This window comes from Rhinolophus hipposideros (assembly GCF_964194185.1).
Source record: "Rhinolophus hipposideros genome assembly, chromosome: 3".
Lineage (NCBI taxonomy): Eukaryota > Metazoa > Chordata > Mammalia > Chiroptera > Rhinolophidae > Rhinolophus > Rhinolophus hipposideros.
This window is the reverse complement of record NC_138049.1, coordinates 48,178,846-48,467,203: the sequence shown is the minus strand read 5'-3', so window position 1 is coordinate 48,467,203 and position 288,358 is coordinate 48,178,846. Positions and strand designations below refer to the sequence as shown.

Genomic DNA, 288,358 nt, shown 5'->3' with positions numbered 1-288,358 from the left:
TAAATCATCCACGAGGGGTGAGTATTTGAGCCCCACCACACAGGGACTGTCCACAAGCTGCCGGTTGTCTAGGTGTGACGGAAGGACACTAGCTGCTACTGAGCTGCATGTGTTTGAGGCACGTCCAAGTGAGGCCCTCGGGACACGTGACTTACAGAGGCGTCGGGACCTTTTCTCACCTGCCACCTGGGTGATGATCAGCTGGTAAAAACTCAAAGCGGGCTGTTTGCATTGGCTTCCATTTCCCAAGATGTAATGAGGGCTCAATTTTCTTTCAACTTTCAGGTGAAAGTAGGAGATACATTGGATCTTCTAATTGGAGAAGATAAAGAAGCAGAAACAGAGACAGTGATGCGGATTCTCCTGAAAAAAGTGTTTGAAGAGAAGACTGACAGTGAAAAATACAGAGTGGTGTTACGACGGTGGAAAAAGTTAAAATTGCCTAAAAAGAGTATACTTAAATAAATGGATTGCTTTTTAGTGATAAATCTGCATTCTAGTGGTGGGGGAAGGAGCTACCTTAAAAAGCAGATATTTTCATTAAAATAAAGTTCTACTGTTTGGAATCTGCTGAGCCATTTTGTGGAAATCAGGACCATATGTTGGAGACACTACCAGTGGCCTGGATTTCCCTCCTGGGATTGACTGAGACTGGTGCTGAATGAACTAAGCCTAAAAGGGTTTTAACGATTAGTCTACGATTTCCCACATTAATTACAGAAGGCAGTGTAAAATGACCTTGTTGTTACCATGTTTTCCCGAAAATAAGACCTACCCTGAAAGCGAGCCCCAGTTAAAATCGTCAGCCAGGCGGACGCATTTAGTACGTTATGACGATGTTCCAGAAGAAGATGACATGACTATTTGAATAATGTAGATTGTTGTACTTGAAAAAATAAGACATCCCCTGAAAATGCGCCCTAATGCGTCTTTTGGAGCAAAAATTTAAGATCCGGTCTTATTTTCAGGGAAACACGGTAGTGTTTTTATCTGTTTTATCCCTGTCAGCCATCTTCCTTGGGTTCAGGCTTCTTAAGGCAAAACTAAGCAAAGTCAAAGCCACACTTAATAGCCTTAAGGGAGAAGCATTCGGAAATCCTTTACCCACTGGCCTTTCTGAACTACCAAATTGTTGGCCTTAGTTCTCTTCAGTTTGTCTTCAAAAGTCTGTGTAAACTTCCAACTAATTCCAAACGGGCTAGTTAAGGCCCATTTAAAATTGATTGTTTAGGGCAGGTGTTGATAAACTAAGGCAGCTAGAGACCTTTTGTATGACACTCAAGAATGGTTTTTACATTTTTAAAATGTTTAGAAAAAGGAAAGGAATATATTACAGAGACCTCATGTGGCTCACAAAGCCTAAAGTATTTACTGTCTGGCCCTTTATGAAAAAATGTGATGACCCCCTTGACAAAAAAATGTTGGCCCTTTACAAAAAAATGTTACTAGTTTAGGGTAATACGCTGAGGTTTTAATTTTCAGGTGAAAGAAAATATACAGATTTTATCAATGAAGAGAATAAATCAGAGATCAACTATTTTAATTCTCAAAGTGTTAAAAAAAGGGACAAAGCCTAAGAAAAATATAGTAGTAGTAGAAGAGACACATAAATATATATCGTCTAAGAAAAGGGTATCTGCATATATAAGTTAATTTGTAGATTCCTAGGAGCTATTTCCTAGCACTGTAAGGGTCAGCTCAAATAGGAGGAGACATTAGGTTGTGTTATGTCAAAAAGACTGGCTGTGTCTGGGGCCTTTTATTTGCCATCCAGGAATTCTTGAGAATTCAGGTTAACTGACAGTGAAGGGAAACTTCTGTAGCCTAAAGCAGTAGGATGTTTGGACCCATGAGTCTGGAAATCTTACCAGCTCAGATTTCAAAAAATGCAGGAAAATCAATTTTTATTTGAGAGCTTTAAGCTCTCAGGAAGAAATAAACTGCACTGTAACGGAATTTTTCTATTTTTCCACTTACTAATCGGGCTTTACCAAGTCATCAGTAAAAATAATGTATTTAATTTCAGCATAAGTTAGTTATGACTTTTAATTTAGGAGATTATATTGATTTCCCTATTTTTCCTTATTACCCTCACCTCTTGTCCCTTTGTCACTCTCTGTCTTTCTCCTTCTCCCTCCTGTCTTCTCTTTCTCCCTCTCTTCAGAAAGTAACAGAGAAGTTTGGGATGGTAGGAAACAGCTTGATCTCGTGTTATGCCAGGGTCCTGGTTTTTAGGCTCAGTCTTGCCATTAGGAAGTTGCATTACTTTCGGCATAGTTTGACCTTAACCTCCAAGCGCTGCCTCATTGGTCAGATGGTGATCGGGATATTAATTGCCCTATCTTGTCATGTCTTCGAAAGTTAAAACGTGCCGTATGAGGCAAGATGAACTGACAGTAGCTAGAGAGCAGGAAAGGCTATTTGGAAGGCGATTTGAAACTATTAGTAATTAATACCTAACTCAGCTGCTTGACAGGGTCTGACGCATTAGAGATGTCTCTGTTTTTAAAAATCACACTAAGAAAAAAGACATCGATGATGCAAAATTTTGTTTTGGTCAGAGCACATGGCAAACACTAGTATTTCTCAATTTGTCTATAGTGCAAGGAATTTGGAACATATTTATGAAACTAGCAGAAACAAAAGCAATTCATAAAGATTTATGGAACTCTTGCAGCTCACTCATTACTTGACCCAAATGATAGCTGCTTTATAATGCTGCCCTAGCAAGATCTGCTAAGTGAAAATGTGACCAACATATGAAAAGATGAAAGACTTGGATGTTTCTAAAACAGTGGTTCTCAAACGGGGTGATTTTGCTGCCCAGGAACGGCAAAGGGTAATGTCCTGAGATGTGTCAGGTTGTCACAGCTAAGGGGGTGCTATGGGCACTGAGTGGGTAGTGACCGGTGATGTTGCTAAATAACCTACCGTGTATAGATAGCCCCACAACAAATTCTTGTCTGACCTAAAATGTCAATAGGAACGAGGTTGAGACACCCTGCTCTAATGGAATGGCAGGGAAGAATATTTTTTAATAGTACTTGTGTGCTCAGGAAAATCTGAAAATGCTTCTAGTGTGTGTTTGATGTTTTTAAAGGATGAACTACTTAAAGTTATGACTGTATGTTGGTAGAGGCCTAGCTACCCTTTTACCAGTAATGGTTGATCCTTTCAAAAAATAACTCTCCTAGGAAATACGATGCTAATTGCATATCTCTGCCCAATAACATTTACTACCTTTCCTGTAAAATTATATAGATGGCTAGGCAATAGTTTATCTTTTTAGCATTTTGAGAAAAATAGATATTTGGGGGATATTCTTAAGTCATGGTTTATTTGGCCAACAATGATTGGGGAGACTGAAACATTAACTACCGTTTTTAAAGAAATTAAAAAAAGAAAACACATCATTTGGCATGGTGGTACATGTTCCACGAACCTTCTTAAAGGGTGTGCAATGTGTATTAGACAAATAAAATGGCACTCCACTAAAGCTGTGCCTTGTCTTGGTCCTATAGATATGTGGCTTTTCAAAGTTATTGTCAATATTATCAGTCAACTTATTGATACTCTTAGGGAGTAGTGAAAGAAATTATCAACTCCATCGAGCAGACTCAGAACAGAATGTCTGCATCTCCCAAGCTGCTTTCAGTGAGTCACATCGGCAGCCTGAAATCAGCTGTGGTAGGAGTATTTTTACCTTGGAAATCAGCAAACACCATGAACCAGGGTTTATTTTTTCCCTTGGAGAGCCAGTTGTTAAACATTTACCAACGAGCCATTGGGTGGAATGGGGACACACACCCACAAGGTTTTCCATTAGGAAATGCCCTAGCACCGGTATCCACCCTTCAAGTTCTTTTTTCAAGTTATTTTTTTCTCCTCTCTTGTTTTCATGTATTTCCACAGGTCCTCCTCCCTTACTGTACCCAACTATTCTAACGTGTTTAATGTGTATAATATCTTTTTGTTTGTGTGCATTCTTGTAAAATGTGTTTTGCTGTTCTGTGCACATATATTTAAATCTCACAATTGGCATTATTATGTGATATATTTCATTTGTATCTTTTTCACTCAGAATGGTTTGTAAGATTCATCCACGGAACTATAGGTACAGCTAATCCATTGATTCTTTGCTGCATAAATTCAGTGCATCTACCACATTTTGCCTACCCACTCTCCCAGATTCCACCAACTTCTCTCACCACAAGTAACACAGTGGTGCTTACTCCCCACAATGGCGGCACCAGGCTGTCCCCCCTGCTAGCAACACACAAAATGCCTGTACAGCCATAGCCTCACCCAGCCCCTGGCACGATACAGCTTTCTGACTTTTGCCAGTCTAATATAAGTGGAAAGAGTTATAGTTACGTGTAACATGCACTCTTCAAAAGTTCTCCTTTCCTACACACACAAGCTCCCACAACCTGCTGCTTCTGCGTTGTCTTAGCTGCTACTATCCAATCTATTGCTTGGAATTTCTCTGAGGCCTCTGAAATCAGATGCAGCTTTCTGAGACAGTGATTTTCCTCTCCTCACAACGACGTGCTTATTGGCCATCTTAAAAGGTTTTTGATCATTGTTACTGGTCAACGATGTATATCAAAAGCAGGATGGTGAAGATTGTCAGTCCAGATGGCAGAGTAGGTAAACGCTGTGTTCACCTCCTCTCAGGACCACATCAATCACAACTAAACCACAGAACAACCATTATTGAGAATCACCTGAAGTCTAGCTGAACCGCAGCCATACAGAAGAAGCCACCTCGAGACTGGTAGGAGGGCCAGAGACCCGAATGAGCTGGTCCCACACCCGCATTTGACCACTAAAAGTAGGGAGGGATATCTCAGCTGCAGAGATCCCTCACTGTCGTGCAGGGTGTCATGCAGGGTCTCAGCTCCCACTCCCCGCACAACAATGCAGGATATGGTGAGGCCAAAAAGGAACACCCACGGAGCCATCCATAGGGGAGTCACACCACCATATCCTTGCTGGCGGCTGGGCTGGAGACACGGGAAGCAGGAGTCACACGATCCACAATCTGCTGTCCATTTCTCTGCCAACCGACCTCACTTGCTAACCGCAATCCGCCGGGCTAGCATAGCCACAGCAGTTGTATCAGTGGCCAATGGCTAACTGGTTACAGCTGATGGCCAACTAGTCACAGCTGATGGCCGTCTAGCACCTTTCCACGTGAGGTCGAGAGCCTGGAAACTGCTCTGTCCCCACACCCACCCTGAGTAGCAAGGGGTCCCAGCACCTCCTCAGCCCCTCCCCAGCCTGGGAGAAAAGTCTCCTTAATTTCTGGTTGTGAAAACCAGTGGAGATTGTGGCTGAGTGAGATGGAGGGTGGCTCGCGTCCCAGGTACTCCTCTTAAGAGGCCAACGCACAGACTTACTCGTTGTCGGACTCACTCGCTCTGAGCTCCAGCGCTGGGGCAGCAGCTCGAAAGGCACCAGGGATGTACAGAGAGGAGCTGAATTGTCTGGCATCAGAGTGAGGGCTGGAGGAGCAGCTTTCTCCCAGGAGGAGGAGCTGGCAGAAGCCATTTTGTTTTTTTGTTGAGCCCGCCCCCTTCCCTACGTGCAGACGCAGGCAGACGCCATATCTGAGTGTCCATCAAATTATCTGCCCCACCCTAGTGATTCCAAGACCACACCCTACCCAACTTTCAGGCACACCTAAACCCCTTCCAGTGGGTTTTCTGTATAAACAGCCTGCCTTGGCTCATGCTGTGGACTTTCCTAAAATCTCTCAAAGGTTCACAAAATCCAAACAAGCAGCATCTGGCTTTGGCATGTCCTGTACCTCTGGCTGAGCAGCCCTAAGCCCGGCACTAGTGACAGCCGGCCTGATTCGAGGCTTGGCTTCTCAAGGCTCTTCCAATCATAGTGTGGGTGATGGTCACCTCTGGATTGCTTTGTGCTCATGCCAGGTGTCTCCAGGCAGAGCACAGGCTGCAGCTGAACTTGGCCTGCAGCGGGTCCCCTCCCAAAAGGCCCTGGGGCTGGCAGGCCCAGTGGCCAACTTCAGACTGGGCTGGAATATCACCTGGCCACCTCCAATGTCAACACACCCAAAGGGAAGACTAGGCAGGCACTAGAACCCGCTAAAGTGAACCTTGCCCTGTAGGGTCAGGCCCTGCATGACAGTACCTCCACTGTTGTCACAGCCAGTCCTCACAGCCCATCAGCCCGAGGTCAGTCCCTACCATTGATGTGCAAACAATCAAGTCACAAATACAACAAGGGGGTACTCAGAACCCACACAAGGAACCAACTGGAGCACCCCGCTAAGGTGACCAGGGAGACTGCACCACTGGGTCCCACAGGACACCTACTACATAAGGCCATTCACTAAGACCAGGGGGTATAGCAGCCCTACATAGGAACAGACACAGCAAGGCAGCCACAATGAAGAGACAAAGAAACATTGCCCAAATAAAAGAACAGAACAAAGGTCCAGAAAAAAACTAAACAAAATGGAGACATGCTATCTACCAGACACAGAGTTCCAAACACTGGTATAACGATGTTCAATGATCTCAGGGAGAATTTCAACAAAGAGATAGGAAACATAAAAATGGAAATAGACAACATAAAAAAGAACCAGTCAGAAATAAAGAATACAATAACAAAAATGAAAAATAGTTTAGAAGGAATCAGTAGTTGACTACATGAAGCAGATAACTGAATCAGTGATTTAGAAGACAAGGTAGCAGAAAACACACAATCAGAACAGCAAAAAGAAAAAAGAATCCCAAACAATGAGGGTAGTTTAAGGGGCCTCTGGGACAACATCAATTATACCAACATTTGCATCATAAGAGCACCAGAAGGAGAAGAGAGAGGGCAAGGAATTGAAAACCTATTTGAAAAAAAATGACAGAAAACCTTCCCTAACCTGGAAAAGGAAACAGACATATAAGCCCCAGAAGTGCAGAGTCCCAAACAAATTGAAGCCAGAGGCCCACACCAAGACACATCATAATTAAAATGGCAAAGTTTAAAGACAGAGAGAATCTTAAAAGCAGCAAGAGAAAAGCAATTAGTTACCTACAAGGAAGCTCCCATAAGACCATCAATTGATTTCTCAACAGAAACTTTGCAGGCCAGAAGGCACTGGCAAGAAATATTCAGTGATGAAAAGCAACGACCTACAACCAAGATTACTCTACCCAGCAGAGCTATCATTTAGAATTGAAGGACAGATAAAGAGCTTTCCAGACAAGAAAAAGCTAAAGGAGTTCCTCAACACCAGACCAGTGTTACAAAGAATGTTAGAGGGACTTCTTTAAGACAAAGAAAGGAGGAAAAAAATAAAAAATATAAATAATAAAATGGTTAGGGAGACCACTTCATGGACTGTATAGATGCCTGACCACTGCGCTGTACACCTGAAGCTGAATAATATTGGATGTCAACTATAATTAAATACACACACACACACACACACACACACAGTCACGGGATGTGGAGTACAGCATAGGGAATAGAATTAATGAAATTGTAACGACTATTACATATACGATGTCAGAGAGGTAGTAGATTGGGGGAGCAGGGTTATCACTTTGTGAGGGGTGTAAATGTCTAACTATTACATTGTTTTGTACACCTCAAACTAATAAAAAATAATAATAAAATGGCAAAACTACGTATCTATCAAGAATTACTTTAAATGTAAATGAATTAAATGCTCCAATCAAAAGACAGGGTGGCTGAAAGGATAAAAAAAAACAAGACCCTTACATCTGCTGCCTACAAGAGACACACTTCAGATCAAAAGACACACACAGACTGAAAGTAAAGGGATGGGGGAAAGATATTTCATGAAAATAAAAACAAATAAAGGTGTGGTAGCAATACTTACACCCGACAAAGCAGACTTTAAAACAAAGGCTGTAACAAGTGACAAAGAAGGACCCAATAACCCCACTTCTGGGTAATTATCTAAAGAAACCCAAAACGCTACTTCTAGGGGACGTGCGCATCCATATGTCCATTGCAGCACTGTTTACAATGGCCAAGGTGTGGAGGCAGCCTGGGTGTCCATCGATGGAAGAATGGATCAAGAGGAGGTGGTACATGTATACAATGGAGTATTGCTTGGCCATGGATGGGAAAGGGTTCTCGCCATCTGTGGCTGCGTAGATGGACCTAGAGGGTGTTGTGCTGAGTGGAGTGTCAGAGAAGGACAGATGCAATGGGATTTCTCTTATATGTGGAACCTAAAGAACAAAACAAACAAAACAGAAACAAACTCATAGATACAGAGAACATTTTGATGGTTGTCAGATGGGAGGGGAGTTGGGAGTGGGTGAAAAAGGGGAAGGGATTAAGAAGTACAAATTGTTTGTTACAACGTAGTCATGGGGATGTAGGGTATAGCATAAGGAGTATAGTCAATTATGTAATGACTATGTATGGTGCCAGATGGGCAATAGATTTATTGGGGTGATAGATGGGATGGCTTGGGGGCCAAGGTGAAAAAGGTGAAGGCATTGAGAAGTATAAATTGGTAGTTACAAAATAGTTATTTGGATGTAAAGCATCGGGAATATAGTCAATAATACGGTAATAACTATGTATGGTGCCAGGTGGGTGCTAGGCTACTCAGGGGGATCACGTCTTAAATTATGTAAATGTCTAACCACTAGGATGTACCCCTAAAATATAAAATAATATTGAATGTCAACTGTAATTGAAAAATTAAAAAAGGGGGGGGGAAGGTGAAAGAGAATAAGAGGTTCAAATTTCCAGGTATAAAACAAGTAAGTCATGGGGATGTAATGTACAGCATGGGGAAGATAGTCAATAATATTGTGATTGTGGTACAGTGTTGGATGGTTGCTGGACTTCTCATGGTGATCACTTCTTTAGGTCTGTAACTGTTGAATAACTATTATGTACACCTGAAACTAGTACAATATTGTATATTAGCTATTTTAATAAAAATCTTTTTTTAAAAAAAAAACAGGATGGTGAAAGTCTACAATTTTGCAAGGTCTTGAGGACATGGATCACTCATGATGTACTTCTCGATTCCTTTGTAGAGATGTCACCTGCACCCAGTGGGCCTTCCATTCCAGGACTTTCTTCTTAAAGGTGGAAAGGCTTCCCCAAGTCAGACAAATGAAGCCCCCAAGACTGCAGTCAGAGTAGAACAGCAAGTATCTAAAGTAGGCCATTTCTGTTTAGAGGTCTGGAATGGTGATACCCATTTCTGGAGCCCGACTCGGAGGGATTAGACACTATTAGATACTTCCCCACAATAAGTGTAGAGAATTGTCTTAATGATTGTAGGGGAAATCCCTTAAGTCTCGATTCTGAGACAGATGAAGTTGAGGCTAAAATGATAGCAGCCAACTCTGGATCTAAGCAACACAGCCAGTATTAATAACCTGAAGAGAAGGCACCCACCCATCACCATGGGCCTAACACAAGCTGAAGTATATGCCTCCTCATGCTTGGAAATGTGCTTGTGCTAGGATTTTGGCTTGTCAAACCCAAGAAGTAGATGAGATTAAAATCTTGGGTCAGAAATAGCAGGAACTGAACCCCAGCAAGACCACGGCGATTGAGTTCTGCAGCCAGCACCCACAGCATACTTAGCAACTGTGTTTGAGTCTGAAACAGGAGAGAGGAACTGCAGTCCTTCCTGCACGTGTGCCTCAGGCCCCAGGGCAACGCTGTCACATTTGGGATGGCTTCAGTGGTCTGCACGGAGGGGAGGAGCCACGGGTCTGCTTACACCCACATGCATCTTGAAACTGAGTTTCAGGCAAGAGTTGTCAGGTTCTGTGCCGTTTACCATCAGAACCTTGACCCCAAGCTAAAGAAGGCTTCTTCACTACCAACTAATGAGGTTGGGACTAGTTATAATAGAATCAAGGAATGGTGCCCAGGAGATAGCAGGTGTTACAAATACTATTGCTGAATGCATTTCATTTAGAGATGGAGATGATGCTTTCTGCATTCCTTGTTTTATTTCCTGTGGCACTGAAAGATTTCCTGTGTCAAACACTCTCACTTGGACGGATCCTGAAGTTTGGACTGTGGACAGTCTTCAAAACCCCGTTACATGGCGGGGGACCACTAGACAGAGACGAAAAAATTTACTAAGCACAGCTATACAAGTGGCAGCACGGAAATCAATAGCACACAGACGTTGGAGTCAGCTTCGTCATCATTAGAAGCCCCCAGATCTGCTAGCTGCTATGACCTGACCAAGTTCCTTAACTCTGGAAGCATCCCTTCTGTAAAATGGGGGATGAAAATACCTACCCCACGCGTTTCTGTGAGGATTAAATGAAACAATGCTTGTCAGGTCCCTAGCACATTCCTGACTCGTTACAGGAGCTCAGAAAATGGGAGCTCTTATGAAAAACAGAACTCCATGTAATTTAGGGACCCACTGTCACTTCTGAATACACAGCTGTCACACTGCTGGAGCTTCTGGAAGGAGGGGCTGTGGCATTACATGCTTTCAACCTCTGCCAGGGACACAGTTCACCATCTGGACTACAAACTCTAGAAGAACAAATGCATTCTTACTCCTTCAAGTCAACAGACATGCTTCCCCATGCAGAAATGTTCTGGCAAAAGCCATCACATTTGGTTGGTGCCCCGAAGCTGTAATGCTGAAGCATGTGTAAACTTGTCTCTTCCCACTGACCTACAAGCTGAGATTTAGTTTACCACTAGTTAAGAAGTAGTCAGTTTTATCTGAACACAACAGGAAACCACTTCTGTCAGCTCAGATCTAGTTCTAAAAATCAGGAAAGTGCTAAGCCTTCAGTTTCTATATGTACATAAGATATTCATGGCAAATTTTGTGAAGTTAGTGAAGTCCAGTGATTCTGCGTGCACCCTCCCCCAAACATCAGCACCAGTGTCACTTGGGAATGCAAATTCTTAGGCCCCACCCCAGTCCTGCTGAAGCAGAACCTCTGGGGAATGGGGCCCAGCCATCTGGTTTTAACTTGCCGATGCTGATAGAGTCCGACCCAGATGCCCGTTACCAGGGAGCCCATCCCCTAGCTGTTGGAGGCCAGCTACCCACACACAGTGGTCCATCTGGAGCACTTACCTTGGCCAAAGGAAGCCACCCTGTCAGGCAACTTACTCTCTTCCCCTGGGCAACACCCCACACAACCATCAACCGGAACTAATTCTGCTGAATGATTCGTATTCTAGGAGTTCAGTGGGTGGGAATGAAGCTAGACTGCAGTGAAGGCCACGCGATTGCTGTGGCCTCCCTTGACCCCATCCTGCTTTCCTCACGCTCCTCCTGACATCGTGCCCTCTATCAATTGCACAAGAACCTCAGTCTCAGGCTCTGCTCTTGGGGAATGTGATCCACGCAGTTCCTTTCACAATCTCAAAACGTTTACTATTACCAGAACACGTCTGTCCACAATTGCTGCAATTATTTCACCCAAGGCAATTCTAAAACCAGCACACCAGACAAACTGAGGATGTGAGTGAAAGGACATCACATTGGGATCTGAATCTTTGTACATTGTGGTTCAGGAGGTTTAGCTCCTGAGATGGTATGGTGCAGTAGAGACAAGCTTGGGTTCAAATCTTGACACTGCAATTTGCGAGCTGTGTGACCTTGGGCAATAAAACTATTTCTCCTTCCTTACCACAAAACAGATAGTAAGTTTTATAAAAATTAAATGAGATGGCATTAACTCCATTCAGGGCCTTAGCTTTGTTTTTACTTTTAATTGGGGAATATTGGGGAACAGTGTGTTTCTCCAGGGCCCATCAGCTCCAAGTAGTTGTCCTTCAATCTAATTGTGGAGGGCGCACCTCAGCTCCAAGTCCAGTTGCTGTTTTCAATCTTTAGTTGTAGGGGGCAGAGTCCACCATCCCATGCAAAGATCTAACCCGCAACCTTGTTGTTGCGAGCTCTAACCAACTGAGCCATCCATGTGCCCCAGGGCCTTAGCTTTCCTAACAGGTTAATTATGGAACTTAGTTCACAGGCCTTTTGAGAGGATTACAAGAGATGACCCAGGTATAGCTCTTAGCAGTATGCCTGGCACATGGTATATACTCAACAAATGTTAGGTGCCATTATAAAGAACAGGAACTATTAGGGTGGCGCAAAAGTAGAAGGTTAAAAATAATTGCAAACACCACAATCATTTTTGCACCAACCTAATAAATGTTCACTCCTTTCCCATGACTGGCCAGGGCATGTTAGATTTATCTGGAAGCTCCCTTAAGAGTCCACTGCATCTCACCATTCCAGTGATTATGGAAAGGAATTTGGTGTGTTCTTATCTCTGAGAACTAGATTTTATAAAGTAACCTCACATATATTGAATTTCTCTGTGAATTTTCTTGGTAGAAAACAAAGATACTTACAGCCAGAAGGGGCTTAAAGCATTTAGCTTTCCTTCAAGTCTTGATTAAATTCCCTTGTGGACCTAGCATTTGGGGCTCCAGCCCCAAACCAGCCCTAACCTGCAGGAGACTCAAAGCACAGAGGTGTCAGGACTCACAGCTGAGCAGGCATGTACTGCAGGAAAAGTGCTCTAATCACAGGCCACAACTTACTTTATATATTGTGACACTTGGACCAAACAAAAAAATTTCTCTGACAGCCTGAGACATTATTTTTACTATGTAATAGTACTTAAAGTCAATGATATAGAATTAGCCAAAGAGAAGAGGTGAGGAAACACAGGCACCCTTTTGTTATCAGTTCATGTGAGCTTTGATCCAAAGGAGAGAGGGAAATGAAGCTCTGCTAGCTTGGCAGCAGGCACGGAGGGTCTGGCACGGATGACGAGGAAACGTAAGAAAAGGTCACACGCACCTCCCACTGTGTGGCCAGGAAGCGGTTGGTGCAGAAATGGGCTAGGATGTATTTGTCGACTTCTCAGTCATTCAGCTGTGACAAACTGAAATCCTGTGAGCTGTGGCCCTGATACCCAGAGTGAGGAAGCCAGAGGTGCCCCTGGAGTGTTCATGTCTTCCCCTGGAGGCCTCACGGAAAGACAAATACACCGAGACATGTTCCGAGAGACCTCTCTGCCTTCAGAAAAGAAGATGTTACGAGACAGATTTTTTTCTATTTTTATAACATTTTATATAACTCATAAAACAGTGCTTGTATAAAAATTCACACAAACTTGCTATAGAGCATACAATTTCCGAAAATGTCCTGGGTTTTTGTTACATTCAGTTTTCTAAGGATGCACTCAAATCAATGGTAAAATGCAGACATTATGTGATAGTTCATTATCTTTGGTAAAACTATTCTCATTATTTTGTCTTCTCACAGTATGAACTCTGAAATCCACTTTGTGCAGGGTCTGCTATCACTAGGATGTCAGAACAACATTAAGGCTGGATCTACGTGAGGCAAGTCTTTCCAAATGGCAGTAACAGCCGCTTGGCCCCTAACCCATTTTCAGAGGGTCTATCTAAACAGGCAGGGTGAGAGCTCAATGACCTCCAATCAGGGGTCTTGAGACCCCTCCCTCAAATCAGGCAAGAAGCCAATATTTGGAAGGAAAGGTGGAAACTGAGGCCATCTCTACAGGAACCCCAGTGGCCATGCTGTGGGGTGGTCAGGCCAGTAACTCTTACCCTTTAAAGAGCTAACCCATCCACCACTAGTAGATCCCATTGGTTGGTTGATGATTGCTGCTGACATGGTACCCGCCCCCAACTTAAAAGGTCCAGGGTCAAGACTGAATGGGGAGGGGCACACTAACTAACGCCCATGACACTAGACATGACTTTATTCCCTGTCAAATGTCTGTCACGTAGACACAGCCAAAGTGAACTGAAGCAGGATTAGAACACAGTACATTCATGACTATCTTATACATTCTTTTAAAACTTACTAACACAGAAAATGAGGGACACTACCACCTATTGTGACTTGCTATTTTACTTAACGTCAGAATGTGTCTGTGCTAGTCTTTAGTCCTCCAGATACAAGGCCAAAAAAGAAAAAAAAACAACAAAACAACTGAAAACCAAAGAATTTAGATGGGGAGGGGAAGAGATTTGCCAACAGATTTTATGGAAATTTGAGGGATATTACTGAATTTTGAAAAAAAAAATAAGTATTTTGTACTTCTATTGCTTCATGTACAAAGCTGCCCCTGGAGCCCGCCTGTATGGCTGGGGAACTGAGGACACCGCACAGACAGACACGGGACCTGCAGGGGTTTCCTGAGGAGCCAGTCCGGAGGCACAGGAAACAGCTCCCAGAGTGTGTCCACCTCTCTCCACTGAAAGAGACTCTAAGATGTGGGGAAAAGAGGCCCTACACAAGAAAAGTATTAAGGAAACCACCAAAATAAGGTTTCCAAAAATTGAACGTGCTCTGGGTTATAGAGACATATTTCACTCCTAGAACCCGGAACCTGATGATTTTTTGTGGGTAGATAGGATTTTAAAAAAATATTAATAAATGATTGTGCTTCTAAAGTTGCAGGGTCACATTCCACCGTCTAGAAAGCAGGGCAATTTTCACATGGCTTGGAATCCTCTTGGATTCATCCTAGAGACCAGAACAAATTCCACGGTACCCTCCAGCCAGCAGGGCCAGCAGGCGAGAACCACTGCCATCTTTGGGTAGGGCATGTGTGTGCATGTGTGTGTATGTGTGTGTGCATTTGTGTGTTAGACAGACTAAGGCATAGAGAAAGACCCAGGTAGGGGGCAGAAAAGTGAGCTCCTGGCTGCTCCAGTCCCTTCTTTCCAGGCACAAAGAGGTTGAACTGAGTCACATAGGTCCCCTTCATCTCACTTCAGTTTTTTAATAAGAAATGTGTGTGCGCGTGTGGGTGGATGAGAGAGTCATTATGTCCCTGTGCATTTCTAGATTTCAATAATTTAGGTCTGCAGTTTCAACAGAAATAATCTGTAAATGACATTTAAAAGCAAATTTACTGAAGTTAGACCACCAAGTTTACATTGCTCAAAACCAGTCATATATATATATATATGTACATATATATACATATATACATATATACATATATATGTATATATACATATAAAGCCTGCTAGATAGGTGCAGGCAAAATTATGTCAAACAGCCACCAGAACTGAAGTCCTTATCAGCTGTATAAAGATAATTCACAGATTGTTTCTATTATTTCTGCATTTATAAGGTAGCAAAATACTAAGCCACGAGGGTTTTATGACTATCCTGTGTGATTCATTCATTTTCCAGGTTTCTGGTATAATGTATTCAGTTTGAATTCCTTTCCTTTCCCTCTTAGGCATTTGGCCCCCAAAGTCGGTAGGTGAAAGTCAGGTAGGTGAAGTTTTTAAGGACTTCTCAACTGTTAGGAAATTTCCTCGTTGGAACTACTGGAGAATATGCCACTGGTCTGAAGCAGTTTGACTTTCCCAGCCAGTGGGGAGAGAAGAGATATGTCACCCCGAGGCCAAGGGACCAGCCAGATGCAGGACAGCAGAACCTTCTAGGGGTTAGAACACAGTGCATTCATGACAAACTGAATGTACTTCTAGGGTGTCTGAGGGGAAAGCTCTGACTGGACCCTGGGAAGGGACATGGGCGCCCCATTTGAGATGACCTGTATCCTTACAATACCAGGTATCCTCAAGTGAGCCTGAGGGTGTGAGCCGGCCCTGAGGAACACGGACTGGGGCGGCTACCCCTGAGGGGGTGCGGGGTGAAGTCACCACACAGCTCTCAGACCTGGGTTTTGTACAAATACACACACAGAAAGTAAACAGTTCTTGGTGAGCACACAGGGACCTATCCTTAAATCAAACATGGAACCCATTATCCACACACGCTGTTTACCAGGGAAACGCATCTGTCTGCCCCTCCAACCAGCATCCTCGTGTGGAGAGGGAAGGGGCAGTGGAAGGACACAGCTCAAATGACATTGCAAACGTGTTTCCACGTCTATCTACATTCATATCATCATCATCATCATCATCATATCACCATCATCATCCAGTGTTCTTGTCTACAGAGAGAGAGCACAACATTCTGCCGAGAGCAACGACGCACAGGCCGGGCTGTGAGTAAGCCCCTTCCCTCGGCGCTACAGTAGAAGGGAGAATGTGACCATGATCTCAACGTCACACTATTCCATCCCCTCCACTGCCATCCAAGGGACATCTTGACTCTTTCAAAATCAGATGTAAAAGACAAGGTCAGTAAAATCAGTCTATGCTACCTGAAGCTATTATTAGCTATCATGCATGAACATGGCACTTCTAAACATTTCATAAATCTGAAACCATCTTAAAAAGGAATCCCAGCAACTGAAGTCATTTTACAGTACTTCACCTCAAATACGTAAAAGAATTTTTTCTAAGCAAAATGGCCCCCAAAGAGCCCAATGATCTTTCTTAAAAAGGGTTTCTTTTTAATTAGAAAAAATTGATAAAAATGTTAGATGTAAAATGTGGGAAGAGGAACAAGAGAGCTACTGCATTTGCATTTCAAATTGAGGGGAAGGAGAGGAACACAGACCAGGAGAACCCCCTCTCCTGAGGCTTCTCTGCCCTCACATCTCAGCCCTCCCCAAACCATCTGCACCACTGGGAACTCAGGACAAAAGTCAGAAGAGACCAAAGGCGAGTTCTTCCTTGTGGTTGGGTGGGTGTGTATGTGTGCAAAAGTAGTAAGCCACTCCCCACTAAGGTGCATGTCTGTGGGTACCGTACACACGCTCCGAAAGGCTCAGGCCCCAGGCTGCCCATCACTTCTCCACTTTCTTGGCTTTCTTCAGGATGTCACATTTTTTCCTGTTGGGACGGCGGCACCGTTCATCGATGCTGGGGATACATTCATAGTGCCACACCTCCTCCATCTTCTCTACGGGATAGACTGCCTCCACATAGTGGCGGATGAGCCTGAGCCGCGTGGGGTCCAGCTGCTTCTTGTTGCAGGCCCCGGAGTGGTTGTACTGCAGCCGGAGATTTTCCGCCGTGAAGAGTTCGGGAAAGAGCCTGACGAGGAGGCGGGCGGCGAAGTTGCCCACCGAGAGGCTCTGCTGCACGATCTCGCGCACCTCCTTGTCTGATAGCAGGTACGGCGAAGGCACCGGGAAATCGGGCGAGGGAACCACCAGCTCATCCAGAGGGATCTTGCAGAAGTCCTTGCTGCTTCTTTCGGGGGGTAGCGGGGGCCCCTCAAATTCCTCTCGGAACCGCTCGGGGTTGATTGCATAGTTTGCCAGGTCTCTGCACTCGGGGCCTGGCACGTGGACCTTGCGCTGCTGCTGGTAGGAGCGCCTCTGTTCCGTGTCCCGGCGCCGACAGCGCTCGTCCAATTTGCCCACAAACTCCAGCGTCCAGACACGGTCATTCTTGGCTCGGGGGTAGAGCAGCTGCACGTAGTGGCGAATGAGCTTGATGCGGGATGGGTCCAGCTGCTTCTTGCCCAGGGAGCCACTGCAGTTGTACTGCTTCCGCAGGTTCTCATGGGTGAAGAGCTCGGGGAAGAGGTGCACCAGCAGGCGCGAGGCGAAGTTGCCTATAGACAGGCTGCTCTCGTAGATGCTGCGAAGCTGCTCCTTGCTGAGCAGGCAGTCAGCGCCCGGTACCTCGAAGTCAGGCTGCGGGATCTCCAGCTTGTCAAAGTCGATGGGCACCAGCCAGATCTTCTTGGACCGCCGGCCCGGCCGCTCACCCTCGAAGCTGTCCTCCACCTTGACCACGGAGATGTCGTCGGGCAGGCTGGAGGAGTCATAGCAGTCATCCCGCGGGGGCTCACCTTCGCTGCCCCCATCCGGCCCAAGGCCCTCGAGCTCATCATTGATGCGCTGGGCGCACTGCTGCAGCCAGGCCTCCTCCTCCTGCATGTCGGGGAAGTAGATCTCTGTGTAGTTGCGGATGATCTGCAGCCGCTGCGGGTCCAGCTCCTGCTTGCCACCATCCCCGTAGCAGCTGTACTGCTCACCCAGCTTCCGGTGGTCAAAGAGCTCCGGGAAGAGCCGGTGCAGAAGGAAGACGGCAAACTCGCCGGGTGAGGAGGCTTCGTCCAGGAACTCGGTGAGGTCCTGTGTGTCGACCACGTGGTCCGAGGCGATGGTGCTGCTCCGGTCGAGGGACAGGGCCTCCTCCTGGTCTTTGTTGTCCAAGAAGTGGCCAGGGTCTACCTGCTCCGTCTCAAAGAAGCTGGCCACCTGGCCCCCTGGCTGGCTGTCCTCCATTTCCCGCTGAGCCCAGAATCGGCTGAAAAAGTCATTCAGCTGCGGCAGGCACTCCGCCTGCCACACAGCTGTGTCCTTCACCGAGGGGTAGTAGACCTCCACGTAGTTGCGGATGAGCTGCAGGTGCAGCGACTCCAGCTTCCGCTTGGCCGCAAAGCCGCAGGCACTGCAGCCACGGGAAAAGTCCACGTCGCTGAAGAGCTCGGGGAAGAGCTGCACCAGCAGGCGGCAGGCCAGGTCCCCACCCGACAGGCTCTGGTCTACAATCTGCTTGAGCTCGGCGGCTGTGAGCTGGTACTCTGGGGGCGGCTGGAACTTGGCCACCATCTCGGTGGGGCTCACTTGCTTCTTGATACGGCTCACTTCCAGGGAGAGCAGGTCCACCTTGCTGTGCAGCTGGGACATGTTTGAGGAGAGTGTGTTGAGCATGTAGAACATCTTCTGGATCAGAAAGTAGATGTTAGGGTCGCCGTCGGTGGCTGTGGTCGTACTGCCACTCTCCCGCTTCTGTGGCTCGTTCAGGAGCCGAAGCGGTGAGGGGCTGTTGCTGGGGTTCGCCTTCTCCAAGAGCTCGTAGGTGCTGAGCAAATCCCCTGCAGGAGGGTTCTTCTTCTCCATGATCTTGTGCGAGATGCCATACAGAGGCTTCTTGTAGGACGGGGTGGCCACGTCATTGCAGGGCTCCTCCTCGCCGGGCCACACACTGACCAAGTTCTTGCCCCTGCTGGCCTGCTCCCCGTTGCCCTGGCAGGGCGAGCTGTTCTCCCGGTTCCTCATGCCTGCGAGGAGCGCCTGGAAAACAAAAAGTCTGTTAGGGGACTGTTCTGATTTACAACACTCAACACGGATCTGTGTCACACACACAGAGGGACCAAGGTCAAAGCGAGAGCATGTGGGGAACTGCTTCCTATGCCCCAGAGTCACTCTGCCCATCCAGGAACGCACCATGAATACAAACCCACATCCCAGTGCCAAACCTGCTGGCTCTACTTCCGGAAAGGCTAAGGCTAGACCCGAAGACTTTAAATTCCAGCAAGACACCAGCGCTGGATTTCCTGCCCAGAGGGCCCAACAGGAGTCCAAGCACAGATGCTGGCAAGATTGGGCGAGAGCTCTGCTAGGGATGGGAGAGAGACCACATGAACACGAGGAGCTCCTGTGGCAGCCCTGCCATTGGCAGTTCACCCCACTGACCCAGGCCTCAACTGCTCTCGGACTCCTGCCTACAGCAGTTCCAGAAGGCAGCAGCGTGTCCTCTGGTCTGCAGGTTTTAGGATAGATGTCTCCATCAGGACAACTGAGATGCACAGTGGTGGGCACAGGACAGGGTCTCGACAGTGGCAGTGTGCTGCCAACTCTATCCTGCGTAGAATCACGTCTTATCTCGGATTGGGAAAGGACTAGCCCAAACTTTCCAGAGCCTGTGCAATTGTGAAATTCCGAGAAGTGATGAGCCTCCCAGGTTTCTAAATCTTGGTCTCCTTGTCGGTCCAGCAGCCCTTCTCAACCAGAATTCCAGGAAAGAATTAAGCTACACTGTCTTGAGGCACCTACTGTATGTAATGAATCTCCTACGCATCTAGGTAGGATACTAACTCAACAGAGGTCTGTGAAAGAACTTAGTGCCACCGAAAATAATTTCAGGGACGGGTTCCTCAATTCGCCGAAGGAAGGTATACTCTGCAAGTCCATTATTGCTGGACTCCCAGGGAAGCTCAAGATACCCTTTAGACCCAGCAATCCCTCTCCTGGGTATCTACCCAAAAAATCTGAAAATATCCATAAAGACACGTGTGCTCCAATGTTCATTGCAGCTTTGTTTATGGTGGCCAAGACATGGAAACAAGCAAAGTGTCCTTCGATAGATGAATGGATAAAGAAGTTGTGGTATATATGCACAATGGAATACTATTCAGCGTTAAGGAAAGATGATATAGGAGCATTTGTGACAACATGGATGGATCTTGAGATTATAATGCTAAGCGAAATAAGTCAGACAGAAAAAGTAAGAGAACCAAATGATTTTACTGATTTGTGGTACATGAAACTGAAAACAATAAAAGAACGAGACAAACAAATGAAGAAACAAAAACTCAAAGACATAGACACTAGTTTAGGGGTTACCAGAGAGTAAGGGGGGGAAGGGAATGGTAGATGAGGGTAAAGGGGATCAAATATATGGTGACGGAAAGAGAACTGACTCTGGGTGAGAAAAATACAATGTGATATATAGATGAAGTAATACAGAATTGTACACCTGAAATCTATGTAATTTACTAACAACTGTCACCCCAATAAACTAATTCAAAAAAAACACAAAACAACAACAAAAACAAAACAAAACAAACCAACAAACAAAAGATACCCTTTAAGGACCTCAATGCTTGACTCCAAGCTCTATGGACAGCAATCGCCCTGACCTTTGGGAACCTCGAGTTCTCACTACTTTCGTTGCTTTCATCAGTAGTTTTCCCTAGAGCCAGGCCTTGCACATTTTAAGGGGCTTACTTACATTTATACAGACAGGTGATTTTCCACAAACGTTCAAAGGCAATTAATTTAGTGGAGGGAAGGATAATCTTTTCGACAAATGGTGTTGGTTCATCCCACCATGTTCCATATACAAAAATGAACTCAAAATGGATTGTGGACCTATATATAAAACCTAACTTAAAATCCTAACACTTCTAGAAGAAAACATAAGAGAAATCCTTTGAAACCTTGGTTTAGGCAAATATTTCTTAGATACAATACTACCAGTACGATCCATAAGAGAACAATCGGATAAACTGGACTTCATCAAAATTAAAAACTTCTGCTCTCTGAAGGACACTATTAAAAAAAGGAAAAACAAGCCCAGGCTGGAAGAAAATACTGGCAAATCATTTATCTAATAAAGGACATGGATCCAGAATGCTTCGACAACTCTTAAACGCAATAATAACACACAACCCAATTAATTATTTCAACTGCCACTTCAAAGATATATATATATGGCACATAAGCACATGAAAAGATGCTTCTAATAACATACAAATTAAAACCACAATGAGATTAGGTTATATCAACTCCACTAGAATGGGTATAATAAAAAATACAGAAAATAGCGAGTGTTGGAGATGATGTGAAGGAACTGGAATTCTTTTTTTTTTTCCTCCTTCTTCTGCCTCTCCCACCCCACTCCAGTTCAAGCCGTGGTTTCAGTCTAGTTGTGTAGGCCACAGCTCCCTGGCCCATGCTGGTATTATAAGTCTTGCGTTCCCCCCTGGCTGAGGCTGGTCGCCAGGCACTGATGGGAGCACACGGCAGACCGCAGCAGCACTCGGGCAGCTCATGGCAGTTTACACCAACCTCCAGCTGCTCAACCAGGGAGAGCCATTGTTCACAATCTTAGCTGTAGAGGGCACAGCTCACTGGCCCATGTGGGACTCGAACCGGTAACCTCAGCATTAGGAGCACCACGCTCCAACCACCTGAGCCACCAGGCTGGCCCCAGAATTGGAATTCTTATACATTGCTGATGGGCCTATAAAATGGTACAACCACTTTGGAAAATTGTTGGTACTTTCTAAAAAAGTTAAACATACATGGACCATATTATCCAGGTATTCCATTCCTAGGTATTTATTTACCAAGCAAAATGAAAGCACGGGATCATATAAAGACTTCTAAGCAAATGTTCATGACAGACCTATCTGTAAATAGCTCCAAACTGGAAACACCCCAAATTTTTATTAACAAGTATATAAACATTATATTTGTACAACGAAATACTACTCAGAAATAGAGCTGACACATGGTATTCAGGATGAATCTCAAAGTAACTGTGCTAAAAGAAGCCAAACAAGAGGCCACAATGTATGATCCCATTCACATAAAGTTCTAGAAAATGCAAATTTACCTAGTGGTTACCTGCGGGTACAGGGAGAATACATGAGGCACAAGGAAACTTTAAAGGTATTGGTTAATGGGTATGTTTACTATGTTGGTCATGGTGATGGCTTCACTGATATGCACATGTCAAAACTTATCAGGGTTGGCAGGTTAGCTCAGTTGGTTAGAGCGTGGTGCTCTGAGCAGGGTTGCCGGTTCGATCCCCACATGCGCCACTGTGAGCTGCTCCCTCCACAACTAGAGTGACACAACTACTTGACTTGGAGCTGATGGGTCCTGGAAAAACACACTTAAAATAAAAAGTTAAAAAAATAATAATAATTTTTAAAAAAGAAAGAGGAGCTGTTCAGACAGGCTACTCGATTCATGAATAACATGACTGTAGAGATGAAAGGAGTGGGTAAGAGCTCAGCTCAACCATCAGGTTGTCCTCTGTGTGACCTTGGTCACATTATGTGACCTTTTAGATCTCAGCTTTCTGTGTGTAACTCAGAGGTAAATAATGGTACCTGTCTCACGGGGGTTTTGAGAACTTAATGAAATAATGTATATAAAGCACTGAGCCATGTCTGATCATAGTTAAGTACTTAATATTTATTATTACAATATGATTATTATTAAATAATGTTATTCCCAAGCCAGAGCAAAAGCAACACACACACACACACACACACACACACACACACACACACACACACACCCAGAAACTTGGAGAAAAGAATAAAGATGGTTGAAAATTTATCCCCAATGCAGTGTGTTTAGGACGGTGGGTTATCATTAGTAAATGGTGAAACTGATTCGATGTATCATGAGTAGCATAAGAGAAAAGAGGGAGGGAAGGAGGAAGTATGAAAGAAAAAAAAGAGATAGGAAGGAAGAAAAAAAAAGAAAATAGAAAACACCAGAGTGCACTGCACATAGTTTGGTGTCATTTCTCTGTGTGCACCTACATGCTTATAAATCCATATATGTGAGCTGTATTTCTCTATAACATAGGTTTGGCTCTGGATCACTGTTGAAAAGCACTGCCAAAATAAATTCAAAGTGCCTTACTGGCTAATCCCTGTAGAACGTAAATCAGGTTTTTAATAACTTATTCACCATTAAATTCCATTACACCAAAACAATTAGGAGGTCCCATGGGATCATGAAATTACCACGAGGTTTTACCAATATAGAGAAATTTTAATTTGTAATGACAATCATTAGAGAAATCATAACTGCATTAGTAGTGATTTTAGAAAAGGGGCCTTTGCTTTACAAGTGATCCCACTCATATTTTACAAAGGATCCTGTGCAAAGAGCTCACCAGAAACTCCTAGGCCATGCAGCAAGGGTACACGTTGTAGAGGGAGATCTGTCCTAATTCATCCCCAGCTAGAAAGTAGAGTACCAGGAAAAGTTTCTGGGTGAGTGGTCTGAATACCAACAACAAACAGAAGTCCTTTGACTCCTCCACCTTCCCACAGCAGGCAGAAGGCCCGAGTATATGGGAACTGGAAATCCCCTCTATAACTCTCCATATTCAGCCTCATTAATAAAAATATGTCAGTTTCTACCAAGCATGTTAGAAACACTGCCATCAATAGAAACATTTTTGGCTAAGCCGCTTCAATAAAAAAATTAAGTTAAAGTCCCAGCAGAGGGCAACATTCCTCACTCCCAAAGACCTTGGATACACAATTCAACACAAAACACAACACCAGAACCAAAGAGAAAAGTTCTTAGATATCCCCACACTGGTGCCCTGTCAACTCAGTGCTTCAATTAATTCCACAAATGCTGCCAAGCCGACGATGAGCTGGCTTCATTTGCTGCTGCTGATAAAATCTCTGCTCAGCTGTCTAGGAGTATCAGGAAATCTTTAAATCTGTGCTACTTGGCACTGGGTGTCTGGCTGACACCATTCCCGATTCTCCGAGGCTCATCTTCCAACCATATGGGAACTCTGCCATGCCAGCATCTATCCTGGATTTGATCAGGGCATTTCATTCACCACCAGCACCCTCAGACTCCGGAGGGAATGCCCAAATCTGTCAGCTAGAGAATTTGAACAAAAAGAGGTTGATGTTGGGTTATAAGTGAGGGGTAAGCAGACTATTTAGGAGAGATTCCACGTGTCCGTGCCTAGCGTCATCCCAGAGATTGGGTCACCATGGAGATCCTCCAAGGACTACACATCTTCTTCAGGACTCCAAATCCAACAGCAGTCACTGAATTCAGTTCAATGAATGATGAGTAGCTAAACGGTGCCCAGGGAGTCAGCAAACTGGAACACCAAGGAAGCAGCATGTCTTCGAGAATAGGGAGTTGAGAATATAGCATCAAAGGCAGACCATGCAAAATACCACCTCCTCCAAATAATCGAGGCAGGGGTGATGCTTACCTTTTTCATTTTCAACAAAAATTTTTTCATCATCATCATCATCATCATCATCATCACCATCAAATGACCAGAGGTAGTCAGCAGTAAGGGTTGGAAGAGCTCGCTACCACCCAGAGCCAGCCAACAAATTTTACTGGGTAGTCACCATCCGGCAGACACTGTGCAAAGCCATGGGCACACGGGAAGAAGCCCGACAATCTATGCCCTCGTGGCTTTTACCTTCTGGGTCATCCTTATACTACCAACTGTGTATGGAGAGGATGAAGAATGTGCTACCATGCCTGAAAAAATAAGAATCTGGAGAGATACAGCAACGATAACGGCAGGGAGAAGAAAAAGATAAGAAGAGCTGGCAAAACATCAGGGCAGGACATCGCAAACGCTCCTCACAGCATCGTACAAAGTACCTCCCAGCCCTTAGGTGTTTCAGTGCATAGCTCTGAATGGAGCCGGCTTCCTGAGCCTCAGGAAAATGGGAATGGCCATCGTACCTATCCGCTATGGTTGTTGTGGAAACTGTTATCCATCTCCATCTGGTATCCAGTAACTGACACTTAGGAGGTGTTTAGTACATTTGCACTGAACGAACAAGATGGCATTTCTGTTCTCTAATTGAAAAACAAACCACAGTGACACCTTAGGATTAAAAATAAACAAAGAAACAAAAACCCCCAGGAGAGCAAAGTTAACTTTTGCCTGGCATACAGCTCCTGAAGCTCCTGAATATCGCCCCCACTTCCGAGAACAAAAAGATGATTACCAATGAAAATGTTGGCTGCTCACCTTCCACATCTGCTGTGTTTGGCTATGAAGGCTTTTCCAGTGCAGGCGCCAATTAAGTCTTTATACAGCCTTTTGTTAGATTTTTTGAGGGAGGTTTTATTTTTCCTCTTAGTGTTTTACTAGATGTCACTCATAAATAAGTCGTCAGCACTGATCCGATTCTGAACCATTAGCACCAGGGCTCCCACTCAAACCCTCCCCGCTTCCCTTGGGGTTAGGAGAAAATGGTGAAGGGTGGTCTATGTTCTGACTTCAGCGGTGCTCAATCTAGAGAGCGTCAGATGGCTTTGCTTGGTAATTCCGTGTCATCTTCATTCTGATCTATGTGGAGGGAGGCAGCTGAATACTGACCACAGGAGTGGGAGTTGCAGATGACGGTGGGGGGCAGTAAGTCAACCTTTCTGAAGGCTGACGTGAGGCAGCCCTGTGCTGGGCTCTTTCACCGGCATCTCAGTGATCCACACAGTGAGGTGAGCAGTACCACCCGCCTCACCGGGGAGGAATCTGAGAGGTCACATAAGTGGCCACAAGCCCCACGGTGAACTGCCCCTTTATCTGACTTCAGCGTCTAAGCTCATTCTGGTATTTCCTATCCATGTGAGCTGGATCCGAGCAGGTGCGGCTCACCTCCCTGGACGAGGAGCAGGGAGCTGAGTGTGCCAATCCATCCCGATACCTCGCACCAAGAACAAGGTGGCATCCTGGCGGTCTTTTTTAACTTTCACGCCTGAGGTTTGCTTGTCTGGTGAAGACACTGATTCTCTCATCATTGGTTTCTTACACGGATTGAATGAAATATGGAATGGTGCTATTTGCTGAGTAGGCACTCAATAACTGTTAATGTATTTCCTTTCCAGCTTTTTTGATTATTGCTTGTTTCTGCGTCCCGGTTCCTCTGGTCTCACCCTGCGATGAAAGTGCTTTAAAAAGCCGCATATACTCCCTGTCTCCGCCTCCACTCCTGCCACCACATAGGTAAGAAGGATCACAGAAAATTCAAGGGGAGAAGAATAAAGGATTATTCATTCTGAATTAGGACTATACCATTTTGAAAAATCAACATATTCTATAATTTCATAGATTGTTCTGAAATCCCCAGGGTTTGGAGGCTATTGATTTACCGACACATCAACTTATACGAACTGTAAAAGGAAATACTGCTTTGAAATCACATGATACCTTTCTACAAGGAGCTCAAGGATTTCAAAAGGATTATACTTACATACGTTCTTTTTACAGAACAGGAAGGGATGCAGGAATATCAACCTCACTTTCAATGAACAAAGCTAATAAAGTGAACAAAGCTAATAAAACACCCAAAACAAAAACCAGGATTAAACATGTCTTTTCCTTTCCAAAATCTAATGGGTTAGAACTGTAGCCAATCCACTGAAAAGTAAACATATGTAACCAATTAGAATATGTAAATTGCACCAATCATCTCAGAAATATTTAAATACATTTTGGTTCCCTTTTCTCTGAACATGACAGAATTCCTGGGTGACGCCAGAAGCTCCGGCCCCACCAGATCAAGAGGAGCATTCAAAACTGTCACATCATTCATGTGATGTGTGGGCAATCCCCTCCACGAACCTCGGGTGGAGTGCCAGCCCAGTGCCAGATCTTTCCGGACTTGCTTCACATACTGAAGGATTCAACTAAAACACAAATCATGAGAACCTTCTTCCCTTTCTGTCCCCAAGAATATGAAGGTGCTCCCTTCTCTGTGATGCTGGGACAACAAAAATGTAGTGAATGAAGGGATAAAGCGTTGATACCATTTATGCATTGAGGCAGCAGGGCCACCTCGGGCTGTCCCCAAAGGCCACCATCCAGGCTCCACGTGGTCAGAATCCCTTCTTGATGCAAGAGCGTGTTCTTTCTTACTGTGGTGGGTTATTAAAAACAGCCATACTAGTTCCCCCATCCTGTGTGAAAGCCTCTTTGCAATGTGACTTTGTTGCTCTTACCACCAGGGGTGGAGTCTTATCTTTCCATCCTTTGGGTCTAGGTTTGGCCATATGACTTGCTTTGACCATTGGGCCATTAGCAAATGTGATGCAAGCAGAGGCCTGAGAAGTGTTTGCACTCCAGCGCTTGCCCTCTTGCTCCCAGGAACTCTTCCATGTCACATGCACCAGCCTGGACTAGCCCCCTAGAGGATGGGAAAGTGCATAAAGGGAAGCTGCAGTCGTCCCCCCAGCCCAGGGGAGACCTCAGAAACGAGAATGAGGTCATCCCAGACTAAGCCCCAACCATGTCAGCCCAAATCAGAACCTCCACCACCTGGAGTACCAAACTGTGAATAAATAAAACAGTGGTTGTTTAAAGTGGCGGTTTTTTTCTTTTCTTTTTTTTTTTTTGTAAGTGGAGCGGGGAAGTTTGTCAATAGCAAAAGTGCATCAATACACTCAACTTCATGTTCCACTTTTTTAACTCTGGCTTTACTTGCACACTGGAAGGAGTTTGTAGGATTGGTCATAAACAGATGACACACAGAAGAAAATATTTTCAAGAGTTCCTTTAGGAACTTAACATACTGCCTCTCAAACTCTCAACACTTCCAGACTAACCTCTAGGAATCTAAACCATAAAACCACTCACAGACAGGCTGTAGGTTTATGTATATGAATGGGCATTATTTGTAATAATACAAAAGTGGAAACATCTAAATATCAATCATTAGGGCAAAGGATAATAAATTATGGTTTAAAGTAAAACATAAGAAAAAGCGAATGGTTAAATGCTTTTCAAAGAAGTTATTCTAACCAACTGGTAGCTTTCATTTACCAAGGCAGGTATCTCAACAGTTGGGAATCTTAGATTTAACCTGCAGACACTATTTACTGCACTGGAAACCTCCACCCACAAATGAAACTTTCTCCCTGTCACAAGATATGCAACAAGTGGCTGGTTTAGGCAGCCAGAGTCATGGGTGAGATATTTCTAATCAATCCTTTATAAAAAATGTTCATATAAACGTTCATATAAATGTTCATATAAAAAAATTCAACTTTTTCCCTGGGCATTATAGATTTTTAAAAATGTATGGCTGTAGTATTACTCATGATAATCAAAAAGTGGAGCAACCCAAAGGTCCATAAACTGATGAATGGATAAAAAAAAAAAAGGTATATCACACAATGGAGTATTATTTGGCCGTAAAAAGGAATAGACAGACCGATACATGTTACGGCATGGATGATCCTTGAAAACATTATGCAAAATGAAAGAAGCAGACACAAAAGGCCACATACTGTATGATTCTATTTATAAGAAATGTTCGGAATAGGCAAACCATAGAGACAGAAAGTAGATTAGTGGCTGCCAGGAACTAGAGGAGGGATGAATGGGCAGTAACTGCTACCGGGTATAGGATTTCTTTGTGGGGTGATGAAAACGTTCTAAAATTTATTGTGGTGATGATTGAACAATTCTGTGAATATATGAAAAACCACTGAACTGTACAATTTAAATTGGTGAATTGTATTATAATATGTGAATTATATGTCAATAAAGCTGTTTGAGGGGGAAAAAAACCCAAATAAATCAGTGCATCACTCAATGTTTCATGATGTGGAAGGTTAGTCCTCATTATCATGGAATGTAAACGTATATTTAAATTCTGGTGAAAATCTTAACATCATTTTGCTAATTAAAGGACAGCTTTCACTTATTGAAGACTCACTAAGTCTCTAAAATCCCCAAATTCCCAACTTATTTAGATCTGCCCTAGCATCTAATAGAGGAGAATTAAAGTGAACTAATAACAACCATAAGAGCCTCAGGCTGGTATGTTCTGGTTAATGATAATGAACCTTGAAAAACGGAGACTCTTTTGAACCGACATGGAGAAGTTGAAATGCCTCTCTGGGTCCCCCAGAGAGAGGTGGGGGGCTGGGCTGGAGAGCTTGGGAAAATGTTCCAAGAGTTTTAGGAGTTAAGGTGTAATCTGCTAGTCCCCAGGGAGACTCACTGACGAGGCATCCCAGGCTGCCATCTCTTCGTCTCCCAAAGCCACCCCCGCCCCCCTCAGTCTTCACTGTTTGTGCACATGTCTGATTTCCCATCTGGACTATAGGCTACTAGAGGGGGCCACCATGTCAGTTCCATTTTCTGTCTCTCTCAGAATTCAGCAAAGTTTTCAACATAACTAGCAGGTAACTAAGAAATAAATCAAATTCATAAAACAGATAACTTAGGGGTAACAATTATAATACAGAAAAATTCCCCACTTGACAAAAAGATGCACTGAAGAGTTTCTTCAGGCAACAAGCTCCCCTCGTTGATATAAAAGATGGATTTCATTTAGGAAAAGACCTGCTAAACCTCCCCTTTTCCAGGAATCTACATTAAGCATGTACCATGTAGAATATAGGTTTGCCATGAACAAGCTTTCTTTCCCTATAGAGCACAGCCAAACAAAGAACTCCAAAGCTGATGCTTATAAAGACCCCTCCCCCCATAATGAATCCAGACACACACAACATTCCAGTTAATGACACTTCTTAGACACTCAAGCCAGAGATGGGACAGCTGAAACGAGAGCTTTCTCATCCCCAGGGATTCGAGTTGCCCAGATCCCACGAGCAGAGATTCAGCGTCTCATCAGAGATTGAGGAACCAAGCAGACACGGAAGGGGCTGGGACCTCACCTCAGGAATCAGCCGCCGCCTCTTCACGCTGGGGGCAGAGTCCGGCTGGCCCTCGCTGCTACCCGGCTTTCGCTTGCTGGAGTCCTGCAGGGCTATGAAGACGCTCTCCAGAGGGTGTTTCTCTGAAGACCTGGAGTTCACTGAGCAATCCAGTGCAGCATCTTCAGTTTCCGTTTCCACCTTCACAGTGTTATTTTTCACAACTGTGGCAGAGAAGAGACAGGGCTCAGCGGGAGGAGCACTGAGCAGCTGGGAGATCAGCGCGGTTCCCTGAGCGACAGGTTGTTTGTGGACCGCCCTTTGACACTACCACTCAGATAATAAAGCCTAGTCACAATAAAACTCTGCCTTCCAAGCAAGCAGTTTTTATCTTACCACACGAATGCTATACAATAAAACCATGTTCCAAGAACATTTTGTTTAAAACTGTGGTGGGGGGGAGAATGGGGAGGAGGAGATGGAGGGAGAGAAACAAATACTATCTTTTTAATGATGCTTTTAAAAAAAGAACTCTGGAAAGATAGGTAAGGTCCTCATAACAGATGTGTGGGTGCAGGGGGATGAGAACCAGGGGTGGGAGACTTTTCATCGATTTTTTTTCATTTTGTATTTTTTCATAGTTTTGAACCATGTGAATGTATGACCCAATAAAAATATTAAATTAAAAATAATTTTAATTGGTTGACAGTAATTATCACAATATAATGGGCTCTAACTTAAAATATTTAATAAGGATAGATTTTAATTGAGAATTATCTTTGAGTAGATGTAGTCACAAAGTGCATTAATATTCTTGTTGGAATATTTTGTGGCTATTCCAAAGTATAGAGTGCCTAAATTTTATGTTGAAAGTGTTTTTCATGACTGGTATTAAGTTTTCTGAAATTACACATGGCTTTTCAAATTTCCCATGTATCCAAGATACGCTGTATTGTTAGGATCTTGTCTTCCAATGTATGAGAGGCTATCAACCTCAGAACGTTCTATGTTAATTTTATTTTCAAGAAAACTTCAAGCAGCCAAGAAGAAATGAAGCCCAAATTAAACTTGAAAATGCACCTTAAAGTACTATACATATACACATATACACACACACATATGTACATACATATAATACATTTGAAATATGATTCTGCTTGATTTTGATGGAATGGCCATTAAATACACATTTTAACCTAAAAACATAATAATTTTTAATAAGTTTTGGTTTTTTTACCTTCTTCTACATCTTCACTGAATTCAGCTGAGTTCATCTTCTATTCCACTAAATGAAAAGACAAAGACAAAGTCTTGATTTATTGCTTGATTCATTTCTTACTTTTCCCTACCCATGAGAAATTCCCTTCCCCTTCCTACCCTGACTCCCTGTAACACAAGGTTAAGCTGACAATGCTCTGTGGCATCATGGAAAGTTGTATCCTCTTCTTCTTGCTTGCAGTTGCTCAAAGCAGCCAGGCCTTCTGTGCACCTGCTGGGAGCACTTCTCCCAGACTTTATGTGGGTAGAACATGTCTTAAAGCTTCAACTGAGAGACACTTACAGAGCTAGAGGAATGTTATTTGAGAAGATAATCTTTTGTAAAGACCCCAGAGTATGAATGATCTGTTAGCCTCTGCTTTATAAATTCCAGCCACAGAAATGAAAAGGCTGACCAAGGACGGAAGCTATGGATCCTGTGGACCTGAGCTGAGGTCTTAGGACTCCAGGTGGTCTGAAGGGACCTGTGCTGCCCACGACGGTAGCCACGAGTCATATAGCGACTGAGGTCTGGCAATGTGGCTAGTTTAAATCAAGGCATGCTCTGAGTGTGAAATATACACTGTGGATTTCAAAGACTTAGCCTAGCAAAAAGGAATGTAAACTATCTCATTAATAATTCTTACATTGATTACATGTTGAAATGTTAATATTTTGGATTTATTGGGCTAAATAAATGACTTTATTAAAATTAATTTCTCCTCTTCTAATGTGGTTATTAGAAAATTTAAAATAACATCTATGGCTTGAATTATATTTTTATTGGATGGTGCTGGTCTAGCCCTTCCTTCAGAAACAACTTTCTCTTTTAAAGAAAGAGGCACTGTGGGTTTTTAAAGCTCTCGAGCTCCATAGTCTGGTCCAAACTCTTCTTTTTATTGATGAAGGAAGGAGGCAGGCAGGATGGAAGGTGCCCTGTATGGGTTACAGGGTCCAGTACAGAGCTGGCTCCTGACTCCCATTGTCCCAACTGGAATGAAATGGACACCATGATTAAAAGCACTATTAAGTCTCTAAGATGCCTCAAATGATAGAACAGCATGTCCATAAATAGTATGAAGCATAAATGAGGTAGTATCATTAGAAAAGAACACATGTGACAGCCTTTACTAATGACATTGAGGAGTTGTGGTTCCCACACTGATGAATAAAACGGCAAATACTGAGTCCCATTTTGGTTAAGGATCACAGGAGAACAGGACTAAGAGGAGTGGGGCGGGCAGGGAGAGTCTGGGTGACCCACGCACAGGACGACTTCCCCATTCACTAGTAACAGCACCCACCACTCACACAGTGCTTCTGAGGTGATGCACTATTCTCAGTGGGTCACAATTACTATATAACAGGCACAATGCTCTTCATCCCTGTATTACTAATTTTCAGAGAAATGGATAAGAAAATGTGAGATTTATTTGAAGCTGAAATTACTCTAAAAATAATTCCTATTTACTGGATTATCCCCTACCTGGAAAAGATAATACACAAAGTGATAATTAGGGAAAATATACAATAAGTCAACTTCAATAGTCCAAGAACTATTTCACCAGAGGTGAATTCTAGCAAATACAATTTCCATTGTATTCCAGGCAAATAAACCTCATGTTATCTGACCGGAGTGTCTCTGGGGGGGCAGCATAGGCAGGTAGGTGAGACTTTCCCCTGTGCATGGCCTGGGAAACCTGTAACAGTGTTTTGGAAAGAAGGATTGACCAACGTCAGGCAGAATTTCAGGCCTTCTGATTCCCAGCCCAGTCCGGGGGCCTCTCAAGGAGACACACTTCAGGCTTCACCTGAAGGCCCGAGTGTGGCAACTGCCCTTGGAAACCCGCCACACGGTCACATAACTCATTCCTTCAAATCCAGGGCAGAGGTGAGCAGCAGCAGAACAGATGGGGAGAGTGAGAAAAGGGCTGGTGGAGAGGGTACAGTGTACAAAACAAATTACATTCTGGAGAGAAAAGGTGGGCAAGGGAGGAGATGGTGGATGTTTTATTTGGAGGGAAAGAAGGGTCACAGTGAAAGAAAAACCACAAAGACTCTGGCTGAGTAGAAAGCATTTAAAGGACGAGTGAATCCTAGAAAACAAGAGTTGATGAAAAAACACAGCAGACAGAAGCAGAAGTGCTGAGCAAGGATGGTATGGTCATCTAACATTACACCCGCCCACCCGCATTTCTCTCAGGAGCAGCGCAGAGCCCATGGAGGCTGACAACGTGGGGCCTGGAGTGAAAAGTTGGGTGTGGTCTCTGCCGGGATGTGACTCAGTGAGCAGGAAGGGTATTTTCCCAACCATCACCGTGTGACACTATAGCAGGCAAGTCAGCGAGCACCTGAATTCTGAGCTCCAGTGATTCTCAGAAAATGACGGAGCAGCACACAGCGGAGCCAGCTGCAGTGTGAGGAAAGGCAGAGGGGGCGCTGGGAAGGCTCATGGTGGGAGAGAGGTGGGAGGAAGGGGCGGTCGGCTTCCTGGGCATGCAAGATGCCCAGACTGCATCTGCTTTGGAAAACGTCTCCGTGTTCATTTATAGACCAGTGACAGATGCTAGACCAACACAGAAATAAACCAGAACACAGTATGGTTGGCCCCTTCCTTCCCAGCCAGCAAAGGAAGCCATGCTCTTTGGGAAGCTGAGGAATTTCCCATTTGCAAGGCCTGGAAAACCCACAACTGCATCTGGCTTGTGCAGTTGGGGGAGAGATGAGGGTTCTCATTAACATCTGCACCCCATGAACTGCATGTCAGGTGCCAGCTGGCCACGTGGTATGTGCCTCGGTCTCACCTTGAGCCATTTTAACCTCAATTCCACCTGTAAGTAAACTGTGGGCGTATACCTTAAATATACACAATTTTTATTTGTCAACTATACCTCAGTAAAGGTGGAAAATATTTTTATATCATTTTGATTACGGAAATAAAATTTTTGAATACTGAAAGGGGAAATGGAGAGTAGGTAATTTGCCCTGGGTCACATAGCTGTTGAGTGGCAGATCTAGGGTTCAAACCGAGTCTGTGTGTATCAGCCATCAGGAAAGGAAATACTAAGCGAATTCTCATTCTTTTGTGAAGGTTCTTCGGATGAACACAGGGGCCAATTTCCAGCCTTGGATTTCTCGGTCCAATAGCAGCGGGAGCATCCAAATCTCCTTTCGCCCCATGTAGCTAGCTACCTGGAAAACCAGTCTGCTCGGTGCTTATAAATAGACAGTACTGCACAGCACAGAAGTTTCTACCAGAGGGATGTGTGGGTCACTTCAGGCGTCCTGAGCTGACGTCGTGACAGCACATCCACGTCAGGGCTGGGTGGCAAGGGACTGGGTATTGCGTTTGCTACCTCCATTTCCCGGTCATCTGACAGATGAAGGTCACAGGGTTGCTCATCCTGCGTGGATTGTGAGTGTTCAGATGCCGAGCATGCCACAGAAATTCCTTCTGCTACTTAACTATAGGTTATGTAGGAGCTACCAACCACCACAGCTCCCGCCCACCCAGGCTGCTAGCATTGCAATCGCCTCTGCAAAGCCCTCTTCTTCTTCTCGCCACACGTCTCAAATTGTGAGACAATCTAACCATGCTTCCACATGTCCCTCAAAATCAGCTTTCTCCCCAAGGAGTGGATAATCCATGTCCCTCAGAAACCCATGACCAAGCACAAGGGAAGATGACTTAAGCGAATGAAGGAGATGTGTGTCATGTCAATGGGACCTGTGTAGCTTGCTGCTGCCTCTGGTTAAAATACCACAGGTTCTAAGGCATCAATGACCACCTATGGGTGGATAACTCTCAAACAGGACTAATCTCCAGTGGTTAATCCAAATCCAATAAGTGAAATGCTTCCCCCCACCCCCAACAATTAGTTTAGGAAGTCTAAGGCAAAGTGACTGTCACTGGTACAGAAAGGTTTTCAATGGTGCAGAGATTTTAGGAGTGTATATAATTTTATTAAAATGCCTCCTAGTCTCTATCCTTCTACATGGAGTGAAATGGACAAGATTCAATTTTCCATGCATAGGTGTAATTCTGTTTGTGGCTGAGGGAAGACTGGAATGTCATTAGAAAAGCCTTCAGTTTACAAAAAGCACAAAAGGGAGGGTAATCCCAATGTTCACAAGTAAGATGCTCTAGCCACTCAAACATCAAACTACAAAGGGTAAGATGCTTAAATTGGCTGCATTAAATGCGATAGCTGGCGGAGCTACCTCTGTGTCTCGGGCTGACATAAGGCTGAGTCTGAATCCCGAATATCAGCATGTACCTGGCTTGGGGAGGAAGGGATGCTGAGCAGGGAAGAAAGTCTGTGAAGAAAGGGGGGTGGAGAGGACGATAAGGAAGTGAGAAGCATTCACTGGTGCTTAGAAAGAACCAATTCTAAGAGATGCCACAAAGAAATGGGAAAGCAGGAAAGATTTACAACTATAGGTCAATTTACATTTTTAGAGCTCATCTTAAGAAAGGAAGATGCTTAAAAATCTTTTTTTCTTTTGGACTATGAAACACAATTCAAAAGGTATAAAAGGTACCAAATATCTTTTCATACCTTTTGAATTTAAAAAGTCCACTGTTCTCCAGTCTTGGAGGCAACCATATTATTTTTCCTGTCTTAGAGAGATATGGTGTGTCTGTGGGTCTCAAAGTGTGCTCCGTACACAGTGGAGCACTGCAGCCAGCTTACACTGGCTCTAGCCCTAACTCCACTACTAGTGGAGTCAGTGGAGTCAGTTGGTAGCTGAAAATTGACCACAGTGGGAGTAGTGATACCATGGAAAATGACCCTTTTAATAGCCATGGTGTTTTTTTGTCTTTTTGGAGAACAGGTTAAGCAGTACATCCAAGACCCTTTCAGGGGGTCCATGAGATTAAAACTAGTTTCTTGATAACATTGAGATGTCACTGCCCCTTTTCTCTCAGGTATGGAGAGTTATTCGGAGATTATATGATATGTTAGTTTGCAAAAGACTGAATACAGAGGCAGATATGAAAATTCAGTTGTCTTCTATTAAGTTAGATATTAAGGAGATTTGCAAAAATGTAAACAGTACCACTCTTTTCACTAAGATTTTTTTTTAAAGTTTTTTTCATAAAAACGGACATTAACTTTTAATGGATTTATTATGGTTGTTTTAAATGAATAAATATTCAAACATTTTTGTTTTAATTTCGAACACAGTAAATACTGATAGATATAACCCATATAAATAAAAGCTATTTGGGGGCCTCAATAATTTTTAAGGATCCTGAGAATAAAAGGTTTAAGATTCCCATTCCTTGCTCTTTTTTCATTTAATGTATCATGGAAATTTTACTTCTTTTTTTAGTTTGAGTTCCCCCTGAGGCAGATTTTGAGACAAGGATTTGGAGTAGTTTCTTTGGGAAGAGACACAGAGGGGCTGAAACCCAGTAAGGGGCATGTTGATGGGCTTGCTATGTCCCCTGGCTACAGGCAGTGCTGAGGGCACTAATGGAGCAGAGGGTGGACCTACCCCGTGTGGCAAAGCTCCAGGGAGGCAGAAATCCTGCTGTGCCGGTCCCTTCAACTCCTCACCCCAGGGAACCTCAATGGAAACAATAGCCGACACCGTACAGAAGGTGCTGTGCTAAAAGCTTTACCGTAAACTCACTTAACCCAACAATCCTAGGAGCTAGACACTCTTGTTAGTCTCATTTCACAAGTGAGGAAACTAAGGCACAGTTTTAGAGCCAAAGGAACCTCAGAGACCATCTTGTTTTACAGGGGTGGGACCCAAGGCTCAGAAAGGTTAGGAACATGCTTAAGACTATACTGTCAGGAGCGGCCCCTAGTCTCCCCACCTGTGCTTGGCAGACCACATGCCTCGCTGTGTGACAGGAGCTGCTGGTGTCCTCTGCACAGGGAATGAACACCGAACTGCACGGCTTATTTACAGGGATCACAACCGATACACGGGAGGACCCGGAGGATGGAGATGGAACTCTGGGAACTTCTGGTGGAGGGCCGGATGAGTCAACGTCAAAAGAGAAAAGTAACAGGAAGGAAAGAGCAGTCAGAACCCCAAGGTTAGAAGATACTACATTAGAGTTTCTATAACAACTGTAACTCACATCTAGTAAACACAGGCTGTGAGCCACAGCTGTGCAGACCACCCATGCTTATAATTGTGTGATCTGGATACAAATAATTTTAAACTTTAACATATACCTACAGAGACTCTTTTTCCTTCGTGGGGGAGGGGAGAAATAATGTCAATCCAAGCAAATTCTAGGGAGGAGAACGTCTACTTCGGAAATAACTTTGCCAGTGTTTAATGGGCATATCTTCACCTTCTTTGTACTTTCAGTTGATAAAGACCAATAACCAACTCCTTTTGTCACTTTACAGAGCCTCACACACTTGAAAGTTGTGACATGTAGTCACCACAATAAGCAAAGGCCAGAAACGCAAAGCACCTGGGCCAGGTGCTTTTATTTCACAGATGATCTTAAGTTGAGTCCAGGCAGGAACTCTCTGGTCAGACTACGCCTGGGGCAGAGTAAGCCTTCCGTAACCACCAGCCATATTTAGTGACTGACACATTCCACAAAAAGCTGCAGAGAAAACAGAAGGGACAACAAACTCAACGTGACCTGGACTGAGATCATCTTTGGTCACTACTGTTATTCCCATTACACAAAATTGGGAAGTCAACTTCTACACATTTTCTCAACACATGACTTCAAAACCTCTATTGACAGAAAGAGCCAAGCATTAAATTGTGTGTAAAGATTCAAAATCAGTTGTGCACTACAGGGCTACCGAGCCCCTAACAACGTACTTCTGGGTGCACTGGGCCTATCTCAACTAGGTAATTTTTTTAAATGCCATATAGCAGCTAGAAGGAAATACGCCAAAATGGTAATTATTTCCAATTAGGAGGGTTATGGGTAATTTTTTTCCCTTTATATTTTCCTCTACTTTCCAAATATTCTACAGTGAGCATGTAATTCTTTAAAAATGAAAAAGAAATTTTTTAAAATGAAAACAGGAGTATAGCAATCTTTACTAGTCAGGTCATATTCTAAGTTATGTCCACAAACAGGCATATGCCCAGAATGTAAAATCAAATCATAAACTTTAAAACATTTAAAACACCGATGTTCTAAGAAACAACCTAACAACTGACAAACTAGTGAAGACCTTTCAATTCATAACTGTCCCTGAATTGTTGCTTCTGAAGGTATACAAAGCTCCCCAGTATGTGGAGGGGGAGATCAGAAAAAAGTCTCAGTCACAAAGCCAGGTGTGAGTAAGAAGATGAAAAGATCAGCTTTGAACACTAAGGAAATGTCATTTCCTGGTACATGTATTATAGGTTCTATCAATGCATTTGCCCAATACTTGAAGTACTTCTCAAAATAAATCAAATTTCATTGGAGGAGGGAAAAACCTAGACCAAAAACCTAAACCTACCTAGACCAAGTCTTCTGGATCAGGGATCCAGGCTGAATGCTGAAGCCCGGTCCATTGGAGGGTGTGTGGCTGCTAGGAAAACTAACGGACAGGAGAGGAAGCAGCTGGGTTTCTGCATTCTGGATGGCAGATGACTGCTACATGTGGTCCTTTCTCCAGGGTTATCATGTTTGAGCACGGTGGGAGATGCTGTGACCCCTACCTGGAACCCTCCTTCCAGGACACCTCAAAATTGGTCCAAACTGGGCAATGGGAGGCTTGCCCCAAGGGCCCTGGCTCCAGGTGGAGCAGCAGGCGGCAGTGGGGGAGACGGAAGGTGAGATCTGGGGAGCTGAGAAGTGGTTGGCCACAGAACACGGGAGGAGTGCAGTGAGGTCACTGGTTAAAAGTGGGTAGTAAGGAGTCACACAAAAATCTGACTCAGGGGCTATTTTCCCTCTTAGGAACCGGATGCGAGACCACAGCAATGTGAGCAGGGCACACCTGGTATGAAGATGCCTTGGAAAAGCCCTTGGTCCTCACAGGATCATTAGTCTCTTCCCTAAATGTCGCACAGGTTTCCACATGAAAATGGTCTCTAGCGCTGTCCAGAGGAGCCTGGGGGAGAGACCTGGGTTCCTTTCTAGCAAGTTCTTTTCAGAGATTTGGCCACTCCGCAGAGAACAACCAGACCTCTCTGGTGGGAGCCGCACTAGGCTAATCGGAGGCACCAGAGGCTTGTGGCTGGCCCGGAGTCACACAGGACAAACAGCAAGCCAGAAATGGGAAGTACTTGGGCTTCCTGAAACCTCGAGGTTCAAATCCCAGCCAGCTGACTCAGGATTCTGTCCCCACTAAATCAGAAATGTCCACTGAACTTAGGACTCACCACTGGGCTGAGGTGCAGGTCCAGGGAGAGCTGGCCTCTGCAGCCCTGACCGCAGGCCACTCAGGGGCAAATCCTACCCAACCTCCAAGTCATGTCTCCAGACGTAAAGTGAAGCGAGCTCTCAGCCCTGGAAGGTCTCCTTGAGGATGAGAGCCCCAGAGGAGGAAGGTGACTGGAACTCTGAGATGGGACGGTGGCTGTGGAGTGCTGCTACACACAAATGGGAAAGCAGTGAGAGTATGAGCAGACCATTTGAAAGGTGTTATTTGTAGTAAAACATAGTCAAGGATTTTAAAAGTTCAGCTAAGACCTAACTAAACCTTACTTCATCTTTTTCTCACTGTCACATCACATGATCTGACTTCCTGACACCTCTCTCCTGCACGTCATATTGATTTTTAAAAATGAAACATAGAAGGGGAGGGCTGCAGCTGACATCCATGGAGCACTGGCTCCGCGATCTAAGTGTTTCTCATGCTGGTCCACGCCATATTCACAAGAACCCTCTTATTTTGCAGACAGAAAACCAGAGGGCCGGCAGTCTGCCTCACTTGGAGAGGGGGGTGATGCAGAGAGCAAGGAGAGGAAGAGGAGTAGGGTGGAGTCCAGGTTGATGGTCTTATTGCAGACTCCCCAAAAGAGCTGGGACCCAATGGGGCATGACCGCCACTCGGGCTGATCATCCATTTGGAGGCTGGGCTCGGATGCGGGAGCAAGTCAACTAGCCAGATGGGGCCTCGGACCCCCAAGGTAGGGACATGTGTAGCTGGTCTCACAGAAAATGGAAATCCCTACTAAACTTCTGGGTGAGAGAGAACTAGGTTAAAGCCCTGGCTCCACCTATGTTTAGCTTCTAACACTGGGCAAGTTGCTTACCCACCCAAGCCTTGGTTCTTTCTTCTGTAAAATGGAGCTGAACCCCCTCGAGTTTTTGTGAAAACTACAAAGGAGAAAGTTCCTGGCACATAGCACTCAGTAAATGTTACCGATCATAAAGATTTTTTTACAAAAAGATGTCTAAAGTGCATCTTAACAATGACTGTTTTTTAAAACTGCAAAATTATATGACTTAAAGCTTTAAAAAGTTTGGTAACGTTTCTTTCAAATGAAAGAAACTGGAAGGGGAGGGGGGGTGAAATCAAATCAAATCCCTGAGGACAGGGAAGAATGTTCCCATGCCACCGGCTCTTGCGGGCCTTCTCTGGGTTCACAGGAACCGCTGGGAGCCTTGGGGCTCAGAACCCAGCCCTCTTGGCAGTAGCACCCTGCCCGTGGGACTTGCAGGACATGTTTGCAATTTGTTTTTATTTTTAGACACATCTGCACATGCCATTTGAAAAATACCAGTCCTCACAGAAGCAAGGCAATTTCCCCGAGTTTTTCTAAAGCTGTAATTGTCACGGCCTTCCTTACTCAGAGCACAAAGTCATCTTTCAGCAGGCAGCCAAGTACAACTGCACAGCCCTGCCTGCCTGCAGCCTGGTGGTGTCTTAGCCTTCACACGCTGCATTTTTCTGAATGTGCCGAAATGCGATGTCTTCTGCAGCTGAAGGGCTCTACTTAGTAAGCCCTCTCTCGCCTCATGAAGGGCTACTACCTCCTTAGACATCAATCGTAGGAGGCACAGGACTCTGCTCATAACTTGAACCGTAGCATCCAGAAGCTGCGGCTTGAGGAGGAAAGGAGGGCCAGCACAGCCTAGCAGCCACTCATGTGACTGACGGGACAATGGTGACTAATTTTCCGAGGAGGCACAAGTTGACTATACTTCCCACTTTTTCAAGGGTTGTCTTGGGACCACACGAGCTAGAGTTGGGGCAGTCTGGTATACATAAACTACCCCTGACCCCAAGCCTCCATCCTTTGATTTACTAGCTCCATGCTCAAACCAACAGCCTCTTGCATACAAGAAAGACCATTAAATGATGTTCAACTGAGCAACCAATACCTTTGTAGATACTGATGCAACTGTGTTTCACTGGCCAATGATAACTGAAAATCAGACGAGAGGAAAGGTGGTCCTTGGTAGAACAAAACATTAAGAGGGCTGAATTTAAATACCTATGTTTCACGTTGGATGAAAAATGGAGGAAGGGCATGTTACCAGGAGAGCTGCTGAGAAAAACTCAGCTCTAAAGCAACAGTTTGTAAAAGTCTGGTCATTCAGGGATGGACATGCCAGGCAGTCACCACCACTCCGAGGGAACCTCTCCGTTTAGCACACCGAAGGCTTGGTGCCAGCCAGCATGGAGAGCTCCTAGCTTGGCATGTGGGGGTCATGTGTGGCAGCTACCATGTTTCCCCAAAATAAGACCCACTCTTATATTAATTTTTGCTCCAAAAGACGCATTAGGGCTTATGTTCAGGGGATGTCATCCTGAAAAATCATGCTAGGGCTTATTTTCCAGTGAGGTCTTATTTTGCGGGAAACACGGTAGTTCCAGAAACCACAAGGGCTCTGGGCTGAAATAATGTTGAAAGAGATACTGGAGCATCAGAAGGGGGAGAAGAGCAACTGTCCAATCTAGAGGGGAAAAGACACAGCAAGAGCAAGGTGAGGTTCACAAAGCACATTAAAATATCCGTGTTTTTGGCATGTGTGCTTTTGGGGACTTTAAATTTTATTTTTTAAATTATACAGTAAAATTCACTCTGGGGGGGAGAGGAGTGTACAGTTCTATGAAAGGACACATGTATACATCCCTGTAAGCACGAGCGAGAGGAGACCATAAAAAAGTTCTGTCACCCCAAAGATTAATTCTATACATAATTCCCCAAACTTATTTAGCCAATAATGGGCACAATGAAAAACAAGGGTAGCAACCATAATCACCACTTGTCATCAAAATTAAATGCCAGAAAAAAATGCTACACCCCAACCTCCCATACACTAACACCAAATTGTTTTTGCTGGTTGGCTGGCAACCTTCATGTGTTTCTACATTATAAAATTCACACACCCCGAAACTTTTCATCTCTGATAACAACCACATTCAGTGGTGGGAGTTTTTGAGTGTCAGATTTTAAAGGTTCTGGTTTTATCTGTGAATTTCAGTTCAAGGCCATGCAGACAGCCCACCAGCAGGTTCAGGCTGCACTGACCCCACGTTTCTTCTGGAATCCAAGAGGCTGTCCATCCATTTAGCAAGTATTTATTGAGCACCTACTAAGTTAGTGACTGGGGATGTAAAGCGGTTAAGACACAAAATCTTGTGCAAAACTCAGTACTGAGAGTGAAGGAGGCAGACAGGGTCCTATACGGTGATACAAAACCATGAACCAGGGACAGTAGGCTAAAAAAACAAACTCGGGGGTGGGGTTAGGGGTGTGGACACCAAAAGAACCTCCTCCATCTCCTCTAGCTTATATACTGAGCTAGCAAGAGCTCACTTCCTTGCCTCAGTTTCCTGCAGCTGTAGTGTTCTGGCACCTTACGTGTTGTGTAGTGACACGTTAAGCATTCAGGTTACTTTAAAAAGGTGAAACTGACCATTTACGACTCTTAAGTGCTTAGCCCCATTTTGCGCACTCTTGTCTGGTTAGCCTCGGTGTGTAAAATTCTTCCAGACAAGCCACCTGAGCAATCAAACTCTTACCTCTGAAAAAACACCTTGTAAAACAATGTGTCTCGGTACACAAGTCCTTACAGGAAGGACTGCACAACTCACCGATAAGGCGAGGGCAAAGTCTGCGTGGGAAATCACGTTTGCAATAGAGAGGGAAAGGCAGTCAGGAGCAACGGCGAGCGCCCCAGGCTCCAGTCCGCGGCCGGACGGGAAGGCCTTGCGCCAGCCGGGGTGCACACCCAAGGCCGGGCCCGCCTCCAGCTCCCGGGCAGCGGGAACCGCGAACCGCGCCGTGGACGGTCGGGACGGAGCGCTGCGCCCCCTGGCGGCGGGGCCCATCTCCGTCCGCTCCCGGCCGCCGCGGCCGCCGCCGCCGCGGGCCGGCCTCGCTCCATTTACAGACTCCCGAAGCAGCGTCCTTTGGAGCGGCGGCTCCTCGGGCCTCCCGCGCCCCGCTCGGCATCTCGCTCCAGTCCCCGCCCCCTGCTCCGCTCTGACACCCCCTTCTACACGCCGAGCCGTGCCCCGCTGCAGCCTGGCCCAGCGCGAGCGCCGAGCCCCCGCGGGCTCCGCAGAGCCTTTCCGGCGGCCCCGGCCGCTCCATCGCGGCGCCCGGCGGGGGTGCTGGGCCGGCGTGCGGCGCGAGTGGGGCGCGCAGCAGCGCCAGCACGGACCGTTCCACTCCGCGTTCCCCCCGCCCCCGCGCGGCGCGCGTGCTCCCGGGGACGCCATGGAGCCGCGGCGTTCCGAGCGGCACAAAGGGGCGCGCGGCACAATGGGCGCGGTGAGCCCGTGGGCGCCGAGCGCCCGCTCCGGCGGCTCGGCCCTGCGTGGGGGTGGGCGCTCCTCCCGGCGGGCGCGCTTAGGGCAGCCCCCCTTTTCGTCCCCTCCCCTGCTCCCGCCCCCACCCCGGCATGGATGTTGCAGCCACTCTCCCGTCCGTCTGCCCTGGAGCCGCCGCCACCGCGCAGCCGGCTTGATCCGCCCCGCACTTACCTGGGACACGAGTTCTGTACTTTGCTGAGCGGGCCCGCGCCGAGTTTGGGCGCCACGTGGGGTGCGGGGGAGCGCAGGGCTGAGGAGTGGGGGCCGCGCGCGGAGGGCCTGGTCGGGGCGGCCCGGGGAGTTGCTGGGGGCGGCGGGCGGGCGCCGTGTATTTTCCCCTCTCTTTGTGTGTGTCCGTGCGCTGCGCTCTCGCGTGACGTGACGGGACTCCGTGTGTCATTTCCGCACAAGGACACAGGAGCCCCCGCTGCAGTGGAACCACAACCCCTCCGCCCCCACCCCCGGCCTGCCCCTCCCCCTCAGCGGGGCACACGCGGGACCGGCGGCGGCGTTCGGGCGTGAACCGCCGCGGCGGGGAGCTGGGGCGCGCACTCCAGGGACCGGAGCGGCCCGGCGCGCTCCGCCGGCGCCGCGCTGCTCCACGTGGGCCCGCGCCGGTTGCCCGGGCGGGGGCAGCGGTCGCGTACCCACGACGCGCTGGGGCAGCGCTGGCTAACAATGTCCCCGGCACTCTGTGTGTTCTCCCCCCGCGAGTCATTTCTCTAAAACGTGGTTGCTCAGACCCGAGGAGTTTGACCTGAAAAGCCTCTTTTTCTACTTTTTTTTTCTCCGCGGGACGGCGACTGTGCGGGGCGTTACCTCCCCTAGAGCTAGCGCCAGTCCCGAATTCTTGGCATTTCCGCGGTGCCCTGGCCCCCCCGGGCGGGTGTTCCCGCGCCGAGCTCGGCACAAAGACATCGGGGCGCAGGGACCCCAGTGGCCCCGGCGGAACCGGCATGGAGTCGCGGGCCGCGGGAGAGCGACCCTGGCGCTGGGAAACGCTGGCTCTGGCCACTCCCCCAGCGGAGTGGCCGCCCTCTGTTGTGAGCCTGAGAGCTAAACATCTGCCTTTTACTTGTAACCCTAAGTTTTAAGGTTTGAGGCTGCAGAGCGAGAGATTCAGAAGTGCGCGCGCTCCCAGACCCACATTGCCAGACAAACCCACGGGATATCTGCGCCCAGCGCTTAAAATAGAAAAACACGCGCCACCATTTCAATAAAGGCTGATTCTTTAGACTCCTAACTCCCGGACGGGAGAGTTCGACTTGATAAATATGCAACCTGCCCCTCGAGTATTTTCACAAGTCTCAGAGACTTGAAGGGGTGTGGTGTGTGAGGGTCAAGGAAGCCCAATTCAACAGTTAAACCACGTTTATACTTGAAGCAAACAACGAGAATAAATTTAAAAAAGAAACTTTAATTTGCCGATCGAAGAAAGTATAGGAAGAAAAATGCAAATGATCCCATCTGCTGCTCACAGCTGACTGGCTGCAAGAGACGACCATGTGGCCCAGCCCTGCGTGGTCACAGAATAGGTAGAATAGATTTTAAAATAAGGCTTATGCTGGCTCCTTGCTGCCCAGTCGCGGAGAGGGTTTGAATTAACGTATAGTTTTGGAATACCTTATCCTCCAGAATACTCCAACTGGGAATTTAGTAATTATTCAAGTTCCTCCCCTTCAGGTTTGAAATCCGAAAGCACTGGGTTATTCAAGACCTTTGAAGAACTACGTGGAACGTTCTCGAACTGTATTTGGTAGCCCATTTTGAGAAGTCAGTACTAATTGCTATGCAAAATTAGCAAGCTGCCAGGAGAACGGAGCCCTGCACCGAGGGAGTGGTTTTATAAAAGAATCTATACGTGCTCAGTGTCATTCAAAACAGGATGATGAAAAGAATGGGGCTGAGATAGCAAGCAGCCCTTCAAATTCAAAAGACTTGAGTCCCCTATCTACATTTAAAATAGGGTGGAGGGAGGAAGGGAGGAGGACCGCTCGGGGGAGAATGGTTAATTTATACATTCCCAAAAGACAGAATGGAGGCACTTGGATTTCTGCCGGGAACTTGACTTTTACACTCGCACGTTAAATAACACGTATGATATAGTACATCGCTTGACTTATACAGATACAGCAGTCTCACCTTCAATTTAATATGACAGCCATAATTAGAATTTAAAAAGTACAAGTTGCATTTCATTCGTTCAGTTTTCTAAGGTTTCCCAGTAGGAGAGTTGGGAAGAGTTAAGACGTATTTGAGCTCATTTTGCATTTTTAAAGTGGATGCAAAGTGGTTTAAAAATGTAAAATGACCGTGTTAAATTTTTATAAAAGGAACTAGATGAAATGTGTGTTGTGAAGCGTTTATCTTTAGTCAGTCGTTCCAGTAACAACTCAGGTATTTAAGGATAAATTAAATAATAAAAGACAATAGGAATTAAATAATAGAAATTAACATTTCTTTGTTCATACTGTTTGAAACCAAAGATTTTTCTCAAATACAATAATTTTACTAAAAAATAGAATCTAAGGCAAACAAGATGCTTAATTGACATAACTGACTTTTCAAAACATCTCTCAAGAAATTACAAAGTGACCTTGAGAATTATTGTAAATATGTATCTTAATTTACACAACTGGATCAATCTACTTAACAAAGCAAGCTGTTTAGTCCAAATAAATTATTAACAGAAATAGAAATCATTGCTATCTAAGAAAGGAAACTACCTACCTGCAAATGATTTTGTATATTATAAGTTTCTTTTTTTAATGAGTTAAAAAACAAAATGCAACTGAGTAAATTTGAAGAATTGGCTTTATTAAGCAATTCATGAATTGGGCAGCACCCCCATCTAGCAACTAAAAAGGCGCTCCAGGTGTACAAAACTGGAAGGATTTTATAGGAAGAAGGGTGGGATAAGGAAACTATTAACAAAAGAAAAGAAAGGATTATTTTTTAGGCCAGGATATCTTTGGGGGGAGGGGAATGGGAAAGGTTTTTATCATGCAAATTGCCTCTTACCTTACTTGTGCTTGACCAGAAAATTCCAGACTGGTTATTTAAGATTATATTTCTGGGAAAGGTTGAAACTGTAAATAGATCAGATATTAAATCTAGGTTTGGTATCATGGGCTTTTAGCACAAGTGATGCCATTTTAGGCCTGTGGTTTTTGTCTAACAGGAGGAAGGGAAAATAGTACATGAAGGTATAACTCCCTGCATTAGAATAGTTGTATTTGCAGTTGTATTTTGGAGTCTTAAAAATGAATAGTTCTGAAAGTGCTATTGGATAATAGTAATGCCTTATGGAAAAAATATGAATAAACATGGAGTAAGATGGGGAGAGGAATGAGGAAGGGAAAACAATTTCTGTCCAACCCAATCCTAGACCAGGCTTCATAAGGATGTGCAGAAGGACCTGAAAAAAATACCAATCTGAGTTTTAGAGGTCTGCTTGATTGGAAATTTCTTAATTAGAAATGCATTTTTCAAGATTTCAAATTAGAAATCTGCTGCAACTGATCTAATGAACTCATTTCCAATTTTACCTGAGTAAGATCTAGCAGGGGGGAAGTTGGCTTCTTGGTCATATAAAGGAATCATATAAAACACTAAAAACTCAAATGCAAAAAGAGTGGGATAGATATAATGTAAATATATATCATTAAAAGTGGCAGACAGACATTAGGTTTCAGATATCATCTAAAGGTTTTATCATTGCTAAAATATATATTTTCCAAGACAATATTCACTAGGGCTTTTTTTTTTTTCTTCATTAGTTAAGTCTTAAAACAACGCAACAGATTTCACTGTGATTTGTGAGACATTTTCATTTTATTTCTTGCACGCTGGGTGCATAATTTTGCCAAGTCTTCAACTTCAAACAAAGTTGCTGGCACATCCAGATTCTGTAACTACTCAAAACAGAAGTAAGAGGGAAAAAGATAAGGGGCGGAAGTGCATGTATTAACTTTATTAAAACAACTTATAGAAAGACACACCTTGCTAAATAACTTGCAAAACTGACTTTTTGTTGGAAAGTTGGGCTCCGGGAGTTGAATTTGACCCGTTGTGTGCTGTGGGGGAATTCGACCTTCAGTGGAATTCGACACAGGTAAATGACACAAGGTGAAAAATGAGGTGTAGAATGAAAAGCTGCAGAGAATTTGTGATGGGCAGTTTTTCTTATGTGTAGAAGAACTATTGAATAATTTATAGCAGCTTGAGATGTGATGCACCCAACACAGCCATTAGGATCTGGTTTTAGTGGAGTATCTGGCTTACACAATAGGATTCTGCAAAAAGAAATATCAGGGAGAGAGAAATCTGCTGCAATCCTATTCTCAGTTTCAAGCCCTTGAGAAAACAAATGCCAATCCAAACTATAGCTTGCTCTGAGCCCAGAGTGCTGGCTGGAGGCGCTGTAGCCACCAGGGCCCCCTCGCCCAGAGGGGTGCCCAAGGGCCTGCAGTCAGGAGTCTCCACACTGATCCCACAATTACAGCGACAGGCAGGAAGCAGGGAGCAGGGGGAGGCTGGTTCCCCAGCCAATCAGACCCCATTAAAAAAGAAGAAAAAGGAGTCATACTGCTGTAGTAATTGGCCGATTTTTAAAATAATTATTTCATGCTGTGAATCAAAAGACTAAATTAAATCATATATGTGTATATATATACATATATGTATGTATGTATATATACATGTATATGTATGTATGTGTATATATATGTATGTATATATATACATACATATATCTTCTTTGACTTGCCTAAAATCTTTTCTTTAAAATGAAATACCTCATAGAAATACACTGGAGATCCAGTGATTCCAGTTCTAGGAATCTATCCCAGAGTAATACTCAACCAAGGCCAGTCTACAGAGATGTTCACTGCAGGATTGTTCATGATAGCAAAAAATTAGAGAGAACGTGGGAAATAGTTAAATGAATGACATATGTTATGGCATACTATGTAGGCTTTAGAAAAAAAGGAAGGTACTCTTTTTTATGGATACAGAAGAATGTCTATGAAATAGTAAAAGAAGAAAATTACAGATCTATATATAGTGTAATCCCATTTTTATAAAAAAAAGAAAAATATGTATATACATATATCTGGGTGTGAATATAAAAGGTCTGGGAAACGGGTGGTAGTGGATACCTCTGAGGGATAGCATGGTAGAGAGGAAAGAGGGACTTTTACTTTTTCAGGTTATAATTTGTATACTGTTTGATTTCATATTTTTCCCCAAAATGAGCATCTATTGCTTTTGTAGCCCTTCCCTCTCCCAAACAGTTGTCACCATGGTCTAAGGAGCAAAAGTCACCCTGGAGTAGCTAGTAAAAGTTACACCAACCTGGTGTGAGAGCTGGAGTTTACTCCTGTTAGCAGTCTCCCCTTTATCTACATATTCTTATGGCTTAAACAAACAGAGAATTAACCCTAGTAATAATGCTCCAAAAGTAAATAGGGCATTTGGCTACAGAATCCACGGCTCCCTTTCCCCAGTTTCTGGAGAATTAAAAACTGTTTTTAGAGACATATCTGTGAAGATGTCCGAGATTTCCCTAGAATCATGACGCGTTAGGGCCTGAGAAGTAATAGATGCCAACTGCCTGATTCTCCCAACAAGGAAACTGAGGCAAAAAGGAAGAAAGGCTTGCCCAAGGCACTGGCCTCTGGAACGATGTTTTTGGGTTCCCCTTTCTATGCCATTTCTACCACAGACCAAACAGATTAAAAAAAATCAGATTTCACCTAAGAGTAATATATATTTCAAACCTGTGACTCAGAGAGTTGTATTCATTTAAATTAGCAGCCCTTGCCTCTCATCCTTCCGTCCTCAGCAGCTTAGATCTCTTCCTCAAGAGGCCTCCTATGTCCCACGTCTGTGTGAGAGGCCCCTGCTCTGCATTTCCATGGTACCTTGTTCTCTCCCTTTCATAGAGACTGTTATGTACTGAACTGTGGCCCCCCAAAATTCATGTGTTGAAGTTCCGTCCTCCAGTATACCTCAGAATGTGATGGCATTTGGAGACAGGGCCTTAAAAGAGCTAATTACGATGAAATGCGGTCATCTGGGTGGGCCTCAATCCAACATGACTGGTGTCCTTATAAGAAAGGGAGAGGGCGGCAGGTTGGCTCCGTGGTTAGAGTGCAGTGCTCATAACACCAAGGTCGCCAGTTCGATTCCTGCATGGGCCAGTGAGCTGCGCCCCCCTCCCCGCCCCCCACAACTAGATTGAAAACGACTTGACATGGAGTTGATGGGTCCTGGAAGAACACACTGTTCCCCAATAAAAAATTTAAATAAATAATAAAAAAAAAGAAGAGGGAGAGACACCAGAGATATGCAGGCCCAGAAAAAAAGGGCATATAGTGAAAACAGCGGTCTGCAAGTTAAGGAGAGAGGCCTCAGAGAAAGCAACCCTGCTGGCACTTTCATCTTAAGATTTCCTACCTCCAGAATTGTGAGAAAGGACATGTTTGTTCTTAAAGCCACCCAATCTGTGGCATTTCATTACGGCATCTTGAGCTGACTAATACGGAGACCCTACACACGGAGCTGTAATTGCCTTTTTATTTGTCTATCTCCCCAACTAGAATGTCTCTTCTAGATGGAGGGCAATACCATGGTCGAGCACTCCATCTCCAAGTGCCTGAGACATAGTCGATTCTCAAAATACATTTGGTGAAAGAATAAATTGAATCATTGTTAGATATCATATGTTCCATTCCCCTTCCATTTTATAGATGAAGAAATAAAGGGTCAAAGGTTAGGAGCGGGACCGTTCCTCATGGATACGAATGGTGCCTACTGGAATAGCCCCTGCAGCGCCCGTGCGGTTATTAGGGAATAGCCCAAAGGCAGGCAGCTAATTCATGGCAGACATGCACCACGGCAAAGGTGGCTTCCTGTGCTACTGCACAGCTCCCAGGTTTCTTGCAAACACCTCTGTCGCTGCAGGAATCTGCCTTACCTTTTTTTTAAAAGAATGTGCCTGATTTAATTTTGCTGCTCTTTGGGGACTCAGCCACTAGCATTCCTATTTCCATCCCGCCCGCCCTACTGTCGTCCGTCCTGCAGATGGCAGGTGGTGACAAATGCTGCTGTACTTTCTACCTATAGAGTGCAGGCCTTATCAAGTTGTACAGACTGGGATTTGAACCCAGGCTGCAGCATGTACAAGGTGTGGCATTTTAGGCAGCTGCTTAAGCTTGTAGCTTCCATTGCCTATTCGCAGCATGGGGCAGCCGCACCCTACAGGGTGGTTATAAACGAGGCAGTTATGTGTAGCACTGGTAGAATGGCTGGCATTAGGTTACTTCAATAAAGGGTAGTTGTTATTTTTTATTGGTTATAAATGAGGTGAGCAAACTATTGGAGGAACTAGCCCAGGCACATAACAGTGAGGGTTTTGAAAAACACATTTCTTGTTTGGCAGCAAAAGCACAAAGGTTCATACAACCAGCCTGAATGCTGCCTGGAAGACACCCACAGAACACCACTTTAAAATTCAAACTCCACGCAGAAAGGAACAAAGTTACCACCGTATAATTCAAAAACATATGATGGCCCCCAAACTACAATTCTTATGTTCATGAATCCCGCTGTCCTTCTCCAGGACAGGTTCTGGTAGACTGTCACACATACACAAAGTCCTGAGCGAAATGACCCAGCTCGTGAGAAAACCCAGGTAGTGCGTGCAAATCTCAGTTCATGCATTTGTGAGTATGAAACCACTATTTGTATAATTTACTTTCTATTCTGAGCCCCATCCTAGTGGAGTTTTTCCCACCCCCAGTGGGCTCTCAGGGGCCTCTGCCCTCGGGCCATCTGCCCACATGGGTTCTTGCTGAGCTGGCCATCATCCTGCTCACCATGCCCTGCTGGCAGTGGCTCGGTCAAACCCAACCAGGAACACAGTCATCTCTTTGCAAGGCTGCCTAAACAGGGACACGTGAGGCAAATGCCTACAGGGAGCAGGCGAGGAGAGTTCATGAGTGAAGCAGGTGGTGTGCCTATTAAACACATGAAAACATTCTTCACTTCTACAAAGAAATGCACTAGCTGCCTTGTTTCCTTCAACAGGAGCTATGTCCAGTCAGTCTTTTGTTTCCTCATTTATGGAAAAAATCTTGGGTACACAGAAACGTCCTCTATTGTCTGGAACACAGCAGTGCAAGTGTCATGATGAGCGGCAACTAACATTTGGTCTCAGCATAGAGGTAAACCAGGGACTGGTGGAGACTGGCAGACTAGAGCATTCATTTCCTATCCATTGAATGCTGCGACAGAACCCAATATGGCAAAATCTGCCAATGATTCAAGAGAAGCTCAAACCTAGATTCTTATGTGGCATTGCCTAGATATTTTATGTTGAGTGACTGAAATTCACATGGTCACATCTGGTCCATGGGTCTCTAGTGCGTGGTCACCGCTCACAGCCACATATTCTCTGGGGGCAGGCCTGCCTCCCAGCCAGGCTGCTGGAGAACCCACGTAACCCTGCTCATCCCCACGGCCTTGGCCAGGGTCCTCTTGCTTCTGCCCAAGATATTTTGCCTATGGCTCAAATCTTCTCCCTGCTGGGGCTTAAGCTTTTAGAAACAAAAGCTTGAGAGTGATACCAGCTTTCTGCTCCATCTCATCCCTGTCACCAAGACAATAAATCCAGATAGGAATATCTGCGTGGAGGCAGGGAAGGGAAAGGGGGAAATACCAGAAGAAAATAATATAGATTAATATTTCAAACATTTTATTTTGCCACACATATTTTGATTGGAAGTTATCTATAAAACAGATTCAGAATTTCTTTGGGCTGTAGACTCTAAGGGAGCACTAAGAACATTTTTTAGGAGTGCAATCCCAATTCAGCCAATCAAAGATTTCATTTTTCCCAGTAAGATATGTGTATGTAACATAGCATTTTCTTAATAATATATTATGAGGCAACATTTCCTTTTATTAGTACAGTAACTTGTTTTCTTGATTCTGCTATGGGCAATTTCTGAATTCAATAATAAGTTTTTTGTGTTTTTTTAATGTAATACCTTGAAGGTTTATCCACTGAGTTAGTAGTAAACACACGATACTAGTTATTACGGAGCCACCATTGGTTTAAAGGACTAACATTATTACGGAGCCATTACAGGTCTAAAGGACTAAAGCAATATAACCCTTGAGCTCTGAGAGGATGATAAATTTGGGAGCAGCAAGTTCAGACTCAAATTACCTTTGTTTCATCATTTTCTTTGATGGTGGGAGAGAGACGCTGGTTTCACTGTGATACTGATTTGAGTGGTAAGGAGTGGGGCAAAGATATTAGAAATATACCAGATGAAAATCCTTCAAATGGAAGACCTTATTACCCTCCTGACCTATATAATCAGCATGGAGCAAAGAGGAATAATTGCCCTTTGGAACCCGAGTGAGTTTGCGGGAAAAGGGGCTGAAGGAATCCAATAATCCACATTACCTGCTTCTTCCCTCTGAATACTTTACATTAGAAATTAGAGATAGAAACTAGAAATAAAATTTAAAATAATTTTTAAAAGGAAAGTATTAGCACCAGCAGAAATAAGTGGCACATGCATGGTGGCAGGGAGAAACTCGTAACAAGTTTTGGGACATGGTGTTCATGTCGTGAATCTCTAACATTCCAACATTTGATGTTTCTTGAATTCTCTTTCTGGAGATACTGAAGTTTTCAAATAACATATAAAATAAAATATATTACATCCAAGTTGATATCCAGTGACTTAATAGCATTTAAATATTAAAAAATTAAGACAGGTAAAAGGTACTACTTCTGTAACCATGTGAATTCTTCCTGAGATGCTTGTTGCAATCCTACTGTTCAGTAAGTAAACTTTGTACTTGTGGAACCTGCATTTATTCAGCCTTGACATTAGTAAGCAAATTATTTCAGTGCCAAAGGGAAGGCTAGTCTAGGCTGGAGTAGCTGAATGTGTTTCCCATTGCCTACATTTCCAGAGAAGTTTTGCAGTGACAGAATTTGGCTCATATGAATTGTAGAGAGAGGTGGGGAAGACCATCTCGTACCTAAATAGAAGGCTGAGCACCCATGCAGTTGGCAGGAGAGGGTGAGACCTCTTTGGAAGATGGCCTGACCATCTTTACTGTGACAAAAGCTTTAAAAATTAAACAAATATTTATTGAACACCTCTGACTGCAAAGTTTTGATTCTTTGGGGAATTAAGAAAAGGGTACACAGAGCTTCCAGTCTTTCCTAAGGATCAATCATGAACCCTGAAAACTGTGAAATAAAGGAGAAGGCACTGGAGTGGGGGTATGTGAGGCAACGGATGACATCAGGAAGGTTCCAGGAAGGTTCCGTGGAGGAGGGGGCTGTCCTGGGAGCCAGCAGGAAGGCTGAGCGGGATTCTGCCCCTCCAAGGCTGAGTGAGGAGCAATGAGCAGGAAAAGCTATAGGCAGCAGCTGAGGGAGGAAACTACAGGCCATATTTGGAAAACTACAAATAGCCCTTTTGAGTAAAAAAACAGAGAGCTTTGAAGTTAGAGGGCAGGAAGAAGTAACGGGTAAGGTCAGAGCGATAGGTGGTGGACAGAGAAGGTCCTCCCCTGGTTTGTGCCACAGAGCTTCCAACACACTTAGCTTGGTGCCTGACAATTTCATTGAAGACAAATGTGACCTTGGGCAGCCACAAGAAGACCTTGATCCCAGAGCACTACTCGGCAATGCCAGTCTCTTAGATTGCCCGTCTCTGACTCCATGTTGGTGACCCAGTCTTAGCTTTTGGAAGATGCTAGGAAGAAGGATAGGGACAGAAACAAACAAAACCAATAACTGACCCCTCTACTGTCTTGCACCTTTATGTAGCTTCCAAAAAGCTCAGTTTGTGTGTTCACGGAGCATGTTTAAGAATACTAGAGCAGGGTCACATGTTTACACATAAGGAAGGAGAAGCTGCTCCCAACAAACCAAGAAATTGAACAAAGAAATAACCAAACTAAGAATCTCTGAGCCTCCTGGGAAACAAGAGGTCATCCACAAAGGCAACTGTAAATTTAAAATTTCGTGGCATTCATGCAATCGGGTTAATATTCCCTGGATGGAATTTTCCACCTTTGCACGTCTTCCCTTTTTTTTCCTGCTTGAATTTCAATTAGCCTCAACCTAATAAAGGCTTTTTATAGCCAACCAGAAATACAGTAATCAAGGGCTCTAATAAAAAATATAGAGCTACTGTGTTGTAAGCATTTACAGGATCCTTGATAAGCGCAGTAAAACCCCGTGATATCAAAAATATAATTTTAGATATAATGCATAATTGACAACTGGCTCCCATTCCTTGCCTAGTCCCTATTTGAGAACAGGGCAGGGATAGAGGTTGGAGTGGGGATTAAAGTTCTATGCTAGGGGTGGGGATGGGGGACTTGGAGTGGAGGCAAAGGCCACGAAGCTGAGGGAATGGCATGCAAACTTGTTTCGGAAACACAAGAGGTGAAGGGTAGTCTCTGGTCCTACATATTCTCCCAGCTGAATCTCTGAAACTAGCCAACTAACTGGGGTGTATGTTTCTGGAATCACTGATGGTATGCTGCTGCCGCTGGACTCAGAATTGTCCCCAACAATATTTAAGTTGGAGCTAACCACCTCCACCAGGTGGCACCAAATCACAGCTGAGTCTGGCATGACCTTCAATAGGGCACCTGGATTCCCAGAATTCCCCAGCGGCTAGCTCCATGGACCCACATCCATCATTTTGTTGTTAACCTTAGAAGAAATTGTGACCTTGCTTTTCACATGACTGTACAGTAATGTTTTACTGTATTAACTTAATGAAAACCAATAATTGAGGCAAGTGCTCTCTTAGTAGGCTACACACCCAAAGAGATGAAATTAGACATTGTGCTATTTGTTTATATATATTAGCTAATTTAATCCCTTCAACAACTTATGAGGTATAGGTTGAATAATGTGAAACTACCATTTTTATAGTAAAAAAATGGTCAACTGTTGACATTTTCACATAGTTCTACCTAATAGTAATTATTAAACTATTTCTTGGGAGCTAAGCTCTATATATACCTGATACCTTGAGCTTATTGTTCAAAATTTCGACATGTGTATTTTATGTCTTCTTAATTTATCAATTTCTGAAAGATATGGTTAAAATCTTTTAACTATAATTTGATTTTTTCATTTCTCCCTGCAATTGTTTTCAGTTGTTCCCTTTGTATATTTTGAGACTGTATTGTTAGGCACATACATGTTTTTGATAGTTATATCCTCTTGCTCTATTGTTCTTTTTATCAGCATATAACACCTTTCTTTGTCCCTCCCCCCACCACCCTTTTTCTTTGCCTTCTATATTGTCAGATATGCAGATTCTTCCCATTTTTCTTTTGGTTGATAATTTTTCATATTTTATTTTCAATCTTTCTGTTGTTTTGATTTAAATTTCTCTTTTAGACAACTTATTGGATCTTGCTTTTTAAACTCAATCTGAGAATCTGTTTTTAATGGTGGATTTAATTAGCTTATATTTATTGTAATTCATTATGGGTATACTTCTTTCTGCTATTTTCATTTACTACACGTTCTTTTCTTCTTTCTGTTTTCTATTGGGTAGATTTTTTTTCCTTTTTATTTATTTATTTATTTTGCTGGTTTAAATGGCAAACATTCCAATCTGTCTGGAATTTGTTACTTCAAAGCTCATGTTCTGTCTGTTGCACCACACCAAGCAAGATTAGATGTCCATGGAACCCTAGAAATTTGTCATTTACCCCAGTGAACCTAAAACTGAAGCATGTGTGTGAGAATTTCTTGGAAGCATATGAGAAACGTTGATTCCTGAACCTCACTGCCAGAGATTCTGGCTTAGCAGGTCTGGGGAAAGTCCTGATGCAGGTGGTTCATGGGCAACACTGTGCAAGTACTGCTCCCATCCAACCCCATAACTTTCGAAATGGTAAGCTTTCCACTTGTTCTCTGCTTTTTAAATATACATTTCTGGGTGGGCTCCAATCATCTCCTTTCTGGACCCTTTCTCACCTTATATTGTCCCATATTAAGAGAAGTCTCTAGGCCTACTTTCATAATCTGTATTCTTCTAATTACTTCCATTGTTCCTTTACTAGTACTCTATTTGTTTGCTTTGTTATTATAAAAACACATTTACTTTAACATTTACTGAATGCCAGCCTCTGTAATAGGTGCAGTGATCCTGGTATGTGCTTTCTTCCAGCCACTCAGCAGCCACCGTGTTAGAAAGCCTAACTGTCTCCTTTTCTGTAAGAAAGCAAGAAGAAACTTGGGGACTTTGCCTTATATCACATTCAATGGAGAAGCTAGGATTTGACCCCAGATCTGTCTATTCTATTTGTTATATCTCACTACCTTCCAAAAGCATGTGATCCTTAGAAGTCCACAGTATAGTGGGGAAGACACAGATAATCTCCGTCTATGGTCATCTTTGTATCAAGACAGGGCTTTGCACATAGTACCACTTAATAAATGTCAGTGAAAAGAAAGCAGGAATGGTTTCTTCCCCCCACGCCCCTCCCCCACTTATTCTCTATTGGTAGCTTTCAAGTCAGAGGAATTACAATATGGTAAAACAAAGAAGTAAAGAAGACTGTTTAAGGAAAACAGAAATTTGAAGACAAACTAGAAAGAGCCTATGCTATACAGTGAGTTTTGTCCTTTGAACAGCTACTGTAGCCGGTCATTAAAGTCCCATTATGTAAAAATGCCCATTATAGGCTAGGGCTACCTTTATCTTGCACTCTTTAATTTATTTTTCTAATTAATTCAGTAAGTCATTAAGCAATTAAAAAATATAATATTAGTACTATTTTTTCCTTCTTGTACTCAGTTTTATAATGCTGTTGTTGAACATAATAGAGCAACTATATGTAATTGTAGAAATTATTGCTGGGAATTTGCATATGAAATACACACCTTTTACTGCCTCTAGTTGGCATTGTTAACTAGGTTATAAATAGTACAGCTGACACACGGCAAACAGAAAGCACTTTTTGATGGGCACATGCTATGAATGGAAGCAGTATTCAAACACAATGTTTAAGTTGGAAAGCTTTCATTAGAAGTAGCCAAGGGGGAAAGTGGTTTATTTCCCAATCATAGCCTTGCTTAAGAATCCAATCATATAGAAAGACTTATGGTAAAGCTTTCTAAAAACAGCTATTTATGCTGCTATTTAGGTAAACAACTGATACATCCAGTCCATAAACATTTGATAGTGGTGATGGGCACTTTTAAGAAAATTGAGCTGTTCCCTTTGGATTAAATCATTTCTTATTGCACATGTGTGTGGAGGCAAAGTAAGAGGACTAAGGTATAAAAGTGGAGAGTGCAGTTCATATTCATACGATTCTTGACAATACAGCTCAGACCAGGTCATTTTGCTGAAATTATCTACTAGAATTTGAACATTTAAAAACTGAAAAACTTTGACTATTGAGACAGGACAAAAAGATGCCATTCATTTTGACTGTATGACCATAAAAATTATAATTAATAGGGCAGTATTTTTGCTGGTGTTTTATATTGCTAGAGGGCAAAAATTCAATAAATGTTACATGCAATCTGTTTCAATCATTACAAGGTGTAGGTACAAAGAGTAGTGATGCCTTTTGTAAATGACAAATATAACATTTGCAGACATCATTATATTTTCATGGGCTGTAATAATTTGGTTTTCAAAGGTTTGGTTTTTATGTTTTGTTTTGTTATGGCTGTCAAGCAACTATGACACAGAGTTTTAATGCTAAACTACTCATCCAGATGACAGTAGAGGTGAGGAGGCTAGGGACAAAAGTTCTTCCTACACATTTGTTTTTAGGCATCTATATTTGCCTAAGTGCTGTGATACCATGGTGACAGCTTAGCAACAGCTAAATACAAATTAAGGTAATCTGTCATGCTGGCATGTGATCATAAAAAGTTAGTAGGTAGGACACTGGAAAGAAAAAATATAGATGTTTAATGGTTTAATCAAAAGGAGACTTACTCCTCTCTCTACTACTTGTTTTTGTCCATCTCTTTATCTATATCTGTATCTATAGCTATATTTGTATCTATCATCTATATCTATCATCTATATCTTTATAGAGACAAGAATCTTAAAAAAAAAAAAATCCAAATAAACCCTGGTGTTGTAATTGATGACATAAAACAAGATTCAAACCTTTCTTGAATAGGAACAAGTGATCACAATGATGCCTGGAAAGTGTTTTGCAAAAACATTTCTAAAGCACTTTTTCATGTTAATGGACATTTGATTTCTGTTGACAGCCATTAGAAAGGAGGACAAAGTTCCATAAAATATAAAAAAAAATACCTTTGGACTGGCAGACTTGGATAACACGTGGGATACTGCCCTTTTTAAAGTCAACATACCATATGATGCCTTTAATTATCTTTGTCATGATAATTTACATGCAAAGCAGATAAAGTACAATAACCTGAAAGGAAATGCATAACATTTGGAAAGCCTGGAGTAAATAAAAATCACGTTGATTTCCAGGGCTATTGATTTTATTTCAAATACTCCCAAAATGGTAAAATAAAGGTTAAAGCAAATAGTTGTAAGCTAGCTGAACAGAGATAGCAAATAGACGTTGACTTGTGTAATGGCTCTGATTAGCAGCTGCCTGCAGTGCAGTGTTGAGGAGGATTCTGGGGTTTTGTAGGAAAAAGGGCTGTAAATGATGAGCGAATGTCTGTAGGGCTGGGAGGGAAAGACTGGATAGGTGGAATGGGGGGTATGGAAGGGAATGAGGGTTAGCTCAAAGCACCCAAATACGGACCCTAAATTTATTTCAAGCCTTACATTTTATACAAAAATAAATGCAAATCTTACATTTCATTTCATAATATATGTGCTTGGTATGCCATAAAAAATTAAAATATCATTTGTAGTTAAATTACCTAACTTTAACTTTGTGGGGGAAAAATGTTCTTGGTCAATGTTCATGCTCATTCTATGGCTTCTCACAGCACCTGGCAGGCTGCTGGGTACCCCTGGGAGTTTCTGGACTCCATGTAGGGAGGCCTACACCTAGAAGACGGATAGCAATAAAAATGTTTAAATCTGTGCACAATAATGTAAGGTTCAGAGGAGTTAAGTAAACTGCTTGTCAATGGCACAGTTGCGATTTGAAGATTTTAAAGCCCAATTTCTTAATGAAAACTCTGTCTACAGGAGTACCCCCATATCTGTGATTTCGCTTTCAGTGGTGGTTTCAATTACCTGAGGTCAAAAAAATTAAATGGAAAATTCTGGAAATATACAATTCATGTTTTAAAATCGCACACCACTCTGAGTAGCGTTGATGAAATCTCTCACCATCCTGCTCCCTCCTGCCCAGGACGTGAACATCCCTTTGTCCTGAGTATCCACGCGTACATGCTACCTGCCCATTAGTCCTTAGTAGCCTCTGGGTCATCAGATAGACTGTCATAGTATTGCAGTGCTTGTGATCCAGTAACCCTTATTTTACTTAATAATTGCCCCAAAGTGCAAGAAGAGTGATGCTGGCAATTTGGATATGCCACAGAGAAGCTGTCAAATGTTTCCTTTAAGTGAAAAGGTATGTATGTATGTATAGGAAAAAAACAGTGTATATAGGGTTTGATATTACCTGCATTTTCAGGCATCCACTGGGAATCATGGGACTTATCCTCCATGGATGAGGGGGGACTAACTACTACTGTATATTTCTCCAAAGACAAGTACCAGGATTCCCTGGGATTCAGGGGTTGGTACTAAATTACTGATCTGAAAAAAGACTTTGGGGGCCACAGAAGACCATATAGTAAGCAATAAGTTGGCAAGTTTAGTATTGCTGTTAAAAAAAAAAAAAAAAAGCATGGTTTCTCTTTGGAGTGATGGAAAATTGTGGAAATAGTGGTGATGGTTGCAAAACAGTGTAAATGTAATTAATGTCACTGAATTTTACATGACTAAAATGGCATGTTATGCTTAGTAATATATACATGTTGCCACAATAAAAAAAAATCATGATTCATGGATTAAAATTTAATATTGTTAAGATGGCAATTATCCAAACTTGCTCTATATATTCAGTGCAATCCCTATCAAAATCCCAGGAGACTCTTGTAGAAATTGACAAGTTTATTCAAACATTTCATGGAAATGCAAAGGACCTAGCGTGGCCAAAACAATTTTTTTAAAACAATTTTGTAGAAGAAGAATTATGAGTACAAATTGGGAAATCTGAGTAAGATTGATGGATTGCATCAATGTCAGTATCCTGGTTGTGATATTGTGTTATAATTTTATAAGATGTTACCTTTGGGGAAATTGGATCCCTGTGTGTTATTTATTACAACTACTTGTGACTCTACAATTATCTCAAAATAAAAAGTTTAATGAAGAAAAAAAGAATTAAGTTGGAGGATTTATATTTCCTGATTTTAAAACTTAATATAAAGCTTTAGTAATCAAGACAGAATGGTACTGGCCTAAGGATAGTCATAGATAGTCATAGATATCAATATAACAGAGTTGAGAGTGTAGAAACCACCTTTATATTTATGGTCAATTGATTTTCTACAAAGTTGCCAAGGTAATTCAAGGGGGAAAGAGTCTTTTCAACAAATGGTTCTAGAACAAATGGATATCCACATATAAAATAAATTAATTTAGTCCAGTGGTTTTTAATAGGGGTGATTTTGGCCTCCCAGGGAACATTTGGCAACATTTGGTGACAAGTTTGGTTGTTGCAACTGGGGGCAGGGGTGCTAATGGCATTTAGTGGGGAGAGGTTAGAAATGCTGCCAAACATCCAACAATACACAGGGCAGACCCCACAACAAAGAATGATCCAGCCCAATGTGGTAATAGTGCTGAGGATGAGAACCCTGATTTAAACCGTGACCTCACACCAGATGCAAAAAAATAACTCAAAATGGATCACAGACCTAAATGTAAGAGCTAAAACTATAGAATTTTAGAAAAGAACATTGGGGAAAAGTTAGGTGACTCTGGGTTAGGCAAAGATTCCTTAATATGACATAAAAAGCATGGTCTATAAAAGAAAAAATTCATAAATTGGACTTGATCAAAATTAAAAACTTTTGCATTTCAAAACACACAATTATGAAAACGAAGTTAAGCCACTGATTGGGAGCAACTATTTGCATACCATCTATCTGATAAAGGACTTGTATCCAGATTATACAAAGAATGCTTATGATGCAAGAATAAGACACAGCCCAACCAAGAAATAGGCAAAAGACTTCAACAGACATTTCACCAAAAAAGATATATAAACGGCTAATATGCTCCTGAGAAGATGCTTAACACCATTGGTCATTAAGGAAATGCAAAGAAAAATCACAATGAGATACTATCTCATTACTACTAGAATACCTATAATGAAAAAGAGAATACAAAGGGTTGGCAAGATGTGAAGAAATTGGAAGCCACATGTGTTGCTGGAAATGTAAAATGACAGTTACTTTGGAAAACAGTTTGGCGATTTCTAAAAAGTGAAACATAAATTTACCATGTGACCCAGTAATTTTACTCCTGGGGATCTACTCAAGAGAAATGAAAACATATGTCCACACAAAGACGTGTATTTGAATATTCATAGCAGCATTATTCATAATAGGTAAAAAGTAGAAACAACCCAAGTGCCAAACAACTGGTAAATAGATAAACAAACGTGATGTATCCCTACAATGAAATACTATGTAGCAATAAAAAGGAATGAAATGATTAATGCTATTAACATAGCCAAACCTCAAAAAGATTATGCTAAGTGATAGAAACCAGATACAAAAGATTAAATCATGTATTGCTCCATGTATATGAAATGTGCAGAGAAGGCAAATCTATTAGCACACGGTTGGTTCGTGGGAGCCTAGAGCTGAGGGTGGGAAGAGGGGTTGACGGCAAATGGGCACAAGGCATCTTTAAAACTGAATTGCAGTGATGCTTGTACAACTTTGTAAATTTACTAAAAATCATTGAACTTTACACTTAAGCTAAGTGAATTTTGTGGTATGTAAATTATACTTTAATAAAGCTGCTTTAAAAAAAGAATGCAGCTGAAGCAATTCTAATCTTCAAAAAAGAAGGAATGAAAGGATAAAAGGTACAGAACCGCATAAATAGACAGCAATTAGGAAGCACCAAATAAACTGATCATAGTCTATGTAACAAGTAGGTTTAAGTTACCATGCAATTCATGATACAAGGAGGGCAGACAGGGTGACATCATTAAAATATCTAGAAAGTGAGAAGCAATGCAAATAAAGTTACACTGATTAATTTAAGGCTGCATGTGTAGCTTCATTCTGTAAAGATGATGTTGTTTTCTAGATCATTTGAAGGCTTAAAAAAGAAAAGACCCAAACAAAACAATAACAAAACACAACAAGCTCATACTGTTAGAGCATGAAAGATTTGAGTCAGATAAAAATTGTTTTCCTTTGAACAAACCCTACGAGTTTCTTTCCCTGAAGTCTTTGAAGATGTAAAGATGGCTTCTCTTTTCTTAGGAAATGGTTTCCCCAGTGGTCCTGGCCAAAAGCAGAAACTGTGACAATTGACCGAAGCCCCTTTCCTGCCCCAGGAGACCGTGAACTTGCGAGGGAAGGAAGAAGTCACTATATTGAAGTGCGGCTGGCTGAGAACTTACAGTGAAGCAAGAGGAAAGTAGGTAGAGCATGAAGGCATCTTGAGCATCGTCTTCAGGAATGGGCACCACCGACCGAGAAGATTCGTCATTCAAGTTGAAGAATTTTAAGGGAAATTGTTCCACAGTTTTAACATGCTACTGTGAACCTGCAAAGGCACTATTTTTCCAAGTTTAAAGACTTTCTTAGTTGAAGGATGGGAGATTGTCTTATGAGGTATTTACCAAATACCCATTGACATCAGAGAAACCAACTAGGAAGAGACATTCAGATGCCTTGCTTAGAATTTAAAGTACTTATTAATGTGGATGCAAAAAGAGTTTCTATGGAAAGTAACCTCCCAGGGTGATCTGATCACAGATTCCTAACTGAGTAGGTCATGGTGGGAAGTCACGCCCCAGGCATGTAACTTTTTTTTTTTTAGATTTTATTGGGGAAGGGGAACAGGACTTTATTGGGGAACAGTGTGTACTTCCAGGACTTCCAGGACTTATTTCCAAGTCAAATTGTTGTTCTTTCAATCTTAGTTGTGGAGGGTGCTGTTCAGCTTCAAGTTGTTGTCCTTTCAGTCTTATTTGTGGAGGGCGCAGTTCAGCTCCAGGTCCAGCTGCCGTTGTTAGTTGCACGGGAGTCGAACTGGCAACCTTGTGTGTGAGAGCCCACTGGCCCATGTGGGAATCAAACCGGCAGCCTTTGGAGTTAGGAGCTTGGAGCTCTAACCGCCTAAGCCACCGGGCTGGCCCCGGCATATAACTTTTTAGTGAAAGGTTTATTTTTGCCTTAAGCCAGCCCTGTCCTTTGTTTTCGTGCATCTAGGTTAACACACCTGTGAAATAAGTAACCACCTTCAAGACAGCACATAATCTGTTAACTGTCCTGTAATCCAACCCCAGCCTTGCTTTCTTCCAACTTCATGTAGATTTCCTGACAGTCCCTCCTTAATTTCAAATGCACGAAAGAAGCTGCAAAACTTATTCTCTGGAGCATTTGGGATCTTGCTTCCCTGCCTATGTGGTCAGTTTGGCTCAAATAAACTCTTATAAAAATTCTTTACAGGTCTGTACGTTTCTTACGTTGACAGTAATACGGCAAATGTTTATGATGTGTGATATGAAAACAGCAGGACGCGAAATTGAATTTATACTATAATTACAACCATGCAAAAAAAAAGTATGCATGGCAGAAAAGGCTAGAATTACACATGAAATAGTGATACTGATTATGTTAGCAAGGTGAGATTGTGAATGACTTTTTTCTATTTTCCAAAAAGTTTTAAAAATGGTTATTGACTTAAATGTGTTTAAAAAATGAAATGTAAGCAATTCCAACAGTCTTTGCACAAGCATAGTCATTGGCTCCCAGGACATGCAGTAATGGGTACAAGGCGGGGGTCAGAGGTGAGCAGATAAGCTGAATGAGAGAAAGCCACGTGCAGTTCTTCCATGATGATGGAGTCACCATCTCCAAAAAGAAAGGGAATAAAAGCCAGAGAAACTTTCTCTTTCTATGGAAGAGAAAGAAATATCTATCTATCTAGAAGGAACATTCCTTCACCAACAGGGGCCTAAAACCTAGTTTGTCAGAGCTCCAAGGGCAGATGGGGAGAGCTAAGGGAGGGGTGAGTCCCATGATCAGGTAAGGTCCCTTTTGACTCTCCCCAGGTGACATCTCTTTTTCAGTCATCTTTAGAAGTATGTTATCCCCTTAATGGAAAGGCAGGATCCATTCTGAAAGAATAAAACAGTTAATTTTAGAAGGGATTTTGGACTGAAAGTAGGAAAGAGGAGGTAAATGATTATCTTGTTAGATTCCTTTGTGTTTTCAAAAGAAAGTGCAAATAAACTTTATTATTACTAAAATGATTAACAATAATGAAAACTATCAATAATAAAGGAATGACAATTGTGTCCTCACAGTTAAATGGATTAAAAAACCAACTCAAATCCATCTTTGCCTTTTTGTGGCTTGCCATTCTCTAGATTGAGAGACAGTCATTAAAGATTCTACAGATAAATCTTGGATCTTCTATTGGTCAGAATGGAGATCTTAACAATAGGATTTCAGTGGGATAACAAACAAAGAGGCAGAAAAGGATCTTCCTGCAACTAGGAACTTTAGGAAGGATATTGAAAAGGGTTTTCTGAAAAGGAACGCTTTGATTAGCTAGAGTCTTAACCTGTTGATTAGCTAGTCTTAAAAAAAAAGAAAAAGAAGTATCCTTTAGCTGCAATTTTGTTGATTAAACACAATTCCCCACACCTGCTTGCCCAAAGAGATCTATGTTATAGCAACTTGTCAAATTTTGAAAGGAGAGCATATGGAGGATTGTTCAGATTACTTTCTGGTCACCTGAGTTCAATGCGTTGTGTATTTCTTTTACCCCACGTATGTAGCTGTCATCCCCACCCTGGGCCATAGCAATAACATTGTCAAAGATAAGATCAAGTATCAAGCACTGGAGAATGAGACCTGGATGGGCAAACAAGTCACTGATAATTTATTTTTATATGTGACTAGATAACCGCATTATACGAGCAAGAAAAGATGAAGAGGATTTAGTGTTATCATCGGATACAATTTACAACAAAGTTTAATGATAATCATAATCCTCATCTGTTTTCAAAGTAACTACTGTGAATGGCAAATACCTCACTATCTAATCAATATCTAACTGATACTGGTTTGTTTGTTTTTTATGCCAGAAAACAATTTTTCTAAGTTGGGAAATTTAAAAGAAGAGGACTTAGTGGGGCAAAAAACTGCTTTGTAGTTTCTGGGGAAATAGAATTTAAATGTTTAGAATGTCTCTATGGGTGGGACTAAGAAAGAGATGTATCAGACTCGAAGGAAGGGTAGTCAAAGAAGGGAAGAACCAGAACAGAGATGGGTGGCGGGTGCCAGCGGGAAGTTTCGGTTAGCAACACAAAATGCTGTGGAGTCTGCAAGCTGGCCATCTCTGGGCCGTAAGAAGGCCGTCTTGTGGAAGGGTGCAGTGGGAGACCCGATTTGTTCGGCAAGCATTCTTCGTGCTGGTACTGGTCTAGATGGGGACCTGGGAGTGAATGACCAATTGCAAGGATTAAGGAGTAGATAGACTGACTGCAAGAAAATGTGTTGGTAAAGCTGGGAGGGAGAAAGTGGAGGTGGAAGGATAAACTGGGCGAAGGGAGGAATTTTATTTTAGGGAGAGTGAACTGAGCACATTCAGTTAGCAGAAGAGATACTGAAAATTCAAGAATAGGAAAGTGAAGGAGATAGGAGGCTATAGGCTCGACATTTTTTGGAAAGGAGAAAAAAGCCTTATTTGGAAGGAGAAGCAAAAGAAGAGAGAAAGAGATACAGTGGTACCTCGGTTTTTGAAAGTAATCCGTTAAGGAAGACTGTTCGAGTTATGGAATGTTCGAAAACCGAGGCACAGTTTCCCCATAGAAAGTAATGCAAAATGGATTAATCCGTTCCAGATCTTTAAAATCAACCCCTAAAACTGAAAATTTAGCATGAATTTTACTATCTAAGGATACCATAGATCCATAAAATTTATGGCGTTTGTAAAGCGAAATATTCGTCAATGGAGATGTTTGAAAACTGAGGTACCACTGTACTACCTGGAAAGACTCTCAGGTGGGGAGATGGAGCATGAGGGCAAGCCCTGAGAGGTGGTTCTTTCTGGAAGTGGGGGCGATTTAGCCCTAGAGAGTGGTCACGGGATTCCAACAAGATAGAATAATTAAGGCCCTTAACACAAGCCCTCACTAACGCAGTCTTTATTATACTTAACATAAAAAAAACTGATAGGGAGGAGAGTGCAGGTGGGTTCAGGAGCCTGAAGGGATGGAGGTTTGGAGGAGCCAGCTCACAAGTCGGGGGGACCAGGTGGAGTGAAGCAGGATAATGGTTAATGAATGAATTCTTCCCTCTAGCAAGAAACTGGGGGTGGGGAGCAGTGACAGAGAGTGGGTGAAGGAGACATTTTAAGGTCACTCACTCTACCTACTCAGTACATCCCTGGCCGTACCCAGGCAGTGGGCCTTGAGAAATGTAAGGCTTTCTTGGTGCCCCAAATTTCTCCCTAGAGATTATCTGAAATTATAAGCACTTAATGAGTTAATACATAAAATATCCCTGAAGAAGGGGCATGGAGAAGGGCTATCGGTATTTAATACTTAGGAGTGACTTAACCAATTGAGGTTTAACAAGAGTGCCAAGAAGCCGAGGAAGTAAGCTCTGCTAAGTAAGACCTGAAGAGAGAAGCCAGGTGCCCCTGTGTGCAAAGCAGAGCGGTGCCACTCAGCAGTGAGGGCGGTAGGAAAGGTCGCAAAGAAAGCAGAAAGGTGTGTGTTGCAACAGGAGTCCAGGATTACAAGTAGCCCAGAGGAGAGCTGGGAACTGTTAGGTTACCTGTGAGGCAGTTTAGCAAGGCGTCTGCCATTAAATGTCCTGCATTCCTTCAGAGCCTCTCTTGGGGTTTCACCTCCCCTTGTCTTGTAATGTCATGTCGCATCTTTGTTATCTAGACGTCAGAAATGGCAAACTAGAAAATAAGAAAAAGCTGGAAGGGATGTCATGCACTCTGTCACTTAACCTTACTTTACAGATGAGGGAACTGAGGATTAGAGGGAAGTGACTTGTTTAAGGGAACACAACAAACCAGCTGCTAAATGAGAATCAGAAGAGCCCCTAGGATCTTGCTCTGTGCCCTGCCAGACTCGGCCACCTGCTTCATAAAACCAGCAGCTTGCTTACGTTCCTGCACATCCAGAGAACACCAAGCACGACTCCTCCTCTGAGGAAGTTAATGATTAAAAGCTAGTCCGATGTAAAGCGTCTAACCATAGTTACTAATTAAGCCAATTTCTGTGAGAAAAGACATTTCAAACAGAGGCGAGTTCTCTTATGGTAAATCTACAGGCCCTCAAATTGTAGTAGCATAAACTGTACAATTATAATATTTCAAGTATACTTAAAAATATTTCATAACTCAATACCTCAACCTCTTTATATTTTCTCCTCATTGCTGGCCTCATGCTGATAAGATGGTTTTGTAACTTTTGGGGGGAGGAATTTTACTAAAATAACTCCACTTAGTGTTTGAGTGAACAAGGTAATAAAATCTGTTTGCTGTGTCCGCTGTCTCCAGATAGGGCTGTAATTACACCACATAAGGAAGAAAGGTAGCTGAGTCTCAATCTAGATAATTTATGTAAACTCAGCCTTCTTGTCAACGGCGTTCTCATATTGCATGCATGCAAACCGCAAAACCATCTCCTATGAACCACACAGAGACAGTGTCCGATTGCAGGCCTGTGAGATTGCTTATATTCTTTCTGTAACTGGATGTCTGGTTCAAGACCAAAATTTGACATTCTGAAGTTAAAAGAAAAAAAAGCATTGCCAATGAATTCCCCAGTACAATTATATATCTGAAACTTGTAAGAATTCAAGGTATTGTCTACACCAAAGTATTACAAATAAAATGCATTTTACTTGAAAAAAGTATCTTGTTCAGCTTTTTAAAGTTTGGTTCTTTAAAAAGTGTTTTAAAAAAATTGCTCTTTAAGAAAGAAAAACAGGCAATTCCTACTACAACCAAGTTAACGTTTGATAACATTTTAATCTCCTACTTCAAATATTTGGTATTTTTTCCCCAACAATCCCCCTACCCCCAAATCTTACAAAAAACATGAAACACAAAGTATATTCATACTGTATCTACAAATACAGAGACACAATTGCAAGAAGACAAAGCATAATTTTTTCTTAATCATTGAACTCCCTTCTGTTATGACAAATTGGTCACTGGTTTTTCATTGACAGTCCTCCCTGGCTGGCATTGACAGTGTTTCTCTTGACACCTGCAGCTTCCAGCTTGCTCTGTCCTCTCTAGAAGGAAACCACAGGCCACCGCCCTGGCGCCATCCCCGGCTAGGTCCAATCAATAAGGACTTATTTCCTGTCCATTTGCTGAGGTCACAGGAACGAATCTCATTAATTATTTCTGCTACTGCAGCCTCAAGTGTGCTTCTGGCGTGACAAGTGAAAACTGCTTGACCTTTTTTTTCTTCTAAATTTGTTTGCAGCAGTTCCAAAAAGAAGGCAGTATTCATTTAACAGTGGGATACAAGGAAGAAAAAAAAAAGTGTATGTTTTGAAAGTCATTAATAAATTTAGGTATTTCCTTATGAAAGCTCTCCCGATCACCTCATTCCTCAGTTTTTTCAGCTACTGAACAATATCTTTTTAATTTGGTGTCACGAAAATCTGGTCACAGCAAACACAATGTTTTCTAAAGCAGATCTGGCCTCCGAGGGAGGAAAGCTCTCCAGGGCCTCCAGTGCCTTGTTTCCATGGTAACGACACAGGTCAATAGCTGAAGTCACACCTTTGCCAGCTTTGATTGTTTCTCGCAACTGTTAAGAAACAAATACACAATAAAAGTCAGTTTTTAAGGTACAATTAAATTGGGGAGCGGAGGTGAAAAACAAAGAAGGGGAGAAACGATAGAGATTCCTTGTTTCTGTTACGTTCTTTTGAGGTAAAGAGGACATCATTCCCTGAAGATCTCCAGGTTCTAACGTTTGCTGAGGCTGCTCTGTCCGCGCTTCGAAGCACAATAAGCTCCAATCAGCCTAATTACACCTCCTCCTACCCCTTGATATGAGGAAATGTGCCCTTCTGGGGATGGAGGTACTGAAGGTGGAGGGCATTTACATCTCCGGCATTTTGAATTCAGCAGCCTGATCTTATGTGTGGAAGGCTTCATTAACATCCTAGCTAATCACTTATGTTTTTTACACAGTATGTTGACATAATAGTCCATGTGAAAACTCAAGACAGACACTACATTTTTAAAACTGAACACTATATTTTTAAAACTAAAAGACTTTATTTGACTAGGAAGAATGAACTAACACATCCGTTGTAAAGAATAAACTCTTGCCAACAAACAGTTGATTTCCAATCCCTCTCTTTGACAAAAGGAAAGAACCAATAAAATGGTTATACTTCCGAGCTGAAAAATATTTGTAATTATTTGGTCCGCCTTCCCCTGGCCGGTTCCATCTTCTCTTTCTCAGTGAATACCTCAAATGTCCACCTCACTCTCTAAATCGGAAACCTGGGAGTCCTCCTTCATCCCTCATATCCAGTCAGGCACCACGGCAGAACCAGTTTGTTTACTCATGACTGAACTTTCTGATCCCCAGAGATTGGGTGGGGCCAAGCGACAAGTTCTAGACCATGAGTTGTGAATGATGCATGCCATTTCTGGGCTGCAGCCTTCAACTGTCTATGGGAATCCCTCCAGAGCCTTTCCTCTGGCATGTTGTCAACCAGCCATACTGGAGAAGCTCCTCAGCCTGGATCCCAGAGTGACCACAATGAGCCACCATGATGCCTCTCCAATCTGCATGCGACATGTAGTGTGGGCAAGAAACACATCCTCGTTGTTGGAAGCCACAGAGATTGTGAGGCTGTCTGCAGCCATTTGGACTGATACAGTCACTAAGTCTTAGCCATTCCATCTCCTTTAGAGCTCTCAAATATATGCGTATTCTCCATTCTTCATTCTCATTGCCATCACATTAGTTCAGACTGCCATCATCCCTCGTCTGGGTTATTTTTTTGTAATCATCTCCTACAGAGTCTTCCTATCACCAGTTCTGGGCCCCTGGACTCCATCAGTTTTCCCCTTTCATCACGTATTTAGGGAGACTACTTGCAGCTCTCATCTCGCCTGAAGCTGTCTGCATCCCCACCACCAAGCTCCCCAAATTCCACTGTGTGCAGTGCACTCAGCTAGGATGACTGCCCTCTGGGGCTAGGTGCTGCTTGTCCTCGGTGCTCCTGGGGTACCCTCTGCATAGCTGGAGGTACCCTCTGCCATGCTGTAGCATTATTACAGTGTTGTATTTTAATTCTTAATTCACTTATCTATCTTTTCATTAGACTTTAAGCCACTCATAATGCATGAAACATAAAGGAATAAAAGACGTAACCTGGTTTATTCCTCTAATAGAGATGACACAACAGAAGTCCAGAGAAGCTCACCTAAAATTATAGACAGATAGTGGCAAAGCTGAGATCAGAAGCCAGGTGTTTCTAACACCCCATGCAGTAGCACTTAATACTGTACTGCGCCAGACTTTCAGCAGTCTGCAGATATTTCCGCACTGCATATGAACTCTTTCAGCCTGGGGTTCCCTGGTCTCTTGCCAATCAATGAATGCAGGAAGACACTAAAATGGTGGTGGGTATCACAGGCAGCCAGAGTCAAACTCTCATTCTAGCTTTTTTATCTTAGGGAAGCGATTTCACTGCTCTGAGTTCTAACTGGAGACAACATCAGTCCCATCAGGACTGTTGGGGGCACTCCATGAGACAGCAGAGCCCTGCCAGCCAAAACACGACAGATGTTCACAACAACTTAATTCTTCTTCCTCCTGCAGGAAGGAAGCCCCTGCCAAGACAGCCACCTCATCTACCAAGATTAAGTCTATTTTAGCTTGATGTAGCTGCACGTGGACCAGACCAACCTTAAATATTAAAAGCGAAAAGAAAAAAAATATGCCCCGTAGTTTCATTATCTTTAATTCCCCCAAATCTAAATTAGGCCAATATTCTCTATTCCAGGCTTCTAGGTTGGAACCTGCTGGCACGTGGCTATCTGCACGAATGGATTTCAATTTGCAAATATTGAGCACCTATTATGAGTAAAGAGCATAATGATCTTTTCTGTTTTATGGATCAGGAACTAATTAAAGGTATGCTGTGAAAAGCAGCAAAACCAAGGTACAAAGTAGGACTATAGATAATCAGAGAAATGAGAGATCAACTTTAATTAGAAGAGATTCAAGAAGGCCTTACAAAGGCGGATTTGAGGCATGTCTTGAGAATGTTGATAAGTAGTTATGGCGCTGGGGTAGCAAGGGAATTACAGCGAAAGAGGTAGTTTGAGCAATGACACAGAGGAGACCAGAGAGCAGCGTCCAGGGAAGAAAACCAGGTTGGTGTGACACAGGCTGCAAGAGTAGGTGTTAGGGGATCAGGGAGAGAGGGCTCTGAAAACCAGGCTAAAAAAATCTGACCTTCATTAAAAAAATTTTTTTTATTATCAAATATTTTATTAGTCGTTTTTTCGTTTTGTCCATCCACCTGCACCTTTCCCTTCCAGCCCACAGACTGCTGGTCAACAGATACTGTGGACAAAGGCAGAATTATCAAATATTTTAAAAGTACAGAAAAACTGAAAGACTAGCACAGGAGCAGCCAAACTATGGCCGTTTTTATAAAGTTTTGTTGGAACATAACGATGCTCATTCATTTAAGTATTGTCTCAGGCTGCTTTCATGCTGTAATGCAGAGCTAGCTGTAGGGTTGAGTAGCTGCCACAGAGACTATGACCTGCAAAGCCTCAAATATTTACATTTTGGCCTTTACAGAAAAGTCTGCTGACTCCTAGACTAGAGCAATGCATATCTTCTAACCAGATTCAACAACTGTTAACATTTTGCCAATTTTTACTCTATCTACTTGTGTATGTGTATTTTCTGAGCCATTTGAAAATAAGCCGAGGGCAGTGGTATACTAGAATGAGCTCTTCAGGGGAGGGAAAAAAGCTCTATTTGCAGTACTTGCAGACTTTTGTGGTATGAATTCTCCCATTATTGGGTTTCAATATCCTACCAAGGGGTGAGGGATCACAAAATTCTTGAATGTTTATCAATAGGCTCTGAGCTGACAGGATGTGGCTTGGACACACCATGGAAAACAGAGTGCTTCACCCTTGTTTTGACATGCCCCTCCTAAGATAAGAACACCCCCTACATAACCAGAATGCTATGATCACAGCTAGGAAAGTTCACAATAATTCTCTAGTATTATCTAATATGTAGTCCACATGTAAATTTCCCCAATTGGCACCACATGTTTTTCTCAGCCCTTTTAATTCCAAACCATGACCAATCCTGGTTCATAATTGCATTCATTTGCTCTGACACGTGAATCTTTTGTCCCCACTATGGCATTGCTATTTTGAAAAGACCAGGCTGTGCTCTACAATGTTCTACATTCTGCATTTCTCTGATGGTTTCATTTATTTATTTATTTATTTTATTTTATTTTATTTTTTTCTGATGGTTTCATTTAGTTTGTTAGTCTATAAACTTTATTCAGCTAGGCTCACTTTAACATTTGATAGTGGATTATGTGGTATTTAACCCTACGGTGAAGGGTAATTCAGATTAGGAAAAGACAGCACCCAGGAAGACAACACTACAAGTTACTCAAGTCCTAAAAGAGTTAATTTCTCTCACCCAATGACTGTTTTACTTTCAGTTAATACTCAGCTTTGCTCTCCCCATAGAGGTGGGCTCACAGGGCTTTGCATATCAAGGGACCTGATTGCTTCCATGTGTAAAAGGCACATTTCATGACTCACCAGTAATCTAATTCTTCATGGAAGGTATTTTTCCTCATAGACATCTGTAAACACTTCCACCAACTACATAAACTATTGGTTCTAAGGAAATTCTTTAGCTATAATTAATAAACCTAAAATGAGATTCATTTTTACTGAAAATTAGAATAGGCAGTGGGTCTATCCTGACAAGACAACCTTGTCCTTTGTAAATAACTATAACAAAACCACATTAACCTGGGGTTCCCCAACTTGGCTGACCATGAGATTCACCCAGCGAACTTGACCTAGACCCTATTCCTGGAGATGGACTCCAGGAATAAGTTCCTAAAGGCTTCTTAGATCATCCCAATGATTAGCCAGATTTGTGAGTACCTCATTCATTGGAGCATGTATTCTATTTTATTTTAAAATAGTTCTGTTGGGTTTATACTGTTTCTGCCACACTTTCAATTTGCTGTTGTTACCATGATCTAAATTCAATTCAACAAGCATTTGTTGGGCACCTATATGGCCTACGTATATAGCAGGGGCTGGAGATACAGAGAGAAACACTGCCTCTCAGGACCACCTGTGAGAGGGACTGTAGAACCAGAAGGGGTTAAATAGAGGGAACACAGAGGAGTTGGACTTATGCTTTGGTTCTCATAGCTGCAAGAGAAACGACCACAGTTTAAAAAAAAACAAATTCCTTCCACTTTTGCTTTCACCTACATTTTGTCTGGGCAAAGCCCAAATAATGCATTGACAGAATTTTCCATATTAGGATGTGGCTAGAAGTGCTAGTATGCCCACTTTGGCCCCTACAACTTGAAAAACACTTCAGCTGTAGGGTAAACAACACAAAAATACAAAAAGGTGAATTATTAGTCTGTGTTTTGTATCCCTGACATAGCACTTTAGGGCACTAATATAATTAAATCTCTAATTAAGTCAACTGAATAATTGTAAAGTGTGGCATCAACTGAAATAAATTAAGTCCAAATCCCCTGCTAGACGATCCAATTAAAGATATTAACACAAATGGAACAGGATGCAAAGTACTTAAAGTTAAGTGCACTATTATTTAACATTTGTTAAAAGGTGTTACTAAACGCGTTTTCAGTGACAAATGTTGCTTTATGAGACTTTCGAGAAAATCGTTGTAGGTCTCTGAAATCTATTTATTTCCAAAGTCCTCTTCAAATATCACCAGCCCTTGCCATGGGATCTAAGCAGCTTTAGGAGAAGTGGAGGCAGCACTCACTTCTCTCCAGTGAAACCCGAGGAAGACTTTAAGACCTAGGGGAAAGCCCAAGCACAACCTTACCTTCTTACTTCTTTTTGCAGGAGAAGATATTGGGATGAGAGAGGCTAAGTGGTGTGGACAAGACTGCACAGAAATTTGTGAAACAGCCTGGGTTTCATCTCTGCACAACCTGAGCTCTTCTTCTCTGCAGCACCAGAAATGATTTGAGGATGACCCCAAGTGTTCTTTTACCCAACTAGACAGAGTGCTTAGAGAAAATGGGGATACTAACACTTGTCTGGAACACAAACTAGACCTTGTTCTGAAGAAACTATATAATAGAGAATAAGGGAGACTAAAAGAATATATTAAAGTTTTGTTTTTGTTTTTGTTTTTAAATGGTTGAAAACACCTGGATAAAGATAAAAGGAAACAAATGGAAGCCAGGCTGACATGGGGAGAGACCACATACCTCCTACCGCAGTGGTAGGAGTGGACCATGCTTCCCTAATGGAGTGTATGAAGTTGGCAGAAGGGTAAGACGCAGGATGATAAGGGACTTCAATCTTTGAACACTTACTAACGCTCCCATTCCACAGTTGACAAATTCTTGGTGTGCTGACTAATAATCTTATGTATCAGAAGATAGAAGAAGCACTTCTTGCTCAATTATGTCAACATAATTGGATGTAAAGAAAGGTGACAGTGATCCGGCAAAAAAAGTAACGCCATCTTGGTATGAGAATCAGGGAAAGAAAGGACTGGTAGGCATGGTTTTTGGACACCCAGACTATACATTACTAAAGTGCATTGCAAAAATTAGTGAAAAGATTACTCTGATTCCAAGAGATCCTAAGTGAAATATAGTTCAAGGGTGACAGGGGCGTCTGAAAAACTAAATTCCAACAGTGGCCATAATTAATTACGAACAAAACCAAAATAAATGGCTATAGCTCTCTCAGGGCTCAGATTGAAAAGGCCCAGGAGTAAAAGGAGAGCAAATCATTGCTTACACTGCTGAGCACTGGTTGAGCACCTGGTCTGCACGAAGCAGCACTATGGAGACAGGACAGACCCCTGATTTGAAGGGGCTGACAGAGAAGAGTTACAAAGCTGCAAAAATTGTGTGGGAATCCATTCGGAAATCTGTATTATCATCAGGACACCTGTCACAAATGTTTTTAAAATGCCATTCCTCATAGAAAAATCTTCAGAAACAAGCAACCTTGTAAGAATCTGCTGAAGACTGACAACGGTTAATGGAGGAAGGAAAAATAAAGGGGCTTCAAAATGTAAAGGCTATGTGTTCAATGAGAACAAGTACGCTCAAATGTTTGCAAAAGATCTATTATGAAGAGAAGATAAAGAGGAAATAGAACTAAAGAATAAGTTAAAAACCATAATGACTAAAATAAATTCCATGAAGAGAGGGCTTTAAGGAAGAAATGTGCATTCAAATAGCCCATTACAGGTTGTCTGGGAGGCCCTGGATGACGCCACCGTCCTGGCTTTCTTCTGCCTTCTGATGTCCTTCACTTTCCAAGACTTCCCACCCTCCTACTGCAAACATATATCTACTAGGACAAGTACCCGAGAGCCCCCTCCCCTGCAGCAGCTTTCTTACTCATTTTGTCTGATGTTTCCGTTGGGCTTTCACCTTCCGGCACTTCCCCTCTGTCTGTCTCCTCATTCTGGAGATCTGGTTTCCAGTGTAGATCACCTTTGAGAAGGCATCCACCCACCCAGCCTCTGTCTGCTCTTGCATGCTTAGAATGCACATAAGTGTACTTCCCAGCGATGGAAAGACTGTGAGAAATCTCAGAGATGGGAGATTCAAATGACTAATGTCTTTCAACATGGGACAAAAGGAAAGGATGAGGACAAAGGTACATTCTGGAACACAGACCAGGGAATTTATGAACAATATGGCAAATTTCCAGAAAAGGTTATTAAATAGGTGATTTGTGAGCTCTAGAAGAAAGGCGATCACAGTCCCAGGATGGGTGGCTCACAATGAGGACGTCATGACAAAACGCTCATTTTCCTTTTGATATGACCACTTGGCTATCAGCTTCAGAAACAGTAAAGATAGAGTATGTTAGAATTTTGGAAACTTTGTCCTTCATGGATTAAGACAGAGCAATGGGGTCAGGGTTAGAATATGGTGATACAGATTCGAATATGTAAAACAACTATTCCTAGGAAACATAGTAGTGGATTTATATTGAGCAGAAACGCGATGGCTAGTGTTGTGCTACAGGACTCAGTACTTGGTTTCTTCCCCTTAGCACAGTTCCATGCATTGCTTCAATGAAGATGAAGAAGAAATGCATATGAAATTTTAATAGACAGATGTCACACAGCCAAGATAGAAAGCTAACACATGGACAGCATCAAAATATTAATGGTTTTGACATGTTGAACAATAGACTGAAACAACCCAGATGAAATGTAGCAGGGATAATTGTACAGTTGTGCATTTAGTTTTCAAAAATTAACCGTAAAAGTGTAAGCCTCGGTTTGGCAGTGACTTGTTTAAAAATGCTGAGAATCTTTGATAACCACATTCCTTACATAAGCCAACACTGCAATGTAGATTAAAAAAAAAAAAAAAAAAAAGCAAACGCAAACTTTGGCAGCATCAACAAATGCAGAGCTCCAAAACACGGGTGGGAATGGTCACATCGCACTCGCTGGTCAACTGATGTTTAGAAAACTGTTCAGTCCTGGGTGCCACTGCCATGTGTAAGAGGCGTATTCAAGATAGACTGGGTCCAGTATTGGGATACAGAAGTATTTGGAAACATGCCACCTAAGGAATGTTTAACCTGGAGGAAAAGATTAGAGGAAGATATGAAAGCCATCTTCAAATATCTAAAGCAGCAATTAAATGGAAGAAGGAATAGTCCTGTTCTATATGCTTCAGGGGACAGAACAAAGAGCAACAAGGTGAAGTTCTGAGAAGCAGATTTCAATTACAAGTAGAGTGTTTGAGTGACTAGAGTCCTCTAACAACAGAATAATTATTTTTGACAAGTTGTGAACTCCCTATTAATGAAGTCCTCAGTGACCGGGTGGGTATATTAGAGAAAGTATGAATGAAACTCTTAGCTCATGTGGCAGCTGGAACAAAGCTGCCTCCACAGTCCCACCCAACTCCATGATTCTAGCCGACCGAAAGGTGCTTCAACCGAAAGGTCTTATCAACTTCTGACTCACGTGACTTGGAACAAAAGGAAAAGCTACAATTAGAACCTTTCTCTAATATGATGAAATGTGAAATGTATTGCAAACAACATAAAAAGCATTCCTTTTTACTGAGAGTAACAAATTATTTGCAAGAACTGTAGGGGAAAAAAATCTACTGAAATTAACTAAATATCTTACTTTGGCAAAGTTAGATGGAGACAGAAATATAATTTTTAGTTATTTTCTCAATCACATGAATTCAAATGCAAAAATACAGTAAGAGTGGTAGTACTTCCTAATATTAAAATAGTAATAATAATAACAAAAATAATCCCATATATAGTACTTATGTATGCCCAGCACTGTTCTAAGATATATCTACATATAACACATATCTGTAATAAGTTATATATATTAATAATAGTACCTACCTTATAGGGCTGTTGTGAGGATTGAAGATAGATATACATATATCTTCTGTTCTAAGATCTATCTATCTGTCTGTCTGTCTGTCTATCCATCCATCCATCCCTCTTAGAAGAAGATACGTACATTTAATTCTCATAACAGCCCTATGAAGTAGGCACTATTATTGCTCTTATTTTACACATGAGCAAACTTGGGCAAGAGTAAGTTGCCCAAGGTAACACAGAAGGTACGTGCTGGAGTCAAGATTCAAAGAGCTGCTGCTCTTAACCACAGTGCTACAAAGCCCTTTCTTTCACTTCTACACGACGTGGAAAGCATCACAATTTCATTTGAGAAGAGAATACATACTTATGTCAATAATGTCCTTTGCATGCCTACGTACAAGGGCAAAATTTTAAAACACACATCACAGATTAAAAAAAATACATCAGTCAAAAACCTTTGGATAAAACCGTATTTTCAGATATGAGAGAACACTGGAGCCATCATTAGATTAATTATGTACATCCATTACAACATATACATTTTTTTCTACCTCAGCTAAAAGTGCCATGTGGTTGTAGAGCAAATGTCAATGGGAATTGGAAGCAGAAAATTTCCACATTTCCTACTAAGAAAAAAGCCATAAATATCTCAATTGATTAAGTATATCCTTCTGATCATACTTTTTTTAAAGGCACAGAACAAGACTCAAGTATCATCAACCCCACTACTAAGTCACAAAACAAAACTAATATGTTTTTACTTTAAATCTTTAATAATAAAAACTTATTTTTACAAAAAATCCCAACCAAAGACTCTGACTGCAGTAATGTTACTTGGAGTTCCACTCATGTCATTCTCACTATGCTTTTTAAAAACCAATCTCAGGGTTCATCATATTATATTTAAACCACTGGATAAAGGATTAAGTAAAAAATTAGTTTAAAATGACAAATATAAGCCCACGCTTTAACATTTTTACTATTCTCTAATAAAATATAAGTATTTTCCTTTTGTAAATTAGCCTATAAAATTCCTGTAATATGAATTTGTATTGAGCTTTAAAATACTTTTTAACAAGTTCTCTTTATTCTTTTGCAGATTTAAATCATTCTGTAGAGCTCTGTGGGAAAGCATGACATACGTGACACTTGTTACACTGCTCTCCTTTTCCCTTCCCAAGTCCTGGCACCCAAAGCCTGTGGAGATGGGAGGTAAGAGGAGAGAGGTGGTCTCTAGAGGGATAAAATGTCTGTTTCTAGACATGGTCGCTTTCAAGAACCTTGGAGCAGAATCCCCCAAATGAAGCCACACAGGAACCTTTTCTTATCTTATAAGGGGATGAGTTGTTCTTCTCCTAAGACTGATTAATTCATTTCTGCTGTGTTTCATTACAATATGAAAAATAATTGTAGAAAGGCAGTGACCTAACTTGAGGGAAACGCTTGACCTGGACATCTGTGACCCTGGGCAAAGCAACTACGTTAAGCCCCACTCCACTTGTAAAATTGAACAGATAATATTTAAACATGGAATTATTATGAACATATATGTGAAATTACTTGGACACCAATAAAATGCCATACAAATGCAAGGTTTGACGAGGACGGGAACATGGGGTTCATTGCAAAACGTGGGGCTCATTGTAACAGTTATATAATGTACCTCACTTTAATTATAAACATTCACAGACTCGTTTTACATAGATTCATGAAGGTGTTTTCAATATTTTAAATCTCATTAGAAACATGCTTGTTTTTTAAGAAATGAATATCCAAATCATCTTGACCATTTAGAATTTAATCTCATCTCCCTAAAAGAAAAACCCAAACAAAACATGATTAAGACAGGGGTGGTATTTTCTTTTGCTTTCCATTTTTTCCTTGTCCTCTCCTCCACATGTATCTATTAGGCTCAGTCTGGATGGTGTGCGGCCTCCTGTTGAGAGTGAGAATTCAGAACTGATTTCGAGTCTCAGCCTCTCAGCTCAGTACATTTATGAGTCCATGCTGTGGACAACTATCCACGAGGAACTGAACATAGCCAAACAACTCATTTCACACAAATGAGGTCTGAATATGCATCCCTATTAGATGTATAAATACCTGTAAACTAGATACATTTATAGTTTAGGAATATTTTCACGTATTTAAAAACATTTTACCTGGCGAACTCAAAATGGACCTAAATTGTTGACTCTACGGTAGAGAATTCAGGAGCAAGTGCTTGCTCCTTAAAGAAACAGAAGTCAACTTGTAGCTCAGGGTATGAGCAGATGTGCCTGATTTCAAAATGCAATTAAATGAAACAAATGTACAATTTACTTGTTGGTTTATAAACTTTTATCAACATTTGCTAGGTTGGGCATCTGAAGTTAGAAATACCTAGGAAATTATATTATGTTGAGGCTTAATTCCCTAAGAAAAGCAATCAGTGCTTCATGTCTTCTGAAGGAAAATTTACGGATTTACAGATAATCACAGCTTTATCTATATTGTGATTCAAACCTAATTTTTAATTTTGATATCATATTCCAAAGAGGAACTTAATTCTACACACTGAAATTCAAAAAGTAAAACTGGGACCATGAAGCTCTTTCGCAAACTATGTAATAGAAATTTAACAAACAAAACATATCATAGGTTGTAGACTGCAGCCAGGAACCACTCTTGCCTGTAGCTTTTTTAAGAGTGAATCAATAAATAGTAAGCTCTGTAATCTCATGACAAATACTATGCTGGTTATTTAATTAGAGAGAACACTGTGGGCTAAGAACACTCACATTATGTAGGTATCAAATAGTCCTCGGGGTTATTTGAAGAATGCATACACAATATAAGAGGAAATCTGGGTTTCTGTTACTTGAGTCCGTATCTTATTTACACATTTCGTAAATCCTCCTTCTGTCCCAGTTTTCATCTGCTTTAGTATTTGGATGCTGATACTTGGGTATCACTTCCCTCAAAACTTTCACTACCGCCACCACGCACATGATCCTAGATTCCTAACATCTGAACATGCATCCTGACACAAGATGAGCTTAAAACGCATTTATGACTTCCATCACTAGAAAGCATGTCAAACAACAGAAAAACTACACCTAGTGAGAGCAAAGACAACGAAATAAATGTATACATCAGCCATGTCTTCCAAGCAGGTTGCATCAGACATGGGGTAAATGCAGAATCAATGTATGGAACAAAGACAGTGCTCTCTGTGCCACGTGACTGTAATCAGACCTGCAGGACTAACACCTGTGCCAGACACAGGAGGTCTCTGTTATGTTATGGAAGGTAAACATAGATCCTTGCCTCCCTCAAAAGAATGGTGATGAGAACTTGTTTTAAATGGTTATATCTATAAAACTTTTTTGGAAGAGTAAAGCATGCTTACCAGCTTAAAAAAAATCATAATAATCATTGCACTGGTTCAGCAAAATAAATCCTAAGCGAGTCATTACTAGATACTCACTTTCTGAGAACAGAACTATGTTAGATTACAGAGTAACACACTGTAATCACACACCCTGTTCTGGATGTTTGTAAGATGGGCGAGTGCATACAAATTCTCCCATACTTCTTTGGATAGAGCATCTAAAGCACCATGAGAAGCAGGTTGGTGGAGTCCGCAGACGGGGGCAGAATTAGGACTCTGTGAGACAGTAACTGTGAACCCTCTTAGGTTATCTGATCTCTTCTCCACAAAATGAAGGGATTCGGATATAGAATTTGACAGCAACACCTGATTAAAGAGCTTAGTCTCTGTCTTAAACAGAGTGTATACTGAAAAACATGCAAATGATGGCAAGCATCTTAAAGAGATCACAGCACGTATAAAGAAAGGCCTACAACCTTTCCTAACTGGTACACACAAATCTCTTCAGGAACGGCTCACAGATAAAGGTGAGTGTAATTGTCTTAGCTCTAGAACAGAAAGACCTTCCACAGGGGGCACCATTGCGCTATGCAGGAATCAGTGTTCAGAGATTCATCTTTGGCTGTATTATGATCTGGTGAATAGGTCAGATCTTTTATCAAGCTAGAAAGTCAAGGACTTCGGGGAAAGGAACAGGATCCACTCCCCAGTAAGGAGGGAGGCTGAATAGTGTTTGCAGACACAGCTTAGGAAATATGGGGCTGTGGCTTCAGATGTACCAGCTAAACAAATTACAAGTTTCTGATAGACCAAACATCTTGAAATCACAAAAATCCAAAATCAGGTTGTAGCAGTAGCATATAAGTTTGGAAATATCAATCTAAATAATGACAAAGACTTCTAATTTACTAAAACCGTATTCAGCATCTACACAGAGGTGCCTCTTTTTCTTTTCTTTTCTCTCGAAAAATATAATTTTGGAAAAACCATGCTTCTCCACTTTTTTTCTGTTGTTGTTGTTTGTTTGTTTTTATGACAAGGAATGAGACAGTATTCCCTTCAGCTCTACTTAAAACTGTTTCTGGGGCCTACACAGGCTCCTCTGTGTGGATAGAGGGCTCTGTCCTCTACATAAAGGCATATAGACTCCCTGTGCACAGGTGGCTACTGATACCACAAACTGGGAGCAATAATTGAATCCAGCGATCCCACAGAGCGCTCACCCACAGCACCAGCCTGGAGGGTATCTTTAGTTAGCTTTCCAGACTAAGACTCAAAAGGTTATTCCAATTGAATCTTTATTTCAACCCAGGGAGCGCAAGGCATTGAGGATGTAACATTTGATTACAAATATACTTGGGTGGGGGGGAAATAAGAGGAACAAAGATGTAGTCAAATATGCCTTATGAATTCAAAGCACAGAATATAGGCACAAACACTTGGCATACCTTGGGTCATTCATTCATTCATTCATTCAACACTAATTCAACAAAAATTACTGGGTACCTTGTATGTGCCAGGCACTGTGTTAGGCCCTCAGGGTATGATGGTGAGCAAAACCAGACAGATTCCAGGCTTACAACCAATAACTGGTCATCAATAATCTAAGTCTGCCTCAGCTTCCTGATAAATGTTAGTTATTATGTAAATATGTATTTTTTTAGGGGCCAGTAATTCAAAATAGTCAACTTAAGAATGGGAGAGATTGCACCACTAAATATTATTGTGAACTAAGTAATTTAGCCTTTTATATATAAAATTAGAAACCAAAGGTCAACAAGCTAGGAATACATGATATGAAGAAAAATTGAAAAAAGACAACTGCTTCAAGGACTGAATTAAAACAGTACCAATAGTATTTGGGCTAACAACTGAGAGGGTGACATATTTTATGATGTATAAAGAAGCTTATTATTGATATCGTTTAATTTTTTAAAAAAATTTTTAAGGAGGGTGCAGCTCACAGTGGCCCATGAGGGGATTGAACCGGCAACCTTATCAGCACTGCGGTGTTATTAGCACCGTGCTCTAACCAACTGAGCTAACTGGCCACCCCTCATTTAATAATTTTATTCACGATCCACAAGGGAATAGAGATTATGATCATTAAATCTGCTGATGCCATTGAGGTGTGTGGGATTGCTAACACCTCAGAGAACAAGAATCTAATTTTAAAATAACATTAAGAAATTAGAAGAACAGATCATCAAGGCAAGATGATAGTCACTGGGGACACATGCAGAATAATATGCTTGGAGACTTGAGGAAAAAACCAGCTTAAATGATGGAGAATAAATACATGTCCAGAGGGCAACTATTTTGCAAAAACACTTGAGGGCTCATAAGAAGGCATAATTCTAGTTCAAGATACTAACGATTGCATGTGTGATTTAATCAGATTTTATTTCTGATTAAAAGTTTCACATAGTACAAAAGCTTCTATCCTTTATTACGGACAGAAATTGACGCATGATTATTTTTCCATCATTAATAATCATATTTTGAAGGAGACTTGCAATTAAAGCAGTGGTTGCAAAAAACTAGTACATTAATTGTTTTGGAAAACAGATTAAACAAAATCTATTCATTATTGCTGCAAGCAAAAACACTTGTCTGAAATGTGATTGCCGAAAGAAAAATAACTGGTTTTATCTGATTTTAAAGCAAACAAGGAGCAGGGGATTTGAAACTTTCAGATGGCAGTTCTGAGAGGATCTTCCAGCACCTATTACTGTGCTGTGGTTAGGTCACCAGATCAACAGCCGCATGCCTGCCCCGTGCACTGGGTTTCCATCTTCCTCCATGGTCCTCCAGGAACTCAACCACTCCCTGAGGCCTAGCACAAAAATTCAGGGTAAGAAAATTTACATTTTCCAGGTGTGCATTTTTGCCTATTGCCATAGAAGCAAGCAATTCTTTAGGAGCCTAGAATTAAATTCTGATTATGTTGCCATAAATGTATTTTTCACTTCTCGGTAGCTCAGGTCATAATCTGAAAAAATTCTAATTCAAATCAGAGTATACTTTTAAAACAGAAATCTTTAAAAAAAAAGTGCAATGCATTTCTTATTTTAGACATGCGGAAATGTCAACTTAATGCCTTTATTTACATTTTTACATGTTGTCTTCTGGTCTTTATCAAGCATATAAAATTTTACGTAGTTGCACCTATATCATGATGCTATTTGGATTGGGAGTTTTATTTTTTCTTTAAATTATATTATAAACATCTCATCTAATTGGATCACGTGTCCTTTGGGGAAGAAAGATGGGAGATTAGAATGTCAGTGCTTCTACATAGTCTCCATAATTATCACTAAAACAGAAATCCGAAATGTTAAGACAACTTCAAGAGGTTAGAGGAAATGAGAGATCTCATGTATACAGTGGTGCTGTATGGGATGTTTTACCCAAGGAGCGAATGCCAAGTGTCAGGCTCGGAGAAGCAGCATCGGCCCGAGAATGGGATAGAGGGAAAAAGAAAACACAGCAACATCTGGTCTCTAAATGTGCCAGTGTGAAAAATTCTCAGAGCTTGGTAGCTAGGGTTATGGGAAAGAACAAGCAGGAAAAACTCTGCCGTAAAAAGGAAAAAAAAGAAAAAAAGATCCTGGCTTTGTCAGTAGAGAAAGGACAATATTCACAGAAAAATTATTCTCTATTCAACGTTTGAAAAAGTAGAACTTTGGACTCCATATGCAGCAAAATGGTTGATGCAATCTATGTACAACGAAAGAGAAAAACTGGCGAAAAGGGCAACCCTTGGACAGGAGATCCATGACATGAGAGGAAAGACTCCATGTTCTTCTTAAAGGGAAGTGATGATACGTGAGGAGGCTAACGCAGCGTCTGTGGACAGTACTGTTGGCTGGTGAGAAGAGAATTTTATGCAAATACGTTTCACAACCAAAACAAATGTGCAAGGCCTCTGAGGGTGGGGAGGGGAGAGGGGAACAGCAGCATAGTCACTGCCTGAGAGGGGCGGGAGGATGGAGCCAGCAAACTGTGCGGCTCTGGGGCACTGAACAAAGTCCAGGAGACGGGGCACGTCAACACCCCACTCCTTCAAAAAAAAAAAATCTTTTACATTTAATGGAGAACTGGATGCCTAATGAATTAACACTGCAAAATCTTTCTTTGCCCAGTGCTCAGTCTTGGGCAATTCTCAGGCTTAGAGTGAACTTCAGTAAGAGGACCTTAGAGAGAACGGCTCTCTTTTCTGTACTGAGTCATGGGGCAAATGACATGAACTGCATAGTAAAGCCTGGAGATGAATATAAAGACAGCTTCTGTAAATCATTCAGAACCTTTGTGTCAAAATGAACATGAATGTCAAAGCCCACTTAAGGACCAGTTCTAGGCACGTGTGAAGGATGAGCAGGAGGCTCACTCACAGTGCTGACAAGGTCTGGTTTTGACCAAGTGGTATTTATTTATACCTGCAGATCTGAAGAAATTATCAAAAATAAGTTGGGAAAAAGCTTGCATCACTGTGATGGAGATATAAAATAAAGTCATTTTGAATGTGATAAAAAATTAAAATTGTAGAAAGCCGAACCATAGGTGCCATGTTTTGCCTGAAGTGGTAAAAATACCATCTGCCTCAGTCTTTTAGCAGCATGCTTATTTCAAGTAGCAGTAGGCTAAACTACAGGCATACGCTCAGCTCCAGCTGGGGAAAATACACAGACGTTTGTAGATGTTTTTCTAAGCAAGGGTAGTCAACATATTCGTTTTCGTTCAGACATATATATTAGTTACCATAGCAAACCAAGTGTGAACGTGGTCCGAGAAGCTTCTCCACCAGCCCCAACACATGTCCACAAATTCCTACAAGTCAATAGGTGGCTATCTTCCCTCCAGCACTGAACCGGATCAGATGTGCTTAACCTTGGGGCCAGAAGCCTAGGGAACAGGAATAGCCTGAGAGGTACACACCCAGGGCTGCAGACCGATCCCTGCAATTAAGGTCCCCACAGCATTGGACATATGAGCAAAACTGTGACCACCAGCTTTGTGGTCACAATTCCCTTCTGGTAATTACATTCTGGCTAATGAAACTTCTGCAGTTTCAACGAGGTAAGTAAGATGTGCCATGCTTGTCTATTTTAGAAGCTACTGGGTAGAATCACCTTACAGTTAAACAGCTTCCTTCCTTGCCCAGCCCCCGTGTGGATGCGTTTCAGTGGGTAGAGTGCTCCTGTACTTGTGGTAACCATCTTACAGAGGTGCGAGACTTAATGAATTAATAGCTGTCAAGTGCTTTGAAATCTTAGGATGAAAGGCACTGCAGCAGTGTAAAGCATTCATATCCAAGTTCTATCGCAACAGGAACTCAATTAAAAAGTAATTCAATTTCTTATCTGAGTGTCTGAGTACAGACCACTGTTTTGCTGAACGTGCCAGACCTGAAGATACAGCTGAGACCGGTTTTGAAATGATCACCTCTTCTGCCCTCTCCCCTATCTCCTTGCCATTCTGACACTGACAAAATCTGAGAGGTGGCAGATAAAGCCACAGAGCACACAGCCAAAATGATTATGATTCTTGAAATCCAATTTTTCAGATAAAATTCGGCTTTTGAGTAGATACTCACCACGTGGAAATAAAGAAATTTCCAGTAACAAATTTCATGAGTCTCCAGAAATGGCTGCTGAGTTTTTCAACTAAACCCACCAAAGAAGCCCTAAGCCATAAGTGTGATGCCTGCACTGCTCAGCACACGCACCCTGACCACGCAAAAGAAGAGATGCACGGGGCATGATGTGTATTACGGAGGCCCACGATACACGCCTAAGAGACAATACCATCAGCTGTACCCTGTAGGCATCTCCCTGATACTTAGTTCAGACAGATATCATCTTTCCCCTCCATGTCACTTGGGTTTGTCTGTGTAAGGACGATAGGTCTGGATTAATGACCAAGATGAGATTATGCCCTTACAAATCGGAATATCACAACATATTCCAGGGTGGCGGGTTTCTGTTCACTGGCATGAGAAGTACTGTCACAGGGCACTTAGGAAAGCATCCTTTGGGCTACTAAACACTGGGATGGACTGTGCTGTACAGTCAATATCATCTCATTAAAAAGAGTAACCGGAGTCTATAATTCTCGACGCTAGACCTCTCGCAGTCTCCTGTGCTTCTCCTCGACGCCAGACCTCTCGCAGTCTCCTGTGCTTCTCCTAGCGTAGCCCTGACCCAACACTCATCCACACACACTGACCAAGCACTCCGACGTCTAAGCCACGAACAAGACCATTGAGGGCCCTGCCTCCGGGGCACTGACATTCCAATGGAAGAAGAAAGAGAAATAAGCAACTAAATGGAAATGATGATTTTAAGTCATGATAAATACTAAAAAGAAAGAAAGAAAAAAACTAGAGCAAAGGGGAAGTGCTGCTTTAGATGGGGAGGTCTGAGTCAGATGGAGTGTGATGGCAAGGCCTGCACCAGTCTTGTTCCTGGTGGAAGTCAGCACCGTGCCTCACGCAGGTTAAAGGTCAGACACACAGCAGTCGGTCTGGTGGATGAGGCGGATGAGACAAACCGGGACCACAGTCAAATACAAGATAATAATGCCCCTCCCTGGCCCCAGGAATGTCTCCTCTCAAATTTGGAGTGGGCCTAAAGAGTAGAACAGCATTATTCTAAACTGCTCATTTTATACTAAACAAACTGAGGGAAGACCGAAGAGGTTCCATAATTGGTATTAGATTTTGTAATAAGTTGGTGGCAGAGCTTGGTCCAGGTGTCTGATCTCTGCATCACATTGTTTTCTTTTCTTCAAACCTCTTCCATTGCCATGTGCTTCTGCAATAAGAAATCCTAAAAGAGTTTTTTGAGTCATAAATAAGCATCTTTCCCTTACTTTTTGTTTATAAGTTAGCTTCCTTTTACTGTCACGGTGAAATCCCAGCCTTTATGTCCAAACTCGTTTATTACAACGTTCCTCAGCAACCTTCTCAATCCTGCTGATACCTGCAACATGTGTCAAAAGCTTTCTTTTTCTGAGATCTAAAACCCTATATGAGATCTTCTGCAACTAACTTCACGTGTCTTCTATTTTCTTATTCATGGCCTCACTCACTCACTCACTCACTCACTCACTCACTCACTCACTCACGCTCACCATTTACCAAATGCCACGCACTGTTAGGCACCAAGTATACAAAGACAAGTAAGACACTGTCCCTGCCCTCAAAGAACTCAGAGTCTATGAGCTGTCTCATAAATGGATCATTGTTAACAGAGTAAGTGCTAAGACCAAGAGATCCATGATGTATTAAAGAATGGAGGAGGGGTGGCCGATTAGCTCAGTTGAGAGCGTGGTGCTGATAACACCAAGGTTGCTGGTTCGATCCCCGCATGGGCCACTGTGCCCTCCTTAAAAAAAAAAAAAAATCATTAACGAATGGAAGAGAGCAGCTAATCCAGCCTGGGAACCAAGGAAGACATCCTATGGGAGATGACCCTAGCTTAAGCCTTACAGGAGGCGCAGGGCTAGCCAGGTAAGGAGGGGAAGAGCACGTCAAGTGGAGCGGTCAGCATGAGCCTCGACATGGAGAACAGCAACAGTACGTTTTTTGTAATTTGGTGCCACTGAGCACAGGGTAGCAGGAGAAGCTGGAGGGTCCCTCAGGGGGCGAGCTCACACAGTGCTTTACATACCACTCTAGCAATCCTTGAAATTGCCTTATAGACAACATGGAGCTAATGAAAGGTTTTAAGCTGGAGTGTTAAACTGTCAGATTTTGGTTTAGACAGACATTCTGAGTGGTAATGGATTTGTGGGGACAAAAGCAAGGCAGGGAGACCAGTCAGTAGGTTTACCAGTGGTTCAAATGAAGACACTTACGTTGAACAATGGAAGACAGATCAAGAGGAGGGTTTGGATTCAAGAAAATTTGGAATATAAAACAGGCAGATTTGGTCATGGAACAGAGGGGTGAGGCAATAGGAGCATTCAAGGGTGACTTCAAAGTTTCTCACACGGTTGACTGGTGGGATGACAGTGCCCACAAGAGGAGAGAGAATAAGTAACAAGGACCAGGGGTACAACACTAGAAGTGGACCCTAATGTACACGACGGACTTTGGGTGATTATGACGTGTCAATGCAATGCCCTGACTGTAACAAATGCTCTATTCTGGTACAGTATTGACCATGGTGGAGGCTGTGCGTGTGGGCGGTTGGGTGGGAGCTCTCTACACTTTTCGTTCAATTTTGCGGCCAGTCCAAAACTTCTCTGAAAAATAAAGTTAAAAAAGAAAAAAGACCAGGGATGTTGGGGAAGATGTTGGGGATGAGTTCAGTTTAAGACGCACTGAGCTTCTTTGCTTGTGGAAAATCCAAGAAGGCATGTCCCAGCCAACATCTGCGTATAAGACTCAAGTAGACAGACATTTACGATAGAGTGACAGATATGGAAGTCCTCAGTTTAGAGGTGGTCCAATCCTCTATTAGTTGGTAATTGTGGTTCAAAGAGTTAAAAATAATCGCAAAAACCGCAATTACTTTTGCACCAACCTAATGATTTTTCTTGAATGAGGCAAATGTTTGTGAAACAGAAAAGGAGGGACTACATTTCAGGCAAGGAAAAGACAGTGACTGTGTGTGGGCAGGGGTGTGCTCCTTGGGGCCGCCAGGAGAGCACAGAGTTCCGGGTCAGCCCCGAGAGATCACTGTGGGTTTCAGCTGTCCCCCTGCAGGTGAATCCCTTACAGGTCATATTTCTTCCTCCCTGTCTTTAGAGTGCAGGTGTCCCACACCCTGGATATTCCTGACTGTTGCATAAACCAGATGGTTAATATCTTCCTTTAGCCAACCAGCTATATGCATCCCACACACCTGCTAAAATGTTACACTTGTCCCTGAGGGGAAAACAGAATGTGACCCAAGTGTGTTCATGGGCTTCACTGGTGCACTGAAATTTGAACTCCCACAGCACTTTTTAACCAAGGCTGTGTGTCAAATTATCTGCGGCACCTTTTCTCAAACCCTTCCATCCTGCCTGCCCAGCTCTTCCCACCTGGGAATTTTGGTGAAAGAGGGTGTGAAGCAGTGGTAACTAGGCATGCGTGTTTTCAAAAGCTCCACAGGTGAGGTTTGCCCTGAATGGTGCTTCCCAGGCATGGTCTGATGGCACTAAAAGCTGTCTACCATCCACTGGACATAGGTGTCTTTGTAGCACTTCCCACCACCTGACATTATAGGTATCCATTTAGTTGTTTATTAGTTATCCATCTCCTTCACTAGATTGTAAATGTCCTGAAAGGAAAACCTGGATCTGGTTCACTTGTATTCCCAACACCTAATACGGTATCTGGTATGAAATAAACTTATCATTGAATGACTCTTATTTTACCTGCTAATACCTGTTACTTAACAGGGAATGTCCTTCAGCTTTGAAGGTGATGATTCTCTTCTGACCTTTCAAACGTAAACAAAAACCAAACACCAAATTGAAGTGCATGAAACTGTGTAGTACGGATAAAATCTACCTACCTTACCATAGTCTAATCTTCCTTTCTCTTGAGCCTAAAACAGAAACAGGAAAAAATTCATTAATTTGAAAATTATTTACTGCTTCCATAACTTTCGCTTCTCAAAGAATAAAAGTCAACTCTCTCTTCTTCTTCTGTATACCGTGTTTCCCCCAAAATAAGACCTACCCCGAAAATAAGCCCAACAATGATTATTCAGGATGACACTCCCTGAGCATAAGCCCTAATGCGTCTTTTGGAGCAAACCTTAATATAAGACCTGGTCTTATTTTTAGGGAAACAAGGTAGTGGGGTGTGTGTTTGTGTGTGTGTGTGTGTGTGTGTGTTTTAACTATATAGTATACATATAAAACTTTCAAAGATATTGAAAACCCGAAAGAACAATACAATGAGTATACACATACACTGTCTAGATTTGACAGTACACATTTGACTCTTCACCTCTCCATGCTTTAGCACACATCTTGTAAGCACAGAACATCTCATACGTAACCACATAACCACTATCAAATCAAAAAAACTAACAATGCCATATCATATTCAAAATTTTCCAATTGTCCCAAGAGTATCTTTTATAGCTCTTTTCCCAAACCAGAATTAATCAAGAATCACACACTGCATTTGGTTTTATGTTTCTGTTTAGCCTTTTAAATCTAGACGAGCCCTCCCCATTTTTCATGAAATGAAAATAAAAACCATTAACTTTTTTCATAAAAATCATTGACTTTTTGAAGAGACCAGGACAGCTGTCTCATAAAATGTCTCTTTAGGATTCACTGTGTCAATTCAATAGTCCATGTTTTGCTTGCAAACTGAAAGCTGTGTCTGAAGAAGTTTGCTTAGGTTTCGGATAAACATTTTCGGCAATATATGGAATATTGTGTTATTCATATTGCATCAATTCAAGAGGCACAAAATGTTAGGCTGTACCACTTTAGTAACGCCGTAAACTTGATCACTTGGTTAGGATGGTGACAATCAGACGGTTCTTCTGTAATGATATTATTTCATCCTGTACAACTAGTAAGTAATTCATGGGCTCAATTTGGCTTCCAACTTTCCTTGGCACAATTTTTATCATGTTGTATTATGTCAAAAGACCCTCACATCCACTCCCTATCCCTGCTAGGGATGAGGATAGGAAGAAAAGGTGGAGGTGAAGGAGACGTCCTGTAAGAAACCAGATTTTATTGAAAAAATAATTTTTGATTATTAAAAATTTTAAATCAACACATATACTCAGAAGTGTTATATACAGAATTTTAATGTAACAGAAACAACTAAGGTGTTAATTTTTGCTGGAAGGTCAGTTTGTGTTTTGTAGACTTCAGAATAAAACTTCTCCTGCCACTCGCTTCTGTACAGAACAAGAGCCCTTCCGCTTATGTATACAGGTTAGGTATTGAGACCATTTTGTTCCCAAGTCCAAAATAACACAGTACAGGTAATAAATGGGACGATCACTTTCATGAGAGAAAATGAGAGGTTTATAACATTGGTCCCGACTCTTCTTGTTTCTTTACAATCTAAAATTTACCCAAATATGCCTGAATTTTGTTTTTCTTATTTTCATAATCAGCAACTCATAAGAAGTATTGTAATAAGACACTGCTCATGGATAGCTGTTGACGCCACTTTGAGTCAAAATCGTGACTTGGACATTTGCAATAAAACAAAAGCCTCTGCAACCAATGTACTATAAAAAAGAATTTGGGGTTTTCAGTCTGCTCTTTGAAGATTTTTTTGGGGGGATCTAGGATTTTCAGTGAACTAAGAAGACTTTCAAATTAGTCCTGAGATACATTATACCAGCAGAAATATAGAATCAGTTCCTAAAGATTATTCTTCTCTCTGCTCAGATATTTTGTTTACTTGTTTGTCTGTCTATGGACATCTTTTCCTAAAATAAAGTAGTTTTGTCTCTACTGACCATCCCTCTCCCCCACTATAATTTCTGCAGAGTGGTGGGGAGCCTTGAGCGTGTCTGGGTAGTGCATTCGTGGCCCAGCCACTCCCTGGGATATTGTGCAAGTGTGAACTGGCCTCGCGATCCTATAACTAATCCATAGCTTGTGACCAAAATTTCAGCAGCAGCATTTCACAATATGCTTAGTCTTTAAGTTCTCCAACTCCCAGCTGTCTCTTGCATTCATTTAAGATTACGAGATGAGCCTCTGACATTGAGGCTGATCCTGTGGTCACAGGTTGTCCACCTTTTCAACAGTCCGACCTTTTCCTTGTCTCTTGCTGATCGTTATGGATTGCTCAGGCACAGCACTTTTCAAATGACGCATAAACTGGGAATCCTGCAGAATTGTGACTGTCCTCAGACAACTCATTCTGGAAAACGTTTGCCATCTCCTCACTAGGTTTAATTTTATTTCTGTTCTAACAGCTCATCTTCACTGTAGGCCTTTGAACATTCTCATCTTTCAGTGTTTAACACCAAGGACATGTTAGAAGTGTTGAAAGAGGTATTTATTGAAAGTTAGCAAGTTGAAGAGCTTGTGTATCTTGAGATTGCAAGGTCAAGTGTGGAGAAATGACATAATTTACAATGACTTAGGGTGGACTTTTCCTTTTGGAGGCATTGAGCCATTTCCCACTTAGTCTCACAAAAAAAATTCAACAGCAGTTTCTTCAGGTTGGAACAGTGAACACAGTGCTGTTTACAGGTAAGGGCATCTAGAGTAGTCCTATTACACATTTTTATAAAATTATTTTTCCCATTACATACTTTGCTTATAAACTAATATTCCTAGGGAATTCTATTATTTTGAAGTATTTGTGTTTAATCAATCAAAAGCCACTTCCAAACGTTCTCATTTTATTTTGTATTCTTAGCTTGGCCACAACTCTTTCTTGCCCAGTAGAGATATACTTGGCTGGGGAGGACGACAGAGAAACACCACTTATGTACCTCATATCTGTTCAACATCAGCTCTTCAATGTTTTGAAAGCTGAGAGATGAGAAGCCTACATAAAATGACAGCATGATTACCACAGCCATTACAACTTGAACAGACTGTAACTACTGATATGCAGCTTACCTGAATGTCCTTTTTATTTTATCACAATAAACATTCTAATTCTGTGAAACCATTTCATCCTTGACTGCTTTAGCTTTTACATAAAAGTATCATTTATTTCATAAAACAAATATTACATTTAAGTCTTTATAGGTATATTGTATATTTCCAGCTGCTATGTTAATATCTACATGTCATACCATACACCTGAAGTACACATTCTGATATAAAATTTTTTTCGCAAAAAGCTTTTAGAGCTTATAAAAATAGAGCAAGTTAGAAACAGATGCAAATGATGATTTAATCCCCTACATAAATAATATTTCTCGTTAATTATTACCTATACTATTTCTCTTTGTAAAATAGTTAATTTGGGAGGGGCCGTAGTTCCTATTTCACCTGATGGCTGCCCATTCATTAAATAATGATCCACTGTGCGCTTCCTATGTGTCAGGCACTGCTCAGGCCCAGAGACATAGCCATGAACAGAGCAGATAAAAATCTCTGCCCTCATGGAACTTATACTCTTGGGGTTGCAATGTTGTTTTAGATAAGCTTCACATACAGGCTCCCTCTAGAACTTACGCTCCACAAGCGAGGGGACTTTCTCTCCTGGGTCACAAATGTAATCCACGTCTAGCTCAGTGCTAGTATATAGGAGGTGGTCGATCATACCTGATGAATGAACGAATAGATGGATAATGCTTTCTCTTTGTATGTGTTGGTTATGTCCTGTCTATGCAGGAAACTTGCAAAGTTCACTTTCCTCACTCCTAGCTCTAGGGAAGCCTGTGTTTAGGTTCAGAGCCATTACGCAGCAAATGTGGAGCCATTCGCTGGTGCCTGACAAGTAATTTTTACCCATACTGAACAATACCATATTTTCACTTTGTTACCCAGCTTCTATTTATAAATGGACTAAGGAAGGGACTCTAGAGAAAACAAATTCAAAGAATTCATGAAAATCAAACAACAAAAGGACAGATCCTTCTTCTCATAGATGTAGTGGTATCGTGTAATTAAGTTTCTCAACCTTGAAAACAGTATGTTGAAGTGAAGAGAGCCCAGAATGGAAGTCAGGAGGCCTCAGGAGATATCAGGATGTATACCTCAAAGTCGCAGGTGTCAAACAGGCCTTGTCTATGGAGCAAAGCAAGTGGCCTAAGATCTTAACTGTGACCCCTCCAAGAGGCACTGTAATCTGTGAAGATGAACACTGTGGCAGACAGAAAATGTGGTTTCCAGTCCATGACACGTTAATATCTCAAATGTTTTAAATTTTTCATAGTGGGCCTCATTTTCTTACGTGTAAAATAAGAGCATTGGACCAGGCCAGACGTTGCCCAATGCTGGGCTCTCACAAATGTGGGGCTGGCTGGATCAGAATCACTTGGGCAGCACTGTTAAAAATGCAAGTCCTGGGGCTGGCCCGGTGGCTCAGGCGGTTAGAGCTCCGTGCTCCTAACTCCGGAGGCTGCCGGTTCGATTCCCATATGGGCCAGTGGGCTCTCAACCACAAGGTTGCCGGTTTGATTCCCGCAAGGGATGGTGGCCTGCGCCCCCTGCAACTAGCAACGGCAACTGGACCTGGAGCTGAGCTGCGCCCTCCACGTCTAACTGAAATGACAACTTGAAGCTGAACTAAGATTGAAAGGATAACAACTTGAGTTGGAAAAAAAAAAAAGTCCTGGAAGTACACACTGTTCCCCATAAAGTCCTGTTCTCCTTCCCTAATAAAATCTTAAAAAAAAAAAAAAAGAATTAGTGAAAAAAAAAATGCAAGTCCTCTGTACCCTGGCCCTGAGATTCTGATTCATTTGAGGATCACTGTTCTAGCCTATGTCTAATGTCCTTTCGATTTATGCTTCTGTATGTATCAGTGTTTTACTTCAAAGACTAAAAGAGAACAATTTTATAAACTCCTTAAGTCTCAAGGAAAATGGAGTGCTATAACTTTCCCCCCGTTTTATGACATCTGCCCCGTATGTACATTTCTGGCCAAGCAAGATTTTATTAAAATAACTTTCTCACTGGGGCCCTAAATAGGCCGATATAAAATAAATGCAGACGGTATTTCAACAGCCAGTAGCCCTGAACCTCTTTTCCTGCCACACTGTTCATCTCCAGAAGCCACTATAAATTTTGCCGTACATGGCGATTCCCTAAGGGCTTCATTACTGGGGTCTTTAAAAGGGATTCACTCATCTTTTTGCCCCCTGTAGGTGTGCTTCTTGTCAATCCAGGTCATGAGAAGAGAAAGTAATTTTTCCTAGTCTTTAGCAGTTCACAGAGAATGTGTGGTTTGAACCTTGTTTTATCTTTAAAAAATGTGAAACAGACAAGATAGTGTGTTCACGACACTGGAAGCCTCCTCAGACAGCCGTGGTGAGTACTGTAAAACAATATTCTGTACAAAAGCAGAAAAAGCCAGCACTCTGAGAGGATGCAGAGGGATTAATTCCAAAGGTTTATGTACCAGTCTCTGCAGACCAAAGGCAGATAGATTCCCTGTTGGTAAGTAATGGATGTACAATGTGGTCTTTTACTTTAAGAAACAAATGCGTTTTTATAAGTCAGGTAACAAAGAAGGATTAGATGACATAAATGAACTGTTTCCAATTTCCAACTGCTGTTATCTGGACTTGAAAGCGGGATATGGGGAAACCTTTTTCTAAAAGCAGAAAACTAATATTCCACAGCAGGGAGTCCAGAAATTGCTACAGACTGATCATCTCTACTTATCATGTTATGCTTCCCAAATGCTATCAGCTATATTTTGGAATAACAGTCATTTTTCCCCCCCTTAAGGTTCTGCTTTTAAATCTTCCAGGAAAACTACTTTTTCCCTCAAACATTTTAGTTGAAAGAACATAACAAACGTCCCCTTGCCCTCCACATAGATTAACCAATTGCTAATATTTTGCCATTTTGCTTTCTCTCTAAAACGATCATTGACAGTAAATTGTAGACACCATGACGCCTCATCCTTTTCAGTATTTATTTCCAAAGAACAAAACGCTGTTCTCCTCCATAACCACAAACCCATGATCACATCCAACAAGTGTTAATGTTTACTATAACATGTAAGATAAAATCCATATTCAAGTTTTCCAAGTTCAACCAACAGTGCTGTTTAGAGCTGTTTTTAATCCCAATCCAAGATCAAATTAAAAATCCTACATTTCCGTTGGATGGCATGGCTTTTTAATCTCTTCTAATCTACAACAGTCGCCACACCACCACCTGTTCTGTCTTTCATAATATTGGCATTTTTTGAGTCCAGGTTAGTTGTTCCGCAGAATATCCTTATCCTGGATTTGTCTTGATTCTTTTCTAATGATTAAAGTTCAAACATTTTGGCAGGAAAACTATATAGATAATGCTGTGTACTTCTCTGTTACATTGGGAGTCACACAATACCAGTTTGTCTCACTGTTGGTGAAACTAAGTTTGTTCACTGTATTTAATAAGTAAACTGTAGGGTGCTTTGAGTCCATGTAAATATTTGGTTCCTTAATAACCATTCATGTAATTATATTAACCAATTATCCACCAATGATCCTTGTTTGAATAAAAGATCACATTGGTGGCTGCAAAAATAATGACATTTTAAAGGTATTTTGCCTTGATACTGGCAACAATGTCATTGGTTCCTTTAGAGAAAACGGGTCTTACTGAAAATAAACTCTCTGTACATTTGCATTGGTATTAAAAGTGGAGCTTATATGTATAGAAAGGAGGTGTGTTGGGGGATCAAGAAAAGAAGGAAGGATACCTCCATCCTCATCGTGGAATGGTCTGGGTATAGTGTACGAGGATTTAAAAAGGTCACAAATTAGAAATCTACTACCGTGCTTCCCCGAAAATAAGACGTAGCCAGACAATCAGCTCTAATGCGTCTTTTGGAGCAAAAATTAATATAAGATGCGGTCTTATTTTACTATAAGACCTTTACTGTAAGGGTATAATATAATATAATATAATACAATACCAGGTCTTACATTAATTTTTCCTCCAAAAGACACATTAGAGCTGATTGTCCGGCTAGGTCTTATTTTGGGGGAAACACGGTAGATCTGCTAACCCAGCAATTGAAGCAGCCAGTTGAGTTTTGGTTTGGTAGAAGACGCAGGCCTTAGATTGTCAGGCTCTCCAGTTATAGAGCTGGAAAAGTATCAGCATATAAACGAACAGGGCAGGCCTCTTCTTTGCTATCTTGACTATTCCTGCCTGCTAATAAGAAAGCACAGAAGGCATCTATTTGCAAGGAAGTCAACATTATTCAGAGCTGGACTGCTCAGGTACCTGATTTTACTGTCTCTTTCACCTGGGAAAGCTAATCTTTGGAGACAAATGTGATTGTCCATGGAATTAACTTTCTCGCATTCCCTTCCTTTGGTTCACTGGGAAAAGAGGAAGCAACAGAAGGCTGTGGTGCCCAATTTAAAAACCAGGAGGGACTTGTATTATCTACATAGCAAATCTTTCTGTTCAAAAGTCTTGCTATCCCTTTCCAACCTATTTTTCTTGCTATGCTTTCTTGGAATCTGGAAGAGACATGAAATTTAAAATTGCAGTTTGACCAAGAAAAAAAGAATTTACCCTGATCACCGAAAGGCCATGATAAAGGAAATTATACTGATAATGGAACAGAGTTGTTTCTTCCAGTGGTCAGGTCCCAAGGTGAAGGCCACCAACCTGATGGTCCACCTCAAGCTCCCCAAACTTACACCAGTTTTCCCACTTCACTTCCCTATTTCTAGTCACAGTACAATTCTTCCTGCTATCCAAGTTCAAAATCCTCGTTTGGGCTTTTGATGGCCTCTTTCCAGTGCATACCTGCCAGCTTCTCCCTGTCAGGTTAGTTTTCAGTTCCTATAAATTTTCTCTCTGAAATTAATTGAATGCCTAACTTCCTAGCTTCCCATTCTTGTTGCCAACGCTGTGATTGGGACTTTTCTCTTGCACTCACCAGCAGGTTCCCACAAACCTCTTACCTGATCTCCTTCTCTTTAGTATCTCCTTGTTCTTTTCATCCTATATAAGGTAGCCAGACATACCTCCCTAAAACAAATTTCAGACTTTGACATGACTTGGCTTAAAAACTTTCAAAGTCTGCTCCATGACTTCTGAATCAAGTTCATTTTCCACAGGCAAACATCCCAAAGTCCTACTATTTTTTTTTTTTAAGGAGGGCACAGCTCACAGCGGCCCATGCGGGGATTGAATCAGCAAACTTGGTATTATTAGCACCATGCTCTAACCAACTGAGCTAACTGGCCATCCCCTAAGGTCCTATTTTGTTAAAAATTTTGACATCGAAAATATTGATTTTGACATGTTTTATTCAAATGCCAATCTGATCACACATGGTCCCAGAACATTCAAATAATAAACCCAAAAGAAACAGATGTTAACGATTGGTCTTCAAACAGTATAGCCAGTGATACCATGCTTGCCTATGATCTCGCCAACATAAAACCACATCCACATCTCAGTGGCCACCAAACCATTCAGCAGAGCTTCTTTAATTGTGAACTATCTGAAGCTACCAGTCTGAGCACCACTGACTAATTTTTTCAAGCTTTGAATAGCTATTGGGATCTCAGCAGGGGTCGGAGGAACCAGCTCAACCTGGGCATAGTGCCAAAATGTGGCCACTCGAGGCTTCGAGTAAGTCACAGCAGCGTTTACCAGAGCCAGGGCCTTTTCTGCGAGGTTACGGACATACTGGGCTGTGGTTGTAGGATGGAAAGTCCCTAAAGTGCTATTTTTTAATTGAGGTAAAATTCATATAACATAAAATTTATAATTTTAACCATTTTTAAGGGTATAATTCAGGGGCATTTAGTACATTCACAATATCGTGCAACCATCACCTCTATCCAGTTCCAGAACATTTCTGTCATGCTGTAAGTAGCATGTATCAGTACTTCATTCCTTTCTATGGCCGAACAATATTCAATTGTATGGATGTACCATGTTTTGTTTATCCATTCATCAGTTGATGGACATGTTGTTTCCACTTTTTGACTCTTGTAAATATTGCTGATCTGAACATTCATGTACATGTTTTTGTTTGGACTGAAGTCTTTACATATAGTCATTTATGTACATTTCAGATGAATTCTTCATCTCTCCCTATACTGCCCATGTTTTGCACATTCCACGTACATGATGACACTTTTTTTTCCTTTGAATACACTGCACAATTGTCCACCTGCTTCCCATTTTCATGGCTTCCATTGTCTAGGAAGCTCCTCCTTTCCATCTTTGCTGGCAAGATCTTCTTTTTCAAGGACTATCTCAGAAACACCTACCTCACAAACCCTTTTTTGACTTTCTCAGCTCCCCATATGGCATCACTTACAGTATTCCTTACATTTGTGTATTTCTCTTATCCCCTCTTTACAAGGTCACAGACAACCTGTGGGCACTTTCCTGCAGTAGCTCCAGTAGTGCAGCCCTTTATTTCCTTAAGCGAAACAGAAAACCTTAAGAAAAATTTTAATTTAAGTGATGTCCAGAACCATTACATAGCCTTTATGGTTTCATACAGTCCTTTCAAGTGCCCATACTGTACACCTTCCACGCTATAGGCAGGATGCTGTCGATATTATTCCTTTTGAAATAACTCCAAATAACTTAAATAATTAGAAGAATATCATGTGGCATTTATGAGGACTCTCTGAATGTGCATTTTCTCTTTTGTTTATGAATATACATGTGTTATGTTCGTGCACACCAGCCGTACCTCACCATCTGTTTCAATTTTTGAATAAGAATAGGATACCTAGGGACAAGTGAGTTATAGCTTAGCATTGGAAATATGTAGTTCACTTAAGGTATTTTATGGCTGGTTATGACAGTGTCAGAATGTCACATGTCTAAGTGACATTTCAGTACTTTCAGAAATAACCAAGAAAATATAATCATAATTCTTATTTCTTCAGGTGACTTATAATGGCAGCAGAAAACTAGAAGGATCATTAAAAATAAAGCTTGCTGACCTGCAATAGCCCCTGGATTCCCTGAGCGAGTCAGAGCTCTGTGGTTCTCTGAAAGATTCTACTTTCTTTTATTAGGAATCAAAATGGTAACGGAGTAATGACTTCACCTCCCTAGGGTGAACCACCTATTCGCTATCAGTATTTTTATCTGATCATTATTTTTCAGCAGCTAAAAATTTAAATGTAAAATTAAAGTAGGGAGGAATCTGTAGAATTTAGTACGGAGACATTGCCCAACAAATCTTTTTCAGCTGTTTCAGGTTTGGCCTGGTGTCCTAACTGCCTCTTGTGAAAGGGTTTGGGGGGGAGGGGTGTGTGTGTGTGTGTGTGTGTGTGTGTGTGTGTGTGTGTGTCTCCTTGTGGGTATGATGGAAGAAGGCTACCTAATCTTAAGATTTTGGGGGGAGAAAGGGAGTTGGAGAGGAGTTAGCAGGGCCTGATATGAAAAATTCCATAGGTGCTCTTCTTCCTGGCTTAACAATGATGTCGAACAGGCACGAACAGTATGTCATCTCTTCCTCCCTTCCGTGTCTAGTCATTAATTCTCACTTTCCCCAAGCAGGAAATCAAAAGGGTAGATGGGACACAAACCTGTCTGAGCAGAGCAGGGAAGTAATTTCACATGTGATAATAAGAAATCATAGGTGACTTCTATCATTGGGAGCAAGACTTTTCTATTTTTCAGTGTGAAAACTAGTATTAAGCTTCTAATAGAGATAAGTATTTTTCTTGTGATGCATCTCTTGCCTCCGAGACCTATTTGAGAGCTGAAAAGATCTAGCTTAAATGCCATCATTTTACAGAACATAATAAAAAGGACGTGAAAGAATGTGATTGAGGACATACAGATGACAGCAGAGCCCAAACCAGAACCCAGGTTTTCCAAATCCTGGTCCTCCGGGCCATTTCTACTATACCAATGTGATTCTTCTTTCTATTTAACAAAACAAGGCTGCCACCAAATAGCTCACCCTAAGAAGACCACATCACACATATATTTTTTAAATATTAATCGGATGACTACTCCAAGTAAGTCACTACGCCAGGTACTATGGGCAATTCAAAGGTGAATTCACTATGATCCTTAAGGATCCTGCAATGAAATTCAAAACCTGGGGGAGGAAAAATTTGCAAAAATGCACAGGAGTCAAATGCCACAAAAAAAACTGAAAAAAGAACACTAGAAAGAATTAATTTCAGGATTAATAAGCAACCTCCTCGAGATTTAGGACAGAATGTCGCCTAACTCATTCACAGAGCCAGATGGTTATCTTACAGAGTTTTAGGTAAACACGAATATTGCAACTTAGAAGATGAAAATAAATTCAAGTTAGGAGCTTTTAATCTGAAGAATGATGCGCCCTGCATGACAGAAACTAACGTTTCTTATTTGCGTCAGAGAAATTCATCTTCTCTCCGTCAGTGACCCTGTTCATGACTCAGATGTGTAGATATGTATAAGGAGAAGAGCCTGAAGTCAGTGTCTAAGCATAGGCTATTTGGAAAGGATGTCCCTTTGAATCTAAATCAAATTGGAGATAACGATTTGGGAATATTTCACCAGCTGTTTAGGAAATCCTGGACTCTTGTGTTGTCTACATTTACAATTTTGTATGCTTGCAAAGAAACGAAGAGTTAAATATGTCCCTTTTCTGTGAAGCTTCTTTAAAATTCATATCTACGTTACTTTTATATGTGTATATATACATATGTGAATAGCCAACGGAGAGTTGGTAGCTTTCATTGAACATATTTAGCTGGATCTTGTCAACCAAAATGTAAATCTGCAATGTATTCTAATGTAACCCAATTAGAGCTCCTAACACCATCTGCATATATATTTTCAGTTCAGCTGTCGAAAAACACACAAATCCACCCTCGTAATACAATATTCAATAGTTGTGTGGTATTTCATTGTGTGATACTTTAACCTTTTCTATATTTAAATGGATCAATTTTCATTTTCTTCCCTTTAGAATTAATATTTTACTACATATCTTAATATGTAAGCCTCTCTGATATTTTTCTTGGGATACATTATTGAAATTACTATAGGAAAGTATATAAATTTTTAGATGGAAAGTTTTAAAATAAAACCAAATATATGTATAGTATTTAAAAAATCAAATGACATAAGACTTCTAACAAGGCAACCTAAGTACTCTCCAGACTCTGTCTGTCCTGTATACCTCTCTTTAGCTGTTTTTTTCTGCTGTTTATCTTCAAAGATAGTTTTTACTTGATTTTAAAATTTTAGACATTATCTATTGACCTTACCATGAAAGGAATAATTACATTTTTTACATGACAAACACATTCTTTTTTCCTATCCTCCTTGCATTATACTTTTTGGTTTAAATCAATATTTGAAATTTACATTTTATGCTATATAAATATTACTTTCTAAGCCATGTAGAGTATTGATTACATTTCCTTTCTCATACATTTAAAATTTTTTCACTATAGCTAATAACTGCCTTATTTTATCTCATATGTTTAGTGTGGGTGTTTTATTTTTTTTTTAAGTTTTTTTTTCCAGTTACAGTTGACATTCAATATTATTTTATATTAATTTCAGGTGTACAGCATAGTGGTTAGATAATTATATAATTTAAGAAGTGATCCTCCTGAGTAGTCTAGTACCCACTGGAACTATGTGTAGTTATTACCATATTATTGACGGTATTCCCTACGCCTTACTTTACATTCCATGACTATTTTGTAAGTACCAATTTGTACTTCTTAATCCCTTCCCCTTTTTCATCCAGCTTCCCAACATCCATCCCTTCTGGCAACCATCAGTTCGTTGTCTGTATCTATGAGTCTGTTTCTGTTTTGTTTGTTCATTTATTCCATTCTTTAGATTCCATATGTAAGTGAAATCAGATGGTATTTGTCTTTCTCAGTCTGACTTATTTCACTTAGCATAATACCCTCTAGGTCCATCCATGTTGTTGCATAGTGTGGCTGTTTTAAAATGTGGGTCCCAAATTCTTTGAAACTCTTCCCTTTGATAGGTGAGGTCTACAGTCCCTCCTCTCGATTTTGGGTGGGCCTGTGACAACTTTGATACGAGACCTTGGAAATGACTGTGTCACTTTAGAGGCTGGTCATAAAAGAAGATGTAGCCTCTGGCTTGTTTGCTAGAACACTTGTGTTTGGAGTTCAGATCTGGCAGTTAAGAAGCCCGATTACTCTAAGGCTGCCATGCTGTGAGGAAGCCAAGCGAAATGGAAGGGTACGTGTATGCACTCCGGTTGCTCAGCAGCCTGGTTTTCTTGACATCCCAGACCAGATGCCAGGTGGGAGTGGAGCCTCCAGATAATTCCAGTCCTCAGTATTACTAAGTCACCTCCAGCCACTGGGTCATTCCAGCTGAGGCCCCAGAAATCATGCAGCAGTCATCCCCTCTGCATGCAGTCCAAATTCCTGACCCATGGAATCCATGAATATAATAAAATGGTTATTTTATTTACAGTAATAGTAACAGGAACACTTAGTTTTCCATGTACCTATCATTAATTTGTCCCTAAATTCTCAATATGGTCAAGTACATTAGGTGATCATCAGTACCATTTTGTTCCTTGGAGACAGTTCCCCCAAAGATCTCAGTCCTCTTGTCCCAATCTAGACGGGATGCGTAGCCACCAGCCTAGGACTTGCTTGGATGACAGACGGTGTGGTTACTTAAGGACATGGGCCCTCTAGCTGGGCTGCCTGGGTTTGAATCCTAGTTCCAGCACTTGCTAGCTGTGCGACTGCACAAGTTGGTTAATCCCTCGGTGCCTCAGGTTTCTCATCAGAACAGAGCGTGGCACACAGCAAGTACTCTTACTGTTGGCATTGTTGTTGTTGTTTCTTATTCTTCCCTTCACATTGTCCTAGAAATTCCCATTGCCTCACACCTATGTGGGATCTCCTAATACCTAAACTCCACATCTTTCTCTTTCTTGCTTACTCTCTTGCCTTGATAGAGCACACCATCTGCTCGCTGAAACAAGATGCTTGGAAGGTAAGTTTTTTGAGGCCTCATTTATCTGTTTTAAATTGTCTTTATATAACATCACACTTGATAATATGACTGGCATAAAATTCTAAGGTGGAAACAATTTTCTCTTTGAATGTTGAGGTAAACTCTGTTGTTGTGAAGCTTTCGATGTCACTGCTAAGGCCATTCTGATTCTTTTTTTTTTTTTTTTTGCTATTGTTAACAATCTTAGCTGTAGAGGGCACAGCTCACTGGCCCATGCAGGAATCGAACCGGTGACCTCAGCTTTAGGAGCACGGGGCTCCAATCATCTGAGCCACCAGGCCAGCCCCGCCATTCTGATTCTTGATCCTTTGCTGGTAGGGTTTTCTTTTTCTTTCTAGAAGCATTAGGATCTCTTCTTTATCCCTATTGTTTTAAAATTTGATAATGAGGTGATTTGGTGTGGGACTTTATAAAATTCATTATTTAGGGCACCATTTTAATTTGGACACTCAGGTCCTTCAATTCTTAGAAATTTTATTTTCTTTTAAAAAATTCATTGTTAATTTTTTAACCTCCATTTTCAGTTTTCCCTTTCCGGGATTCATAATTGATATAAGATCTTTTGAATTGGTCCTATAATTTTCTTACCTTTTTTCTTATCTTTTTGTTCAAATTTCTAAAAGATTTTCTCATTGATATCTTCCATTCTTCTCATTTAAAAAAATCCTATTTTCATATTTTATAATTATGATTTCTCATTCTTGAATTGTCCTTTTTTTATGTATCACCTGCTCTTATTTCATGAATTTAATATCTCACTGAGTACACTGATTATAGTGCTTTCGAAAATGTGTCTTTCTTTTCTTGTACTGTCTCTGTTTCCTCTAAGATTCCTCTTTTTCTCAGTTTGCTTTTAACTCATTCTTCTATGGCAGAGGCTTTTCTCAAATGCCCAGTGGTGCCCTATTACCTATTCTACTTCTGTTGGGTTATTCTGTGCACTTGGATACTCTGACGCTTGTCAACTGGTGGACCTCACTGTAGGAGGTAATGTTTACTGAGAGAGCCCCAAACATTCACATCTGCTCGTCTTTTCCCCTGGGTTTTACCGTTTCCCCCAAAAAGAATCCTCTCATTTTCTACCTGGTGAATATGAGGGATTTTAAACTGCCCGCATTTAGAGAGGAGGGGTAGGAGAGATAAAATCCTATCTTTCTGAATGCAGATATCACGTAGGTTCTCTTTGCTTTAAGTATGGTCGCTACTGCCACCTTCAGCTGTGCCTGGTTCCCCATATCAAGTCTCAGATTAACCCAATCAATTAGAACCATGAAGTTAAATAAATTCCATGAAGCTTTGGGTAAAAGGGCAAGTAAACTTTTGTACCAGTTTCTGGATTAAAAGAAAATCAAAAACGTTCCCTCTAATCTTCCACAACTTCCCTCCCCTCTAAAAAGTGGGAAATTACCCAATTTAAGTCCCTTTACTCCTCCCACTTAATCATGTGTTTTTTCCTTTGATAATGCCTCAGAACTTGAGTATTCACGGTCCAAGTTTGTTTTAAAATAACCCAATGAGCTGACAGACGGAGCTCCTGGAATTCTGCAGCTTGTGTTAGAGTCTACAGATGGGAAATTGCCGTCAGTTAAAGGGTGGTGCTATTACCATAGCCCAATTTTTGAAAGCCTTTAGGAAAAAAAAAAATCGTCTGAGTTAATTAGCATTTACCACAAGCACTAGTTTTGTGTTGTAGTATTCTAAGAACTCAGATAATAAGAAATTACAATTTCTAGCTTTTAACTAATACTTTACTTCTTAAAAATGTAGATTGTAAGGTAAGAATTTTACCTGTTATACAAATAAGCTTTTATATGGCTGATGTCTTAGATCGACATAAAATATAAATTATGTTCTAAAATCAACTACTACTACTGGTACCTAAAATAGGAGTAATTTCATTTTACCTCTCTGATCTGCTTAATCCATACATCTCTTCCAAGAAACTCTTGATGTAAGACCACAGGAGCTGAGTTTAGATTAAAAGTTGTGGAGTCACTGGTCTTTTCTTTAATAAAAGGTTGGAGATCAGAATTTATCTAGAAGTAGTCAAAAAAGTTAAATCAGTGAAATGCACTAGTATGTTCTAGTCATATCCAGAAAGCATTAGGTCATATAAAGAAGAATGAAGCTTAAGGAATGTAGTTTTTAGATGTACTTTAAGAAGCCAAAGAACAATTCATATGATTAACAATAATCTTTAAAATTCTTTGAAATTCTTTTTCCCTAACACATTCCTTTTTTATTGGGCAGCAGCCTTTGTTTCACTTTAAGTTCAAGGTAAAGAGTTACAAAAAGACTGAATAAATGTAATTGCTTAACAAACTAATCTAAGATTTAATAAAATGTTAAAAAAATCATTTATTACATATTACATATATATGTACATATTTTCCCCCTCTTATGAGTTATTAAGTAATATCTAAGAAATATATATTAAATGTAGTTTTATAATTACGTATTCACAGAAGCAACAATATAAGAGCTAATCTCAGCACATTTTATATTTCATTATGCCTATTCAAAAGAATCAATTATTGGAATTAAAGCGTTCAAGTTTATTCTGTATATTTCTAAATTTTACTAACTTCTCATAATTTGTTTTACTGTAGGGGAACTGTTACAAATATTCTTCCATTCTGTGAATGGCAACATTACATGTTAATTTAATAATCGTGAGAGTTCTTTCAAGAACCTTTCCAAGGGGTCAGAAAACACAAACATCACAAATGTGATTTAAATAAGCTGTCAGGTTTTATCAAAATGACACAGTACTTACCAGTCATACTGTTTATATGATATAACTGCATATGACTGAGAGATTTTAAGCACACAATAAACATTTTTTGAGATATAAAAGCAGCTTATTAACTGGCAAAAGGTTTCTGGTGTATCATTTGAGCTATTTAAATACTGAAAAAGAGAAAGGGTGTGAAATACCTTATGACTCATGGCCATGTGCTTCCCATACTGAAATGCCATGTCCTGAACCTCAGCGTCATGCTTTGCTAATTCCATTGCAGCCTGGCAGCTCTTTGCTAATAAGGCTCCATGGGAAAGAAAGGTCTGCTCCTTCCAAGTCGATATTCCAATGTCACTTGTGATATAATCTTCCTAAAAAATGCGACAAAAGCCAAGATAAAAAAGGTGTTCGGAGTAATTCAATTGTTTTGGTTTTCGAAAAATGAGAGTTAAGATATGAACTATTTAAAACACTCAGACTATTGCAACAAGATGGAACGAAAAGATGCTGAACTTCAGCTCTACCGAAAGAGAACTAAGGGGTGGGAACTGCTTTGTTTTTTAAGGGAAAGGGGGAAAAAAATGAAAAAAAAAATGCTAAAGCAAATTTTATGTTCAGCGGGGGAACTTCTATTAAAATATATTTATAGAATAAGGCAAAATCAGAAACTTGGACTTCTAAACTAACTCCCTTCTATATTCACATCAATTCTTAAGTGCTGGTATTCTAAAATACAAGAATTCTATTGCATTTAACTTACATGAAAATATTAAGAGTGCAGTCAAGCAAATGCATTTTCTTATAAACAGTTAAATAGAAAATCAGAGAGAAGGCAACCCAATATAATGGAGTATGATTATATTACATTATTCATCAAACTTTATTCTCACAAGAAACAAGGTGATAAGGGAGGATATATAACTGCAGTATATTTAATGTCATCTTTTTAAATTATGAAAGTTACTGTAGTATCTGTAAGTATACACATACCTACTGTCTTTAGACCACTGATGTCCAATAAAAATATAATGTAAGCCAAACATGCAATTTAAAATTTACTAGTAGCTACATCAAAAAGTGAAAAAAAGGTGAAATTAATCTTAATACCATATTTTATCTATCCCAATAAATCCAAAATATTACTTCAACATACAATCAAAATAAAATTATAAATGAGAGATTTTACATTTTTTATACTAAGTTTTCAAAATCAGTGTGTATTTTACACTGACCATGCTTCAAACACTCAATAGATACAGGAGCTGGTGGCTACCCTTCTGGACAGCTCGGCTCCAGGCAGTGAGCTTTCTGAGGACAAAAATAATGAGGCAAATATATAAAACAATATTCATTTTAGGGTGATTCTTTGAAACCTCAAACTACTTAGAACCCATTCAGAAAGATGAATTAACTCAAATACTTTACTTCCTGCCGCCTGTATCATAATCCTTTTCTATCCACCATTATTTGAGGACAAAATGAAAACAATAAGGAAACTTAAAAAGGGACCATTAAAAGGTCAGCTCAGATTCAGCCCACCTTTGCTGAAGGGAATCTTCAGCCCACTGGGCACATCAAATTCTCAGCTTAATTTGATTAAGCCTTCAAACAGAAACAGAGTTCCACTTACGACAACAGTTGCGAATATGCAACATAGCATTGCGTAGTAATCAAAAAAACTACACAGGTCAGAAATAGTGGATAAAATTAAGACCTGCTTTACAAAACGTTGGGCATAAATAAAAACATTTAATTTTAGAAATCTGAGAATATATTTTAAAATGTGCAAATTTAATATATTACATTAATAAACCTAAGATAAAAAAAACATATTACTTCTCCATATATACTAAAGAGGGATTTGACAAAATTCAACTCCGGATGGGAAAAAATGCTGAATAAGAACAGCTGTGCATTTCTTTAATATGACAGGTGTGTGTGCGTGCATGCATGTACGTGCATGCCAAAAAGTCAGCAAATACTTTAGGGAAACACATGAGCCTTTCTTCCTAAAATCAGAAATAATACAGAAATGCATACAACACCAGTGCTATTAAACAATGTACTAGAAGAGGCAGGAAAAGGGCAGACGTATAAAAATTAGAAAGAGTTTAACAGTCACTACTTGAAGCCAATGTAACTGTATATTGGGAAAAAACGAGACCAGTACAAACAAGAAGATAATTCAGTAAGGTAGCAGCATACAAAATTAATACAATTTATAACTAATATAATAAATTGTATATTAACCATAGCTTTCATACATAGAAACTAATCAAAAAGAAGTATAAATAGGGTCTTTTCTTCCATTATAGCTATGAAAAGAAAGATTGAAATTCTGGAAATAAACTTAGAAATGTACAAAATTGATGTGAAGAAAATGTTAAAATGCTATTGAAAGAATAAAACTAACCTGAATTAATATAAAGGGGTATTTTGTTTAAAGATAGTAAGATCCAATTTCATGAAGTTACTCCAACAAAACTAACCCCTCTCCCCACCCCCAAAAAACCCATGCAAGCTTATTGATGGAAAAAAACCACAAACTATAGAATAGATAGAAAACCCATGAAAAAAATAAAAACAGTGCGGCGGAGGGGGGGGGGGAGTGGATGGAGAGAGTGATGATGTCTAGCCCTACTGAATAATCATAACATACTATAAAAAGCCTCAGTAATTTAAAAAAAAAGTGTACTTTTCAGACAAACAATGGAACAAAACAGAAAGTCCAGAAATCAATCAAATTTAGATACAGAAATTTCCCTACATTTTAGGGTAAAGTTGGGCTTTTCAGTAAATGATACTGGTACAACTGAATAGCTTTCTGAAAAAAAAAAAGAGAGCGATCTGCATTTCACACCATTTATCAAGATAAACTCCAAATGGCTAAAACAAAAGCAAAACGGCCAACCACAAAATCATAGACAATGTTACATAGAAGACAAAAGACAATAAGGAAAAATATTTGCATTTCCTATCACAGACAAATGGCAAATCTCTCTGTGAGAAGCTAATAATCCACTCCTCCCCCCAAAAGATGTCTGCATCCTAATCCCCAGGACCTGTGAATGTTACCGTACATGGCCGAGGGACTTTGTAGTTATGATGAAATCCAGGATTCTGAGTTGGAGGCAGCAGGGTCTGAGTCAGAAAAGGTGAAGACAGAAGGAGAGAGATTGAAGATGCTATTCTGCTGGATTTGAGGATGGAGGATGGGGCCACAAGCCATGGAATGAAGTTGGAAACTAGAAAAGGGCAAGGAAACGGATTCTCTCCTAGAACTTCCTGAAGGAATGCACTTGGTTTGGGGACTTCTGATCAATGGAAAAATTTCCACCTCCCCACAGCTTCACTCTTAGTGTTGGTGAGGCTATGAAGACACAGGCCTTTCAAACATGGCTGGTGGTTGTGGAGACTAGATAGAAATTTCACATTATCTGTCAAAATTACAAGTGTATTTGTCAGCAATCCTACTTCCAGGAATTAATCCTATATATAAACCCACACACTTTTGAAATTAAATACATACAAGATTACAGTCTATTGTTCACCCAGCTGTCAGGCTGATCATTTAAAAATACAAGTCAGATAGAACCACAGTGGCCTCTGTGTAGTTTCCCAAACACCCCAAGCATGATCTTCCTTGAGGCCTCTGTTATTCTCTATCACACACTTTCCCCAGATGTTTGCATATCTAGGTTCCTCATTGCTTTTGGGTGTGCAATCAAATTTCAACGCCACACGCATTACCCATCATTTCCTGTTTCTTTACCCTGCTTTACACCTTTTTTCCTTGGTACTACTGGACTCCTGATATAGTTATTTGTTTAATGGTTTATTGCTTGTCCTCTTCATTAGAATGTCAGCTCCATGAAAGCAAGGACTTTGTTTTGCCCCCTGCTGAATTATCAGTATCCAATAGGTGTGCAATAATACTTGCTGAATCTTGATGTTTCTTTTGGTATCTTTCTCTTTCCCTTCCACCTTCGTCTAATCTTTCTAGATTGGACACAATAAAGAATTGAAATAATTCTCCTTAAATGCCTTCCCAAAGAATCAAGATGAACTTTGTATCATAGCAGTCAAGGCCTTTCTTTTTGGTACCAAGCAATACTTATTGTTCCACTTCTGGTTCCATCTCCTACTAAAATATCACCTTTGAGGCCTGCATTTCAGCAACACAAGACAATTTGCTGTTTCTTGGATACAATATGTATTTTCACACTTGTGTGAATTTAAAAATATTAGCCCTTTCAAAGGACTCCCATTCCTTGACCAGTAAATTGAACATATCCAGTTCAAATATCACTTCTTTGAGAAGCATTCTCAAACACTTCTACAAATACTTCCCTCTTTAGACTAATATTACCTTATTTCTATTTCAACATAGCACTTAATTTCTCTCTGATTTGCATGATGCTTATTTGTCTGTTTCCTTGAGGGCTGGTTATGGGTCTCAGTCACCTTTATAGTTTTTAAGCACTTCAGCCATATTTAATTTTCAACATGTGTATGCTAAACGAATAGAACCGTGTTTCTTTTGCATTTATTAAGTAGTTGTATGTTCCTTAAAAAACAACAACATTAAAAGCAATGAGTAGATGTATCCAAACAATGGAATGCCGTTCAGCAATAAAAAAAAAAAAAGAAACTGCTGACACATGCTATGCCACGGATGAACCTCAAAAACATTAAGCTAAGTGAACTGAGACAGCCACTAGAGACCACATATTATATGATTCCATTTATCTGAAATGTAGATTAATGGTGCCCGGGCTAGGGGTGGGAACTATAAATGGCCACGAGGACCTTATGGGGGAATGTGTGAAAATGTTTTAAACTGATTTATGGTGATGATTGTATTACTTGATAAAGTTACTAAAAATCACATCTCAATAAAGTTGTTAAAAAGGAAAGGTAATGAATATAAAATTTTACATTTTTTGGTCTCAAATGCTGAAATTAACATTTAAAAAAATGTATGTGACTCTCAATGTGATTGATATACCATCCTTATTTATTCATACAACATTTATTGTTCATTCACAATTAGGTTCTATATGGGTCAGGTTCTCTGTGAAGCAATATAGATATGAAGATACATAAGTAGCCTGTCCTCAAGAAGCTCACAGTCCAGGAATGGCATATATACCAGGGGTGCCAAAATCATGTACACAAGTGGACATTGGTCCACATTGCTCCAGCAGGAGTTCGCCGTAATCAGAAGTGTCTGGACACTGATGGTAACCACTTTGAGCACCTCTTGTAATTGCAGAAGTAAAATGTGACTTGTTTCCATCTTTTGTCATTGGTATATATTGAGTATTACAATTTTAATACAGTTTCTTTCTTAAAATGTGTATACATTTTTTTGGTATCCTCTGTATATATATAGATATAAATATATAGATAAATTAATATAGTTCTATTTAAGAATAATTTTTGCAGGATCTCCAATGATCCAAGATCAGTTTTGTTCATGATATTTTCCTTATTGTGATTAAGACATTTTATTACTTATCATTTCTATATTTTCAGTTATGTAATACACGATCACTGAAACAAATTAAAAATTCAGATATCCAAGAAACAATTAATTTACAGTCCCTTGAAATCGGCTACTATAAGTTAATCAGGTCATAAATTAATAATTCTGGTACTAAGTTAATCAGAAATTTTATTCCCTGAACATTAAATTATTATCTATTGTGAACTTGGTTACAAATGAAACAGTCCCTCCACTCTTTCCATCAGCTTGCCACGTATATATTAAGAGAGCATGTGCACAAAGGAAAAGTTAACGTTCAATTGTAAAATACTAAGAAACTGGTTTGATAACCACATCCAAATCAACATCATCAGACAAAGATATATAGAATTGGTGTGAAATGAATGAACAGTCAGGGAAAATGAGATTTAGATATACTTACAGCATCAACTTACATATGTTCAGGTTTTATTGATGATTTATTATATATAAAAGGAAAATACATTCGGTGGATATTTATTTTTGATGGGATTTTCTTTTTTTCAGAAAGGTAATGTATGCCAACCTATCTATCGAATGGCTGTCAGAAGTACATTAATTTAAAACATGTAGGTCTCTTAGTCACTGTCACATAACTGTTTTGCTCAAGTAAAGCTGGTTCAAAAACCACGAAGGAAAAAAAACTGAAGCTTGCAAGACAATGTTTGCCTGAACTAGTGGCACTTGTAGTTTTGCTCAGATGTAATAGGAGGTCTGATAATTAAGTTTGTGAACTTGTTGCAACAAGGTTGCTAACCTTTTTTGATATCAGAGGGATTTTCAATTATGAATTTGTACCAACTGGACAAACAGTTAACCAAGTTAACCATTTGGAGGTGCTGAAAAGGCTGCATGAAAAGTTAAGACAACCTGAACTTTTCGCCAATAATTCATGGCTCTTGCATCACGACAATGCACCAGCTCACACGGCACTGGCTGTGAGGGAGTTTTTAGCCAGTAAACAAATAATTGTATTGGAACACCTTCCCTACTCAGCTGATCTGGCCCCCAATGACTTCTTTCTCTACCCGAAGATAAAGGAACTATTGAAAGGAAGACATTTTGATGACATTCAGGACATCAAGGGTAATACGACGACAGCCCTGATAGCCATTCCAGAAAAAGAGTTCCAGAATTGCTTTGAAGGGTGAACTAAGCACTGGCGTCAGTGCATAGCTTCCCAAGGGGAGTACTTTGGAGGTGACTGTAGTGATATTCAGCAATGAGATATGTAGCACTTTTTTCTTTTTTTTAAGGAGGGCGCAGCTCACAGTGAGTGGCCCATGCGGGGATCGAATCGGCAACCTTGGTGGTATCAGCACCACGCTCTAACCAACTGAGCTAACCGACCATCCCTGTAGCACTTTTTCTAGGATGAGTTCACTGACTTAATTGTCAGACCTCATCTATTCGGCTACTAGGGCATGTGTACATCTAGTTTCTTTTCTAACAGTAGTAATACATTTGTACATACCCATTCACATGACACCAAAGTGGCTCGGGATTAAAGGTCTCGTCCATGGCCACAGAAAAAAAGGCAAACTAATTGACCCAGGAAGATGTCAAAGTCCCAACTAGAACCTGCCAAGCCAAACTTCTACCTTTCACATTGTCAGAAAAGAAGAGTTTGGAAAACTGAGGAGCTGAGGACCTGCTGAATTAAAAGTACTTTAAGGAAAGTATGCAAATATTTCCTGTTTGCTTCTTCCTACTGCAGATTCACACTCTGACCAATATCTTTACAAAGGCAGCATAAATCTGGGTCTGATAAAAGACCAGATCTCTCTAATGCCATTACTTCACTGTTTTAAATGTTTGCTTTGAATTGCCCTTTTCAGCTATTTTGAGAAGCTAAACAAGAGCCCAGTTTACTAATCTTATTATTTAAAAAAAAAAAAAGTCAAGTTCAGGAATGTTTCAATAAAGACCCTCTAAATTTAGGGATAATAAGCAAGTAGGGGGGAGAACAGAATCTAATATTTCCTGGGAGCTAACTTTGTAATGATACTTTCACATTCATTATACATTAGCTTTCAAAAATCTCAATTACCATTATTCCCATTTAGGTAAGGAGATTTAAAGACTGTATTTTGTCCAAGATCAAACATGAGTAAGTGGCAGGGATGGGTCTCAGACATACAGCAATTGGATATTACTTCGCTTAATACATAATAGAAATACATGCAAAATCTCTTCTGTAGTTTAAAAAGTAGGTTGTATTTAAGAGTAAATGACATGTTTCATCTATGAATCGAAAAAGCATTTTAAACCAGTAAACTAAGCCTTTAATAATACCCAGTGAAGAGATCTAAGAGTCTAGAGTAGTATGTAAGTAACAAGATGAGACATAATAAATATCATAAGCATTTTTTTCAGGAATCCCAAACAAGGGAAAAGAAGAATACTATTTTAATAGCATTATCTAATAGGATGAAAAAATTTGCTTTGATTTACAATCCAATCACATTGGAGATAGCAAAGCAGGTATCTGGAAACTTTACATCTCTGTAAACCATGCAAGAAAAACTGATAACATTTGATAACTGTATGTAACTAAAGTCTGTTTTAAAAAGTACTTCTATACAATAAATAAAGCTATTAAAATTTTACTCACAATTAAAAAACAAGGATATCAGAAAATTTTTGGATGGTATCTATGTTTCCGAAAAAGGAACAGTTCAGCAGGCTGATGAATAAGATCTAAGTTGTCCTGCTACAGAAACACCAAGATGTCGAGTGATTCCTCAGACTTACTTGTGATAGGTTAAAGATGAGATAAAAGTCATGTATTGAAAAAAAGATTTATTCACAAATTAGAGAAAAGGGTTGCCAGGGAATTTAAAAATCAGGAATTCTTTGGTCTAGGGCCAGCCGGCCCCTTCCTGCCCTCCCCACTTGTCAGTTCTTGCTGAGACTTATGGGAATGATCATGCTGAAGAGGGGTCAGGAGGTAGAAGGGACGACTTAGAGCACAAAACCTTCAACAGGGGTTGTCTTGGGACGGGGGAGCATTTAACAGCTAGGGGGCAGCAGAGTGTCTTCAGATGGGGTTGCACAGTAGGAACAGCAGGGAATACTAACTAACTCTTTCAGGGGAACAAACTGGACAACTTGGGATGCTTTGAAATGCTGGTGTATGCTGGTGCTTGCCATACCATGTAAACGTGGTTCAATTGATTTGTGTGTGTGCATGTATGTGTGCACGTGCACACACTGTATGGCAGGCACTGCAGATATATCAAGGAGGAATGCCTAATTACAAGGAGTAATTACTCCTTGTAATTAGGCATTGACCTTTAGTAGAAGTTCAGCAGGGGAGAAACACAGCAAATAGTTATAGACTAGTTTGGTGTGTGAAAAGAGAGCTATGCTGATAGTACAGGGAAGGGAATGAATAGTTCTATCCAGGAAGGGTTAAAGAAGGCTTCAGTGGGGGGACTGTTAGCTGAGCCTGGTTCTGAATAATAAACTGGAATTCGCGAGGAAGATAAGGTATAGGATGACTTTACTGCATCAATATTGTTGAAGCATACAGTGGGAGGTAGGTAAAAAAAGATAAGACTAAGTCAGGTAAGTAAGATGCCCAGAAGTTGGGATCTTATTTGGGTGCTAGGGAAACTGCTTTCAGCAGGAAATTATATGATTACACGTGCAGTTTAGATGAGTTGCTCCAGCGGGAGTTTGGACTGGAAGGACAAGATCCATTAAGGGGTGAAGTGCTATATTCTAGGTGAGTCGGGATGAGCAAAATGGGGCTAGTGGGGATAGAGAGGAAAGAACAATGAGCTACACAGAACGTGAAATAAGATAGCTTCCTACTGTGGACACGACAGTCGCCCACCCAGGTCCCACTCCCCTCTCCTTCCTTATTAACAAATCCTAATTTCGTTCAGGTAGTCATTGTTCTTGCCAATGATTAATTTAGGAATAAGCATTGGCCAATTCTAGGCAGAGACACACAGAAGTCTGCCAGAGAGCTCCTAGAAAGGGACTCAGGTAGAAGCGCCGACTGTTTCCTTTGGACGTCTTGGTGAGACACACCCAGGACGACTGCAGCCAAACTGCCAGCAGCCTGATCATAAGTGGGACACGAGGACGCAGAGCAGAGAGACACAGAAAACCCTGATGTAACGGAGACGTTATATTCACTGCCCGATACCCGACTACCTCGGCACGTTCAGTGAGAGCAAAATGGATTTCCTTACTGTTATATCTATTTAATTGGAGTTTCCATTTTTTGCAGTTGAAAGCATTTCAATAAATTCACTCCTTAAGATGAAAAATGTTTACATGGCATGAAGTCTACACATGCCAACATAAACAACTAAAATATTTTAGGAAGAATTTCCTTAGGATGGTGTATTAGTTATCTATTACCACATAACAAGTGACCCCAAAACTCAGCATCTTAAAACAACAAACATTTATTAACTCACAGTTTCTGGGGGTCAGGAATCCAGGAATGGCTGGTTCTGGCTCAGGGCTTCTCATAAGGTTGTACTCAAGCTATTAGCTGGGGCAACAGTCATATATAGGGGTTGGAGAATCCACTCCTAAGCTCAGTCTGGTGGCTGTTGGCAGTAGGTGTTAGTTCCTTGCCCCATGGACCACTTCCTAGAGTTGTGCACATAATATGGTAGCTGGCTTCCTCAGAACAAGTGATTCAAGAGAGTGACAGAGAGTGAAAACATACCCTAAAATGAAGCTTCACAAGCTTTCATAACCTAATCTTGGAAGTGACACATAACCATTTCTGCTCTATGCTCTTGATCACACAGACCAAGCTTGCATAACGTGGGAAGGGATTACACAAGGAATTCTAGGTGGGGCTCACTGGGGGCCATCTTGGATGCTGGCTTCTACAGATGGTGTCTATGATTAGATTACTGGGTCAATAGAGCTGAACAATTTAAAGTTTCTTAAAACATTCTGCAAGTTGTTTTATAGAAAGATTCTTCTGACGTGCACACACGGACCAACCATGTTTGAGACTGTCTTGCCATTAAACAGAATTTTTGTTTTACTTATAAATTTAACAGGTAGAAAATGGCATTTCATTTAAATATGAGAATTCATTTCATTGATTAGCCAATTGCATCTCCTCCATTTATTTATTTGTTAAAGATTTACTGAATATCTTTTACATACGAGGCATTGTTCTACATGCTCATGTCAATGAGTAAAACCAGTCCTTGCACTCATAGTTCTTTTTTTTTTTTTTTTTTCGATTTCCATAGCAGGTTGTTTTTTATTGCTAGTCTCATCTTTAACACATCATGTTAATGTTGGTTATGTGAAAGGGCAATAAGATATCTTATTCATCCCCTGTTCCAATTTCTAGCGTAGGGCCTGTGCTGAATTAATTGACTAATTTTCCAGGCCAACTGTTGTCGTAACAGCTACCATTTCATGAACGTTTACTGTTTCATAGGACCTAAAATATTCACCTTATATACATTATCTTCTTTTATTTATTTATTTATTAGTTTCAGGTGTACAAGACAAGGTAATACTTAGACGTTCATCATTTATATCCCTCACACTGTGAACCCCCTCCCCCCATCCACTATCCCTCCGACCTCACACTGAGCCATCACATTACATATATAAAATTATAGTTGGCATTCATTAATGTTTAGCTTCTGGTGTACAATGCCATGATCAGGTATCCACAGTATCCCTGGCACTCATAGTTCTTATAGTCTCGTAGGGAAACCCGACAATCAGATAACTGCATGAACAAATACATAACTACAAACTGCGATACTTCCAATGGGGGAAATGCACATACTTTTATGACAGCACGTAATAAAAGAACGTCACTGAGACTGGGGCTTTGGGGGGTGGTTTCCCTGGGGAAGTGATTCTCAGGCTGACACAGGAGGGACGAATAAGGGATATACCATAAAGAAGATGAAGAAGTTATGTTGTAGGCTGCAAGGACTGCACATACAAAGGAGAATGACATGTCTAAGGAATCAGAGAAGGCTATTGGGGCTGATATGCAGACGATGAGAGTGAGAATGGTCCAAAGCCAGGCTGAAGGGACAGATTGGGGTCAGATCATGCAGGGTCTTTCGGGTCACTTTCAGGATTTTGGTCTTTATCCCAAGAGGGATAGATAGGATGTCTCTGGGGATTGAAGTGGTGGCACAACAGTATCAGATTTGCATTTTGAGATCCTTGGCAGTGTGGAGAAAAGACTAGAAGATGGGAGGATTGTATACAGGGAGGCGAAGTAGGAGGTTATTGGAGTAGCTCAGACAAGAGAAGATGGCACCTTGGACCATGCAAAAGGGGTAAGCATGGGAATGAAACCAGGCTGCAGCTTGTACCACGGCTGGTGGGGGAGTGACAGCATAAACAAGAACAAGTTGCCCTTGAAAACTGCCATGGACTGAATGTATGTGTCCCTGCAAAGTTCACAGGTTGAAGCCCTAACTGCCAGGGTGTTTATATTTAGATTAAGGGAATGATTAAGGTTAAATGAAGTCATAAGGGTGGGGCCCTGATCCAGCAGGATTAGTGTCCTCATAAGAAGAGACACCAGAGAGCTGGCTCTGCTCTCTCTCCACCAGGTAAATGCACAGTGAGAAGGTGCCATCTGCAAGCCAGTAAGAGACCTCTCACCAGAAACTGAATTGGCCAGAACCATCATCTTGGACTTTTAGCCCCCAGAATTGTGACAAAATTAATTTCTGTTGTTTAAGCCACCCAGTCTGTGGTATTTTGTTATGGCAGCCTGAGCTGGCTAATATGACTACCTTCTTATATATTTTAGGATTCAATGAGTGATGTTTTGAAAGCATATTTATATGGTTCCTCCCAACATCTTTTCAGCATAGTCTTAACAACCATCATGTTAACATATCACCTTAACATTTGTTGGAGAGATCTATATCCTGGTTACCTATTTCTGGATAACAAACCACCCCAAAACCTAGTGGCATAAAATAAGCACTATTTTATTATGTGCACACATTCTGTGGGTTGGGAATTCAGAAAAGGAACAGAAAAGGTGGCTTGTCTCTGTTTTATGATGTCTGGAGCCTCAGTTGGGAAGATCTACAAAGCTAGAGATGATTCAAAAGGAGGGGAGGCTGGAACACCTGAGCTCTCAGGGATCCACTTCCAATAAGATGGCTTATTCACCCATACGTCAATCAGGCCTCCTGGGACTGATGACTGGAACACCTCTCCATTGTCTCTCCACGTGGCTTCTCACAGCACAGTGGTTACGTCCTGAGAGGGAGCAGACAGAAGGAGTGTTTCAAGAGGGTGAGCACTCCAACACACCCTTTTATGGCCCAGCCAGAGAAGTCAGACAGTGTCACTTCTACCATACTCTGTTGGTTGAGGTGCTCAAATTCCCACTGAGATTCAAGGGAAAGGGACATCGATTCTCACCACTTGACGGGAGGTCATGATAGGAGAGTTAAAGAATTTGTGGGTGTTTTGAAGACTCTACTTTTGATCAGAGCACTCAGGAGAACAACTTTCTCTGCTCCCTCCCAGATATGCTCTGGCTAATGTCGTGATGCAGGATATGGAAGAAGGTAGCTATGGGGTTTGCCTGGTGAGGGGAGAGGTATTAAGGATGACTCCTAAGTTTTTGACTTGAGAATCTGGATGAATGGCGGTGTTCTTTGTGAAGACAGAAAACAATGAAATGGGTTTGGAGGGGAAGATCATATATCCGGTCTTAATATGTACCAAGTCTGAGATGCTTGTGAGATCTCCGAGTGGAAATATTGAGTAAGCAGGAAAATATTTAGCTCTACAATTCAGGAGTGATCTGGGATGGAGATATATAAAGTGGGACTTCCTGGCATACAGACAGATGGTAATTAAAGGCTCGGGGCTTCATTTTCTGAAAGGTCTATTCTTGTCCTGTGATCAGAATGGTATGCTACGAAACAATTTACATGCCTAAGAGTGATGTTTCATCTCTCAGGCAAATAAACTGCTTTTTAAGATGTTTTGCTGTGATAGCTATCAGTGAGTGACCTAGAGTACCTCTAAATGGTATACAAATTCAATTTAACATTTAACAAATAAAAACATTCACCAACCAGATCCACTCTAAACTCGAGGGTCTACTTTATCAAAAGGGCCATTATATGCACTAAGCTTACTCAGTCATTAATAGCTTTTCTGCCTTCTCAATATCTGTATCAACACTCACTTTACCACCTTTGCATATCTAACCTAATACCCCTATATTTGATTTCTAATATGTTTACTTCACAATACATTTGCTGCTTTTTCCTTTAAGTAAAAACATTTTTTTTTAAACTTTTAAATAGTGTGTTTTTCCAGGACCCATCAGCTCCAAGTCAAGTAGTTGTTTCAATCTAGTTGTGGAGGGCACGGCTCACAGTGGCCCATGTGGGGAACAGCAACCTTGCTGTTATGAGCACCGCGCTCTAACCAACTAAGCTAACCGGCCGCCCCTAAGTAAAAATATTTTGTGGGTTAATATATATATATATATATATATATATATATATATATATATATATGTACATATATACATATGTACATATATATATACACACATATATACACACACACAATATTATTTCTTAAATGTGGTGGTGGGCACCTAGGTGTTTTATTTTACATTTATTATTTAAACTGTATATATTTGTCACATAAATTCTCTTTTGTATGCTTGATACATTTAAAAAAATTTAAACCACACTTAATAGCCTTTAAATTTGAATAAATTCAACATTTTTATTTGCAATGAATAAGACTGTGTCTACTTTACAAAAACAAGGTTGTCAGTAAAATTATAGGTATTTATTATCACCACCACCAGCATCTTTAAAGTCTTAGATATGTGAGTGATACAAGTTTGAACAGAGGCCCAGCAAACAATAAAACATGACCTGGCATGTTTTATTAGCTTGTTAATACATACCTTGGGTGCAGTGTGAGGGACAGGTTATGAGTAAACGTACCAGTGAAATACACCCCAGAGTATCTGAATGCTTTTTTAATACAGCATTCACTGTTTTAAACCTCTTGAAATACAAGTTTTCTTTTTAAGATAGTTTTAACATGTATATATATTTGGGACATTTTTCACTCAAAGGAAGGAAAATAAAAGTTTTCCTATTTCTCATATACAAAAGAACACTTTCAATGTGAACGCCCCTGTACTTCAAGAAGGTTATTGGCTTCTTTGAACTCAAACCCACTGATTCCCGTTTTCCAGTCAGCCTCCCCTGGCCACCATTATCCATTTTTGCGGGAATAGTCTGCATAGCCCTGGATTTTCCATCATTATTCTGTGCTTCTGTTTGCATACTGCACTATAATGTCGCCACAGAAACACTTCAGTCCTCTGTGGCTGCCAAGGATCAACCACCATCATGAACAACATGGTAACTATCCCACCCAGGAAGTTCATGACCAACCAAATGCTTCTGTGGAAACAAATGGTCATCGATGTCCTTAATCCTGGAAAGGCAGCAGTACCCAAGACAGAAGTTTAAGAAAAACGCCAAAATGTACAAGACCACACTGGATGTCATCTTCATATTTGGATTCAAAACCCACTGTGTTGGTGACAACACAACTGACTTTGGCATGACTTTACGACTCATAAGCCCAAACACACACTTGAAGACATGGCCCGTATTAAAAGAAAAAGACCTCAAGAAAATAGTGAAAGGAACATAAGAACAGATTAAAGCAAGTCAGGGGGACTGCAAAGGCCAACGGTGCTGGTAGCAAAAAGGAGCAGATTCTACAATCATTTCATCTGTAGTGATTGTGCAGATTTTTCATACGAGGATTAGTAAACTATAAAAACTTTAAGACACACAAAAAATACTGTAGGTGCTTCATGAACAGCCTTAATATGGTTTTCTTGCAACTCCAAGTACCAAACCTTTGCTCTCTCCAGCCTGCGGAGGGTTTGCATTCCAGTTACTTAATGGTTCCTAGCCCTGGAAAACAGAGCCTTGGTCCTCAGGCTAGAAGCCTCCAGTCAACCCCTCAAATCAGAACCGTAATGACAGGCTTGGCCTACACCTCCAGGTTCCCACAGGCTCTGACTCCATCTGACTCTAGTTCACTATTGGTAAAGCTACCCTCAAACTCAGTGAAGGTAAAGCTACCTTCAAACAACATTTCTCATTGCTCTTGTGTCTGTAGGCCAGCTACGATCCAGCTAATCTAGACTGGTGGCTCCGCTTCTCAATGAACGTCTCTGCGTTGGCTGGTGAGGCTCTGCTCCAAGTGCCTCTCCTCCTCTTGGGCCAGCACTCCAGTCAGGGCATCTTTGGGTCATGGTGAGAGCAGAGGCCCAAGAGACCCTTCAAATGGCCAAAGCTAGTCAGATGGTTGGACCCATGGTTAAAGAGCATATAAGTGTACCTTGCCCCACCTACTGATTCATTGATCCTTTTTTAAAGCGTCACTCTTTCTGAGCAAAGCACCTTTTTCCAAGCTCCGACAATAACTTTGTCTCTACCTCAGCTCTCAGTACAGGCCATCGCAGTTACAAGGTAAAAGACACTGATATGTATATATCAATGTATATACTTATATACATTAGTTATCTATTGCTGCATAATAAATTATCCCAAACTTAGTGGCTTAAAAGAATCATAAACATTTATTATATCTCACAATTTCTGTGGGTCAGGAATTCAGGAATGGCTCAGTTGGGTGGTTCTAGTTTGGGGCCTCTCAAAAAAGACTAGAAATGCTATGTTCTGCAGACAAAGAGACTGAAATGAACCTGTATAAAGACCCTATAGTCTAATTGTTGTCTACTAGTTTTAAAAACATATTTTTGTGCAAGGCAATAAATTATATGGGAAAAGCTGATTAAAGGGTACTTAGAACCAAATAAAAGGCTGTGATAGGTAAAGAACAAGTTAAAGATGGTGAATGTTGACTCAATTCCACAAAATAGTAAGAGAGTAATACAGCCGGAGATACACATTGCAAATCACTTGGTAAGTTGAAAGAGAGGATACCTGCTGAAGTCCCGGGCCCTGTCCCCACACTTGTTTCCACTGCCAACAGTCTTGTCTGTTGCTTCACACCTGTGTTATTTCAACACTCTTCCAGCTGGTCTCTCTGTTTCTAACTGCTTGGGCTTCCAATTTATTCTATCCACAGCTTCCACAATAATCTTTATCAAGACCTTCTCATTGTATAAAACTCTATGGTACTTTCCTCCCATTTACTATTTTAAATCCAAACTCCCCAAAACAAACGTTCAAGATCTATCCATTGATTCACTGGTCCTTTTCAAAATTATCACTCTTTCCTAGCAAGTTCTCTTTGCTCCAGCTCTGACTACAACTTTGTCTCCACCTCAGTTCTCAATACACACGTACCTGATTTGTCTTCCATAGCTGCTAGCACATAGTAGATACTCAATAAGATATCCTGAATGCTCAGCAGGCCTAGAGTAATAACTAGATAACCTTGAAACATAATTCTAAGTTTCTTTCCTTAGTTTTCATTGAACCTGTGTCCAAAGCACCTTCATGTTTGGGTCACATATATTTTCTTAATACCTGTCTGCCTCTCTGAACTTACCTCCAGCCAGTCTTCTGTTCACCCATCTGGGTAGGCCTTCTTTCTATTCCTTGGACATAAGCTTGTTCCTCCTTCTGGCCTTTGCCTGAGTTGCTTCCTCTTCCTGGAATGCTTTTCCCTCTGATTTTAGACACAGCTAGCTAGCTTTCTGTCATTCAAATCTCAGCTTAAAAGTTATTTCCTGAGAGGATGTCCAGGAACATCCAATCTAAAGAGTTCCTCAATCCCTCACTATCACTTCTCCCTGTCACCTCTCTGCTGTGTCGCATCACGGTCAGTTATTGCTCTCGTTCAGGTATTTATGCGACTGTTTATGGTCAGCCTCTCCATTCAGATGCAAGCTCCATGAAGGCAAAGATGTCTTGTTCACCAAGCACTTGTTTTGCTGGTGGCTGCCACACAGCAGATGCTCAAAAGACATATTAAGTGAATGAATAAACAAATCTGACTTCCCAGACAATGCTCAAAGCTGATTTCCTGATCCCAACAAACCTCAACTTCTCCTAATTAATTTCTTCTATACCTTCTAAGATTCATCTTAAAAGAAAATTACATCATTCAAGAAGCTTCCCCTGAAGTACTGTTAATTTTTCATGCTGCTCTTTTTTCCTACATATTTAACCTGTACCATATATTTTTACATGTGGTCTTAGGGTCAATTGCTCTCCAGCCATTTCCTGTGCATGTTTTCCCTCTGAACTATACATATCATCAGATCCTTGAGGGCAGGTCTGTATTTTTTGTTGTAGCTTTGCTTTGAATGTTCAGGAAGCACTCAGTATGTACTGCATACATAGCAGCATTTTAATACAAGTTTCCTAATAAGAACTTTATCAAAACTGCCTAATGTAGCTCTCTGGATAATGCAGGATTCATGATAACAAATAATTCAACCAGAATCCAATAGAAACACTTCATCTAGATTTCCCAAATTCAATCTCTTTATTATGTTAAAGTATCAGAAGATAGAATCTTATATTCCCAGTGTTCCATCAAAAGAAATATCTTCACTGAGATATGAATGCCTACATACCTTCTGATTTTGAAGCAGATGCTGGAAGAATTGGATGTTTGTAATTTTACGTTCAAGGTGCTATTCACTATATTTGTCAATATCCATTACATAAGAGCCCATCACATATATTCCTATTTGTTTAATTTTAGGAAAAAACTTCTATATAAAAATTGTCTGTAGCATTCGTCATCAAACAATGAAAAATTGAGAACACAACATATTTCTCTTTCAGTCTTAGTTGCAAAGAAACAGTGTCAAATTCAAGTCGACTTATAGCAAGCACATCTTGGTAGTACTGATTACCATTTCAACTTCCTTTCCATACTCTCCATTATATTTTCATTTTTCTAAACTTTTTTGTTTCTTTGTCTACCAAAATTCATTTACTATAAGTCTTCAAAGAGGAATTCCCAAATTCCCTCTCTGGAGCTCTTGACTATTTATCTGGACAGTCTGCAGCACCTCAACATTAATCTGAGGTCAACTAAACTCATCCACTTCTCTTTATAACCAACAATCTTTTATGTCAAATCTAGCATCATTTTTTCTGGTCAACCAGGTGCAAAACATTGGTGCCACTTCTGATTTCTTATTCTCATGGCCAAAGTACCAACAGACACACTAAAATAAATACTTAGGGTACCAGCAACACACAATGTATAGGGGGAACATTTTTATATTTGTTATTTTTTAAAAAATCAAAATAACACAAACCAAAAAATAAAATCATAAGGACTGGCACTTCCAGCAAGATGCAGCAACAGGACTGGATTTACTCTCCCACATGAAACAACTAAAACACTGGACAAAATGTATGAAACAAGAGCTTTTGAGACATTTAAAAATCTGGCAACAAAGGATAGTGATCTCTGAGAGATGCGAAATAAATGAGTCTTACAATTATTTCAGCTTATTGCCTGGAGAGAATGTTAGGTCGCAGTAGAGCCTATAGTCTCCTTGAGCTGAAGAGATCGACCAGGGTGTCTAGAGAGGCCAAAGTGGTTAGAGTTAGGGGCTAGAGTTCATAGGGCAGAGTACTAGAGATGACAGATATGTCCAGAGAGCTCTGGAGATATGTAGAGGGTTTCCCTTAAGTCCTTAGCTGTGTGTTACCAACACATGGGTGCAAAGAAACTATCGAATTCTGGGGAAAGATTCAGAAGGTATAGAGGGAACAATCTCTATAGCTCACACAGGGCTGGGAATAGTTCTTGTTCCCACCAGTCGAAGAAGAAAACTCATAATTCACAGAATCAGTAGAGTACTCAGAAATATTTTGCCTTAGCAGTGGGGAAAATTAGCCCTAGACTAAATGCTACTCTGGTCCTGACTACCAAAGCTTAAAAGTAAGACATGAAAGGATCAAACTGTTTCCAGAAACTTAACTGCATTCTAAAAGAAAGCTCAAGAATATTTATAGAGACACAAAACTGTCTAGCATCCAGCAAAATAAAAATCACAGTGCCTGGTATCAAATGAAAAATAGCAAAGCATGTACGAAAAGCAAGAAAATATAATATACAATGAGGAGAAAAAGCAGTCAATGGAAATCAACTCAGAAATGACACAGATGATAGAATTAGTAGATAGGGGTATTAAAACAGTTTTCATAACTGTATTCCATATGGTCTAGGAGCTAGAAGAAGCATTAAGTATGTTAAATAGAAACATGGAAGATATAAATTGGTGAACTTGAATGCAAACCAACAAAAATGATCCAAAATGAAGTGCAAAGAGAAAAATACTACTACTACTACTACTAAAAAAATACAGCACCAGTGAATTCTGGGATAATTTCAAACAGTCTATTACACATGTAACTAGAATCCGTGTGAAAGAAGAGAGGGGAAGAAGACAGAAAAAATTTTTGAAGAAACAATAACCCCAAATTCCCCAAATTTGATAAAAATAATAAATTCGCAGATCCAAGAAGTTCCATGAACTCAAAGCACAAGAATCATGAAAAAACAAAAAACAAAAAATGACACAAAGGCACATCATAATACAATTGCTCAAAGCCAGTGGTAAAGAGAAAACCATAAAAACAGCCAGAGAAATTTAGACACATTATATGTAGAGAACAAAGATAAGGATGACAGCAGCTTTCTTGTTGGGAACAATGTAAGAAGACAATGACGCAACACCTTTAAAACACTGAAAGAAAAAACTTTGTCAATCTTGAATTCTCCAGCCAGTGAACATATCTTTCAAAAACAAGGTCAAAATAAAGATTCTTTCAGACACACAAAAGTTAAAAGAATTAATCACACCAGCAGACCTGCACTATAAGTAATGTTGAATCTTTTAAGAAGAAGAAAAATACACATGGAAATTTGGGTTGATACAAAGAGCTGAAAAGCACTGAAGATGTTAATTATGTGGGTAAATATAAGACTTTAAAAAAATTTAAATCCTTTAAAAATATAATTGAATGTTTAAAGCAAAAATAATAACAGTGTATTGTGGGATTTACAATATACAGGCATCCCCTGCTTTTGGAAAGTTTGTGTTACACTTCATTTTTGTGAAAGATCTACATTAGTACCTGTTTTTTGCTAACTGAAAGAAATTCTAAGAGGATTTTCGCTTTTACAGAAATGTAGAAAAGCATAAATTGTGTTTAGCATTTGTCTTGCAGCAAGCTATTATAGAGGCAGTGAGTACCCTGAGCAGCAAGGGTGGCACCACCAACTCTTTCCCTGGCAACTACACTCAGCACGTCAGCACCAAGTCGCCATAATTTTGAACCGTGATTGTGAGCATCTGTGCTTTATCTTGATTTATTTTGTGCACCCATTAGCAAGATGTGTCCTGAGGGATCAGAAAAGCCTAAGGGAACTCCTAAGGGTGTCACACTTAATGCAAAACTGTATGTAATTAAGCATTTCAATAATGGTGAACAAAATAGAAACATTGTGCATGTGTTGAACTTGTGTGCATCCACCATTTGCACTATTTACATGCAGAGAGAAAAAAAAACTTGAAAGCTGTCAGTTACTTTTGGTTCTGCTAGTAGCAAAGTGGTCTCTTTTAGTTGGCATGCAGTAATGGATAAAAAGGAAAGTCTATTGCTTGAGTGAATTGATGGGTGTACAAAGTGTGGTATTCTGGTAAGCTATCTTATACTTAAGGAGAAATTGGTCAGCCTTTTTAAATAAGCTGAAACAGAAAGCACTAGATGATGATGATGATGATAAAAGTGTTGCGAAAGTGGAAGTTAAAAGCAGTCATGGGTGATCTGATTGGTTTCTGAGTGGGGAAGCTTCATAGCTTAAAGGTTACTGGAAAAAGTGCTTTAGCTGTTACTGAAGCTGCCAAGAACTGAAGAAAATAATTACAGAAGGTGATTATTCATATAAACAAGCGTTTAACTGTGATAAAACTAAAACTTATTCGAAAAATTTGATGAGCAAGACATTTATTTTGATAGAAGAAAAGCAGGCTAAGAGACCCAAGGCATTGAAGGACAGGTTTACCCTAATCACCATTACCACTGGTGATGCTCTCCTTAAGCCTCTACCAGTGTCCCATTCAGAAAATCTAAGAGCACTTAATGGCATTGATAACAATACACTTCCTGTTCTGTTTTGTTCACGTCCAAGCAGTTGGAATACCCAAGTGATTTTTTTCGGAGTACAAAAGTGGATATGTGAGTCCTTTCAATGAAAAATACTGTAGAGAAAATAACCTTGATAATAGGTATCTTCTGATTGTCAATAACTGCTGCTCATCCACCTGGCAGTAGTATGGCAGTAACACATTCGTGTTGTGATGTTACCATTAAATATGTCATTGTTCCTGCAAACAGGTCATGTGACCAAGACCTAACAGCCACACTTAAAGCTTACTATGTGCAAAATGCGATGCATTTTATTGTAAATGCCACTGACAGAGAGGGCAACTCCAAAGTATATAAGAGATCTGGAAAGACTACAATATAAAATTGGCAATCGCCAAACTTGGAGATGTTCTTGATAGGCTAACAGTCTTGATGAGAAACGGTGTTTGGAGGAAATTGTGTTATAAAACGTTGAACAATTTTAAAGGCTTTGACTAACAGCAACAAATATGGCAATAATAACTTTGGCGAAGGAGGCTGGGTTTGTCAAAGCTGACGAAGATGATTTTGAAGAGATTTTGGCATCCCATGATCAAGAACTGACAGATGATGAGCTGATTCAATTGCAAAAGGAAAAAATACAAATCGAAATTGAACACAGTAGTGAATGGCCCGAAAGTTAAGTTGTCCGAGAGCAGAATGTGAAGCACTTACCTGAGATTTTCGTTTCAATTGACAGTGCTGCAATGATTATAGGAAAGTGTAACTTTAATTTTGAAAGGGCAAGTAGGCTTAGGGCAGGTTTGCAGGATGTGTTGAGTGTCTACAAGAACTGTATGACAGAAGAATGACTGAGGCTAAGCAGTCAAGCAAACTGTCCTGTCTGGAGATTTCCACATCTGCCACAGCAAAGAACCTCGATCTTTGACATCGAGACAGGCAGACACAGAAGGTGTTAGTGACCTGCCTGCCCAGGTGGATTCAGAGGATGAGATGCTAAGATTACTCTCTACCCCTCTCTCCCGTACCTCCCAGTCTACTGTACCTCCCACCACCTCAGCCTCTGATGACTCAGCCTAACATACCATCACCATCACCTCTTAGCCTTCCAATGAGCATCCTGTCCTCTCGATTTTGGTACGTAAAACTACATAGTACATACATTATTTCTACATTACACAGACTGTATATTTAGCACATCATCCCCACTTTTAATATATGTTAGTGTTATTTTAGGTTTTACATATTATTTGCTATGATTTGGTAGGTTATTTATTGGGTCTGGGAACACTCAACATTTTCTTTATATAAATTAATAGTAACTCATTCTTCACTTTATTCCATTTCAGCTTACGAAAGGTTTCATAGAAATGCTCTCCTTTTGGATAGCAGGGGAAACCTGTAAAATGTATGTCAACAATAATACAAAATCTGAGATTAAAGAAACAAAAATATTCTTTTGTAAGGTTCTTACACTATAAGTAAAGGTATACTATGGCTTGAAGGTAAACTAAAACTAAAGGTGATTAAACTAAACATATATATTATAAATGCAATAGTACTCACTAAAATGTATCAGAATTATAGTTAATAAGCAAAAGTAGACAAAATAGTGTCATAAAAATAATCTAAGAAAAGGCAGAAAAGCAGAAAAGGAAAGAAAGAACAAATGGGACAATCAGAAAACAAATAAGATGGTAGGCTTAAACTCAACTATATCAATAAACATATCAAATGTAAATTATCTAAATACACAAATCAAAAAGTTGAGACTGGATGAAAAAAACAAGATCTTGCATACAAATACTGCATGCAGGAAGCCCACTTTAAGTATAAAATAAGGAAAAAGAATGGAGAAAAATATACCATGATAATTTTAATCAAAAGAATGGTGGAGTGGTCATATTAATACCAGATAAAGTAGATGTCAGAGAAAAAAGTATAAAGAATATTACCAGAGGAAAAAAGGTCAGTTAATGATAAAGGGATGAATCATCAAAATAACATAATTATCCTAAAGATAAAAAATGATCCTAAAGATGAATGTGCTTAAACCAGAACTTTGAAGGAAAACAATGATAGAACTGTAGGAAGAAATTTTTAAAATCCACAATTAAAGTCAGAATCTTTAACCCTTCTTTCAGTAATTGGTAGAATGACAATAATTATAGATATAGAAGACCTTAATGACACAATAACCAAATTGATTTAATTGATATTTATACAACACTCCATAAACAAAAGCAGAATACATATTCTTTTTAAGTGAACATAAAACACTTACTGGAATAGATTATATCTGGGCCAAAAAACAACTCTCAACAAATTGAAAACAATTCAAACCATATGAAATATATTCTCTAACCACAATTGTATTATCAATAATAGAAAGATGTCTGGAAAATCTGCAAATACTTGTAACTAAATAACAAACTTTTAAGTAATCCACAAGTCAAAGGAATAAATCAAAAGAGAAATTAGTAAGTCATTTGAACTGAATGAAAAAGCAACAGAATGAAAATTTGTGGGATGCTGCTAAAGTAGCACTTAGAGGGAAATTCATTGCACTAAATGCCCTACTAGAAAAGAAAACAGGTATCCAATTAACTATTTTCATTTTAAAAACTAAAAAAACTAAAAAAGGAAGAAGAAATAAAACCAAAACAATCAGAAGAAAAGAGATAATAAAACTTAGAGTAAAAAAAATCAATATTATAGAGAGGAGAAAAATAGAGGAAGTCAATGAAACCAATTTAAAATCAATAATATTGTTAAGCCTCTAAAAAAGGGGGGGGACATAAATTACCAATATCAGAAACAAGTGAAGTGACATACTACAAATTCTATAGATATTAAAAAGATAATATTAGAATATTATGAAGAACTTTGTTAGTAAATTTGATAACTTACCATATTTTGCCATGTATAATGTGCACTTTTTTGCCTAAATTTGAGGGGAAAATAAGGATGTGCATTATACATGGGTAGCACTAATTCTGTACCTATATAAATATTTTTAATTCCTTTATTTATGCTTATGAGTTAAAAGAGTAACTCTGGAAATCAATAACAATATTCGTATGCAAAATAATACCCTGAAATATGATAATCAGCTTTGTTGAACTTAAGATGAACCTGCAACGATGAGAGTTCTTGGCCTTCTATGATGCACAAATATTGTAAATTTGCTACCAGTACATGAAATTTATTTTACCTTGTATCTGTTTTTGTGTTTTGTAATTATTTGTTACATAAAAGTGTCTTGTACCATACCATGTTAAAAAAATAAAAGCCAAAATTATTTTATAATACAAAAAATAAATGCCTAAATGTAAACAAATAAAAATTTGAATAAAAAAATTAAAACAGATTTTTTTCCCCGATAATTGGGGCCCAAAACGTGGGTGTGCGTTATAAACGGGAGCGTACTATACACGGCAAAATACAGTAGATGGAATAAACAGTTTCCTTGCAGGACATAAATTACCAAAGTTCAATACAGAAGAAATAAACAACCTAAATAGCCTGACAGTTTTGAAAGCCATTGAATTTGTAGTTAAAAAGTCAAACAAACGAAAAACTTTCTGACAAAGGAGGGTCCAGATGGCTTCACTATTAAATTCTATCGATCATTTAAGGAAGAAATAGTATTAATTCTATACAAACACATTCAAGAAGTAGGGCGGCTGGATGGCTCAGTTGGTTAGAGTGCGAGCTCTGAAAATGGGGTTGCTGGTTCCATTCCCACATGGGATGATGGGCTATACTGCCTGCAACTAAAGATAGAAAACGGCGACTAGACTTGGAGCTGAGCTGCGCCCTCCACAACTAGATTGAAGGACAACGACTTGGAGCTGATGGGCCCTGGAGAAACACACTGTTCCCCAATATTCCCCAATAAAATTTCAAAAAAAACAAAACAAAAAAAAAAACTCCTTCAAAAAAAAAAAGAAAGTATCTCCCAATTCATTCTGAGGCCAGCATAATCTTGATACTCACACCAGACAATGATATTACAAAGAACTGAAAATAACAGAGCAATATCCCTCATGAATATAGATGCAGAAATTAACAAAATTTTAGCATATCAGATCCAACATTTTATGAAAAAGTGACTGCATCATAACAAAGTGAGGTTTATTCCAGGAATGCAAAGCCAGTTTAACATTTGAAAATCAATCAAGTCACCATATTAACAGACTGGAAAAGAATCTAAAAGTGAAAAAAAAAATGTAAAAAAGAAAAATACAGTCATGTTAATAGCTACAGCAAAATATTTGTCAGAGAATCCAATATTAATTGCTAATAAAAACTCTCAGGAAATTACAAATACAAGGTAACTTCTTCATTAATCAAGAGCCTCTATAAAAACAAAAACAAACATACTAAAATGTTTTTCTCCTAGCATCAGGAGCAAGGCAAAGATGTTCATTCCCACCACTTCAACATTATGTTGCAGGGACTAGTTGTTGGGCCTGAGATTTGATTATACCCTACATATAAACTAATGAGTTAGCCTGTTGCTGTTTTATGGATGCTACCAGAAGACACAAGACTCCCGGGTCAGAGACAAAAGACTTCATCATTCATGGCACAGCAAGAAGCATGTGCATCAGCATATTTGTGTTGGTTACCCTGGGTCCCAAGTCCTGCAATACAATGGGCTCAGATGGATGCTATGCCTTCAGTGGATTCGTGTTACAGCTAAAGAACACTGGGTTTGGGGCATCTGGTGCTTTTATGGCGAGCAGTAAGCAAGCCTCCTCTTTGGGAGTGATGGATACATTTATTATCTTGATTGCGATGATAGTTGCACTGGTACACACATGTATCAAAACATATCAGACTGTGCACTTTAAACATTTGCAGTTTGTTGTACATCAATACAGCTGTCCAAAAAATGAGGAAAACCTTCCATTCCAAGCACTCTAGGCCTTTCTATAACTCAACAAATATTTTTGGGCTACTACTAATGTGCTAGGCACTGTCCTGGTATTGGCAATATGATGGTAAACAAAATCCCTCCTTGTACAGTTTATATTCTTGTAGGACGAGACTGAAAATAAATAATAAGAAAACTATCAGATGATGACAACTGTGGTGATTAAGGAAGAGAATTAAGTAGGGTGGTTACTTCAGATGGGTGTGGGGGGGGCGGGTCTCTCTGAGAAGGTGATATTGATGTAGAGATATGATTATCCAGAAGGGAACAGCCAAGTTGAAGTGGGAGATTAGGACCTTGGGCCTTCATTATTATTTTGCATTCCCAACTGTTCTCATTTCCCTCCAATCTCCCGTAAATGTGGTGAATTAACTTTTCCAATGGTTAACCTGATCATATAATTCCTTTGTTTAAAAATCCTCAATCCCTCTCTTATCTCAATTACTAAATATGGTATTAGTTCTACATTCTCTTGTAAGTCTTCACGCATGTAATAAAACCAGCCTTTCCAGACTTCTCACTATTCTTTTATTCTTATGCGAAGAAAGCCCTGATCTTAAATATGCTTCCTTACTTTTGATAATGCTGTTTTCTCTCCCTGGTGCTATCCTTCTCCATCAACAGACAGCCTTCCCATGCTTAAATGTCTGTCTTAAGTACCACGTTCTCCTTACTGTCTTTTCTGATTTTCCCAAGAAGTTGTGACTCTTTGTTCACATCGCCCTACTGTTATGTTTCTCAATGGGTAAAACTCATCTTGCTTATATTTTTATTATATTTTAGATGGTGGCATAGGACTTTGCAGGTAAGAGATAATCCATAACTTCCTAGTGGACTGAGTTATCTTATTTTCATATTTTACTTGAAAGCTGCCTGAGAGCCAAAGCAAGATAAGCATAAAGATAAAACAAATAAATGGATAGAAGTAATCTTGCCCCACAAAAACACAATATTCCTCATACGAGAATAATCTACTGAAAATATAATGTGTGCTTGCAAAAAAGTAGGATGGATCTTTACAATTTCAGTGACTCTGTTAAAGTCAGTTCTTTTCCAAGAACTGGATTCTCTTTAAAACCCTCTCACTTTCCTGAGATTGGGGTCAAGCTAACAAGAGCAGAATTTCTGAGGTTAGGGAAGAGGTGTATTATTCCCCATCTCAACACCGGCATGAGTTGAAGACAGTTTCCTTGAAGAGGACCTTGATTAGATTCATAACAGGGGAACAGGAGTTCCCTTTCTAGAACAGGAGTTCTAGAAAAAGAACCAGAAAAAGAGGGTGGTGGGGTCCCCAAGACCACCCCCAGGTTTGATGATTTTCTTAGGAGTACTCACAGGATTCTGCATATAGTTGGACTCACAGCTCTGGTTTATTACAGCAAAAGGATACAAAGCAAAGCCAGCAGGAAAAGGTACATGAGATGAAGTCTGGAGGAAACCAGGTGCATGTTTCCAAGGGTCTTTCCTCTACCAGGGGAGTCACGCAAGATATGCTTAATTTCTCCACGAATTATCACATGTGAATTAAAACATGTGATAACAAATGTGAAATGTGGTCTACCAGGGAAATTCATTGGAGACTCAGTGCTCAGGGCTTTTGCTGGGTTATTCACGTACACATCCTCTGCCTAGCATGTTCCAAAATTCCAGACTTACAGAAAGAAAGCAGGGGTTCAGCATAAACCACATCGCTTGCAGAAACAGTCCAGGTACAGTGAGCTGCCTTATTAGAGAACGGTGAAAAAAACTCCTAAAATCCAAGTTCCCAGATGCCAACCAAGGGCCAACCATACAAGCAGGCTTTTCTAGGGATAGCAAAATCCTTTTCTGCATAGGGGTATATTGAAAATATTCTTACTTTGTGATTCAATAATCTCATTTTCAGAATATTTTTTGTATACAAGACGTTCATCACAATATTGCTTAAATTAGTAAAAAAAAAAAAGTAAACAAGGTAAGTGTCCCAAAACTGTTCAATGGTTCAGTAAATTATGGTTCAGTATTATAAAGAAATTTTAAATAGCCATTAAAATTATATTTTTGAAGATCAAGAATGATTATCCTGGGGAGTAAATCAGGACAAAAATTATATATATAATAACTCAAAAATGGGAGAAATACAGAATGAAATCTAGAAGAAAATACACTGAAATATAATCATGATTCATTTCTGAGGGATGGTTTATATAAAATAATTTTTATTTTTCTGTTGACCTTTTTCTATGCTTTTAATTTTTATTTAATAAATATCTATTTACTTTTATAATCATAAAACAAGTTATAAGATAATTATGTTAAAAAGAATTCATTCATTCATTCATTCATTGAAAAAGACCATGAGCAAGTGATCATGAATTTGTCTTTGAAACTGTTGAGCTTGAAAATAGTCAAGACATGTAAGTAAGGATGTCTAATAAGAGCTTGGAAATTAAAGATCTGGGGCACAGATATAAATGTGAGAATCACTGCACATAGATGGGGATTAGAACCTTGGGCTAAAAAAGGATTTTAGATATAAAGGTCTGTGTATTCAAAGCCAATTTTGCTAAAATGTTAAATATTTAGTGTGTACAGTGAGTAACATGAATACAATGGATAAGGCAGAGCTTGATTGAGGAATTCTTAGACTGGCAAAGGACCATTTAAAATGCAATTTTTCTATTTCATATGCTTCTTTCTTCAATTAGCTAACATAAAACAAACTAGAGGGAAGGGAGATATAAACATTAAAGAAAGCACAGTGACTAATTTTTATTGTAAGGAAGAAAAGGTTCACAAATTAGCAAATGTAAAATTAAAAATGTTATTTTTCAATGGATAGAACAAAAAATGAATTTCCTAAATTACTTTGAATATTTACATGATCACAATTTACCTACAATTCATTAAGTATTACTAACATAAATCACACAAATTTTCATAGTTTTAAGAAGGGATTAGGTAATTACTATACAAACTTTTGGAGAAGGTGATTTCAAACATATTCATTTCCAATTCCCCTCCATTTGCTTTAACATATTTACCCTCAATGTGCAGATACTACTCCATAGAATGCTATTCTTCCACTATCCAGATTCTCCATCATTGTATTAAGTAGCAATATAGAAAACAGACTGCTATTGTATCCTTTTATCCCTGGAGAGATGAAATGGTCTGCAGCTTATTTTAAATCACAAAGCAATTTTGTGTACTGAATTGGCCCAAGGCTAGGAAGGTTGTGCAACACACTTCCCACATGACCTCCACTTGTGGGAGCTTCCCATTCGTGCCAGACCATGAAAAACTTGAAGGCACTTCATGTGGGGCAGTGCTCTCTTTGCCTCTGAAGTGATTCTGGGCCAAGTTAGAAAATCCAAATTCTGAACAGCCATTCCAATGGCAAATACATTCAGAGGAACAACAGAAAAGCCAGAATTTTTCTGGTTAGGAAGGGAAATGTGATTAACCTAAATTGGACCTGGGGCGCAAATGGAGATATCAAGAAGTACTCCTTAGTTTCAGTTCAACTGTGCATTTTTGCTTCCATTTAAAAAAAAAAAAAAAGAAAAGCTCTTTAAATAGTTTGTCTATATTCAGAAATCTAACTGCTTAGAAAAGGTCCCTAGTGCTTGTAAAGGACTGTGTTTGGGAAAGTGGTGGGAAAAGAGGGCAGATGAATAAAGCATTGCTACAGATTATTAGTTCGTCAAAGCCAGCGACTGCTGCTTGCTAAGTGGTGGCTCATGAATGACCAACAGTCCTTCAAAGCATGTTGCTTCCTCTTTTCTCTTTCCCAGGAAGAAAAAGATTATACGGAACTTGGAGTCAAAAAAACCCGGGTTCAGATCATGTCACTGTCAAACATGCATTAACAATTTCCAGACACTATGCTTTCCTGCCATTTGTCATCTCTGCATTTCAGGCTTTACCTCTATAAAATGGGTATACCAACAAATGTCACCCTTTTCTTAGGTGATTGTGTGGAAAGAAAGTCTGTACAAACTGTAAAGTGCTATCCAAGCATTTATTGTTCTATTAGGTCTTCCTAACATACAGAAAGTACTTAACAAAGAGTCACAAAATTATTAATGAACTGGGCTAATTATAGTGGACAAATGGTAAGAGTGGCTAGATTAATCAAGAACCTTAAAACCAGTAACACTTTCACTTAAAAATTAACAGATATTTAATTGTAAAATACGAATATTTTACATCAAACTAAGTTGAACATCTTGGAAACAGCCAGGGGAGAACACTGCCTTAACTGCCACAAGAGGTGAATATAATCATCACTTACAGTGGGATCTCAGGTATGGCAGATGGATGATAGCAAATCAGGTTTCATTAAAGTACACAGGCAGTGAAATGAGAGGTTAAAAGCCTGAGCTCTGGAGTTCAAATCTCAATGAACAAGTTGTGTAACCATAGGCAAGTCACTTAATCTTTTCTAAACCTCAGTTTTCACATATGTAAAATAGGGACAGAAGCAGTGTCTGCTAGGATTTCTGTGACGATTAAGTGAAAAAGCATAGGAGGTGAATACTTAGCACAGTGTCATCTTCTCAGCTATCACCATTTTCATCATACTATACACAGGATGACTTTCTATTAATGGAACTGGACCAGGAGTTCTCCATGTTACAATTTGCTATTGACCTTTAACCATGGTGAACTATGGTATATTTTTGAAAACACAGCCAAGGGAGACCACCATGGTCATACATCCTGTCAGGTCCCACATACCACTGTGCTGCTAAGGTGAAGTTAGATATGACTACTGGGAATTTTAGTTCCCCGAACCAAATATTAGCAGATGTCCAGGATATAATTCTTCACATTTCACTAACCACTCTCTGAACCATCCAGAGTCCCTGGGTTATACTTTCAAATTTCTTATCCAAGTCGCTCATGCCCTGTGTTTCACTTCCAGTAAAACTTGTCCTTCTTTTCTCAAATGGAAATGTCAAAAAGCTTAAGATATGCATATAAGCATATTTTGTTCTAATTTGCAGCGAGTGAAATCTTGCTAATACAGAAGCTAAAGAAGTTAGAATAATGAAACACTTAAGATAGGAATCCCTTATAATAGTATATACCATGTTTAATGATGGTGATGGTCAATGAAGCAATTGCTTCACATTCAATATCCTACTGAAATGAAATAACTGCATTTTAAGGAAATAAAATCTAACCCTTCTTGAGATGTCCTGCTAAATGAGTCAAAAAACCTTAATTCTAGACCCATAAAATTTATCAAAATAATCCAACTGTGCAACCATTCTACTTATCATAGAGAATTTAATAATGCAGCAAATTCTGGATCTTGGATATAAATGACAGTCCTCCCTCAACAGTCATCTTCTTGAAATCATGCCTACTCCTCTGGGACATGGAAGGCCCCTTCCTCTGGGGAAAAGCAAGGCCCAGTCATCTCAGCACGAGCTGCTCCTCCATCCTGCTTGTCTTGTGACAGCGCTACCTGCCAGCCAGCAAAATCCTGGTGTCTACTGGGCGGCTGCAGATTGAACAGACTGTGAATCCAGCTAGGGGATAAGAGGTTGTTTTAATTGGCTAAATCTGCTATGTACTAAGCGTATGGCCATGAATTTGTAGCCAAAACACTAATCTAAAAAAAAATGTCATGTGCAATTTAAACACAAAACAAAAATGACATTTTCGCTCATCAATCCTAGTTTTGCCACAAGGGTTTCTAACCTAACATTTTATAATGACTACTAAATTCTTACCTTTGCTGAAGTAGAATTTTCATAGTATACTCCTTGTACCAAATCCATAAGGGCACTTGCTAAAAGTTCCACAACCTAAAAAACAAGATCAAAAATTAAAGGAAACAATTTTAAAAATGTATCCCTATTTTTACCTCAGAATGCCTCAGAAGGCTTAGTAGCAAAGCAGTATTTGTGTTTGACAGGAAAAAAAAGCAGAGTTATATGAAAGATCCTGGCAAATGGCATTGCCCACCTGGATATTAAGAGCTGTGATCCAATTTTTTTCAGTCAAAATTTAAGCAAAAAAAAAAAAAAAACCTTATAAGCATAGCATTTAACTAATATACATGAAAATACAGCAATAGCCATTTTGCACATAAGCTTAAATTTCAGATAACTAATGCAATCTTAACCCAATTTATTTTCTGTATGTTTATTTCTGTCAGGTGGATACTTTTTCAATATCCACATTCGGGGAGGCATTATAAAATGCTAATTTTCATACTTAATACAGGAAAAAAAGCAAAAGAATGGTTAACCTTTCAGATGTATTCATTCTGTTGTAGTTAAAATGTACTGTGGATATATTCTGTGTAGGGACCCTGGATCAAACATACCTTATTGTCATACCTGAAAATTTTTACAGAAACACAATATTGAAATCGTATTCATCAAACATGTATTACTTTCAAGGCTCAGGCTATTTAAAAAAAGAAAATCAAGCAAAATCAAAAGCTTTGAACTTGTTCCAAAATGTAAAACAAGCAGAAAACAGTAAATGGTCTCTTTGGAACTACTGTACAATTTAGAGTTGTTTGCATAAACTATCTTAATTCAAAAGGCCAAAATAGTGCTTTTATTATAATGCTCATTGCAGCCATTTCAAACAAGAATACCTCAAGGCAACCCCATCTGCTTCTTATGAAGTCTTAATATCTTGTATATTTAGCTTCCAATATTATGCAGTCCTGTATCTGATTCCCACTCTTTGCTTCCTAAAATTTAGCTCAGTTCTGATTGAATTAAAGGATTTTGTTTCAGCTTTTATCATTCTCGTAATTGAAGACGTTATTAAGCCAAAGGATACAGACCCAAACAAGACACTTCAATTTCAGGTACCCTGGATTTAATAAACATTTTCTTAGAGACAAATTACATTAATTTATAGAAAGACTTGCTTTAAAATTTTAACACATGAGTATTTATCTCCAAATTTATATTTATAGTCATACTGCATAACACACAAAAGGCTGCTGATATGGAAATTTTGCTGATTAAAGGCAGATTTTTTTTCTAGCTCTGCAAATGGGTTAATTTGTAAGACCTATACAGTCTTTTTTTTTAAAAAAAATCACACTGCCCTTTAGTAACCAAATACTCAAGAAATATTGTAGCAATATGAGCTGCAGAGGAACTGGACGGACAATGATCCTACAGTGTTACCAGATGTGTTGAGTTATTTAAGTGGGGAAGAGAGAAAAATGAATGGATTTTTTTCCCCTGAAGGTATCAGATAAGCCCTATTCCCAAATCCAGGAGGATTGAGTATCGCCAATAGGTCTATGAAAGACTGTAACTAAATGCACCGCATCAGATTGGATTACAGTTTATACAAGCAACATCCCAAGATCCCCCTCATGGCTGGACACATAATACAGATCAATCACTCACTAAGAAATGTTATGGTTTTGAAACAGTTTGAGCTCTAAGACCAGCACTGGTAAAGTGAAGAGGGATTTACAAAGAGAAAGTCCAACACTAAATGTCAAAATGATGGCATGAACTTTTAACAATGGATCTGGCTCTGGATAACCCGAGTGTTCTTTTACTTCCCTGAAATTCCAGACCAGGCGGAAGCAACAAAAACATTTTATTCTCTCTTTCTTCTTCTCTTAATGCAATCAGCAAACTGGCAAACCTGTACTTACAAGTTCATAATTTATAAATGACCTGTAATTCCAAATGGCCATACTTACTTGTGCAGAAGACACCTTCAAAACCAACGACAATCATCAAGGAAAAAGTTTTGGATTATCGTGGGTTAACAAATCCAGGAAGTGCTATATTATGAAAAGCAGGAATAGCCTAGGGGAGTTAAATGTGTCTCAGGCAAGGGTGACTTACCCAGTACACACATAAATCTCTTTCCATTACCCGAAATGTTTACTTTTAAAATTATACCAAAGAGAGATGTATTTATGTATTTGAGTATCACCCCCCTTCAAAATCGCAAATATTTCTAGGAAGACCACAGGGCTACCAGCCACACATACTTTAACGAAACTAGTCTTTTTTTTCATTACATGGCTTACTTCCACAGTCATTCACTGGTTTAGATACCTACTGTACTAAAATATACGAAAGCACTTGCTTAATGACATTTTTCTTCTTCATTTTCTTGAGGAATAGTTTGCTCAAGCAACCCAAAATGGTAGCAAGGAAAGTGGCAGCCAGAGGAGAATTCAGAAGTCTAAATGCTAAACCTCCGGAGGCTAAGAGCCCATGACCCAGACTTCTTGTTGCTCTGCACAAAAGCAACCAGAGAGAAAGATTCAGGACTTCACTTTCTCAGGCCCTGGGGTGGGGATGGGGTCAGCGGACACTTTCTACTAAGAAAATATAATAGGCTAGGAGCCAGATGATCTAGGTTCTACTTCAAGCCTACTACTTATTTCATTGTGAGATTTGCCGCAAATCAATTAATTTCTCTAAGCTTTGGTTTTCCTCAACTGTAAAATGAGAGGAGTTGCAAAACATAATTCCTAAAGGTCCCTTCCAGTTCTAAGATGCTGAGCTTCTAGAAATGCAAACCTTATTATTTATAATTAGCCATGTAAATTTAAAACTGCTTTTTTGGTAATCTGTTCTTTTTTGCATAAACCTTTCCCTCTGTCTGAACTCTACTGATTACTTTCTTTACAAAACTTTTTGTACCGAACCCCGCTTGGCTCCAATAACTAGAATCATAAAACAATTTCTATTTTTAAACCATTTCTATGTTTTAAACAATTACGACTGGTAGCCCACCCCACCGGTTGGCGAAGTCCTGCTTGGGTCAATTAAAGGTCACACTTTTAAAGGTTACTCTGGGTCTTGAAGGGCTCTGATGCTTAGGAATAATTCACACATAGTAGATTAAGAATGATTTCAGGTTTAAGCGCAAAGTTGCATCAAACAAATAATGGCACTAGTTGGTCACACCACTTCCTTCTCTAATGAGTAAATAAGTAAGGCACTTACAAGAATATCTGGAACATAAGAAGTCTCAGTTAGTGTTAACTTATTATTCTTCTATACATCTATATTATTACTCTATATTCCATATAAGTCTTGGCTAGATGAAGGGCGTAATACGGAAATCAAGACTAGTCTTTTTTAAATGGTGTGCCCAAACATTTTAGAAGAAAGTGGGTTTTAATTCAACAACAGAACACACAAAAAGACTATTTTAACCCAAAATCGGAGATCTCTGTAATACTCACTCTTTGTATCCTGAAATAATTTCAGATTACATGATTATCACCACCAGTTTTATAAAATTTAACTCTCTAGAGAGTAAACAAAAAGGAGATAATTTTCATCATTTCTGCATTTCTGGAGGTTGTGGGAACAGCAGGATTGTTTACCTGTCCATGCGAACACATAAATACTTTTCAAATTGTGACACAGGTTTAAATTTGACTCTACAGCAATGCCATACATTGTTCCCCAATAGTCTATCATCTTAGATTCCAGTGAGCCAGGAGTGGTAACCATTCACAATGTCAGTGTTACGAGCTGGCTTCTTCTGCCACCTTATTTTTTGGCTACCAAGGAGGTCATATAGAAAAGTAAGGGGACAGTGTACATACTGTCCACTTCTTAAGCAAACTGTTGATCTTTCCCACTTGCATTACCAGCCTTTCACCAAAGACAAGGAATATATAGTATCCACATGCACCTGAATCTTACTTAACACACAGATCTGACATAATTAACCTTTGGAATGAATTTTTTTTTTAATTAAAGTTTATTGGGGTGACAATTGTTAGTAAAGTTACATAGGTTTCACAGGTGTACAATTCTGTAATACCTCATCTACATATCACATTGTGTGTTCACCACCCAGAATTAGTTCTCCTTCTATCATATATTTGATCCCTTTTACCCTCACCTTCCACCTCCTTTCCCCCTTACCCTCTGGTAACCACTAAACTATTGTGTGTCTGAGTTTTTGTTTCTTCATTTGTCTTGTTCCTTTGTTGTTTTCAGTTTTATATACCACATATCAGTGAAATCATATGGTTCTCAACTTTTTGACTTATTTTGCTTAGCATAATAATCTCAAGATCCATCCATGTTGTTGTAAATGGCACTATTTCATCTTTTCTTATGGGAGAATAGATTTACATTGTGTATATATACCACATCTTCTTTATCCAATCATCTATCAAAGGACACTGGTTGGTTCTATGTCTTGGCCACCGTAAATAAAGCTATAACAAACATCGGAGAACACATATCTTTACGAATAAATGTTTTCAGGTTTTTTGGGTAGATACCCAGGAGAGGGATTGCTGGATCATATGGTAATTCTATTCTTAAATTTTTGAGGAACCTCCACACTGCCTTCCATAGGGGCTGCACCAGTCTGCATTCCCACCAACAGTGTATCAGGGTTCCTTTTTCTCCACAGCCTCTCCAACACTTGTTACTATTTGTCTTGTTGATGATAGTCATTCTCACTGGGGTGAGGTGATATCTCATTGTGGTTTTTATTTGCATTTCTCTGATGATTAGTGATGTTGAGCATTTTTTCATATATTTATTGGCCATTTGTATGTCCTCTTTGGAGAAATGTATATTCAGGCCCTCTGCCCATTTTTTAATTGGATTGTTTGTTTTTCAGTTGTTGAGTTGTATGAGTTCCTTATATATTTTGGATATTAGCCCCTTATTGAAGGTGCTGTTTGCAAAAATCTTCTCCCATTTAGTTGGTTGCCTCTTTATTTTGTGGATGGTTTCTTTTGCTGTGAAGAAACTTTTTAGTTTGATATAGTTCCATTCATTTATTTTAGTTTTTTACTTCCCTTGCCTTTGAAGTCAAATTCATAAAATCCTCTTTGTGGAGTGAATTTCTTAAACAGTTAATTTACAGGACAAATTTCATTAACCTCAGGGGAGATACATAATTGCATCACTCTTTCTTTTGGCGAGGGTAACTACAATTCAATGATTTTTTTTACCTGAAAACTAAAATGATGCATAGTTTCGTAAAGGTGTGATGATTCTTCCCTGAGCTATGATAAAATTCTCAGTATAAAAAACTAGAAATTGAGAGAAGTAGGGCGTGGTAAGACAACAATGACCAGAAAACATCCTCATACTGCTATAAAAAGATGTCTGTAATGTATTCTTAAGGGAAAAAAAAGCTGATTACAAAACAGCATGATAGGTATTTTTAAAACAAACATGAAGTCAATTCATGTGTTTATATATACAGGGAAAAAAGTCTGAAAGGAGAGACAACAAACTATTAATAATGATGACAATGTGTAACTGGTAAGATTCTAAATGATTTTTAATCAAACAATTCTTCAACTCTTCTGAATTGTTTAAATTTATAATTGCTTACATTTACAATGCATTATGTTTTCTCCTTTTATTATACTGCTTTAATAATCAGAAAAAAACAGTAAATCCACTTCCGTGGGGGGAGCAGAAGAATACCCTGCTTTTGGGCTCAGGCAGGCCTCATGCTAAGCTGTGTCCACAAAATGATTTATGGAATGTATTAATCAGTAGTTCCTGGATTAGCAAAAATAAGTTCAGTCAGTGGTGGCAAGCAATCTGCGTAGACAAATTGTGCCTTTCTCAGTAGACGTGATTCAGGAGTACTGTCAGTTATCATATGACAGACGGAACAGACTCAACAGAGTCGTAGATATCTAGCTAGTAAACCAGAACATTTTAGTTTGAGCAAAGGAGCCCCTACCCAAAGTTATTAAGTTGGTGCAAAAATAATTGTGCGTTTTGCAATTATTTTTAACCTTTTAAACCGCAATTACTTTTGCACCAACCTAATAAAAGTAAAATGCAACTAAATCTTTAGAAAAACGTTTAACTATGAACTAATGTGTCTCAATTAAAGCCAGAAAGCTAACTGAGTCGATGTAATAAAGTAGCATAGTTGTATTTTAATTCACTTATAAAGGTTGCTACATACGTAATTTGCTTGGTATACAAACACCATGGAGGCTATTACAGATTTACAGTTGTCTTTCAAAAACTTGCGCTGGAAAGGTTATTTTAATGACGGTTTTTACTATAGTGTGGAAGGACAAGACAACATGTGATCCATCACTCTATTTAGGAGGCAAATGAACACATGGCTCCTCAGCCTTTACTACTCTTAACAGCTGCTAGCGAACGAAACAGTCCTGTGTGCCGCATCTGCAGTGCTGATGGCATTAATTACACACAAATTTACTGCACTCCTCCCCCCACACTCAGGAACAAATAGCAATGCATAAAGCAGTAGCAAAGGTAAAACGCCCTTGGGGAAGAATTATTTCTCACATACATCTAGGGAGGAACAAAGGACAGATTAGACGTAAATATATCCTTTTTAAAGAGCTTTGGTATTTGAAGGGATAGTGTCATGATTTTTTTAAGCTGTGAAACCTACACTGTCAGTGAAAAGGTCTTACAGAAAAATACATTTATAGATAAAGGATGTTACCAATAGCCTGCTAATGGTAACCAGAGCAGGTAGCGTCACTCTTTAGTTTCTCCTCATACACAAGAAGCAAAGTATATGAGCGATGTATTTAGACAGAAGATTAACATTACCAAGGTAAGGCAGGGAGGGAATGGCTTAGGAATAGTGCACTTCCATATGGAGACCAATAATAACATCTGACATTTGTAAAGCACTTTATCATTTATAAGCTGGGTCTAAGCAAACTATCTCCATCCAGGTGGATTCAGTCCCCAGAGCTCAGCCACAGCTTCGAGGCTGGCAGTCTCCACGGAAAAGCAACCTGTGAAGAACACAGGGAGCAGCAGTACTGGCCAAACAAGGGGCGAATCTACTCACCCACCACCTGGGCACAAGCAGTGCAGATGAGCCCTAATCTGCAATGCTGATTAATATAAATGAGTGGCTTTAATAAATCCGTTGATGAAGTCTATGAAAGAATGGTTCTCTCCACTCCTTCCTATCAGACAAAGACCAGGTTTAATGAAGACAATGATGAAAGGTCTGTTGCCATAAACACACCACTAACTCACAGGAGTTCTGGAGGAAGCATCTAACTTGGCTTTCTGAAGGGAGCCTTTTCAATGCTGCCAAATGTGTTAAGGCCGGGCTTATTTGTGGGAGGGATGGCAATCTGTTCTCGTGGGCTGGAAGTTCTTTCTGGCTAAGGGGGAAGAGCAGAGAGAGAAATGGCACTACTAGTAGGACAGGTGCAGCAAAAACTAAGCAAATTGATAATCTTAATTTTTAATTTAGAACAGCTGATACATTGGTTTTATAAACTCTTAACTACTGGTAACATTTGTCAAAAAGGATTCAGGAAAATTCAGTGAACTGAAGAAAAGTATAAAATCACAACTGATAAAACTTAAATAGGCCACAAGTTCAGGAAAATGGCTTGAATATGAAGTGCTGGAATTTAATAGTTACTGATGGGTGCACTCATTCCATAATTACATATAGCCTACTACAAGCCTGATACTGTACTAATGAAAGCAGTTATAGCCTCACAAAGGTAAAGGCCATTAATTTGCGTTTGATCACTTAGAAGGTTAATGCGTGGATGAGCTACGTGACCTCGGGCCAGCCACATCACTTCTTCGGGCCTCAGTTTGCTTATCTAGGTAAGAGGTGTATGTGCTTTCTCAACAGTAAGCCCCATGATCAGACATGCCTAAATGTGCAGCTGAATAGTTTTTTATTCATAACAATTGTAAGGGATGGGTAACTAACCAAAAAGGTGGATTTCTTTTACTAACAGTAAAAAAAGAGTCCAAAAATGTGTTTACTTTTTGAATGAAAGTGCATGGTTCTTGGCCTTGTTTGTCACTGAACAATGACAACTAATCATTTATTTATTTAAACAATGACCAGGTCCCTGAAAAAGTGCCAGATAATTTAAAATGCTTAAATCAGGATTAATTTTTTGTAAGAAAGAAGGAGATGCTTTCTACCATGTTTCCCTGACAATAAGACCTAGCTGGACAATCAGCTCTAATGCATTTTTTGGAGCAAAAATTAATATAAGACCCAGTGTTGTATTGTATTGTATTATTATATTAAATTATACTATACTACATAGACTGGGTCTTATATTACAGTAAGACCGGGTCGTATATTAATCTTTTCTCTAAAAGACGCATTAGAGCTGATTGTCTGGCTAGGTCTTATTTTCGGGGAAACAAGGGAGTAGGGTATAAAAAGTTAGTTGTGTCAAGGATCTGGCATTCTTACGAAAACTGTAAATAGTTGGTGCTTACAGAATTGAATGCTCAGATGAAAGAAACAAAGTAATTCTGACATTATTAACAACAGTTAGTTTGATTTTCCACCTTCTTCCATATGGGAATTACTGCACATGAAGTCTGCTATACTCAGGTTGTTCTACGTTAGTGCATTCTTAGTGGCACTGTTACACCTTGTCCTGACTGAAATTTCTCTGAGAGAATTATGCCTGCCATTTCAGTGGTCTGCCTGCTTTCCCCCACGTGGCTGATAATCTCCATTTTCTTTCACTGCTTCATTGGACGGCCCTCGCAGTCATGTTAAGTGGTGTTTTCCAAGTGTGATTTTTACCTAAAAGTTAATCCCATCATTGAGAAACACAAGTTCACAACGTGACACTTCAGAATACCAGTACAGTATTTCATCAGCTGAACATAGATGCTGCTGGCTAGAACACTGCCAAATAGTACTGGCTCTCAAAATTTTTAAATTGTAACCTGCAGTAAGAACAGTATTTTACATCATGATGAAATACATGCATACACGTATATGTATAAAAATGAGGGAAAAGTTTCATAAAACAAATTTCATTATCTATTTTCTACTGTATTTTAGTTTTTTTAAAAAGTGTTGATAATAATTTGTTAAATTGATTTCATCACTCACCAATAAAGAGGATGTGACCTGTGGTTTGAAACATTATCTTACATCCTGCTGATACACGTCACGTATAGCTCATACCTTGGTGAGCCACCTTAATTGTGCACGAAATCCCCCAATTTTTGATATGCAGTTTACACACTGTTATTCTGAAATACCTCTGTAAGGATGTTAATTTCTTTATCATTTTACACCAAAACATGTGAATTAACTGACTGAAATAGAAGTAGGATAAAACAGACTCATTCCTGGGTCCTATGGGGAATACTGTTAGATGCATAGCAATCTTGTTGGTTTCGATCACTGATGTTGCCTTCGCTTTGATGCTACAAGATTTATAAAAACAAATTGGCTTAGAACACATGTGGACAAAGAGTTGAACATTTCAGGATTTTTCTGGGATTTACACATATATCCTGAAAATTCCAAGGATACCCTGTCTTCTGGGTAATTAGTCCACTTTTCAGCTCAACCAGTTCCTCTTTAAATTGGGCCACATTAAAAGGCAGATGTCTGTAATTTAGAGACATCCCAAGGTTTGCACTTCAAAGGCAGCCACAGAAATAAAAGCATGAATCATATACATCAAAATCCATGTATCTTGTCTAAAACTGTAATTGTATTTCTTCCAAATGCATTCCTTTCCACCCTTCCAAAATCTGTGATTCAATGGAATTTTAAAAATAACTTGGCCCTACTGGTACTATGTGCTAGAAAATTAGGTAATCCTTTTTTTTTCACCTTCTTCAAAAAAACCAGGTAGTAGAAACTTGAGACTGGCTGCATCACATCCTTGAATCAAGTATTGGATACCCTTGGTTTAGAAATTCTCCAATTTATAAAGATACCCAATTAGCTTTTAAACTGGTATCTGCAATGCTTAGCACAATGCACACATTTTTGTTAAATTATCAATACTGTTCTAATTTGTGAATTAGTTGTATCAATCATAACTATTTCAAAACAAATTTGCACTTACCAGTTTGTTTAATCACAATTTTCAGAAATTTACATTTGTATATCACCTTATAGCTTTTAAAGTCTTGAACAAATGAAGCCTATAAATTTCTCATCACAAATCTGCCATAAAGGTGAGTTCATTAATTTAGATTTTGCTTTATATTGATGAAATATGCATCTAAATCTCTAAAAATCTGACATTTATAAAATATTTTGGATTCTCTATTACATCTCTGATTTTATTAACAATTTTTCTTGATTCTTTTGTAATCCTTCGTATTTCATGCCATATTCAGGATCTGGTTATATGTTGTAAGCTCAGACTCTTTCCTACAATACCGGCACTAACAAGAATATAGGGGATGAAGATAATGTTGCCTTTATTTTCCAGATGAGGAAACTAAGAAAATAAGTTGTTTCTGCATACTAGTTCTTTTATGAAATTAAAATGTTTCATAAAGCGCCTGTTGATGCTTGTATTGAAATATGTATTCCAATATTTTAAAACTACTAGTTGTTTAAGACAAATGGTAGGGTGTGGTAACTGCAAAACTGCTAGCAAAAAAGTTACCATGGTTCTTTGTTGGCTCGTTAGTTTTTCTCCTTTAGTTAAACACAGGATTTTGGAGCCTGGATTTAGACTGCAGCTCTATCATTTAGTAGCAGAATTATCCTGAAGAAATAATTTAATTTTTTCCTGTACCTCAGGAGGGATAAATGGACTAATATGCATAAAGCACTTACAACAGTACCTACTACATTGTAAGCATTCAAAAATATGCTAACACTATTTTTAAATGTTTGGTAGCAATTTTACTAAATGTTAAATATTCTACATTACGAAGATTCTAATTTCATTTGTAAAGTGGGATAATTAAGACATTACATAAATGGTCTGGAGAAAAATATCTGAGAGGTAGAATGAGCTATCTAATGTTAAATGGCTAACTGGAAAAAAACCCAAAAAAAGCCAGTGATAGGAGTTAAGTCCACAGACTTCGACTTCAGGGCTCTTTTCACTTCTTTGTAGCTTTGTATGTCATCTCGGAGGAGTATAAGAAAGGTAAGTGCTGTATAGCTCAACACATTATGAAAACATAAATGATTCACAAGAGTATACCTGAAATCGCTTAGTAATGAAATAATCTGATATTCTAAACAGGGAAATTGTCCTTTAAAAACTGAAAATTGGACATACAGTATGGTGTTGACAGATGTCTGACTTGCTATGCACAGTGAAAATGGCCTCACAGAAAGACAATTAAGCCACATAAATAATAACAAACAATTTAATGCATTTTCCAAAATGCTTAAGAAGAAACTTTCTTGGCAGAGCCATACTTTCCAACAAACCCACTTTAATGTTTTCACAGTTTACAGTATCAGAAATGACCTCGGGGTCAGGCATTTGTCAGCTAATGACCTGTTGGGCTAATGGCCTTCAGCTTTGCCTTGGGCACAGAAGTCCTCCAGTAGGTCATTAGCTGCCAGAAAAGGGCTCTTCCCCAATCACTATTGCTAAATAAATAAAATTTGCTCCTGGGTTAAGGCCCCATAAGCCAACTTTGGCTTAGAGTGAATTTTTTCGTAGAGAATTTACAACTCTGAGGATTCAAGAAAATGATGGAAATGCTAAAACTGAAATTATTATCAACACAGCTGAGTTGCTAAATGTGGCTACTGATGAAAAGCCCATAAATATTCTTTTGCTTATGGTTTTCAGGTTCAGCATTAATCTAATATAGCAGGTATCAGATTACAAACGCACGGCATTTTGGAATTTCACCTATAAGTCAACTGTTTGGAGCTTATACCACATTTCCCCATATACAAGGTTATATATAAATGGTGGGTAGGTTCCCAGGACACCCCACAAAAACTTGGTTAGCCCATACATTAGAAATACCATAACTTGTAATTAAAAATAGAAGAGAAAACCACAATTATTTAATACCTGTAGTTAAACCAAATAGGAAAAACAAAACTAAAAAGGAAATGTTTTAAAAATGATCTTTAAATATTGATAGTTACAGGTAAATTTGGTTTAATAAGAGGATGAGGGTAGAGACACTGGTTCTATCTTACGGGATTTCATTTCTACTTACATTATTTTCTTTTTTCTTAATACAAGAGTCTATCACCCTTAACTCTGATGTTTTTAAATTTCAAGTAAATTTTCTTGGCTTATTTTTCCTCTTGAAAAGCACGAGAAAAAGGCAAAAAGATAAATGGTTCATTTTTCTGAAATAATAGGTAAGAGAATGAAAAACCAGAGGGAAAGGGTTGAAGAGGACAGGTATATATGTTGGAGATTTCCTGAGGTGAAATCAACCGAGTTGTGAACAGTAAGAGACAAAGAAAGGGGTACTGTGTAGCAGTCTACCAGGTTGAGGAAAGGATGGGTGGAAGAGATGTGAGTTCAGGTAGCTGAGGAAGCGGAGGAAGGTATTGGCTGTTCATCTGTCCAGTACTTTTGTAAACTCAGGAAGTTCCTTGAGTAAAATCATTTGAAAGGCAAAATTAGAGTACTGAATAACTCAAGATGGAAAACAGATTTTTTTTTCCTCCCTCTGGTTTTGGAAAAATAGCAATTTATGTCAATGAAAATGGAGGGGGAAAAGCTGGTTTAATTAATTGTATTTCTGGAAAGTACAAAAGGGGATTTATAAAACTTGATGTTGCTAAGTGTACTATAAAATTGCTATAATCAATATATTTCTACCTTTCATGGCCAACCATGGTGTGGGTTCAACTCCATCCATTGCAGAGGATGTATTTTTATTGAACGTAGACTTTTTTTTTTAAACAGGCTTCTATGAATACTAGACATATGGAAGAAATACTTTTCTTGCTCTTCTGTCAAACCAGGTTTCTGGTTTGAGATAGACATTCAGAGAAGTGTCCATTTTGCATGATGGCATTTGTCCTTCCTTTGCCAAAAAGATATTCCATTCCATTGCTTTATGGCACCAAAAGGGCAAAGTTCAAGGTTTTAATGTGATAAATTTTGAAAGAACATAATAGTTTGTCTTCTTATTTCTAGTACAACTCTCAAACACTAATCATTTATCACTTTTACTTTTACAGATCAAGGAAGCAGGCCCAGAAAATAAATATATTGTCTGTTTAATATGTGGCTATATTACTGAATGATAAAAAACTGTGGAAAAATTAGTTTGGGGATTTTGAAACTGTAATTTTATGATAGCATTTTGACTTTTCTATTTAATTGATATGGAGATACTTTCCTTTATTGTTACAATAAATGACACACCACTTTCCTTTTGTATAACATTTACTCTAGTCATGAAAACCTACACTTGAGTGGGTTATATGTAGAAAAGAACATTAATCTTGGGTGTCAAATTAGAAAGACTAAAAGATATTAATTCAATAATTTCCACAAGTAAAATAATGCTGACAAGACTATAAACACACAACGTCGCAACTGTTTCTATTTTAAATGACTGTGATAGAGAAAAACTTCCAATACATTTCATAGAGTATAGCATGTTTTTAGGTCTCACTTTTCAACATGAATTTGAAAGAAAATTAATATAACAGGTAAGACCAACACCAAATAACCAACAGCAGCCTCTTTATTAAAATATATAGATGGTGTAAAGGGAGGGGATTTATATGTATAAATTGAGAATATTTATACAAACAAAATTCTTCTTTGTAAACAACATATTTATCCCTTTCGGAAAACAAAGTTAACATAAGGAAATACATCAGTTATGTAAGGAGTACATCTGTGCCTCTGGTTATTTTGAAATATAAATCACTAATGCTTAATAGAACAGCCCCCAGGAGTGACATCGTGATAATGTTCTGGGTCTTTAGACAAGATTCAGGCTCATCTCATGTGAGGTATAGTGATAGGTTCATTACATGAACATAAATACGAAGATAAAATAACATTGTGATCTCAATTCTTTAAATATTACGGTTATCACTGTATATGTAAAATGAATGTTAGTTTGTTTTTTAAAGTTGACAAGTAGTAATCCACAGAGTCTTATTTGCACTGTGGCTGAATCCCAAAATACAAATCCAGTCTATAAATAAACACAGGGAGCAGGGAAAACCTGCAATGGCCAGATTTCTAAATTACAGTGCTTTTCCATTTTATGATTCCCCCCCAATTATTTAGCATATCTCATTGATACATTTGATGCTCAAACACTAAAATTTTAGATTCTGGCATGTCCTCATCATTTCAGTGTTCAGTGATGTTCTACATGAACATAATACAGAGCAACTTATTTCAATGGAGTCAGGGAATCTATGGCTTAAAAAAAGGCATTCTGAGGTTTCTTAGTCCACGGTTTTTATATAGTGAAGTACAAAAATAAAAAGTTGCCCTCAGGTTCCATAATTGAAAATGAATGAAAACCCAAGTATTAATTTTCAAACTCGCTCTTGAATTCAAAATCCTGTTAATTCACACTTATGAGACTATAGTTATAATAGTAAGAGGACAATTACCAGAGGATTAATATACCAACTTCTATACTTAGAGATATTTAAAAATCTAAGTGTTACCTAAGGCAATTACCTTAAAAACCCCTAGTATCTTCAGGGAAAAGCCATAGGGAAAATAATTGACTTTGCTAATTTTACCCTTGGCAATTATAAAAAGCTCTTGTATTTCATATGACTGCAGAACCCTTCATCTAATGGTCTGTCCCAGAAGAAGTACAGAGATAAACACATAGAAATTCAGACAAGAATCCAGTAGTGCAAGAAAATGGGAAATTGGTAGAAAGAATGAGTCATAAAAAATTAAAGTTGCTACAAATATGCTAATTTTAATTACCAAGTTAAATATACACCCTCCAAGAAAAAGCAGGCTGTCACTGTGAAAAAAAGTGACATACTATAAACACGGAAATTCTGTATTAAGTTTTGCCTGCTCACTCTCGCTGTGGTTTCTCTTTATGCTGCTGTTGCTGACAATTTTTCTTTCTTATAAAAGAAAATGAAAACATCATTAAATAGAAATCTAACTTTATCAAGACATTAACCATATGTAGAGAACTTAATAAAACTTAATAGTGCCCCAAACAAATACTGATTACCACCTCCTTCTTCCCCCCAAAAAACCCTATTAATGGTTACTACGATACTTAGTCGACTTAAGCTTCTGGGAACTAATTTAATAAAATTAGTCCTATTCTAAGATGTAACTTCACTTTCCTTAAGAAAATATTCTTGTGGGAATACTGCCAAGTATTCAAATGAAAGGAATGGTTCTGAATAAGGGAGATTTGCTTTATCAAAGAGAATTCTTGACTTTCAAGCACTTTAGTTACCCCTTACAATCTCCTCAGTTTAAAGTACTGCTCACACGATTTGGAAATCATCTATTATGATTAAAAGAGGGCTACTAAAAGCCTAGATTTGTAGAAGATCAACTATGGACCCCTGGACATGGTACACAAGGTCTTTCACAAAAAGATTTCTTTTGAAATTGACCTTGACCTTACAGAGCCTTCAGTGACCCTTTGTAGAACAAGTGCAAAAGATCCACGTTTTGGGTGATCAGGAGGGTTGCATAGAATAAATCTTCAATTCAACATACAAGTATTAAATTAACAGCAACAACAAAAAATACCATGGCCTAAAATGGAAAAAAAACTGCTCACCAGGCAAAGGCTGATAAAATGCAAATCTAAAAGTGTGAGCCTGTGCAGAGACCTGAAGGTATAGACTCACCAAAGGGGAAGGAAGTGCCTGATCATTTTTATTTGAAGAAGTTTCGGGCTGAACTGTTGCTTGGGTATGTTAAGTTTTTCTTTTTCTTTTTGTAAATCAAGTAGTGCTACTGAAATCCAGTGCCTAATGGAGCAGATGGTGGAGGTCTTAGATTCTGGAACATTTATAGTGATGCTTCTGAATGCAAAACACCAAGAGTAGATTTCACAGGCTGTGAATCTGATCTGATTTTGATGGGAATGAAACCTCTGTTTTCTCTGAACTTGAACCATGCTGAAAGAAAGAATATGTGAATGATACAGGCTAGCTAAGAAAAAGAGACACATTAAGTATTATTCCCCAAAAGTGAAGTGGTTAAGTGAATACTTGTTTGTGTCATTATAGCATGATTATATGCGTATTTCTATTTAATACTACCATCTTAACCTTATATGTGTCATCAGAATCGCTTAAAGTAAGTTAAAATTGATAAGAGAAAACAGGAATTTGTCTAAAGGCAATAAGCCTTGCCTTTTTAAAGGCAGGGCCAGGCTGAGGGCTAATTACTAAAATGTAGATCTAGTGACCGCATCCAGACCGCCTCTTTCTCTCTGGTATATGATGGGTCTAATACACGAGAGGCCAGTGTGTGTAAGTTGGGCTAGTCATGTGCAGCTCAAGGCACCCAGAAACTATATCAGACCTTTCTGAGACTTCTTCCTTCTCTAAGACTGAACGTTCATCACAGACCGCAGAGGTGCAGTTTACCAGGGAAGATGGATGATGCCGTCAGAAAGTGGCTTCCAGGGACAATGGATCACTCACCCTTCCGCTAACACGAGAATTCCATGAAAGGAGAGAATTTAGTGAGACCCATCAAAGTAGACCATACCCATAGAAAATGGAGCAATTGGAGGTGAATACAAATGAAAGGAATGCCCAAATGGTAATAAATCTCTGGAGAGAGATTTGAGATGCTCTATTATTCCATTTATATGGCTGATTCATTTCTTACTTTAGCTTCCTTTCCATGTGAATATGAACTATATATTAAAGGTACTGTACTACTTTCTTCCTAAAAACCAGCAGGTCTGTCCCATGAAAATATGTGCTAGCCAGAAGTGTGATGGGAAGATAGGACAGAAAGCTACTTGTCTCCCAATATCTGTTCTCTGTATCTTCCAGAGTTTTGGCAGGGCACATGGCTACCCACAAGAAAGTTTACATTTCCTAGCCTCGCATACAACTAGGTGCAGCCATATCATTAAATTCTGGCAAATGTAAGCAAAATGATCTCGAATAACTTCTGCGAAATGTCTTTGAAGTGGTGGTTATGTAATTTATCATCCAAACTGCAACATTTGCGAGTAAGAGAGTGCTAAAATGATTAAAATTTTATACTTTTAAAAATGTATATTTATTAAATAATAATTGATTTTATTATACCAGTGGACTTGTTAAATAGTTCTATTAAGAAACTATTTGCAAAAATAAAATTTCAAAAGTAATAAAAATAACATATTTATGTACATCAAAACAAATAAAAAAGTTCTTCTTTCTATTGATGATCTGAATATTAAATAGCCAGTAGAATAATTATTCTTGGTACACATTCACATATTTTAACGTGTTTTTTAGCCATATCTGTCTCTAATATTGTGTCATTGGCACTTTTCTGAAGAATGTGTCTTTTAAAATATGGCCTTTTAAAATAAAGTTGCCAGCAATATTCTTCACAGTTGCATTTTATGATTAATTAATTTGAAATTATTGATACCTTCAATTGATTGTGATTGGTAGACCATAATATTGTTAATTGAGAAAATTCTCTTTCTTGAGGTTCTGAATTACTTGGTAAACTCATAGCAAATTTGCTAAATGGAGGAGATACTCAACTCTAATTTTTTTCATATTGAAAAATGTAACTATTCCAGCTCAAATATTTTCAAGGAACTATCTTTTTGCTTCCTGAAGAGTATCTTTCTTTGACAAATATTTTTATAAGACAAAACTTGTCAAGTAAATTGTCTCTATGATTCTTTTAAATATTTTGCCAAAATTAGATGCTACAAAATCTAAGCCATCTTAATTTCATTTCATTCGTGTGTAATGTATAATTTATTCAAAATAGGAGCACCACCAAAAGATTCTTCCTTCAAGGTGAGATACTCCAAATCACAGTTACAGAACTGCAAATTTTAATCTTGTATAGTATTTGAGTTCTCACTATTTATTTTGTTTCATTCCTTCCTTGCTTTTGTAGGGAAATAAAGCTTTGCTTCCAAGAATTGTAAATCTCTAACTTGGTTGTCCATTTATTGAACTTGATATAAAATTTCCAATTGATGTTGAATAAAATGTCACCAAAATGTTAACGACTCATTTATAACAAAGTTGAATACCACTGTTGGATATAAAGATTTCTAGAATTTGATGATGGGCAACAAAGAGAGAAGGCACACACTGCTGTGCTGCAGCATTTTTTTGTAATCAACATCAGTTATCTCCCCCCAAAATCTTGTAGTTCAGCGACTCTGACTATAAAGATGTTTGTACATTTTTATAACAAGAGCTTCTATTTCAATTAGTAGAATGTTGACACTTGTTCGGATGCAGTTATGAATTATGGGTATGCCACAACCAATTCCAACTATTCCACCGGTTTCTTAATGTAGTAAGAACATTGTTTTTACCACAACACTGTGTGCTTTAACAAAATTTGTACTTGTGTTATTATTATAAATTAATAATTTTATCTTCCATGTTGAACTTTTAACTGAATTTCCAATCTTACTCATAATGGCTTTACCTCTGATAGAATATACTTCCAAAAGCTTTACCTTGATTCCATGAAGAAATGGAAAAAACAATATATTTTTAGAATTAACTAAAATGATTTAATTACTTAAAGTACCTGATGACACTCAATTAAAACTAGAATTATTTAATTATTTGCAAAGTTTTTCTTCTGCCAATGGAGCCCCAAAACATAAAGCTATTGCTTCCCTTTTCCTATGTGCATAAAAATCTTGTAGTTAAAATGAATGAAATTTAGAAGAACAGTCATTTATCTAAATAAAAGTCAGGGTCCACAGAGTGGTATGCATGTATACCTTCTACAGCTGCACGTGTTAAATCATCATTTTCAGGAAGTTTCCTTAAAGTAACTACTAACTTCAGAAGTAGACCCTGACACGTTTTCATCAAATTTGACTCTTTTTGTTTTCATGTGTTCGGTGATACCACTATGGCCTCCACAGTGGATAGTACATGTCAAAAAAGATTTTGTGCAAGTTACACATCCCTTATCAACTTCCTCAAGAAATAAAAATCCAGTATTTTTAAAATATATACACTTTTATTTTTTTGAGCTTACTGCTGCCAAAGGTTTACTGCAAAAACAAAGTGCTGCCAAATAATAAAATAGCTATAGCTTTACCTTATACAAGCAAGCGTGTTCAGTCTACTCTCTACTCACTCTACGCAGCCTTGATTTCCCACACATATTTTATACATACCGAACCTCCAACTTACTTTGCTTCCCATTGAGTTTTTGAAGTGGTACCTGGTGGCTTTGTGATTCTTGAAGGCTATGCATGGGCCTTAGGAAAACTGGATGATACACCAACTGGCCAGTTGGGGCAGCAGTGACAAATACTTCTCCTGCCAGCCGAGACAAAAGAGTTAACTGTCCCTAGATATTCGCTGTCAGTTATTGCCCTACATTCTGTCCTTGATTGGGAGGTGTCTGAAAGAGTTATGAAAAGAGATTGTCTTTTAGATTTAATATTACATCTTAACATAACTCTCCGCTATACATGGGTTTCACCTACTATAAGCCTACATTAGACAAAAACTGAGGCAGAGGCTGGAAGTGTAAAGTGGAGATCTATCAAACCTGTGCTGGCTTATTCTAAGGTAATTATTAGCAATCATTCTCTGTTAAAAAATAAAAAATCCAGGACACATGCTAACTCAGATGGGCTTCTGGAAGAGCAGACTTACACTGAGACTGACCTTAGCAACCCAGGATGTGCGCTCACTTGACCTTCAAGGGAAGGAGCTCTGCCCTTCTCTGCTGGTCCTCCTCCTTCCTTCCTATTGGCTGGAGTGTGAACACCATGGCAACCATGTTGGGCCATAAAGTGGTAAGATAAGGAGGGCAGAGCAATGGGATAGAAGGAGCCTGGGTTCTTAGCTTTGTAGAATCACCATGCCAACCTGGGACTGCCTACTTCTGCATGCTCTTACATGAGAAAAAAATAAACTCCTATTTTGTTTTGCCACTGTTATTTTATAGTCACACCTAATCATTACTGATATATAAGAAATACCTCTACAATCGTTCTATAAAGCAGTTTGGTACTATGTATACTAAAAATATTGAAACCCTTTGAACCACTTCTAGGCATTTATCTTAAAAAAATAATCTGGAATGAGGAGAATTGCTGTGTAAAGAGGCTACAAATCTATTTATGATAGTAAAACATGAGAAGCAACCTAAATGTCCAAAAATGAGGAATTTGTTAAATAAATATATTACATCTAAATAACTGAATGTTGTGAAGCCATTAAAAAGTTTATGAAAAGTTCACACATAACATGAAGAGGGAAAAAACAGGCGGGATTAAAAAAACCTTATATATATAAATTTTCACCTTTGTTACTAAAAAACCCACATATATAAAGGTATGAATAAACAAACAAAAAACACTGAAAGAAAAGACATCAACATATTAACGAACAGTGATTATTTCTGGATAGTGGGATGATGAGTAATATTTATTTCTATGTTCTTTATATTGAATATTTAACACTATCCTATCATTAACAAATAATTTCATCTGTAATCAGAAAAAAACAGAAATTCATTTCAAAATTTTTTCCTAGCATTCACTGTTTTAGCTGGTGCTGAAACTGCCACCACCATCATCACCACAATTTTACTGAGCACATATTTTACTGACCACCTGGGGAGTTGGGGCAGCAGGGTGCACGCCTCCGTTGCTCTGGCAATCAACCAAGAGCCATATAAAAGCCATTCGGACACAAGCAAACCCCACCCAGTTTTACCTTGGTGTTCTGTAGCAGAGCTAGTCCATTACAGGCATTTGCTAGAAGAAAGTCTCCACTCAGGATAGCTATTTTGTTTCCAAAATGCATGTCTTTCAGTGGCCCATCAGAAGATTGCAATTCATTTAAATTTACTATCCCACGATGTACAAGGAGAGCCGTATGGATAAGTTCTGTGATCTCTGCCAAACTTCTTTGACTAAAACATAAAGGTAAGACTTGTCTGAGTGTCAGGAATACCATCTTATCACTAATGCCAGACTTCAGTTTTCAACAATAATATATTTATAGATTAGTCTCTTTTTTAGGTTGTTTCCTTTTAACGAAGTTTTTAAATTGAGATAAATGACAGGTAACATATTAGTTTCAGGTGTACAACATAATGATTCCACACTTTTATACGTTGCAAAATGAAAACCCCAGTAAGTCTAGTGACCATCACCACACAGTTACGTTCTTTTTCTTGTGATGAGAAATTTTAAGATCTCTTTTAGCAACTTTTAAATATACAATGCAGTATTATTAACCATAACCACCATGCAGTAGTACATTACATCCTCAAGACTTATTTATTTTATAACTGGAAGTTTGTACCTTTTGACAACCTACACCCATGTCACCTACCCTTACCCCCTGCCTCTGGCAACCACAAATCTGTTCCCTGCATTTATAAGTTCAGATTGTTTTGTTTTTAGATTCCACATATAAGTGAGGTCATATGGTATTTGTCTTTTTCTATCTGACTTATTTCACTTAGCATTTTGAAGTCTGTTGTTTTTTTTGGAGGGTTTTAAATGTACTTTATTTCTTTAATCATGCCATATTTTAATGGGTACACAGTGCTTTTACTTGGCATCAATTATGAGTTGGCTTTGAAACAATTCAGTAGTACACCAGGTAAGATGATTACTGATCTCTTCGTTCTTTTTGAGTGACTCTGCTAACGGGCAGTTTCCATCTATTCCAATTTGTGTTGCTGTATATGTCCGTATAGTGGCCCTACTAGCTAATACAGCATTACCACATATGTCATGGAAATCGGGTATACATTTCTGGTGGCTCTGCCTTGCTGCTGTTTGCTGAGTGTTTGGAACTTAGAGATGACTTACTATGGTTTTGGCTGAAGGAAACATCATGAAGCTAAAGATGGAATTGTCACAACTACAGTTGCTGGTTTGGTTGCAACTCTGCACAAGTTCGCATCAAGTACCCTTGCAAAAAGACTTCCAATAAGTTTCTAACAGAGGCCTCTCCACCAAGTAGTTTGGGATCTATAAGCAGATCTCGACATCTTCCTTCTCCGTATCATTTCCCACTCGCTACCCCATGAATCACCAGGATGCCCAGAGAAGATGGCTAGTGGAGAGCTATCATTCACAGTTCTGTTTACTTTGAAAGTTCTCAGTAAACTTTCCAATCTCTGTAATGTTAGGATTTCGGAGAATCCTTGCTAGTATCTAACAGAACACCAATATAAGTGGGAGTGTAATTTGCGCTAGGTATTAGGCTAAGTACCTTTATACATTATCTCGATTAATCCTAAATGCAACAAGAGTAAATTCATGGTTTAGATTTAAACCTCCTTACATCCCAAAGAAAATCACCAAGGATAGAGGCTTATAAGTCTACTGAGAAGTTAACAGAAAAGATGTTTTTAAAAGGAGCTAACATTTAAAATTATCCTTTAAAAGAGAGACTAAAAGAAAGGAATAAAAATATTTTTTATTAGTACCCTGTAAGTTCTCTAGTTTATAAACCCATTCACTATAAAAATCCAGTTACATTTCACAAAAATTGAACAATGAGATTATGCGCAAGTATAAAATTCAAGAAGGGTTAAGCATTGGATAAGTCTCTCATGCAGTTCAGCTTATGAAAGTAATAACCAGGCAAGCAAGAAATTGTAGGTGTTTTAAATTACCCTAAGGATAAAAATGAATCATTGTGAGCTTTTAATAAAGACATCTATAATCATACAACAGCATTCATTAAATAAATAGCAATTTTTAAATGCCACATGGCCAGAAACAACAAAAAACAATGCTAATAATGAAAGTGAAAACCCATCATTTGTACAGTACCCACCATTTACAAAGAACTCTCATTTATATGATCTACTTGTGATTCTAATTATAGCAGGTCTGGAGAGGCTAAATACCTGACCCAGAACACTCAGTTTGTAAAGGACAAGGCTGGAACTCAGAGTCACCTTATACTGACCAATGATAACTTAAAATGTTTATTTACCAAATGAATAGTAAATAAGGGGGTGGGGCAAAGTTACCAATGTTATCAACATTAGTATATGCCCACCACAAATTTGTCCAATTTTCATCCTAAAGATCTCAGCACTAAGGAAGAGAGAACCTTGCTAGGAGAAAGTATATTATGAACAAACTTGACTCTTTTGTTCAAGTTTGAAAGTAATCAAATTATTTCGAAATCATTTGAAAGTAATCAAATTATTTCGAAATCATTTGGTTGGAACCAAATCAACTGATTTAACCCAATCAGGAATCTAGATAACAGTTCTACTTCCACCTAAAACATCAGACTGGGCAAATCCCTTAAACACTCAGGCCCTTGCTCTCCTAGTCACTGGAGAAACAGTCCGTTCCAGTTCTAAGATTCAGGGATTTCAGTTCTAAACTTTAATATTCAGTTCTAAAATTCTAAGATTTGAGGATTTAAAAAAAAATTACCTGGACTGGTAGTTGTTTTAATAAAAGACTAAATTTCTGTTATTATCAGTACCTAAATTTCTATTGGGGAAAAAAAAAAAAAGACGGTCATCTTGAAATCCATCCTGATAGCCCACTATCTAGTACTATGTTCTTAACTTCTAAAATTTTATCATCAAACAACTCCAGATCACACTGCACATGGGTCTAATTTAGTGCACAGCAGAGAAGCAATATGAAAGAAGCTGAAAATATCTTCTTCTCATCATCTTATTCCTATTTTAGCCACCCAAAGCACTCTAGTAAACTTTCAATGTACTGGATTTTTAAAATTATCTTAAATGAAAGTCTTTATGCCATTTTATGTACACATACTTTAGTATTTTGGGGTATTTTTTTAATGCTAAATCTTGATTGGAAAAGAGTCACAAATGAATACCATGCATGATAAGTAATCAGAGTAAGGAAGTAATTACCACATTGGATGTAACCTAGAAGATTAATCGATGTTTTCAAAAGAATTTTCACCAAATTGCTTCCTTTCAATTGTATGTTAAACAACTTCATCTGTTTTGATCCATTTTCTTTCATCATTTCTCCAATTTTTTTTTAGCATTCTAAGCTTTAAAAATGAGGAGGGCAGACATTGCTTGTTACCTATTCATTCTTTCCTTCCTCACTACTAACACACCTTTGATTATATTTGGAATGACAATGTACTCAATTAAACACACTCACCTTCCCAAGATCCCTGAGACTAGCGGTGATCATACAGCACAGTCTGGCCAATGAATGTAAGTAGAAGTTCACTAGGTGAAGTTTCTGAGAAATCTACAGAGTTCCTAACATAAGGGGACAGAGTCAGCTGCTGTGCACCTTTGGCACTTTTGGCTTACCCCCTTCTTCTGACTGGAATATGGCCCAGCTGCCTGGAGGCAACAGTAGAGACCTAAGGATTCCAAAGAGGGCTCCCATGGAAGAATGGTGAGCAGAAAGAAAGGAGAAGCCTGGGCCCCTGATGACATCTTTGAAGGCAATGCCAGCTGTGATGTGCCCACCTCTGGCCTTTTTATTATCCAAGATCAATAAACACTGCACTCCTTTAAGCTACTGTTTGTTAGAGTCCTATTATATACAGCCAAATAAATTACTACAAGATATGGTCAATAAAAATTATACCACAAAATGGTAAAGACATTTTACATTCATGTTTCTGTACTGTGGTTTTAATCATCTGATATTTATGTCTCGGAGATAGATCCACATTATTTACAAATAGAAAACTTTACACAACATTTACAAACAGAGAATCTCCTTGTTCTGTTTAACATCTATCTCTATAGAGGTCCACTGTTCGTATGTGCCATGCAACTGCTGTATAGTGTGAATAATAAATCTTTACTTGTTTAGTCTTTTTAAGAATCAGCCCACATGTCACTTCTTCTCCTTAGTCTACCCTTACTTCCCCAGAGTTAACTCCTTCTGTGCCTGAAAGACTCTGAACATATTACTAGCTCAGTCATTTATTGCACTATACTGTAATTATATCTTTAGCCATGTATCTTCCTGCCATCTCTCTCCCTCACTACCTATTAGTAAATTATACTATCCTATTTCCCTGGGTTGCCTATAAATATTTGTTAAATGAATAACTCTTTGCTTAGAAATCAATTTTATAAAGGTACAGAGGATTGTTATCATTCTTAGTTTCAAAAGGGTAGGAATGATACAAACTAAAAAGTCAGGTTAGTAGAATCAGAGTTGCAAGCGACTCCAGAGGTCAATTAAATCAATTAACCCTTTCCAGGGATTAGTGATAACAAATTACACAGGAGCCAGATCTATTGATGAATAATTTTAATTATTAGACATTGTTCCTTATATTAACTTGAAATCTCTTTAAATGCTTTGTATTTTTAAGTTGGTCTTAAAATGGTGGAATGGTCAATTGTTTCACCACACAGGCAAGGAAGATAAAAGACAAAGTCTTCTTTCTTTCTCTTTTTTATTCTACCTTTTCCTTCTTCTTCCTCCTTCCCTCCTTGCTTTCCTTCTTTTTGAGAGGTTTAACAAAATACAGAAAAGTTCAAAGAATAATAGAATAAATACACAATATTCCACTTAGAAATAACAAATGTTTACACTATGTCATTTTTAACAGTTTTTAAAGGTGCATTTAAGTTTTTTTTTTTATTTTGGTAATTTTCAAAAGAAAGAACCTCTGTGGGTCCTAATCTAGTTTCAGCTACACCTTTTATTCTCCTTCCAGATTATTTTGAAACGAATGCCAGATATCATGTCATTTCATCTGAAAATACTTCAGATATTCTATTTTTAAAAATGCCTAATATAATACAATTATAACTCCCACTAAATTAATTACTTTGAGCCAATGAATTACTGTATGCGGAACAATTTGATATACTCTTGTAAGCATAATAACTCAATTAACAGATTAATAATGTAAAACTCACAACAGTTATCTGAGGTAAGCATTATTATCTCTACTGTACAGAAGGGAGCTGGGCTGGCAGACTGAGTAGCTTGCTCAAGTTCACATAGCCAGTAAACTGCAGAGCTGGATTCAAGCCCAGTGCTCCCTGATTCTAAAGCCCAGGCTCTTTGCATATCAATAGAAAACTAATAAGAAGCCTAAACACAAAATGTACAAAATTCAGGGTGTCTCTGAAAGTATTAAAATGTGTAGGCAAGAGTTATTTATTTAAAATCATTTTATTTGAATCTTAAAAAAAATTGTTTTAATTGTAAAACTTACTTTCCTGTGGGAAGAATAAAAATTGAAATTTACAAAGAAATTTTTGGAAAAGAAAATAAGAGGCCTGCCATTCTAGATTTTAAACCTCATTATGAAGCTACTGCAATTTTAAAAACTATGGAAATATCATGAAAACAAACTAATGGATTAGTGAAACAAAATCCAGAAAGAGATCTAAATACATCTGAAAAATAAATTATTTATGGTAAAGATAACATTTCAAATTGTTAGAGAAAAGACGGATTCTTATTACAAAAGATGTTGGGGCAACTGCATATTGACCAAGGGGGAAAATAATAAAAGTTAGACCCCTACCTTACGCCACAGAAAAAAATATATTTAGTTGGATTAAAGATCTAAATGTGAAAAAACAGAACTATAAATTTAGGTCAAAAGATAAAAAAGGAAAACTCAATACTAAAAACCTATTTGAAACCACTGTGGCCCATCTTGATGGATATAAAGTACCATTTAAAAAAAATTTAGGAAAACATTCTTATGACCTTGGGGTGAGAAAGCCTTGCAAAATAAAATAGGAAGTCAGGAAGCCATAAAAAAATAATGGATCAATTTGAGTAATTACATTATTCAAAAATGTTTATATAAGTAAACCACAAAAAAAAACCACCAAGGCAAATATAGACTTGAAATAAAAGTACTTGTAACACATACAATAGATAGAAGATTATATTCAAAATATGTGTGAAACTTGTCCAAATTGGATAAGAAATTAATAAGAAAAAGATAAACAGCTCAGGAGCAAAATGGGAAAGGATATGAAGAGGTAATTCTAGAAGAAATACAAATGGCCAAAAACCACATAAAACAATGCTCGGCCTCACTAATAATTTGGAAAAGTAGTACTATAATAATAATGAGATAATATTTTTAGTCCATTAGCTTTGCAAAAATGAAAGATCAGAAATGAGGCAAGCAGGAAGATGAAGAAACCATTAGGTCCATCACTTAGCTCCTCTGCACAAATCCCCTGGTGGCCCCCTATCTCACTCAGGGTCAAAGCCCAAGTCCTGCAGTGGACTCCGAGGCCCAACAGCCTGCCCAGCGCCTGCCCCTTACCTGTGACCTCCTCTGCTCCTCTCTTCCCTCCCTATTCACTCTTCTCTCTCCACATTGGCTTCCTTGGTGTCTCGGACACACCAAGCCTGTTCTTGCCTCAGGGCCTTTCCTCTCTTTAGACCAGTCTACCTTATAAATGTATCTGCAAGGCTTAGTCACTTCCTTTCTTCAGGTCCCTTCAAAGTTCACCTAATCAGGGAGGCCTGCTCTGACTACTCCATTTACAATCACAACCCTCCCATCCTCCCCAGCACTCCCAACCTCCACTTCCTGCCTTTCTTTTCTCTCCATAGTACTTACTGCTCTCTGACACACTAGCTATTTTGTGTTTTGTTTCTCTCCTCACAGCTCCATGGAAAGAAAGCTTCGTAAGGGCCAAGAACAGAGGCGGGAGGGGAAGAAGCAAATAAGAGAAAAAGAATTCCCAAGATATACTTCAAAAATACCAAAATTGAAAAATATCAAGGTATATGAATGATAATAAAAAGGAAAAATATATGCTTTTAATGCCAAGTAAAAGAATTTTTCATGGAGATAACTTTTAATGAATTATAAGTGTCAAATATTAATTTTTTATAAGTAGGCCAGACATAAAAGTTCCAAGCAATTCATTAATTCATTGCAATAATTACAGAAACATAATGATTTCCCTATTTTGCCATTTATTCACTTCAACCTAAGTGAAGATGGAACTTTGAATTTTGGGTTTGCCGTGATCACATCATTTAAAACTAATCTCGTTTCATTACTGCATTTGGAAATGAGAATTCTGATTTTAAAAACAGGTGACTGAAACAAAAAATCTTAACCATTAATAGCAAAATGCCAAAGCTGTAGGGTGTAGTAATGGCGACCTCCAAATAGAGATTGAGTCACAGGTTCTAGGGCTAAAAAGAATGACCAGGCCTTCCTTCCAGCTCTAACCACACACACTAAGCAATTACTCAAAGTACTGAGGGCTCTGTGTCCCTTTTAGGAAAGCTCATCTGACATTCTAAGTTAGAGTATACTACATAGAAAAGAGGCAGAAAATAAAAAGTTTGCAGCTGGTCTCATTCAAAGGGATTAGGTATTTGAATCTACATTAGAATCTTGACTTGCCATGAAAACACGAGGTCTGGAAGTGAGGAGGAAAAAGGACAAAAATCCTTAACAATGAAAACTTTTAGAACAAAGTTCTCTCATATTCAGTACTGTAATTTTGAACTACTGGTAGTTTTGCAGAAACATAATTTTAAATAATCACAGCTTAACACAAAGACTTATATCTCTCGATTTATTTCCAAAAAAAAAGATCAGTATTTTTTAGATTTTTAAATAAAAATTAATTTTTATTTAAAATGTACATTTACATTTAAATTTAAATTACATTTAAAATGTAATTACATTTAAAATGTAATTACATTTAAATTACATTTAAAATGTAAATCATACATATTTAAAGTACATAACATGATGTTTTGATAAACATATACATAGTGAAATGATTACTATAGTCAAGCTAATTAACACATCCATCTCACATAGTTGCTTTTTTTTTCTTCACAAGAAAGCTCAGTATTGATGTGTTCTGTAATTAGTTCCCTCCACATCTGCTGACCAGTCTACAAAGACGTGAGCTGCCTTCGTGGTAGAAGTCATACTTGAGAAAGCAGAGGATGCTGGGACTCAGCAAGAAGTCACCACAGTTATTCCTAGCAATTAGCCAACCAAAATGGAATTTGCAATACATTTTCTCTTTATGCATGAACATGGTCAAGTTCTGCTTAGTGATCAACTCACACACCTATGAAACTAACAAAGCATAACTAAGCTAGGAAACTTACTGCATTTAACAATGTTTTAAGAAACATTATTTTGAATAACTACACACAAACTTGACACTGTCAACACATAATTATCCTGAAGGTCAACTAGATGCTCGTTATGACGAGGGAGAGGAGTAACTAACAGCATCTGGTTTCTGGAAACCGTTTAAGCTGGCCTGTTTTGTGCCAGAGAAGCAAAGGGAAAGCCTAGCTTGGCATTGTTATCTAGGTCTCTAAAAGTACTTTTTGGTTTGGGTATCACAAAAAGGGTTAAAGACGCGTAAGACTACCAAGAAAGCCTAACAAGGCATTTGGGTGCTGTGGCTGTCACTGTCAGGGCGGCCCTTGGAGGGAATGCCCGTATTAATTCGGTTTATCAGATGGACAGCGGATCAACATGAAACAGGCTTGCTCAGGGCAGACTGAGCTGAGTTTCCTGACATGAATTCCAATGAGAGCCCTCTGCACTCTACCACTGAGCTCGGCCATTTTTTACTGTTGCAGCTCCCTGGACAGATGGGAATCCCTAGTGATGAGCACATAAAGCTGCCTCTAACTCAAGTGACGGCTCATTTCCCCCGGCTGAAGGCAGACATTAATATCCTGAGGAGATCAGACCCGCCTCTCTGACCCCCATCTACTGAAGCAAAACGACTGTCCTATTTCTTCATTTAATAAGCTTTTAATGAAGAAAACCAAAACCCCTCTCTGACTGCTCCATGGTTCGACATGAAAAGGTTATACAAATACATCTGATTCCATGTCAAACTTTTCCAAAATATCTATCCCCTTCCCCACTGAAGACCGAGTCTGTCACCCCCCCCTCCCCCCCACACACACACACAGTGCTCATTCTTCATGCTGCAGTACAGGAGTTTAGTTCTCTGCTCGGATAATTACGAGCCGTCTCCATGCTATGGCAGGTGGAGGATTAAAGAACTGGTTACAAAGAGTACACTGGTATTTCCATTTTCACTACATACCTCTTTCTTCAAAGGTTCATCGTGTGAAAACTGCTTCAGGCACAACCAGACTGGGAGAAATGACAGTCCAGTGACAACCCAGATAGTACACCAGAAAATGCTCCTGAGTTAAATTAGAATGTGAGAAAACTAAAAATCTTTGGTGAATTGGAGTTGACAGACATACGTTGGTTTTAGGAGGCATAAAAGGAAGGATGTGTGATGGCAAGTAAAGAAGACAAGCAGATTTGTACCTGTGAATCTTGGAGGTGGCTTAGAAATGAGGGAAGTCGGAATCATTACTGAAGTTTAGTGCTGGGCCCAATGCCTATTGCCAGGCCCTGAAAGTTCTGAATTGCTTCTTGAGAGGCTGATGTTTGAGTTTTCTCTCCTTGAGAAAGAAAGCAAGTAGGGGTTAGGAGGAAAGTGCAGGCTGTATGTTAAATGGGGCACAGGAAGCACTGCAGGAGAGAAATGTCATTCTGCAAAGACCTCTCCAACTAATAACAGTAGGCAGCGATGAACTGAAAAGGGAACCTTGGCAGGCTTCATTTAGGCCACGAAATGTGTCTAAGGCTGGGACATGTGAAGGCAAGGTGAGTGTAAATGGGCCAAGATCTCTTTCCCATGAAAAAAAGATGTCAGGGCATAGGCTGGAAAGTGATGTGCTTTAAATTAGATTGCTTACACTGCTATCTAATCAACCTAGGTGTCTAGAGTCATGAGAATAAATCCTAAATATTCCTCCGAATATTTCACAGGTCTTTTCATGGATAAAAGGAGAGTGGTTCCCCACCATGTTTAAATCGTAGACAATAAAAGCCACAGGCAGGTACTCAGTGTACATGTTAATTAATGCACAATTAATGTGCTATGTCCCAGATATTATGATTTTTTTTATATAGCATCTTGTTTAGTCTTCACCACATTTAGTTTTAATCCTATTTTATAAATGAGGAAATGGATTTCCACAAGGGAAAGAAATGTCAGGGAGCCTTTACAGGAAATATTATCTAGGAGAGGGAAAGACATACAATCTGAACATTAAATGGAAGGAAGATTTAAAAGCAAATGACATTTCCAAATACCTTTTTAAACAATCAGATCCTACAAAATACTCGTTACTGTGCGTTAAATTATTTCAAACTTCAGACATGGCTATAAAAATTCTTAAGAGCACCACTGAGGGCTATTTTACAAAAGCTTTATTGAGATACAATTTACATATCATAAAATTCACTTGTTTTTAAACATATAATTCAATGAATTTTAGAATTTACAGAGTTATGCAACCATCACTACAATCTAACTTTGAAACATTTCTGTCTCCCTAAAAAATAAACCTTATTCTCATTTAGAGTCATTCCTTATTTAGGCTATTTGTCTTTTCATTTTAATTTTTCAAGTATTTGAATGAAATTTTAATGAAATTAACTATACAGAGCAACAATATAAAATGGAAATGTCAACATACTTGTACTGAAAAAATATTACAACCTGTGACAAATGGTAAAATGTCCATATAATATATATATTCTTCAAAGACAAATATAAATGATAGATGAAGTGTCTGAAAATAATGCTTATTTTTTAAAAACTGTAAGGTATCTCAAAGGACAGATGCAGAATAGTATCCAGATATCACTTTCAAAATTACTTTGAAAGGCAAATATATACAGTTTATTTATTCACCATAAAAATAAACTTTGTTACTTTATAATCACACCTCATACCAAAGGCAACCCTGAAGTTTCACATTTCTTTAGTGTGTTTGTTGTTTACATCCACAGAAACAACAGAAATATTCAAAAGGCTGCCACAGTCTTGGGACAAAAATAGTAATACATACACCAAAGTAATGAAAAAGCCTGTGAATCACAATTTAGATTCTATAAGAAGCTATGTCCATTCATTCTTTCAAATTGCATCACTTTATTGTGTGTTCACTAAGCTGAAAATCCAAGACTACTGATTTTAAGTGAAACAAATGTGCCATCCAAATTTCCTTTGCATAGAAAAGTGGAACAGGAAGATGAGAAGGTGAGATTAAAACTCATCTTTTAAAAAATCACAACTATTAAGAGGTCTACTTACAAAACTAAATCATTCCAGTCAGAAGAGCGCATACTCTTACTGTAAAAAAAGTCAAAACAATACATAAGTATACAGAGCTAAACTGTTCAGTACACTAACCACATGTAGCTATTAAGTACTTGAAATGTGGCTGGTGTGAATCCAGATGTGCTGTAAGAGTTAAAGATTTAGTACAAAAAAATTTTACATATCTCAATAAGTGCTTTATACTGATGACATGTTGAAACAATACTACGTTAGATTTACTGAGGTTCCAAAAAACATGTGTACAAGTGGACACTTTGGTCAACGTTACTCAAGCAGCAGTTCGCCATAATCAGAAGTGTCTGGACGCTGATCGTAACCACTTTGAGCATCTCTTGTAGTTGCAGAAGTCAAATGTGATTTGTTTTCATCTTTTGTTATCAGTATATATTGAGTATTATAATTTTAATACAGTTTTCCTTTCTTAAAATGTGTACACATTTTTTTTTTGCACCCTCCGTATTTATTTTAATAAAATATATTATTAACATTAATTTCGCTCACTGGTTTCCCTTTACATTTTTAGTGACTACTAGCAAATTCAAAATTGTATTTCTTTGGGGACCCCCCCGCCCAGGTTCACCATCTCTCCATCCTACCCATTCTCTAGAAGTTCTTTTACATTTTAGCATTTTTTTCAGACTTTTGCTATGTTTTTAACATATGTTTATAAACATAGAGCAAATGCAATGTATTTATAAACAGAGAAATGTATGCATTTTTCCATAAAAATGAGTTTATACTCCATATACCATATTATAACTTGTTTTATGCACTTAACATATTGCAAGAATTTTCTTGTCACTACACATGGGACGACCTAATTCTATGCAATGATGGATATTTATCCAGAGTATGGATGTACCATAATACTGTCCAGACCACATTAATAAATATTTAGGTCATTTCCTGTTTTCTATTATTATAAACAATGCTGCAATGAACATCTTTATACATATATCTATGTGCATATGTGGAGTAGTTCTGTAGGATATAACCCTAGAAGTGAAATTATAGGGTCAAAGAGCATGTATTTGTATGTCACTTAAACTTGTGCTAGATACTGCTAAATGGGCTATTCTACTTTCAAAAAAAAAAAAAAAAGATAAATGATCTGGTTTGTTGACAGTCTATAATGTCTCCACAAGTCTCTGAAATGACAAGGTTATAAGCTTCATGTTATGGATTTAGTGAAGAAAAAGAATTCTAACCTACGCCCTGAAATCAGCCTAGACTTATCCAACTGATTATTGTGGTGGGCACCCTCAGGTGACTGCCATGATAATGATTCCCTTTTTTCTGGAAATGCTTCTTCCCCATCCCCCACTGAGATCAGAAGGTGGGTAGCAGCTGCCTATTTGTTCTATGTGGCCCTCAACCTGCCTGCCCTACGCTGGTTGAGTGACCCAGAGCTGAGCACCTGGCCTACTCAAGGGCTCTCAGTCTCTTTCTCCAGGGAATCTGAAAATCAGGGGAGTCTGGCAATTGCTAAAGGCAATGCTCCAAAGCAGCACTCAGGAACTTCAGTTATTCACTTACCAACTTTTGTCATTTCTGCATATACCACATGAACTCTTTGTTTTCCTCTGTAAAATGGAGACAACAATAGCTAGCACATGTCACTGTTTTGGGGGTTAAATGACTGCACCTATAGTTTTTAGAACGATAACGTCACATAATAAGTGCTCAATAAATGTTAACTATTACTGCTTTTAAATCAATTCACCTTCCTATTTATATAAACCTTTTGAGGAAACTTTACATCCTAACTATCTGGCTAGGACAGGTCAGAAGTGAGTCACCCACAGAGCAGCAAGACCTGAACCTGTGGTGGCAGGGCGTTATCCATTATCCTACCACAGACCTTCTCACGGGGCATCGTGGGCTTGGCGTAGACCACACAGGCCCTGGCCTGCCTTGTGGGTGCCTGCCTTGGTGATGGGCTGTCCTTTCCTGTCTTCTAGTCCCATCCCCACCCCTTACCCCTGACCAGCCCTTGAAGTTCTTCTATGAATCTGTGAAAAATCACTGGTCTATGTTACAGATGAGGAACCGGCAGACCAGAAAGGTCTGCTGAATACCAGGATCCCACGGGTTGTAGATATTAGAACTAAAATCCAGGTGGTCTAACTCCCAGCCTCCGCTTTTTTCTTCTACAGTCAATAAGTTTGTTTTAGGAATTAAGAAAATATATATAATATATACATAAATATATATACTATATATATATATATACACATATAAATATAAATGTATATATAATTTTTTTTCATATTGCTACCTCACTTTCTTGAAGAGAAAACTGCTAAATGTTTCAAGTAATCTCAATGGTTGGGCCAGGTATAACTCTAGAAAGGTGGCAAACTTAATTTCTGTGTCCCTCTCTCCCAACAGCACTCGATCATCTTCCTCCTCAGGTATCTTACCGCCCCACATCAGGACCTTTGGGAATAATCACGAGTTATTTATGCTTTAGGGTAAGTTACGTTTATTTAAACAGTGAGCTTTGTTATCAGAAAGTTCTGGCTTTAAATCCTGGCTTCATTTCCTATGATCTGCAGAACCTTACAAGTTATTTCACATCTTCCCCCCATCCCGCCCCTTCTCGGTTTCCTCTCTATTGAAAATGAGGTCATCAACAGATACTTCATAGGATTTTTGTAAGGAGGAAATAAAGTTCATTCATTGAGCAAGCAAAAAAAGATTTATGAAATACCAACTGCTTGCTGGGTAGCAGACAAGACCTTTTCCCAGTTATGCCAATTGCTCAGAAGGGTAGACAAATAACAAATGTCTTCTTTTGTTTCTTCTTTTCTTTTTTTACAAAGTGGGCCTGGTTCTCTAGCTTTGTTTATTCATTCAAGAAACATTTACTAAGCACCTGTTACGTGGCAGGTACTAGGTACCCAGGGCACTCGGAATACAGAGTAGACTAAACCATGGTTCCAGCAACTTGTAGAGGGGAAGGGGCTTGACAGTATCCTTAGACCTTTCTAAGCTAGACACCAAATTTAGTCCTCTTTTCAGAGTAGAAGAATAACGAAGAACTTGGATGCCCATCATCTAATCCTGCTCTTTCAGTTACAGACATAGAAATCAAGGTCCAGAGATTCTTCGTACTTTATTTAAGGCCATGCAAGTAGTTTATCCATATAGGGAGCTAGAAGTACAATCATTATCTTCTAATCTTTTCTATATATTATGCTGCCCCCAAGAAGCAGACAAAACAGTTTAAGTGTCAGTTTTCTAGATGGAAGCTTCTCAAAAAATTTCTGTTTAGTGACAAAATAAAATCAGGGAGCACAGAATAATCATTCTTTTATTATGCTCGAATGCATATCTTCCAGAAATTGTAAGTTATTAGTGGTTTTTCAGATATGCATATGGTATATAGATATTTCACTATACAGAGTTTTTTTTTAAAAAAAATTGAACAAGCAAGCTTAATCAATTAACTGATTACGTGGTACTATGATAACCAAAGATGATCACAGAGACAAATTTTATAATTCAATTTGTGAAATCTGTATTTTTCTACATCATAAATAGAAATAGAGACGTCTGAAAATGGCCCCTGTTCACCTCAGAAACTGTTAAGTTTACGAATTTTGGCTTCAAGCCCCAAGTCGTTATAAGCACAGAGACTTCTAAGACCACCTTGTTTCAGGTTGCACCTTCTCTCCCTAGTTATCCTTCTCTTTTCCTATCTCACCATGACTTCCATCCCAGCCTTCTGAATCCACGGTGCTCGCTCTCCTTCTGGGAAAGGCAAGGAATATGGCTTATTGAAATAGACACACATCTGGAGAACATTAACTTTTAACAAATAACTAATAAAATGTACTGTAAAATGATGGCCAAATGTGCACATGGTTCTGCCAATCTTGTATTTTGGGAGCTCCAACGATGTGCCAGGTACTTACTGCCATCTCTACAACATAAACACAGCAGAGTCCTGCTCTCAAGGAGCTTAAAGCCCAGCAGGGACAAAAAATAATAAACAGAAACAGAGACATCTGAAAATGCCCCCGTTCACCTCAGAAAATGTACTAACTTTGCAAAGGGATAACACTACACATTCCAATCAGCAAACGTTTGATTTGTGCTTTCAGCTGAAATACCAGGAAGCATCTTAAAAAGTCTGGATTTAAAGAATTAAATGGAGAACTTGAAGCTCATCTAATGTACTTCTAAGTCACAGAAGACACTTCTACTCCATGAGACTTTTTTTTTTTTTTATAAACAAGCTGTTGAGAGTGTGGCTGCCTACATTATTGTACTTATTCTGACCAAACTGTGCAACGTCTCTAATTTTCCAAGTAATCTGATCTTTTTCCATTTCTTGTGGGTTTTACATTGCCTTTTATGTCTTTATACATTTCCACATGTAATCATTTCAGCACTTTGCTACCATTGCTGTCTTCCCTATGCGCTGGTCTTGTGAATTCTTATATCCACAGTATGGTTTCCTTAAAGGAACCGCCTTCCTTTCACCACTTGGCATTCTCAGACGTTCTTCTCATCAAGTCCAGTCACTCAAAGAGGAATCTAAGCCTATAATACTTATTTTTAAAATATTGATTGATGACTCCTCTCTTTACAAATGAATGTATCTGTAAATAACTTATGAACATAAGAAGGCTGGTAAGGAACAAGATAAACCTGAAATATCTGAGGACAAGCTACCAACTCTCCCTATTAAAAACCGTCCTGATAGTTGATGATACCAAATAGTTCTCAAGCCAGTTTGGAAATCAGAGATCAGCAGAACACAATCAGAAAGGAGAAAGAGTCACTTAACAAATACTCGATTTGGGTTACATATAGTCCCATTACAACAAGCTAAAATATGTTCACCTTAGTATATATTTCACGAGCACGTGAAATTGCCCTTTCCTGAGTTCATTTATAGGAGAAAAAACTTTAAAAACTAAATAGTTTGATTATTTGTAACTTAAAAGAGTCAGAACAGGTGAAAATGGAGAGAACTATTAATCTGGATTATCTGATGATCATTTTCATCAGTAAGCGTGTTAATAGAATACTTATTATGCGTCAGACCCTAGAAACATAAAGTAAAAGAAAATGTTTTGGGCCTACTAATGAGTATGCATCAGAGTGTGAGTGTCACTGTATTCTTTCCTTTAAAGTAGTTTCAGACATGGTCGGTGCCCTGAGGGCTCCTAGTTTAGTGGCAATACAGTACAGCGCCATAAAAAGATTTAACAAGAGAACTATACAGTATATATAACAAGTGTAAAATAAACACCACAGTCTGATTTGCTTTAGGGATATACAATTACGATCGCTAAGGATTTGGGGGCAGTAATGAGGAGTTAACAGGAGAGCTGGGCTTTTCCTGGGAGAGGCCTGCGTCCATCAGTGACAATAGGAAGGCTGCTGCTCACGCCGGGCAGGGCCATGGCGGCAGTCACAGCCGTACTGCGGGGTGTGGATGGGGGCACTCTCCAGTTGGCTTTGCTGCTGCTGGTCCCAACAGGGCCAACTGCCCCTGCCAGACAATGAACAGGGACGACAGCTGCTCTGGAATGGTTCAAGAATGGCTGCAGCCAGCAGACAGAAACAGGAATATGGGCGAAGCCTAGGTTTACGACAAAGGCTTGGGTGTCTCCTCTCAGACAGGGCCTGGGAAGAAAAGAAATGAGAACAATACAAGAAAGGAGGAGAAAAATCCAGGAACATCCTTCATCTTCTGGCCATGACCCCAAAGGACTTGGATAAATTAAGGAAAACGAAATGATTGAATTGCTACTAGTTACCAAAAAGTCCTTTTCACACAGAGACCAAAGAATATTAACATGCTTCTTATTTACATTTTGAGTAAAGTTACCTAAACCACAGGAATGGGAGTTAACAGCTGGGTCTTAAGATACTGCAGTAAAATATTCACTGCCAGTTAATCATCAGAATGCCCAGACATTATACCACCTAATTTCACCAGCATCCTTTCATCTGGACACAAGTGCCCTGCTTGTGGTCTAAAACAGAGGCCTAATATTAATCAGAGTGGTCATGTACAATTGACTCGGTTTGAAGAGAACAAAGAAATGAATACACCAATTTAGCTGTGTCCTCATTCACATGCTAAAGAAAAGGATGCACTGAAGGCTTGTCAGGGAGGTGATGCAATGGACCTACAGTTCAGCCTGGCTTGCCCTTTTAGCAATGGACCTACAGTTCAGCCTCCCTGGGACTTAAGTTTAGGTACTAATTTAAGCAGTTCCTAACTGAACTGCCTTCTGCTTGCTGTAAAGGTCTTGCCCTACCATACGCCCTTCTCCAAAGGAAAAAAAGTGAGCCAGGAGTCTAGAGAGGAGGGACTGCTGGTGAGGGCCTGCCTGGTGTGTGCACTGGGGAAAGAGAAGGATGCTGAGGGGCTCCTCAGGTGGCTGAAGGTAGGTGGCTGTCATTCTGAAACACTGATAACACCAGCAGTTCAATTTCTCTGTATTCCTACAAGGACCTTTTAATTCTTCTAATTATGTTATTAATGGCATTATCTCGAATTACATGGCACTACCCTTCGTTGGATATTTGTCACGTTAAATTATCAATTACAAACCCTTCTTCATGTGCTATTTGATTTAAATCCTAAACAAGATTTAGTATAACGTACAGAGCAGTGTCTGTATACTGTTTTTAAAGTTTACTAATGTATTAAGTCAAAAGAAAATTACATTAAACTCTGTTCCTTACAAAACACATTTAAAATTCAAGCACATTTAGAAAAAATAAGCATGTTTTAATATTGTTTCTTTGCTAAAGTATAGTTTTGATAGGATCTGAGGTAAAAAATACGACAGTGCAGTCCTTGAAGGATTTGCAATCTGATTATGAGGAAGACAAAAGCAAATAATGTCAACAAAGCATGAAAAATATACTGCAGCTATTAAGAATATGAATGTGGAGTAAGAAAGACTTGGTTTAAATCCCAGACCTATCACTTACTGGTTGTGTGACCTTGGCTAAATTATTTAACATCTCCAAGCTTTACTGTCCTCATCTAATAAAGGGGCTACCACTACTGACCCTTTAAGATTGGTGTGAAACATGAGTGAGGTGACATGTGTAAAGCGTGCTCAACACAACTCCCGGCACACAGTCTGTGCTCAGTACCTGGTACTTCTTACCCCCATCACCACTAATGTGCACACAGACATGCACAGTGTGCCATGGGAGCCCAGACAAGGGGTACTTAGTTCAGCCTGGGGGTCAAGGATGCTTTCCTGGAGATGAGAACTGAGCTTTGTCTTAAGAAATAGGTAAGAATTAGTCAGATGAAGAAAGGCAGAAACGGTGTTCCATGCTTAGGAAACAGCAGTGGATGCAGGGCACTGCAAGTATTTGTAGCGCAGGATTTGCTGGCAGGGCTCGTGCAAGAGTAGTTATCACTCAGTTCCTCCTTTGCTTGGCATTGCACAGCATAGCTGCTTCTCCCTCCACACAGTTTACATCTATCCTCTCCAGAAATACCCTTGAGAGCTGTGTAGCTTTGTCCTCTGAGGATCATTCAGGCCTACAAAGGAAGGCACATGAGACCTCCCGAGAACCCTATCAGAACCTGCTCTCTCCCCTGGTCTTAGCCACAGGAGAAGGGGCAAACTGCAGAGACGGTGGAGCTGAGTGGCGAAAAGTTTGGGCTCTGGAGTTAGACTGCCTGGGTCCACATCTGGCTCCATCACTGTGTCACTTTGGGCAAGCTGCTTCACCCCTGCATGCTTCAGTTTTTCCAGCTGTTAAACGGAGATAATCAATCTCATAGGGTTGTTGTGAGGATTCAATGAGTTAATGCATATAAGAAAATTAGAATAGGGTCTGGCTGCTAATAAGTATTAGCTATTAGAACCTAACACAATGAAAATTTCTGTATTTTATGGACAGGACATTCTTGAGAAAGTAGAGAATGCACCAAATTAAAAATGTGGTTATCTGTGGAAGGCAGAAGGAAGACAGGAGAAAAAAAGCAAAAAAAAAAAAAAAAAGGTATAGTATTTACTGAGTACCTACTAGGTGCCAAAAGTACTGCATTAAATATTTCATGTATTTTCAAATGATACTTATAATAGCTGTGCTACGTAGGGGGTCTTGACCCTAATTTTACACACAAGTACATTGAAGTTCAAAAAGGTCAAGAAACGTGCCTAGACAAATGGACAGAACCATAGTTCAAAACCATGGCGGGATAAATATAGGGCCATGTTCTCCCAACAGCTACTGCTCTGCACCAGAACAGTGAAATTGGGCCTCCATTTTCTAAGCTTGACAATTATATCACACCTCACATTGCTAAAAAAAACCCTGAGAGCTGCCTAATTTTTCACATGATATTCTAAGCTTTCTCCAGGAAATATAAACATTTATTCGTGTTCAGATTTCATGTGCTATGCCGAGGATTTCATTTCATAAAAATCATGAATTACAGTATATAAACCAAGAGCTCATTTCCTTATCCAGAAGTTCAGAGTATATTACAATTACACAATGGGTAACAAAAATATTATTCTCGTAGAACTCCAATTCTATGTTTTCAGACATAAATTGGCTGGGCTTACAATTTGTTTTACAACATGAGGTAGGTCTAATTCTAATCTTTAATTTATAATTTTTTCAAGCCTAAAGATTGTGTAAGGTACTCTAAGGATCTTTAATATTCTTGTGATTCATATTTCATAGCAATTTTGCTTCTCAGGTGTCCCCTTCTCCCTACTAAAAGCATTCATTTCTTATAACAAAATGAGAATAAAGTTGAGAAAAAAATTTGAAAAACCATGGGGAATGTAAATAATATAAGACTGTCTGGCTATTAAGCATTAACTCATGAGATGAAACCAGAAATATAAACTATAGTCTTACGGATCTTGTACATACACTGAAGGAGTTTTTCGCATTTTTTCACCTCTTTGCCAATGGAGATGCTTTTTTCCAGTGTGGAGGAAAATCTCTCTCTCAGTGTCTCTCTCTCTCTCTCTCTCTCTCTCACACACACACACACACACACACACACACACACACAATGGTCTTGTCACATGTTGGCTCTATACTGATAAAAGAGCGCCAATCCTCACGGGAAGCTTCAAATACCCTAAGACAAGAAGCTGCAAAGGGGAGGGCGGAAGAGCAAGTCTCTAGAAACATTTTATATACACATATACTATTTTTTAACCTATATATATACATATATATATATATACATAATTTTTTCTTTAATTACAGTTTCCCATATAACCATTAGAGGGTTCCAGTTATGCAAACCATATTTATTAGAGGCAGCATGTCAACTAGGAGTTGACAATTACAGTCTCTATCAATACCTATTATGCCAGACGGTAATGAGCCATCCACAAAGGGCTAGCCATCCACAATAATCATGCCGCTTTCCAGAGAAATGTCGAAGAGGTTATGGTTTATTACACAGTGCTCATTAGATATACAGTGGCAGCATTAGCAATTTTTCCTTCATTTGCGTCTCATTTAAGGATCTGCCCCCACAAGCACAGTCAAATTAGTACACAAGGTTAAAACCATTATGCCCAGAAAAAAATTAAGCTGCATTTTATTTTACAGTAATGGTGGATCAAAGGTCCTTGGAATCTATTATTGGTGAAACCATTATCTAACAGAGAGTATTAACAAAAGGGAAAAGAAAAGCAATGCCCTGCTAGCACAGCTTTGACAGGAACAAAGACAGATTGTTTGATATAAGCAAATACCACATTACTTAATTAAATACCCCTAAAAAACACTATCTTAAAAATAACACTAAGGTTGTGACATCAACTGACGAAAGTCACAAAATTAAAGTTAATGATGAAGCGCCAGACTATACTTTGAAATGCCTCGTTTACATCAACTTATTTTTGCACAATATGGTTATAAATTTAACGCTACAGATACTTATTTTCTTAAAAACATAATCTAGTTTCTCATCTCCTCATCTTTGTGGCAAACCCACATTTATTGATATTTAATAAACTGGAATTTTGGATGTAACTATAATAACTAGAAAGATCTGGTCAAGAAGGCAGATCTTAGAGTAAGTTACAAAAATTAAAACAGATAATGCTAAATAACTACTTAACGGATTTTTGTCAAATCATCAGATAAATGATTAACAGCTTCCGAATTACTGACAGGGTAAACAATTGTAGCAAAGAGATCTTTTGAAGAGATTTCTAAAGTCATGATTGGTTGTTAATAAAATGTTAAAATTCATTACGGTTAAAGGATAATATTTAAATATGCTTCCTTCGTATTTTATTATTAACAAACTGCAACTTTAGTGAATATTCAAGGATTCCTTGCTTTCATTCAGTCAACATTTTGAGAGGCTGCCACATGTCAAACCCTGTGACAGTCTCTGAGAATGCCTCAAAAAAAGGGAAGAAAACAAAACCAATAGCTCTGTTCTCAAAAAACTCATGGCCAGATCAGTGAAAGATTTAGACAGGAAACCAAAAGATTTCAATCCTGGATAATAATTGCTCCCATAGAAGTAAACATAAGGTGTCAAGGGAGCCCAGAGGAAGGGGACCTAACCCAAATTTGATGGAATAAGAGAAAGATTCTCAAAGGAAGTTACACTTAAAGTGGGACCTACAGGATAATTCTACTGAGTAGAGAACTGTGGAGGGGGGAACATATAACAATAAATGAATATTAAGGCATTTTAAGGAACATCTTTTAAAAGCTGATCCAAATTAGAAAATATCCTGAAGTTGGAATGATGGACTTTATGGTCAATCAAATTTCAGACTGGATAAATTTATTATCCGTTTAATGTTAACTGTAAGACAGACTGAATAAATTACCATGGTCAAATTTTGAATTTCTTTGGCTATTCTAACTGATCTTTATTCCTGCAAATGAGATTAAGTATCCTTGTCTCTTTCCCTTTAAACTGATGAAAGTGTGAGCTATAATATATTATGTCTAATATATGTGTCTACTATCAAAATACATGTAAGAGATAATAAACTTTTAAAGGACAGAAAGTAGATTTAATTCTTTTGGTATAGTACCTAGTACAAATACCTACACAAAATCTTTTTTTTTTTTTTAATGAAAATGCCATTTTGTCCTAGTATAGAACTATATATAGCTAGAGTCTGTGATATAGTGGGTTCCTAAGTGTTCTGTGGCATTATGATAGTAAAACTTCTGTAAATTCTTCATCTAGTGTGAAGAATGAATCCTCAAAGATTTGGGAAATCCAGACAGGGAACCACTGAGCTAAACAGTATCATCCATCAATAGTTGCTCAAATACTTTTGCTATAGAAATGGTGACCATTACTAATTTAGTGCCATTTTCAAACAGTAAAAGGTTACCCATTCTGTTATTGTTATAAATGATGAATATCGTATTAGAAGCTTTTACTTTCACCCATAGAATAGGAGTTGGAGATGTAACCCAAAGCTCTGATGGTTTCTAAGACAGTTTCCCTTTTTTCCCAAAACTGGGAGGCCACACTCCCAGTTAAAAATAGTAGTACTATTTTTGGAGAATGCATGATCTTCAAACTAACTCATACATTGTGACATAAAATAGCGGGTTTGTCACATATACAGAAAAAGGCTTTATTTTGGGGGAGCTCCATTAAAGTCTACAATTCAGACCATTTATTGCTACACCTTCCTTTCTCCCTTCCATTTTGTGACTTTCTCAGTTTATCATGCTTTATCTCGTCACACAGTCTTATCTCATCTTTTCCCCACATCTACTGGTTGTGCTTTTTGTCTTTAATTAAACATCATCTAGGAACACCCAAACCACCTTCAATTCTCTAGAATAATGCAGAGGTGAGAGCAAATGAGTAACTTAAAGTCCTTAGAGGGTGGGAAGTAAAGACGCACTGACAAACTGGCCGCCCTGCCCTGCCGGGGCCTCCGGTTCCCCTTCTGAAGTGGGCCGCCCGTCCTCTTCTCCGCAGCCACCTTCAGCAGTCTCCTTCTCGTTTTACTCCTTGAAATGCAAAACAACCCTTCATTTACCCCTAGATAAAGGTACATCTGTTAATAAAAATGTCAATTTTCTTTAGTCTAGTACTCATTAATAAAACACGGCAGTAATGGTTATCTCATGGTCATCAGACACTCAGACTGTCAGTTACAGCCATAAAATAACAATCAAGCAATCACTATTTTACATTTAAAGTATGTTTGCTAAACCAAGCCCTTTTTACAGGAGGATAAGAGAACAGTAAAAGAATCCAAGGTGGGACACATGCTGGGAGGTTATCATCACAAAGTCTGCCTTCCACCTCTCCTTGGCCACTTCGTCTTTCACAGAGACATGCTGAGAGTGGCCATCCACTTCAAAAACATATCTAACAGGAGGCCAGAAGAGGTCAGTGGAGAGCAGAGCCAGGCAAATGGTCCTCCCACCCAGCGGGCTGGGCTCGACCACAGCTCAGGTCTCTACCCAAAAGGAAGGAAGAAGCCAAGGAAAGAGAAGAAATCATTATACTCATTTTTGTACTTTGGCATAGAGATGGCTTTAAGACTGTTGTAATATTTCACTTAGAAAAGAAAAAAAGGTTTGAAGTAGAAAACAAAGAAATTCTCCAGCGTGGATATAAAACAAAAGTTTTTACAGCAAAAGTCCCTTGAAGAGGACAATGACAATAAAAAAAAATTAATGCCTTGATATTGACATGCAACCCTATTTTCTCGAATGATCCATTATTTCTCAAAAAACTATGAGTTGCAAGTATATGGTAATTCCCATTTAAATATACTCAATATCTGGTTATCCGTGTTTATGGGGGAAAAAACAGTTGTGATGAATAAGGAACTGATTAAGTACTACAAAATTCCCAGCTTCTAAATTAATTCTAAAAAAACAAATAGGAGGATAGAAAAACTAAACATATTGTTTTGAATGTTTTAAATATTTAAATATAAAAATTTCCTCTTTTACCTTCAGGGAAGTACATATAAATGCAACAGAAAGCTCTCCCTTCATTTAAAGATGAGGATTTAGAAGGAAAAAGACTATGGACTTCTAAATACCAGTTCTGTGTTTTTACTTATCTCTCAGGAACTTCCTTCACTGAAGACCCATCTATAAGGTACAGCACCTAAAAGTGAGCCCTACCTAGTCCTTCACAGAGGAGCTACTTTCCCACCAAAATGCAGGTCACAGTCTGGGGCATATTTATTGAGCATAAACTTGCAGCAGTGTATCAGACACAGAGAGAATGTAAACCACAAAATACTATGTGGTATCTGATTTTAGGGGCTTTATGAATTTAAGAGGGGTACTAAGAGGGGTACCAATAAAATTAGAAAATGCTAAGGAAAGACCTAATATGGGTAGATATATGCAACAGATTAATTACCTTGCCTATACCTCTAATTGTTCCTAAGGAAGCTTAACTTTCACCCAAAGTGCTAAAACAAAATTTGCATAAGGTACCTTTAAAAATAATGAGTTATCTAATAAGCACTGGGGGGGGGGTCAAAAAGAAAAACAGGTTTTGCAAAACTGAAACCATGAATTGAATTAAACTAACAATTTAGGACTATCCCATTTAAATTCCCTGACAATTCGGATTTTTCATCTTATTGTTTTAGTTAAACTAAAATTACTCTGGCCTATCTACAAAGATAAAAGAAAATTCCTAATTTTTAAAACTCTGAATTGAATGATATAAAATTAAATACAGAAATGCATTTTAAGTGCAATGTATCAAAGGGGAGTCAAGTGATTTCACAGCCGTATTTTCTCACTCTCAGTCACTGAGAACACAGTCGTTTGCATGACATAATAAGCTGTAAATTATGAGCATTTTTACATAGCCTGCTGCAAAGAAAAGTCTGCCAGCTTTCTACTATATTGGATAGTGTTCAAGTGATTAACTATAGCTTTGGAAATAAGGGGTGGAAACTTGTTTTGCGTCTCAGTTTGCTGGTTCTCTTTTGCACAGCCTCTAAAAATCCATTACATCATTATTTGCAATGAATATGTTAAATAATTATAGTAGAGTAACAGAAGCTCCACATTACTGCAAGATGTAAATTACCGATGGACAGCAGCAAATCTTGTAGGTTCATAATTATCCAAGTATTTCCTTGAAACAGTGTCTCCAATGAGTATGAATGTAATGGTTTTCAATACCAAAATTTGTAGCACTGAGCATTTCAGGACTAATGACAAATGAAATACACTTTGTTCTTTGTCTATAGGGGAAGCCCATTTGACAGAACATCTGCTTGGGGCATAAGTCTACTAAGAAATGGTTCCTAAGACAAACAAATGAGAAACAAAAACTCATAGACACAGACAATAGTTTAGTGGTTACCAGAGGGTAAGGGGGGTGGGGGGAAGGAGATGAGGGTAAGGGGGATCAAATATATGGTGATGGAAGGAGATCTGACTCTGGGTGGTGAACACACAATGGGATTTATAGATGATGTAATACAGAATTGTACACCTGAAATTATGTAATTTCATTAATAATTGTCACCCCAATAAAAATAAATAAAAGAAATGGTTCCTGTATCAAAGAAAATATAGATATATCTGTATCCCCCTACAGATAAAGAATAAATCTGTTGAAAGGAAATGTGCAGTAAAAGAGATATAGCCTGAAAATGTAAATTTTTTTAAACTGTACAGAACACTACCGTGATCCATATTCAACCTCAAAACAAGGAAATTTTGTCTCAATAAATCCACAATAATTCATGGAGCGCTTGCATGCCCACCATAGTGCTAGGGCTTTGGAGGCCAAAGAAAAAGTCCACAACCTGGTTTCTATCTGCATGCTGAGGATGTCAAGATGAGTAAGAAAGTATACCGCGTTTCCCCAAAAATAAGACCTCGCCACACAATCAGCTCTAATGCATATTTTGGAGCAAAAATTAATATAAGACCTGGTCTTGTGTAATAGATTATATTCTTATATTATATTCTCATATTCTTATATTATTCTTATATTCGTATATTATATAAGACCCAGTATTATATATTATATCATATATATTATATTATATTACATTACATTATATTACATTACATTATTATATGCGGTCTTACATCATAGTAAAATAAGAGTGAGTCTTATATTAATTTTTGCTCCAAAAGACGCATCAGAGCTGATTGTCTGGCTAGGTCTTAGTTTTGGAGAAACACGGTATTTAAGGCACCCTAATCCAGAGGGTACCTACAGTTATGGAGAGAGCATGGATTCTATGGTCCAACGAGATTTGAAACCCAGCTCTGCCATTCACCCATGCAATAAACTTGACCAAGTTCTTAAAATTCTCTATGCCTGTTTCCAAAAACAGTGATTTTTCTTGTTAAACAATGTTGTAAGGACTAAATGAATTAACATATATAAAGCATATAGAACAGTAACAGACATATAGAAAACTTGATGTGTGGTAGCTACAGTAATAATTCTTTTTCTATATCACAGTCAGCTTTGCACATAGCAAGTGCTCAACAAATGTTAGCTGAATTAATCAATCAGTCAATGAGTGAATGAACAAATCTAGTAGAGTGATAAGATAGAAGGGCATACAAATTACTACAAGATAGATAAGCAGTATCTCAAAGGTACAAAACGTAGTAGTAAAAGGCTCAGTGGTGGGAGGTGCTGGGTTGTAAGATGACTAAAACACAGGCTCAAACCTCTAGAATGTACCGTGTAGTGGAAAAACATATACATAAATAAGTCATTATAAAACAAGGTGTTAAATATTCTAGAAATTCACGGAACGTTCTCTCTAGGTTCTGGCTCTAATTGAGCCATGGCTTTTCCTGGGATACCAAAATCCCCGTATCTCCATAAGTAGATATACTCAACCTCCTACAAACCACAGACTAAGGAGTTGAGAGGTGGGAACCAGTGCCCTCATTGTTTCCTCACCATCTTGAGAAAACCACTGTTCCTCTGAGGCCAGCTCTACTTTCTGCCATCACTCCTGCTCTCTGTATTCATTGAGGTCTTTGTCATCTTGCTCAGTGCTGTTATTCTCCTGGTTGATTTCAATCACATGAACTGTCCACCCTGTAGTTTCTCAATGTACTCAATTCAACCGCTACTGTATTCTGTCAACCCCACTCTCAGGAACAACTGGAACTCACCATTCAGAACTGTTCTACCTCTGAAATGTTCCGTTCAAATATCCTACTTTCTACCTGCAACCTCTTCACCTCTCAGCTCTCTCACAGCATTACTACATCGAAGCCTATAACAGGAATCATCATGACCTCCAGTCCTCGATAACTATGTTCTCCCTAATTTTGGACTCCCTCAGCCTCACTTCCTTCGAACCTAAACAATTTCATTAGGGCAACTATTCCTTTTCTTGGTGAGCAAAAAAAAACCATGATCATGCTTTTACTTTCTTCACTTCTTACTTTAGGGCTGCCAGGAAGTGCCTGTTGCTGTGCTAAGGAATTTTTATTTAATCCTATAGGGAATGGTACACCACCGAAGAATTAAGGATATTTTACTCCATTTAAAAACTTTAAAACTTGGGCAGAAGAGGAGGGAATGTGAGAATCTTAATAGAAAGCAGTGACTCAGATGCCAGTGACAACAGAGGCTGGATGCCAGGATTAGAAATAACTCACCTGAGAATCTGCTCTCTTTGCCTCTGTTACCACCACCACCCAGCTGCCTGGTCCAAGAGTGAGAAGCAAAGTCCAAGAGCCTAGTGAGGAAGGAGTTCCTGTGGCACTAAACCACCTGTAGAAGCCAGTTGTCTCCTAGCACCTGTATGTCTCCTAGCACCTTTGTTGTCTCTAATTCAACAAAGGGCTGCCTGTGGACATGGGTGGATTATTGACCCAGTGGTGAATATGGTTATAATTCTAGAAGTTCCAAAAACAGAATTCTAGAATTGGAATTGCATCAATCATGTCAGAAGGCTACTAGATGCATACATCGTTTCCTTACTTTGTCACTTGGGGTCGAAGACTATTTCTTATTAATATTTGCATTTCCCTCAGTTCTTAGCCCTTGTGCCTTGCAGAGAGGAGGTGGTTAGGGTGTGCTACATTGGACCATATGCTACTCAAACCTAGCAGGATATGTGCACTCTTACTTAGGCTCCCTGACGTGACACCCATTATTATCTCCATCTTATAGATGACTATTCACACAGAGTGATTAAGCAGCTTGCTCAAGGTCAAATAACGAGTCAGTTACAAACCGGAGACAAGAACCCAGACCTCTGGCCCTTAACCTCTGTCTCTATTATACCACTTGTTTATCATTGGGGTGCCTTGAATTGGGGTGCAAAGGATTATCAAAGGATCATCATGAAGCTATTAAGCAAGCTTTGCCGTTAAGCATCTTAAGTGACTGGACGTCTTCTACTGCATAGCACTAACATTTTACTATGATGAACGTCAAGAGTGAACCACTGTGTAAAGTGAAGAATTAGACACTGGACATTGCCTTTAACGGTGGCTCCTTGCTAGTCCACATGCAGCCCTTCTTTAAGGAAAAGATTTAAACTTCTTCGCCATTAACAAAACAATTTATACAGCTCGTTTTTTGCTATGATGTAGTCAGGCAGGCTAATCTATAGCACGATATTTATATACAATTAACTAAGTCTCAGCTGATGAGTAGCCATGCCCACCTACTTTTTGTGGTTAATTATACTTGCTTTATAAGAGGCTGTTCGTATCTTGTGTTTTTCCAACAGCTCCAGTGAAGTAATGACTTCTGATGTACAGTACAGAATATAAAGTCTTTCCCTTTCTTGTTCAATATATAATTGCTGCATTTGTGCATTCTGTGTAAGTTGAAAGTAACAATAAAAAGTTAATGAAGAAATAAGTACTGGTAATGAATTAGTAATATTGTTAGATTTGTATCTGGAGTTTATTTTTATTGTTGTTAGTGGAATACAATTAATGGGAATACATAATCAAACTGCACATGCTTTCATATCTTAAAGATATCTCAGGTCCTTTTCAGAGATCTCTCATCTTCAAAAGCCTACTCTAAATTCAATTATTCAGCATAATCATTTTAAATTACCGTCAATACGCACTCCTCATTTTGCAGGTTCTTGTACAAAAAGATGCATTTCTTAAATAAGTTTTCATTGCTTTGTAAGTATACACTATAACTTTCTTTTAATTTTCAAATTAATTTTAATTTTACAAAACCATATGACTAGATTCTCTTTATTAAAAAATTGAAATGTTACAAATAAAGTCCCTTTTGACAATTGCCCTATACCTGTTCCCAAACCTCCTCCCTTCCCCACTTCTTCCCACCACTGATATCATCAGGTAGGTGAAGTTTCTTCTACTCTTTTCTAATTAATTTACATATATCATCATAAAAAACAAGTTTCTTTTAATGTTATATGTTTCTTTCTTTTTTTTTTTAAAGTGTGTTTTTCCAGGACCCATCAGCTCCAAGTCAAGTACCTGTTTCACTCTCATTGTGGAGGGCGCAGCTCACAGCGGCCCATGCGGGGATTGAACGGGCAACCTTGGTGTTATGAGCACCGCGCTTTAACCAACTGAGCTAACCAGCCACCCCTAATGCTATATATTTCAATATTAATTATTTCACGTTAATATAATTGAGACCTAAGTAAATAATATGATCAACACGTTCCTATTTAAGACTCATTTCTTGAGTTGGTGAATCCCCAAGGGAAATGCAGTTTTTAAATTTTGCTTGGCATTTTTAAGTGCTAGACAAATTCTAATGTGTGGTGTGAAGGTGAGGATTGATAGTCGTAGTCTATTGATACTATAATGAGAAATCATCAGAAGCTAATTAGTACATTAAAATGGTAACTTATGAACTACAATATCTGTAGCTGAGAGTAAGACCAATTCCCTAAATTTAAAAATTTATTTAAAAAACACACACCCAAACTTGCTTCTTTCACAGCTTTTTATATTCTCTACTTCTCTTCTTAAATTAAGCAAACTTGTTTCTTTCACAGCTTTTTATATTCTCTACTTCTCTTCTTAAATTAAGATTTCATATAGGCCTCCAAATATTCTACCACCATTTTTCTATGACAACACACCAAGCCTAACCAATTTTCACCTAGAGGAGAAAGTAATGCCAAGATCAGTAATTTTATTAAGATGTTTTCTAGATTTAACTTATAATTATGTTTATAATGCTTTTTTATGATAGTTCTTGAAGCCCAACAATTACCTTAACATGTACGTCATTAATTTAACCTTAACCAATTGAATAACCTGAGTTGAAAAAGAATTAGCAGTTACCAAGAAATTGTATCCATTTTAACATGAATGGTAAACCTAAGAAAGCTAATCTAAAGCTATCATTTTGATTCACTCTTGCTTTCTTTATTTCAAAAAAAAAAAACACCTATAATTTACGCATATTTGTAGAATATTTGATTTTTTCATAGAGGGCAAAAGATAAAAGTTCAGGTCACCTCAGGGATTCTAAAGCCCTCATTCTACTAACAGGGCTAACTCCCTTCATTCAGCAAGCTTTTACCAGTTTTTAAGAAATGTAAATTAGTAAAACATGTATACAGTTAAAAATAATTCAGACCATTGAAGAGGACATAAAATGAACAGTTAAAGTCTCTTATCCCATTTCCCCTACCAGAGGTGACCACTATAAACAGCTCTTTGTATCTCCTTTGAAGCATTTTTCATGCATATAAAAATCTACTGCCCACTTACTTAAGCCCTATGAGCGCAAACTGTAATGTTTTTGTATACTTGCTTTTTTTCACATGATTCTTTGAGATCTTTCCAGATCAGCATATACAGATCTCCTTAATTCTTTTAAACAAACATTTGATATTTCCTTGCATCAATAACATGTGCCTGATTGGTGGACACTTTGGTTATTTCCTTTTTTGTTGATTGTTGTTGTTCTTGCAAACTATGCTACAAAGAGCATTCTTATACATACATCTTTTAGCACTTATGTTAATATATCAGCAGGCAATTTTGCTAAGTTGAAAGGTAGCTGGAGTAAAATAAAATTTATAGCTATTATCAAATTGCTCTTAAGCAACTGTATCAATTAACGTCCCTACTAGCAAAGAATTCAAATGTCTACTTCCTCACACTACTCACAAACACTGGGACTCAAACTTTTTCGTCTTTGCCAATTTGATGGGGAAAACTGTAATTTGGTTTTAATTTGCCCCTTATGATGCAGTCCAGCCTTTTTCCCCTTTTGTTTACTAACCATCTATGGTTCTTCTTCACTCAACAGCTTGTTCATATCTTTAGTCAGTGTTTGTGTTGTATTATTTTCTTCTTGATTTATAAGATCCTCAACTGATTTGTTTATTAAAACTAGGCCCTTTGTCATGTATGTTGAAATATTTTTGTAATTCTGGCAATTATCTTTTGACTTTATGGAAATTTTATTCCATTGAAGAACTATCTTTTTATGCAGTCAGATGCGTTAATCATTTTGTTTATAAGTTAAGTGTTTTGGAACCTTTTCTGAAGACCTTCCTTGCTTCAAGATTTAATAATTATAATAATAATAATAACAACAATAGTAATAATTTAGCCATGATTAAGTAGCCATTGGCTGCCATCTATGTGCTAGGAACATACTCAATGTGGGGTAATACTGAGAAAACAGATCATCTGAACTATGTTTAATAGCACGTAGAGTACACTGTCTTCTCTTATCAGCATTACAAATAAATTTGGAAAATGATCAGTCCATAGTTTTATTCTTATTCATCAGCTCACCTGCCACCCACTGTCCCTGCACTGGTCCCCCAGCAGCAGCTCATTCTCCTCCCTCTGAAAATGGAGTCAAGGGCAACACAAACTCAGAAGAGTCTAAAACCTATCGGTAAAATTTCAAACCATATAAATACCAGAATGGAAGCTACAGATAATAGAGGTAAGTAAATAAAATGTAGTAAAAGAAGGAATAGGTTAAAATATGAACAAAAAAAAAAACTTTGGGATTTAAAACAATTTAGTATATTCTGCAATATTTTTGTTTTGTTTTGTTTTGTGATATTCCACTAGTACTCTTCTTTTCCTTCTTTAAATGTCACATTACTTAGTACACTTTACATACTAAGTTAAAAAATTAAGACTGTTCTATGAAGAGTGCTTTAGAGTCTGATTACAGCTCACATCTTGAATTAGAGGTTGCAAAAGACATAAAAAGTACATTTAGTGTAAGACATAGTCCATGTTAAATTACTCTAAAAGGTACATACTGTAAAATTTGTGATTCAAACATTTACTTTGGTCTAGAACACTTATGTTAACAGAAGATTCAGTCATTCAAAGATTTAAATGAATACTATGTCCAAGGTACTGGTGAGATATAAAGATGTACAAAGATGAGAAATGTAGTCTAGCTGGATACTCAGGAAGAAGAGAAAACGTGTTTGGCAAATTTGTTTGAATTTCTTCTACCAGAGAGTTAACATGAGGTCTTGGGACATTTCAGGTAATGAAGGTAGAATGAAAATATGTGATCTGTTTGTAACTGCTAGTTAGATGAGAAATAACTGAGTCAATTCTTGCTAAAACAACTGAGAAAGATGAGTCATTAGTCAAAAAATTCACTTAAATTTCTTTAAACTTAAAAATGTTACATTATTCATTAGAGAAGACTATACTTTGAAACATTGTTACATACTTGTATATTGTAATGATTTGTTACACAAAATACAAGTATCCTGTTATTAATACAACAGGCAGTTAAAAGCTTATTTCCTCAGGAGTGGCTAGGGATACTTTTATTAAACTTAGTAAAGTTTTTTGACCAATTGCCTTTGTAACCAATTTTTTAAAGTCAGGATTGGTGGAATAATCCTAAAGCCCATAGTCTTTTTTTGGCAAAAGACTATGGTAGATGTTTACAGTGCATTTTTATAAATGTGGCTCCCTTACCTGTTTTTCAAAAAGTAGTTATTACATTTTAGCCTAAATTTTGCCTCTCTTGGTCCTACGATAAGTTCACTAGATACATTCACAGTTATATCCATCAGTTATATCCTTAGGCCAAACAAAAGAGGTCACATAACTCACTTTTGGTTTCTTAGGTAATTTACTCAGATCCCATTATCTGACATCAAAGTCAAGTTTATGAGAGAAAAACACCAACAATGTAAATCCCACTAGTCTGGAGCTGCATTTAGAAAGCTCCCAAGTCAGTACTTTCTTCAAATGTTAAATAATTCACTGTGGCGTTACAGATACAACCCTCCAGCAAAAGTTACACTTGAACAATTAAGGAAGCAGGAGCCAAACAAATGACTTCAGGGACAGAGAAACAAATGAATGGTTTCTCATAGTAGTGTGCCAAATTATGTTTTCACATTAACAAGAGTGTAAAACACCCAAGTATCACCAGTGACGTACTGGATCAAGTTTGATTACAGAAAATAGCCTGGAACCAGGATTAGTCTCTAAATGTAATTACAGATTTTATACACTTGGCTATTTATATTATTTGGAAAATTTTTATATTCATAATGTACCATCTACCCTTTTGCAAAGTTCTTACACAATTGTTCATGTTACAACAACCATCTACCTAATGCATTATGTTCTTGTGAAGGGTATGAAAGCAATGCAGCTGTTTCTTAGAGGCCAGAGGAGAAATCTGAAACATGAGGTCACACCACAGTGCACTGTGTGCATATAGGTAAGAGCACCTGCATAGTAGCAAGGGTACACACTTTATAGCAAAACCAGGATTTAAATCCCAACTCTTTCATTTTCTACCCAGAGGATTTTAGACAAGTCTTAATCTTAGTATTAGTTTATTTTTCTGTAAAATGGGGATGGTTCACTTATGCAACATTTACTGAACACCTATTATGTGTCAAATAGTACTTTCCATGGGTTATTGTAGGATTAGAGATGAAAAACATAGCTGGTATTCCTTAGAGCAGGGGTGTCCAAACTTTTTTCAACGGTTTTTACCAAGGGCCATATGCGGTAAAATACGAAGAGCTGGGCCACTCACTCAAGGTGAAGTACGTATTGCCTCACCTGGTTTATTTAAATAAACTAAATATATTTTTGGAATTTGCTGCGGGCCAATTAACAATAGATTGCGGGCCGCAGTTGACCCCCGGGCCGCAGTTTGGACACCCTTGCCTTAGAGGTATGTATGTGTATGGTTACCGAACTGCAAGAGCAGATGACCCAATAAAACAGGGTCAAAATCAGCAGACTGAAAAACAAGGGAGTTCCTAACAGGAAACAGAGATACACGGAACACAGCATGATGTGAGGTCTGTTTGCTTTCCAGGAAGTAACAGGCTATTGGTATTCATTATGGATCCTTGTGTGGTTTCTCCAATTACTGCAACTAAACGCAGTCAAGAGCTTTCTACAAAATCTATAAGGGAAAGTTTTGAGCTCTAATTCAAACAGGTTGGGGGAAAGGTGAAGACATATTAAAGGTTAGCCAAGTTGCTTTCAATTCAGAAGTTTTGCAAAGACATACTTACAAGAAGAAGAACTTTTTTTGGTATATGAGTTTAATGGCTAGTCTAATCTACAACTGAAATAAATTCTTTGAATCAGACTAGAAAAATCAGAATGGAATCAAGAAAAAAAATCAAAAACACATGAGATTTGGAAGGAAGAAAACTATAATTAGAGCCTCAATTTTTCTTAATTGCCAGTCAGGTCACTTTGAAAAAGTCTCAAGATTTTTTAATCTGTTTTCTCAAGAGTAGAATAAATATCTTAACTCGTACCTACAGAATTATTGTAAGGCTCAAATGGGATAACTGGCATATAAATGATCAGTACCCTACAAAGCACTAAACAAATAATTTCAGAGTGAGTAGGAACTGAAAACAATCCCGAGATACCTCTTCTAGTGAAGATACTTGTATGGATAAATGGTAAAAGGTCTGCAAAAATTATCCTGGCTGGAGGAGGGGTCACTTGTAGCCACAACAGTAATACTTTTGCTTGCTTATTAATGAGGGAGAACCACTGGACTTCATAGCTGGTACGCAACAGCCATCTCTAAATATTACAGAAGAAAAAAAACATTTATGGATAAGACCACTAGAAATAAAAAAGAAATCCAAGATGTGGATTGATTTTTAAAGTATTTCAATAAGATATATTAGTCATAAGTCAAAGTTTCTAGAAATGCTTCTTGTGAGGAAAGTTTCCTTGTCACCCATGTTTTTAGGGTAGTTTTAATTTCACAGCCCAAAATCCACCTGCAGACTGTTACTTCCATACAGGCTTTTAACACGGTGCCAAGCACACTACTAAGATTAAATTAAGGTATTGCTGATACTGTTACTAAAAATATGCAGTGATTTAAAAAAAAAAAAATGAAAACTTGAAGTTTGTTTTATATGCAACAAAAATGACTAACATATATATCATAAATTTAGTTTTTTAGTATAAATGTGTGAGGAGTACAAATTTCTTATTTCAGTAACTTCAGTAAAAACCTCTTCATCATAAAAATAAGCAAAATAAAATATATGATATAGCATTACAGTAGACTATTTCTGTTAAAATGGTAGTTGCATCATTACTTTACAACTAGCTATCATTTTGAGTAGGTTAAAAAACAAAAAATCTTGGACTAAGTGACACAGAGGTCTCTACAGAGCTACGATGATACCGTGATGGAGGAGGACGGGTAGTGATGAATAGAAAAACTTAAATGCCCAGGGAAGAAAGGCAAGTATTCGACAGGAATGCATGGGTAAATTTACCAGAGTTATGCCTGGAGCAGCCAAGACTGTCAGATTTGTTAAGAACAATAAAATTCCATATTTTTAAACCTTACAAAATATTTTAATCTATCTTTGAACAGAAAATGACGAAGAACTAAACAGTGACTTCTACTCCCATTGTTCAGTAAAAGAAAACACAATTTAGAGAGCAATGTCAAAAGGGTAATTTCTTACCACGAATAGATCCCGCTGACCATGTCATAGTTCTGACAGGAAGCATTCACGCTGCTGGGCCCAGCTGCTTTAGAAATAAGTAGCACCACCAAGCCCCTCAGCTGGAGGTTGTTCCGGCTGTCCTGTACAAGCCCCCTGCCAACAAGAAAGAAGATCAATGTACCCTCAGAAGATCAGTCAGATCAAGTTAGCAAATTGTTGCAAATACCCCCATACTTCCAAAATCAGACAATGGAACTTGTTGGAAAGAAAGGATTGGGGGAAGAAAGAGGTAATAGGAGTGAGCAATGAGTTCAGCAAACAACTAGAGAAACCAAAGGCTGGTTTTAAAAGCAACAATCTCAAATTGTTAGGCTTGATGATCTGGCTTCCTCCCCATTCTGGGTTTTCCCACTGTCTATACCTGACCTCGAAATATTAACTATGGGCTCGGATAACAAGAGGAACCTATAGTTTTAAACCGCCTGTGGTAATTGACAGCAACTGAAACACAAACTGTATGGTTTGGATGAAGAGATATTATTTGGTGATGGTGGTAAGGGGGTGTGATAAAAAGTGATTTTTGTCTTCATAGGCAGAGAAGAAGCTTGGAGAATGAAAGGATTAAACTTAATGCAAATGACTTAAAAATTAATTTGAAAAGTAAAATGGAAATGAACGCCATAAGCAAATATCTTGCCATTTCCTATTATTTTTACAAAGCATTATCATTCTGGACAACAATAAGGCTTTACTTAGAATGCCATATTTTTTTGCTATTAAAGATTGAACTTTTATAATTTCTACTATAACTAAGGCCTGGAATACTTTCCAGGAATACATTGGTGTTTTGTTTTTTTCCTTAAGTACTACAAATGTCTGTCCTACAAAAACTAAATGGCATCATTTAAAAAAAGAAAACAACTGGCAATAGATTACAATAAATATTTAGAACACTATTCACAAGCACTAATCAAATAGATATTATAGTTTACATAAATAATATACAAATGTAATTCTTGAATGTCGTGAAAAACATTAAAAATTTGTATTATAATACTTCATTGAATTAATAAGGCTTCCTTGGTGAATTTTGAACAAAGAATCAGTTGAAAACAATTAAGTTAATTATGCCAAAATTAATGAGTTGGTCCATTTCTTAAGAAAAATCTTTACTCCTCATGCCTCCAAACAGAAATCTTACCCTTTCATTAGTTTCAAAGCAGAGACCTTCAGGCTCTATGCAAAGTAAAAGTTAAATCTCAATCTAGTAAGTGATCTGCAGCAAGTTAGAGGGCTTACTGAGTTTTAAAAAGAAGCTCTAATTCCCTAGGAAAGGAAGTTAAATTACGCTAATTCACCTATACCACGGCAGGAACAAATAATCATCGGAAATGTCGAAAGTTCTTTATTATCATGTAACAATCTACTTAAATCCTATAGACCTGAACCACAGGGAGGCTGGAAAGCATCCAATTTTAGAAGAAAATGTAAAATGGGAGCTCTTTCTAATGTTTTTTTGCTTTAAACTACAAATTTTAACTTATGCTACTAGATCCTTATTTATGTATTACCTAAGGTGAATCTTAATTCTTCTATTCTTGTATAATAATATTAAAGAGGTCTGAATAGGCTCTTAATTCTAGAAAGGGAAAAGAGGAAGGGTGTGTGTGTGTGTGTGTGTGTGTGTGTGTGTGTGTGTGTGTGTGTTTTGGGGGGTGAGCCTCGTTAGAGATGAAGGATATGACGACACCGTAAGACATCTAAGAGGCTAACCTTGGACAATTCTGACCACGTCGGGCTGTTGAACTAGCCCTGTCAACACCTTCCTCTAACTTCTCAGATATAAGACCTCTCACAGGTGACACACACAAACTAACAACCACAGCAGCAGCAGCAGCAAACACTTATGTAGTACTGTATAAATCCAGGAACTGTTCTAAGCATTTTACTATATATTAACTAAGTTAATTCAAAACAACTCTAAGAGGGAGGTACCACAATTATCCTGATTTTACAGATGGAGAGAATGAGGCACACAGAGATCAAGCAACTTGCCCAAGGTACCAGAGTTGGTAGGCGTTAGAGCCTTGATAGAGCCAGGATTTGAACCCAGGCCAACTCACTCTAGAGTCTACATACACTGTTAATTGTTATGCTGCAGTGACTCTCCATCGGCTTCATCTCATGCACAAAACTTTTGCTAAGTCAAACTAGAACAGTGCTGCTTTAGAACCAGGTTTGAAAAATCCTGCCATTCACTAGTTGTATGAATCAGACGGTTACCTTTTCTATAAAATGAGATTAATAATGTCTATTTACCATAGTCGCTGTATGAAAGAGACAGCATGAAGTATATAACACTGTGGAAGTGAGCAGAAAATAATTACATTCTCTTCCCTTATTACTTTTTTGCCATCTATTTTTTCTCAACTCCTATTTTCCCTTTCGTCTACTCTGTTTCCCCTTCTCTCAGTCTTCCACAGTGTACCAGTATATATGATCTCCTATAACCATTTCCTTTTCTACCTCCCCAAATAACAAATGTTAAGGAATTCTTTGCACTACTCCCTGACTCCAAACACCATATATCATTAAAACACTTGCCACTGTCAGAATGCATTACTGCAAAGATCAGGAAAAGAAACTGTAGTGGACTGGTTAACAGAAATCACAAGAGCAGTCAGAAAAGCGCACCTTCTACCCATTAATTTTCATGTAAGACAGTAGTCAACAACATGGCAAATAAATTAACAGCTTGAGTAAATTATATAATTGTTTTCAAAACACCACTCCTCTAAATTCACTTCATTAACACCCTTAAAAAATAGTACTTAGATAAACCAATAATGTCCACGGCTCAAAAATTAGCTCACAACCAAGAGAGAACAATAAATGTTGCTCCTGAGCATAAAAAGAAACCCCAGGGTTCTAAATGTACAGCGACAATGTTTCCTGTACTCCAGGTCACACTTTCCCTGGAGCACTGATTGATTCTCAGCGCAGTGCCTCTCTATGGAGAGACATCAAGAAGCTGGAGCATGTCCAGGAGATGGTGAGATCATATCTTGCCATGTGCTTGTCTAGAACCAACCAACAAACAATGGATGGTAGCTTGGAGAATGGTAAAGTGGGCGTTCTCCCATTTATTCAGTCAGAAATATAGTGAATGCTTACTACATGTCAGGCATGGTGCTCAACAGAGGATGGCATGATGGTGAGCCCTGGTGAGCAGGGTCTCCTTTATGAGGACAACACAGCCTGGATTAACGATCATAACAAAATGGGGCATGAGCTACTTTAGGGGATGAACAAGGGCTGTAAGAGCACAGAGGAGGGGCAACTAAAATAACTGGGGCTGAGGAGAAGTGAAAGAGACTTCCCTGAGACCTGAAGGATGAGGAAAAAGTAACCAGGGGACCTGAAGTGGGTGGGGAAGGGGAGGGGAAGCATTCTAAAGAAGAAACAATATGGTTTGGAAGAAAGAGGGGAGGACACAGCTATTTCCAGAAGCAATACAGCAGGAGCACAGTGTGTGAAGGGAAGAGTTGGGTGAGCTAAAGCTAAAGGGTACATGATGGTTGTCTATTAACCTAAAAGGGTTTCACACGGAGGTTCATACACCTAGTATTACTTTAGAGCCTGACACTAATGGATAGAAAACATAGCAGGCCAATGTTGGAGCCACGTGAAGAAAACAGGGCAGCCTCTGTTGATGCCGAGTCCCTCATTCACAGAGGTGTTCAGGAAGCTTCCGAGCCTCTACAGCACATTAGAGAGGAGCCTGGACTCTCTGACATCTGAGGGTTTTTTTTTTTATTACTCTATGATTCTTTATGACTTCACTTGACTACATGTAGTTACCTAATACTCTATGATGTGTGTAACAGGTACAAAATTGGAATGCTCCTTTATTGTCATCAAAATGTCATGAGTAAAAGCAATATTTAGTATCCTGTCATCTTTATCACAAAAGTTCTACAGAATAATGTTCTTTTTAACTAATACAAACAAAAATTCATCATTCATTCACTCAACTAATACATACGGAACACCTTCCATGCGTCAGGTACTGTGCTAGGTACAAATGCAATGGTGAGCAAAACCAGGCACAGAGCTTGTGGTCACAACCAAGTGGAAGAGACTGGTAAAAATGAAAGAATCACAATCAGAGGTTTCCTTGGGAAATGATGACTGAGTTGATATCCAAAGGGAGAACAGATACAAAAGAAGGATGTGGGGAGAGAACAGGTAAGGGGTGTGTATCCCCAGCACAAGAACGAGCATATACAAGGCTAAGAGCACTGTACGAAAGGAGACTAGAAGCAGACAGGGTACAGACCACAGAGGTCAAACAGGCCCTTATAAGAGGTTAACTCTTTATCCAAAGGGCAATGTGAAGCCACTGTACTATTTTAATAAGCAGCTGGTGACATAATTAGATATTTTGAAAAACAAACCAGAAAACCAAAAAATCCTGTATTGTCAGTGGAAAAACGACTTGATGGAGCGGGAGGAGGAAAACAAAGTGGGTATGAGGAGACCAGTCAGGAGACGTTTGTGGCAGTCAATGAGAAATATGGGGTAGCGTGGTGGGCAACGTAGAGACGGATCAAATCTAAAATAGTACTTCAATTCAATTTGAATAGATGTTGGATACTATGTAGTCCTGGAAAATTAGCTCAAAATGGATGTATCACTAGTTTTACATAATATCATCCTGAAAAGTCTGTAAGTTGAATTTTGGGGGGAAAACACTTGGCTCCTCCAAAATTATCCTCTAGATCTAAAATAGATGAACAGTAAACACTAATATTCTAACAGTTACACAATTTCATGGAAATAAGGATTGAATGAATATGTGAAACTTTGTGCAACCCAGTTTTTTATACCCATCTCACATACAACTTCAGTTTCTATGGCAAACTGAAGTCCTCACTGCATCATCTTATCCTTCCACAACTACCGTGTTTCCCCGAAAATAAGACCTGGCCGGACCATCAGCCCTAATGTGTCTTTTGGAGCAAAAATTAATATAGGACCTGGTATTATGTTATATTATATTATACAGGGTTTTATAGTAAAATAAGACCAGGTCTTATATTAAATTTTGCTCCAAAATACACATTAGAGCTGATGGTCTGGCTAGGTCTTATTTGGGGAAACACGGTATTAGCTAATTATTTTCCTTAACCCAATCCAGAAGTATTTCAAATCCTCAAACCACAACTATGATACGTTTCCATATATCCTCTCACATTCTATTTCTTCAACATATATGTATTAAGTATGAGAGATATACAAAGAAATAAGGTGTAATAAAAGAGCTGTAATAGTAGATTTAAAAAATGGTTAAATTGAATAATACGAGGAAGTAGAGTAACAAAACACTATCAGTACACGGAGGAAGAAAAAAATTGTTTCTTGTTAGAGGTGCCCCTCACAGGAGAGGTAGCTTTCAGACCTACCCTTAAAATATGGTCAGATTTCCCTGAGCAGAGAATGGGGGTGGGAGTAAGATGGGGTTAGAGGGAAGGAAAGAAGAGCATCTTAGGAGAAAGAAATAGTTGTTCAGTGATAAGAAAATGGAAGAACAGGGAGAAGGTTCAGGGGCTATGGGGCTACCCATTTGGGCAATGTGTGAAGGTGAACAAGTCCAGAAAAAACAGACAACCTGAAGAGTGAAAAGTCTCAAAAGTCAGGTGTGGAGTTGAGACTATCCTCCAGGCAATCTGCAGGCAAGCACAATTTGTCAGCAAAGGAGTAAAATGATTAAGAGCTAAAGACTGAAACAGTTACTCAGGGCTTAATACTGTTACTCTGACAGTGGTGTGTTGGGTGCAGTGAGGAGAGGGAAGATTAGTTAGGAGTAGCTTCTTCCAATAGTCCAGGTGGGAGATAACGAGGGCCTAAATTAGAGTAGTGGCAGCAGGGATGGAAAAGAAAAGCTGAACGATGGCAAAAGCATGAAGGGGGAACAGGATCGTCTGGCCAACTGACTACATGAGGGAGACTCTGGAAAGGCATCAGAAAGCAAAGGAAAGGGCTGAATTTAAGATTCGAACATGTTTCCTGGAGGTGATGATGCTAGCGTTAGCAGGGATTGTAAAGAAGAAGGCAAATGAATGGAAAATTAACGAGTTCGGTTTTGGACATGTTAACTCTGAATGCAAGAAGGATTCCAGATGGAGATGCCCAGCAGGCAGCTGGAAATGCTGTGGGTATAGATTTGGGAAGCATCTTTATAGAGGTGATGGCTGAAGCAGTAGGAATTGATGGATGAGTTTTTGAGGAAAGATAAAAGACAAAAGGAGGGAAGGAAAGAGAAAAGGAACCCTGGAGAATTCCTGTACTTAGGGGAAGGATGAGTAACCAATATGAAGGAACACAGTATGTCCACAGCAAATAAAAGGGGTCTCCACAGACACCCAGAAAGAAAAGTGAACACACATGCAAAATAGAGGCAGAGAACTGTAACAGGGCAGTGTACTGTAACAGGGCAGTGTACAGAAACCAGTGTCAGTAGTTGCCCCTTCCATGGGCTTTTATGGTCCTTATTATAAACCTCCAGTTTGGCACTGAAAACGCTGATAATAAAAATGAAAACAACAACAATACAGACAACAACTACAACATACTCTAATGCCAGGCACGTGCTGTTTTACATGCATATGCTCTAATTCTCACAAAATCCATGCAAGGTAACTGGTAAATCTCTTTACAGATGAGGAAAATTAGTGAGAAGGCTTAGAAAAGTTAAATAATTACCAGTCATACCAGTAAATGGAAGTGCCGAGATTTAGACATAATTTGGACTCCAAAGCGCAGGCTCACTATGCTGTTGGCTTTGCTATTTAATGATCTGTTCACAGGGACCCACTCACAAGGCTGTGAGAACCTTAAGGACACTCAGGCTTAGTCATCTTTGGATGCCCTGCACCCAGCAGAGTAACCACCATAGAATAGGTCTCCAAAAACAAAAAGACAGAAATGAGAGGTGAGAGAACAAATAGCTTCAAGAGGTAGACCAGCAGACTCGCTATCTGATACATCCCATCCAAACACACTATTCCCAGCTTTCCTCATCTCTCCTGTCACCCATTTGCTACATTCAACCATGCAGCTCTGAAGTCCTGAGTCCTTTTTCCTAAATCAGAGTGGATTCTTTAAAAGTGACAGCCACACAGGAGAAAATCCCCAACACATTCTAAAAAGCACACTGAGATTTATTTCAATGCTATATTGAAAAGTTACTGCATATAAGAATTATGCTAGATTAAAGGAGCTACTCCTTAAGTTTTAAATCAAGAAAACTCAGTAATTGGAGTATTTGTGTGTTTTGTTTCTTCACTTAGGAGAACTGACTCATTCACGGCTGCATCAGTGCCCAGGACAGAAGCTATCCTCACTTTGAACAGAAAGTGGGGGTAGTTCCAGATAAAGAGTCGAGGGAGGATGGCAGAAATGGGGCATGAGAGAAGACTTTTGAGATACTCGAGTTCAGAATTCTAACTTATGCCAGTGACCCAAACCGCAATCTTTTGGTAAATGTATAATCGAATATTAAGGAAACAATTTACCGCTTTCAAGAGACCATCACTCTTGAGTCACCTCAAAGCACCTCAAGTAAAACTGAATGGAAAAGAATCAGCACGGCCCAGATGCTCACGAGGGGAGGAACTCCCTCCAATGCTAACACCTCTGGAGGTACAGAGTGTGTTTTACTCTTTTTTTTTTTTTACCCCACTTTTAAAGTATCCAATTCCAATAAATCAATCCAGAAAATGTAAGCATAAAAGATGGGTGATAAATCTAACATACATGAGGTAGGTTGACTGATAAGATTCCTAATAATGCTTGTGTGACTGTAACTGTAATCCCTGTGGTCCCTGTTGTGACTGTAATCCCTGGTTACATTTTTAAAAAATTTATATACAGACAACTGAAACAAAAGATTTGACTGCAATGTGCACAGTTTTTGCCCCAAATCACACGAATACTCTGATCTTCTCTTTTTTTAATGCTGACTGCAACATGCTACATTGATTTTGTGACCCAGTAATGAGTAATGACCTGCAGTTTTTTGAAAAATGTTTTTAATCATGTGATAAATTAAGTATGTGATAAATTGAGTCAAAAGAACTGGAAGTATAATGTAAAATTAATTATACAGAAATAGAATTATCACTATTTCAAAATAGAAAATCTATTTATACACTAGAACAAATTTAGTGTTGCAACAAAACATTAAATTTTTTAATGACATGGGGAAATACTTAAAATATTAAATGAAAGATGGGAGAATACAAAACTATATATAATATGATCTCTCAATTGTGTTTCAATACATGCATATATAGGCATATAAATAAGACCAAAAACAGAAACTAAAAATAAATATGGCAAAACATTAACATTTTAAATTTGGGTGTCATTATATAGGCATTCAATACACAAAGTGTCCTTGTATTTTTCTGTGTGTTTAAAATATTTTGTTTAAAAAAAAAAGAAAAGAAAGGAAGAAAATACTCCCAAATGATAACAAGTGCCAATCAGTGGATTTGTAGATTAAGGGTGATTCATTTTCTAAACTGTGTAAGAGCACAGATCTCTTTGTAAGTCTGGAGAAAAAATACTGTATTTTTAAAAATAACAATATTTTAAGAAGGCAGATGACTTACTATATTATAGCTGTGTTTCTCACTTAAAGTAAAAATTTAACCCACATTTAGTGAACCCCAGAGTACTACGTCAGGTGCCTTTTGGGTTCTCATATTTCACCTTTAATTGTCTAAGATTTAGACAAAAGCCAAAGTGTAAATAGTATCAAAGAAGTGATGTTAAATATATCTATATAATTAGCAATTCAATGACAGTGATATTACTCAGTTGTAAAAGAAAAAAAATTAACACTCATGGAAATTGTTTTAAGGCCCTATCATTTGAGGGAGACTAAAAATAGTCTGCATGTCACAGATTTTTATATAAAATTAGCAGAAAAACTGGAGGTTAATTTCCATTGACAAAGTGACCCAAATTGTATTATTCCTGCTACATCTACCCTGAGACTAAACTGCCCCAGACGGGAGACAACTTTAGGGCCTGAAGTGGCCAGCCGTTAGAATCTGGGAGCTGTATCAGCTATTGACATGGCATAAGGGCCACACGCACATCCCACCCGAATTAAATCCCCGAGGGACGACGGCAGGGCCAAGGAACTGCCTCGCCAAAGCCCTCCCAAAGCTGCACTTAGATTTGATTGGCATGTGGCAGAAGACAGGCGCTGGGAAGAAGGAAGGGAAAGAGAAAGGATGGGGGTAGGGCATACAGGTTGTTGAGCATGGGGAAATCAAGCAGGAGCTTTTCAGAAATGGTTACCGAACACCAGTTGTTTAATGAAATATTACTGAAATTAAAAAAAAGTATAAAATAATGCCATGATTGATCAAGTTTGCAGTGAGTGTAGGCTGGTCACCTTAGAATTAAACATACCACCAGAAAAACAAAAACAAAGCCACAAAGATTTCCCCACTCAAATGGTAACTTAAGATTTATTTTAAAATACTAATGTAGTCAAACAGGACCACTTAAAAATATGTTGGTCACACTGAAAACTCTGTTAAAATGATCTCATAGAATAATTTTTACATACAGACCCCTCTTGTTCACATAAAGAAAAAAATCCATTTAGTGTTGAAGCAAAGGGGTAGAAAAATGGAGTGCTGGAACACAGGCATCATTACGCGACACGGACACACGAGACTCACACCACCACTCAAGCCGTGGCACTGGCTAAGAGCTAAAGCACCGTGAATTACACCTCCCACTACCACAGTCCGTCTGTGCGGGAATAAATCAACCAAATATGAATGAGTGCTCCCTCAATGCTCACTGCTTTTCCCAACTCGCGATTCCATTTTAATAGACTGCCACTCAACTGTGAGAGAAATGCTCTCAGATTAATCTATAATTCCATCGTCTTACTGGGCTAGTATACAACCATGGTCTTATCAAAAAGAATTTATTAAGTACTTTACATATCAATCCTACTAGCTAATAAAGGTGGTTCAACTGTGCAAAATTTAGAGTATTTGCATAGGAACAAGTTGGAAAAGACAAAACGGTAGGAGGCCATTCAATTGGCTTTTACATATAACATATTATTAAGAGGCTAAAGCCAAATGTAAAAGATACAATAGCAAACGGGAGAAGCCAGTAAAAATAAGCAAGTTGGGGGGAAAAAAATGACGAAACACTTTACTGAGAAACAGATTAATATCTCAAGGGCAGATTGGGGTGGGGGTGAAGAAGTGGCAAAGTGAAATGCATCATGGATTTTAGCAGGAGGAATGAGTTCTAAAAAAAATGAATGGAAAAACAACCAAAATCTAAAAGTATATTATTACAACATGATAGTTCAGAAATCAAGCGCAAAATTTTTAGGAAAAAAAATTGTTATTTCTCCGAAATCAACAATGAAATCAAGGTACAGGAGATCAGAGCACAGGGGAATTAGAAGTAACAGGTGGCAAGATAAAACTGCTTGTGTTCATCTTCCACAGAAAGAATTTCCACCGGAGAAAAAAATCCCATGATTGGCTGCCTAAGTTAAAACCTATTAGCTCTCACAGTCGCAAAAACTGCCACCCAAATAACATTAAGACCTTATAGGTATTTAAAATAGCCACCAACAGAGGTAGTAAAGGGAAGATTGCTAGGATAGTGACATCTCTCAAATGATGTGTCAATGGAAAAACATGATTCGATTTTTTAAAGTTTCATTTACATGGTATTAATAGGATGGCATCAACTGAATGAAGAGAGAGACGCTTGGAATAAATTACACACAGGTTATTCTAGCCAATTTAATCCTCTGAGAACAATAATACTTGCTCTATTCTAGCAGGTCAAAGAGTCTGGGAAGAAATCCCTCATTTACCAATTGCCAGCAAGCTACCTGGAGGCAGACTGTCTCATGCACCTTCCTGTGTCCCCAAGCCTCACAGGTGCCGTTCATCTAACCTCGTCATCATCCTGTGAGGTGGTGGTTTTCCTCTTTTTATTGACGAGGCTCACAGGGATAGCTTGTTTTCTTCAGATCAAAGATTATCACTTACATACTATATATTTGCATTCATTTATTTTGTTTATTATTTGTCTTCCTGGACTAGAATGTAAGCATGTTACATCATATTTACATCAGTTGCATCTCCAGGGCTTAGAATAGTGCCTGGTACACACACTCAATAAATACTTGCTGAATGAATAAGGTAAACTGCCCCTAAGTATATAGCTAATAAATGGGGTTCGACTCAGATGTCTGCCTCCCAAGTCCATAGTCACCTAGCCTAGAGAGGTAACAATCACAGCAGCATTACAACACAGAGAGAAAAACAGAATGATGGCTTAGAATTGGGGCTTACAGAGCACCTCACAGGCAAGAGGTGTGAAAACATTTTTAAAGTTCATTTCTCCTAAGCACCTCGACACTTCTGGTGCACTGAGGGCTGGACAAGCAGTTGGGTGCAGCCTTTTCCTTACTCACAAATTCAACAAGATTCCCTGGCAGCACAGAGCCAGAGGATTCTCGGTCCATTAAACACAGTGCCAGGGGAAGTCCTGAATAGCCCATTCACACAGAGGCTGAGAAAAGTTCATGCTGCAGTGAAAGTCCTGTCCAGGTTAAAAACCACAACTGAACAACAACAACAAAAACCTTCAGGCTGCAGGAGTAGCCAGGGTCTACCCGACAGCCAAGGAGTCTTCCAGTGAAATGAGGCTCTTCACGCCCAGCTTGTGGCATATGGCCCCAGGCCCTTACGGTGGTTTGGGACAGAGGATCCTCTAAAATAGTCAACAAAATTATAACTTTGAGGGAAGGAGGAGAATACATTTTGCATCCTTCTTTACTGAAAACCTTGGGTCCTTTCCTTGAAATTTGGCAGAATGTGAATTTCTCCACGGACATAGTCGATTGAAGGGCCACTTAGTTAAAAGAAACAATTTATATACATTCTATCTTTTTATTTCTAGGGACACATTAAAATGAGACAAGAAATTTATGTTGGAGACTTTTTGTTCCCATCCTAATAGCTATATTTTCATTTTAATTCATGCTAAAATTATTTGTGTTTTAACGGTAACAAAGAGTAAAGGACAGCACTGTAGCTCTGAGATGCTGGGAGATGATGCTGTGGTCACCACTAGGCTCTGCTTCCTGAGGGTGCCATTTCTCCCCACCCGTTTTCCTTTCTGAAAAATTGGGGGGCATAGGCTGAAAACGATAGCCTTCATTTCACTAGAAATAAAAAAAGTAATGAAATAAGTCAGAGATTCTCCCCTCCCCCCCAAAAAGGCAATGCAATTGAAAGACATCTATTTGCCTATCCTTTTGACTGACATTTTTGGGGCAAGGGGCTGGTCAATGAGAGTGGGAGGGAAGGGAGCAAGCTACCATTTTTACAGCACGTACCGTGAGCTATGCATTTTACATGTACTCAACAACTCTATGAAGTAGGTACTACAGTTAGATCCATTTCACAGGTGAGAAAGCTGAGGCTTAGAGATAACTTAGTTTCTTGTCCAAGTACATACCTTGTTTTCTTATTTCAAAAATAAGACCAGGTCTATTAATTTTTGCTCCAAAAAAACGTATTTAGGGCTTATGTTCAGGGGATGTCATCCTGAAATATCAGTGTCGTGCAGGGGACCCTGCTCGCTGTGCCACTTGTCATTCAGGGTGACCTGTGGGGTCTCTGCTCCCGCTCCCCACATAAGAACACAGGACATGGTGAGGCCAAAAAGGAACACCCACGGAGCCATAAGTAGGGGAGTCATACCACTATATTCTCACCGGCGGCATCCACCTCTGCAATCCGCTCTTGCTAGCCCCCATTCCTTCTGCTAGCGTAGCCATAGCAGTTATATTAGTGGCCAATGGCTTACGGGTTGCAGCTGACGGCCAACTAGCCACAGCCGCTGGCCATCTGATCACAGTTGATGGCCATTTACTACCCGAGTCAGTACCTTTCTATGTGAGGCCGAGAACCTGGAAACTGTTTTTTGGGGTTTTGGGGTTTTGTCCCCACAATCATGCTAGGGTCTTATTTTTGGGGAAACACGGTAGGCAAGTCAGAGAACAACGCTGGGGCTGCTTGACTCCAAAGCTGCTTCCTTAATTACAGGTTTTTTCATTGAAGTTCTTTGGTTTCTGGGGACCAATAATGCTAAGACAGGGGCATGGCTCCAATGTGAAAAGGCAGATGGAATTTAGGAGCAAAACAAACAAGTTAGGTTTTGTTTCTTGCTGGTACAAGGCTAAAGAGCCTTTAAACAATCACCAGAAAATCAAGTTAAAATAAAACAGCTACTGTTAGTAGTTTTTAAACTCTGTAACTACCCAAATAAAAAAAGTTAATGTCTACATTTATAATTTTTCAATGTACTGACCTGCAGCACAATGTTTATTTCATATTTCTAAACTGAAATGTTTCCCTCAGTACAAAGGTCACTTTATCACAATAAAGAATAGTCCAAGATTTTAAACTGCTCATTAAGACACTACAGACTCAATCGTGGCCATTTTATCCTAGAAAAGTAAAAGTAATAAACCCAAATGACAAGTAATAGCTACTGCATGCACTACTGTTAGCACTTTGTTTGTATTTACTCACTTAAATATCACACAAGACTGTAAGGTACCTTTTTTAAAAATTACTTTTTTACTAGTTTCAGGTGTACAAAACATTATTAGACATTTACACCGCTCACAAACTGATAACCCCTCCAGTCTACTGCCCCCCTGACATCGTATGTAGCTGTTACAATTCCATTGATTCTATTCCCTGTGCTGTACTTTATATCCCATGACTATATACGTATATCTATATATATCTATACATATCTATTTAATTATAGTTGACATTCAATATTATTTTATATTAGTTTCAGGTGTACAGTGCAGTGGTTAGGTCTTTATATAATCTACGAAGTGATCCCCCGATAAGTCCAGTATAAGGTACCATTTTTTAATCCTAATTTTACAGATAGGGAAACTGAGTCACAAAGAAGTAATAAGAAATACGGCCATAGGTAAGTGGTAGGGCCATGATTCTAACCCAGGCATTGGGACACAAGAGCATATTATTCAAGAGCTAAAAAGTACTCCATAATATATAAGCACTGAGAATCCTCACTGTATACTTTGGTCCCCAATCTGATCTGAAAATGTGATATAGTGACCAAGCTAATGCCTACATAAAAAATTATTTTAAAAAATTATAGTTAAAATGTACAATTATTTAACTACATCTAAACATTCTAGTATTCTGATTTTTCCAAAAAAGCTGTTATTCTCTATGTCTGCATTCTTCTAAACGTTCTTTAATTAACTATAGTGAGATCCAGTAATTTCCTATCAAACAGCATTAACAGAGCCATATATTTATATACATTTCTGAAACAATCTTTCAGATGATAGAAAAATATTTTTATATTTTTATGAGATTTGAGAGGAATGGGCTAATAAGCTAAGACTTTTTGGTAAAGAAACTCATGAATCACGGAAATCTGATTACCTTTAACAATTCTGAGGCCTGCTAAGTCCCATTTCACAATATCACAATTTTAAAAGGTTGCTAAGAAAAGTATCTTGCATTAAGGCCAATCTTCATAAGAAAATGTAGCAAAACAGTCATGTTTTTTTAAAAAAATATCAGAAAGTTAACCATAACTATTAAGTGAGTATTAGTATTATGAGTTTGTCTTTAAAAAATTCTATAATCTTTGTAAAAATGGGCCACGATTGACCATCTTCTAATTTTTCAGTATCACAGAAAAGATTCACACGAACTATAATAAATATTCCTATACAAGTCAATAATAGGAAAAATAAAGAAAACCTTAGTTTGGCATTTATATTAGGTTGGTGCAAAAGTAACTGCAGTTTAAAAGGTTAAAAATAAAGGCAAAAACCAGAATTACTTTTGCACCAACCTAACAGTTGAATACGATAGTTGAAAAAAATAAGGATTTCCTTCCATTTTTAATATATGAAATTCAGAAGATTCTAAAATTCTATTAAAAATTCTTTTATGAATATGTAATTCTAGTGCCACTTACATTATCCCATTTGTTTCATTATTCTGCAAAACCATTTTCAAAATCTTGGATAAAGAGGGCTATCATAATCCATGGGTTCTGCTTAAGTTATCAGACCAGTAACGACAAAACTGGAGAATAGCTGGTATTAGACATGATGGTGGAAAGGGGGAGACGGCATGTGAAGAGCAGGAGGTGGTTTACAAAGAATTTCTACCAGAAAAAAATAAAACTGCTGCTTCATCCAGAGCAGTGGTTCACAACTGGGGGTGAATTTCGTCCCCCAGCCGACTTTGGCAATGTCTAGACATATTTTTGGTCGTCACAACATGGGGCGATACCCTTGGCATCTAGTGAGTAGGGACCAGCGTTGCCACTGAGCATCCTACCACATACCTGAGAGGCCCCTGCAACAAAGAACGTTCAGCCCAACATGTCCAGCAGTGCCAAGGTTGAGAAAGCCTAATTGAGAGAATGTACGGTGTACTTATAACACTTACCTCATCGTATAAACACTCAGCATGCAAAATGCTAAGCGTGCTCCCTGGCACATACAATGTGCTCAATATGCATTAGTTATTACTAGTATCAGTAGTACTACTGTTATCCGTAGTCAATGATTTTGGCTTCAGCAAAAGCTGGAACAGATGCAGTCCTGTTTCATCTGCCCCAGTGTAAAAATATTAGATTAACATTTAAGACAATGAAAGATTGTTTTTGAAGAGTATAGCAAAAGCTTCTTGAGTGTCTATGAGGTACCAGGTTTGTCTAAACAAAACAAGTGGATATACACTACCATTTAGAATTAGGAAAAATTAGTTCTAGATTTTCATTTACAGTAAGAACGACAGGAAAATATGTATTTTACTTCTTTCTTCCCTAGGCAGGATTCCCGGGAGTATCAACTGATTTTATTTCCAGTTACTATAACAAAGTACTTTTTAGTAGCCACACTTTTTAAAGTCAGAACCATTTTGTTTACAGCCAAGTACTTTCCTGCTGTAATTTTCCTCATATTAGCTAATATGACAGCAATAACTAAATGTGGTTAGCCATTCTAATTACATTATAACTGCCTTGTCTCTCCAGATACCCTGTTATTATATTTGTTACCTCTTCAGACTCCTTTTTATTGTTACACCAATAAAAAGTTTTTCTGAAGAAGCAAAGCCTTTACTTATAAAAAGATAGGTGGCAACCCTCAGTAGGATAGCATTAACATTTTCTCTTCAGTTTTTGAAAATGCCAAAGATTCTCAAATTAAGATTCCCTCAATTTAATTCGTGAAATCCTGAGGCAAAATATCAGACTAGTAATAATAAATGAATTTTAGAGAAGTGACTTTTAGAAAATCACCGGAAATTTTAAAGTGCATTTTTCTATTCTTTTTCTCAGGAAAGAAAGCTGATGACTTTAAAAGGTTGGAGGATTTAAGCAAACACTCAGTGGTTTTTGGAAATGTAGTTTCCATGGCAACCAACATGGTCTTCTTTATATAGCATTATAAACAGATGGTAAAGAGTGGTCATGTTTGTTTCTTTGCCAGTATATCAATAAAACTGCTGCAATACTGTATTGAATACACTTGAACTATTTAACAGACTTATAGACTAAGTACCACAAAATCTAGTAATTTAGAGATAAATATAATTAACTAGTATCTGGGTTTTTTTTTCTTTTTAATAAACACATGAATATCTTGAACAGTGAAGTCACTATACTCCAAAGAGTCAACAGTCTTCCTTGGCAAGACTTTGTACAAATGTTTTCTCAGCACTTGCCATGCAGGGCATATCACCACAAATATGAATCTGATGAGGAGAAAATAAGAGATTAAAATAATAAAAGTAGAACGAGCTCTGTAACTATAGGCCTTGGCCATTTTTCCTTAAAGAACAAATGAGAAATTAAGTCGCATAAAGAGTTTCTTTACAATCAACAATAGGTTTTAGAGCAAATGGCCAAATTGCTGTTTAAAAAACAGATTCCATTCCCGGTACATAGTAGTGGCTTTCAGAAATGCAGGTGCTCTGAATTCCACTGGTTTAACTGTGGTAACTTGGTAGGTACTATTTGCTGGAAAACTAAATTAAGCCAAGAAACTATAAATGTAATTAGCATGGCAGTAAAACTTTGAACAGCCGATTCCTGCATGTATTATCAACACATGTGAGGCAGTGAACCCGAATCTGAACGCAGTCAGCCAGAAGGGGCTGTATACGAGCCTGTGGCTCTGCAGAGGCACTGGCAACCCTTATTACTAGGCCCATCTCCGAGGCCTTGACATATTTTCCAAGCTAGGTAAGGAATGCTTACCTTAAAAAATACTGGGGACGATATTGACTATTTTTATTTATATAAATGGCCATTTTGACTATACTTAATAATATTCGGTAAATGTACCTATTCTACATTCTCCCTCTCATGCATTTGTCTCTAAATTTGCTGTTTCTAATCTTTTATAAATTCTTTCTATAATTCTCACGTCAAAGTAAATTCACCAGAAGTGAGATATTTCACTGTGCAGAACAATCCATGATGGGAATACAGAAAATGGGTATGCATATTTATGAAAGGAGTGAATTTGGATGATGTAAAGTATACCATGGTTTAATTTTAAAAAATCAGTTAAAACATTTTAAGACTGGTAGAGACTGTCCTAGATTTATATATAACTCAAAACTGGGAAAGTTTTTAAAAATTATGTATCTTGGATTAGTTACAGTGAACTCCACAGTCTACCAAAAACTGCTGTCATATACCATTTGGGGAAATTATTTAAATTTGGAAAACCTAGGCAACAGCTTCCCTTCTCATATGAGACTGGAGAGTCTGCAATAAGGCACTAAGCTCATCCACCCCAAAAATATACCTACCTCCAACAAGTAATGATTAGCTGAGTGATCACATGACCAGAAGCCCTTTTCAAAGGGTTTCCAGTTAGTGTAGGAAAGTAGCAATTGATAACTGCTGGTGTAGCTTAACTTCTAAGTGGTTCTCAGCCAAGATGGCACAACAGAATCACCTGAAGAGCTTTCAATGTAACAACACCCACATCCTAACATATGCCAATTTAGGCAGAATCCCCAGGGGTGGGGGTCCAGGCATGAGTATTTAAAAAATACTCCTGAGGTGTGATTCTAATGTGCAGCCAGTGTTTAAAAAAAACTCCAGAGAGACTGGGATTCATGTTTCTCTTTACCCCTGATGAGAAAGAGATCTCAAATCCCCATCATCTTTTCAGGATACACAAATCAGTGTTAGATTTCCTTTTCATTACAGAGAGGCAGAATGCTGAAGAAAAGGCATTGTTGGACTGAATTATTTGGTAGTCAATTTTATTGTAAAGGAGCTCCACAAATAACAAGCCTGTGGTGTGAAAAAACTTTTCCTGTGATCTACTCCAGATCGTCCACGTTTACCTCTTAAAAAGATTATTATCAGGAAGATTTGTGAATAGTGAATTTATTTACACTTCATTTAAGATGCACCCAATGTTTGAGATTGTTACCAAAATAAACACTTTCTGGGTTTCCAATGCATTTATCAGATATTCTGAAGAACTGACTTAAATGATCAACAGCGTAATTCTCACTTATTACTTCCCAGATATCATCTTCTCTTTTTCAAGAATGACCTGTAACTCCAACAGTAGTGAAAATTCAGATTTTTGGAGAAGAAAAAGCAACAGAGGTAAGGATACTGTTTACCTTTTGTAGCACACATATAAAAACAATTTTAAAAAATCTGCTAGTATATTGTCCCCTAAAGAGAGCAGAAATGAATCCCATAGATCACAAATGTTATTTCAAGCCACACATTCATAGCAAAATTCTACCATGTAGAAAAATGCAAATGTGTGGTAGATTGTGATAATAGTTCTTTATATGGTTTTCTCCTTTCAAATTATTTGCAAGAAGACCATGACTTTTTGCTTCATATGAAACAGCAAATAGAAATAAAATAATTACAAACTCTCCAAATTGTCAGCAATAGAGAACAGGGAGAAGAGTGAATGGTTAAGTAACCTCAGAGTTGATTAAACCATGATAATATGAAGGCGTTGGAATTGATTTGTACATTTTTGTTTGTTTTCCTACATTTCCACAGGCTACTAAAATTTCCACAAGTCATTTATTCTTTCCCTGAGAAACTTTATTTGGCTATTTGTGTGTCTGGTGCTATTAACTCATCTTAATTTTACATCAAATCCTCATAACATAATTGAAGTGTAATTCTAAAAAAAATTCAAAACACACAAAACAGGAAAAAAAAATCACCCTAATGCATTTGGGAAGAGACAACCTATTAAAGAGAATAAGTGCGTCTGGCCGTATTCTAGCGATGACAGAAAACAAGAGGAAACAACATTCCTTAATGTTATTTAAATATGCACACAGGAGACAGGGAGATGTGCTGGGACAGAGAATCAACAGGAACTCGTCTTCCTGCACATAAAGTAGGGCCTCATTAGCAATAAAGGAACAGGTGTCTTGGGACCCATTTATGCAGGCTATTAACTATTATGAGCTGCTGGTATCCAAATTTATTTTAGTACTAGGCAACTGATTAAAAATAAATACGAATTTAAACCCATCTATTAGCATGTGAAAGCAATGCCTAGCTTTCCAGAGTCTCCTTTGATACAAAAGTATTTTTCTACGGTCCAGACCACAGAGGATACTGAAGTTCATATACAATATTTCCTAAGTCCCATCATACCATGTTTCCCGGAAAACAAGACCTAGCCGGACCATCAGCTCTAAAGCATCTTTTGGAGCAAAAATTAATATAAGGTCCGGTCTTACATAAGACGCAGTATTATATTATACTATACTACACTACATTACATTACATTATATTATACTTGGTCTCATAGTATATCAAAATAAGACCAAGTCTTATATTAATTTTTGCTCCAAAAGACGCATTAGAGCTGATGGTCGGCTAGGTCTTATTTTCGGGGAAACACAGTATTCAGCTGTCAAAAAACTGACAAATGCTCTTTTGTCTTTACCTAGAAAGACCAAACAAGCTTTTTTTTTACTAACCACTAAAATTGTATTCAAACTTGAACACACAGTGAAACCAACAGGCACATCCATCTTTTAAAAAGTGAGGGAAGGAATCACACACATCAACTTCCTGCCCTAAATCCAGTGCATCTCACCACATTTATACCACTTATTTTGAAAACCAGGAGTGGTAATGGTTATCCTCTACTTTTTACTGTCCCATCTATAAATACTGATTAATTAAGTATTGAACATTTATGAGAAGTCATCTGTACATCTCAATAAAAATATTTAGAATGTCAGAGTTGGAACTGCAGCAGAGATAATCTACTGCAATACAGAATGAGAAAACAAGGTACGGTGAGGCTAAGTAATTTGCCTAAGGTCCATTGTCAACATCCCATTATACTGTAAAATCAGTATAATAGTGCCTAGCATCCAAAGATGTGAAAATTCAACGTGTTAATTGTTGTTGATGTTATTTCAAACAGTTACATTTATTTGCATCTAGTTTTCAAAAAAAAAAATCATCTGGTATATTCACTTATATACGTTCTGATATTGATATTGTTTCCACTTATTCCAGAACTGTTAAGTGATCACTCTACGTTTTTTTGTGCCAAACTCTATAGAGAGGAATGATGGTATAGCATAATCTACATCCAGAAGTACCTAGTAAAAGCCACGGTAGAAATTAAATGGTGGAAAATGTGCGAGATTGATGAGGAAGTCAAAGATAGAATGATGATTCTTAAAAATATGGTGATATTTTAAATGGAAATAATTTGATAAGACTAGGACTTCTCAACTGTGGCACTCGCTACTGGCAATTTGAGCTGGATAGTTCTTGTAAGAAGAGTTTGGGCATTGCAGGCTGTTTAGCAGCAGCCCTAACCATTACCCACTAGATGCCAGTAGCATCCTCCAGTTGTAACAACCAAAAAAAAACGTCTCCAGACATCGCCAAATATCCCCTGGGTAGGGTGAAGTCATCCCTGGTTGAGAAACACTGGATAAGACAGACTAATATACCTTGTTTCTTTTCAAGCTAATGGTACATGTTAAATAAAACCTACAGGCAAAGCAAATCTGGAGCTTTAGTACGCTTTTAAAGATAGTTTTGGCTCTAAGGCATCAAGCATTAGGGTATTGAGTAGAGGAATAAAATCATAAATTCAGTATAAGGGTGAGGCTTGGGTTTTGATGCTTTGCTTTTCTGCTACTAACTGCCAAAGAGTAAAAAGAAATATGAATATTCCTAATGAGACATAGGTTTTTATTATATTAAGGTTTCTCAAATTAGAAATAGCTCCACCCTCCTCCAAGAAACCTTCAGCACTTCCTTATCTACTCTTCCAAAATAAAATAACCTGTCATTTTGCTAAAGCACAGATGTCAATCAAGTACAATTCCAGGCTGGTGTTCAGGAGCGAGCCATTTAGTTCATGTGTATAATAACAACCTATCCAATGGCCTAGGAGCATTAAAACAATGTGGTTCTGTTCTCTGTATATTAATTGTGTGGGGGAAAACTGTGATAAAACCATTCTGAAGTTTCACATTTTCCGAAGATCTCAAAAATACTGGAGGTTTACTATACTGGAGATTTCTAAAATGTTAGATCAAGAATCAAATAATCGAGGTGGTAAGGTCTCTACAATAGATGACAGGGAAGAACTGACCCCTGCCACATGCATCTTCCTCTGCTGCTCTTTTCTCTGGCCTTCACAGCTGCTGGACTATGTAACTCTGAACAAATGGTTGGTAATGGTGGCACCTCATTAAAAATCTAGGGCACAGGGCATATGACAGTACTCTACAAGAAGACCACTAAGCGTGTAAGATGGAAAGGAGTGTTTCAGAATCAGTCACCAAACATGAATTAGCTCAGGATCAAATTTTAAAAGAATTAGGCCCACTGGAGACGTTGTCCATGAGACAAGCCTGCCAACAGTGCCTCATCCACTTCTGGGAACCTACAGGTTGTGCATTTAAAAAAAAAAAAGTTTGAGCAGTTGATGAATTTGAGAATCATAATCATCAAGAGGACAGTGTTACTTATTTTGGTTTTGCCTTCCCTTGAAAAGCTACCAAGTGGTCTCCCTTTCCCACGTTCAACAAACTTTTGTTTCTTCAACACTGTGAAAGAAAAAAGTGGTCTGTGTTTTCGCAAAGAGACGCCTACAGGCTGAAAAATTCTGTTAATACCGTCTTGTTTTGACTTTATGTATAGCGATATCTTCTTCCACATTAAAAATCTGGACATAATCTACTAAATATGAATTTACATATTGGGCAGTTTTTCCTTTAGCAAAGTCTAACTGGAATAGGAGTTTATGGTACATGAAAATTTAATGTCAAATGTTAGAAATACAGAGAAATCTGATTTAGATAAAAGAACTTATTTTTAGTTGCAAAAAACCGCAATGCCAAGCTATTTTGCATTTAATGCTATGATTTACATATATTACAATATTCATGACACACGATAAATACTCACATCCTGTTTGGAAAACCTAATTGTGAACAAATTAGAATTTAACAAAATGGTGCTTCACATTTTAAAGAATGTTTTCATTAAAAAAAATAAACACCCCAATTTGACAAATAATATTAAACCCTTTAAAAATAATGTCAGATGCCTTTGAGATTTCTTGAATAATTCTAAAAATCAAAAGCAAACACCATATATATGTTTAAAAATTTCTAAATTTCTAAAATAAATATAAGGGCACTCTGCTTTTTAAGTACATAATGTAGACTTCTCACAGCTACAGGCTTAATTTAACAGAGGATTCTTTAGTTATTACAGAACATGTTACCACAAACTGAAGGGGAAAGGGTTTTTGAAAAAATGATGCTTTCTGACACATTTCACTTATAAACTTGTGTTTCAAGGAAAACTTTTAGGGTTGACATTTTCTCCTTGACCCGACAAATGTCTTTTCTCTAAAGTATTATTTCACTTGAGCAACAAATCATCAACATTTCTAGACAATAGAAATGAATGCCCCCAAAAGAGTAAGCAACGAGATATTATTTATAAATAATACCACCATAAAATGTAGGATCACACATGTAACACAACCAAACCACCAGCATTTTAAATGTATAGAGACTTCCGACGATATCATGCTGGAGATGGCTGACAATTCCTCCCTCAAAATGAAACTATAAAACTGTACAAAACAGTCAAAAGCCATAATTTAAGCACTCTGTTATTCGAGGGCACACACACACTTCATGAGAAGTACTGAAGTCCAGGAGGAACAGTGTGAGTGTACGACACCCTTGCCAGGAGCTGCTCACACTTCCATCCCTGGCTTTGTCAGTGTAGTAGTTCAATTAGGGCAAGGCAGGCTGAGAAAATCAGCAGCTTTGTCACCTCTGCCAGAGGGGATCACTTGATGGGGAATACTGTCGGGTACAGTGGTGATCTCTGTGGCAAACGAACAGAAATGGCCAGTGGCTCTGTAAGCCTGAGTAAGCAAACATAATTGAGGCAAGCAGCAGACTAGTGGACTAGGGATTTAACAGGTAAGACAGCCTGAGGTGTTGGGGGGAGGGGAGGCTTGACCCCACATTTTTAACATTAACCAATGGCTGTGTGAGTTGCTGCAGAGACCAGGGTCCCCACATATCCCTGGCTGATGGAACCTGCAGGTATATGCAGGTAAGACATGAAAGGGCCCAATAGGAAATAAAAGCCAGGGCAGCCTGCAGTTTGAGTATGCTTCCCAGATCACACATACGCATAGCCCCATCACGAGAGATTAGAGGTCTTATTGGCTTGAGTAGTTTCAGCATACCATCTGACCAATCTTGGGCTGATCACTAAGTTATGCAGACCCAGGGGCAGCTTGGAATTCAGGCTAACAAACAAAAACAAGGGAAGAAACAGTGAGTGGAAATAGCACCAGTTGAACACTGGGGCGGGGGACACAAACTTCAAAGGTTTGGTCCAGACAAGTTACAAAACAAACAAACCAACAACCACCAACATCACCAATGGAGAGGAAAAGTCACAAACTAGCGTTGCTACAATATATTATCTAAGATGTCCAGTATTCAACAGAGTTTTGAGTAGTGCAAGAAACAAGAAAATGTGATCCATTAAAAAAACAGTTAGAAGAAAATGTCTCTAAGTGTTTTTAGGTCTTGTATTTAGCAGACAAATATTTCAAATTAGCTATTAAATATGCTCAAAGAACTAAAGAAAATCATGTTTAAAGAATTAAATGACTCTGACTACAGAATGTCATAAAAGTTTAGAAATTAGTTTAAAAAGAACCAAATGGAAATTCTGCAGATGAAAAGTATAATAACTGAAATGAATATTTCACTAGAGATGTTCAACAGTAGATTTAAGATAGCAGAAAAAGAATCAGTCAATTTAAAGATAGATCAATACGGAATCTGAAGGATAACACACACACACACACACACACACACACACACACACACATATACAACTGAGGAAAAGTGAACAGAGCCTCAGAAATCTATGCGACAACATCAAGTGTACTACTATATGCATAGTAAGAGCCCTGGAAGATAAGGAAAAGGAAGGAAAGGGCAGAAAAATATTTGAAGAAACATTGGCCAAAAACTTCCTAAATGCTATGAATAAATTAATTTATAGAGCCAAACTACTTAATGAAACCACACATAGGACAAACACAAAACACCCATACATATCCTAGCCAAACTATTGAAGGACAAAGAGAAAAATACTGAAAATAGCAAGAGAAAAATGATTCATCATATATAAATTATAATACAATTAATGGCTGAAACAATGGTGGCTAGAAAACAGTGGAATGATATACTCGTATTTAAAGTACTTGGGGGAAAAGGCTTGGCAACTAAGTATTCTACCGTGTTTCCCTGAAAATAAGACCTTGCTGGACAATCAGCTCAAATACGTCTTTTGGAGCAAAAATTAATATAAGACCCCAGTATTATATTATATAAGACTGGGCATTTTATATTATATTATATTATATTATATTATATTATATTGTATTGTATTGTATTGTATTATATTATATTATATTATATTATATTACATTATATTATACAGGGTCTTATGTATTATAATACAATACAATATCATATAATGGCATATTATATTATTATATTATATTATATAAGACCAGGTCTTATATTAATTTTTGCTCCAAAAGATGCATTAGAGCTGATGGTCTGGCTAGGTCTTATTTTTTGGGAAACACGGTATATCTTATAAAACTATCCTTTAAAAAAACTGAAATAAAGACATTCTTAAATAAACAAGATACAGAAAATTTGTTGCTGTTGACTTGCCTTCCAAAAAACACTAAAGAAAGTTCTTCACACTGAATGGAAGTGATATCGGATAGTAATCTGAATCCAAATGAAGAAACAAAGAGCACCAGAAATGGTGAATATGCGGGTAAATGTAAAATATTCTGTAAATATATCTTTCAAAGTTTATAAAAGACACAAGATTATATAAAACAAAAATTACAACACTGTACCAATGGGTTTATAACATATCAGATATATATATAAAACTCAAACAAAGGGGAAAGGGAGATATATTGGAGCAAGTTTCTATATTTTGCTGGAATTAAAGTTAGTAGTATTCTGAAGCAGAATATGATAAATTAAGAAGCATATGATAATCCCTAGAACAACCATTAAGAAAATAACTCAAAATAACTTAAAAACAACACAACAGAGAAATTTAAATGGTACACTACAATATATTTACTTAACATAAAAGAAGGGAGTACAGGAAGAACAGAGGGACCAAAAATCACATGAGACAAATACAAAACAAATAGCAAAATGACATACTTAAATCCTACCATACCAATAATTAGATCAGATGTGAGTGAAGTAAATAACCTACTCAAAAGTCAGGGACAGTCACACTAGAGTAAAAAGCAAGACCCAACTATACACTGTATCCAAAAGATACACTTAGATACGGAGATATAAATGGTTAAAAGTAGTATGAAAGAAATGAAATGCCATACCAATAGTAACCATAAGAGAGCTGGAATGGCTATATTAATATTAGACAAAAAAGACTTTAAGACAAGAAATGTTACTGGAGACAGTGAAAGATATTTCGTTACCATAAAAATTATTATATAACAATTATAAATGTATATATACCTAACAATAGAGACCCAAAATGAAGGAAAAAAAGAACTGAAAGGAGAAATAGGCAATTCAATAATAATAGTTGGAGATTTTAATACTTCACTTTCAATAATTGATAGAACAATTACCCAGAAAATCAACAAGGACGTAGATTTTAACACCACTATCAAATACAGGATATAGTTGACAGTTACAGAGCACTCTACACAATGAATGCATAATACACATTCTTTTCAAGCACACATGGAACACTCTCCATATTTTGGACCACAACACAAGTCTCAACAAATTTAAGCAGACTGCAATCATTTAAAGCATGTCCTCTGACCATAACAGAATTAAGTCGAAGATCTTAAGGGGAAAGATATCTGGGAAAACTCAGGTATTTAGAAATTAACCCAGAGGTCAAAGAGGAAATCATAAAAAAAACTTTAAAAATTATGCTTTGAACTGAATGAAAATGAAAACAGAACATATCAAAACTGAGAGGATTGCAACTAAAGAAGAGCGTAGAGAGAAATTTATAGCTTGCAATCAGGAACGGTCTCAATAATCAATAAGCTTTTACTTTAAGAAACTAGACAAGTAAAAGCAAACTAAACCCCAAGCAAGCATAAAGAGTAAATAAAATTTAGAGTGAATATCAATGAATTAGAAAACATAAAAACAGTACAGAAAATAATCAATGAAACAAAAAAGTGGTTATTCGAAAAGATCGATAAAATTGACACACCCTTAGCTAGACTGATCAAGAAAGCGAAAGACACAAATTATCTAATTCAGGAATGAAAAAGAGGCCTCACCACAGACCCTACAGGAATTTAAAAGGACTAGAAAAAAATATTATGAACAACTCTATTCATTTGTTATGAATCAACAAATTAGACAACTTAGAAAAAATGGACAAATTCTTAGAAACAAATTTTCAAAACTGACTCAAGAAGAAATAGAAAATATGAATAGACTTATAACGAATAGATACATTGAATTACTAATTAAAAACCTTCCCGCAAAGAAAACTTCAGGCCCAGATGGTTTTTTGGCAAAATCTATCAAATACTTAAAAAAGAAATACCAATTCTACACAGTCTCTCAAAAAACAGAGGACAGAAACTTCCTAACTCATTCTATGAGGCCATTACTACCCTAACAACAAAGCCAGATTAACACATCACAAGAAAACTACAGATCAATATCCCTCATGAATACAAACACAAAAATCATCAGCAAAATATTAACAAATGAATCCAGTAATATATTAAAAGGCTTATACACGATGACCAAGTAGGATTCATCCTAGGAATGCAAAGTTTAACATTCAAAAATTGAGTAATGTAATATATCACATTAATAAATGAAAGCAAACATATGGTCATTTCAATAGATACAAAAAAGCATTTTTGATAAAATTCAACACCCATTCATGATTAAAAAAATCTCAATACACGAGAAACAAAAGAGAGTATCTTCAACCTAATAAAAGGCATCTTTAAAAAACCTACAGCTAACATCATAAAATGACTAAAAACTGAATGCTTTCCATCTAAAACTGGAAAAAAGAATGACAGTTCTTGCTACTTCTATTTAATATTATATTGAAGTTTCCAGCCAGTGCAATAAAAAAGTAAAGGTATTTATTCAGATTGGAAGGGAAGGAGAAAAATGTTTTTACTTGAGGAAGGTAATGAATATAGAAAATCCTAAGGAGTCTGTAATAAAAATACTAGAATTTATGAGTTTAGCAAAGTCTCAAGGATATGAGACCTCAAGAATCAATACACAAAAATCAATTGTATTTCTATGTACTAGCAAAAAATAATACAAATAAAAAATTTACAAAACAATTACACTCACAATAGCTTCAAAAAGAATACTCAAGAATAAATAAAAGGAGTGAAATTTTAAAAAGATCTAAATAAATTATCAATCAGAAACAGCCTGCACTCTTAACACTCTGGTTTCAAGTCAGAATCTAGTAGCCAAGTAGTTCTAAACTCATTTCAACCCAGCAATTTCCCTTTTTCAATTCAACATTTGTCAACCTATTAGTGTCATCTGGATAAGTCTGTTGGTTCCATTAAATTATAAATTATGTTTTATTCATCTTTTACATCTCTTCTGTATTAAAATGTCCCATACATTGTGCCTTAAATAAATGTTTAGAAAGTTTCACTGAACATTTGTATGTTTTCCTTATACCAAGATCCTTATATATTTGTTATTAACAATTTACCTGTTGCTTGAACAAAATCTCCTTTTCAATGTTTAGTGCTTATCTTTTTTATTTATGGGCGACAGCTCCTCCAGAAACACAACAGAATGCTAAAACAGGAAGGTACTTCAGCTTAGAAAATACCCAATCCATTTTATTTCTCAGAAACCGAAGGCAGCTGTGGAATACAAATAGAACACTGGCTTTTAAGTGAAGCAATCTGGGTTTGACAGCAGCTTGACCATTTACTACGTGGATAGTTCAGCACAAATCACTTAACTTCTACAAGCTTCAATATCCTTATTAGTAAATCAGGATAAAGTCTATCCACAAGGTTTTGTGAAGATTACAGAAAACAGCCTGGAAAAATGTTCCCCTAAGTCTTTATTGAATCTGTGCACCAGAGAGTTAAACTGACAACCAAGAACTCAGGTTTCTGTTAGGGTCCTTTCAACTTTATATAAATGCAATTGTCAATCCATTCAGAGACTTCTCTTACACAAGAATAAACATATTTCATCACGTGTATGGTGTATCTTCGAGATAAAAAGAATATATACTTCCTATGACATTAAAATAATTAACCAAGTATCTTTCAGATTCAACTTTTACATGTTCTCCTTCAGACATTCAATTTGTTGGTCAGGCTCAACTATCTCTTTAAGTAGATGAAGCAGATTTTATGGTACTGTGCTGTAGTAATACACCACAATGTGTTGGAGGGCGTTTATTTCTTGATTGCACAACAGATAAATTTAGAGTATACACACACACACACACACATTATTGCATGACAATAGGACTAATATGATTAGTTACAGGATTATTTATAATTGAAAATCTAGAAGTAAAAGATCAAATAAAAAGGAAATGGTTATACTGAACTGGACTGGTTAGAATGTTGGGCAGTCATTAAAAAAGTAAATATGAAGCCTACAGTAATATGAAAAATGTGTACATTTAGCCTAAATGAAAAGTACAACACAATGTATATACACTATGACCACACCTATGTAAAACATAGATAAATATGAATAAATTTGGCAAAGAAAAATATTGGAAGGCTGCTCAGAAAAAAATGTTATATTATCATGATGGGATTTTAAGGAAATTTATCTTCTTTTAGTGCTGATATGATGAATATATATTACGTATTTCTTTGTTTTGACCCATGATAAATCTGAGTTTTTTTGTTTGTTTTTTGTTTTGTATTTTTTAGATAATTTTAGCTGCTAGGAAAAAGGAACTATGAGAAAAGAGATAACATACATATTTCTACAAAACTTATTACTACGATAAAATCCAACACCCATTCAAAGTGATTCAAAGAACTCAGCGTTACTAATAAGCAATTTTAAAATACAGTAAGAATTTCAAAAGACCTTCAACAAGGAGAAATAGTTTTCTCAACTCTGAACAAGAACCACAGCTTTGCACTTCTGAGTGGTGGAACTACTAAAGTGGTAGAGTGATGAAAGAGCAAGAGAGACCTTGGCGATCATTACCTCATATCCCGTAGTTAGTTAGCTTTGGATTATGCTAGAGTTGTGGCAGGGTTTGTTAGACTTTACAGAATCATCTCCTGAAATCCAGATATTTTTAGTACAAATTACTGACAACGTCTTGAGTAATTAGGAGAAAATTCAACAGTGATTAGTGAGATGTGTTTCAGTGAAAGTATCAGAAACTCTTCACTGGATCTTTACACAAGATCACCTTCAAAAGTGATCCCAATTTGAAGAAAACAAGACCAGGAAGAGATCTGAATACACTACTACTTAGAATTTCATCAGCAAAACAAAGCTTCTTGATCTGTACTTTCCATTGGGAACTCTGCATTCAATAACATCGGCAAAATTAAAGTATCTCAAAGACAGCATGGTGTGGTTTATAATGTCGAATTTTAAGTCTGCCATCTAAGCATAGCTGGGTGTATTTCAAACATAAGGAAGTGCATATTAAAGAATAATGAAATTTTAATTTCTCCCTCTCCAGTTACATTGCAGGGTATTTAAGTATGAATTTTGTTCTTTCCTCTTTAGCAAACATCAATTCTAGTCCTACAGATAACAACTCTAGAATAATGTATTTTATCATCTCCTCTCATAAAGATAGTTCTTTATGATGCTAAGAAAATCTGGGCATCCCTGAGCTGCCAGTTTCCAGTTCACATTCAGAGCAATCCTCCTTTTCACCTCTTTAAATAAAGATGTAATGAATGCTTTAAGAACATGTCAACTACCAGAAGCCAAAGAAAAGTACACTGAATATGAGATTTCCCTGTAAAAAAATCATTAAGAAAGGTCTATTTATAAGTTACCACAGTTATTCAACTTGGAATAAAAGGACTAACTTCTTTTTACCAAAGGATTGAGGTACCCAAAATTCAGGTATGATGGAAAAGGAAATAAAATATTCTAGATTTTCTTTCTAAAACATATATTAAGGGGAATAAAAAGTCTAAGATTAAAGTAATATAGCAAGATTCAAAGACAGTCTGAAGTGGCAAAGAAATTATCTACCGGTTACACATTCCCATATTTTCATTTATTTTAACTGGCAGTTTCCCTTATAATCTGCTAAATAATTATTCTACCTCTTTGCTCAAAGAACACCCTCTCTGGCATGTTGATTTAGGTTATTTTAGAGTGCAAATCTTCCTGTGGAACATAAAATTGGTAACTATCCATTAGTAAGAATTAGTAAGAATGAAGACAGACCAACAACTCCAGGACCAAACAAACCTCAGCTGGGTCTTAAAGCATCTTAGGGTCTATGATACTTTAGATGCCAGTTCCTTAAGAAACTATTTACAAATTAAACAATTTGTCAAAGAGTCTAACAAGAAGGGAAGGGACTTAATATCTGTTGAGTTCTCATTCTGATGCAGGCACATGCTAGGAATATATATTACCTCATGTAATCTTCGTAACAACCCTGACAGACAGGCCTTTTTTCTCCTGACTTACAGATAAGGAACCTTATCGTCACAAGAATTGAGTAACTTGCTTACAGTGGGACAAGGGCAAAATTCAAATCAAGGACCTTATTTTTCCTTTTGTATCTAACCACATACATTTAAAATACTAAGTTTCTATTCCTTTAAACGATTCGGTTAGGAAGAAAGCAATAGCCACTTATTATGTCCTGCTGTCATGGGCTTCTATATTCTATTGGGCAGTCGGGAAGATGTTCAGCAAACTGTGCTGGAGGCATAATGCCCAGTTACAGGTTTCAGCAAGTCTTAGAGTTCTTTTTTCATCCTGGCTCTTAGTTTCTCTCTCACTGTTGTACACTGGTGGCTAAAAGTACCATGATCAATAAGAATGAGTGAACCACAAAGCTCAGGAATAGAGCTATTCTAAAAATTTCTAGGTAGACTGATTTTAGGAAAAATTCATGGCAACTGGATTTAGTCACGAAGGCAGGACGTGAAGGGGGCCAAAAAATTATCTCCTTGCTCAAACGTGCATTTCATCAATATATAATTCATGCCAAACCATAATCCTTCTATATTAGCGAGTGAAAAAATTTGAATTATTTGGTTCCAATCAAATGAGTCATAAATTTAAAGGAGAATTTAATGATCTCTTTCAAATTCTAGGCCTCAGTTTCTCATGTTTCCCAGTATACAGACAAATGTAAAAGAGATTGCAAAATTAAACCTACACATTTGACTTTTTTTGCTTGATAAATCTAATAATAATCCATTTGATAAGTATGTTGAGTAATGCTGAATAATTTCTTGGTCTATGAGGCTGAGTGAAAATAGTAGGCCTTCAAAAGTTTAAAGAACTAGAACTTAAGAAAATGAGTTTAACTCAAGAATATTAATTTTACCTTATTTGTTGTAATATTTTTATACTATTACGATTATTACCTATAAACAGGAAGCAATGTATTAAATTCACATTTTAGGGCTTCTTCTGAATCTAAAGACAGCTTTTAGTCTCGTTCTGTTCTCCGTGGTTCCTTGTATTCTCACATGATCAACCAGAAATTCTCAAGCTGGGCTTATCCATTTTTTTTCTTCAAAAGTACCATCAATAACCTTTATATAAAGCTGAAAGGAAAAAGAAGCAACCCTTCTCCTCCTCCCTGGAGCCACCTGCTAGCCTGACGTCTCTCTACAGGATCTGAAAAGAATTGTCCCCGACCTCTCCCTGCCAGAGACCATAGTTCATTAAAGCACAGAAGCTATGGGCCTGGGGGTCAAACCTGCTGCTTTTTCTCATTCTGGATACTATATAAAGAAGTTTTAGCATGGCCCTGGGCTCCACTTCCAGATCTGTTTTACTACTGAGGACAGGAAGGAAACTTCTCTTCCTTAAGCAAATGAGTAAGATTTTCGCTTCTAAAAGAAGGACTCTGTGAATATCTTATAAATTATCACCAGTGAAAGCAACTAAAGGCAGGTAGTACTCTTAAGTACCGCTGGCAATGTTAACGCTGAATGATCGCTGGCAATGTTAACGCTGAATGATAGGTACACAAACTTGTTCCCCTCATCCAAACTGTCTGAACTAATCTAAACGTTGATTTTTATAATTTAACATGGAATTATGCAGTCTTTATTCAGTTCAACAATTACTGAGAAGCTAATATGTGCCAGGCATTGTGCTAAGCCTTGGAATTAAAAGAATCAAGTCCAACTGCTACCAAATCCAAGTGCTCAAGGCTTAGACTGGTTAGGGGTTAAGGGGGAGGAGGACCTAGGGTCTAAAACAGGGGTGTTCAAACTTTTTTCAACGTTTTTCACCAAGGGCCATATTCGGTAAAATACACAAACAGCCGGGCCACTCACTCAAGGTGAAGTACATATTGCCTCACCTGGTTTATTTAAGTAAACTAAATATATTTTTGGAATTTGCTGCGGGCCAATAAAAAATGGATCGCGGGCTGCAGTTTGGACACCCCTGGTCCAAAATGTAACAAAGTGTGTTAAGGGTCACTATAGTGATTTGCACAGCTAATCAAAGAGAACAGGAAAACTTCCTAGAGGAGATGATGTTGAACTTGAGAATTTCCCATAGTACTTTTCCTTATTTTTGGTTTATCTTCCTTATTTTCTCTCTTCAATAATTTTAAACACTTAATTTATAGCCCCTTTCATATTTTTCTCTATCTCCAGTTCTTGAGGTGCTAACCCTCCTGCTTCCCTTTACTTATGGTGGGTAATGTGCACAAATTTATAACTTCTGTTTCTGAGTTTACCACTAGGGATTATTTTCTCTGTGGTAATCTCATGAGGCCTGGATTCTGGAAGTGTTACTCCCAACCAGTTTTGCATTTGTTAACACCGTCCCAGCAGACCAAATTATGGTGTGGTTACAATGGTCCCCCCACTCCTGATTCTGGGCTTGAGGATCCCATACCACAGGGGGAGGATAAAATCAGACTTGAAACTCACAGTAAGACACAGGTTTGGGGATGGTGGCAGACTGTGTTTTCCAAATTTGACTGCGACAACATCTGCCATCTCAAATGTTCTTCACAGAAACCCTGACTTTCCTCCCATGACTGTTAGGACCTATGTGCTCCACCTCTTGAAATTGGATGGGCCTTTGTGACTGCCCTGATGAACAGCATACAGAATTGACACTGTGACTCCAAAGGCTAGGTCATAAAAATGCTACCGTGTTTCCCTGAAAATAAGACCTACCCTGAAAATAAGCCCCAGCTAAGATCATCAGCCAGACGGACGCAGTTAGTACGGTCTGACCATGTTCCAGAAGAAGATGACATGATTGTATTTGAATAAATGTAGATTGTTGTACATGAAAATGTAAGACATCCCTGAAAATACGCCCTAATGCGTCTTTTGGAGCAAAAACTAATATAAGACCCGGTCTTATATTCGGGGAAATACGGTATAAGACCTGGTCTTATTTTGGGGGAAAGACTGTACACCCATCCTCTTCGTTCTTTTAAGAGGCTCATTCTTGAAAGAAAACCAAGTGCTGTGGGGAAGTCTAGCCTATAGGGAGGCACACGTGGGTTGGAAGCGAGGCCCTGGTCAAGCTCCCAGCTGACAACCAGCAGCAACATGCCGGCCACGTGAGTGAGCCATCTTAAAAGAGAATTCTCTTGCCTTAGGTGAGCCGGCCCAGTGCCATGTGAAGCGGAGATGAGCTGTTTCTGGTGAGCCCTGCCCAACTGGTAGTTTTATGAGCAAAGTAAATGACTATTGTTTTAAATCACGAAGTTTTAGAGTGGTTTGTTATGAAGCAATAGATTAACAGAACAAAATCTCACCTTTTCGTAGGAGATTTTTTTTTCTTTTGTTTTTTCTTTTTCTTTTTTTTTTGGAGAATTTTTTTTCACCTGAGTCCCAAACCGATACTGTTAAAGAAATGTCCCTCTGTAATAAGACAGTGCTGCATGCCAATACATAATGCAAAGGTTTTACTGGACAAACAATACAACCTCTTTAAAATGTGTATGATCAGCACCCTTGCTAAATTACCTTTCTGAAATTGCTAACTTCAAATACAAATGTCAGCTACCCTTTCCTCACGTACGCGGCAAAGTCTCACGTACTCCACCCGAGTGTCACAGGTTCATCCCTCCACAAGAAGTTCTTTGGGTGTGGGGGTGTCTCCCCTTGTACTTATGTATAACCAATAGCCTATTATTCTGATGTATGAAGGAAGCACACACTATGGTGATTCCCAGCTTCTGGCTGGCAAACTCTGTTTTCCTTCCTGCAACACAGTCCTTCCCATCAAAAGTCGTATTTTTAAATTCTGAATCTGTGAGAACTATATGACTTCACTGATATGTGGGATATAAAACTGAAAGCGACAAAGCAACAAGACAAATGAAGAAACAAAAACTCATAGACACAGATAATAGTTTAGTGGTTACTAGAAGGTAAGGGGGGCGTAGTAGAACAGGGTAAAGGGGGTCAAATATATGGTGATGGAAGGAGAACTGACTCTGGGTGGTGAACACACAATGGGATTTATAGATGATGTATTACAGAATTGTACACTTGAAACCTATGTAACTTTACTAACAACCATCACCCCAATAAATTTAATTTAAAAAAATTCTGAATCTGTGTCCTTATTTTCTTCAAGAATACACCATTTCTTATAGTCTTCCTGAGCCAGCAGAAAGTTTCTCTGGGTCCCTTTTCTCTGTGTGTGAAGCACTTCAGAGGTTTTGGTTTTACGGAAGGGTATGCAACTCTCCATATCCTGAAAGCCCAGGGGTTCACTTTCAGTTCCTGAATGAACATTAAAACTCAAGCACTTACTCCAGAGGGTCCAATTTAATAATATCCCCTCTCCCAAAGGTCATCACAACACTTTTGAGGTACATTTACCTTTCTGGCATCTTGAGATTTCCCTATTTTTCTTGTGAGCTAAGCTATGTATTTAAACTGTGTTGTTCTTTGTTATATACTATCTGGTAGCCTTGGGGTTGGTAGCAAGAGGGGTTCCATATTATCTTATTCCACCATGTCGCTAGAACAGCAAATTCTTCAGTCAGCCAAGCAGAGAGAGACGGAAAGCATTCTAGATAGAGGAAACAACATCTGCATAGACTCAGAGCTGAGCAACAACTTGGTACACCTAGAACTCTAAGAAATCTGCTGGTGCAAGGCAAAGGTGATACAAGGTGATGAGTAGTAAGATGAGACAAAAGACAAGCAGTTGCTAGATTACAAGCAGTTTGTAATTCAAGTTTAGTATCTTGAATCTTTCCTATAGGAAATGGGGAGCCATCCAAGAGTGTTAAGACATATTTCAGGAGATTGTATGGATGACGAATTTGGGTGGGAAGGGGAGTGGAGGGTGGGGCAACAAACAAAAAAATCAGATAGGTATTTTCTGGGATGGGGGGGTGCGTGGAAAAAACAAACACTGGCCAAAGAACAAGGTCTGAACTATGGCAGTAATAGTAGTGAGACAGGCAGGTAGGGATTAGAATTTAAGTAGTTTCAATGAATAGGGATTGGAGAATAAAAAAGAATTCTAGATTTGTGCTTTGAACAACCAAATGGATAATGAGACCAATGGGAGTGCAGGAGAAATGGGTTTGATATCAGGAATTCAATTTTAGACATACGGTCAATATTCTGATAGAGATGACCATTGAGCAGTTAGATATCCTTGCCAAAGGGGAACTGTGAGAAATGGAAGGACCTTAATTCCACTGTGGATTCCATTTTCATTCCAGGAATTTGTATGCCCAACACTCTCCAGTAGACATTAATACTAGCACCAGGAAGCCAAGTGTGCGGCTGGTATAAGCTCATGCTAGCAACCCAGAAGACTGAAGTTAAGCCTTGGAATTCAGGTATCCAAGTTGCAGCTATGGAACCATATGTCTCAGGTCTTCTGAGACACTCAACTTTTGGTTAGAAAAACACATTTACTGAAGCTAAGTCATTCCAACACATGCACTGAGGAAGACATCGTTATCCCTGAGAACAAAAGGAACACCAAGTGCCCAAGAAGAAAAAAAGCGATCCAGGTCAGAAACAAAATAGACCATTTTGAACAGCCCTGTGTGCTTGTCAGATGATGACCCAGGGTGTTGCGATTTATTTTTTAAAGCGTGTCCTTTCCTTCCCCCAACAAGACTCAAAAGAAAAAGAGACATTTGTAAAGTTCCCCAGGGAGGACAGATATTAATTAATAATTTTTCAAATAACTTAGACTAAAAACCTCCTTTGTTGAATAATTTTAACTTTTTATTTTGACATAATTTTAAGCTTACAGAAAAGTTGCAGGACTAGGACAAAGAATCTCCACATACTGTTCACCTAGATCTCCCAAATGTTAACAGCTTACCAATTTGCTCTATCATTTTCTCTATATAAAATATTCCGTTTTGCTGACATGATGCACTTTTACCCCTAAATACTTCATTGTGTATTTCCTAAAAACAAGGACAGTCTCTTACATAACTACCGTACAAATGTAAACATCAGGAAATTAACAGTAATGCAATATTATTATCTAATCAACAGACCTCATTTGGTTTTGCCAATTGTCCCAATAATGTCTCTCACAGCAAAAGAAAGTCCCAGATCACACACTGCAGCCAGCTGTCGTGTCTCTTTAGTCTCCTTTAATGTAGAACAGTACTTCAGTCTTTTTTTCTTTTTAAGAGTATTGGCTAGTTATTTTGCAGAAAAACCTCCTCTCCCCATTTTGAGCTTTCCCGAATCTCTTTCATGATTAGATTCTAGGTTATATATTTTTGGCAGGAATACCATGGTAGTAAGTTGTGTTCCTTTCAGTGCAGCATACCAGGGGGTACACAATGTTCACTTGTCTCAATATCGGTGATGTTGTATTGCAACTTAGTTAAAGTGGTGTCTGCTAGTCTCCAGTTATTATTTTTCCTTTTTTAATTAATACGAATACATGGGTAAATACTCTGAAACTAACAAAATATTCTATAACTGAACAAACTTGCACTCACCAATTTTAATACCTATTGATTCTTAGCAAAACAGTTATTACTATGACAGATACCAAAGAGTGATTTTATTACTATTATTTTTTCTACTTTTATAATTGGTATTACACTTTCACAAAGACATTTCTCTTCTCTCTTATCTATCTTATCCATCTATCTATCTATCTACCTGTTTTTATTTGTGTGAATTCACGCATTCTTACTTGGTTCAATGAATTATAATTCATTATTTTCACTATTTTGATGTTCATATTGTTTGAGATTTGGTCTGTGGGAGTTCATTCAATCTGGCTCTTGTATCCTTTGGGTATGTCCCCATCATTTTTTGAGCACCTCCTACTTCTGGTCACAAAAAGATGCTCCAGAGCCATTTTGTCCCTTTGCAGGGAGCCCTGGTTCTCTGTAGTAGCTATATGAATATCAGACTGCAAACCAGCAAAAAGGAGTGTTTGAAACTGTCCTTTAAATAATACAAGAGTCAATTAATCAAGAAAATATAATACTCCTAACTGTACTTTAAATCTTAATTTGTTTCAAATATATGAAGCAAAAATAATAGACCCGAAAGGGGAAATACCAAATTCAAAATTATAGTTAGGAATTTCAACACTCTTGTCTCAGAATCAACAGAAGCATTATAGACAGAAAATGAATAAGGGTACGGAAGATCTAACAGCACTATCAACCGACTCAACCTAAGGAACATTCATAGACACTCCACCTGACAACAGAATACACGTTCTTTCCAAGAGCACACGAAACTTTCACCATGTCAGACCACATTCTGGGCCACAGATCAACCTATGCAAACTTAAAAGAACTGAAATCAGACAAAGAATGCTCTCTGACTATAAGAGAATTAAACTAGAGATCAGTAATAGAAAGATATCTGAAATATTCATAAATATTTGAAAATTAAACACAAATTTTCACATAATTTGTGGAACACAGAAGCTATCATGAGGGAAATTAGAAAATATTTTGAATTGAATGACTATGAAAATATAACATCAAAAATTCAGGAATGCAGTAAGAAATTTATTAGAAAAGTAACTTTATGTAAGTTATTAGAAAAGAGGAAAGGCCTCACATCAATGCTCTCATTTTTTCATTTTAAAAAAATAAAAAAAAAGAAGAGCAAAATAAACCCAAAATAATAAGTAAAAGGAAGGCAATAATAATGATCAGAGCATAAATCAATGAAATAGATAACAGAAAAAAAAAACAGAAAAATCAATGAAATGGAAATAATTCCTTAAAAATATAAATAAAACTGATAAACTTCTAGCCCAAATAACTAAGAAATAGAGAAGACACAAATTACAAATATCAGCAATGAAAGAGGAGACCTCACCACAGACCTCACATACTTCAGAAAGATAAGGGAATATTACAAAGAATGTTATAAATTCAACAAATTAGATCAAATGTACAAATTCCTTTAAAGCACAAACTATGAAAAGTCATGCACAAGAAATAAAAAACTGGAATAGTCCAGGCCCGAATGTCTTCACTGGTAAATTCCACGGAGCACTTAAGGGAAGAACTCATACCAGTTCTTTCAGAAAATAGAAGAGGAGGGAACACTCCCCAACTCATTTTATGAGGCCAGCATTACCCTGATACTAAAACCAGACAAAGAGAACCCTGATATTAAAACAAAAGACATTACAAGAAAACTATAAAACAATATTCTTCATGAGATTAGATGCAAAAATCCACAAAAAATATTAACAAATGAAATCTAGCAATAAATAAGAAGGAAGAAGGGAAGTTCCTTAACCTAATTAAGGGTATCTACAAAAACCGTATGACCAACACCGTATTTTATAGTGGAAAAATTAAAATCTCCCTAAAATTTGGAACAAAATATAAATGTCCATTCTCACCGCCACTATTCAGCATCATACTGGCTATTCTAGCAAGTACAGTAAGGCAAGAAAAAGAAATAAGACATATACAGTCTGAAAATGAAAAACTAAAGATGTTGCTTTGCAAAACACATGGTTATTCATGTAGAAATCCCAAAGACTCTAATGAAAAGCTACTACAACTTATAAATAAGCTTAGCAAGATGACATGATACAAAGCCAACACACATTAAATAAAACCACAGATTACAGGAAGGTATCCAAGAGCTCACTAGTCTAAGTCTCCTCATTTTTCTAAAGAACCAACCAGGGCTAATGGAAGTTAACTGATTTGCCCAAAATGCCTGGTGATCTCAAGATTAGAGCACAGCATAGTGCTAGTGGTAATATTTTAACTTTAAAGCTAACCGGATCACATTTAACTAGGAAGAAACATCTTTCAAAGGCTTAATCAATTTTGTTCTTTCTTCATAAAGTGATTTTTCTGAGTTTGAAATAGAACATGAAAATCAACTAGCAATCACTTTTGGTCATAAAGAAAATCTTCAAAATATTTCTCTAAGATCTAAAGCAAGAAAAATTTAAAAATAAACCAGGAATGTCCAAAGTTAGGATTCTCCCTGCTATCTTTCTCCCACAGTAGCAGATGCTCAAGAATCTTACATTTGAATTTTACCTAAGGAAAGGAAAATTACTAGTGGAGTAATTTAATCCACAGGCCACCACCTCCTAAAATAAATCTGACGGGTTCGTCAATTTTATGCCAACCACTACACTCTGCGTCGGTGTTCTGACTATTGTGGACTAGACATTCCCAAAGGGAGACAGTCTGACTTGACCTGCTTAGACCTTGACATCTGGAAACTGCATTGTTCCCCAGCTTCTTCCCGCCACCTGTGAAAAAGACCAGGAGGGCTGGGTGGCAGTTCCTGAAGATGAGATGACAGGCCTGCAGATCCATCTGAGGCCTCTGACCTGTGAGCAGAGTTCTCACGTGCAGGACTAAGTGAAGCAGCAGCCTGGATTTCTAGAAACATTGGCAGTTTTCATTTAAATGAACTGTCTCTAGAGACCCTCGGTAGATAACATGAATGAGCAGTTCAAAATTTTTCTCAGCAAACCTTTAACTCTCATTTTTGATGATACCATTATTTTTGTATGAATAAGGAAGAGTCATTACAGATATAGGAGGGAAGAAAATTTTTAAAGAAAGGCATTATTTGCTCTGTCTGGCTTCAAGGTAAGGCAAAAGGGCAGCTGCCCAAGGCTAATATACAGCCTGCCAAAGGTACAACTGGAATAGCCACCCCGGGAATCCAAAGAATAAATATGAAAATTAAAATAAAACTGAGGCATAAAGATCTGAAGGATAACAGGTACCCACAGTGAATTTGCAAGAGTTTCACAAAGATGGATTTCTGCCCCTGGGGACCATCCCAGAGGCTTCTGTGAGTCTGACAGAGAACTACATTAGCAGCTGCAATGATTTCATTTTCTCTATCTCTTGAGGTATTAAAAAACACCCAAATTACAGTTAAGTGCTAGACTAAATGTAAAAATATGTACAAAATTACTTGTGGTGCCATTGAAGAAAGTAAATAGACAACTAGAAGAGCGGTAAGACAATGACTGAGCTCACAAAGAGACGGGCACTCATTACATGATCTCAATTGATTTAATCAATTTAATTACTTTTATTTCTTTTACCTTTTTTTCCCTTAATCTACCATTATGAAAATTAGATGATCTAAAATCATGCTTCTAATGAGAAAAATCCTACCTCTCAAAAAAACCCCAAAAACTGTGGACTCAATTTCCTCACCAATAGAGAGAGTCACAAGTCATATGCAGAGAAGCTATGTCAATATGTTTACTTAATACATCCAAACCACTGTTACCAAACTCAAGGGGTTCGCCACTCGGAATATTCTATTCAAGAATAAGACGTGGCTGTTGTTAGGTAGTTTTATTTACTTTTATTTATTTACTTTTATTAACTACCCAACACGTATACTACAGTTGAACAAATAAGTAAATGGATGACGGATGGTGGAAGCCAGGTTACTCACAGTTGGACAAGGAAGTTACAGATAAACAAAGGGGGAAGGATAGAAAGAATCCTGTGGTACAGGACTCTAGTCAGCATCATCAGTACGAACTCACATTTAGCTTAATATAAAAACAGATGGGAACATGCAGAAGTAATTATGTGTGTGTGTGTATGTGTATATGTATATATATATATATATATATATATATATATATATATATATATATATATATATATATATGTGTTGGTATATGTACATATATTTCCTTGCTCTGTTGAGAGGGCCCAGAAACAGTGACATTCCAGTTCACCATGGACCTCACTACTACGGCTCAGATACTGGTTTCTAAATGCCACTATCCAATTAAAGGAACCTGGGCTCCTGGGAGAAATGGTTGCTTTTAGGACTAGGGTGGGAAAAATACAAGATGAGCCCAGAGCGTCTTACAGTACCAGAGAGAAAAGAAGTGTTCTGAAAATTCAAAAGGATGGGGGTATGTCAAAAGGACACAAGAGCCAGCCTGAAAGAACTCCCAGAAGCCAAAGGTGGAACCATGTGAGCAACAAAATAATGTAGTAACGAATTATAACTCAAAGTTAAAATAAATATACATGAGTCCATACTGATATAAATGATTGAAGAAATAAATAAATGGGGGGGTGGGAAAACCGATCTTCCTTACAGAAGAATTTCGAATAATTCATGTATATACTCTCTAAGAGCTTAATCTGCCCCCTCTTTGAGTGTGGGCTGGACTTAGTGACTTGCAAAGAACAGAGTATTAGGGAGGTGGGGTGACTTTACAGTGGAGAAACTTGGTAAACACTGCCTTGGTTAGATGATCAAGGTTAACATCAACAATAAGTCATACTGATAGAATGTACCCCTAGTATGTGATAAGCAGAGCAACTCATCTCTGTGGTATCATTCCCAAAATACCATAAGATCAGTCTATATGAGAAAAACATCAGGTAAACTCAAACTGCGGAAACACTCCACAAAATAATTGACCAATACTCTTTAACTGTTAAAGACATAAAAGATCATTAAAGACTGATAAACTGTCACAGAGGAGAGTAAGGAGATATGACATCTAAATGCAATGTGGTATCCTGGACTGGATCATGAATCAGAAAAAGAACATTAATGGAAAAGCTAGTAAAGCTGAATAAAGTCTGGAATTTACAGGTGTGATTGAAAAATACCGTTAATGTTTAAATCTAAAAGAATTATTGCAATAAAAGACACATTGCCATTAATCCCTGTCAAATACTCCCCTCGCTTCGAACACACTTATCCCATCATTCTTGCCACTTTCTGAAGCAGTTCTGGAAGTCCTCTTTCGTAGTATCTATAGTTGTGCTGTTGTGGCTGCCTTGACGTCTTGAATCGATTCAAAACATTTTCCTTTCATGGTCATTTTGACCTTGGGGACGAGCCAGAAGTCACCTGGGGCTAGATCCAGTGAATAAGGTGAATGAGGACACACCATAATGGTTTTATTTGACAGAAATTGCCGTATACCAGAAACGATGTGCGACACGGAGCGTTGTCATGATGGAGGATGAAACTGCCCATTTCATGTTAATATGTTGTTTGGGATGATTTAATGGATCACGAACAACGCATTAACATGAAATGGAAAAACAGCTTCATCCTCCATCATAACAATGCTCTATGCTTTCTCTCAACCGCAGCTCACACCTGACGGACCACACCGAACAAGTTTGTCACACATGGTTACTAAGGTTCGATGCGCTGCTTCCCATATTGAATATCCCTACCTTTCTGTTGGATGGCACTCAGCAGCAGCATTCACCGTATGTTTTGATCACACTTCGTAGTTAATAGTAATGTGCTACTGTTGATTTCTTAGATTTAACAAATGCACCGTGGTTATGCAAGATGTTAACAACAGGGGAAAACTGGGTGATAGTGTACGTAGGAACTGTAAAATCGCTGCATCTTTTCTGTAAATCTAAAATTATCTAGTAATAAAAGTATGCCAAGAAAATAGGTATAAACCAGAACTGCCTAGACAAACCAGGACAGTCTGCTCATCTGATGTATGATCCAAGTCTACCTTCCTTTTTTAAAAATCTAGAGAATAACAATTGAGTTGGTACTACTCAGTGATCAATGAAAAATCTAATTACATACCATTACTGTTAAATGTTTTTTAAAGTGCTCGCTTCGGCAGCACATATACTAAATGTTTTTTAAACTTTCTTTTATAATTCGTAGCTGCACAAAATACAAAACAATTCTTCAGATAAAGCCCCTTGAACTAACCAGGGGAAAATGCAGAAGAAAAGACGATTTGTGATGAAAAGACTTTTTTACTTAGAACTTCCTTTCTGTTCAAGTTTTATATTTAGGGCTTATGTATTTTATTGTTTTGGAAGGGATAACAATAACATGACCATCAGAAAAGAAAACCCATTACTCATAAGATCACTGGTGAACTGGGAGGTCCATGATACTATACCTACAGCTCAAAAAAGGTAAGAAATTGGTAGAATTAAAAAAAAAAAAAGGCCATTTACAAGGATAAGTGGGAGTAGAGGAAGATGTTGAAAACTGACTACCTTCTACTCTGGCTGATTGCAAACAGATTATAAGCAAATATTTTCTTGACACTCTTCCCCCTTCAACAGCTATATGAGAAGGACAGACAAGATGTTTTAGGGAGTTACAGGTATTCATAGTAGACTAAAATGGCATAAACCCACATATTTCATTGGAGGCGGGAGGGCAAAAAAGTAGAATTACTGCCCAAATGACTTCTCAGTATGTCCAATATATGAAAGCATATTATAACTAAACTTAATATAATAGTAATACAATAAATATTAACCTTAATTTTTCCACAAAATCCATTGTATTCATTCATTAAAAAATTTTACTTTATGTTTCTTATATGTTAGGCACTTTTTGAAAAGCTTTATAGGTTTTTTTAAAAAGATACATGCTCATTATTTTAAAAATCAAGCAATTCAAACAAGTACAAAAATGACAGGGGGTAAAAAAAAAGATCACCCTACAATCTACCACCCAAATTTTAACATTTGGTGAAAAAGAATCTAGACATTTCTCTTTGCCAAGCACATTACTGAATATTTTATAAAAAGCATTTTGGCCACTTTTGAAATAAGAAAAGTCTTAAAAAAAAAACCAGCCACGAAGTTTGAGTTTTATACCATGTTTCCCCAAAAATAAGACCTAGCTGGACCATCAACTCTAATGCATCTTTTGGAGCAAATATTATAATTTGGAGCAAAAAATGTAATATTATTATATTATATTACATTATATTACATTATATTTATACATTATATTACATTATATTATACCCGGTCTTATATTAAAATAAGACTGGATCTTATTAATTGGTCCAGCTAGGTCTTATTTTCAGGGAAACACGGTACCAATATTGGTCCTCGATTCTTCTCTTATTAAAAGTAATCTGAGAATTCAGCCCAATGATTTTCCTTCACCTGAAATATACCTAATAGAACTTTTCTCTGCCTATTCCTACTTATTCTATAGTAAATAAAATAGTTAGCTACTACCTGCAGCACTAAAAAAATAAATAACAGTAAAAAAAATCAGTAAACTACTTACTATTGAACATCACTTTTAAAGGGGGGGGGCACTCACTACACAAGCAATTGTATAGTTCTGTTGATTTTTAGTTCCACGTTCGTCTTGACAATTCTCAGAAGAAAACATTTTCAGGCATTTTCTTACTAAATAAAATTTTAAAGTAATTTGAGCATGATTCATTAGCTTAAAACTGAGAGTGAAAAATGACTACATCTAAGGCTTCCATGGAATCCAAATTTTTAATGTGGAAATAGAGTCAAAGACTTTTTCACAAGGAAAAACAAACAATTTCTTCTAAGTAGTAGGCTATTTCCTCCCTCTTCCTTTCACTCTCAGTTACATCAATATCAAGAGATGACTCCTTGGGTCCTCTGACTTCCATTCTGGCCTCCCTTCACTTTCTCTCCCCCTCACTTTAGTGTCAGAAGTGCAGGAACACCCACCATGACCTCAAACTTGGCACTCCCCTTCTTGAAACTTAGCTTCGGTTTTAGCTCCTCTCTTATTGTCTCATACTTGGAACTGTCTTTACGCCCAACTGGGGACTGCCTATGTATCCACTTATTCTTCTTAATATAATTTCTGATGTTGGCGGGGCTATTGATCTTTTCAAAAATCAGCATTTCATTTTATTAATTTTTCTCTATTGTTTGTCCATGTTCTGTTTCACTTATTTCTATTCTTATAAGTTTCAGAATGCATTATTGCATTCCTTGTACTTACTTTAGGTTTACTTTGCTCTTCTTTCCCAGCTGATTCAGGTAGAAGATTAGGCCATTATTTTAAAGTAATAAATTCCCCTCTAAGCATTGCTTTCATTGCATCCCACAAATTGACATGTTTTTTTCTTTTCATATTCACTCAAACTATCTTCTAATTCTCCATGTGATTTCTTATTTTACCCATGAATTATTTAGAGGACTACTGTTTAATTTCTAAATATTTGAGAGTTTTCACGATCTCTTTCTGTTAGAAAATTCTAATGCAATTTTGGTTTTGGTCAGGGCACATGGTCTGTGTGATTTAGAAACTTTTAAGTTTACTGAGACTTCTTTTTTTAATCACTCAGCATGTGGTCAATCTAGGTGAATGTTCCACCAGCACTTGAATGTTTATTTTGCAGTGTTGGGAGCCATGCTCTATAAATGTCAATTAGATTAAGTTGATAGTGTTGTTTAAGTCTTTTATATCCTTGTGAATTTTATGTACATTTGTTCTATTAATTACTGAGCAAGGAATATTGCACCCTCCACTATAATTGTGGATTTGTCTATTTCAGTTGTTAGTTATTGCTCCATGTACTTTGAAGCTCGGTCATTACATGCATATACATTAAACACAGTTACATCTTCTTGACGGATTGACCCCTTTATCATTTTTAAATGTCCCTCTTTGTCCCTTATAACATTCTTCGTTCTGAAGCCTATTTGGGGATTAATATAGCCATTCTCATTTTCTTATGATTAATATTTCTTTGGTATATCTTTTTTTACCCTTTGATCTTTCCTCTTAAAATAAGTTTCTTATGGACAGCAGATAGTTTCTTGCTTTTATATGTAGTCTGAAAATCTTTGCCTTTTAACTGCAGCATTTAGATCATTTACAGTTAATATAATTATTGATAAGATTGGGTTTAAATCTAACATCTTGCTATGTTTTCTATTTGTCCCATTTGCTCTTTGTTCCATTTATCCCTTCGTTTCCTGCCATCTTCTGATTAACTTAGTTGGGATTTTTTGTTTCTTTTTTTTCGTATTCGATTTTATCTCCACTATTTGGCTTATTAGTTTACTCTCTTTTTTAAAGTGGTTGTTCTAGGATTTGCAGTATGTATCTTTTAATTATCATAGTCTGCCTTTAAATAATACTATACTCTTTCATATGTAATAACTTTTCAACAGTATACTTCCAGTATCCCTTTCCATACTTTGTTCTATTGTTTTCAGACATTTTACTTCCTCATATGTTAATGGACCACACAATATATTGCTATCATTTTTGTTTTAAACAGTTATTTTTAAATCTTTAAATAAGGAAAAAAGAACTCTTATATTTAGCCACATATTTAGCATTTCCAGAGCTCTTCATTCTTTTGTGTAGCTCAAAGTTTCCATCAGGTATCATTTTCCTTTTGTCTGAAAAACGCTGTTTAACATTTCTTGTAGCAGTAGTCTGCTGGTAATGAATTCTCTCAGCTTTAATTTGTCTGAAAAACTGTTTCACCTCCTTTAATGAAAGATATTCTCAGTGGGTACATATCTAGGTTGACAGGTTTTTTACCAATCAATACTTGAGAGATGTAATTCTATTATCTTCTGGTTTTTCTAGTTTCAGATAAAAGTCTATGATAATTAGTATCTTTTGCCCTCTGTACTTAATGTGCCTTTTTTCTAATTGAATTTAAGATTTTTCCCTTTATCACTTTTTTTCATCAACTTGATTATGACGCATTCCAGTGTGATTTCCTTTATGATTATCCTGCTTGGGGTTTGTTGAGGTTCTTGGATCTGGAAGTTACACTTTCCATCAAATTTGGAAAATCTGGGACACTATTTCTTTGAATATTTTTCCTGTCCCCACCTTCTGGTGCTCCAATTACTCATATTTTCAATCACTTCATATTGGTCTAAATATCAATAAGGCCTCTGGGACTTTTTTCAGTCATCTTTCTATGTTCATTTTGGAAAGTTATTATTTATTTCAAGATCACTGATCTTTTCTTCTGCAGAAGCTAACTTGTCTGTCTGCTATAATCCAATAAAGTGAAATTAATTTAATATACTTCATATTTCATCTTTAGAAGTTCCATTTGGTTCTTTATATCTTCCATTTCATTGCTTACCATGTTTGTTCATGTTTTCTTTTAATTACTTAAACATATTGAGCATATTTATTGTAGCTGCTTTAACATTCTTATCTGGTAATTCCATCATTTCTGCCATTTCTGGGTCCATTTCTATTCTGATTATGAGTTATGTTTTCCCACTTCTTGACATATCCAGTATTTTTTTTGTATTGTATGCCAGATATTGCTGATTTTATGTCCTTGAGTGTTTGATTTTGTTGTTTTTCTTTAAAGTGGATTGGACTTTGGTCTAGTGAGCAGTTAAATTACATGTGCACCAATTTGATCTAAATGGGTTTATGTATACAATGGGACTATTACAGTCTTTATTCTAGAGAAATTTAGTCCAACTACAGAAGTACAAGCCTTTTGAAGTCTCTCCTGAATGACCCATGTATTCAATGAGGTCTTTTTACTCTGGTGATACGAATTCAAATGATTTCTGGTCCTATATGAGCTGTGGGAATTGTTTAGCTTACAGTTCCTCAATAAGTTCTTTCCTAGAAGTTCTGTGCCTATCCTCATGGAGTTTCACCATACCCATAGGCAGGACTCCAAGGGACTCCTATACTGACTTCTAGAGCTCTTCCTCTGCGTAACTCCTTCCTCTCTGATAAATTCTAGCCACCATGGAATCCCCAAACTCTGATCTGTATCTGACACCACCAGCAATACCACAGGGCTCTATTTGGGTTTACCCTCCCTGCAACTTGATCTGGAAATTGCCTCTGGGCAGAAAGCCAAAGCAATCATAGAGTTCACCTCTTTTGTTTCCCTTCTAGAAATCTCAGTGCTCTGTTGCCTGCTGTCCAATATGTGAAGACAGTTGTTTCAAATATCTTGTCCAGTTTTCTAGTTGTTTATAGAAGGGAAGCAATTCCAGATCCTGTTATACTCTCACGCTGAGAAGCAGAATATTTTCTCATACTATTTTATTGTATGTCAAACACTATATATAAAGTAACTGTAGAGACTGTAGTTAATATTATTTCCCACAGAGGACTGGCCTTTCCTCTGTTAGGCAGAAAGGACTGAGCTGGGCTGGGACTGGAACATAGGTTTAGTCAGACGCCCCATTCATCTCTATTTTCAAATGTCTCAAGGATAAAATTGTAAGGTGTTTGTTGCAGGTCCCTTCCTCTAGATTAGTGATTCTCAAAGTACAGTGTAGAACCACAGTCAGATAGACCAAGTCAGAAATCACTATACTTCTACAGTTAAACAGGAAAGTGGGGTATGATAAGGTGGAACTACACATGCAACAGCTTCACCAATGGCCAAAGGAAGCAAAATTGCTTTGAGTTCACAATGACCGGAAGTCAGAGGCTCCAGGGGAGATAAAGGAGGAGGAACATCAAAAAGCCAGGAAGGATAATGAACCAAAAATAATCTACCCTCCTGGTCATCCACCAAATGAAGGCGCAGTGAAGTTAAAAGATTATAGAGTTTATATCCATCAACTGATAAAAAAAATCAACAAAATGTGGTATATCTATACTACGGAATGTTACTCAGCCTTAAAAAAGAATGAAATTCTGATATGTGCTATAACATGGATGAATCTTGAAAACACTATGCTAGGTGAAGTAAGCCAGACATAAAAAGACAAACATTGTATATAATTCTACTTATATGAGGTACACAGAATAGGCAAATTCACAGAGAAGGAAAACAGAATAAAGGTTACCCTGTCTGGGGAGAGTGGGAAATGAGAAGTTATTGTTTAATGAGTACAGAATTTCTGTTTGGGATGATGAAAAAGTTCCAGAAATGAATAGTGATCATGGTTACACAGTAATGTGGATATACCTAACGCCAGTGAACTGTACACCTAAAAAATGGTTAAAACAGTGAGTTTTATGTTATGTATATTTTACCACAATAAAGAAAATGGCAAAAAGTTAGAGTTTTGGAACTGTGAGGCATTTTTGGTTTTCTGTGCCACTTAACAACTTGCCAACTTATTAGTGTATGGGTTATTTCCCTTAAAAATGCCTCTTGAAAACAAATAATAAATTCAAACATCTTCATCAACAGGTAACATATTTTGACCAACTTAGAGTAATTATAGGAAGCTCCAGAAAACAGTCCTGGCAGTAAAACCAGCCCTGATTGGGAAGCACTATAGTCCTTATTACATGGTTATTCAACAATCCTAAACTCATTTCTGCAAGACACTCACTGCCATTTAAAAAATCTCATTTACCAGGAGAAAGACCAAGGACTCCCTGGATCAGGATGCCACAGGGATGGAAGTCCTCTGAGGCTGTGAACTGAACCAGCTAAGCAGACCACTGATTTCAGCCTCCCCTGCTCTTAACCTAACAGTGTCTTACCCAGCTATGCCAGGGGCACGATCTCAAATACCTAAAGAAGCCGTAAGCTAGGCAACAAACATAAATTAATGAAGTAACGGGGATAAATCTAGGGAGGAGGGGAGGACAGAGAAAGCCATGGCAGCCCAGAGTGCTTCTGCCACGTCTGCAGAGCACTGCCAATTGGTACCACATGGTAATGCCATGCCTTCGGAATTTTCAAAAGCTGGAAATCCGGATTTTTCAAATAACTCTACAGGCTGAGTAAAACCCATCTGAGAACCCCGAAGAGCAAACACGCTCTCAGTTTGAGCTTTTTACTCCATGCATAGCTTTCTCCAAGCTATGAGGGAAAATGACAGGAAACAATACTTCCCAGTTATGCATATCTTAGCTTGGATCTAAAGACTCCAATTTCCTGAGAGCAGGGCCGCTGGCAACATTCAAGGAATGTAAAATAAAGAAACCAAAGGAGTAAACCAAAAAGGCAATTTTCTTAATACTTAATATAGGAAAAGTAAAAACCTGGCACTTAAAATAATCTGACTTTCAAAATATCAGGAACTGAGATGAGGCCATGGTAATTGGAGAACACTGGAAGAAACGATTAGGCAGCTAGAATATAATTTTTAAAACTTTCCAAAGTCTCCCTACAAATCATACCATCAGGACTATGACCCCAGTTGTTCCCAACAGACCTGGTCCCTGTGCCGCACAATGAAGTGTCTGCTGCATTATTCTGGGTCCCACTGTTTTCGAATTCTACCTGATTTTTATAACTTTGGTTGCTATGACAAATATAAATCTACAACTGTATGTATTAATTCCCAGATTCCAACAGACAAATTCTGTTTTGTGTATTTTTTTTTAAACTGTCTACTATTTGACTGGAAAAAAAGAAATGCATCTAGAAAGGGGGAAAGTATTTCATCTAAAAGGCTTTCTTGCAGTTTGACTTAGCATATAGGAGCCAAGAATAGTGGAAGAGTAAAAGCTATTTTCTGTTTCTCTTTTCAAAAAAGGACTAGCTACTCCTCTCCAAAGGTACTCCTTTGATGGAGAGTCAGAATTCTCCCTTAAACCTTATCCAGTTAATTTATTCACAAACAGTATCACTTCCTTCTAGTAAGAACAAAACAAGATACAGCGGCGTCTAACTCGCATTATGCGCTTACATACTAGGCACCAGGCTACGCACATAGCATGCATCATCTGATTTAATTCTCACTACCCTAGGAAATAGGTGCTTTTCTCAGAACAAAGGAGACACGATCCCTGTCCTCATGAGGTTTACTTTCCACTGAGAACGACAGACGTTAAACAATCCCAACAAAAAATGCACAACTGCATTTATGATCCAAGCTAGAAAGGAGATGAACAAGGCGCTACTAATGCATTGAGAAGGAAAAATTGATCTTAACTGAGGCTTCTCTGTGGAGGTAACATACTACTGTGTTTCCCTGAAAATAAGACCTAGCTGGACCATCAGCTGTAAGGCGTCTTTTGGAACAAAAATTATTATAAGACCTGGTCTTATTTTAATATAAGACCGGGTCTCATATAATATATTATATTATGGAAGACCCGGTCTTATTTTAATATATTAATTTTTGCTCCAAAAGATGCATTAGAGCTGACGGTCTGGCTAGGTCTTATTTTGGGGGAAACACGGTATTGAGATCAAAGGATAAGCACGTTTTAACTAGAGAAAGTTTCCAGGCAGGGGGATCAGCATGACAAAAGGCCGTGATGGTAGGCAACACAACTTGTCTGAGGTAGAGAAAAAAGGCCAATTTGGCTAGAACAGGAACACGGGGCAGCATGCTGTGCAATAAGGTTGAAGAAACAGGCTCTCCAGGACCTTGCTATTCACATTAGAAGTCTCCAACCTCAGAGGAACAGAAACTCTATAAAGTTAGGAGAAGGGGTAGAGAGGATAATCAGATTTATGGGTATTTCTACACCCATAAATTCATTTCACATTTTTAAAGCAAAAAAATATAAAATAAAAAGGTATATTGTCATTCCCAATCTGTCAACTATTAACCTGATATCCCCCACCCCTCTAGGTAATCAATCTTCCTTATGCACAGGAGTGCATATATCCTGATATGAGTACGCATACACACTCTTCCCTTTCTTACACAAAAGATTGTGTGTTATACACACTATTCTGTACATTACCTTTTTTTACTGAACATATCCTTTTTTTTTTTTGCAATTCATAGCATTCCTTTGTTTGGATGTACCATGGTTTATTTAACCAGTCCCCTGTGGATGAGAAGAAAAAGCCCAACAACTGCTACTGGATTTTGCTATTACATTCTTCTAAGTAGGAATGATGGGTCACAGGTAAATGCATCTGTAATATTGACAAATACTGCTAAACTATGCACACCTACCAATAATTTATGAAAGTCCCTGGACAACCGATTAAGTTACCAAACTTTTGGGTGTTTACCAAGATGATAGGTGATAAACATATCTTACTGAAGTTTTAATTTGCATTTCTCTTGTTTTAGGTGAGTATTCTTGTTTTGTGTTTGTTTTTGTTTCAAAGCATTCTTTCACATGTTTAGGAGCTATCTATATTTCCTTTTCTGCAACTATCTGTTCATGTCCTTTGCCCACTTTTCTATTGTGTTCCTATAAGCTCTTAATGATATATACTTGTCTGCAGTATTTATTAGTGGCAATTTTTTAAATGTATTTCTTTTTCTAAATTAAAATTTTTTTAATTGAGACATAATTGACATATAACATTGTATTACTTTTAGGTGTACAACAATGATTTCATATATGTATATGCTGCAAAATGATTACCACATAAGTTAACACCTATCACCACACATAGTTACAAATGTCTTTTTTTTGAGATGAGAACTTTCAAGATCCACTCTTTTAGCAACACTCAAATATACAGTATTGTTAACTATACATATCATGCTGTACATTATTCCCCAGGATTTATTTATCATACAACTGGAAGTTTGTACCTTTTGACTACCTTCACCCATTTTGCCACCCCCAACTCTGGCAACCAGCAATTTGTTCTCTATAAGCTCAGTTGTTTTTTTGTTTTGTTTTACGATTCCACATATAAGTGATACCACACAGCATTTATTTCTCTGTCTGACTTATTTCACTTACATAATGCTCTCAAGGTCCACCCATGTTGTCTCAAATGGCAGGATTTCCTTTTTTATGGCTGAATAAATTCTATTGTATGTATGTTTTTATATGTGTGTATCCATATACATATATGTGTACACACACACACACACACACACACACACACACACACGGCATGTTTTCTTTATCCATTCTTCCATTGAATGCATATACCCAGAAAGCATACAAGGGTTCCCTTTTCTCCACATCCTTTCAACACTTACTTCTTGTATTTTTGATAACAGCCATTCTTACAGGTGTGAAGTGATATGTCATTGTGGTTTTGATTTACTTTGCCTTGACGATTAGTAATGTTGAGCACCTTTTTATGTACCTTTTGGCGACTTATATGTCTTCTCTGGAAAAAAGTTTATTCAGATCCTCTGCCCAACTTTTAATTTGTTTGCTTTTATCCTGAGTTGTATGAGTTCTTTATATATTTTACATATTAACATCTTATGAGATATATGACTTGCAAATATTTTTTCCCCTTCTGTAGGCTGCCTTTTCACTTTGCTGATGGTTTCCTTTGCTGCACAGATTTTTTGTTTGCTGTCGTCCCACTTGTTTATTTTAGCTTTTGTTGCCTTTGCTTTTGGTGTCAAATCCAAAAAATCATTGCCAAGACCAATGTCAAGGAGCTTACCCCGTGTGTTTTCTTCTAGGAGTTTTATGGTTTCAGGTTTTAGGTTCAAGTCTTTAATCCATTTTGAGTTGATTTTTGTGTATGGTGTAAGATAAAGGTCCAGTTTCATTCTTTTACATGTGGCTGTCCATTTTTCCCAACACCATTTACTGAAGAGACTATCCTTTGCCCATTGTATATTCTTGACACCTTCGTTATAAATTAATTGACCATACATGCATGGGTTTATTTCTGGGCTTCCTATTCTGTACCAATGACCAATGTGTGCGTTTTTATGTCAAAACCATTTTGTTTTGATTACTACAGCTTTGTCATATACTGGTAGTTTGAAATCAGAAGTATAATGCTTCCAGCTTTGTTCTTCTTTCTCAAGATTACTTGGATCTTTGGGATCTTTTGTGGTTCCATACAAATTTTAGGATTCTTGTTCTATTTCTGTGAAAATTGTCACTGGAATTTTGAGAGGGATTATAATGAATATTGCATTTCTCTTCTGACTTTGCTTATGGTGAGTTTTGGTCATGTAGATTTTTAAAAGACAAATTAACCAATCTTTTGAGTTTGAGATTTTGAATCATAATTTTTAGAAAGGCTATATAACTCTAAGATTATAATTAAATTCTCTTGTGGTTTCATGTTTTATGTTTGAATACCTGACCAATCTAGAGTTTATCCAAGTATACCATGTCATATATGGATCTAATGTTCTCTTTCCAGATGGCTACACAGATATACCAATAACATTTATTAGTGCATTCCCACTGATATAATAATACTTTACCATATCTTAAGTTGCTATGTTGTCTGTTCTATTTCTGAATTTTCAATTCTGCTCTATTAGTCTATCAATTCATGCAGTGATACAACATTGCTTTCATTGAAGCTTTATGGTATGTTTTAATACCCAGAAGGGCTAGTCCCCCCTCATTGCTCTTCTTTTCCAAGGTTATTCAGGGTTCAGTATATACTTTAAAATTAGTTTGTCTAGTATTTTCATTGGGATCACTTTAATTTGTAAATTATGTACGGGAGAACTGGCACTTTATGATGTTGTGACTTCCCATTCAAGAACGTGGTATATTTTTCAATACATTCATAGCAACTTTTCTGTTCTTCAAGAATATAGGGAGTAGGCTAGAAGGAGGCCGGGTGGGTAAGGTTAGACTAATGCAGATTGTTTCTGGTAAATGAAGGATATGAAAGGGATAAATTGGAGAGAGAAAAGTGGTAATAGGGCATAGCAACATTTAATTACCTGGATATGCCTGCCACAGAGGCACGGCTAGAAAGAAGAAAATCACGTAAAGAGTATTCTTCAAGACGAACAAGAAAAAACACTGTCAGCAATACAATTAGGACAAAACTAAAACAAATCCATTAGATTTAGTGATAAGGAAGTCATGAGTGATCTAATCTATTCTGGGGAGAATTATAAGGCTAGCAAACAAAGTGGGACTTACATTCTAGTATGCCCAACTATAAGTATTTTGCTCTAATTTGATCTACAGAGGTCTTCCTGAAGGTCACATGTGCCATTAAATTGAGAATGTAACTATGTAGGTATTATTCCTAAAATGGAGTTCAAACATAGTCTTAGAAGGGAGTTCTAAAATAATTCATGCGAAGAATGCACAGATCCAAAAAATACTGCCAACAGAAGGAAGTATCAGGAACCAAAGTAGGAACTAGCAGCTGTAGAGCAAAGCGGGTAAGTATGCGTAAATATCCTGCAAAGCAAACTAGGCTATTGCTTCTCAGTAGGTTTGGCTTGGAGTTAGCCCCTGCTAACATTCTCCAGCCCTGTCCGAGATCCTGATAAAGTAGGTGGCTACCTAAATGGGATGCACAAAACAAGCCCAGCTGCTTAGAAATACTTCCTTCTGTACCTTGTCAAGATACCACTCTCTCCCTCCCTCAACCTGATCCCAAAACACGAATTGTAGTTTCTCTTCTGGATTAAGGCCAACAGAAGCATACAGACTTCCCTACTAGGAAAGTAAGGGTATTGGTAGGAAAGTTAGGTAAGAATTATTCCTAATTCTTTCTTGATATTCAGACAGGATCTAGCTTCGAGAGGTCAGGAAAAGGAGAAGTCAACAATGTCCTGACCAGATCCAAACTGAGGCTGAATTCTTCACAATAGAAAGAACTTTCAAGCCCACCTAAGCTGATTTGCACACCAAAACCAATTTCTAACGTGGGAAAATTGGGTAAGTGAAATAGACCAATATCTCTTTACCTTCCATTTTAACACAAATCTGGACCAAGAATGGAAACAAAAAAATCATACTAGCATGATTATAAGCACATTTGTTGTGACAGCATTACACCAAAAGTACTAGTGAGGTCTCTTCTAGGTATACGATCCTTATTCATGACGAGAATACTCTCAGATAAGGATTATTATCCTCTTTGGTTGCTCAAGATACCAAACAGGATAGGTAGATTCAACTAAAATGATGAAGGTAGAGGAGAAGGAAAAAGGGTGTCTAAAATAGAGAAAGCAATTAACAACTCTTCATTGTAACTATATCGAGGAGGCTGGCTATAAATTGCTTTTGGGTTGTTCCACACTGTTTTGTAATCCCCCCCCCCACACACACACACACTTTAGCTTCACTCTAATGCCCACCTGACATAGTGATATTCAAAAATGACTTGGGTCAACTGAGGAAATGTAATTGTTCTGTGGAACTAGTGTCATAGGTTGTTAATATTGCCATCAGCCTTAAGTGGTAGAATTATATGAAGGGTACGTACCACATCAGAGAACAGCATAAATTTACTCCGATACCAATTCTCTGCACAAGGTGTCTCAAAACAAAGAAACAGAGGCTGGCTGTTGCTTCATATTAATTCGCATACCTCCTTTTCTGAACCAGCGAGGAGTAACAGAAGACATTAAAGGATGTAGTGGTTACATGTATTCTAGGGGGCAAAGTTTTTATTTCTTTATAGAATTAGAATTGTGTTAGTTCTTACCAGGGCAGCAGAGAATAAATCACATTTTAGTATACTATGGTGACAGTTTGTTCTACTTACTGTTACTGGGGCCAAATTAATTTTATTTCTATTGTACAGTGACAGAACTGTTTGCAGGCATATGCCTAACCCTTACTTCATGGAAAAGAATTTGTAAGCACAGGATTGCACAAACTTACAGCAGGCAGGGTGGGAACACATGAGCCATCAAATGGGAAACAAACAGGAAAGAAACGCGGCACAGGCTTTTGAGGATAATAAATATGATAGCAATCTAGAAAGATGACCGGTTCGTGTTGTTTATGATTATAGACTGATTATTCCTCTAAGTGCAAGGGCTACCCAATAAGTCATATCCGCGTGGATTTGTTAGCAAGCTCCTTTCACCAGATAATAAATTAGAATGCAATTAAAGTGCATTCTCTCTGTTTATCATGGACTAAGATAACTTACTATAATTCTCAATTATCTGCATGAACACACGACAGTATGGTGAATAAACCTAGCAAAGGGCAATAAACATCTTAGGAATGAACTAAAATTGCTAGATTTCTTATCTAGTCCTTTAAAAAATTTGTTTTCAATTTTGATAAATTATGTAAACGGAACCAAATTAATTTGGTACTTGATTTGGTACAGTAAATCATACAGTACCTCTGGACTCATTGCAAGTCCCCAAACTCTCAGCTTATTAGCAATTTGCTGAGGGCAGTGATTAAGCCATGAAAGAAGTTAAAAAAAAAAAAAAAAAAAAAAAAACAGAACTAAGTATTTGCAGCAAACCATTGTTAGGTGGAAAAACTTAAGCACAGAGAAAAACAGAAGAATCACAAAGAAAAAAACAGATATAAGCATTTAAAATTTAAAATCTGTAGCACATAATACGATTTCACTATATAAAGAAAGATTTTATAAAGATTAGTAAGAAAACTCAGAGCATGAGAAATAAACGAACAAAACACACAGAGAAACTAATAAATAGAAACATAAAAACTTCCTCAAGTAAATTAAATTTAAATCAGGGTAACTTTTTTCACCTATCTAATTAGTAAAAACGTCTTCTTTTAAATAATAATGACAAATATTGGCAAAGATATAGTGACACTGGTACTTTCATGCATTACTGATTCTGTCTTAAATTGATTAGAATGCTTCAAAAATACAATTTGGCAATTTGAAGTAAACACTATAGATGTTTATAATATTTGGCTAAGTACTCTCACTTCATGGCGTCTAGCTAATAAACAAAAATATTTATCACAGCTCGATCTATCAATAAGCATCTGAAACAACATAAAATCCAGGAACAGGGTAAAAATAATGTAAAACATGATATAATCATGGATGGAATATTATGTAGCTATTTAAAATAATGGTTATGAAGACTAAGTAGAAAAGGATAGAAAACTGTACATGCAAACAAAAATACGCATGTTAAAGAAGACTAGGAAGGAAAATACCACAGTGATAATCATGTCAAGCTGGTATGATAGGCTGAACGTTTACACCCCCTCCCCAAAGATGTCCAGGTCCTAATCCCTGGAACCTGTGGATGTTACTTTATTTAGCAAAAGGGACTTTGCAGATGTTACTAAGTTAAGGATCTTGAGATGGAGAGATTCTCCTGAGTTACCTGGATGGGCCCGATATAATCACAATGATCCTTACAAGAGAAAGTCGGAAGGGTCGTAGTCAGAAAAGGAGACATGACAAGAGCAGCAGAGGTTGGAGTGATGTTGAACAAGTCATGGAAGATGGGCAGCTTCTAGAAGTTGGAAAAAGCGAAGAATGGATTCTCCCCAGAGCCTCCGGAAGGAACTCAGCTCTGGCAACACCTTGATTTTTAACCCATAGACTTCGGACCTCCAGAAAAGCAAGATAATAAACTTGTGTTGTTTTAAGCCCCTATATTCGCGGTAATTTTCCACACAGCAATAGGAAATTAACATAGAAAGTAAGACTGCCCTTTCTAAACTTTCTTCAATGTTCATGTTACTTCTACTGATACATTCAAATATATTGATTTAGCTAAAATTTAAGATTCTAGATGAAAACTTACTCTGCTGCAATGGTTCTCAATCTGGTTGCGTATTAGTATTAATTAATCAGCTTTAAGGAGAAAAGAAAGAATACCAACGCTATGCTTTCTCCCCATTCCCAGTGGGGATGGAAGGAAAAGAAAAAATTAAGTCCCTGACTTTACCTTCCTTCCTCAATGTTTCTTATTTGTGGTGTTCAAAGGACTCTTCTCCAAGAAAAAGGTCCTTATTAGCTGTTAGCCCAAGGCCCGTATTTAGAGTAATTCATAAGAAGAATTGTGCTTCCTTCACTCTTCTACTGATAACTAACTCTATTATGAAACTACTAAAACTACACAAGATCTTTCGTCTTTGAATTTTTACAGTATGTTTTAGAAATGGTGTAGACTTGTCAAGAGAAGGACTCTCAAATTCCTCTGATATTCATTCTTTAAAGACATATTTTCCAGGTATCAAGCTCACATATTTTTTAAAAAGGCAAAACAAACACATTGTATGTTTGTGAGCAAATGCATAACTTCAAGTTTTCAAATGTGTGATTCTCGGCTAGAGAAAGCACTGCCAAAGTGTTCTGCATCTTGGTCAACTCATCGCATCACCCCATGGTTTGTCAGCAGCAAAATCCACATAGGAGAGACACCATTATCAACGAAGTGTGTCCCAAGATTGATCTCCATAGCAACTGTCACTTTGCCACATGCAGTAGAAAACACTGAGTTAACACCACATGCACTCAGAGTGTTGGTATTCTGTCGTCCAGACCATGGTTGCTGTAGAAACCTAAACCCAAATCCCTGATAACAGTGGATAAAATGAAAACAACAGAAGGGTCCTTGAGTACTTACCCATCTACTCCTTCGCTTTCAAGCACAACAATGCCATTCTAAATACAATGTAACAGTCTTGTATTGATACCACTAAAAGGAAATTTTCTACAAAGTAATTTTTTCGGAACCACTTCCTATTCTCTGAAAAATTCTGCCTCCCACCCTGTGCTCATTTGGACATTCAGAAGCTCACCCCAAAAGAACACTGTCACCTTTTTCTGGCTTCAGCCAGAAACAGTCCCATACATAGGCGGGCTGAAGGAAGAGGTGCCAGGTTTTGCTGCCACCACCAGGAGTATGACAGATACAGACAAACTTATTCTAAAACAGTTTTGCAAACGTGGAATAAAGTCAGAGGAATCACTTTAGCTGATGTTAAGTCTTACTATATAGCCACTGTAATCATGACAGCGTGGTACAGGCAGAAGAACAGAAACATTAATCAATAGAACAGAGAACCCAGAAATGGAACATTACAAATACACCAACTGGGTGTTGACAAAGGTGCAAAATTAGTCCAATGGAGGAAGGACACTGTGCTGAAACAACTGGATATCCATAGGCAAAAAAATAATGAACCTTGACTTAAAACTCATTCTGTATACAAAAACCAGTGCAAAATGGATCATGGATTTAAAAGTGAACATAAAACTAAACTTTTAGAAGGAAACATGGGAGAACATCTTTGGAACCTGGGGCTGGAAAAGAGCTCTTAGACATCACATCAAAAACTCTATCCATAAAAGAAAAGAAAATCAATAATTGAACTTTATCAAAATTAAAAACTTTTGGGGCCGGCCCAGTGGCTCAGGCGGTTGGAGCTCCATGCTCCTAACTCCGAAAGCTGCCGGTTGTTCAATTCCCACATGGGCCAGTGGGCTCTCAACCACAAGGTTGCCGGTTCCACTCCTTGAGTTCCTCAAGGGATGGGGGGCTGTGTGCCCCCTGCAACTAAGATTGAACACGGCACCTTGAGCTGAGCTGCCTCCCGGATGGCTCAGTTGGTTGGAGCACGTCCTCTCAACCACAAGGTTGCTGGTTCGACTCCCACAAGGGATGGTGGGCTGCGCCCCCTGCAACTAGCAATGGCAACTGGACCTGGAGCTGAGCTGCGCCCTCCACAACTAAGACTGAAAGGACAACAACTTGAAGCTGAATGGCAACCTCCACAACTAAGATTGAAAGGACAACAACTTGACTTGGAAAAAAGTCCTGGAAGTACACACTGTTCCCCAATAAAGTCCTGTTCTCCTTCCCCAATAAAATCTTTAATAAAACGCACACAAAAAAAACAAAAAAAAACTTTTACTTTATAAAAGACCCCCTTAACGAGATAAAAAGATGAGCCATGGATTGGGGCAAATTATTTGCAAATCACATATCTGAAGGACTTACATCCAAAATGTGTAAAGAACTCTCTAAACTCAACAGTAAGAAAACAAACAATCCTTTTGAAAATGAACAAAAAGACTTGAACAGACACTTCACCAAACAATTAAGACATGAGGTTGGCAAATTAGCACATGAAAAAATGTTCAACATCATTAGTCTTTAAGGAAATGCAAATTAAAACCAAGATGAGATATTACTACACACTTATTAGAATAGCTACAATAAAAAAAAGAAAAATGCTGACAATACCAAATGCTGCCAAGGAAGTAAAGGAACTAGATTTCTCATACATTCCTGGTGGAAATGGAAACTAGCACAGTTATTCTGGAAAACAATTAGGCAGTACGACATTTATCAGACAATCTAACAATCACACTCCTGAGTATTTATCGTAGAGAAATGAAAAACTTACCTTCACATTAAAAACCTATACATGAATATTCATGGCAGCTTTATTTGTAATAGCTGAAACTTGGGCTTTATGGTACATGGATAAATAAACCATGGTACATTCAGACAATGGAATATTAATTAGCAGTAAAAGGGAATAAACTATTGACACACAACAACTTAGCTGGATCACAAGGACATTATGCTGAGTGACAATAGCCAATTTCAAAAGGTTACATACTATATGATTCCATTTCAAAGTGACAAACAGAGAACAGATCAACAGGAAATAGGTGAGGCTGGGACTATAAAGGGGCAGCCCTGGGAAGTGTCTCCATGGTGATAGAAAGACCCTATACCTTGACTGTGGTAGTTACACAAATCTATACATGCCATTCAAGTTTATAGAACACACACACACACACACACACACATGAATGCTTGCAAAACTCGGCAAAATCCAAGTAACATCTGTAGTTTAGTTAACAATATCATATCAGTGTAAATTTTCTGGTTTTAATAATGTTCTATAGCGATGCAAGACGCTACGACTGTAGAAAGCTGGATAATGGGGACAAGGGATGTCACTGCACTATTTTTGCAACTTCCTGTGAATCTATAATTATTTCAAAATAAAAGGATAAAAGAGAAGCCAAAGAACTCTGTTCAGCAAAGAGCCATAATAAAACTTAAAACTGAGAAAACTTTTTTGAGAAAAAGTAAAACCCTTCATATACAGAAAGCTTTTATATGTAGGTCAATAAGGAGATAAAAATGCAATTAATGATGAGCAAAAGATATGAACAGACAACTCACAAAAGAAGAAGTAAAACTGGTCAATAAACATAAGGAAAAAAGATTCAATCTTACTAGCATTAACATTTTTTCAACATAAAAGGTATTTTAGCGCCTATCAAATTGGCAAAAATTGTCACTATCCAAGGTAAGCAAGAACAAGGGAAATTAAGCATTCCCATGTACTATGGATAGAAATTAAAATATTTTCAAAAGAAAATTTGCATACCCGTTTTACCCAAAATTCAACATCTAGGAATTTATCCTAAGGAAACAAATGTGCAATGATATACATATAAATTTCTTCATCACAGTACTATCTGCAATAGTGAAGAATTTAGGAGAAAAGATGGCCAACAAAAGAGGATAATGAATTGTATTATGGTATATCCACATACCAGATAGAGTACCATGTAGTTGTTAAAAATTACATTTATTTAATAGTAAAAGAAATTCTCTACACAGAGTTAGGACAGAAAGGCAAGAAACAAAAACATACATATGAGACAAACTCATTTTTATAGTCTTGTAGCCTATATACTAAAATACTGATACTAGCTATTTCTGTATTAGTGGTAAAATTAAGGCTAATTTTAAAATAAATTTCTGTATTATCTAACAGGGACATATTTTATACATTTATTTTTCAAATTAAATTAATTTTTAAAAAAATCAAATAACATACTGAAGAAGGCTTTTTTCAAATAGAGACTTTTATAAATTATAATGCTAAAAACCTTACTGGATTTTTCAGTTTCACAGAAAAAATAAAACTACCATGGCTGATTCAGCAACAGTTGCTTTTTCTTTACAATTCCTGAAAAGATGTCATTCATTTATAGTTTAAAAGCAAACAAAACTTGATCAGATTTGCTTTAAAAAACAATCCACGCAACCCATGGACTGCGTATGCCCATTCACCATGAAGTTGATACTCTCTACATCTTTATTTATATCTAATTATAAATGACAATGATTATCGGTATTTTTAAATAGATAATGTATTAAAACATACTGACAAGTATACTCTTCAATAAATATAGTAAAGCAAAGACGGACAGGAAAAGGAGTAAGAGAATACAGTGGCAAGAATAACATCTTCTTTAACATGGTCTTGAAAATTAGAAATCGCTTTAGTTCTGAGGATAAGGAAGAAGGAAGGCATACTGTAATAGAAACCTTTTCCTCTTTAGATTGGTAATTTGTATCAAGGTCAGAATCTCTGAAAGCTTATTTGATGCTCTGAAGTTCTGAGGCTTATGTGCAATTCAAAGAGAAGGTTTCTCTAGTAGAGACACAGAGCTTGTTTGTGTGTTCTTTCCCTCAGTTAAACTGCTTGAAACGTACACGTTTAATAATACAGTATTGCTGTTTTCATAGTGAATATTCTGGATGACATCGCTTTCTCTATGTCCTTCCCTCATTTAAGTGTGTTTTTGTTTTTGTTTTATAGCCCTGAATTAAGGGGACTTACAATATGCTGAAATCATTAAGAGATTTTCTCTAGCTCATTAACGTTAAAATTCTCCCACGTGGTTCCCTGCTGATTTTGATTCAAAATTAACATGATACTAACTCTGTTCTTCCTGACTTCCATACTTGGCATTCCAGTTAAAGGGATGGGCAGAAATAACATCTATCCAAATTCTACCCATTCTTCAAACTTCTTCTTCCACGAAGTCCTCTGGTCTAGCCAGCCCATGGTGGTCTACTCCTGTCCTGAATTCATGTGACAAGTAACTAAACCCTTCTTTTGGCAATTACTAATGATTATGATCAACTTATTTTTATCTTGCATCATTATTTAAACTTCATTTGTTTCCACATTGTGTTTCCTCAAGAATACTCGAAGTCTCTGAGTACAGGTACCCTTTATACCTCATTGTGCTCTAACGCATAGTAGATGGTCAATAAATATTGGTTGACTAATTGCAACATAAGCTATACCTTTCAATTTCCCTCCTTAATTGCTATTAATTTTTTTCCAACACTTAGCTATTATTCCTCCTCCCTACCCTCCAAGAGTCTTCCTTATAGGTACAGAACCAAAAAGCAGAGGATAAAGATGGGGGCTCTGAATGACAATTGTTATCTCTGTCTCCCTGCAGTAAAATTTGTTTAAGTATGTGAAAAGAGAATAAAATTAAATGTTTAGCTTTGGTACATGTCTTCCAAAGTAACATAACCATCATTTAACAAGAAATCAGCTACATTTATTGGAGAATATTCTAAGGGAAAAGGTGGAGGAAGAACTCTCGTGTGCACGAATGGGTTGCTTTCCTCCTAAAGCACATGAAAAACTCCATCCATCTCGATCCCCAAAACTCCCAAACTTTGCACTTATAACTTGTGAAAGCCGTTATGAATTCAAAGATATTTTTACCAATCATGTGACTTCTACCTACCCAAAAGTGTTTTTCAGTGCCAGAAAAGTTTTATGATTAGGGGTTCATTCTTTTAAGAACATTTATACTGCCTAAACAACTCCAGATGTTTTGCTTTGGTTTTTGGTTAAGGGGAGGGGCAGGAGGGCAGAAATCAAAATGAGGACCCTCCCAATTAGAAATGCTTGCCGTTCCATCCTAAATGAGCCTTTTCTTATGTTTCTGCTTGGACGATCCAGAATTTAAACTATGATACTCACGCATAATGCCAAAACATGAGGATTTAGACAGGATTTTTACAAAAAAATGATTTGTGGATAGCTTACATCTAAATTATTTTTACAAATCACAATCATATGAAACACAGGTTGCTTCTTGAATTTGTAATTTATTTGCCAACAGTATGAAGCACTATTTGGAGACAGCTGTTTTTGATAGAGGAGCAAAATATGGCATGACAAATTCCACATTTTTTTGTGTGTGCAAAAGCTGTGCACCTGCTGATTAGAATTTGTGCTCAAATTCTGCCTAAATCTACAATGTCTTAAGCTAATGTGTTTTGATACTGTATGTTAGATGGCAAAATTTTATGAAACATTCTGATCATTCACTAGTGCAGTGTGCACAGATTCATAAGGAATTTTATGTTGTTCTTCCTCTCTCTTCAAATATGTATGTGCCAATTATGTGGAAGATTTTAAAATAAATGGAAGCAATAGCATCTCGTGGTAATCCATTCCTAACAACTGTTATAGCCGGTAAAAGTTTCCCTACCTAATTTTAATCATGCCTGCTACAATTTAAGTGCATTTTTTTCTTTCTCTGTCTTTAGGAAGAGTTGATCATTTTCTTCAACCGTGATGTTCTATGCTATGAAGAATAATATGTACGATAAATATGATCTAATTAGAGTAATGACTAAGGCAAAGGAAGGACAAGGGCAAAATCCTCTGGTTAGGAAAGGTTTTACTCGATTCAGTTCAATTCTGTGAGTACTTAACTGAAGGCTTTCTACGTGTCAAGTATATGCTCGGCAATAAGAATATAAAGACAAAAATCATCTCTTTCAAAAAGTTCCCAGTTTTAGAAATATTTATACCTAAATCAGAGGTCAAAAAGAAAGGATCCCGATGGGCCAATTAATTCCTAAGTGGCCAGCTATAACTGAAACATCTTAAATGGTGAACTGGAGAACATATAGCCAATCTTTTCCCCCCAGCTTTATTAAGGAACAATTGACAAATCGTATCTATTTAAAGTGTACAACACATGCCCAGCCTAAAGAAGGCAGTCACTGCCTGAAAGCAGATCAAGGCCATAGAGAATGCAAGCGCAATGGTGTCATAGCTTCTGATTTTTTGAAGAGAAAGTTGGAGGGATGAGCAATTAAATCTGGAGAAATCATAAAATGTTTAGCAAAAGACCTAACAGTTGACTAGTCAAGTCCTAAAAGTAAAGCAATGTTTACTAGGTGTGAATGTAGACGGTTCACTTCCTGTGGCCATGGCTGAAGGTGAAAAATGGGGAGCAGCAGAGTGACTAGAGAGGAAGAAAAGCATATTTAACTGGCACAGGCCAAACTGCATCCTACAGAACATGGAAAACTACTGAAGAGTCTATGACTCCACGTCACAGAAGGGTAGAATTTATCTATCTGCAGGAAACTTGTACCAAAGAGCCACTCGGTGGTATTTCAAGATTTGATAGGTACATAAACAGGAAGACACCTTTCTTATAATCCATACATTTAGACTGGGCATCACCCTATTTAAACACTTGTCTTAGGCTCCTAACTATTGAAATATCTAAGTGCTCACATGGTTCCAATAGCAGCACTGGCAGCTTAAAGAGATAGCAGTCAACTTACCCATGGAGAAGAGTCTACCAAACCCAGAAAGAAAGTTTTGTGAGCTCTCCCATCCCCAGATGTTTCTCCTTTACTCTTAGCAAGGGTGAAAAATTATTCATTGCCAAAATAACATAGAGTTTATAAAACATCTTGACATATTATTCTCGCCCATCTAAGAGACTCTCACTCGCTATTTTCTACTTTGTCTAAGTTTGTAACACATCCACAGCAGCCAACTACATTCATATTTTGGACTCCTTTTTTTACACACCACTACTTAAACTTCAAGAGTTCTAAAATTTAATTGCCATGGGTTAACAGCAATCTCTACTTTCTTCACCCTTCTAATCCGTTAGTCATCCTCCTAAACCATTAGTCAATCCTATTTTACTTGCAATTCATTAATGAAAATGTAATCAACTTTAATCCAAAATTATATTTTGCTTAAGAAAGGATGCTTGTTTTGGCCAAATTTCCTATTCTCCAGTTAGGAAGGGCGAAAGAAAACTAGGTTGTCACCTAGGCCTCTCATTTAAGCCTCACAATAAGATCGGTATTATTCCATGCGATAGGTATTCTTTTCACTGAGGAGAAAACTGAAGCTCTGAGTAGTTAACGTGCCCAAACAGCAGCTAATAAATGACATAAGCCAGGTCTGAATATATCAGTCTGCTTCCAAAACTATGTCCTTTCCTCTATACCACATAGCTTCAACCGCTAATATTTCTAATGACAACAGTCATAATACTACACTGTCACCTTATATTTGGACAGTGCAGCATGCCTTTCAAATCATTTTCACCTGTAATATTTCTGTCAGTTGCTAAAAGTATCCTCCAAGCAAACACAGGCAAATGAAAAAACAAAAAACAACTAACCTAAGATCACAGAGAAATAATTATCAGCACAAATAATCACTAATAACAGCAGCTATATTTATTGAGCACTTAAGCTAAACATTCTACAGTGTGTTGTCCTCATTAGAACCCTGTGACACAGGAATAAACGACAATTCATCTCTCTTACAGATGGGGTAAGGCTCAGGGAATTCTGTAATTCACACAGCCAGGAAATGGCGGTGTTGGAATTCAAGTCCAGGTACCGATAAGCTTGAAAGCCCATGCTCTTATCTACAACCTCATCTATTATTGTCTGCCCATATTGCAGTGCTCTCTCTAGAATACTGTGCTTTCACTGTAATTAAGTTAAACTAAAATTAGTTGGAATTCAAAGTTAAAATTAAAATCAGTTTGCATTCCCCAGCCCACTACTAAATGAAAGTGGTGGAAGCAGCAAACAGGTGGCAGGATAATATCTATCAGGAATTTAAAAGAAATTTTTCATTGGATGACTGACAAATAGATAATCAGACACTCAATATAATTGGGGGGTAAATTAAACCTTCAGGCTCCCAGTATTGCCCTCTGTGGGGAGAGAGACATTATTCCAATCATTTAACAATTGAACCTACTATTCTAACATACATTCAAAATCAAGACATTTCTTTTTTAACTCATCCTATGAAATAGTAAAAATCATCCAGGACAAAAAACCTCCACAGCAGTTTTCTTTCTAAGTTGACCAGGTCTATTCATTAAGAGTTTTTAAAGTTAGATTAAAATGCTGGGGCCAGGACCACCAACTTCTAGATGTTCACTTCTGGAGCTTCTTTCCATGTACTCATAAAATTGTACCATGCATATTCTATTACTATATGTTCACACTTGTTTTTAATCATGAGTACTACATAACAAAGTATATGAGAATATAAATAATACTTAAAAATAATCAAACTAAAGATCTTTTAGTAAGCATCTGTATATATTACAGTATATACACCTGTATATACTATATATACTATCTGTATGTACTGTAGTATTAGTCCTGTGAAACTAAATGACATTCCTTTATAGAGCAACATAAATGAAACAGCCTAAACTTAGAGAGAAATGTTGATGAAGTAGAAGATTCATGAAGCCACTTCTATTCAGAGGATAAAATAAATTTCACTTATGTGGTGATATGTAACCATTCAGGATGTAGAAAGCACCTGTCACAAGCCCTTGTAATTATTAAACACCATAAAGAATGTTTGTGCAAATTATTAATATTTTAAAAATTCAAAACACTACTGCTAATTTTTTAGAGTATAATATTCACTAGACCTATCTCTAGCCTCACAATTCTAAAGATAAAACCAACTCAATTTGCTGAAAAAAAATATCTTTGGAGCAAATGAAATAATCTTCCGGGCCGGCCCGGTGGCTCAGGTGGTTGGAGCTCCGTGCTCCTGGCTCCGAAGGCTGCCGGTTCGATTCCCACATGGGCCAGTGGGCTCTCAACACACACATACACACACACACACACACAAAAAAAAAAAAAAAAAGTAAAAAAAAAATATATCTAAAAAAAAAAAAAAAAAGAAAGAATCTTCCAAGAAGATTCCAAGAGAATGGTAATTTTTAAAGCTGTTTTAAAATATCTGTTAAAATGAAATTTCAGTATATGAGAAAAGAAAAAAATGAACGGCTTTGAAAAACCTTTGGTGAGTTACAGGAAGAAAAGCAAATCCAGCTGCACTCCATATACTCAAGATTCGTATCTAGAATTTTAAATAAGTATTAAATCAGAAACAACTATCTGAATGGTGAACATTTAGTATCCCCTTTTAAAATTTACTCTAGGGTAGCTATTTTTGGAAAAACATTCATTAAACACTTCAAAGTACAGGCACAGATGAGTATTTTTGTTAACGCCTATAAGATGTTTAATATACACACACAGGAGAAAACTCTGAATCCTACAGAAGAATAAAGACGGGACAATTACAGAATACAGTATCAATGAAAAGCAGTTGGCAATATAGTAGTAACGAGCAATATGAGAAGAGAGACGTGGTATCTGAATCCTAATTTGTTAGGATCTAAGCACAAAGAATTAAGTATTACAGCACTTAAAACCCTACCATCAATTTATCCTCGTTAACTGGGCCCAGAATTAAGAAGACAAGTCAGTATTTCTTATCCTTGAGGAATACACAGAAGGAAGGGAAGGGTTCTGGCTAGATATTGAGAAGCTTTGTATGTCACGTTAAGAAGATCTAATTTTGTTGTGAGATTTTGGCTATTATAGATCTTTGTGATCACAGATGAATTTTGGATTCAGCTTATCAATCATGACAATCATGATTGAGATTATGCTAAATCTGAAAAAGAATTAGGGAAGGACTGACATTTTAATAATATTAAATCTTCCAATCCATGAACATGATATATTTAGGTTATTTTTTACTTCCTCAAAGTTTTACAGTTCTCAATATACAGATTTTGTATACACTGTTAAATTTATCCCTCAGTATTTCATGTTTTTGATACTATTGTAAATGGCATTGCTTTGTAAATCTATTTTCCAACTGTTCATTGATAATATATAGAAATGCAATTAATTTGTATATTTTGACATTATATCCTTCAACCTTGCTATATTCACTTATTAGTTCTAGAAGCTTTTTAATAAATTTCTAACGATTTTCTAGTAGTACATGACGTTATTTGGTAATAAAAATTTGCTTTTCTTTCCTAATTCAATACGATTCTAATTTCTATTTATTGACTGGCTAGAACTTCTGGTAAAATTTTGAACAAGGGATGAGGGAGAACAAATGTCCTTCTCTTGATTCCTATTCTAGGGGGAAAGCATTTCGTATTTCACCATTAAGAATAATATTAGTTATAATTTTTCATGGTTTCCCTTCTGTCAGGCAGAAAAAGAGTGCTTATTGTTATGTCTTCAATTCACTTATCTTTTCTTCTGCAGAGTTTCATCTGCTGTTGAGCCAGTCCAGATAATTTTTCCTTTTATATATTGAAGTTTTAGTTACAGAATTTACATTTGATATATATTTTTCATCACTTTTATTGTTCATGGTTTCCTTTAACTATTTGAGCATAATTATAATAAATCCTTGTCTGCTAATTCTATCATTTCTGTCTCGTATGGATCTATTTCTAGTGACTGATTTTTCTCCTGGAAATGGGTCATATTTTCTTGCTTCTTAAAATATACTGTAATTTTTTTATTGGGTGTTAGATATTGTGATATTTTGTTATTCAGCGTCTGGATTTTATAGTCCTCCTTTAAAGAGTTTTGGTATGCTACCAATGGCGGTTCCATTACTTTTGAGACTTGCTATTTAGCTCTTGTTAAGGAGGTTCCAGAATATGCTGCACTCTAAAGCTGGTTTATCCCTATTACTAAGGCATCATTTTTCTGGGGTCTCTAGAGTACCCAGTTGTTCCTTCCACACTGTCCAGTCAGAACTCAAATGTCTGCCAATTCTGGAAGAACTCTGAGAACCGTACAGCTTATAGTTCCCAGCCTTATCGGCTTGCATTCTATGCATGTGTTGTTTAGTTTTCAAACAGCAGACTCAAGTGGGCAACTTAGATGTCTGGAGACTTTCTCTGCATACTCCCTCCTCTTTTGTATTCTGCCCCACAACTTCCAGCTGCCTCAGCCTCCCCCTAAACTGGATCTGTCTTCTCAACTCAAAATACCACCATGTTTTGCTTGAGACCCCCCTCTCTATGCTGTTTATTCAGAAAGTACCTCTCAGCAGACTGTCAGAATGATCATAGTTCTTAGCTCATTTGTTTTCCCACCTACAGGGATCAGAATCCTGTACTGCCTGTACTCCAAGCAGAATATAGTTGTTGTATATCTTACCCAGTTTTCTACTTGTTTACAGTGGAAGGGCAAGTTTAGCATTAGTTATTCTATCTTGGCAAAAGTAGACATTTCCAACCTATCCTTTTTGCCTCATCCTCTCCCATGTTCAGTCAACACCAAACAACTACTTCCCTACACTTTGTTAAGCAATTCCTTGTGTCTTAATTTCTTTACCTGATTTGGTCATTTCCTTCTCATCCAACATGGCTCAACTCTTATACATATCACCTCACCTTTGAAAGTCCTCAGTTTTCTCTAGGGAGATTTTCTTTTCCTCCCTCTCTGTCTCTACAGCATATTGTTCACGCATACCATAGCATTTATCTCAATGCACTCTGACGATTTGCATGTTTCCCTAACTAAAATGAATTCCTAATAATAATGATTATTGCTTGTATTTGGATATTTTCTATGTGCCAGGAACTAGTCTAAGCTCTTTACCTATAAATGCCCATTTAATCTTCATAAAACCCTAAGACATAGGTACTATTGGTATCTTCATTTTACTAAGGCACAGAGAGGTTAAGTATATTGCCTGAGATCACAGAGCTTGGTAGTAGTACAGCCAGGATACGAATCAAAATAGTCTGATTCTAGAGCTCATGCTTACTATACTGTCTCTCATTAATTCCTGAAGGGCAGCAACTACGTCTTATTCTTGTTTGTACACTCTATGCCCAGAGCACCTCAAATATTTGTGGAATGAATTAAAATTTATAATTTTCTCCGAGTCATCCAAGAAAAAGTCCTCCATAAATAATGTAGGTTTTCTGTCAGTAATTACAGAACTGAATCTAGAAAGGGTCTTTCATAAACATGGAAGAGACTAAATTCATTTTTTAATAATAAATTCAAAGAGCTCGGAAGAATTTTACCACGCAGAAAAGACTAACAAGGTTTTCTTAGGTAGCCAAGTAACTGCAGTGAACTCAGTCAGGAACAAAAAGTCTCTACCAAGGAATCAATACCCTCTAAGAGAGAGACTAAATGTCATAATTTGTCTCCCGTAATTGCATACTAAATTAATCCCATCTATATCAATCTGAAATAAAGACGAGTGTTTTGAAGACAAAAGTAGAAAGACAGTATTTAAACAAAAATTTAATCATAAGAGTCTACTCTGTCAAGTTAATCAAAACAAAGCCACATTGCTCAATAAAATCACCTATATTGAAACAAAAATTTAACCAATTCTTGATGAATCAAGTATTGGTCACCATCTTTAAAACACTGACATATTCTCCATGATTATTAAAAGCATTTACATTCTTGACAGTGGATAGTATATGAAGTAAATTTATAAAAGCTAAAAGTACTTAAAAATGATGATGTATCCCAATTTAAATTATTAGAAATAAAACTATGTATTTTGCACAAGTGGACTCAATGAGCAAGATGGTAACAGGGTGCAAGCTGTACTGGGAAGACGCGGCGGTTGATGCACTGTCCCTACCTTCCGCCTCTCTCCCACACTACCAATTTGCATCACATGTCCGGGCTTCTACTCCATCCTCCACACCACTGTCCAGCTTGGACAGGCCCACAATACCTCATCTACAGTCCCTGAAACCAAATGTCTTTCCAAATGTAATTTTCTTCCTAATTTCAGGAAGGTACCCTTTACCCAACACTCCAGCAAGATACGGGACAGCACCCTATAATCAAATACATTAATATTTCTGCAGTAAAATGCAAGAATATTCACATTAAGTGGAATACAGAAAGACGATAAGTCATCTCATCAGTTCAGGTCAGCTTTACGAGTCTGAAAAAACATTCTGTTTTCTGAACTTTTAGGATTTTTAAATAGTAGGAAAAGGATGAGAGACTTGTATCACCATATTGCCTTCAGTCTGCTCATTCCCTGCTTGAGAAGTGATGATGGCTTCCTTACCTGCCACAGTAGTTACAACACTAATGTCTACACTAGTGTAGAATTGGCAACACCTTTGGAAATCACTTACTCAAACTCCTTACCTCACTGCTTAGGAAACTAAAGACCAGAGAGATGAATAACTTGCCTAGGGTCATACTGTTACTGCCAGAGATGAAACTAGAGCATACAGCTCTCCTACGGTGGGTGGGTTCATTTGTTCGTTCATTCATTCATTCTTTTCTCTCTCATTGGAAGTCATTTTTTTTTTAGCTTTTCAAAATGAAGTAATTATAGATTCACAGAAAGTATAGAGTCCTATGTATCCTTAACCTAACTTCCACCAAGATACAGCTGTAGTACATTAAAACCAAAAAATTAATATAGATACATTAGTGTTAAAACTACAGACCTTATTCCATTTTCAGCATTTTTAAAAAACTGCATTCATTCATGTATGTAGGTGTATACAGTTCTAGGCAACTTTTATCCAATGTATAGGTTCATGTAACCACCATCACAATGAAGATACCAAACTGTTCCATCACCACAAAAAAAACCTCTGTTGTTTTTCTTTGTTTGTTTATTTATTTATTTATTTTTTCTTTAAATTAAAGTTTATTGGGGCAACAATTGTTAGTAATGTTATATAAATTTCTGGTGTACAATTCTGTAATATTGTGTGTTCACCATCCAGAGTCAGCTCTCTTTCGATCACTATATATTAGACCCCATTCACCCTCTTCTAGAACCTCGCTCCCTTTCCCCTCTTAACCTCTAGTAAACCCTAAACTATTGTCTATGAGTTTTTGTTCTTTCAACTGTCTGACTTGTTCTTTTGTTGTTTTCGGTTTATATACCACATATCAGTGAAATCATACGGTTCTCTGCTTTTTCTGTCTGACTTATTTCACTTAGCATTATACTCTCAAGATCCATCCATGTTGTCACAAATGCTCCTATATCATCTTTTCTTACCCCCGAATAGTATTCCATTGAGTATATATACCACAACTTCTTTATCCATTCATCTATCGAAGGACATTTTGGTTGTTTCCATGTCTTGGCCACCGTAAGTAAAGCTGCAATGAACATTGGAGCACACGTGTCTTTATGGATAAATGTTTTCAGATACAAAATACCTTTGTACTCACATCCTCCCTGTGAGTGTGTTTTCCCACACACTGTCCCTGACGCCAGCAACCACTCATCTGTTCTCCATCTCTAATTTTGTCATTCTGAGAATATTGTATAAGAAGTAGAATCATATAGCATACAAACTTTTGAGATTGACTTTTTCTTTAATTGTGGTAAAATACTCACAAAATTTACCATTGTAACCATTTTTAAGTGTACAGTTTTAAGTATATTTACAATGTTGTACAACCAATCTCCAGAACTTTTTCATCTTGTAAAACTGAAACTCTATATGCCAATTAAACAACAACTCCCTATTTTCCCCTCCTTCTAGCAACCACCATTTTACTTTCTGTTTCTCTGAATGTAACTACTCTAAATACCTAATATAAATGGAATCATACAGTATTTGTCTTCTTGTGACTAGCTTATTTCACTTAGCATAATGTCCTCAAGATTCTTCCATGTTGTAACATGTGGCGGACTTTCCTTCCTTTTTAAGGCTGAATAATATCCTAAATATGGATAGACTGCATCTTGTTTATCCATTGATCTACGGACGTGCATCAGGGTTGCTCCCACCTCTTGGCTATTGTGAAAATGCTGCTATCAATATGAGTGAACAAATATATTTTCAAGACCCTGCTTTCAATTCTTTTGGATACATATCCAGAAGTAAAACTATTGGATCATATTTAATTCTGAGTTTAATTTTTTGAGGAAGGAGACTACTCGTACTTTCAATGAGCATAAGGCTTTTGAAATTCCTCCAAGTTGTTGTGTAAATAAATAGTTCACTTCTTCTCACCGTTGAGTAGCATTTCATTGTATGGATGCACCACATTTTGCTCCACCATTCACCACTGAGTAACATCTGGATTGGTTACTACAAATACAGTTGCTATTTCTCTGGGATAAAGGCTCAGGAGTATGATTGTTAGGTTGTATGGTAAGTGTGTTTAATTTTATAAGAAATTGCCAAGCTGTATTCCAGATTTACACTCATTTACACCATTTACACCATTTTTACACTCCCATCAGCAAAATATGAGAAATCTAGTTTCTCTGCATCTTTACCAAGACTTTATGTTGTCAATAATTTTTATTTTAGCCATTCTAATAGGTACGTTGTGATATTTCACTATGGTTTTAATTTACATTTTTCTAACGGTTAACAATGTTGAACATTTTATTCATATGCTATTAGCCATCTCTACAGGTAGGCTCTTTTTGCCCATTTTCTAATTTTATTGATTGTATTATAACCACTGAGTTTAGAGAGTTCTTTACATATTCTGGATACAAGACCTTCTTCAGATATGTGGTTGGCAAATATTTTCTCCCAGTCTGTGGCTAATCTTTTCATCCTATTAGTGTTTTGCAGAGCAAAGTTTTTAATTTTGATGAAGTTCAATTACTGATGTTTTTTTTCTCTTATGAATTGGGTTTTTGGTGTCATGCCTAAGAACTGTTTACCTAGCTCTACGAGTAGTTCCCAAAAATGTTCTCCTATGTTCAATTCTAAAAGTTGATGAGTTTTACATTTCATATATAAATATAGTTTAACATTTCACATTTAAATCTATTTTATACTGATTTCACAATGATCCATTTTGTATTGACTTTTCTTTAATATGGTGTGAGTTTTAGGTCAAGATTCATTTTCTTTGCCTACAATGTCCAATCGTTCCAGCACCATTTGTTGAAAAGACTATTTTCCCTCCATTGAATTTCATTTGCATCTTTGTCAAATATCAATTGGGTTGATCTGTTTCTGGGTTCTCTATTCTGTTCCATCGATGTGTCTTGTCTATTCCTCTGCTAATACAACACTGTCTTGATCAATGAAGTTATATATGGGACTTAATATTAGGTAGCATGACTCCTCCCACTTTCTTCTTCCTCTTTTTTTTTTTTTTAACATTGTTTTAGCTATTGTAGCTCTATTCATTCTGCTCATTTTACTTTATTGCACTGGTTGTCCTTGCTTTTAAGGTCCTTCCTATACCTAGTAAAGGTATGATAGCCTAGGGAAGAAAGAAAAAAAAAGAATCACAAAGGAAAAAGTATGCAATACATTCCCATCACCCTAAAATATTACCCATATAATTTCTATCCATCCATCCTAATGACATCCCAATGTCTTCATGAAAAGGTTCTGTACAATTCCAGGCCACTTTAGTACCTCTAAATGTAATAGCTAACATATCTCTACTACTCATTAGCCACAAATCATTCATTTACTTGTTAGACGTTTGTAAATATATTTGTGTTCAATAAAATGTCTACTCAGCAAAGGGCACGGTCCATGTTTTATACTTCTTTATATTCATCCATAAGCTTCAACAAGCATTGAATTAATTGAGGATTATTTATCTAACTGGGGCTTAAAACAGAGAGATCCTAGAAAATGTAGAATAATAATGGTAAAAAGTTAGCTAATTGCTACATGGTTCCTAATAATAAGATCATTATCTCGCTAAATCTCAAGATTTTAAATTTAATCTCACTTCTGAATTAAACTATTAAAGAGTATACTTCTAAGCTTTTCCCTTTCCTTGATGAGATGGCTTAGGTAAAGAAAGAGAAGGTAGTGAATAATGAATTATGGTGATTTCCTTTTTTTCCACCTGCTGTTTGACAAAAATGTCACCATCTATCTAAATTTTAGGGGTATTAAACATGATTCATTTCTACCATGTAGATTTATCCAAAAAGTATAGTGACTTAAGGGGTTAGAAAATCAATTTAAGTAAATAATGGAAATTCAAAATATGAAATGGAACTGTAAAAGAATTTACCAAATCCAGTTTCCTATGGTCCTAACTATATCAAATGCAAGGGGTCACTGTGTCCTTTGGCTAACATGCTGAGAACATCTTCTTAATTATTAATGTTTTCCTGACAAGATTTCAACAATGTAAGGTATATATTGTGAAATAACATAGCTGCTTAATCTATGTTTTCAGCTATAATTTACAATAACCACAATCTGCCTACCCTATGGATCAAATACCTGCTCCTTTGCTAAAATACACATATACACAATATATAGTGTATACAGATATGTATATATATATATACATATATATACATATATATTCTATATGCTATATATAGTCAAAAGGTTTTTGTCCATCAGCTATCTGTGAGTTTAGACTATTTAAATAACTTGCAACACACTATCAAAGTAAATGTAATACAACATGTAGATTAGCTTACTTCTCTTACAAAATAAAGCAATTCATAGATGTTACTACAAGTTTGCTGAAACTTATTTATTTTGTTCCTCTCCAATTCTTCACTGTAACATGGGACTAGGTAGTTAGGGTAGACTCCAATCAGGACAGTTTCAAAGCCATTAGTCTTATAGGCTTTCCTCTATTGTATCTCTGGTGGCCTCAGCAGAGATCTTTTTTAAGACCCTATCTGATAGTCTGACAACTAAGTAGATGAATTGCAATTCTCAGAATAAGCACATTAATAAGACTCTTTCTAGTTCTGCCCTTTTCAATGAAATGCTTTAGTACAGAGCCTACAATATATACAATGCTATATGTTACTACAATCCCCACAGCTAACACTATCATTCCCACCATACACACAGAAACACACTATTTGATTAGCAAAAATTAAGAAGGCTCATGGTTCTAGTGTTGTGAGAACATGGAGTAACCTGAATTCAGACACTGCTTGTGAGAATATAAACTGGTACAACCACTCTGGAAAACAATTTCTTATTATCTACTAAAGCTGAAATGTGCATATAGTCTTTTATTCTCTCAAGACAAGTACACCAGGAGACATGTACAAGCATATTCACAATTGTATTTTTCGTAACACCAAATATACAGACAACCCAAATGCTGATTGATTGAAAGATGACTGTGGTATATTCACACAGTAGGATTTTACACACCAGTGAAAAACTAATGAAGTACAGTGAAACACAAAATGGATGAATATTGTGTTATCCACACAATATCACAGCAGTTATAGCAAGTTATAGCAGACTATGCAATCAACTACTATATGAATGAAGTTTAAAAAATGAGCAAAATTAAACATATTATTATTTAGGGAAACACATACAATTATAAAAAGAAAAAACAAACACAAAATCCAGTATAGTTGGGGTCAAGGAGATGGACCGAGGAGAACACTGATAGCTTCAACAGGATTGCTAAAATTACAGTTCTTAAATTGGGTGGCAAACTCATTAGTTTCATTTTTAAGCTTTAACGTATATATATGTCTGTGTGTTGAGTGTGAATCATCTTGAATCTCTGGAGAACTAACATTCCAGCTACAGGACAAGTGTAGCCCACTCCTAAGATGACATTCCTGATAACTGGAAATGATGCCAAGAAATAAAATCACTCTACTATTGCTATTTGGTAGCTTTCATAATAATAAAGAAATTACAGGTGCCTCCAAATAAATGGAAGGATATACCATGACCATGGATTGGAAGGATTAATGCTGTTAAAATGACCATACTAAACAAAGCAATTTATAGATTCAATGCAATTCCTACCAAAATACCAATGTTAATTTTCTCAGAACTAGAATAAATAATTCTAAAATCTATATGGAACCACAAAAGATCCCAAATAGCCAGAGCAATCTTGAGAAAGAAGAACAAAGTTGGAGGTATCACGCTCCCAGATCTCAAACTATACTACAAAACTATAATAATCAAAACAGTATGGTACTGGCACAAAAACAGCCACACAGACCAATGGAACAGAATACAGAGCCCAGAAATAAACCTTCACTTATATGGTTAACTAATCTACTACAAAGGAAGTAAAAATATACACTGGAATAAATACAGTCTTCTTCAACAAGTACTGTGTTTCCCCGAAAATAAGACCTAACTGGAAAATAAGCCCTAGCATGATTTCTCAGGATGACATCCCCTGAACATAAGTCCTAGTGTGTCTTTTGGAGCAAAAATTAATATAAGACCCGGTCTTATTTTTGGGGAAACACAGTAGTGCTGGGAAAACTGGATACACACAAAAAGTGAAACTGGACCACTTTCTTATACCATATACAAAAGTAAACTCAAAATAGGTTAAAGACTTAAATATAAAACCATAAAACTTCTAGAACAAAATATAGGAAGTAAACTATCTGACATCAGTCTAAGTAATATCTTTTTGTACATGTCCCCTCAAGCAAAGGAAGCAAAAGCAAAAATAAACACATGGGACTACATCAAACTATAAAGCTCCTGCACAGCAAAGGAAACCTTCAAGAAAACAAAACAGCAACCCACTGAACAGGAGAATATATTTGCAAATGATATATCTGATGGGGTTGATATTCAAAATATGTAAGAAACTCATACAACTCAATAACAAAAAACTAAACAATCCAATCGAAAAATGGACAGAGGACACGAAAAGACATATCTCCAAAGGAGACATACAGATTGCCAACAGACATATGAAAAGATGTTCAACATCACTAATCATCAGAGAAATGCAAATCAAAACCACAATGAGATACCACTTCACACCAGTCAGAATGGCTATTATCAAAAAGTCAACAACATATGTTGGTGAGAATTGGAGAAAAGGGAATCCTTGTGCATTGTTGGTAGAACTGCAAACTGGTGCAGCTCCTATGGAAAACAGTATGGAGATTCCTCAAAAAATTAAAAATGGATATACCGTATCATTCCACTACTGAAACGATATGTGGAAGCAATTCCACTTCTGGGTACTTATTATCCAAAGAAAATGAAAAAACTAATTCGAAAAGATATACACATCCCTATGTTTGTTGCAGCATTATTTACAACAGCTAAGATATGGAAGCAACCTAGATGTCCATCGATAGATAAATGGAAAAAGAAGATGTGGTGTGTGTACACACACACACACACACACACACACACAGGAATATTATGCAGCAATAAAAAAGAATGAAACCTTGCTATTTGTGACAACATGGGTTAATCTAAAAGGTATTATACTAAGTGAAATAAGTCACGCAGAAAAAGACAAATACTGGATGGTTTCATTTACATGTAGAATCTAAAAACAAAACAAACAAAACAAAACAAAAACAGACTCAGAAACAGAGACCAAAGAGATGGTTACCAGAAGGGAAGGGTGGGTGAAAAGGGGAAAAGGGATATAGTCAATAATATTGTGATAAGTTTTCACAGTGACAGATGATTACTAGAATTAGTGGGGTGATCACATTGTACAGTATAAAAATATCGAATCACTATAGTTGTACACTTGAAATTAATATAACCAATAAAGATTGTATACCAACTATACTTACATGCTGAAATATTTTTCAAAAGTAAAATAATTTAAAAAAATAAAAAAACACAGAAATCAGAGGTGTCTCAAAAAATTCAAATAAGGGGTGGGCAAGGGGCGTGGGGGTGGCTATAAACGGGCAACATGAGGGATCCTTGTAGTGACGGAAATTGTTCCGCATCATGACTGTATAAATGTCAATATTCTGCTTATGATATAGTACTATGTAGTTGTACAAGATGTTACCACTGGGAGAAACTGGCTAAAGATCTCTCTGTATTATTTCTTCCAACTGCATATGAATCCGTAATGATCTCAAAATAATGTAAACTGTAATGATCTCAAAATGGAAGTTTAATTAAAAAATACATATATATATATAAAAGGTCATTTTTGTCCAGGGTTTCTCCACCTTGGTACTACAGACATTTTGGGGCACATAATTCTTCATTGTTGGGGCCTGTCCTGGGCATTGCAGGGTGTTTAACAGCATCCCTGGCCTCTACCCACTAAATGCCAATAGCATGTCTCAGTTGTGACATCTCCATACACTGCCAAATGTTCCCTAGAGAGCAAAACTGCCCCATTTAAGAACCACTGCTCTGGTCACAAAAGCCAAGAAGAGCTGTGGAAATGTTTCTGATGGAAGGAGACTAAAGAAACATGACAAAGAAATGCCAATACCTGATCCTAGGCTGGATTCTGTAGCAGAAGAGGAAAAAATGCTATAAAGAACATTATCAGGTCAATTAACAAAATTGGAATATCAATGACAGATTAAATAAAAGTATGATATCAATATTAAATTTGCTTAAGGTGATTACTGTAATTATTTCAATAATATTCCCATGCCTAGGAAATACACAACAAAGTATTTAGGGGTAAAGGACCATGATGTATACAATCTACCCTCAAATGACTCAGAAAAAAAGTTGTACGTGTCCGTGTGTGTATATTTTACACATACACGTATTTTACACATACATGTATATATAGAGACACACATATATAATATACATATGTGAATCTGATTAAAGGATATACAAGTGTGTTCACTGTACTGTTCTTATTTTTGCAACTTTTCAGAATGTTTGAAATTATTTACAAATAAAAAGGTGGGTTTTTTTTTTTTTTAAGTGGAAGCAAAAGTTGCCCTTCAAATTCTAATGGCAGATTTTAAAGCAGTCGCAGCATAAAAGTCGTAACCTCTTCAGTAGTGTAGACCCGAAAATAAATCCATCCCACTTTAAAAACAAAGTTTCTACAAGGTGACTCAAACCCCCATCCCTACTCAATTTCTCCACAAATCACTGAGGCATCTGTACCCTCAATACTTAAGCAAAAACGCGAACAGCGTACACGTGTTTCTCGAAAGGAACCCACTTACCCACTAAGCTGAGCAAATCGAGGAAGAATGTTACAGTGCGTGGAGTGGGAAGGAGACAACGGCGAATGGCTAGGAGGGCGCTGAGAAAAAGCAAGGGGTAAAAAGAGACAAGCAGAGAGCGATCTGAGTGAGACAAGAAGTGTGTGTCGGCCAGGAAAAAGACTCGAGTGGGTGCGGGTGTGTCAGGGAGAGAGGGCGTTAGCTCACCTGGCTGTGGTAAGCAGAGGGTGCTGCGTGCCCACCAGCTTCCGCACCTGCATAGCGATGTTGCTGAGCTCGTCGCTCAGCAGGCAGCGGAGGCTCATGAAGGACGTGGGATAGCCCACGATCTTCTCCGCCTCTGACACCACTTGGCTCCAGTGGGCCGGGGACCTGGAGGACTGCCCACGCCAGGAGCCCACCGAGAAGATTCTGCCGAGGAACGGGGACCACCAGAGGCGCCGCGGGGGACCCGAGGCCCCGAGATAACGGGCCACGCGCCACAACGGCTGCCGAAGGCTCATAGTTTGAGTCTGGGAGTGTCAGGGACTTCAGGGAGTCCGCAGGCAGCGCGGGGAACCGCCAGGGACAGAGGAGGCAGTTGCAGGGACTAGAAAGAAGCGGCGACTCCGGACCCCAAAAGGATGGATTCCTGGAGCTGTTACCAGAAACGAATTTTAACTGCAGCTCTCTGAAGCCGATCTAAACAGACAACCGCCCTAGCTCAGCACTGCCCCCGGCCAGCTGGGGTAGAAACAACGGCCGCTGCCTAAATGGGGGACGCCATATTTGGAGGCGTGGAATACGACCTGCCGTAAAGATGGAGGCGGGCTGTTCTGGAGCAGCGATTGTTCTCTACTTTACGGCACAGCCGTAAAAGCCCCCGAGGGGGTGGGGCTTTAGAGATGAGCTCCGGAAGGCGAGGTTGTGTAAACGGGTCCGCTTCTCCCACCTCCTGATCCAGTCCTGTGAGGATAGAGGGTCGTAGGGGTGATGCCCGAGCGCCTGGAGTCTGGGCCGAGTCTGATGCATCGGAGCCTTCCCAGCGCCCAGCGCAGACTGGGCACGCATAAGTATTTGTTTCATGAACGAAGGTCGGTGTCTACCAAGTCTTTTGCTGTTCCCAGCCCTCCTGGTTGGCCAGCTCCTCTGGGAAACCTGTTGTAGCTGTCCTCTGCCAGCCACTGGCAATGGTAGTGGACGGGAGTGATGGCTACCTCTTGGGCTGCGGGGCTTCAAGAGCCATGGTTCATTTGTGGGGGGGACACAAAGTCCACGCGGGAGGCAGAGTTCTCATGCCTTCAGATCCCAACCACACGGAAGGTGGCTTGGCCAGACGGAAAGCGTTCTTTTTCCCTAGGAATGTCCTGGATCCTTGCCTGAGCCACTGGCCTCCGCGCTGAGCCTCGGTTTCCCCCGTGTCCAGCGCAGGCAGAAGCAGCCGTACCTCCCACAAGGATGCAGAGCGGCACCTCGTTAGAAAGAAGCTCAGCTCCCCATCCAGGATTCAAAGTTGTATCGCTGACCCTAGTGCTTTGCACTTACAGCTCATGTGTTAGTTCATTTAATCCTCAAACCAACCCCGTTAGGTAGATAATAGTATTCTCCATGTGAGGAACCAGGTACTAGTACACACTGCTAAGTAGTATACATTGCAAAACGCCACATAGGGCAGGGATGTGGACCCAGGCGATCTGGTTTCTGAATCCATGCTCGTCAGCACATTACACTGTCTCTTGAAAGGCGGCCATCCATTCTTCTTATTGCTGTCAACGTGGTTGTCGTTTCCATAACGCCACTCATTCTTTTTACAAGGATGTGTAGCATCGTTTCGCATCACTCAAGGTTAAAACCCTTGTTAATAAAGGATATATTGTGCAGTTTTACACTCTTAAAAATAGCTTGTAAAACTGCACTTTCAAAATCCTTTCAAATTTATGATTGATATTTTTTAAATTCGCACCATGCATAATACTGAACTAGATTCGGGCTACATAAACAATCAGACTTAAAAGGGGCAAATTAAAGAGTATTCATTTTGCAAAAGAAAGAAAGATGCTTTTCTCTGCAAAAGGTTTAGCCTCAGACTCCCTTTAAATGGCAAATTTCCCTCTTGTGATTTAAAATCTGATTTTATTGCCAAAAATTCAATTTAGGCATAAATTTTCAGGGGTTCGTTTTAGATAAAGTGATTTTTGCTCATAAGGATTGAAGACAGTCTATGCCCACAAAATCAGTAAGGCAAGCTAAAGTTCAAAAACAATTCCTTTGAAAGAGATAACAAACTCCTGGCAATAAAATTAAGGTCTGTTCTAGATGAAAATAAGTGTGGAGAGTGAGATACCTTACCAATCCAAAAATTTCCAAAGCCTGAGCTTCTGGGTTATCCAAGGTGAAAGAAGTCATGAAAAAAAAGAGAGAGAGAGATAAAGGCTGAATGTGATATATTGTGCACCTGAGGCTGTTTCTTCAGAATCGTGATACTTTCTCATGCAGTTTCCTTAATACCAATTCACAGCATGTACTTTAATTTCTCCACAGAAGCCAAGTGCATTACTCTCTGGTCATACTCTATTAACCAAGTTTTTGATTATTCATGGGACTTTTGGTCCCATTTATTTAAAATAATCAGCACTTTCCTTCATACTTACAGTTAAAAGGTTGCATTACACCTAATGATAAAATCAGTTTTTAGAAGGTTAAAATGGTATTTGTTCTTTAATCTTCCAGATAAATATATAATTCCTTAGAGTCTTTCTGATTGTGAATTGCTGGTGACTTCGAGGAGTAGGGAGTGGGAATATCTGTGATTCTGCCCTTCCTCTGCCACAGACGATACTCATTTTGGGGATGTCTGTGAATGTGTGCATAGAGAAAGAATACAGCAGGATTTCTCAGCCTTGGCATGATTGACATTTTGGACCAGATCATTCTTTGCTGTGTGTGGGGGATGGGGTCTCTCCTGTGCACTATAGGATGGTTAGCAGCATGCCTGGACCTACTCTCTAGATGCCAGCAGTACCCCTCCCCTCTCCAAGTTGTGGCAAACAGATTTGTCTCAGGACATTGTCAATTATCCCCTGGGGGAAGGGTGGTGGTGGTGGCAGAATCACCCATGAGGATACAGGGAAATGGGAGAAGCTGAAATAAGAAAATAATTTCCATCCACGACTTTTACTCCTCCAAAGCAGCAAAAGAAGAGGTCCTCTGTATGGGCAGCCCTGCACGTGAAATAGTGGTCACTCCACCATCTGGAAACCCCCAGCCAAACACAGACACATCTTCTGCTTGGTGTTGGGTTTGTTCTGGAGACAGCAAGCTGACCAAAGATGGTCTAATTTCCTCCTCCACCTTCCTCAGGATCCTGAAACTGGTAAAGGACCAGTGGACTTCACTTACTGTCCTCCCGCTACATTCTGCTGATCTTAGAAAGAAGTGAGGTCATATTCTATGTCTTTTTTTTTTTTTTTTTTTTTTTTTTGCTGGAAACCCACACCAGTCTTGAAAATACAAGGTCTGAACAAGGATGGTGTATGCTTGAGGCTTTGGTATTTCCATGATTAGGTGAGTGGAAATAGGGACACTGCAGGCATCCTATCACCCTCAATACAATCACTTATTGTTAAGTGAGTTCTAAGAGAGTTGCTAAGAGAGTTCTTCCAAAAGCTGCTGAAAGCATCGCGGTATATCTTGGGGCAGGATGATAAAAGGAAGCAAGTAATCAGATTAGCAAAAATCCAAAAGTTTGACCACCTACTGGGTTGGCAGGCTTGGAGAACAGGAAGGGTACATATTGCCAGTGAGAATGCAAAATGGTGAACGGCACCTATGGAAGGGAATTTGATAATCCTTAGCAAAAATACATATGTATATTTACCCCTTGATCAAGAAATCCCAATTCTGGGTATCTTTCCCAAAATATAAAATGAGTTCTGCACAAGGTTATTCATTGCAGTGTTATGTATAATAGCAAAAGATTGGAAATGAACCAAATAACCACAAGTAGGGAAATGGTTGAATAAACTAAAGTAGATCCATACAATGAAACACACTGTGCAACTGTGAAAAAGAATGAGGGCCATCTCTTCACTCTGATGTGGAATGATACACACAATACATCTTAAAAAAAACACACACCAAAAAAACCCAAGGTGCAGTGGAGTATGCTTTTTTTATAAGATAGGTAAACTATAAATATGTATTTGCATATATTTGAGATGGGAGGAAAGGAAACAAGTGGAGGGGACAGGCATGAAAACAGAGTGACTACTTTGACTATACCGTGGTACCTCGGTTTTCGAACGTCTCTATTGACGAACATTTTGGTTTATGAACGCTGTAAATTTTATGGATCTATGGTATCATTAGATAGTAAAATTCATGCCAAATTTGCAGTTTTAGGGGTTGATTTTAAAGGTCTGGAATGGATTAATCCATTTTGCATTACTATCTATGGGGAAACCGTGCCTCGGTTTTCGAACGTTTCAGAACTCGAACGGTCTTCTGGAACGTTGAAAAACCAAGGTATTGTCCAAGGTTTTGACTTTAGAATCATATATATTTTTTACATATTCAAAATAATTTTAAATTCAAAAGAAAAATAGAAATCCTGACATTTAAAAAAAAACTGAAGCAAATGACTTAACTGTATATTAAATTGGTGGCATAACCACATCAGGTAAACAATTAAAGGGCTTTAGAAAATAGTGTTTTCAATGTAAATTCATAGTGGAATATACTCTCAGGATAAATAGACCTACAAAGAAATCTTGAACTTCATTCAGTAGTCTTATTGCTAGTAAAAAATGTAGATATTATTACTTTCAAACTATTCTTATATATCGTAAGTTAAAAATATCAGAGTTGTTAGGAATGATGATTTTCAGACTAAGTAGAATCCATGTAATAGTGAAGGTGAATGGGAAATAATATGAACTTATGATTTTTTTCTTAAAAAGAAGTTCCTTATATCCCGACAACATGTACTTGCTTTGTCCCTTGAAAAGCCCTCAAAGTTATAATAATCTTGTAGGAATCTTTAGCATACATATGTACTTTTAATACATCATTACTTGTTAAAAGGAACAAGGCTCTTTAAAGGAACAGCAACTACCAGGTCTGGGGCAAGAAATGTACATAATGAGCCTGAAACACCCTGTTGTGCCAGAAATCAAGGAAGCTATTGAAGTTTAAAATCTAATGGGACAGGTCAAAGGGACAAAGGGATCAGCATAAAGAAGTTCCCATTAGCAGAAAAGGGGACAATTTGAGCATCAAAAAAAAGTAAGAACTACAACTGATTGAAATTCATGGATGACATATAAATCCTTGAGTTCATTATTAGACATAACTAAGGCAATACTCTGAATATTTGCAATATAATGAAAGAAGTAAGCACTTATCGTTACTTTCCTGTATGAATTATATTTAGTGGTGTTTTAGCCTGGTGGTGTTTCAAGCCTTATACCCTTGAAAAGCTGAACCTGAGACAAGGGCTTACTTTTAGGTAGTTTATTTTGGACAAACATCTCAGGAAACAGCAGTGAATGACTAGGGAGAGTGAAACAGATACATGAGTGTTCTCAAGTTAGTCATCACTGTGGGCAGAGGCCTTGAGCCTGCTAGGACTCTGACTTGCCATGTAGAATATACTTCATAATTGTCAGCTTAATGCAAGAGAGGAGCAGTTATTTACCCGTTCCCATCTCCCATTGGTCCAAATTTCCTCCTTGGTGCCTTAGCCCCCTGACTCTTCTAAGCTGTTATGTGAATGCTAGGCAGATATCCCACCCTCAGTCAGAGGAACTCAGAGGCAAAATGTGAGATGTAAGCAATGCCTACAAGGAGAGATGCTGTTAGGTTACACCAGCAGGAAGCAGGTTGCTTCAGCAATGGCTGTAGTAAGAGACAGCCCGGAAACGGAATATCTCTGCTAATGGGATAACCAAACAGCCCAGGCTGGTGAGGGAAATTTCCTTCTCATAACTGCATCTAATAAAAGAGGGGGGGGGGAGATAGAATTAGAAAATCACCGTCTTGTAATTCCTTAATAAATAGTTGATTCGGGCAACAGTGATCAATAGATGAGGGGCTGACAGGGAACTTTGCAATGGAGGCCTTGGGCCGATACCTCCTGCAACCACTAACCCATCTCGGCATCACCAGGGGCAGGAAGTCCACCTACATATGCCTCCTGATGTGCATTAGGAAGCACACAGCATCACCTATGAATAGTTTTGCCAAAATAGCTGAATCTAAATCTCATCAGGCCTTTAGGACTAACTTCTAATTCTCTAAGAACGTAAGAGGGAGAAGAACAAGTGAAATCACAAAGAAGCAAATGGACCAATCCAGCATGTCCGATATTCTACAGGCCAACGGACTGGGTTTCTTCGACAAGGTGGGGGATAAGATGGGAATGAGTAAAAGGACTTCTCAAGATTGAAAAATTTTGAAGGGTATAACAAACTAAATGTAATATGTGGACCTTGTTTGGATCTTGATTCTAACATACTATAAAAAGCAAATTCTGAGACAAAGAAATTTGAATTATAGCTTTGATATATTAGGTATTACAAAGAAATTATTATTAATTTTATGTGTGAGTATATAAGAAAATGTCCATATTTTTTAGCAATACATACTAAAGTATATAGAAATAAAAACATACGAGTCAGGAGGGAAGAAATAGATGAAGCAAGTATGTTAAAATCTAGAAAGTTTTTGATTCTGTATGATGAGTATATGGTATTCATTATACTATATTAATTTTTTGTATGTTTAAATTTTTTCATAATAAATAAATATTTTTAAAGAAGTCAATGTCCTTATCTTTTTTATTACAAATGAAAGGAAATGACTTGCTCAAAGTCATAAAGCTGGAAAGTGGTGGAGCTAGAATTAAAGCTCAAACTCATCTCAATCCTTCCCATGTTTTGTTGTCTTCAGAACTGAATGTCTTTATTTGTTTATTTTTTAATCCCAGGTATACATAATTGCTTCTGACACACTTTGATCATTGGTCTATGCAGTCTTCTTTTTTGTTTTATTATGATGGTAGGCAGCCTCCAAGATGGTACCAATGACCCCTGCCTTCTAGTAGTCACACCCTGCCTGGTCCCCTTCCACATTGTCCCAGGGTTGGTCTGTGTGATCAATATAGTATCCATCAGAAGTGATGGTGTGTTACTTCTAATATTAGTTTTATAAAATACATTGCAGCTTGAGTTTAGGTTTCTCTCCCCCCCCCCCTTGATCTGAGAGAAGCCATGTCATGAGTACTCCTATGGAGAGGCTCATGAGGTGAGGAACTGAGCCTCATGCCAACAACCATGTGAATGAGTTGTCTTGAAAGCACATCCTCCAGCTCCTTTAAGGACTGCAGCCCTGACTCGCAGCTGGATTGTAACCTCATGAGAGACCCTGAGCCAAAACCACCCAGCTACATGCACCCTAGAAACAGATTCCTGACCCTCGAAACTATGTGAAATAACATTTATTGTTTTAAGTTGCTTAGTTATGGCATAATTTGTTATGCTGCAATAAATAACTCCTATAATTAGCTATTAATCTTTGTATAATACAATACATGCAGTGAAACCACCACCAACACAAGAATTAGAATATTGACAATAGCTCACTTCTGTCTGTGTGGTCTTCCTTTCATCCCATTCTGCTTACTTCCTCAGTCTAATGTTATCTTTATCCTGAATCTTGTTTTTATCATTCTCAAAATTTTTCAAAAACACAGTTTAATAATAATATAGATCCCTAAAAGGTATGGTATTTTGTTTGTTAATTTTAACTTAAAAAGGAGGTTCCATGATACGTGTGATTTTCTGTGATCTTTTTTATTCACTCAACATTATTTTGCTGAGATTCACCTATACTGATGTGTATAGTGGCAGTTCATTTGTTTTGACTACTATATAATATCCACTGGGTGAATACACCACACTTTAT

At 38.4% G+C, this 288,358-nt stretch overlaps 3 protein-coding genes and 1 pseudogene across 10 annotated transcripts in view; 1 reads left to right on the top strand and 3 right to left on the bottom strand.

The window, feature by feature from the left end:
* The window catches only part of MTRES1 (mitochondrial transcription rescue factor 1), a 16,593-nt gene extending 12,430 nt beyond the window's left edge, over positions 1-4,163 (top strand). For 4 of the 6 annotated variants that reach the window (XM_081044834.1, XM_081044835.1, XM_081044833.1 and 1 more), the window contains one exon: positions 286-4,037. In XM_081044834.1, coding sequence (XP_080900960.1) covers positions 286-465 — 180 coding nt within the window. In that variant the 3' untranslated portion in view covers positions 466-4,037. Of the gene's footprint in view, positions 1-285 lie in introns of all 6 variants that reach the window. The other 2 variants (XM_081044831.1, XM_081044832.1) reach the window with 2 other exon arrangements.
* Positions 4,164-15,895: 11,732 nt separating this feature from the next.
* BEND3 (BEN domain containing 3) lies at positions 15,896-44,202 on the bottom strand. The gene is made up of 4 exons (XM_081044838.1): positions 44,009-44,202; positions 31,114-31,161; positions 29,898-30,100; positions 15,896-18,971 (listed from the first exon to the last, which is right to left on the bottom strand). Exons 2-4 carry the CDS (start codon positions 31,148-31,150, stop codon positions 16,725-16,727), a joined length of 2,487 nt encoding a protein of 828 aa, XP_080900964.1. The 5' UTR covers positions 31,151-31,161; positions 44,009-44,202; the 3' UTR covers positions 15,896-16,724.
* Positions 44,203-60,394: 16,192 nt separating this feature from the next.
* PDSS2 (decaprenyl diphosphate synthase subunit 2) lies at positions 60,395-281,212 on the bottom strand. 2 transcript variants are annotated; one of them, XM_081038208.1, is made up of 8 exons: positions 280,625-281,212; positions 197,950-198,084; positions 161,638-161,836; positions 140,799-140,873; positions 108,659-108,832; positions 107,626-107,757; positions 91,651-91,683; positions 60,395-69,931 (listed from the first exon to the last, which is right to left on the bottom strand). In XM_081038208.1, exons 1-8 carry the CDS (start codon positions 280,918-280,920, stop codon positions 69,773-69,775), a joined length of 1,203 nt encoding a protein of 400 aa, XP_080894334.1. In that variant the 5' UTR covers positions 280,921-281,212; the 3' UTR covers positions 60,395-69,772. The 2 variants fall into 2 exon arrangements, with proteins under 2 accessions (XP_080894334.1, XP_080894335.1); XM_081038209.1 differs by lacking the exon at positions 60,395-69,931 and adding an exon at positions 80,661-84,977.
* LOC308490828 (ATP synthase subunit g, mitochondrial-like) lies at positions 100,106-101,440 on the bottom strand (annotated as a pseudogene). The gene is made up of 2 exons: positions 101,433-101,440; positions 100,106-100,445 (listed from the first exon to the last, which is right to left on the bottom strand). The product of its transcript is annotated as an ATP synthase subunit g, mitochondrial-like (transcript).
* Positions 281,213-288,358: the final 7,146 nt, after the last annotated feature.

Bases quoted from the DNA above. Each gene is read 5' to 3' on its own strand.
- PDSS2 (XM_081038208.1), bottom strand. From the start codon at position 280,920: ATGAGCCTTCGGCAGCCGTTGTGGCGCGTGGCCCGTTATCTCGGGGCC. The intron at 198,085-280,624 runs GTGAGCTAACGC...TCTTGTTGGCAG, and splicing joins CCTCTGCTTACCACAGCCAG to GGGGCTTGTACAGGACAGCC. The intron at 107,758-108,658 runs GTATTTCACACC...GACTACTTCTAG, and splicing joins ACATGGCCATGAGTCATAAG to ATAAATTCTGATCTCCAACC.
- BEND3 (XM_081044838.1), bottom strand. From the start codon at position 31,150: ATGAACTCAGCTGAATTCAGTGAAGATGTAGAAGAAG. The intron at 30,101-31,113 runs GTAAAAAAACCA...TCTCTGCCACAG, and splicing joins CAGTGAAGATGTAGAAGAAG to TTGTGAAAAATAACACTGTG. The intron at 18,972-29,897 runs GTGAGGTCCCAG...TTTGTTTTCCAG, and splicing joins GGCGGCGGCTGATTCCTGAG to GCGCTCCTCGCAGGCATGAG.